The sequence below is a fragment of the Mustela nivalis genome, assembly GCF_964662115.1.
Source record: "Mustela nivalis genome assembly, chromosome: 5".
Taxonomy (NCBI): domain Eukaryota; kingdom Metazoa; phylum Chordata; class Mammalia; order Carnivora; family Mustelidae; genus Mustela; species Mustela nivalis.
The window spans coordinates 45,284,433-45,547,577 of record NC_139024.1 but is presented as its reverse complement, the minus strand read 5'-3'; the positions used below and the strand labels follow the sequence as shown (position 1 = coordinate 45,547,577).

At 38.1% G+C, this 263,145-nt stretch overlaps 3 protein-coding genes across 11 annotated transcripts; 1 reads left to right on the top strand and 2 right to left on the bottom strand.

Moving 5' to 3' along the window:
• Window positions 1-23,816: 23,816 nt before the first annotated feature.
• LOC309864107 (uncharacterized protein) lies at window positions 23,817-28,363 on the bottom strand (the record flags this gene model as incomplete). The annotated part of the gene is made up of 4 exons (XM_082729445.1): window positions 23,817-24,185; window positions 24,479-25,091; window positions 27,247-27,343; window positions 28,269-28,363. 4 exons carry the CDS (start codon window positions 28,361-28,363, stop codon window positions 24,082-24,084), a joined length of 909 nt encoding a protein of 302 aa, XP_082585571.1. The 3' UTR covers window positions 23,817-24,081.
• Window positions 24,925-40,101, top strand: PRSS35 (serine protease 35). The gene is made up of 2 exons (XM_082731679.1): window positions 24,925-25,104; window positions 37,313-40,101. The coding sequence occupies exon 2, from the start codon at window positions 37,332-37,334 to the stop codon at window positions 38,568-38,570; it is 1,239 nt and encodes a 412-aa protein (XP_082587805.1). The 5' UTR covers window positions 24,925-25,104; window positions 37,313-37,331; the 3' UTR covers window positions 38,571-40,101.
• An 8,758-nt stretch (window positions 40,102-48,859) lies between these two features.
• Window positions 48,860-196,689, bottom strand: SNAP91 (synaptosome associated protein 91). 9 transcript variants are annotated; one of them, XM_082730685.1, is made up of 29 exons: window positions 196,593-196,689; window positions 195,053-195,212; window positions 147,355-147,497; window positions 146,653-146,728; window positions 145,797-145,899; window positions 143,999-144,092; window positions 142,977-143,088; window positions 132,648-132,754; window positions 127,681-127,722; window positions 121,459-121,529; window positions 116,495-116,522; window positions 113,399-113,508; window positions 111,286-111,404; window positions 97,744-97,758; window positions 97,429-97,596; window positions 91,294-91,401; window positions 90,391-90,654; window positions 90,109-90,186; window positions 89,865-89,936; window positions 89,329-89,412; window positions 87,956-88,039; window positions 79,352-79,486; window positions 77,744-77,893; window positions 74,027-74,057; window positions 73,032-73,143; window positions 59,938-60,021; window positions 59,194-59,298; window positions 54,629-54,731; window positions 48,860-52,610 (listed from the first exon to the last, which is right to left on the bottom strand). In XM_082730685.1, the coding sequence occupies exons 2-28, from the start codon at window positions 195,180-195,182 to the stop codon at window positions 54,639-54,641; spliced, it is 2,718 nt and encodes a 905-aa protein (XP_082586811.1). In that variant the 5' UTR covers window positions 195,183-195,212; window positions 196,593-196,689; the 3' UTR covers window positions 48,860-52,610; window positions 54,629-54,638. The 9 variants fall into 9 exon arrangements, with proteins under 9 accessions (XP_082586811.1, XP_082586806.1, XP_082586812.1 ...); XM_082730680.1 differs by having other exon boundaries at window positions 196,511-196,669; XM_082730686.1 differs by having other exon boundaries at window positions 77,744-77,878; window positions 196,511-196,669.
• Between the last annotated feature and the right edge of the window lie 66,456 nt (window positions 196,690-263,145).

Sequence of the window (263,145 nt, the reverse complement as noted above, 5' to 3'; positions counted from 1 at the left end):
TCTTGACCGATCCAAAAGAAGATAGCAAAGGAGGAGCAAAGACAAAAAACAAAAGAAACAAATGAAAACAAATTCCAAGATGGTAGACTTTAAATCATATGAGCAATTACATTAAATATGAAAAGACTGAACATTTTAACTACAAGTCAGATGTTATTAGATTGACCAAAAGAAGACTCTACAATATTTTTATAATGAAATTTAAATATTAAGACATAGAACAGTTGAAACATAGAACAATAATGAAAACGTAAATATCTTAAACCATGTAAACACTAACTGTAAGAAACTTAAAAATTAAGGTTATATTTATAAAAATTATAGCTGTGGATATAATAGCAAAGACGACTCCAAGGCAAAATATATTATCAGGTACAAAGAGGGGCATTTAATAATGATAAAAGGACCAAGTTAGTTGGAAGGTATAATAATCCCTGATGGGCATGTTCTTGATAGTATAACTTTAAATAGAAAGTAAAAATTGACAGAAATAAGTAGGTAAATCCATAATTATAATTGGAGATTTTAAAATATTTTTTTCTGTAATGGGTGAAAAGACAGACAAAAATTACTAACAAGATATAAGATATGAACAATCTGACTTAAGTGGACATTTGCAAAGTACTTATAGATTTTTACAGCCAACAACTATGAAAAAGAAGAAATAATACATACTATTTAAGTGCACATAGATCATTCACCAAAGTAGACCATATTCTGAGCTATAAAGCATACCTTGCTAACTCTCAAAGGACCAAAGTTACACAGAATGTTTTGTGACCACAATGTATTAAACTAGAAGTCAGTAACAAAAAGTTAGAAATCTCTCAAATGTTTGGAAATTAAGCAGTACATTTCTAAATTATCTATTTGCCAAAGAAGAAATCAGAAGAGAGATCAAAGTCAACTATTTTGAATGGATAATAATAATATTAATTAGCAAAACACATGGGATACAACTAGAACAATGCTTATTAGGAATTTTATGTTTAAACATATAGGTTGGAAAAGAAGAAAGTTTTAAAATCAATGGTCTAAGCCTCTACTTCAAGAAGCTAAAAAGAAGCTAAAAAGGAGCATTAAAAATTATGCAAGATCTATACAGTGAAAATTATCAAACATTGTTCAGGAAAATTGAAGAAGACCTAAATAAATGAAGAGAGGCATCATTGATGGGATATTAAGATAACTGTTCTTCCTAAATCGATCCATAGATTTAACACAATCTCAATCAAAGACCTAGGGAGTTAATTTTTCTATCTGTAGAAATCGGTAATCTGAATCCATAACTTATTTGGCAATGCATAGGACCTAGACTAGCCAAAACCATCTTAAAAAAAAAAAAAAAAAAAAAAAAAAGAGGGGCGCCTGGGTGTCTCAGTTAGTAAGTGTCCAACTGTCAGGTCATGATCATGCGGTGGTGGGACAGAACCCTGCGTCAGGCTCTATGCTCAGTGTGGAGTCTGCCTCGGATTCTTTTTCCCTCCCCCTCTGCCCTTCCCCGCTCACGTGCACATGCGCTCTTTCTCTCTCTCAAATAAATAATTAAATAAAATCTTAAAAAAGAACCACATTGGAAGATCCACACTAACAGATTTTAAAATTACCCTAAAGTTTTGGTAATTAAGACAGTGTGATATTAGCATAAAGATAGATAAACAGATCAATAGAACTGGAGAGAATCTGGGAATAAACCCAGGTCTGTATGTTCTCTTGATTTACTAAAAAGACCTTCATGCTCTTCAGAGAGAAAGGATGGTATTATTAACAAGTGATGCTACAGCAACTCTACATTCATATGAAAAAGAAATAAAACTTGACTCTTTTCTCAGCCCATACACAAAAACCAGTTCTAGGGAGATCAAATGCCAACTTGAAAGCTAAAACTACCTCTGAGAAGAGTTATTAAATAGGACACAAACAGCACAAACAAAAAAAAATTTTTTAATTTCAAATCGGTCTTCCTCGAAATTTTAACATTTTCTCATCAAAAGACACTATTTAGGTAGTGAAGCAGGCACTCCAGAGGCTGGAAGAATGTGTTGACAATACATACACCTGATGGAAGACTTGTATCCAGAATATGTGAAAGACTTTTACAATTCAATAGCAATAAAACAACCCATTTTTTAAACTGAATGAGCCACTCAGGTACCCTCACAAACAACCCATTTTTTTTTAAAGGCAAAAGATTTAAGGAGATAATTTATAAAAGAAGATGCATAAATAGCCAATAAGCAATAGAAAAATATTTACCAATATTTATCAGGGAAATGCAGATTAAAAACATGACGAGATCCTTCTATACACTCAGCAGAGTTCTACAGACTGACAGTTACTTGTGTTGACAAGATGTAGAATAATTGAGACTCTCATACACTGCTCTTTGGCTGTTTCTATTTCAAGTGAAACAAACACCTTTTCTATGACAACTATGCCCATAAAAAGACTTAAGTTAGACTATTCAATTGCATATTCACTTATAATAGGAAAAAATTAGGAAGCATCCAAATATTCATCACAAGAAGAATGAACAAACAGGTCACGGTATATGCACATAATGGAATGCTTCACCATAATAAAAAAGAAATATATATATAAGCATGGGTGAAACTGAAAAACACGTTGAGAGCAAAAGAGAATACACAGATACAAAGCAGTGATTTCATATGATTCCATTTATATGAAACTCTAGGACAGACAAAGCTATTCCCTAGTGACAGAAGTTAGCACGGTAGTTCCTTTGAGGTTGGTTTTATTGTCTGGGAAGATAGACATGGGAACACTTTTAGGAAGATAGATATGTTCTACATTATGATTGGTGATAGTTACACGGGTTTGTTTATTAAAAGTTTATCAAGTTGTGTTTTTAAGATTTGTGTATTATACTCCATGGAAACTATAAGCAACTTTCATGTTAATTGTATATTAAAAATAATCTTTAAGCTATATACATTTGTAAAATTTTGACAAATTGTTACCTAAAACACAAAAAGAAAAAGAAAAATATGGGGTCTTCAATTTGTAATATAAGAAATACATTGAAGCTCTATTCCACTCAAAACTGAATTTTGAGGGCTGAGTGGCTGAATTCCACTAAAAATTGTGCAGTAAGTTAATGCATTGATGGTAGGTTCAAAACCCAGTAGCAGCTCAAATTCCTAATTGTATCATAAATGTCATATTTTAATTAAGTTGCTTGAATCAGAATCCAAATAAAGTATGAATATTGCAATAGGTAAATATCTTCTAAGTTGTCATTTAATCAACAGGTTCTCCTCCATATTTTATTTTTTCCTTGCACTTTATTTTTTAAGAAAATGAGTATTTTGTTTTGTAGAATTTTCTACAGTTTGATTTTTGCCAATTGCATATCTTTTTTTTTTAAGATTTTTATTTATTTACTTGATAGACAGAGAGAGATCACAAGTAGGCAGAGAGGCAGGCAGAGAGAGAGGGGGAAGCAGGCTCCCTGCTGAGCAGAGAGCCCGATGTGGGGCTCGATTCCAGGACCCTGAGATCACAACCCGAGCTGAAGGTAGAGGCTTAAACCACTGAGCCACCCAGGCACCCCGCCAATTGCATATCTTGCTTTAGTTCCTCTAGCTCCTGTCAACTGATAGCAAAAATTAGAGGTCTAATCACATTCAGAATCAATGTTTTTAGCATGACTATCTCATCTTTGACATTACCTGTTGAGCTTTTCATTTCTGTAACCATAATTTCATTTTGAATAATTCTCTTTGGTTCTTTTTTCAAAATCTTGGCTTCTTAAAAAAAAAAAAAAACTCTTCATCTTTATGCATATTTTCTTTTTAAAGATTTTATTTATTTATTTGACAGACAGAGATCACAAGTAGGCAGAGAGGCAGACAGAGAGAGAGGAGGAAGCAGGCTCCCTGCTGAGCAGAGAGCCCGATGCGGGGCTCGATCCCAGGACCCCGGGATCATGACCTGAGCCGAAGGCAGAGGCCTCAAACCACTGAGCCACCCAGGTGCCCTTTATGCATATTTTCAATTCTCTCTTTTATTTCTTTAAATGTGTGAAACAAACTTGTTGAAAATTTGTCTTATAATTCCAGTATCTGCAATCTCTGTGGGGTTGGTTCTCCTGAATCTTGCTCCTGTGTCTTGCATCTTGATGAGCTTACATTCCTCAAAATGTGTCTGAAAGAATTATCTGAGTCTGTCTTGAAAACGGTTCAATACAAATGCAATAAAGTGATTCAGAACTCCCAACTTCTTGAGCCAGAAGCCATGGATCCAGAGGAGTGGCCACAAGACCAGAGTAAAACAGGTGGCAATATGACAGATATCACTCCTGTACCATATTCCCAAGCTGATCCAGTGTCCCATGACTCTTAGGAAAGCCGTGGAGACCTCTCATGTCAGCAGCTCTCTGCCTGAGCAGTTTATACTTTGCTCTTCTCCTTTTTTTTCTTTTTAAGATTTTATTTATTTATTTGAAGGAGAGAAAGCACAAGAGGGAGGAGGGTCAGAGGGAGGAGCAGACTCCCTGAGGAGCGGGGAACCCCGTGCAGGACTCGATGCAGGGAAGGCGAGAACATGACCTGAGCCCAAGTCAGATGCTTAACTAACTGAGCCACCCAGGCACCCCTCCTGTTCTTTTCCTATTATACCCTAATTTTCTGACAGAATCTTTTTGAGGTTGAATAAAGGAGCAGGGGCCAGGGAACAACTATTGAGGACAGAGAGCAACATGTGCAAAAGTAGTCTTTTAAGATGATCAGATTCACTTCAAAATAATCCTGGATGGGGAGGAGGATGTGTGGAGTATAGATGAAAAAAGACAATAGTTGAAGGAGGTGCTGGGGATGTGGGCATTCCTTCTATTCTGCTATTTTTGTGTATAGTTGGAGAATTTTGAAATTCTTCAAAATAAAAAGTTTTTGGGAAACCAAAACATCGATAGATGGGTTTAACAAAAGATGGGTTTAATAACCTATATATTTTTAAAAAAATAAACTGGAAGATGGATTGGAGAAAAGTTGGGCAGAATTTAACAGAGAGGGGGAGAAAAGGAAGCTGAGAGCCCAGCACCATTATTGAAACCTGGAGCATAGAAGTTGATAAAAGTAGAGGGAGAAGAAGAAAGGGGGCGGGGAGTACAATGAGAGCGCTCCTGGGAATTTACCTGGAAAGATAACGTAGGTTTTGGTTCTCGGGGTGCAGATACTCAGTATGGACTGATTCAGGATCCCTTCCTTAATGTCCCTTAAGAAAGGGATCTATCTTCCTGGCAACACCATCACCTCAACCAAGGTCCAGTGGGAAGGAGTGGCCCATCTTAGCGAAGCACAAGTACCTGAGAAGGGGATCTGGACGACACTGGCTTCCCTCCTCAGGTGCAACCCCACTATTTGGGAGACTAAGAGCAAATGTGAAAATAGCAAAATTTGCAGCATTTACAGATGCTCCAGATGAATATAACTTGCCTTTAAAAAGTGAAGCACCCAGCCATCATCATTAGGTCACAAACATGCTGTACTTTCAGTTGATTTGTGATGAGTCTTCTGTGAAATGAAACAACAAAGAGACAAAAACCCCTTAATTTTAAAATGTCAATAGCACACCGTACAAACATTTTCAAGAATATGATACGCAACTGGAGAATGTGGGTATTGGTGGGGAAAAACATAGTTCTTGTCTATGATAAGAATATTGATTTTAAGCTTTACAATCAATAAGCTGATTATTTTTTTTTTAAGATTTTATTTATTTATCAGAGAGAGGAAGAGAGCAAGCACAGGCAGACAGAATGGCAGGCAGAGGCAGAGGGAGAAGCAGGCTCCCTGCTGAGCAAGGAGCCCGATGTGGGACTCGATCCCAGGACGCTGGGATCATGACCTGAGCCGAAGGCAGCTGCTTAACCAACTGAGCCACCCAGGCGTCCCAATAAGCTGATTATATTTCTGGTAATAATACAACATTTTGTTAAATCCTTTAAAAAAAAGAATATTGACTTCAAAAAGGATTAATAGACTTTATGTTTTAGAACAGGCTCACAGAAAAATTTTAGGATAAGTACTCCTGCACATAGTTCCCTTTATTATTATTACTTTTTAAAGATTTTATTTATTTATTTGAGTAGAAAGAGAGAGAGAATGAGTGGGGGATGGGTGGGAAGGCAGAGGGAGAGGGAGAAGCAGGCTCCCCACTGAGCAGGGATCCCAATGTGGGGCTCCATCCCAGGACTCTGGGATCATGACCTGAGCCAAAGGCAGCCGCTTAACCGACTGAGCCACCCAGGCTCCCTAGTTTCCATTATTATTAACCTCTTGTATTAGTGTGGTTAATTTGTTACAACTGATGAGTCAATATTGATACATTTTTATTTATTAAAGTCCATACATTATATTAGGGTCCACATTTTGTTGTATATTCTATGTGTTTTGACAAATGGGTAATGCCATGCACCCACCATTACAGTGTCCTACAGAATAGTTTCACAGCCCTGAAAATGCCCTGTGCTCTACCTATTCAAGTCTTCCTCCCTTCCCCCAATCCTCTGGCAACCACCAATGTTTTTATTGACTTTATAGTTTTATCTTTTCCAGGTATCAGATAGTTGGAATCATACCATGTATTTGTCTCCTCAGGTTGCCATTAGGAGATACCACACAGTAGGTGGCTCAAATGACAAAATATTTTTTTCAGAGTTATAGAGGTCAGAAGTCCAATATCAACACCATAAGCATTGGTGGCTTAGAGACCTCTATTTCTGGCTTCTAGACAGTCCCCACATGGTTGCTCTGTGTTCACACAGAGAGAAAGAGAGCACTGGATCTCTTCTTCTAAGAGCATGAGTCCTAGTGAATAAGGGTCCCATCCTTATGACCTCATTTAACCTTAATTGCCTCCCCAAATGGCCAATCTCCAAGTACAGTAACATTGGGGGTGAAGTCATTAAATTATGGATTTGGAGAGACACAATTCTGTCCACAGCATACCATATGTGGCCTTTTCAAATTAGTATCTTTCACTTAGCGATATGCACTTAAGGTTATTCCATGTCTTTTCAAGGTTTAATAGTTAATTTCATTGCAGAATAATATTCTATTATTTGGGTATACAAGTGTTTGCTTATCCATTGACTTACTGAAGGACATCTTGGTTGCATCCAGTTTTTGGCAATTATGAATAAAGCTGCTACAAGCATTCATGTGTAGGTTTTTGTGTGGATATATGTTTTCAACTCATTTAGGTAAACACCTGGGAGAACTATTACCAGATTTTATGGAGACTCTGATTATCTTTGTAAGAAAGTGCCGAACTATCTCCCAAAGTAGTGGTACCATTTTGGATTCCCATCAGTAATGACAGAATTCCTGTTGCTCCACACCAAAATCATCATTTGGTATTGCCAGTGGTTTGGTTTTTGCCATTCTAGTACGTAGGTAGTGATTATTTTAATTTGTAATTCTTTAATGACTTCTGATGTTAAGCATCTGTATGTTTTGTATCTGATGTTTTGCCATCTGTATGTATTCTTCAGTGAGGTGTCTATCCAAGGTGTTTGTCCATGTTTTAATTGGTTGTTTCCTTATTGAATGTGTCCTTTACAGAGCAGAAATTTAAAATTTTAATGGAATACAACTTGCCAGTTTTTTCTTTCATTGATCATCTTTTGGTGTTGTATCTAAAAGTTATCACCGAACCCAAAGTCACCTAGGTTTTTCCTATTTATCATACAGAAGTTTTATGGTGCATTTTATCCATTTGGAGTTAATTTTTGTGAAAGGCATAAGGTCTGTGTCTAGATTTTTTTTTTATGGGGTTATCCAGTAGTTCTAATACCACTTATCAAAAAGATGATCCTTTCCCCTCCATTGCTTTTGTTCTTTTGTCAAAGATCAGTTGACTATTTTGTGTGGGTCTATTTCTAGACTATCTACTCTGTTCATTCTATTGGTCTGTTTGTCTGCTATTTCACCAATAACTAACTGTGTGAATCACTGTGCCTTTATACTAAGTTTTTTTTTTTAAGATTTTATTTATTTATTTGACAGAGAGAGATCACAAGTAGGCAGAGAGAGGAGGAAGCAGGCTCCCCACTGAGCAGAGAGCCCGATGCGGGACTCGATCCCAGGACCCTGGGATCATGACCTGAGCCGAAGGCAGAGGCTTTAACCCACTGAGCCACCCAGGCGTCCCTATACTAAGTTTTGAAGTCAGGTAGTATTATTCCTCTTTGTTCCCTGCCAGTGATGTGCAGGTCATTATGGGTCTTTTGCCTTTCCATATAAATTTTTGAATTAGTTTGTTCATAGCCACCAAAATAATTTTTTGGAATTTTGAGAATGCACAGAATCTATAAATTAAGTTGGGAAGAATGGATATTTTGATAATATTGAGTCTTCTTACCCATGAACATAGACTGTCATGGAGTGCCTGGCTGGCTCAGTTGGTAGAACATGTAATGCTTGATCTTGGGGTCGTAGTTTCAAGCCCCACACTGAGTGAAGATATTTCTTAAAAGTGAAAAAAAAATCTTTAAAAAGTAAAAAAAAAAAAAAAAAAAAAAAAAAAGTCACCTCTCTATTTACTTGAGTATTCTTTGATTATTTTCATCTTTTACATAGTTTGTTAGATTATACTCCAGTATTTATTTAAAGAAAATTTTTTAGTGTTTATGTAAATGGTGTTTTTTTAAGACTTGAGAATCCAGTAGTTTACTGCTGCATATGGAAAAATCACTGCCTTTGTACTATTAACCTTGCATCCTGCAAACTTGATGTAATTGCTTATTGGTTCTGGCAGTTTTTAGTTTTTAAAATTCATTCTTTGGTATTTTCTACATAGCCAACCATGCCACCTGTGAACAAGGACTGTTTGATTTCTTACTTTCTAATCCATTCATTTTTTTCTTGTCTTGTCTTTTTGCATTAGCTGGAACTTCCAGTATGACGTTGAGTAAGAGAGAGAGGTGAGAGAGGACATCCTTGTCTTGTTCCTGATTTTAGAGAAAAAAGCATCTAGTTTCTCGCCATTAAGTATGATCTTAGCAATCATTTTTTGCAAATATTCTTTATCAAGTTAAGGAAGTTCCTCTATATGCCTAGTTTGTTGAGAGTTTTTATTATGAATGGGTGTTGAATTTTTCAAATGCTTTTTTTGTAATTTATTAACATGATCATATGATTTTTCTTTTTTAACAGTTGATGTGATAGATTATACTAGCTGGTTTTTAAATGTTGAACCAGCTTTGCATACCTGAAATAAATGCCATTTGTTCTTGGTAAGTATACTGAAGTCTGAAACTTGTTTTGAAATGTATTTTTTTTTTAAAGATGGATAGAGATAGATTTTTGTAACAAAATGTTAGAAAAAATTATAACTCTATAGACAAAGAATACAGAATCAGAGATAAATATAAAAATGAAAAGGATGTGATTTGTGGTGTTTGTGTTATTGTGAATAATTTGTTTTTCTCTTTAATTTAGGGCGTTCTGAATTTTGCCAAAAATTTTTTTAAAGCATCAGTGGCAAATCTTCACTGAGTGGGTTTTTTTTTTTTTTTTTTAAGATTTATTTATTTTGAGAGAGGGGGGGGGGAGAGAAAGAGAAAGCCAGTGGGGGCAGGAGAGGAGGGAAAGAATCTCAAGCAGAATCTGTGCTGAGATTGGAGCCAGACTCAGGGCTTGACCTCATGACCCTGAGATCAGGGTCAAATGCCAAAAATCAAGAGTCAGATGCTAAACTGACTGAGTCACCCTGGCACCCCTCCACTGAGTTTTTAAAAAAGTTTCTTTTAATTCTGTAAAAATGTTTCTATTTTAAAACTCACAGTTTTTAGCCTAAATGTCAAAATTCTATCCAATATAGCTTTTTCACCAACAGCAGAAATATTCCTTCTCTTGTACCCTGATGCTTTTTTCTTCCCTTACTGACTTAAAAAAAATCTAATTAAACACATAATTGTTTCATTTTTTTCTAAAGTCCCAAATTTTATAAGGACATACTAGACATTATGGACAGGAGTGAAGGAGTTAAATTTGTAGCAAAGTATAAAACCGTCAGTCAGCCTCTCACCACACGTCTATTCATTACCACTGGATTTGGGGAATGCTTTCTCTGATCTTGGAGTTCCACAAGCAGAACTATAGTTCTCTGCATTTGGGTTGCTCTTTTACTGCAGCTCTGGAAAAACTTTTTTTTAAGAGAAAAGAGGACAAAATTACTAAAAAAGTCTGCTTTTTTAAATTTTTAGGTTTTTTTTAAAATTTAAGTAAACTTTATACCCAACCTGGAGCTCAAACTCAGGACCCTGAGATCAAGAGTTGCATGCTCTTCCAACTGAGCCAGTAAGGCACCCCCGACAAAAGGATGTTTTCAATAAACAGAGTTCAGATTCAAACATCTAAGTCCAGCAATATCAAAAGGAAATGTTTATTGCTGCATTGTTTTTCAGATGTTTTCAACCTTAGAGAAAAACTTTGACATTTCAAATGAATAAGCTTAATTATCCACAATATTCAAGTTATTGTGCTAGACATATTTTGGAAATGTAATAATGAAATAGAGAACGTCCCTATTTCCCAGTACAGAAATCCCAACATTTCAAACATCATATGGTAAGAACACCACCAGCAGGAGTGGGAGAGAGGCCCGTAGTGCTGACTTTGTGGAGAAGGGGGTGTTTGCGCTTAGATGAAAAGCAGCTTCGGGGGGAGGGCTTTTCAGAAAGGAGCATGTTATCAGGGTTCTCTGGAGAAACAAAGCCAATAGGTTGTACATATAGAGTGGAAGACTTACTTTAAGGAATGGGCTTATGGGATTGTGGAGGCTTGGCAAATCCAAAATCTTCAGGGTAAGCTGACAGGCTGGAGACCCAGACAAGAATTGCATTTCAAGCCCTAATGTGGTCTGCTGGCAGAATCCCCTCTTCCAGAGACCCACCCACACTATGGAGGGAAATCTGCTTTAATGAAAGTCTACTAACTCAATCTCATCTAAAAAATACTTTCATAGATACATCTAGAATGTTTCACCAAATATCTGGGTAACACAGCCCAGTCAAGTTGACATATAAAATTAACCATCACAAAAGAATTTTGAGGTGAAGAGGGAAAAGCTGGGAAAAAAAAAAACCCCTCATATTAGATAACTTTGATCTCTTAGAGGAAAATGAGGGATTTGTTGGAAGGAAGACTCAGGGTTGGTGGCAACTAAAAGCACACCCTGGGGACAAGGATGGGATTTGGAGATGTAGAAAGTATTAGGAATAGCATTCAGAATAACCTTTATGTTTTAAGAAATGTTGAACTTCAGTCAGATTTCTTTTTCTTCTTCAGCATAATCTCTTAAAGAGGAAGAGCTGTAGAATCACACCAACTGAAATTTGAGTCCTCGAGACCCACTCACTAACCCACTATGTGGCCTTGGGAAAATAGCGTGAATTCTCATAGTCTCTGCTATAAAGAGCAAATAAAATTATTTGTGTCAAAGTGTCTAGAAAAGGGGTGGTTATTTAACTAAGGGTGATCTTGCCCCTCAAAGAACATTTGGCAATAATTGGGGACATCTTTGGTTGTCACAACTAGTGATGATGGTGGTGGGGAGGCGTGTTATTAGCATTTAGTGAGTAGAGGTCAGAGATCTTGCTACTAAACCTCATTCAGTGTCTGCGACAGCATGCTCACCACCGCCCCCTAGCAACAAAGAATTATCCCATCCAAAACGTCATAGTGCCAAGACTGAGAAATCTTGGTCTAAGAGGCATTATAGAAACAGTAAATGTTGGTTTCTGTCTTTATATTAATCATGATAAACCAAATGGAATAGAGTTTTTACCCACAAGTGACCACAACTGAAGGTTTGTTTTTTTCTAAAATATTTAAAATATTCTGACATAAAGAAGGACAGTGTAATTTAAAGACAAAAAGGAGACGCCATTCAAAAATAGAATTCTCTCACAAATAAAATATGAATGAAATCAACAACTTCAAGAAATACCAAAAGTCCAAACTCCTGGTTATAAAAAGGGCCTTCCTGTTACTTTTGAAAAACTCTGGGCCAGGACAGACTCATTCTAATATATTGTACGCTACAGAAGCACATTTTGAGGGAAACTTTCAGTTGACTGAGATTTACATTTATATACTTGTTAATGTGTTTTTCCTATATTAATGATGTATTTTAGAAATAAAACAGAGAACCCAGAAAATTGAATGGTTAGGTTTTATCTAGCTTTATGTGTAACTTCTTTGCTAAGAAAACCCATCTGAAATTCTTAGGCAACTTCAGAGTCAACACAGTATAGCTTTACCTATAGAATATCTCAGAACCTCTGGTTTCTCCCAGTGTAGACACTGAACATTCAATATGCAAAAACAAGGCAATTTTAATTCTCCCAAAATGATTTGACCATAGTTGCATCAAAAGTTCAAATGACGTCTATTCTAGCTGAATGGGGCTGGGAGGGAGGGCAGCTCTGTAACCCCATTAGGTCGTCCTTGAGCACTTAGTAATGCTGTTACATATAAGGTCCACCTTTATTTTTAGTCTTTTTCTTTACATTGTGGTAAAACACGCAAAAACAAAACTTGAGAAACCTGCAAAAACAGTCTTTTCCTCGTAAAATGTGGACAGGAATTTCAAAAACTATTTTGAATTTAATGGTAAGCTTTATTTATTTATTTATTTTTAAGATTTTATTTATTTATTTGACAGACGGAGATCACAAGTAGGCAGAGAAGCAGGCAGAGAGAGGAGGATGCAGGCTCCCTGCTGAGCAGAGAGCCTGATATGGGGCTCCATCCCAGGACCCTGGGATCATGATCCAAGCTGAGGGCAGAGGCTTTAACACACTGAGCCACCCAAGTGCCCCTTAATGGTAAGTTTTAAACTAAGAAGTCAGATCAACCAAAAATGAGACAGGGAAGAAAGTACATGTAAGGCCTGATGCTTGCTCACTGGCCAGCAGCCTAGAATTCCTTCCTTGGCTTCAAGTCACTAACTAAACTCTCGAGAAAAGGGGAGGAACCATTACTCCTAGAAATGGACAGAAAGGTGTCGGTGGAGGTTAAGGAGGAACTCAAGACCATGGCTGAAATGAGTCATGTTACCGTTGTAGAGAGTGTTTTCTAAGAGCACTGAAAAGAGGAGTGGCCATCTAAGCAGAGCCTACTATGCCCCGTACTTCTGAATATTCTATTTGATCCTATAAACAGTCTTTCAGGGTTGGGATAATCATTCCCATTTTTCACATAAGACAAATCAGGATGAGAGAGAGAAGACATACCCTGCATGAGTTCGTCTAGCTGGTAAACAGCCATGGTGGGATTTACACCTAATACAAGAGGAATGTTGAGTGACTGGAAACTGTACTTTGATTTGTGCATGTCTATGACGAAAACAGGCCTATTGTGGATGTGTAAAAAATTAATAAACTTTGTTTTTAAGAAGTTTTATGTTGCTAGCTTGTGGGGGTTTTACACCAATTTTATAAATAATCTGTAACAAGATGAGAAAATTGAAATCCTTTGGAGTCCCTCAAATCCCATGTAACCATTTCTTGCATCTTCTGTACGGTTATACATTCCTAGGCAATTTGACAAAAATGGAATCATGTATGTTCTTTAACAATTCAAACGCATTTTATAATATAGATTTTTTTTGCTCTTGTCTTCCTGCCTCCTCCATTTCATTCGCATAATCACGTACACGTCTATGGATATAGATATGTATATATCTATGTATATATGTATATACATATCTGCCCATATATACACATTTAGGTTTTCCGATTGTTGCTTTTATATCGATGGGGTCATTGGTATATGACCCTCAGTGTACTTCACTTACTCTTTGAAGAACTCTCTCCAAGGCAGCTGGTTCCTCAGGCCCTTTCACTCTGACCTCTGGTGGTCACTCCTTGTTCGCTCATCCTCTGGGAGATCACTTCAATGTAATGAAGGCTGTTTGATTTAATTGAGGCTTTGTCCTTGGATCTAGTCAGAGTGTTGGAGCATGAGAACAGAAGGGAAAGCACCACAGAGAGAAGAGCTGACATTAGAGGTCCCTGGTCTATTACCTCTCCTGGGAATCATGTGGAGGCACAGAAATCAGCTTCTGCTGGCCCCTGGGGAGTGAAGTAGTGATCTCTGCCAGATGTCACCCCTACAACTCTATTCAGGGACCACTTCTCTGGATCTACGGAGTTGGAATTTTAGCTCTATTTATTGCAAGCCCATGATGTGCCAGGCCACAGATGAAGATATTCACATACCTTCCCGCATTTATGCTTCATAACCAGGTGAGTTTTATCATGCCAACTTTTTGGATAGGGAACTTGGGCTTTGAGAGTTTAAGTGGATCGCCTCAAATCATTTAGCTTATATGTGATAGTGTTCAGTTTCAAATCTCAGTCTTCCAACTTCAACTACATTTCCCTTGAGTGCACTGCTGTTACAAGCCCAAGATGGATACAGTACCATATCCAGGGGCCATTGTAGAAGGAAGAGGAACTTTGCTCTTTCTGATTGGATACATGATGAAGAGTACAGTTTGTGCGGGACCATTCTGACCTCAATAAAGATCTTTATTAAAAGTCCATTAGTTATTTAACACTATTTCCAGAATAAAAGCACATGTAATAATAGAAGAATGCTACCAGGAGCTTCCAAGCTTGAAGCATAAATGATTGTGCCCCATTAGCCTCAATTTACATTCCTATGAATTCAGCTTTATAAGAGTCTATGTGCTCCAGCAATGTCTGGTGAAATCCTGTTTCTGAGAGACTTTCTGGTTACAACACTATGTCTTCATCCTAGCTATCATGCCTGGAGCTCATGTCGTCTTCAGGTTTTTTATTCATACTTATTTGTGATGGTTCTAGGTTAAGTCTCAGTGATTTCTGTGGGAAATCCGGTTTCTCCTTTTCTTTTTTTCCAGTTTCTTCTGATGATCCTCTCTACCCTCTAAACTACAGAGGAGAGTGGCAAAAAATCCTTAATTCCAGTCCATTCTTGGAGGCTTTTATATTTTCTCAGTTCATTAAACATCTAAATTCCAGATACTGTACTTAGTGCTAGAGATGGAAGTTCTGGTGCCCTTGAGGCCGGCCCTCATAGTCCAGTTTGGGAGGCAGATATGGGAACAAATTCCAAAAAAGCGCTGCAAGTACCCAGATCCCAGGGTGGCACAAAGGAGGAGGAGAGGAACACTGCCTATCTGAGAGAGCAAATGGAAGAAGGGCGACACCATGGCTTCAGGGAAGGACCCAGTTTTTCAGACTGCATTTGGGAACACATCATTGCTTCTCCTCAGGTTACACACAAGGATGGTGAGAGTCAGTGGTTCTGCAGGTGGGTAGCTCCTCTTGGAGCACATCTAATCCGAGGACAAATGCCAACTTATCTTTTACTTTGTCTTACCATTACATTTGCTTAATGTACTCAGTCTGTCTTAACCAAAAAACCCAGGTTTTTAAACATGCAGGTCTATACCCCCTCATGGATAAAGTGTTTTGAGCAAACTTTGGGATTAAAAGTTAACAGAAAAGCTTCCAGCCACAGCACATCATGCCCCTTCTATAAGGTTGAGTCATCACTTAGACCTTGACCATAGACCATGAAGCATCTCCTCTTCCTGACTTTCCATTGCTAAAACTTTCCAAGTACATTTCCATGACAAATAAGATGTTGCTTTGGATAAGGGAGCTGATCTATTTTGGTCGGAGTCTCTTGGGAAATCAAGTCTAGGGAAAAAAGAGCTAAGCAGTATAGCTTTAATCATGGCCAGGAAAGACAAGGATCACCACTTCTCCTTAGATCACAATATTCCGAATGCCCTAAAATGTGACAAGATGTATCCAAGCATTTTGGTTCATTTCTGGTGAGTTTATACCAAAGCTCCCATTAGGCTAGGGGCCAATAAAGGATGGGTAGTTACGAATTCTATTGGTGTATTAATGGAGAGATTGGGTTGTATTAAAAATAGTTTCATAAAATTGTTCATCATGACCGTCAAAATATTGGAACAACAAGTCCAGGAGTGTTGGCGGGGAGGAAGGCTAGCAACCTCAATATGTGTGTGTGTTTTTTATTTTTTTAATTTTAATTTTAATTTTTTTTTAAGATTTTATTTATTTATTTGACAGAGAGAGAGAGAGAGAGAGAGATCACAAGTAGGCAGAGAGGCAGGCAGAGAGAGAGAGGAGGAGGAAGCAGGCTCCCTGCTGAGCAGAGAGCCTGATGCGGGGCTTGATCCCAGGACTCTGGGATCATGACCTGAGCCGAAGGCAGAGGCTTAACCCACTGAGCCACCCAGGTGCCCTGTGTGTGTGTTTTTTAAACAATTTAAAAAATTGATAGCATTCCCTACAATGCATTATTTACTAAGATGGTAGGAGTCACACAGTACAAAGTATCCATTCCCATGTAGAAAACTGGGTGTAGAGTAGTGGAAAATTCTAAGATCATCATAACAGGACCAGAATGGGGAGCATAAGGTGTTAGAAGGCGCTCATTTGTGCTATAGTTGGGTGTGGGTGTGCTAAAGGCTACAGAAAAGCTAAGGGATTGTACTAGGCCGGGAAAAGGAATCTTTGTTAAGCTAGAATCCTGAACCAGAGAAGCAGGAGTTATCAAGCATCAGGGCCAGATGAATGAATGCTAGAAATGAATTAATTAATTGAGTTTTAAAAAGTCAAGTTGATGCTAAGACAACCTCAGATAGATGCAGAAATAAAGTGCGGTAGGGCCTGAGGTAGATTGAAAAGTGATGTCACCAAGGAGGCAGAGTAGGAGACCCCAGACTCTGTACCCCACACAAAAATCAACAACTAGGCAGCTCTCCATGAATAAAACAGATCTGGAAGACCTCTGGAAGCCAGTCCAGAAATTTCAGCAACATACTGAAACAAACAGCATAAAAGGCAAAGGAAGACAGCTTGATTTTGCCTGCATCATCCCATCCTCCAAGCCAGCATTGCTCCACATCAAGAAGAAACTTCCAGGCTACAAAAGAATCCCCCCTGGGGTGTCTGGGTGGCTCATTCGGTTCGATGTCCAACTCTTGGTTTTAGCTCAGGTCATGGTCTCATGGTAGGGAGCCTGCTTGCAGATTTTCTCCCTCGACCCTTTCCCTTGTGCTTTCTCTCAAATAAATAAACAATTCTTAAAGAAAAAAAAAAAAAAGGAAAAAACAAGAGAAGAGAAGAGAAAGAAAAGAAAAGAATAAAAAAGAAAAGAATTCTTGCAGGGAAGGAAAGAACATCCCCATAGCTGGCCTCCACCACTATGTGCCTGGTCAAGGCTAGTTCCTCTAGCTGCGCCCTTACGTATTACTAGCCTGACACCCATCACTGGCCTTCATTGATGTGCATGTGCATGTGCTCTGGGAGAAGACTGCAGCCATGGGAAAGCATGCCAGAATCTCTACAGCTGCTTATGGGCCCCAATCAAGCCCTGGTTTTGGTCCCTACCTGCAGCGAGCCACTCCAGCTGTACATTTGCATGCCCCAGCCCAACCTCCATTGCCAGCCTCCACTGCTTTGTGCCTATGGCAAGACACAGCCGCCACAGTAGTACACGCCAAGAGCTAGGGCCCCTGCAGCTGCCAGTACACCAGTAGGGAGTCTTGGCCCCTGCCACCTGCCTTGTCCCCCACCACTACATGCGTTTTTGAAACCAGCTCCTGCCATGACACAGGCACCTGCATTTGTCCCCCACAGCAGTGTGTGTGTGTACCACTGACTCTGGCCACTACTAGTACTTGCCCTAGTCCTTAGCTGTAGCCTCAGCAGACACCATGCTGTGTTTACCCAAGACAACATGTAGTTGTCAATGCTGTGGACCCTGAGGCAATGGCCTGAGGCAATGAGTCACATGCCCCCTTGGACCTGGTGCTGCCACACATACTTGGCCCTCAGTGGATTTTCAGCACTGAACTTGCAGACCATAAGAAAATGTGTTCATATTCTGAGCTCTGAACGAAAGAAACTGCCAACAGAGAATACTTTACTTAGCAAAGTGACAAGATAGAGTTTCCCCAAAAAACAAAAGCTGAGGCAGTTCATTACCACTAGACCTGCCTTATAACAAATGCTGAAATGAAAGGATGATAATTAGAAACATGAAAATATATGAACATAAGCAACACACTGGGAAAGGTAAGTATATAGCCAGATTCAGAACACTCTACTACTGTAGTTTCAGTGGTGTGTTGACCACTTAATTCTAGAATAAGGATTGAAGGACACAAATAATAAAAATTGCTATAGCCGGGGTGCCTGGGTGGCTCAGTGGATTAAAGCCTCTGCCTTCGGCTCGGGTCATGATCCCAGGGTCCTGGGATCGAGCCCCGCATCGGGCTCTCTGCTCAGCAGGGAGCCTGCTTCCTCCTCTCTCTCTCTGCCTGCCTCCCTGCCTACTTGTAATCTCTGTCTGTCAAATAAAAGAAATAAAATCTTTAAAAAAATTGCTATAGCCATCATATTATGTCAATGGATACAGAACATACAAAGATATAAATGTCACATCAAAACCTCAAAAAGTGGTAGGAGATAAGAGTAGAGTTTTTGTATGTGATTGAAGTTAAGTTGTTGCTAGCTTAAAAATAAGTGTTATGTTTATAAGATTTTTCAGGTAAGTCTCAGAGGAATCACAAATGAAAACCTGTAGTAGATACATACAAGATCAGGAGAAGGGAATCAAAATATATCACTATAGAAAAGTCATCATTTCACAAAAGAAGAAAGCAAGAGAGGAGTAAAACAACAAAGAAACTACAAAATAGCTAGAAAACAATGAACAAGATAGCAATAGTTAAGTCCTTACCTATTATTAACTACTTTAAATGTAAATGCATTAAATGCTCCAATCCAAAAGCATATAGTGGCTGAATGCATAAAAAAAAAAACAAGATCTGACTATGTACTGCCTACAAGAGACTCCATTCAGCTTCAAAGGTGTATATGGGCACTTTTGTATATAAGCAAATGGAAACCAAACAGAGCAGGTAACTACACTTATATCAGAAAGATTTCAAGTAAAAACCTGTAACAAGAAATAAAGAAGGTCATTATGTAATGAGAAAGGGGTCAAAGTATCAAGAGAATATAACAATTTTAAATATATACCCAACATAGGATTACCTAAATATATTAAGCAAATACTAACAGATCTGAAGGAAGTAATAGAAAAAGTCACATTAATAGCAGAGGACTTCTATATCCTACTTTAAACAAGTGAGAGATAATTCAGATATAAAATCAAAAAGGAAAAATAGACTTGAACTACATTTTAGATCAAATGGACCTAACAGCCATATATAAAACATTCCATTGAATAGCAGCAGAATACATTTGGTTTCCATTCTTAGGTGAACATGGAACATTCTCTAGGATAGATTATTTGTTAGTTACAAAAAAAAAAGTCTCAGCAAATTTAAGATTAAAACCATATCAAGTATGTTTCTGACCACAATGGTATGAAACTAAAAATCACTAATGGGAGGAAAACTGGGAAATTTACAATATGTGGAAATTAAACATCACACTCCTGAGCAACAAATGGGTCATGGATGAAATTTAATGAGAAATAAAAAAATATATTAAAACAAATGAAAATGGAAACATAACATACCAAAACCTTTGGAATACAGCAAAATCAGTGCTAAGAGGAATGCTAATAGCAATAAATGCCTGCATTAAGAAAAAAAAAATCAAACAACCTAACTTTACACCTCAAAGAACTATAAAAACAAGAAGAAAATAAGCCTAAAGTTAGTAGAAGAAAGGAAATAACAAAGACTAGAATAGAAATATATGAAATATAGAATACAAAAAAATAGAAAAGGTCAAAAAAATTTAGAGTTGGTTTTCTTGGTTGGTAAATAAAATTCACAAACCTTTAGCTAGAATTACTGAGAGAGAAAGAGAGAGAGCGCTCAAAATCAGAAATGAAAAATGAGTATTACAACTGATACCACATAAATACAAAAGACTATAGGAGACAAATATTAACAGTTATATGCCAACAAACTGGACAACCTAGAAGAAATAAATAAATTCCTAGAAAATACAACCTAACAAGTCTGAATCATGAAGAAATAGAAAATCTGAACAAACTAATAACAAGTAAGGAGATTGAAGCAGTAATTAAAATCTTCCCAACAAAGAAAAGCCTAGGACTAGATGGCTTCATGGATGAATTCTACTAAACACATAAAGAAGAATTAATGCTAATTCCTCTCAAACTCTAAAAAAATTGAAGAGGAGGAACACTCTCAGACTTGTTTTCCAAGGCTAGCATTACCCCAAACAAAAGCCAGACAAGGATACTACAGGAAAGCTACAGGTGAAGATCTTTAAAGAACATGCACGCAAAACTTGTCAAGAAAATACTAGCAAACTGAATTCAACATCACATTAATTCTTGTTTTTAACACATTAATTCTTTTTAAAGATTTTATTCATTTCATTAGAGAAAGAGGAGAGGGAGTGAGAGAGAGAGAATCCCATGCAGACTCTCTGCTGAGTGCAGAGCCAGATGCAGGGCTTGATCCCATGACCCTGATATCATGACCTGAACTGAAATCAAGAGTTAGATATCCAGTGAACTGAGCCAGGCACCCCTCGACATCACATTAAAAGGATCATATATCATGTTCAAGTGGGATTTATCTTGAGAAGACAAGAATTGTTCAATAGATGCATATCAATAAATGTGTGATAGGCCACATTAATAGAATAAAAGACAAAAATCAAATGATCTTTGCAGTAGATGCAGAAAAAGCTTTTACCCAAATTCAACATTCTTTCATGATAAAAACGCTAAAAAAATTGGGTACAGAATGAGTATATCTCAGTATAACAAAAGGCCATATATGACAAGCCTACAGATTACATCATACTCAATGGCAACAGGTTGAAAACTTACCTTCTAAGATCAGAAACAAGCAAGGGTGCCTACTCTCACCAAACTGTTCATTATATTACTGGACATGTTAGCCTGAGCAATTAGGCAAGAAAAAAATTATAAAAGCACTTGAATCAGAAATGAAGAAGTAAAGTGGTCTCTGTATACTAATGAAATAATTTTATATATAGAAAATCCCAAAGACTCCACCAAAAAAAAAAAAAAACACCTATTAGACCTAATATAGCAATCTAGTAAAGTTTCAGGATACAAAAATCAATGTACAATACAGAACAAACTGAAGGTTGATGGAGGGTGGTCGGTGGCGGATGGGATGTGCTAAAAGGGTGATGGGGATTCAGGAGGGCACTTATCGTGATGAGCAGTCGGGTGTTCTATGTAAGTGATGAACCACTGATTTCTACTCCTGAAACCAATACTACCCTATATGTTAACAAGAATTTAAATAAAAACTTGAAACAAAAAACCCAAAATCATTGTACACAAATCAGTTGCATTTCTATACACTAACAAAGTATCTGAAAACAATTTCATTTGTAATAACAAAAACAATAAAACACTTAAGTATAAATGTAACCAACCAAGTTAAATACCAATACACCAAAACCTGTAAAACACAGAGGAGAGAAACTGAAGGCAAAAATAAATGGAATGATATCTTGTGTTCATGTATCAGAAGAGTAAATATTGTTAAAATGTCTGTAGTACGTTAAGGCATCTACAGATTCAATGTAGTCCCCATTTTTCACAGAGATAGAAAAAGAATTCTGAAATTCCTATGAAACCACACACACACACACACACACACACACACACACACACACACAAATCGAAATAGCCAAAGCAATCTGGAGAAAGAACAAGGTTGGAGATACCACACTTCCTGATTTCAAACTATAGTTAAAGCTACAGTAATCTATACAGGATAGTACTGGCACAAAAACAGACACAATTATCAATAGAACAGAACTAAGAGCCCAGAAATAAACCCACATATACATAGTCAACCAGTATTCAACAAGGAAGCCAAGAATACCCAAGAATGGATGGTCTTTTCAAACAATGGTGTTAGGAAAACTGGATATCCACATGCAAAAAAATAAAGTTAGACTTGACTCTTAAACTACACACAAAAATTAACACAAAATGGGGTAAGGACTGAAAAGTAGGCTTTGAAACCATAAAAATCCTAGAAGAAAACACATGGGAAAAGCTCCTTGTTATTGGTCTTGGCGACAATTTTTCAGATTTGACACCAAAAGTACAAGAAATAAAAGTAAAAATAAATAAGTGGAACAACATCCAACTAAATGCTTCTGCACAGCAAGGGACACCATCAACAGAAAAAAAAAAGGCAACCTATTGAATGGGAGAAAATATTTGCAAGCCATCTACCTGATAAGGGGTTAATATCCACAAATATAGGGAGCTCATACAGCCCAATAACAAAGAACCCCAAATAATCTGATTGAAAATGGGTAGAGGACTTTTCCCAAAGCAGATACACAAATTATAGCTGAAAATGAACTCAATATCATTATTATTAATTATTATTATTTATTATTTATTAAAGCTGCAACAAAATAAATGTCAACTCACACCCATTCGAATGGCTGTTATCAAAATGATATACGAGAACAAATGCTGGGGGAGGATGTGGAGAAAAAGGAACCCTGGCTCACTGATGGTAGGAATGGAAATTGGTGTAGCGACTCTGGAAAATGGTATGGAAATCCCTCAAAAAATTAAAAATGGAGCTCCCCTATGATCCATCAATTCCATTCTGGGTATATATGTAAAGACGAAATCACATTTCAAAGAGATGATCTGCACTTCCATATTCATTGCAGTATTATTCACAGTAGCCAAGACATGGAAGCAACCCAAGTATCTTTGACAGGTGAATGGATAAAGAAAAGTCATACATCTACCTATCTATACAATAATTATATATTTATGTATTTAATGGAATATTATCCAGCTGTAAAAAAAGAAATCCTGCCATTTGAGACAACATGAATAGACTTGAGAGCTCTGAAATCTAAAAACATTGAATTCACAGAGGTGGAGTAGAATGGAATATTTGCCAAAGGCTGAGGGGTGGGGGACATGGGGAGATGTTGGTCAAAGGGTATAAACTCTTCAGTTATAAGATGGTTAAGTTTCAGGGATCTAGTGGACAGCACAGTGACTATACTTAACAATATCGGAATTCTGAAAGTTGCTATGAGAATAACGACTTAATGTTCTCACCATAACAACTTAAAAACGACAGTGAGGTGAGGTTAAGGATGGGTTAACTAACCTTACCGTGGTAAACACTTTGGAAGGCATGTGTGTAAAAAATCATCACACTGTTTGCCTTACATGTACACAGTGTTATAAGTCACTTATATCTCAGTAAACCTGAGGTGGGGGGTGGGAGTGGTCAGGGTGGAAGGTTCAGGATGAGGGCCCTGAAAATGTGAGAGCTCTTACAGTCAGTTTCACCTGGGGTGATGACTGAATTAAAGAACTCAGTCCTGGGCCCGCACTAAATCCTCCTGGATTTATGCAGCATTAAAATCCCCTAATGTCTGAGAAGTGCAGACTCTAGGACCACCTCCCCCAACCAACACCCCCACCCCCAACCCAAGCTCAACCTTCTTGATACTTTGCTGAAGAAAACGAGGCCCGGGGCCCAGGTATTTAGTACCAGATGGGCCTTCCACTCTGAGTTCTGGGCTTTCTCTAGGACTCCCCCATGCTCAATTTCACTTGCAAACTTTTTTAGTTGACTACATACTCGACGTCTATTATATGCCAGGTCTATTATACGGCAGAGGGTGGGGATTCAAAGATGCCTATGAAGGTTATGACCTAATTAGAGAGACAGAGGGCTTCAGAACTAATTATTTTATACCAGATAAAAAGTATTAATAGATTTTAATTATAGTAAGTGCATATGTGAAAATGCTAAGTAAAAAAAGGGAAAATTGCATGCGTGCGTGTATATATATATATATATATATATATATATATATTCTGATCTCATTTTGTTAAAAAAAAATACACAGAAACTCGAGAAAGGCAACAACCCACTAATGAGCCAAGTGTTATGGACTATGCGAAGACCTTGCGTTATAAATCCTTGTGCACTTCTTTGCTCTCCCCGCTTGGAGGGCCACGACCCAGTTTATGGGTGCATCTTGCGCAGACCTGCGGCCCAGTAGCAGTTTAGTAGACGTGGAATCCGCGAGACTCCGTTCCCCAGGTGGTCCGCACTCCAGAGAGGCACGTCTGCCAAGGAGGAGAAGAAGAGCGTGAGAAAGGACGCGGTTAGCACGCCGGGAGGACCGAGGTGGACAGAGCTGGGCGAGAATCGGACACTCCTGGAGAAGCCAATGGGACTCTGGACGGAGGGCAACTGACGCTCCCCCCCTGGCGGCGGCCCAGGACGCTCGGCGGGAGCCCGCAGCCCGGCCCGGCGAGGGCGCCTGCGGCCACCTGAGGTTACACGCAGCCCTCACCCAGCCCACCGTCCCGCGTGGGATCTGCCCCGCGGGGGATCTGCCCCGCGGGGGGATACGCACCAGGAAGCGAGATCCCCGGGGAGAGACGGCTTGGGATGGGGTTGGGGAAACAGCTCTGGTTCTTCGGGATGGCTGGGGTGTAGACCGAGAGGCGGGGTAGTGAGACTCCTGAACAACTCCCACACACTCCCCTCACCCTTGCTCCCCAACTTTCAGACAGCGTGCGAGGGATGCCCACCCTCGGGGGACAGCCATCTCTTGCGAACCGAGTCACGCATGTTTCCGGGTGCACCGTTCTTGCACTCTGGGGACAGAGATGCTGGGGTGAGAGGTGGGGGCCCGTCTGCTCCGCGCGTCCGAGGAACCCCCCTCCTTCGGCCCGGCCCGGCGTCCGGGTTCTTCCCCCTCCCTCTTTCCCTGCCTCTCCTCTAGCCCACCTCCTCCCCTCCTTTGCCTCCCCCCTGCGTCCGCCCGGCGTCATCGCCCCCTTTCCCCTCCCATCTGCCGGCCCGCGCGCAGCTCGCCTCGGGCCTCCGCCGCAGTCTCCGCCACGAGCTGCTGGCGGTGCGGGCGGGTCCGCAAGGCTCGTAGCACAGCCTCCGGCCGCCCCGGCCAGCGCTCTGACCGCCTGGGGGGAGCCTTGATTCGAGCTGGGCAGCGCCCCGAGCACCGGCTAAGCTTTGCAGGTAAGGACGGAGCCACCCCCGCAGACAGGGCAAAACCCAAGATTCTGGACGTTTCCCCGAGAAAGGCAGACCCACCCAAGGAGAGTTTCTTAGAAGGGCTCCAAAGACAGGGATCCAACTTAGCACTTCAAGTCCTCCAAGAAACTACTCTCCCTATAGGCAACTCTGTGTGCCGCCCCCTCACAGTTGAATATTAACAGTAAGAGTGTTTGCATTGGACCCTAAATGGAATTCTTTCTTATAAGCAGTACCAGAGAGGGGACCCTCTTTATTTTTATGATTATTAACAGATGCCGTTGAAAAAGGTGTAAAGCCATTCTTGGACAGTCTTCCCTGGTTGAAAGCCTCTTTGGCAGGGTTACTATGAAAGCGAGGAATCTCTCTCTGACTTTCTGTCCCTCTGTCTGTCTCTCTGTCTTTCCTCAGCTTGGCTGCACAGGTCAGCAAAAGGAGCAATGAAAAACATTTTTGAAATGAAATGGAAAACTCCTGTACTTGTTTAAAATTCAAGTAAGGGGGGGATAGACAGAGCAAGATTGGCAAAATATTGGTAATTGCTGGAGCTGGGTGATGGGCGTGTGGTGTTATGTTTTTTTCCTCTTTTATTTTATTTTTTAAACTTTTCCCTCTACTTCTGTGTAGTTGGGAAAATTTCCACAATTAAAGTTTTTGAAAAGTTGTAGGAACACTCCCACCAGCTTCCTTTGGCCTTTTTACACTGTCACTGACTTGAAAAGGGACTGCTTGTCCTATCTAGTTATCCGTGCCCTTTAATTAACCCTTCTCACTTCTAAAATTAATTCTCATTTTATCCCAGTGCATTTGTCTCTAAAGAATATTCTAAAAGTAATCCTGTAGAATTATGCTTAGAATCTGGTTTATAATTTAGAAGGGAGAATGTCCAAGTTCCAGCCAAGTAAGAAATCTAGGCTTAAAAGTAGAGGCCAAGTATATGGAATTTTATTTTTACTAGAAGATATTAGAGAAGCCCCTTTAGTGTGAGAGGAGCTTGAGCATGGACATGCTGCCCAATTTTCTTGCACACAACTCAGAAACCTTTACACTCTTAAGATTCTTTTTCATGTTTTTAAATATGAGGTTTTTAGCTTAATGCTTGGCAGATAGGATGTGCTCATTATATGTTAAAATAAGCTATCGCTAATGTGAGTTAATTTTCCCCATCGAGTCAATTATTTATCTTTCTCTGCCCAGTGCTCAAATATCCAAGGCCAGCATATTGCATTTTAACAGTAGGATCAGACTTGGAATTCTGGAGGCTGAAGCCCCCTCAGCTGGCACTGAGTTAACTTCGAAATGAGAAATCTGAGCTGAGCGGTTGGGAAACAGCAAAGCCATATTAGTGGTATAAAAGTTATTTTCTAACTCCGCTTAACCCCCACTTTCCCCTCAAAGCTTCAAATAGCTAAACTGACATGCAACTAGACAACAACATCGTGATCCTAAGATGCTTTAAAGCCTGCAGAGTAGCAAAACTCATACATTTACATGTATTTTTTGCTCTGAAAGGCCAACTCACAAGATAAAAACGAAGTCAAGAGCCATATGCTGTGGGCTTCCTATCATCTCCATGTATGAGCTAGCCCCCAGAGGGTTGCCTTGGGGTTCCCTTAGTACCATTCACCCCAAAGTTGATTTACACACAGCATATCCATTCCATAAATTGAAATGTCCATGTCTTGGAAAAATAGCTAAAAAACAAAAGAGGTTTTATTTTTTATTGTGATGAGAAACAGAAGTTGTGGGTCACTGTAAAATAATCAACTCTGTAACTTTACCATCTTCCTGCCCTCAAGGACTGCCAAATTTTTAAAGCAGACGTTACTTTGTCTCCATCCCCGAAACTGAACTTGAAAATAGTGCTATGGTATGGTATTTTGAGTAGAAATTGGCACACTGTCAATGAACTTTCTTGCCGTTTCTTTTCAGCATTGAGTCATGGAGAGCTTATCCTTTGGTAATGGATTATATAAAGTATTTGATAAACATATGTGAAATAGTTGGCAAGTTGAAGATTTTTCTTTGTGTCGAAACGACATGCAGCACATTTTCAGAGGCTGTTTAGCAGTGCTGGAGGTCAGAGTGGAAAGGTGCTGGCACTAGGATGGGTTTTGGAAAGCCCACCTGCCAGAAAATTGTCTGGCTGTAGACAGCACCATCAGCCCTCAGTTCATCAGGATAGGCTCTGTGGCCTGTAGATGGGTTTTCTAAATGTGATAAACTCCATATGTGACAACCATTTAGTATATTATTAGCCAATTGGATTTATTCCCCTGCTGAGTCCTACATGCATTCAAAATAAATTCTGTATCACAGCTCAGTGTAAACAATTCCAATGCAGGGCTTTAGATCGGCCTTCCGCGGGCTAGCGGTGCCATCTAGTGGTGGCAGTGCGAAGAGCAGGAAAGTTCCTATCCCGGGGAGGGGAGCAGTGATTTTCTCAAGGATCACTCTTGACTCAGTTAGGTGTTTTCTCATTGGTGGTTTAGCCTGAGACTTTCGAGCTGAGTGGTGTCTTAGAAGTGTTCTCTTCCAGCTGGGCAGGTCGGGGGCGGGGGGGGGGTATTATCATTGAGGTTCTCAAACAAGGAAAGAAACTTTGAAATGGTGCATAACATAGTAAGGACTCAGTATGCGTTTGTCAAATAAACAAATTTATCTACACGTTCCAATTCTTGTCTCTGTCTACCATGACCACCAAAAAGTTTTAACACGCTCTTCTATTTTTAGTTGGAAAACTGCATGACTGTATCGTTTTCCTTAACATGAAATTTTTCATTTATGTCTAAGCCTCTGAACCCAACTTTTTTTCCTACTTATTATTTGTAAACATCCAGGAGAGACAGTTGCAAAAACTAGACTCTTATCTTTATCTACTGCTGCTATAAAAATGATAAAAAATGTAGAGATTTAAAACACAGTATCTTATGCTTCTGGAGAAGTGTCAAGAGGGTCCATGGGGTTGCATTTCTTCTGGGAATTCAAGGAGAGATATTTGTTCCCTTGCCCTCTGCCGGTGCTAGAGGCCGCCCACATTGACCCTCCTCCCTATAAGGATCCCGGTGATTACCTGGGCCTCACCTGGATAATCCCAGCTCATCTCCTGTAAGAAAGTGTCAGGAAGTCACAGGTGCAGTCTCTCTAACCTTAGGAGGAACACATTCACAGGTGCTGCGGATTCAGGTATATGGCTCTCTTCGGGAGCCATTTCTGGGCCTCCCACAGTGAGGTGCACGGCCATCAGAGATGTAGGAGATCCCTTGTAAATATCTGCCTATGTTTTGGTTCCTGTGGGTTGACGTTCACAGTGATTGCTCTCATTGTGGATGCTTGCTGTGCTTGGGCATTGGGTTTGTATACAGCATAGTAGTTTCTCACAAAAAGACTCTCAGATCTCATTCCTGTTTAAACAATGTAGGAACTAATGTTGGGAGAGTTTAAATAACTTTCCTGAAAATCATACTGCCCTCAAGGCCTACTGCCTGCAGAATCCCTGAACACCTTACATCACCGATTACTAGTTACTGGTACTTATGTCATGTTACTGTTACTTACATCAGTCGGTTACTAGTAACCGATTACCAGTTACTGTTACTTTCTCATCACTAACGCTAGGTGAGGGCCTCCAGTGGGCTGAGAATTAGACTTTTTAAGCTACCCCTGCTCCAGGTTTGTGAGAGTGACTATTAAAGCTTTTCCAAGTGCTCTCGACAACCTAAGCCACGCGATGCCCGCCTCGCACCTGCTTTCTCTCTCTGCTCACGCTCCTTCCCCCCGTGCAGCGGCCCTTTTGCCTACACCAGCCCTTCGATCTGCGGTGGTTGAGAATGTCCGGGCCAGGACACGGTGTCTACCCATTGTGTGTCCATCTCTCCTGGGCAGGTGGAGGCTGCAGGAGGGAAAGGAGTGAGGATGGCAGTGTGTGTTTCCGCATGTTTGTGGCGTGTGACTGGAGACAGTGCTGTTGGGAGGGGCAGCCGGCTGGAGACGTGGACAGCTACAGGCATGTTGTCAAAAGTGGCTATGCAGTCGTTTCTGTGTCCTGACAAACACATGAGGTAGAAGGCAGTGTTAGCCTCCAAGGTCATGGATCTGAGCAGTCCCTGACCCCCACCACGCCTGGACCATATTAGTTAACAGGTTCATGCAAAGTTATGTTCTAGGGCAGCACCATATTCACATGAACTTGGACAATGGTGATACGTAACACGGACCAGGTACAAAGACAGCCATGAGTAAGGGCAAGTCTATTACCCGGTGAGGGAGGGTAGCTCCATGCAAATTCTTTTTTTTTTTTTTTTCTCCTCCTTTATTGAAGTACGAGTGCCAAAAATATATATATTTAAGGTATACATCATGTTTATATATATATGTATATACACATTGTAAATATTTAAATATATATATGTAAATAGATATATGTGTGTGTATACATAAATATATATATACATGTTGTGAATGATGGCTACGACTAAGACATTTAACATATCTATCATCTTACATAGTGCAGATTCTGATGGTAAGTCCATATTCTTATTTTCAGATACAGGAAAATTAATTCATTTGAAATATTTAATATGGTGAGTAATCATTTAATCTTTCATTAGTCTGCCTGTCCTACTTCAGTTAAACGATACACTTCTCAGGGTAAAAATAAAACCCAAATCAGGAGAGGTACTGAATCTTACAACAGAATTATGTCGTCCCATAGTAAAATTCTATACACTCTAGATAGACTGGTTCAAAAACTTAGGTGTTTATTTTGCTGTAAACCACCCTCTTGGAGTAATTATTTTGACATTGACTCTGTTTCTTTTCAGGCTGAGGGTCTGAGGCTGTTCTAGAATTCCCAGTATAGGTCCAGGTTATAAGTAAGACACAGGAAATGCAATTCGAGTGTTCTATGGCTGGGTAATGTTTAATCACACTTAAGTTTAATAGCTCTGAGAAAAATATATTGCAAAGCCACAGATATTCACAGACATGAGTAATTAGGAAAGCATTCATTTGGGAAGTCTATAAAATGTAGCTGTCCTTGAGCAAAAAGCCTAACAAAACAAAGAAAAAGGGAGTTTGAGGGTGTGTCTGAAACTACCCTGAAATAAAAATATTTGGTTGTTTGGTTTTAGAAAGCTGAGTGCTATAGCTTTGGCTGAAGTAATAAATTATTTTAAAGTGATATTAATTCACCCATTAAGGTAGAATAATAATTATAAAAGCACCTATTACTGACTGCTTACTATGCTCTGGGCTCAGAGATAATTCTCTGGATACATTATTTTACTTAATCACCACGGTTATGTTCTGAGGTAGAGATTACTAGTCTCCCAGCTTTGCAGATGAGGATGCTGAAACCGAAGTTAACGAATTGCCCAAATTCATGTTCCTGAGAAGTGGTAAAGCTGAGACTTAGCCCAAGTGTTTTACTCCCTGCTCAATACACATAACCACTATGCTGGTTCAGAGGCTCCTGTATTTTAAATACTAACACAGTCACATCTCTAAGAAAGAATAAGCAAACAATGGGGTGCCTGGGTGGCTCAGAGTCCTGGGATCAAGCCCCGCATCAACGGGCTCTCTGCTCAGCAGGGAGCCTGCTTCCTCCTCTCTGCCTGCCTCTCTGCCTACTTGTGGTCTCTGTCTGTCAAATAAATAAATAAAATCTTAAAAAAAAGAAAAAGAATAAGCAAACAAACAGCGATAGGAAGTTGTCTCTTGTAGATTAGTGTGGTTGTTTCTATTAACATAGACCAAGTACGAAGATGGAGTAACAGCTGCTCCATTGGTAAAACTTCATCTACAAAAATCCCTTTTTCCACTCGGTTTGTCTCCCTGAGCCAACCCCTGATCAGCTGTGCGTATACTGACGCACCGTGGAGACCCATGACTGCAACCTCACTTTTGTTAACCAAAATTGGAATTTGAAGCCCCAAATCCAAGGCATCTGGAAAACAACAGTCAAGGTCACAATTATAATGGAAAACAGGAAAAAGGAGGATGAGGGGAGACATGGGACTTTAAAGCTTTCAAAATGTTAGGGCTGCCCCGCCAGTGGGGACTGTGTCTCTTTATATCAATGAGCTGGTGCCTTTTGGATGATGGGCCCGTGGAGATGTGTCCAGTGAACTGTGGGTCGCTCTATCAGTAAGAGCTCTCATTTACCTTACGCTGACTGTTAACCACAAGGCAAACTTAGATTTTCCAAAAGCAAGTGTCCTTAAACATTTGTCCAGTTTTAAATTATAGGCCAAATTAGACAGGCTAACTAGATTCATGTCCTCTTATTACTGTGATTCTGAGGTCCCATTATAAAGCGCTGCCCTTCCCATGCCCGAGGATAGATGTGGGCATCGCCTTTTTTCCTGTGGTGCATTGCTCCCTCCAAGGGCACCAGACAGGGCTGGGAAACCCAAGCTCATGCCTGATTTGTAGCATCAGATGTTGGAAGCATTACCTACAAGCCTACTGAATGTTTTTTAGTTGAGGTATGGTGGACATGCCATGTTGCATTAGTTTCCAGCATCGAACCGTGATTTGGCAATTCTCTCAGCTCTGCTGGGCTCTTCACAGTGGAGCCACCATGGGTCACCATACAATGCTATTGTAATACCATTGCCTAGACTCCCTTGGCTGTACCTTTTGTTCCCAAGATTTGTTCCATAACTGGAAGCCTGTAGTTCCCACTCCCCTTCACCCATTTTGCTCATTCTCCCCCTCCCCCTAGCCTAGTGAGTTCTAATCTTTTTGGATGTATTATTAACTTATTATATACAAGTATGTTTTTTCTTTATTAAGAGCTGAACCATTTGATAGTAACAATTGCCAACACAGTAAAAGAGCGAAGTTTAGAATAAATTTGTTTTGTACACGAAGAGGAAGCAGAGGTCTTTTGGAAACGTGGTTGAGCAATCATCCCCGGAGGAACTGCCTTCTAGGGTGTGGTTTGGGAGGCTGCCCCAGGACCTTTACTGCTACTGTGGTTCTCAGACTTTACTGAATATCCAAATCGCCTGGAGAGCTGGTTAAAACACGGGTAGCTGAGAACCCTACCTTCCTTCCTCCTCGCCCCCTCATTATGGAGAGTTTTGTAAAGGAGCTCTGGGTTCGACTCTAAGAACTAGCATTTTTAACAAGATCCCAGATGAAGCTGACACTGTTGATCTGGGAGGGAAATCTGGGTATCCTTTGATAAAGAGAGTTTATTTTGCCATACACAGGTATGGAATGTTATCAACAAACTATAACATTCTTTTGAGTTGTTCATGTTTCATTTAGAGTCCAAAGGCAGGAAAAACAACAACAACAAAAAACAATGTCCCATCTCAAAGCAGGCAGGAGGAGTCAGTCCCCCCTTCCTCCCAGGAGGGTCTGCATTTTCATTCTATGCAGGCCTTCCAGTAATTAGATGAGGCCCACCCACATTCAGGAGCGAAGTCTGCTTCACACCACCTATCATTCAAATGCTGCTGTCTTTCAGAAACACCCTCACAGAGGCACCCAGAACCATGTTACCCTCTGGATAATAATGTACCCTCTGGCCTAGTCAAGTTGACACATACAATTAACCATGACATGGGGCTTTCTTCAAAGTCTGCCTAGAGAATTATGGCACAGAGCCCGTATTTTATTTGGGAAAGAGAGTAGGGGGACTTCTACATTTGAGATTCATGGTCCAATTCAATGATTGGTGTAGCAAAAGATCATCCTGTCCATCGCCATTTAATATTTGCATTCTGCCTTTCTAATCCCTAACGAGCTTTAGTTGTAAGGCCAAATTAAATAGCAGTGAAAAAAAAAATAAAACCTAATCGGGGAAACGGTATCACAGGATCATGATTTAGATGTCCTCTGTCTGGCCTTGGAATGCCTTCCCCACACCGATTACTCCGTGGATCATTAGTACCAAGGGTTGGAATGTACAGAGTGATTCTTTGCATTTCTCAACATGGTTATTTGGCTGACTTTCAGTCTTTGGTGTATTTTTTTTTTTTTTAAAGATTTATCCATTTGAGAGCAAGAGAGAGCTTGTACATGTGTGTGAGTTGGGGGTGGTGGGCAGAGGAAGAGGGAGAGGGAGAGGAACAGGTTCCCCATTGAGCAGTGAACCCACTGCAGAGCTCGATCCCAGGTCCCCTGAGATCACAGCCCTATGCGGGAATGAAGAGCCAGTTGTCCACCCCTGACTGAGCCACCCAGGTGCCCTTCGTTGCTGTCTTCTTTGTTGTGGTCTTCATCATCTTATTCTTTTTTTAAGATTTTGTGTATTTGAGAGAGAGAGAGAGCACAAGCAGGAGACAGGGCACAGAGGGAGAGGGAGAAAGAGACTCCCCAAGTCATCTCAGGACCCCGAGATCATGGCCTGAACCAAGGACAGATGCTTAATGCACTGAGCCACCTGGCTACCCTCTTTGGTGTATTCTTATATTAGTTCACAATGGACAGCTGTTGTCATAAAGGAATAAATGAAAAAAGTCAATTTTTAAACATTGTGTCACCCACACAAAAAAATTTTCTTGATTGAAATTTTGCTAAGAATCAGTAACATCAAGTACACATACACACATTTATAAAAATAACCTGTTTTGCTCTGTTGTTAGGCAAAGAGGCAGCAAATAATTCTCTGATTTTAGCTTTTTATTTTTTTAGACAAAAACATAACATTTCTTTTTTTTTTTTAAAGATTTTATTTATTTACTTGACAGAGAGAAATCACAAGTAGACAGAGAGGCAGGCAGAGAGAGGGAGAAGCAGGCTCCCCACCGAGCAGAGAGCCCGATGCGGGGCTCGATCCCAGGACCTCGAGATCATGACCCGAGCCGAAGGCAGAGGCCCAACCCACTGAGCCACCCAGGTGCCCCAAGACATAATATTTCTTCTTGGGAACTACCCACTAAAACATGATTTCAAGGCCTCAGTAGAGTTACTGAGTTGTTAGCCTTTTGACTCCAATTCAATGAAATAAAATTGATGAAATAGTCATTGTGAAAATTGCATTCGAGGGGTGCCTGGGTGGCTCAGTGGGTTAACGCCTCAGCCTTCGGCTCAGGTCATGATCCCAGGGTCCTGGGATCGAGCCCCGCATCGGGCTCTCTGTTCAGCAGGGAGCCTGCTTCCCTTCCTCTCTCTCTGCCTGCCTCTCTGCCTACTTGTGATCTCTGTCTGTCAAATAAGTAAATAAATAAAAATCTTTAAAAAAGAAAATTGCATTGGAGATAACAAAAGAAAATACTAGCTGGTTCAACAAAACCACTGCCAATATACTTACTACTTCGTATAAAGTGACATTTGCCATGGTGATGATTAGAAAATATTGGGACATGAGTGTGGTTTTTTTTCTGAATAATATTTTTTATTGATTTTTGATGATATCCATCATTCTGTAGGGAAGAATGCCCTGTCTCCAAAGTAAAACAAATTACAAGCTATTCAGCAAACAAGATAGTCTAATATTAACCAGAATCACCACTGCTCTGTGTGCAAGTATGAGTAGGTAAAAATGGAAATTGCCAAACTTCTGTATAATTTTGGTGATGCAATGTCATGTTTCAGTGAAGATATCATGTTTAAACAATAAAGTGGATCATGTAGCATATGTTTTGTTTTATCAAAAGAATACCATTAGTGTTGTTAACAAACTTCTCTACTTGTATATGGGCCAAATGAACTCTGTTGTGTCAAGAGATGCCCATATTTGGGCATCTGGGTGGCTCAGGTAATCGGCTGCCTTCGGCCCAGGTCATGATCGCAGGCTTGGGATCGAGCCCACGATGGGCTCCCTACTCAGCAGGGAGCCTGCTTCTTCCTCTGCCCCTCACCCTGCTCATGCTCTCTCTCAAGTAAATAAATAAAATCTTAAAAGAGAGAGAGAGAGAGAGATGCCCATATTCAGCCCTGCCTCAGAGATAACTTTTGCTTGTCATGACAGAGCTCCACATCTTTTGCTGGGTTGTGGACCTTTCCTAACATTTCTTGTTAGCTTTTGTTCCATGCCAAAACCCAAACCAAAAACCAACCTTCTCAGAAAGCATCAAGATAAAAGCATTGTAGGAATAATCGAACCTGGAATTGTCCCAGCTGTCTATAAAATGAAGAGCATATGCTAAGCCTTGATACTTTAACTATTAGTTTAAAATGACTCAGAGAATATAGCTCACAAATAGTAGTGACCTGGAAGTTCAAAATTGCTCTAAAGACACGAGCAGACACTTCTCCAAAGAAGACATACAAATGGCTAGCAGACACATGAAATATTCAGCATCATTAGCCATCAGGGAGATTAAAATCAAAACCACATTGAGATATCACCTTACACCAGTTAGAATGGCCAAAATTAGCAAGACAGGAAACAAAAAATGTTGGAAAGGATGTGGACAAAGGGGAACCCTCTTACACTGTTGGTGGGAATGCAAGTTGGTGCAGCCACTTTGGAAAACAGTGTGGAGATGCCATAAGAAATTAAAATTAGAGCTACCCTAATACCCTGGAATTGCACTGCTGGGTATTTACCCCAAAGATACATAATGTGCATAATAGCAATGGCCATAGTTGCCAAACTGTGGAAAGAACAAAGATGCCCTTCAGCAGACGAATGAATAAAGAAGATATGGTCCATATATACAATGGAGAATCATGCCTCCATCAGAAAGGATGAATACCCAACTTTTGTATCAACATGGACGGGACTGGAAGAGATTATGCTGAGTGAAATAAGTCAAGCAGAGAGAGTCAGCTATCATATGGTTTCACTTACTTGTGGAGCATAAGGAATAACGTGGAGGACATTGGGAGATGGAGAGGAGAAGTGAGCTGGGGGAAATCAGAGGGGGAGCCAAACCATGAGAGACTGTGGATTCTGAGAAACAAACTAAGGGTTTCGGAGGGGAGGGGGCTGGGAGGTTGGGGGAGCCTGGTGGTAGATATTAAGGAGGGAACGTATTGCATGGAGCACTGGGTGTGGTGCATAAACAGTGAATTTTGGAACACTGAAAAGAAATAAAATAATATAAAATAAAATAAAATGGAAGAAAAGACTAAAGAATGCTCCCACTGTCCCCTACCCACACAAAGCAGAAACTGGCAAACATCAATTCTATGTAATAGCTTTACATACCAGTGAGCCTAGGGAAGCAGGAAAAGAGGGCAAGGAGATGTAAGCAATAGAAGGGGTATTATATAATGTATCAAACACTGGCAACTAAAAAAATATTGAACAAGGCACTGTTCTTAGATGATGAGACTAATGATGAAAGGGATTCTATTTAATCAGGACCATGTTCTCCCAAGTGGCAAATCCAGAACCACAGCCTTAAATTCCACAACTAATTTTAGTCTGAAGTTCTACTGTAAGGCACTTCTTGTATGTTGCTTTGCTTTAGATGGTAGTTCCAAGCACAACTTGGTTTTAAGAAAAGTGCATGGTACGTCACACCACTGGTCAGCTTGGTCTGCAAACCATGGTTTAAGGAAATTCACTGCATTATAATGAACATTTTTGGAGCTCTGTGCTAGGCATTTATGCTCTAGTGATGAATTTGTAATTGTTGCTCTTGAAGAGGTAAGAGCAGGGCGAAAATTCTGGATATCTGCTGCCATCTTTGTTTCTAAATCACCTGGAAAAATGTTTGTAGGAGACCTAGGGAGAGAGAGTGGCTCAGGCAATAGGGGACCCCAGTTCACCACCCCATATTACCTTCCCATGTGTTGGGCCATCTGGGGAGGTAGAGGTAGATGAGGCACGTGGAGGTGGGGGAAGGTGGGTTAGAGTTTGTGGAAGGAAGATTGGGTGAAATGTAGTTTACTAATTTTGGAGCCTATTTGGCAGGGTGTTTATCTAATCTCAGTAAAATCTAATAAGGATTCCAAGTTGTGGTGATGGTACATTAGGGACTCAAGGCCTAAATGAAATGGGTAAGTAACATATTTTAAAAAAGGACATGAGGGGCGTCTGGGTGGCTCAGTGGGTTAAGCCGCTGCCTTCAGCTCAGGTCATGATCTCAGGGTCCTGGGATCGAGTCCCGCATCGGGCTCTCTGCTCGGCAGGGAGCCTGCTTCCCTCTCTCTCTTTCTCTGCCTGCCTCTCCATCTACTTGTGATTTCTCTCTGTCAAATAAATAAATAAAATCTTAAAAAAAATAAAATAAAAATAAAAAGGGGACATTATAAAGCTTCTCTTTCTTTTTCTATCTTTAAGGACAAAAGAGAAGAACAAAATGGAAAGTATGCTATTTTGCTGGATCTTTCTCACCCTTGGGTGGACCCTCATTGATGGATCTGAAATGGAACAGGATTTTATGTGGCACTTGAGCAAAATACCCCGGGTGATCAGTGAAAGGACTTTCCATCTCACCAGCCCCACCTTTGAGGCAGATGCTAAGATGGTGCTCAGTAGAGTGTGTGGTATTGAATGCCAGAAAGAACTCCCAGCTCCCAGCCTTTCTGATCTGGAAGATTCTCTTTCCTATGAGACTGTCTTCGAGAATGGCACCCGGACCTTCACCAGAGTGAAAGTTCAAGATGTGGTCCTTGAGCCCCCTCAGAATATCAGCAGGAAAGGGGCATCTGTTAGGAGGAAGAGACAGGTGTACGGCACAGACAGCAGATTCAGCATCTTGGACAAAAAGTTCTTAAACAATTTCCCTTTCAACACAGCTGTGAAGCTCTCCACGGGCTGCAGTGGCATTCTCATTTCCCCCAGCCACGTTCTAACAGCTGCCCACTGTGTGCATGATGGAAAGGACTACATCAAAGGGAGTAAAAAGCTAAGGGTAGGATTGTTGAAGATGAGAAATAAGGGTGCTGGCAAGAAGCGGAGGGGTTCTAAGAGGAGCAGGAGAGAAGCTGATGGTGGTGACCAGCGAGAAGGTACCAAAGACAATCTGGAGAGAACCAAGGCTGGAAGAAAAAGAAAGGAATCTCATCGGGGTCGGAGAGTTGCTGAGGGGAGGCCTTCCTTCCAGTGGACCCGGGTCAAGAATACCCACATTCCCAAAGGCTGGGCTAGAGGAGGGAAGGGAGACGCGGCTTTGGACTATGACTATGCTCTTTTGGAGTTGAAGCGTGCTCACAAGAAGAAATACATGGAACTAGGAATCAGTCCGACCATCAAGAAGCTGCCTGGGGGAATGATCCACTTCTCAGGATTTGATCATGATAGGGCCGATCAGTTAGTCTACCGGTTTTGTAGTGTGTCCGACGAATCCAATGATCTCCTCTATCAATACTGCGACGCTGAGTCAGGCTCCACTGGTTCTGGGGTCTATCTGCGTCTGAAAGAGCCAGACAAAAAGAATTGGAAGCGCAAAATCATTGCCGTCTATTCAGGCCACCAATGGGTGGATGTCCACGGCGTGCAGAAGGATTACAACGTGGCTGTGCGCATCACTCCCCTCAAGTACGCCCAGATCTGCCTCTGGATTCATGGAGATAATGCCAACTGTACTTATGGCTAACAGAAATCTGCAACAAGTCAATGGACCATTTAAGTCGCAGAGCACACCTGCTATGATTATGGTAGCAAGATCACTTCCTAGGTTATGCCTGGACTTGAACCCTATCAACATTTTTATAAATTTAGCTTTTCAAAATTAGGAGATTTTCGTATGTTTAAAAAATACTTAGGTTTAAATAACTGAAACTAGACGGGCACCTCAATGTCAAGTATATATTCTTCTTTACATGGTGATAAGAATCATTTGGGGGAAGTCTTTTATTTCTTTCTGCCTTCTTAAGATTAGACACTTTAAAAACTTCAGACTGGTACCATAAATAATATGTGATTTCTTAATGGACTTTTTCTCAGGGTCCTACTCGATCAAGAATCTAATAGGATGCTTGCTAGTTGCATATTAAATGTGAAACTGCATATATAGGTACAGATGGTAACATGATTAGAGTCAGGGTAAAGACAGTAACTTACAACAGCCTGTATTACTTGGAGATGGACCCATTCAGCTCATGCCCTCTGTGTTTATATAGTGTTTTCTGTTGGGTCTGAGAAACTTTGGTTGAGTTGTTGTTGTTGTTTTTAAGAATTACAAGATCCAGCAAGCTTTATAAACAAAGCTAGTGACTAATTTACTGCTTTAAAAAATATCAACTGAAGTGTGCATTATTTAAAAATGGGAAAAATGCTTTGTTCTAGGAAATGAATCTAGTTTAAAAATAGGGAAGATCTCGAGTTTTAATGCTTAAAATATGGACTTTTCATGAAGGCAGAGGGAAGATGGTTCACAAGTTACAGATGGTCATATTTTGAAAGCCTTGTCATTTAGCACTAGTCTTCTCTGTATGAGGTGTTAAGAGTTTAACGTCCAAGAATTTTAGTCTTTCTCAAGAGAGAGGCTTTTCCCCCTTGATAGATTTCAGCATTCTTAATGAGGCCACACACATATTATTTTGGTGATTGCTCTGACTAGGAGTTTTAGATAAATCCCTAAAAACGAATAGTATACATACAATTTTTACAAGAAGGTTCTGATTCTTTTCATCACAGGCCAAGGCTGTATACTCGCTCAGGCCATCGTGACGGCCCCAGCAGAGAGAAGGTAGTGGCTTTGTTCAGGCAAACCACAGTTGTTCCTCACAGTTTTCTTGAATGAACAGATATTTTTTGAATGGTTGTAAAAGTGGGTTTGTTCAGGCCATTATGTCTAATGGGTTTTAGTGATTTGCAGTTGAGTGCACCATAAAATTCAGGAATTACAAGTCTAATTTCTGGTCTGCTATTTTTGGCAGTTTCTAGGGCACACATTCTTCTCACCTAAGTCACTGATTCTGTCAGAGTTCAAATTTATTTTGTTATTTTTTTTAAGAGCATGGGGAGTTATACCCTTGATTAGTATGCAAAAGAATATTGACTATGTTATGATAAAAGGTGATTTTGTAAATCTTGTCTAAAATAGCTGGAATTCAATACAAGTATACATTCTTTTATAGTGTGAACCTGTTTAAAAATCATTCAATAAAAATTAAAAAAATAAATCAACCGTAATTCTTACTCTATGCACATATATATTTTATATACAGGGTTTTAGCAAATATTAAATTAACTGTGTCATTTACTAAAAAAATGATTTTATTTAATTCTAACTGCATTTCACTAAGCAGTATTTTGTCATTAGTGCAAGTGGGATAGGGCTACAGACTCAAAAGTTTTGATCACATCTTTTTTGGGGAAACATCTATATGATCACTGCAACTGAAAGTGTGTTGACATGAATTCTGCACACTTACATTATGGCAAATACACACATACAATCTTCATCTTAGACCCTTAGAAAATAATTCTTGGGATTTGCATAAGTTCAGAATAACTTGGTTATTATAGCTTGGTATTAACAGTTTGGAGCCTACACTTAAATTCTGAATACATATGATTTCCTTAAAATTGTTGTGCTTTCTGAAAATATAAAATTTAAACTATTTTATTTGCAGGGGTTTATTTTATTTTGTCATTCTTTCTTCTTTTCCAAGTGAATCATGAATCTTATGTGACCTCTTTGGGACCACCAAAGCACACTACCTTACTCGAAAAGTGTTACTTTGCATATTTTTCCTGTTACACTTCTCAGATCTGAAATAGAAATTGACTTCACGTAGCTAAAGAAATACACTGATGCACACTCATGATGTCTTTTGGGTATAAAGGTCTATAGTGAGTTTCTGTAGAAGAAACTTATCAGTGATTTGAATTCAAATAACTATAGTATTTACAGAACAACTAAAACTTAAAATGTGTGATTTTTTTAGGCAAATAATGTATTTCATTTTACATGTTTTTTTTTTCTTACTCAAATGGATAAACGTGTGGGCAGAAGAGACAAGATTTTTTTTTTCTTTTTTGATGTGCTTATTTAAATCCCAAATGTTCTTTTTGAAAAAAAAGACTTAAATGCATATGTGGCCAGGATCAGAGTTCCAGACAAATCATTAGCTTTTTTATTTGTAGATCAAAGGATACTTTGAAATTCTTTTTTCATAGAAAGAATCTCAGGATTAGAAGAAATCATAAAGATCATTTAGCTTAACTCCAAAACTTAGATTTTTAACTTCCCTCCATGACATTCCCTTCAAGTGGTTGTCCAGTAATAAGAACTTTACTGCTTAAATATCGGTTAGTTATTAAAATTAATTCAGGAATATAACTTACTGTTTTAGTTTAAATTATTAGTCCAGTTTGTTACATTCTGCAAAAGTTACATTATCTTGCATTTTATCCCAATTTCCACATTTCAATCACTCATACTTCTTTGACCTTTGGGTAGCAAATTGGGTATTTGCTCTTATCAAAAATGAACTATGATCCTTAATTAAGAATATTGGGGTAAGGCAATTGAACCAAGCACTGAGCATTAAAGAGATGTGAATCTCTAGCTAGAAATGGCCTGGAAATAGGATCATATATTCTTTTTTTCTTTTTTTAAAGATTTTATTTATTTATTTGTCAGAGAGAGAGAGAGAGAGAGAGAGCACAGGCAGACAGAGTGGCAGGCAGAGTCAGAGGGAGAAGCAGGCTCCCTGCGGAGCAAGGAGCCCGATGTGGGACTCGATCCCAGGATGCTGGGATCATGACCTGAGCCGAAGGCAGCTGCTTAACCACCCAGGCGTCCCTCTTTTTTTTTTTTTTTAAGATTTTTTAAATTTATTTAGTTGACAAACAGAGATTACAAGTAGGCAGAGAGGCAGTCAGAGAGAGGAGGAAGCAGGCTCCCTGCTGAGCAGAGAGCCCGATGTTGGGCTCGATCCCAGGGCCCTGGGATCATGACCTGAGCTGAAGGCAGAGGCTTTAACCCACTGAGCCATCTAGGTGCCCCACAGGATCATATATTCTTTTATGTGGTGGTGTCACTGTAACAATTAAATATATTTTGGCTACTGATTTTAAAGATTACCTGCCAAGGCTTAAAAAACAGTTTTATGTTTATTTAGTAAACATCTCCAATTAATTAATGGAAGAATACTTCTAATAAATTGATTTTTTAGAAAAAGCTGGAATTGCTTTTTCTCTAATGCCCTAATCATAAGGTTCAAAGATACTTAGGAGATCTGGTCTAATTGATTGTGAAATCATGTTCTCATCAGATGAGATCAGTGTTTTGGGGATTCGTGACTATTGATTCACTATTAACTGAGGGGAAAACCCTCTTTGAAGGTTTTCTTTTCTACTATAAATAAAGCCTAGGGAGGGAAGTTCCTTGCACACTACTTTCTAGGTTTGGTACTGGCAGTTTGATTCAGTTTGATTAGTTCAAGTGTCTAGAGCATGGTGGCCAATTTCTCTTGTAATCCAAATCTAGGCTAGTTTGCTTTCCCTCCAGGTAAGGCATTGTCTTAGCTTGGGCTACCATAAGAAAATACCATGGACTGGGGGGCATAAACAACTGAAACTTTGTTGGGTACCATCTTGCTGTGGACTCACGTGACCTCTTCTTTGTGAACATTCAGAAAGAATGCAAAACGAGCTCTTTGGTGTCTCTTCTTATAAGGGAATAATCCCATTATAAGGGCTCCACCTTCATGACCTCATCTAACCCCAATTCCCTTGCTAAGACCCCATTTCTAAATAGCTTTACATTGGCGCTATGAGATTGGGGGGGGGGGCACAGTCAGTCCACAACAGATGTCCAGACAAAAGCCTGAAGTTGTACCTGTGCCAGACGGAGGAAACCTCACAAACACAGCAGGCCGCTGAGGAACTAAGCAAAGGTTGTGAACAGCAGCTCAAGGCAACCAACCACTTTTTCACCACTTTGATCATCATTAGCTCAAGTGCTTGTACCTGGCGCAGAGGAGGTGTTCTGAAAAATATCACCAAGTACACCTCGAGGCTTCCTCTTTCAGGACATCACATTCTGTGCGAGGCTCCAAAATGCTAGAGGCACCGTCTTAACTGTATATTGCACTAAAGATACAGCTACATATTTAAATAATGGTAATATTTATTTGTAATGAATTTTATCATGGGAACACCATAGCATGGCAATTAGGGAATCAGATATTTGCCATATTCCCTCCTGACTCCTGTATGTGTTTCTGATAAAACGACCTACAGACAGACAGGAGCCAGGTACCCACAGTATCCTCACCCTCTCTATCTGCCACATAAACATTTAATCAGATCATCTCTGCTTCAAAATTGGCCCTGAAATCTTTTGGCTTGAGTAGTATTTAAAATTTTCCAGTAACATCTTAAAATCTACTTACGTTCATCAAGTAGGGACAAGCAGGCTACTCAGCATATCTACTTCAATCTACACGGCAGTCCATGTGATCATATGAGCCATGATTGCTTTCCAGCCTGGTCTTACCAAACTGAGGCCATCACATTCCCATCAGTGCTGGTAAACGTTTTACTAACACTGAAATTCAAACTTATGTCATTGAAATCCTATATGTATCGATTCATAAGCTGAAAAAGTGTGTACGCTTTCACCCAAGTGGCACAGATAAAGGGAATACTTCAGAAACTGCTCCCACAACCGAACACAGAGCTTGGAAGCTTCCTCCAGACTCTTGCTCAGCCTGATAACCACGCATTTACTTACTCTTCTATATATTTTACTTTTAATTTCATTAGCAATTTGTAATATGCTGTGCAATTAACATCTGCTACCTCGAATTTCCTTTATGGGTCATTTCAAGTGTCCAAAATATAACAAAAAAAATACAAGGCCCAAAATGAGTGGTATGAAACTACTTTTGCTCTATCTCAGGAGCCTGAGATCATGATCTGAGCCAAATCAAGACTCTGATGCTTAAGCGATTGACCCACCCAGAGGCCCTGTTAACAAAGGTTTTAAAAAAGTTTTTTGGGGCACCTGGGTGGCTCAGTGGTTTAACCCTCTGCCTTCCACCCAGGTCATGATCCCAGGGTCCTGGGATGGAGCCCCGTGTTGGGCTCTCTGCTCAGCAGGGAGCCTGCTTCCCCTTCTCCTTCTGCCTGTCTCTCTGCCAAGTAAATAAATAAAATCTTAAAATAAAAAAAAGTCTTATTTAAGAGAAATATCAGCGATCTACATAATTGACCCATTTTTATACTCAAAAGAAATTTTAACCTCAAAAATCAAGAAAAATATCTTTCCCAAATCTTTTCTCAAACCCCCAACCTCCTTCACTGCTAAATATTTGTGCATCATGAGTGTTAATGTGTTACTGCAGGTTCAGAACCCATCCTACGGCTGCATCCAAGGTGCACCTGCACTTCGCACTAGAGCCGAGAGATACAGTGACTCTGGTGTGATGGAAAACATTCGGGATGAGGAATAAAATACCTTTAATTGTCTAACTACACTAGACTGCCTTGCATAAGGTCAGCAAATATAATATGCTGATAGTTACAGTTAATTTTATAGAATTATAGAAATTTCCTGATATAAGTGAAAGAAAGAAAGGCTGGCATTTCCTCTGAGCAGAGGTCAACAATCATCTCTCCAGCAGACAGGGAGTTTGTGTGGGGGGCACGTGCTGGGAGGGTTAGGGTATTGTACCTCGTGTTCTCTGAAGCTAGTGCTCCCTGCTCCTCACCCCCATTATGTTACTTCCAAGCTTCCAACTTACTGGGGTTTAGCTAACAACCTAACGTTTTCCTAAAAACTGCCCATCAAGGAGCTTATAAACTAGGTAAGCAATTCAGGGATTTCCTGAAAGTAATCCAGTACTGATGCTTCGGGATGGTAAGGGGAAGTCCCTCTGGGTTCTAAACGCCTTCCTCTTACCAGTCCTTCTCCTGCCATTAATTGGCAGAAGGCAAGACTTCGCAATTTTTGGTTTACTTAAACTATCGCTAATGACTCAGATATCCGATCACGAAACAACATAAATCTCAGAGTATAGGAGAAAAGAATGCGCTAGTACATAGTAGATATGGGAGGAGACGTGAATTTTTTCCACCTCAAAACCACTTTAAATGGATCTACTGTTAGAAAAACTTGCAGCTAACAATCTCAGAAGACACAGCTTCAAATTTTTCAAGGATTTTTCTTTGCAATACCTACAAACTCGCTGTTTATGCTTTCTTTTAAAAATCACTGTAGGCTTGGTGCCAAGATTATACTGCCAAACAAAAGTACCATCTTATAAAGCAATTGCCTAAAAATAAAAGCATGTTGTTTTGGAGACGGGACCTTAATTTAGTATTTTGCTGCTGCACTTAGAGCATTTACTTTAAAGGGCTTTCTTTGTGGCCCGGGAAACTAAGGGACACTCCTGTACCCACCAAATGGGCAGCTGTGCCACTTCATGTAGACCGCCATGTGACTGATGTGGTTCCACGCAAGGATGTCCTGGGCGGTTGTAGGCCCACAGATGGCGGCATCTCTCTCCTGCACATACCCTCAAATGAAAGCTTGGCTTTGGGTGGAAACTATTGTATCATAATGTAACACGGACCACCTTTTTTATGAGTGGTAACTAAATGTCTCAATTTTTAGAGGAGATGAAACAAAATACTCTTTGTGGCTTTCCTAGTTTGAAGTCTTTAGAAAGTTTCTCTTTTCTAAAATTCTCTGGAATCATTTGTAACTTTTAAACAGAGCTACTCACTGTGATTCCAGTGGCTCTTTGGGTTTTCAGTGGTTTCCCTTAGCCTAGTGGTTTCCAAGTTTGGCTGCTCATTGGAATGCTCTAGGGAATTATTTTAAAAAGCGTGTTTCCATGGCCTCCCTAAGATTTACCCTGGAATCCCCCAGAGTGAGGCCCAGAGATTTATATTTGATAAAGCTCTCCAAGCACTGATGATCACGGTCATCAACGTGTTTCCTAAAGGAATCATTCCTCCACGTTCCACAGCTCTCCCTTTGTGCATAATGAGGATGTGGGTCTTTCTCTTACAGGTTAAATGTTTTCTCAGCTTTACCTGCCTTTATACATGTTCTGTAAGCTACCACAAGGATTCTGGTAATGAAAGTGGTGGTAGGGGTGCCTGGGTGGCTCTGTTGTTTGAGCATCTGCCTTCAGCTCATATCATGATCTGAGGTGCTGGGATGAAGCTCCACATCGGGCTCCCTGCTCTGTGGAGAGTCTGCTTCTCCTTCTCCCTCGGCCCATCGCTCCCTCTGCTTGTGCTCTCTCTCTCTGTCAAATAGATAAAATCTTTGGGAGGAAAAAAAAAGTGGTCATAAGCTATCAAATACATAGATAGTATTCTTTTCAGTATTTTTATAAAGTGGAAATACATTTAGCAATAACATTGTTATAATACTGTTTTATGATGGTAAGAAATGAGTCAAATTTCCAAAACTCCAACATACGCGATCATTTTACAATCTGTGACAAAATCCAAGTTTACATACTTCCTTAAAATCAGAAACTATATAATTTTTATTTATAATCCACTTCACAATGTAGGTTAGATCAATTTAATATAATTCAACAATCTTTTATTGAGTCCAACCTTAGGCACATAGGATATAGAGTGAAGTCCTAGATTCTACCCTTCCTCAAAGAATTCATAACATTCTAAGGAAGTCAGACATATATTTTAAAAAGTATGGAAAAGTATGGAAAAGGTTTTAGTATATGGTGCTGAAGGAACACATTTAAAAGGATTGACTCTCTCAGGGTAGGCACATATGAAACAAGAAAGGTTTCTTAGAGTATGTGACACATAAGTTGGGTTTTGAAGGACAAGTTGAAGTTTGCCAACCTACCAGTGGGGATTTGCAGGGAGAGGAGGGCACTCATGGGAAGGGAAACAGCCTGTGCTAATGTATGGAAGTGGTGTGTTGAGGCAACAGTGAGTATTTAAGGATTGTTGCTATAGGAGATTAGCACCTCCTACTGGTGAGGAATGGCAAGAAATGAGGTTACCAAGCTAGACTTAGAGCCTTTGAAAAGATTTCTGGACTTGAATGCAATGTTAGAGTTTTGGCTTTAACTTAGTTGACCCGGAATTGATGTAGGTTTTTAAGTTAGAGAAATGAGATCAGACGGGTATTCTGTGAAGGAAACCTGGCAGTACCTTTAAGGCTGGACTCAGGTGGGTTTGGGTAGGGATTAGACTGGAGACAAAGAGCCCAGGGAAGAGGCCGCTGGAGCTGCTGTGCTAAGTAAGTGGTAGTGGGAATGGCAGGAGAGGGCAAGGGGGGAGACTCTCTGAGAGCAGAATGCTCAGCAGAGGCAGGAGAGAATCAAGGGTGTCATGTCACGGAAGTGGAGACTTGGGAGACTAGGGAGACGGTGAGACCAGCAAGCAGGACAGAAAAACTAGGCTTGAGGAAAAAGATTAATGACTTCACTTTGAGACATACATGTTTAACATTTTTGTAGACTATCAGTAAGGTTGATAACATCCATACATAAAGAATGCAATGCCAAGAGAGTTATGAAACAAACACGTGGTTTTCTTAGTGAACTAACCCTTAGTTAATACATAGCCACCCAGTAAGCCATTTGACTATATTTTACTCTGAAGTCAATCACATAGCAACCACACCTTTGTCTCTGTTCTAAAAAACTAAATGGTTCTTTTATTTTTATTTTATTTTTTAAGATTGTATTTACTTATTTAACAGAGATCATAAAGAGGCAGGTAGAGAGAGGGGGAAGCAGACTCCCTGCTGAGCAGAGAGCCTGATGCAGGGCTCCATCCCAGAACCCTGGGATCATGACCTGAGCTAAAGGCAGAGGCTTTAACCTACTGAGCCACCCAGGTGCCCCTAAATGGTCCTTTTAATTTGGCTTTGAAGCCACGGTTTTTTCCTTGAGAAGGGATAGGGGTCCTAAAAATCTGGCCCTTAATTTACATTTAAAATTATTGCATACATGGTCACAGCTCCATTTCCCATTTTTAACAGAGTGCCAAATCCAGGTGGCCCAAAATAGCAGAGAGTTAAAAAAAAAAAATTCCAAATTTCCTTGGGATATACTTATAAGTCTTTTCAGGCTGTAAAGTTTACTTTTTGTTTAGGTTTTACTAAGACAATTATAAATTATGCAATTAATTGACTTACCCCAGAGATGTTCTCTGAAAGACAGCAATGAACCATGGGGATGTTTGGGTGTGTGGAGATGAATCTAGTACTCAAGACTGGGCTAACAGCAGAGAACACCATCATGAAAAGATGATTATCTCCCCCTCGCCTGGCTGGGTAGGACCCTTCTGTGTCCTGACCCTTCTGGGTGCTGCCGTCTGCAGGCCTGGCTTCCGTTTCAGGCTCAGGTCTCTCGCAGCCATAGGTGATTAATCAAAATTATCTCACTCTCGCAGCCCTGATGGCTACCACCTGCCCATGTCATGTTCCTTCTGGTAATATTTAACTTTGACAGTATCTTCCATCTCCAGTCATCACTGAATAGTTTTTTGGGGTTTTTTTTTTTTTTTTTTTTTTGGAAATCATTGTCAAACAAAGTATATTTATTAAACTTTTTGATCTCCAGATAAACAGACTTAACTCCATTATAAATCATTTATGATGTCAGCAACTTCCATTTAGGTTCTTAAAAAGTATCATCAGGTATTGGGAACTCTAAGAAGGACTCTGTAAGAGACTGAGTGGAACTCTGATGGGTGTTGTGCCCTGTCTGGACACCCTTTCCCAGCTGACACACTCTTCTCCCGCTCTGTGTTGAATTGTGAGTTGCAGTTTTTTAGTTTTGATCGAGACAAGAGTGTGCAAATGGGAGGTGGGGGCACAGAGGAGAGAGAATCTGAAGTTGACTCACTGGTTAGTGTGGAGCCCGATGGAGGGTCAATCTCATGACCCTGAGATCATGACCTGAGCCGAATTCAAGAGTCAGATGCTCAATGGACGGAGCCACCCAAGTGGCCCTTCATATTTTTATTTTTAAATGAATTAAAGACATTTGAAGGTTTCTGTATTTTAATTTCTAACATCAGAAGCATTGACACAAAATCCACATAAATGAGAGCTTTTGGAGGGCCTCAATAAAAAGTGCAAAGGTGCAGTGAAACCAGAGTTTGTAAAGGAGATGCAGAGTTACCTACTACGGAGTCCATTCCAGAATCCCTTTAGGCTTCAGAATTGTTTGGACACACGTGCACGGAAATGAACTCAGATGATGCAGGGCTGCAGTTCGGAGGGTTTAGTTCCGGTTAATGACCTCGTCACTAACTCCCCAACACGGCTCCCTCACAGAGGGGATCCAGATAATGCGTGCGGTAGTGAACTCTTCTGTCAGCAAGGCTGAAACTGAAATTTTCTTAAAGCCCAAGAGGATCCACAAGAAACTACCACAAAACCTGTTGCCTTGAAAACAGACCAATGTGACTTCTCTACCAAGATGACACTGATTTTTATTTTGAAATAAATAGGACTTCCTATTTATTTCTCCCTCACAAGAAACACTGTGATCATCACTGCTGGCAGAGCATGCCCCTCTTCCACCAACAAAAATATGGGGCTAAATTATTAAAGGTATCTACCTAAGAGGCAGAAGGAGGCTTTCACATAATTTTTCTTTCTGTGACTTGCCATTTCTTTTTATGTGTACTCCTTTCCTCCTCTTGCAAACCCCATGACTCCTCTAAAAAAGTCTTTGGCCTTTCTTCTTCTTCTTTTTTAAGTATAACAAATAACATAAAAGAGAACAAAGGAGACATTTTAATATGGTGGAATCACTTGTTATCATTATACCAAATAAAAAGTGACTCAATATCTTCAGCCCAAGACATTTTAATGGATGTTAGTTCTACTAGAATGAGCTGACAACTATTAAAACTCTACTAACATTTGACAATAAATGTCCATAGGAGAGTTATTCTTCAGTAGATAGAAATATGGTACTAGCTCGGCCGTGTCAGGGTAAGGGACACCTCTCAGAACTACTGGTATTCATCCTGCAGACACTCATCCAGTCTCCATGGAAGTGCTAGTCCCTGAGGATGTGAACTGGCAATGTTTCCTGCCTTTGAGCTCACAACTGGCCAGAGCAGATGCCACAGTCACAGATGATTATAAGATGGTATGTTAAGTGCCTTAAGGGCTGATAAGAGTGGGATGAGGAGTCATGACAGACAAGTGCGATTGAGCTGGACTGCTGGAGTTGGGGAGGTCACGTCAGGCAGAGGGCCCTGTGAGAGCCAGCTAAGTGCTTGGTGTCCCCTTGCCTCAGGACTGGTGTGGCAATGTAGAGAACCATGTGCACGTGCCCACAGCCTCATGCACAAACCACGTGCATGTGCCCACAGCCTCATACGCGAAGAGGTGAGGCAAGAAAGGCAGGCTCACATGCAGAAGGACATCGTGGCTAACCTGGACCCATGTTGAAAATAATTCAGATTCATTTTTTAAGCACCCAGAGCAACTCATTCAGCATCTCATACATATGACAATTGTGCAAGGGCCACCAAGAACCTCACTGCCACCGAGGCTTGAGCGTCCGATTTAAAAACAGTGCTCTTGCAGTTTCACCTATTAGGAATTTATACCATGTGGGCCATTCAATGAAGAGAAAAAGCTGATTAAAAATCCACGATTAAACTGAAAACTACTTAACGTCTCAAACACATTTCTATTACAAATGCATACAGGGTAGTATATGACCAAAATGTAATCTACAAAAATCATAATACATAACCAGATACTAGCTTCTGAAAGTTAGTTCTCGAGATACAAATCCTAGTTAGATAAGGGCAAGAAAGTTTTAGAAATAAGGATATGCCTGTGGCTGAGAAACACTTCTCTTTGGGAGCAGACTACCTTTTGAGTCATTGTCACAATTGAGTTATGGGCATAAAGTCAGCCAGGTTTCTAGATTTTTGCGTCCAAGTTTATGGGCAGACAAGTGTGTCTGTAAACTATCAAGTCTTGGAGTTCTTCAGCTTTAATGGAGAATTCTTAGAAAACTATTATAAGGCTTGCAGAATTTAAAAGAAAGTTTATCCTTTTCTTTTTTGAAATATGATGGCAGCCACCGAGTCCCAAGTTTAAAGACAGCGGATTAAAATGTTCTTTTCTCCCCCCTTGTTTTTAATTTGTTAGAAAATAATCGGAATGACGTTGGCATGAACAGCATTTCTCACTGGGACTGCTTCTAAGTTTTCAATATTTTGTATATGCTGTGTGTCATTTGAAACAGACATTTTCTCTAAAAAATAACCGAAAAGAGAAAGATTATGTTTGCATTTTCTTTGTTCAAGGTGTTTATTGCATCTCAGAGGGCGTACATGCACTGGGTTTTTAAACTGAAATAGAAAGAAATGCCATTTTGAAATTGGTTTTAGGTAATTTTTCCCCATTACAGTGTATGTTATCCCCACAGTAAATTCAGATACAACCACTTTTAAATGGTACCATACATCTATTAAATAATTTGAAAAATAGGCAAACACCTTTCCAACCCAATATGCTTTTACAAAGAGCTGCCAAGCCACTAGCAACACTGATCAACAGTGACCTCATTTATGCATCAAAATCTTAAGCCAAGCCATCAGCACAGACAGTATGACAACAAATTAAAAATTAAAGAATACAGTATGTACAGTAAAGGATACAATTCTCTGAATTAGTTCAAATTCTAATCACAATGGTACAACAAAACCTACTTTGAGCTCAGTTGAGGGATGGAAGAACACTAGTCTACAGAACACACAAAGAAATACCAAATTAACAGATGTACATAAAACCCACAATAAAACAAAAATATTTGCAGTAATCTTTAAATTACACAAATACCTTGGGGTGCCTTCATCATCATTTGAATAGCACATCTGTAATTGCATTTTCACGGACGGGATAGAAACGGACCCTTTGCTTTTCAGTGCATTTAATCAAGAATGAATAAATAGGTCAATTTAGATGCAAAACCTGTCAAATATAATCAAAATATACATTTTAATATAGTAGTGATTAAATATGGAATTCTTTCCATATGATTTTTTCATTCTTGATAAGGTAGATTCAAGGAGAAATATTTATGATGGACATTAACCCTTATATATTTTTTTAAAACAAAATTTCTGAACATATACAGTGCCACAAAAATAAACATTTCTCACAACAGTTGAAGTTCCTGTGATTGGAAAAATGTACTCCACACCGAAAAAGTTTTGTATATTTAAGAGTGTTTTCATTACTATTTGATATTATCACACTATGTTTGTAACAGAGATACAGAGAAAAAGAGAATTTATGGGAAGAGTTTAGGTTTGTCCAAAAGTCATATGTACATCAAAACCCTCAAAAACACAGACACATCTTTCCGAATGGCTCACCATACAACAGCTGCGTCATCCGTCCATGGGCGAGGTCCAGAAAAGCACTAAAGGCATCAGAAACATCCATTCATTGTTTTTACATCGTACAACACACAAATAACCCAAATACACTACAGTTTTGAGAGTAGGGATAACAGCTAAGGTAGTACACATTCCTAATGTTCACTTTCACAGCTGTGCTACACATTTTGGAAGAGAAGTTACGAGTAAGCATTGGGTTTGGTACCGGTGGCTCACTTTGAAACTCTGAGCATCAATTTTACTTGAAGTCTCCAAACTCATTATTTTTTTTCCTATTCAGTCACAAAAATTGCAGCTGTAAAGATAAAAAGCGCTTGAATTAGAAAACAACATTACACATTCCTCAAACATACTACCTTGCTTGCCATTTTACCTCATAATGACTACTTAGAGTCTTCATGCAAAAGGTTTCTTTATAACAAATGCACATTTATATACTTGTCACGATTTTCTGCTTAAAGTTTCAGCTGGGAAGAAATTTTTAGGAAAACTCTTAACGTACAGTTTTTCTTAGATAAAAATTCTATCAGCGAAATTTTGAAGTATGGATATTACTAGAAATATCCAGGAGTGAGACATCTACTATTAAACAAGAACAGTTCACCTTTTAAAAAGGGCAGGGGTGGAAATGCGGTGGCAGCAATTTTCAGTATTTTTGGCTTTTTTTGTTTTTAGTTAGGGTGTTCAGTGAGTCACTCAACAACTGAACAAGTAACAGAAGAGAAGGAGGGGGATGGCACGGGAGACTCCACGCCTTTGTAAACATCACAGCTCCTCCTCCGTCCCCAGGAACACCAGTCGCTGCCTCACCAGTCCTCTCTGCCAGGGAATCCGCCTGGGGTGAAGGCTTAGCCATGTGGGGAACTCTTTTTCATAAATGAGTCTGTGTCTCTCTTTTGACTGGGAACGTCTGAGGGCAGGAGCCATCTCAAGCATCTCTATTTCAAGCACTTATCAGAGCTCTGGGCACAGATGAGAGTGGTATTCACTGAGCTAGAGGTGGAGAAAGGGCTGCTCCTGGTAGCATCCTTAGTCAGTTCTGAACCTGTAATACCTAAGAAGAGCTCCCTGTCTCACTTATGCCTATACCGGCCCAGTCGGACCCAAAAGGGAATAGAAAAGTCAGGCACAAGGAGGAATTACTTGACTGAGATGTCAGAACCTCAAAATGAAAAACTCATTAACCTTGTATAAGAAAAAAAAATTATCAAGTAGGAATTATCAAGTAGGAATCCACAAAAATCTTAGTACACATTACAGAAAGTTAAAAAATATATATGTGTGTGTGTGTGTGTACACACACACACACACATATATAGGTTGTAAGATGCATAATAAAAATTATATTGCCCCAGGCAATATATTTATTTATTAATATTATATGTTAATAAAAATAAAAAATTATTAAAAAATTGGACAGTGGTCCCAATACTTTGACCGTCTTACTCCTCCCTTCTCTATGTGACATTGAGCAAAGCACTCAATGCCAAGGATCAGTTCCTTTAGCTGTAAAAAGGAGACAAGAAGTATCTGGCTAGTTTATGTCACAGAGCTTGAGTTCCCACTGAGAAGAATGAAGGAGCTCTTGACGAGGAAGTGGGTATGAAAAGTACCATGTGAAGGAAGAGCTGCATTACTGCTGTTTATCCACTTTCTGCAAGTACTTGTTCGGAATCTACCCACTGTGTTAGGGGCTGGAGTTAGTAGTAAACTATTTTCCTTTATCAGTTTCCTTCCATAAATCCATTATTAGTCATGTCCTAAATCATATTAGAAATTTCGAACTAGAATGTTAGAAATTTAAAACTCTGCTTGAATGTTAGAAATTTAAAACTTCTGCTTGAGTGCAGAAGTTGCAAAGCATAACAATCTGAGCTTTATTTGATGAGGCCAAGTAAGGATAAACAAATAAAAAAATACAGTTTTACAGCCAAATTTATTCTTAGATGGTTTCTAAATGCAGTGTAATAGATGTTAGCTTTCCATAAATTCCTGTCATCAGGTAATACAGTGGTAATTTCCTAATTTACCGATCAGCTTGGGCAACTTTTTGCTTTATCAGTAAAATGTTTGTGCTTCTTAGAACAACTTGGAGGCTTTTCTCCCTCTTAGTTTTATAAATTAATCAAGATTTTAAAAAATTTATTGATAATTCATTGATGGCTTTTAGTACTGATTTAAAAAGCATAAACAACTCAAATTATTATTACATACATGTGTTCAAAGCATAGAAGTACAAATACCATACCTGAAAAAGCTAAGCATTGCAACGTCATTATAACAAGCCCCCAGGAAAAGCTCAATATTAGATACCTTAAATTGTTTACAAGAAATCCTTGATGTTAAGATCCGCTAATGGGTCCTTTGCTGGAGGTTTCTTGGGACTCTGAGTGGCAGGTGTAGGGCTTGGAGAAAGCTAGTGCAGAAAAGCCAGCCCAAGACAGCAGAAACAGAAATCAAACAGAGAGACAGGTAAGCATTAGGCAGAGCACATACCACAGAAAACAAACATGCAGAAGATGAGATGGCTAAAGGTTTACAAAATCTACTTTGTTCTACTCAGTGACAGTGCTGTTTAATTTTGGTTTCATAAAGTACACTTTAAATGATCTTTGGCTTTCTTGAAATTCTTTGACATCAGATCTAGCCGAAGTAAAATTTGAGGACTCAAGCACAACCATATGGAGATGAGTTAGGGACGATGTATCAAACTAGTCACATTCAGATATTATGAATATAGAGTACAATAACACAACAATCAATTGCTCTACACAAAAGCATTTTTGAGTTATTAGTACTATTAAACCAATAAAGAAATTTTAATGACTCTTCCTTAAAACTAGAGTGAGTTTGAGGGCAAAACTTGTGAAAGAAAATAACTTGCACAAAGTCACTTAAGAAATTACTTTAAATTATTAGCTAAATATAGTGAATTTTACGTGAAGTGTTTTAAGTGAAAACTGGTCAAGTTGGGAGGCACTGTTTGTTTCAAATGGAAAAGAGTTTCCCAGGTGTGAATGTCACTAAATTCCAATATTCCCTGTCCAGCTCACAGAGAAGACTAATTACTAAATGTTATAGGAAAGAACTATATTACACTTGCTAGCAAAAGCAGCAAAGAATTAACTTACCTTGTTTCTGTTTAATTAATACTTAAATTATTTCATTGTGTGACAGACATAAGCTTTTGAAGCAGGCTTCTGCAAGAGTGTTAGGCAATGATAGCTTGAAAAAGGTCATGTGATCTGTATAGAGTAATAACTGACACAGATCTTTTGCATCTATTCCTCTCCTATGCTTATACCTTATAGAAATCCCAGAAATCTGGGATTATGAGGGTTGCAATGTACGTTTTTATTGGGTCAGCAAACAGAGCTCGAGAAATAAAGATTTTTAGATTTGTCTCCAGGTCCAGAAACTACTGACTGACTGTACTACCTATCAATCAAATTTCCATTTTTAAAAATAGGAATCATTCTTTATAGAAAGATCAGAAAAGATAAATGCAAGGGTTAAAGTGGTTTGGAAAGTAAGAAACTAAAGAGTTGAGGGATGCCTGGGTGGCTCAGTCTGTGAAGTGTCTGCCTCTGCCATGATCCCAGGGTCCTGGGACCCACACTGGACTCCCTGCTCAGTGAGGAGACTGCTTCTCCCTCTGTCTGATACTCCCCCTGCTCGTGCTCCCCTCCTCTCTCTGACAAATAAATAAATGAAATCTTTAAAAAAAAGAAACTTAAGAGTTGATTCATCATTAATCATTTGGTGAGATGACAACATCATTAAGGATGATACCAATCAACTGAGATGCAGTGGACTAGTCCAGGCATCAGTAATGGTAAACAATGCAACAGTATTTTGTATTCTGAAGGTATAAAATCCTATTTATTTTACTATTTAGTATAATCACCTCTGCTGCTTCTCTAATATAGGAAATACAAAACTCTAAGCTTTTTTGTTTTGGTTTGGTTTGTTTAGAGAGGGAGGGAGGGACAAAGAGAGAGGGCAATAGAGAATCTTAAGCAGGCTCCATCCCCAGTGTGGAGTCTGACCCGACACAGGGTTTGATCTCACAACCCTGAGATCAAGACCTGAACCCAAATCAAGAGTCAAATGCTTGGGGCACCTGGGTGGCTCAGTGGGTTAAGCCGCTGCCTTCGGCTCAGGTCATGATCTCAGCGTCCTGGGATCGAGTCCCGCATTGGGCTCTCTGCTCAGCAGGGAGCTTGCTTCCTCCTCTCTCTCTGCCTGCCTCTCTGCCTACTTGTGATCTCTGTCAAATAAATAAATAAAATCTTTAAAAAAAAAAAAGAGTCAAATGCTTAACTGACTGAGCCACCCAGGCGCCCCATGTAATCTAAAACTTTTATAAATACGGCATACCACTTCCTAAATCACAATAAATTCAATTAAATATTTAACACCCTGTTTTCATCATATTATCTATGTTTCATTTTCATTCTTTGAATTAAGTAAACTGATGCTACATAACACTGATATCATGCAAGGAAAATATAGGAAAGGAAAATAGCTACTTTAATAAAATTGTGTTAATTAATTTCTAAAGCTTTTAGTACAAAAAATACAGTAAGATTTTAAAAACCTTAATATTATTCTTCTAAGTTAATAAAAATAGAAATGTCCAGCCTTTGTTCAAAAAGCTGTTAAATAATCATAGATTTATTTATTTTTTTTTAAAGATTTTATTTATTTGACAGAGAGAGATCATAAGTAGGCAGAGAGAGAGAGAAAGAGAGAGAGAGAGGAGGAAGCAGGCTCCCCACTGAGCAGAGAGCCCAATGTGGGGTTCGATCCCAGGACCCTGGGATCATGACCTGAGTGGAAGGCAGAGGCTTTAACCCACTGAGCCACCCAGGTGCCCCTAATCATAGATTTATTTAACCATCAAGGAAACATTCATAATAAATGAGATCCTTAGGATTTTAAGTATATCTAGATTAAATTTAACCCCCACGATTATCCCCCAAACCTTCCTCACCCTCCTCAGAAACAATATAAGGCAGAGTTCATTAGTCTCAGAGGAGACTAGAAAATTTCTCATGAAGCCAGTGCTTTGAGTATAGCCTTGAAGGCTAGGGTTTGTCACATTCTAAATCTATCTCTCTGAACACCTACCATTGTCTCTTCTGGTCACTGTGGCTTTGGAAGGGTTAATGTAAAGAAGCCAAAGTAAGATTTGGGAAAAGGCAGACAACAGATTTTGGAGATGATTAAAGGTAGCAAAACTCAGAAAGTTTAAAGTAGGAATCCTATAGATAACAATATAAACACCCATTTGGTAAGTAAAAAATACCATAGAAGTGGGTCCCTGGGTGGCTCAGTCAGTGGAGAAGCAGACTCTTGATTTCCACTCAGATCATGATCTCTGGGTTGTGAGATCGAGTCCTGCGCAGCAGGGAGTCTGAGATTCTTTCCCTCTACTCCTTCCACTCCCCTCCCCTCTCAAAATAAAAAAATAAATCTTTACAAAAAATATTTCAGAAGCGAAACCATTTACTGATACCATTGTAATATATTTGAGTTTTTTGTTTTGGTTTGCTGGGCATGGTCCTAGTAAAGTCATAACGCGGTGTTTTGACTGCATCCATGTCAGTTTCTTATGGTAAACACCCCTTTGGTTCTTCCTACACCTCCACCTTAAAACAGTTATTGGCTAGGCAATTTACAAGAGGAATCAAGAACTGGTTACTCAAGGGCATGACTATCACTGTCAGCAGCAAAACAGTTCAACAAAGTGTGTGTTTCACCATTTTGGTAGTAAGAAATTCAGCCTCATCTAAAGAGAAGTTTGTCCTTTGTCCTGGATCCTGGTAGGTAACCTCTAAACCCTCAGAACTTCCTGAGTGGTAGGAATGTCTTTGTCACTCAGGGTGGGTTCCTGGAACCACCTGATGGTTTACGCTAACAAGAGGCCTCAGGGTGGGGACTAGCCCACCAGAAAGACCAACAATGTAATGAGAGTGGTAGATCTTGGGGCCAAGTGGTATCAGCCTGACTCAGAGTGACCCTGGGGAGCTGGAGGTTGAGTTCAACCACACGGGCAAAATTCAATCAATCATTCCTCCATAAGGAAACGTCAATAAAAACTCTGCATGCTGAAGTGCAGGTGAGTTTCCTGGGTTGGCAACGCTGCATCTGTATTGTTACGCATGGGTGCCAGGTGAGTAACACATCCTGGAAGACAAAGAACTTTCCTGCTTGGAACCCTCCAGTTCCAGACTTCACCCTGCACTGCTCTTCTTTTGGCTAGATGCAGTTTATGTCCTTTCATGCTAATACAACTGTAATAAACTTCATGCCTTCCTGAGTTCTGTAAGTTGTTGTAGGCTACTGAGAGCCTCCAAATCCATAGGCAGCTGGTCTGAAGTGAAGGGGTCACCCTCGGGACTCCCAGACTTGCGGCCGGTATCTGAGGTGCGCAGAGTCTTAGAGGGACTGCTCCCTTAGACTCTGCCATTTGGCAAACTCGTTGCTGTTAGCTTCACAGTTCTTGGGCCCAGCGGGCAGCCTGGAGGATGGTGTCCCTAAACTTGAGTTTGGCTACAAGGTTCTGGGAACACATGATAAAACTATGGATCAGAAGTACTCATTTCTTTGGACTGAATGCACAGATACTTCAAATGTCTAGCTGTCCTCAGGAACTATTCTGAATTAAGTAGGAGAAGGATGGAGGGACTTATGCTCATTCTCTCATTTTCCTCTGAACCTCACACTATTGGTAATCTGTCTTCCATGTTCCCCCCTTCCTTCTGAAGTAACAGATAGGAGGATTCTATCAGGTAAAAACATTTTTAAACAGTTTGCCACATGGCAGTTTTATACTTATAAAGTTATTATTTTAAGGACATTAAAAAACTGACCTGTGTGCCCGGTACAGCCGCGGCTCCGAAGGGTGGCCTCATCATGGGCTGGGCAAACATGACTGGCTGCTGAGGCATCATGGGCATGCCTGTCCCAGCAGGAGGCTGCAAAGGAAGAGCGGTTCACAGCATGAGTGGAATCCACTGTGGGAATGCCCGGACACTGAAGTCTTTGATGTTTCTGAAAATTTGTGAGGAATGCAGGTCTGTGAGAAAGTGTAACTTGTAATTTTGAACAATGGGTGCCGTGAGGCTGACAGATGGCAGAGAATCACCGAGGTACAGTAGAAGTCTGGCTGACCACCTATCAGCCTTCTTCCAACCATGCTTTGCTGGTGATTGTTTGTCTTCTGTGAGCATGATTCTGAGGAGGGTAAACCTTGTTTATTTATGGAAACTGATTCTAAAATTTGTTAGTGATAAAAGTGATAAAAGAAAAGTTTTAGAATAGTGATTAAGAGTTGATTTTGATGATTGAGCTAAGAATGTGTTTGGTAAATACTACTCCAAAAATGAGAAAACTATATACTACAGAAATCATTTTGATGACAGAATTTAAGTATTTTATAGCTGACTTTATCAGGTAATGTGTAGGCTTCTTAATGTCTAACATAGACGACTTTATTTTTTAAATTTTACATTACTGCATTTGGGAAGGAATTATGTAGCTGTATTTGTTAATCTGGGATTTGGCAAAGGCCTCAGAAACATCAGTTACAATTTCTAGCGCAGGTTGTCACTCACCATTCCAAACCCTGCTCCAGGCTGTCCAACAGATGGGGCCCCGGCAACAGGAGGAACCGAACTGGCTGGAGGTACAGCTCCTTGCTACCAAAAAAACCCACAACACACACACACACACACACACACACACACACACACACACACAACCAAAAACAAACAAAAAGAACCAACATAATTTGGTTTTAAAATGACAGAATATAATTTAAAAATGCATGCCCCTTTAAATATGTGTGGCTATGTAAAGAAATACCATATTTCAGTTTTAAATTTTAAAAAATGGCTCCAGTACCATGCCAGTGATATGAACAAGGTTGCTAACCGGATGTTCACAGCTGTGGTGCTGTCACTAGCTCCCTGGCTTGCAGCCTACTGAAAGCACTGGGCTTCCTCTCTACCTCCTTATAAGCTTCTCCTCTACCCTCACTGTAAATGAGTCAAATTTCTCCAAGCTTGTCTTTTCCTCTCGTTATATGCTCCTACAGACACTGGGGTAGACATATGAAGAATGTGTCTTCCTTCATCTATCAATGTTTGGTTTCCATCTGCCTCCCATTTTTAGTGTGTGTGTGTGTGTGTGTGTGTGTGTTTTACGAATTGGGGAAAGGCAGAGGGAGAAGGAGAGAGAACCTTAAGCAGGCTCCATGCCCAGCACCATGGGGCTTGACCGTACAACCATAGCCTGAGCTGAAAGCAGGAGTTGGACACTCAAACAACTGAGCCACCCAGGTGCCCCTTGCACCCCTCCTTCTCCACATTTTTAGATTCTCTTTTTCTGTTATATTTTTCTCTGACTTTTTGACTGCTATACATTTGCACAAGGGTCAAAATTAATTCTAAGTTTTAGGAAGCATTTAGAAGACTACACATAAAAAGCACAAATATCCCATTTCAGGTACAGATTTTATAGTTTTCAGTCATACAACAAGGCCTCCGAATATTTCCCTTATGTTTAGAAAACTAACCCTGGATGCTTGTTTGGCACAGTCAGTTAAGCATCTGCCTTCTGCTCAGCTCATGATCCCAGGGTCTTGGGATCGAGTCCCACATTGGGCTCTCTGCTCAGTGGGAGCCTGCTTCTCCCTCTTCCCACTGCCTGCCACTCTCCCTGCTTATAAGCTCTCTTTTTCTGACAAAAAAATAAATAAAACCTTTTAAAAAAAAACCCAAAACTAACCCTACTGCAATTCCTTAAACTTAATCATTAAAGCAAAATCTTAATGAAAAAAAGAAAATACTGTAGTGATGTCAGCAAAAATGGTGAAGTAAGGAACTCTGAAACTCTCCCCTATCTGTTAAGTCAGTGGAAAAACAGGCAACAACTATGAGAATCAACTATTTTAGAACTCAAAGCTAACTAAAAGCTTGCAGCAACCAGGAAAGTACTTATTCAAGAAAATCAGCTGGATGTTGGCAAGAAGAGTGAGCTTTGTGGCATCTTAACTTACCCTTGTTTCATCCACTGTTCTCCAGCTCAGCTGTAGTCTTGAAAATAACAGCTTACATTCTCAGTAATAGTACCAGAGGGAGCAGAATATATTTATTTATTTTGTCTCCTCTGGGTGGCTCCCTAGAAAGACTGGCTCAAAAGGCTTGTCTTTGTCTCACCAAACTGGGAATGTACCTAATGATAAAGTTGTTGTGGAAAACATTTACAGGCAAATGTTTTAGTTGTTGCTGTCTGAAGCAACAGATAACAGGGCAAATAGTAGACTAAACAAAAAGCTTGGAGGAAGTCTGGAGAAGGAGATGTTTGGGGGATTAAGGGTGTAAAAAGTGCAGACCTACTCCTGGGAGTTCGGAAGCTCCTGCACAGGTCCCAGGGTTGTATGCGTGCTCAGCAAAGCAACGAGAAGGCCTCCAGCTGACCTTGAGGCTTTGAGCAAGCAACCAGTGATTCTGATCACTAAAGTAGAGCCACAAACTGCCTGGTTGACTCTGCAGACATGACCCAACTCAAAGCCCCTCTCTACAAAGACTGGGAGATATTCTTATTCAAGGAATTTCAGTAATAGCTATCTCATCCTTAGCCGACCCCTTAGCTCAAGGAGCAGAGGCTTTAATAGTCACACATAATAAAGAACAGACACTACAGAATTAGTTCAGAGTGGTCACTCAACAACAACAATAAAACAACAAAACAAACAACAACTACGGAAAAAGTAACCACAACAAACCTGTGGGGAAGAGACAGAATCTGATTTCTAGAGTTGCCACATGATAATATTCATAATATCTAGGTTTCAACGAAAAATTCTGAGGCATACAAAGAAACAAGAACATACAGCCCAGATGCAGGAGAAAGATCTGAAATCAATGACCTCAATTTCCATATTGAGGAATTAGAAAAAAAGAAACTAAACCCAAAGTAAGGAGAAGAAGGAAATAATAAATATGGGAGCAGAGACAATAAAAACTAATTGAAGAAATCATAACAAGTCTAAATGGATATAAAGAAAAAGACTATGTCAGAAATCAAAAAACTTTCATCAGCAACCAAAAAAGGCCTGAACCATATGATAATTTCAATAGCTGTAGAAAAAGCATTTGATAAAATACAGTATCTGTTAATGATAAAAGCTCTCAACAAAGTTAGAGGTAATATACATCATATACATATATACATATAAATAATAAAGGCCATATATGAAAAACCCATAGCTAACATCATACTAAATGGTGAAAAACTGAAGACTTTTTCTCTAAGATCAGGAATAAGACAAGAATGCCCACTCTCACCACTTTTATTGAACATAGTACTGAATATCCTAGCTGCAGCAACCAGACAAGAAAAAGAAATAAAAGGTGTTCAGATTGGTAAGGGAGAAGCAAAACTCTCACCATTTGCAGAAAAACTCTCACCAATTGCACTATATATAGAAAACCCTAAAGACCCCACCAAAACACCATTAGAACTGATAAGAGAATTTGGCAAAGTCACAGGATACAAACAATATACAGAGATCTGCTGCATTTCTCTAAACTAATAATGAAGTAGCAGAAAGAGAAGTTAAGAAAACAACTACACCAGAAAGAACAGCATACCTAGGAATAAATTTAACCAAGGAAGTGAAAGATCTATACTCTGAAAACAATAAAATTGATGAAAGAAATTGAAGATGATATAAACAGACCTTGCTCATGGATTGGAAGGACTAATATTATTAAAATGTCCATAATACTCAAACCCATCTACAGATTCAATGCAATTCCTATTAAAACAAACAAACAAACAAACAAACAACTAATAGTATTTTTCACAGAACTAGAGCACATAACACTAAAATTTGTATGGAACTACAAAAGACCTCAAATACGCAAAGCAATCTTGAGAAATAAGAACAAGTACCATAATTCCAGATTTCATAATTCCATACCAACAGTATGGCTCTGCACAGAAACAGATAAACACATATCAATGGAACAGAATAGAGAGCCCAGAAATAAACCCATGCTGATGTGGTCAATTCATTTATGACAAAGGAGGCAAGAATATACAATGGGGGAAAAGACAGCGTTTTCAATAAATGGTGTTGGGAAAACTGGACAGCTACAGGCAAAAGAATGAAACTGGACCACTGTCCTATATCATTTGCAAAAATAAACGCAAATGGACTAATGACCTAAATGTGAGACCTGAGACCTGAAACTCCTAAAAGAAAGCATAGGTGCAATCTCTTTGATATTGGCCTTAGAAACATATTTATGGATATGTCTATTTAGGCAAGAGAAACAAAAGCAAAAATAAACTTGAGACTACATCAAAACAAAAACCTTTTACACAGCAAAGGATATCAAATCAAAATCAACAAAACAAAAAGGTAACCCAGTGAATGAGAGAAGATATTTGCAAATAACATTTCCAATGAGGGCTTAATACAAAATATATAAAGAACATACATAATTCAACAGCCAAAACCCCAATCTGATTAAAAAAACGGGCAAAGGACCTGAATAGACATTTTACCAAAGAAGACCTATAGACGGTGGACACAGGAAAAGATGCTTGACATCATTTACTATCAGAAAAATTCAAATTAAAACCATAATGACTTGTCACCTAATACCTGTCAGAATGGCTAATATAAGAAAGACAAGAGATAACAAGTGTTGGTGAGGATGTGGAGAAAAGGGAATCCTCACATGCTGTTGGTGGGAATGTAAATGGGTGCAACCACTGTGAAAAACAGTATGGGGGTTCCTCAGAAAATTAAAAGTAGAAATATCATATGAGTCAAAAGAATAAATAAAATCTTTAAAAAAAATCATATGATGCAGTGATTCCACTACTTACCCAAGAAAATGAAAACAGTCATTCAAAAAGATACACGTACCCGTATGTTTATTACAGTATTATTTATAATAGCTAAGATATGGAACAACATAAGATGGGGGCACCTGGGTGGCTCAGTGGGTTAAGCCTCTGCCTTCAACTCAGGTCATGATTCCAGGGTCCAGGGATCGAGCCCCACATCGGGCTCTCTGCTCAGCGGGGAACCTGCTCTCTCCTCCTCTCTCTCTGCCTGCCTCTCTGCCTACTTGTAATCTCTGTCAAATAAATAAATAAAATCTTGGAAAAAAGATGTGGAATATATATGAAATGGAATATTACTCAGCCATAAAGAAGAAATATTTTGCCATCTGTGACAACATGGATGGACCTAGAGGGTATCTGCTAAGTGAAATAAATCAGACTGAGAAAGACAAATACCACATGATTTCACTTAAATGTGGAATCTAAAAACAAACCAAAGGGGCACCAGGGTGTCTCGGTTGGTTGAGTGACTGCCTTTGGCTCAGGTCAGATCCTGGAGTCCCGGGATCAAGTCCCATCGTGCTCCCTGCTCAGCAGGGAGTCTGCTTCTCCCCCTGACTCTCTCCCCTCTCATGCTCTGTCTCTCTCTCTCTCTCTCAAGTAAATAAATAAAATCTTAAAAAAAAATAAAAACAAATAAATAAACAAAAACACAGATTCTTACATCTGTCTAACTGGTAGTTGCCAGAGGGGAGGTAAATGGGGATGAGCAAAATAGATGAAGGGGATCAGGAAGTATAAAATTCTAGTTATAAAAAAAAGTGCAGCACAGGCAATATAGTCAACAATAAAAAAATTCCACCACAGAAAAGCCCAGAACCAGATGGCTTCACTGGTGAATCCCATTAAATGTAAAATGAAGAATTAATATCAATCCTTCTCAAGCATACAAAAAAGAAGAAAAAAAAAACTGGGAGAACACTTTCTAATTATTCTTTGATGGCAGTATTGCCCTGACATCAAAGCTAGATAAGGAGATTAGAAGAAGACTACAGACCAATATCCTTTATGAACCCTGATGCAAAAATTCTTGACAAAATACTAGCATACCAAATCCAACATATACTAAAAGAATTATATACCATGAGCAAGTGAGATTTATCCCAGAAATATAAGGTTTGCTCAATCAAAGTAATACATCATATTAACAGAATGTAAGGAAAAAACCCTACATAATCATGTTACAAGAGGCAGAAAAAGCATTTGACAAAATCCAACACTCATGACAAAACAATCAAAAAGGCAAACATCACTCAACACACTAATATTATAAGGGAAATTCCTCAACTTCAACAGAGGCATCTGCAAAGAATGCTAGGCTATCATCATATTTAACAGTGAATGACTAAAAGCTTTCTCCTTAAGACGACAAAGATGTACTGGAAGTTCTAGTTGTGGCAATCAGGTAAGAAAGAAAGAAACAGCATCAAGAAAGAAAAAAAGAAATTAAACAATCTCTACTTGTAGATGACATCACCTTATATATAGAAAATCCATAGGAATTTAAATACAAAAGAAACCACCAGAACTAATAAATAAGTTCAGCAAAGTTGCATGATATAACATCAATATAAAAAACTCAGTTCACTGTCCACTATCAATGAACAATTAAAAAATACAAAGGCAATTCATTTACAGTAGTGCTAAAGATAAAATACTTAGAAATAAAATTAAGAAAAGAAATACAAGACTTGGGGCATCTGGCTGGCTAAGTTGGAAGAGTTTACAACTCTTGATGTCAGAGTTGGGAGTTTAAGCCCCACATTGGGTACAGAAATTACTAAAAACAAATATATAAATAAACTTTTTTAAAAAGGACAAGACTTGTTGAAACATTGTTAGACAATTTGTTAAAGCACTGTTGAAATAAAAAGCAACTTAGATAAACAGACATCCTGTGTCCAAAGATTAGACAATTTAAGAGTAAGATGGCAATTTTTCTTAGTTGCTTTATAGATTTAGTGCAATCCCTATCAAAATTTCAATTGCTTCTTTTGGAAAAATGGACAATTGGAACCTAAAGTTTATACAGAAAGGCAAGAGATCCAGAATAACCAAAACCATCTTGAAAAAGAAGAACAAATTTGGAGGACTTGCACTTCCTGCATTCAAAATTTATTAGAAAGCTACATCGGAACAGTGATGTAGGTACTGGCATAAGGACAGACATATAAATCAATACAAGAGAACAGAGAGTCTGGAAATAAATCCATACATCTATGGTCAACTGATTTTTGACAAGGATGCCAAAACTAATAAATGAAGAACATTTTTTTTAATAAGTTTTTTTCGGAAAATTGGATTTCCACACGCAAAATAATGAATATGGACACTATGTCACATCATATATGAAAATGAGTCTAAAATAGTGAAAGGGCTAATGTAAGAGATAAAACTATACAACTCTTAGGAAAAAACATAAGTGTAAATCTTCAAGACTGTGGATTAGGTAACGGTTTTTTTTTTTTTTAAGATTTTATTTATTTATTTGACAGAGAAAGATCACAAATAGGCAGAGAGGCAGGCAGAGAGAGAGAGGGAAGCAGGCTCCCCACTGAGCAGGGAGCCCGATGCGGGACTCGATCCCAGGACCCTGAGATCATGACCCGAGCCAAAGGCAGCGGCTTAACCCACTGAGCCACCCAGGTGCCCCTAGGTAACAGTTTCTTAAATATAACACCAAGAGCCCAAGGAATAAAAACAGAAATAGGTAAGCTAGAGTTTATCAAGGTTTATTATATTTATCAAAGGACACTGTCAAGAAAATAAAAAGACAACTCATAGAATGCGAGAAAATATTTGTGAATCATATATTTAATAAGTATCGAGTATCCAGAGTACAAAAAGATCTCTTAGAACTGAACAATAAGAAGACAACCCAATCATAAAATGGGCAAAGGATATGAAGACATTTCTAAAAAAAAAAAAAAAAAAAAAAGGTACTAATGGCTAAGAAGCTCATGAAAAAGTGCTCAACATCATTTGTCATTAAGGAAACGCATATCAAGACCTAAATGAAACCTTACATATTGCTGGGGGGAATGTAAAAGGAAGTGGCTGCAGGAAAGTTTGGCATTTCCTCAAAAAGCTCAATGGAGGGTTACTCATGAACCAGCAATTCCATTCTTAGGTATATGCCCAAGAGAACTGAGGACATACATTCACACACAACCTTCTATACAAATAAAGAAGTATTTTTCTTACTAGCCAAAAGGTGGAAATGACACAAATGCCCATCAGTTGATGAATGTGGTCTATCCAAACCATGGGTTACTGAGCCATAAAAAGGCATGAATGTACTGATACCTGCTACAACATGGATAACCTTGAAAACCTTGTGCTAAGTGAAAGAAGCCAGGCACAAAACCCTCCATACTATAGGAGTCCGCTGATATGGAAATATCCAGAATAGACAGATTTATAGGAATGGAGTAAATTATTAGGTGCCAGGGGAGAGGGAGAGGAGGAAATTGAAAAGGGGCTGTGTTTCTTTTTGGGGTGATGGAGATACTGTGGAATTAGATAATAGTGATGGTTTTACAATATTGCAAATATACTGAAAAATCACTAACCTGTACACTTTAAAATTGTGAAGATGGCGAATTTAGGGTTTTTGTAAATTTTATCTCAAAAAATTAAAAAAATAAAAGAAAATACTGCAATACTTGAGAAGCAGCAGATGCAGTCGAAGTTCTGAAAACAGAGTCGAGTACAGAACTTCTGTAAGGGACATTTACATTACAAAGGAAATGTCCATCTGTCTGTCAAGGTCTCTCCAACTGTACCAGGAAGAGAAGGTCGACTAGATCACAGATCTTATCAATGGACAAGACACTGCTTGAAATCTACACAACAAATCTTACCTTCAGACTACCCTGACTTTCCTGGTAATTTCTCCCCAGCCTGGCCACCCAACAGCTTGCTTGCTTTTTGTCTTCAGCAGCAGATGGTGTTGAAGCCTGTGGCATAGGCTACCTTGGGGAATTACTCATTTTTCCCTGGGTAGCCCCTATACGTGAGGTATACATGTTAATAAACTTCTGCTTTTCTCTTGCTAACTGGTCTTTTATTACAGGAGTCTCAGCCAAGAATTCAGAAAGTTAGAGGGGAAGTCATTTTTCCTCCCCTACACTATAGGTATTGTATTTTCAGAGTCACTCTTTATTCACCATTTCAACATGTTAGGTGGCATTCACCAGACCCAAAATCCTGTCCCTTACCAAGATTGTATCATACAGTGATATTGTATTATTTATCAGAACTTTATCATTAAAACTTCGTCCTATGAAAGAAAAAGGTTTTTATTAGTTATCAAAATAAAATGAACTTACTGGAAATTCCTGAGCAAATAAATGGGCCAAATAATTTAAAGATAGTCTAAGTTTGCTATTGTGCTTACATAGATTAACTCTAAATTTACTCCTCAGGTTATTTTTATTTTCTTTTTCAATGTTCAACTGAATGTTTCATCCATAGACATATAAATATTAGTTGTTTTTAGGGAAAGAATTGTGGATTCTGTGGTCTCTTGCCAAATGCATTTATTTCTGAATTGCAAGCATCTTCCCCGTTTGATGAAAACTTAAGAGGTCTCCTGTGCACTGGAAAACAGGAAGAAGTAGCCACCGAGACACAGGGTTCTTGATGGCCATGATGACAGAGCCCTGCCAGCAGATGTATCTCAAGGGTTCAAGTCCTGTTACGATGCTCAGATCTAACTTCAGTTCTGTGCTCTGGCAAATTCTAGAGCTGAACCTCCAAGCAGCAACTGAGGAGAATTTGAAACAAACTGGGAAGAGGAACCTCAGCTCTTGTCTACCAGTACAAACTTTAAAAGGCAGCAGCAGGACGTTCAGCCCTACATCTGCCCTTTCATCTCCTACTTGAAAGGAGATGTCTACAGACTACGCTGCTTTGCTGCTTCTGAGGCATAAGTTTTTTTTTTTTTTTCAGTCATTTCTCTTCTTTTTCTTGAATATTCTTAGAAAAAGAGACTCAAACATTTTTTAAGGAATAGGAAAGTGGAAGAGACCTTTTATGAAAGAAAGAACTGGAGGGAAGAAGCCAGAGGCCTTCTTACATAATTAAGTCAGAATAATTTCTTCAGTAAAAGCAAAGCCAGAGCTTTGTTAAAGAGCTGCGCAGTAAATGGGATAAAGGGCAGGGAATTTACACAGGCTGCATCTAAGAGTTTATCTTCATAAAGGTAAAATAACTCTGCATTTGACTGCTTTCATCTTGTTGCCTAAAATGTCAAGGAAAATAAACAAAAGAAACAGAAGTACAGTAACTCTGCCCTCCTGATAAATTATTTCTGTTGTTCTAGTTTCTCTTTGCACAGCTGTTGTGGATTCTTTATGCTAAAGCGTACTGTCTATTACTTTTCGGAGTTTAATTACAAACAACTCAAAGTCCTCCGCTTCATAAATAAAAAATAAGGAGTTCTGGAGTTTTAAAAAACAATGAGAATATTAATCTCATTCTTAGTGATGGTGCCTGCCAATCAGACAATTAGTGGCTTTGTTGTCTTGAAGAAGCAAAACAGCTGTTAAGTATTTGATGAATTCCCAACATTGTATGGTTAAAGGCGGGATGCAGGAAATGTGTAGACTAAATAAGCTCTCCAACTTAACACTATTTTTTTTTTGTTGTTTTTTGAGAGAGAGAGAAAGAGAGAGGGAGGAGGTCAGGAGGAAACAGAAGGCTGGCTGAGGACAAAGCAAAAGGCTGACACCCTGCAACCTTCCCCCACCCCCACTCCTGGGTGGGACATTTGTGACATTCTTTAGGAATCTCCCAACTATCTTAAAATTAATACCTTGCTAGAGGGAAAAACCTTGACAATGAGGAGGCCTCAAGGCCTTGGGTATCTTGTAGGTCCTCTTTAGCATATGAAAGTTCTTTTGAAACCTCCCTTTTTCCTCACCTTCGCCAGCCCTATAGTATATAACCTGCCACCCCTCACAACCCCAGTGCAGCAACTCTTTTTCTGCCTGTGGGTACCTGTTCCTGTGCTTTAATAAACCACCACATTGCACCAAAGACGTCTGAAGAATTCTTTCTTCGTCATCGGCTCTGGATTCCACCCCACTGAATTTTGACCTGTATTTTGAATTTTCACCTGTATTTTGAAACTAATGAGGGGCAGAGTGAGTAGAGTAGTTCTCCCTTGTCTGCTTCCTGGTTAAATGGCCGCATTGTTCAGTGAACTGCCCAATAAAGAAACCTGGACAACCACTGTCTTCTGGCATCATTCACAATGATCACCAGTTGTGTGGATTCTACTTGAAATTTTCTTTTTTGTTTTCCTTTTCACCTTCATGTCAGGCTCTCAGCCACTTTTTGTTTTAATCCTACAGCTGATCTACCAAGCGCCCATATTCTCACCACCCTTTCCTCCTCCGGACTACCTTAGACTGTTAGCACTTACCACCATGACTGTTCTGAAATCAACCTGTTAAAAAACTGTTAAAGCTTTTTCCTGCTGATGAGGACTACACTACTAAAGTATAAGCTCAGAACACATGGTGCCTCTCTAATTTTGCATAGAAGAGAATAGGAAAATTAGTTCTGTTAATTTGGTAATGATAATATAAATTGTGCAATTTAATGTCAATATGTGGTATTCAGAGATTTATAAGATCAGTTCTAAAGAAAACCTCTCTTTAGGGATTCTATTTACATTTATTGAATTTCTCCCCACCGGTCCCCAATAAGATAGTAGCCCTCAAATGTCTCTGTTTCTGAGAATGGAGTGCAGCCCCCAAGACAGAGAACTATTTGCCTATGGTCTCTGCGTTTATCTGGGCCCCCAGCTACAGGTAAAGGCTTGAGATCTAGGGTAATAATTATGCTCTTTTTCACCCTCAAAATAAACCTGGTTTGGACAATAAATTGTATGTTCATCCCAGGCGTGGGTTGGTTTAAGAGATATATAGTTTTTTTTACTAAGTATCCTTTGTAAAATTAAAATGGAACTCTTTATTTTACAGCTAAATATGGTCCTCTTAAACACTGTTTAAGACAATGCAGAGAAATATTTAAAGAGATAAATACCTAGACACAATAGGCAGTTTTCTCATTGCTGTTTTTTAGAAATTATGCTTTAAAATTAAGATCTTTTGGACTTTGAACTCACCAAAGGCAGAGAATATTAGTCCTTAAATTACCTTCTTTCTAACTAACAACCATGGGATTGGGTGGGGAGACAAGAGATTGTGAGAACTCAAGACTGAGCCTAAAATGTTTTCTCTTATAGAAACTGTGATATAAATTATAATTTGATTAATACTATTTGTATTGTTTAGTGGTAAATTTTAGTTCCAAAGATCTTTTTCCCATTGGTTTAAACTTATTTTTATTTATAAAACTGTAATAAAACTGTTTATATATAAAACATTACTATTTATCAAGTGATTTAAAAGAAAACGTTTTAAATTCTAAAATTCAAGTATTTAAATTTATGGAGTATGATTATTATTATTTTGTTAAGATTATTTATTTATTTATTTGACAGAGATCACAAGTAGGCACAGAGGCAGGCAGAGAGAGAGGAAGGGAAGCAGGCTCCCTGCCGAGCAGAGAGCCAGATGCGGGCCTCGATCCCAGGACCCTGGAACCATGACCTGAGCCAAAGGCAGAGGCTTTAACCCACTGAGCCACCCAGGCGCCCGAGTATGATTATTTTTAATGGCATCTAAAGTGTTTATATTCTAATTTATATTAATTCACTTCCATGCATGTTTGTTTGGCTGGGGTTGGTGGGTGATGGTTAGGAACTAATTCTGGCAATAAGGAGAGATGGCATCCAGAAAGCCTTAGAGAAGACTGTGAGTTAGACAGGTTCAGGGAGTAAGCCAGGGTGAAATTACGAATAAGCCTGAACAGTGACTAGCATTGTTTTTGCTAAAAATGGAGCATATACAGAAAAACAGTAAGTTTTCCTACCCTGGAAATGTCCTTTTTGTGGTTGCAAATCTCACAAAATAATTAGTCTTTATTTCCAGTAATATGCTCTTTCAGAAACAGACTGAATGATGGTATTGAGATTCAGTACACAAAAATGAAATCTATTTAAATTCTATAGGAAAGATGGTGTTGGTAGTTTCAATGTAAAAAAATGGTGAGCGGAATTTATAATAGAGTTTTAAAATGAAAGTCTAGTTACACAATAGAAAACTGCCTTATTTTTCTGGTTAAGAAAATAAATCTTACTTATTAAGACAATCAGGTAACAGGCAAGAAATGAGATAAAAATATAGATAATAATGAATTATGTTTAAGGCTTTTGTAAAGTTGTTTCCATAACTGTGCAAATATAGAACTAATATCTAAAGAAGCATAAATACTATTTTGAAATAATGAAAATAAAAAATAGGTTACAATCTTTATTAAACAGAAAGTCAATGCAAGTTGCATTTTGGTAAATATTGCCTCAGATTAGGTTCCTTCTACATGGGTGAAAAAATACAGTATCAGGGACGCCTGGGTGGCTCAGTTGGTTAAGCAGCTGCCTTCGGCTTAGGTCGTGATCCCAGCGTCCTGGGATCGAGTCCCACATGGGGCTCCTTGCTCGGCAGGGAGCCTGCTTCTCCCTCTGCCTCTGCCTGCCATTCTGTCTGCCTGTGCTCGCTCTCCTTCCTTCTCTCTCTCTGACAAATAAATAAAATCTTTAAAAAAAAAATACAGTATCAGTAGCAAAATTAAACAAAGTGCACTTGGTCCTACACACTAGAAAAGTGGCAAACTATCAGCACCACCCTGGCCTCCTGTGGCTACGTACCAAAGGTGCACTTGGTGGGACGCCTGCTGACCAAGTTGCGGGGGCAACCTTCGGCTGCCAGTTGGCTCCACCAGTCAACTTTTTCTCTCCTGCATTCCACTGAAGATCTCCCCTAAAATCAAGCATGCGAAAACACACAGAAGTATTAAAACACACTAATCAGAAAAGAGTGTGTATGGCTCATTAGATTAATTTGGAGTTAGAAGCAGTTCATTTGAGTTGTTGAGAGAACAGGTTAAAAATTATAAAGGAGTCTTATCATATATCTAAGAAAGCATAAAAGCATTTGATTAAAAAAAATCATTTAGAGTTTGGATCTCAATGGTAACAGGAATTTCCTATCACTTCCAATAGAAGAATGTGTCACAAAATTCAACTGAATTCCTCACTGGTTATAAAAAACTCCAAATAAGTATATTTGTAAAAACTGTTATCTAGACCCTGTCAAATACCTGTATTTTGTTTCATACATGATGGCACTTCTAGATCTGAGAGGGCTCATTGGAAGGTTTCAACACAACTATATCACGACTATAACCTGCCTTATAGTGAACTGTAAGATACACCTAATCCCAATTTTAGAAACGTTGAAAAACGCATCTAAAGAAAGGACACATTGTTTATCATTCTTATTATCCTCCTTAAAATTGATCCTCCATGAGAGAACTTTTAAAACCAGTGTTAGCTAGGAATAGTGTAATGATTCTAGAATTTAAAGCTATTAAAGCACTCAAACCATAATTCCCAAGTATTTCTAGCTATAATTTAGTGGCAATCTTGGAGACTGAAATAGATTGTTGTCTCTTTTCATTGTAGAGCCAACAGTTTGGAGGTTCCAGCAGAATAACAACAAAAACAAAAATCCAGAATATAATAAAAACCAATTTTGAAATTACCTAGCCCGAGAGTGAGTTATTGCTTCAATGAGGTTAACAGTCTTAAATAAATATAAATACACGGTCACAAGAAAACCAGGTAATTTCAAAAACACTTACTTTTTGGATGTGGTACCAGAAATTCCAAGATCTATAAAAGGATAAAAGAAAACAGAATTTAAACCTCTATACTCAGCTTAAATGATATAACATTTAAAAGATCAAAGATTCAGAGGTCTAGAAAAAGTCCATATTTTGCCTAAGAATGACTGTATTCAATTTTACAAAGGAGAAACTATGTTAGGAAACATGTTCAGAAATCTAACATTTTCTTTTACTTCACGTTATACTTAAGGATCACATTTTAATGTCAACTGGTGTGCAGGAAAGAGGAAACAGAGCAGGCTCAAGACTGTTCTCTTAGAAAGGCCTGTGTGCCTGGCCTCTGGGACCCAGCTCAGTAAACTGTTCTCTATATCAAGAGAACACTTTTCCTAATGATACGGGTGGCTTTACAGTGTCTAAACTGCTTGTACAAACCATGTGGTTTGTGCTGTACACCTGCTTTCCTTCTACAAGACTGAAATTTGTGGCCATGTCAGGTGGAGTACCTGATTAGCATCCAGTAAAACCCCTGGGTGTGGTCTCTATAGGGCTTCCGTGGGCAGAAACATCATGTGTGTTGCCACATTTTCTTATGCTTTTCCCCTCATGGGAAGGGGAGAGCATAAGGAAGTCAGCATGTGGATTCTTCTGAGCTTGGCTTTGTCTTTTTCCCTGATGACCCAGCTGCATATCCTCACCATGCTGCTCTAGTAGGTCTTAGCTGGGAGGACACCCATGTTCTGCATCCTCTGAGTGAAGGTGGTCTTGGGGACTCCTGACACAACTGGCTTATCCATGCTACTCTAATCTCAATTCCTTTACTACTTCAGCAAATATTGATTGAGTCTCTACAGATGTCAGGCACTGTTCTAAGCACTTGGGATATATTAGTGAAGAAAACAAAGATCCCGGCTCTGGAGAAATTTGTATTCTAATAGAAATTTCTATCCTAATAGTTTATTTTAAAACAATAAAATAATAAATTATATAGGACCCTAGAAGGTGTTAGGAAAGCCCATGGGAAAAAGCAAAGGAAGACCAGGATCTGGTCCGTAGGATGGTGAGGGATAGGCAGCATTAAACAGGTGCTCAGGGAAGGCCTCATGGAGAAGGTTGAGATTTGCATGAAGCTGGGCAGAGGCGTGGGGGAAAAGCGTTCTAGGCTAGTCCCGTGGTGCACTCTCTGCCTACGGGTAAGTCTACTTCACATTTGGAGAAACTGCCAAACTGCTTTCCACAGTCACATTTTCATCCGCCATCCGCGGTGTTAGAGACATTCTCATCAACATTGGTTATTGTCTTTTCTAATTATAGCCATCCTCCTGGGTGAGAAGTGGCATCTCACATGGTTTGGATATGCATTTCCCAGAAGACTGGTGTGGAGCATCTTTTCATGTGCATATTGGCCGCATGTCTATATTCTTTGCAGAAATGCCCACTTAAATCCTGCGACCATTTTAAATTTGGGTTATTTGTTTTTTCATGATTGAGTTGTAAGAGTTCTTTATTTATTCTGGGTATAAGTTCCTTATCAGATATATGTTCTACAAATACCTTCTCCCATTCTCTAGGTTATTTTTCACTTTCTGGATAGTGTCATGTGTAGCACAAAAGTTTTTAATTTTAATGTGGTTCTATTTATCTATTTTTACCTATCATGGCTTGTGCTTTTGGTGTCATATCTAAGAACATGACCCAATCCAAGGTCATGAAGATTTATTTACTAATACATTTTCTTCTTAGAGTTTAATGGTTTTGGCTCCTACATTTAGTTCTCATCCACTGTGAATTAATTAATTATTTTGGAGAAGGCAAGGGATCTAACTCTATCCTTTTGCATGTAGGTATCCAGCTGGCCCAGCATATTAGTTGAAAAGAAAACTTTTCGTATTGAACTGTCTTGGCACCTTCACTGACAATCAATTGAGCACAGATACTTAAGTTTATTTCTAGACTGTCATTCTATTCCATTGAGGTATATGCCCTATCCTGTGCAGCAGTACTGCTTAATGACTACAGCTTTGTAGTAAGTTTTGAAATCAGTAAGCGTGAGTCTTCCAAGGTTATGCTTTTTTATTTAGAGTTTTTGGCTATTCTGACTGCCTTGTATTTCCATATGAATTTTAGGTTCAGCTTGTCAATTTCTATAAAAAAACAAACTAGAATGTTGGTAGGGAGTATGGAGATAATTTTTTTCAGTTTTGAAAGAAAACTTAATTATTATTTTATTATTATTATTTCAGAGAGAGAGAGAGCACGAGGGGCAGGAGAGGGAAAGAGAGAATCCTGAGTGACGTGAGGCTTGATCCCACAACCCTAAGATCATGACCTGACCTGAAATCAAGAGTTGGACACTTAACTGACTGAGCTACCCAGATGCCCTGGAAGATATTTTAATTAAAAAAAAAATTATCTGTAGAGAAAATCAGTGGGTTTTTTTTTGGGGGGGGGGGGAGTGTTGTTACATTCCTATAAATTTTGGTAATAAATGAATTCATGTAATCAATACTATAATCAGGATACATAGCAATTTGATTACTCAAAAATATTCTTCTTGCTATGCTTTGCAATAAAAAATGCACTCTCAGCAGCTAGAGGTTTAAATCCTTTATTTCTAAAGGAGAATATGGATGATACATTGGAGTGCCAGCAAAAGCAGTTACCACTAGCCAACTAGCCTTCAGCAAGATGAAATTTTAGAGTAGGAATACTCAAATAACCTCTCTATGGGTGTCATCAAAGCATTTTCATGGATGCCCAGGCCAGGGACAATGAATGGGAAAAATATGTCCATTGGATAATTCATAGGGGAAAAAAAAGTCTGTATCAAGGACCTTCTAAATCCGTGAGAAAAATGAAAGGTATCTGCAGTGGTGAACCCATTCACCTTAATGAAAAATCAAATTCAGAGTTAAAAGAATAGGACAGCTTTATACCAGCTGCCCTCATCTCCTAGGATTCTCTCCTTCACTTGCTCATGTCCAGCCTCTGGTCTTGTTGTTCCTTGACTATGCCAGGCAGTTTTCTGCCCCAGTGCCTTTGCACTGGCTATCTCCTTTGTCTGCAAATATTCTCCTTCAGATATCCCTGTGGCTCATTCTTCTCCTTTCAAATCTTAGCTCAGATTGTACCTTCTCAGTTAGACCTACTCTAATTCCCATTCTGCAGCATTCCCAGTTCCTCCTTGCCTGCTCTGTTTCTTCTCCATAGCACTTATGACTTAACATACTATAGAATTTATTTGAAAATATTGTTTGTCTCTCCCCCTGCTGAGTACCCTAAGAACAGAAATCATACCCGTTTTGTTTGCTGATTTATCTTTAGAGCCTGGAAGAGTGCTTGGTACTCAACAAATATTTGTTCAGTGAATAACTTAAAATCATATGGATGCTCAATTGTCAATATTTAAGTTACTCTATGCTCTTCTATCCAAGGGAACTAAAAAATTAAATGCTTACTTAATACTTAATGTTCTTGGTTTCACACTTGCATATGCTAATTAAGCCTTTAGTAATTTAGATTAAAAATGGCATGGGTACTGCTTGTGAGACAATGGCAAAGGAACTGTTTATCTTCCAAGGAACTGTACTGGGTAAAGCACTAAGAATTTCTGTCCGCTCCTTGATATTCTCACCCATACGTGAATCCAGAAAAATAATACATATAAAGAGATAGAGGAAAAAAACTGCACAGGATGTAGTAAGAAACAAACAAAAAAACTGTATTACTCACTGCCTACTAAGCTGGCAAGAGATGAGTCAAGGTCACTCCCAAGGGCTTTGCTTGCTGCCATAGCTGGACTGGGGGGTACCATTGAAATGGGTGCAGGCTGCCCAGTTGGTGCCATGGTTGGCATCAGTAGATCACCTAGACCATCAAACACTGGAAATCAAATAGACCATGTTCAGAATGATTGGGGAAAAAAAAAAGGCTATATGTAAAATTAAATGGAAATTATTTTCTGAAAAACTATAAAATAAGTAAATATACAATCTTATAAAAGAAGGCACGTAATTGACACTTTTTATGACTATAACACCAAGAAGAACATTTCTACATATGTCTACTCATAAAGTACAGAATTACTAGTAAACATAAACAAAGATGGAAAAAAAATATCTGTGTAATGTAAAGAAAGAGCACAGATTTTGGTGTCAGAATTAGGTTCAAATTTAGTTGCATGCTTCACTAGCTGTGTGACTTTGAGAAAGTTAACATCAAAGCTTTAGTTTTCTCATCTATAAACAGGGAGGGTACTACTACCACATAGTTTTATTGTGAAGATTAAATTAGATAATATATATGCCTTTATTATAACGCTGCTCTATACAAGCAGTGGATCTCCTGGTTTCCTGTGAAGTCAGTGTTGGAATAAAACCTGATCTAATGAGCAGGACATAGTAATAAGTATCTGACAAACAGTTGACCATATTTTAGAAGTAAACATTTTGACAACTTCCCTCATTATAAGCAGGCAATTTTGATTCTAACTTTAAAGGAATGTTTAAAGGGAAAACTATTTTAACTAAGGAATCACTATATAACAAATTACCAACTTGTTTAGTTCCTAGAATACAGAAACAACATTCAAAATACAGATGCAGAGGATTTGCATAAATTGTTGCTAGTATCTTATCCTTGTCAAAATTTTTGTGGTTAATTTTCATGAAAAAGCTATGAATATTTACTATCAATACTACTGTACAGTCATTCTAAATTGGAAAAGGACAGCATTCAACTAGGCACTGGCAACAGAAGCAACCAAATTGTCAGGCAGGGGATATATTTAGGCTGTTTTCTGAAACACATTTAATTGCCAAAAACTCACCAATTGAAAATTTGTAGTAAGGACCCAGCATGGGAAGAGTAGAATGGAAGAGAATACAAACAAAATGACAGCAGGATGAAAGATTAAAGGCAGGCAAAGAATACTATTTGTGTCCCAACTTCATAAAACCGAGGGCCATGCAAGCTTCAGAGGGTGTAAGCAACAGCAGTGGGAGTGTTCACATATTCAGATACTGCATAAAGTGTTTGTTTTCCCTTAACCATCTCTAAACCACGTGCATGTAAGCTCATGCAAACAGATGGTGTGTGTGGTGGTAGATTTCTGCTAAAATTTAAAAAAGAAACACAGAAAAGGATTACAGGTTATCCTTAAATCTTCCAAAATGTACTGAAAATATTTACTTAAAATACAGCACAAGAGACTTATTTAAGTTTTAAAACCAGGTTACCACTCAGTATCTGCTTGTAAGTTTCCTGGTATCACACTAACCTCAGGGGGGCTAGTGTACAATCGAAACAAATGAAAAGAACATTTGAAAATCACCACCTCACCTGATGGGTCAAAGGAGCTGCTGCTAGAAGTTGAAGGCGTTGTTCCAAAAGCTGCCTCAAAGTTGGGCTGTAGCAGGTTATTCTGAGCTGGAGTCACTGGTGATGGAGAAGGAGCCATAAAAGAACCCCCAAATCCTGGGGGGAAAAAAAAAACAGTTCCAGAAAAATATAAGCAGAAACAACAAAAGGTGGGTAAAGGCCAGAAAAACAGTCAGGATGAATTATAGGACACTGAAAAGGGACTGAATGCATGTAGAGAGATGAGAAGTCAGTAAAACTGGGTAGTGTTTTTAAAAGTTTTTTATGTGTCTTGGCATCTGTCATGTACTTTTAAAAGATTTTAATTGATTTTCTAAATTGAAGGATAACATTCAGTGTTACACTAGTGTTTCGGGAGTACAGTACAGTGAACCAACACTTCGATACATTCTGCAGCTCTCATGCTAAGTGTACTTTTTAATCCCTATCCTCTATGTCACAGCTTCATCCCCCCCAACTTCCCCTCCGGGAATGGTCAGTTTTGCCATGTATCAATGAGATCAAAGTTAATTAGAAGGAAGCACTTAAGAATATATACCCTTGTTAAGAAAACCTGTGGCAACCAAGTCTATTACTACAATGGAGCTACATAAAGCTAAGAAGTTCTCACTAGGGTTAAAATTGAGATAATTTCATTATATTACAACTTTGTTTCTTCAGATCACAATACTGGGAAGATAGAAAATGCTTAGTTGTACACACTGGCTCAGTATGATAATAAAACACGAATCAGAAAAATAGGCATGCACTCTTCTGCCAAATCCTCCTTAATAACCTTCATACATGTTCTAGTCCCATTGCTGCTACTGCTCCGTGTGGGCTTCCCCAGATCAGCTCTCAGGATTTATAAATAGCCACCCAGAGGGGCTTTCTGCTTTCCGTGTGGACCTCCTCCAATCTAGGCTCTGCCGTGCAGCTAGAGTGATCTTTCTGAGTAGAAAACGTTGACAAAGTTACTTCCCTGAAGTCCTTCACTGGCTCTTTGTAACTCTCAGATTCAGATCATGCAGATTCCTTTGCATAGCAATCAAGCTCTTCTGTCTCTGTTCCCCTCCCTGCAAACCAGGATGCTTCCCTAACACCAACACTGGGAGTCAGAGGCTCACTCTGGACTGAAGCTCTAGTGCCCTGCTGGCTGCCACAGCTCCGCCCACCCTCACACCCCAAATATGTTTGAGTTAACTCTTCTGCATCTGATACACATCTTCATCCCATTCCCACCCGAAGGCTCTGCTCTGGGGATGGCTTTTTAGTTGTCAGGAGCTGTCTTCTCCTGTTTTTCACTAGTATTCAGCACAATCCCTAAAACACTGAATTAATGTTTACCGAATATTGATACTTCGGAGTATAAAAGCTGAGGAGAAATCAAATGCCACTGTAAAGTAACCAAACTTAAAATTATTGACCTTTTGAAGGCTGGAAGCAAATAATGTCTCTCAAACAACAGAGAGAAGCAGAAGCAAATCTCACTCTGCACTGCTTCTGTATAAACACACAACCAGTGAGGGCAGCGATTTCTTAGTAAGACACTGGAAGACAGTCTATTACCAAAGAATGTATTACTTCTAGAAGTCTTTTCTGTATTTATTGGGTTATAAATATTCCTTCCAATCTAGCCACATCTTCTCTTTCACAAACTCTTGCAAAAACATGAAGAATACTTTAAAAAATCCTTAAACTTTCATTCTATTGAACTAGTTTATAAGTTTGAAAATGACTTCACTGAAATTCTCTGGTGACTGTTTTCTGCAGCTGGAAATAATGTTCAAGTCATGTTGCTCTCAGACCCTGATAATGACACAAGTTCAGGCTTTTCTTGTATATGTATGAAAAAAATGCAGTTTGGAAAAATTGCTACCTAACAGAGGATGGCCTTTAAAGGTCCCACTGGCTACCCTGAAGTGATTTTAGTATTTTAGTGACATAGGCATTATGTAACTTTTCTAAATGAAGAAAAGATATTCTCCAGATTTTTAAGAACTAACACTATGAAGCAAAAATGGGCTAGAAGGAAGTATTTTTGTGGTTGGGATCATTTGGTTTTAGGGAGAATGATGGTTGTGTTGATGTTGACTTCTTAGAAACATCCCACATCTCAAGCTGGAATATGGCTATGGTTAATTTAAGCAATTTTTCTATGGTGTGGTTCTCTTTGTTATAGGTGAATGTGGGGACAAGTGTTCTTGGCTCTTAGTTTCGAAAACTTGACCAAGAAGGGACAAATTATTCTAGAATCACAGCATATGAGTGTTGAAGAAAGCCTTTTCATCATCTGATTCAATCCTGTCTTTCCATGACTGGAAGAAGGGATACAATGGGGAGGTAACATATCCACCCAAGATTCAGTAGTAGAAAGAGAAAAATAGGCATTTACACAAGGTTCATCAGCTTAGTACTGCTGAGTTTCATAAGTAGATCACATCCACAGGTGAATAATGAAAAAAAAAAAAAAAAAAAAAGAATCAGTGACTTCTCCAAGAAAGGGAAGGGTAAAGCCAACACTGGCATGAAGCTCACCTCATACCACCAGGGTCACTATTCTAAGCATTTTTTTAGGTTGAGCCTTATGAACCATATGGATTGCTAATATTTGACCATTTTGGTCCTACAAAAACAGCAGGTTTACATTGTTCAAACTAAAACATACATTAGCTCATCTAATCCTCACAACTCTGTGAATTGTCACATATGAAAACACTGAGGCCAAAGAAGTTAAGTAATCGGCCCAAGGTCAAATGAGGACAAATGAGAGCCAGAATTCCACACAGGAATCTTCCAGAGTTTGGGTTTTTCACTGCAATACTACATGGCCTCTTTTCCACAGCTGGGAATAACTCCAGAGTTGTACTCTCTTGTAGGCTTATAAACTTGACATAGGTCTAGAAAGATTTCTTTTCCCAATATACTCAGTTCTTATGAGGTAGGTGCCCTCACAAATCTAGACTAATTAAAAAGCTATAAAGAGATATAAAATAACCAACTGATTAACTTAAAGAAAAACATCTATTGCTATACTCTGAATGGTTAAATAGGAAAATTATAGACATTAGTAAGAGGAATTCCCCGTGTCAAATGAAAAGTTTTAGAGTCCTGGAATAGAGGTAAGTAAAAAGAAAACCCAAACCAGTACTCTTTCTTCCTCTATGGTTCTAAATTATATTAAGAGAGATGTTCTATGGAATTAAGGTAACAATCAGTAGGCTCCCAGATATCCTACAGGCATATTTGGTCTGTCTTCCACTATAACTGAATCATTGTCTCTCTTCAAGTGGTCAGACTTCTATAGATACACTGTCTTTGTCTTATGAATCTACCTTCCTAAAGGAAAGAGCTTGCACACTTAAGGAAGTTCTATTAACTGACATATCAAAACTGACAGTCACAGTTGATAAAACATACCACTTGGGTCAGGAGAGTGAAATTTTAAAACTACTGGTAGATAAACACACTCCCACACATACTACCGCCACACTCAGGTTTGCTCCATTATGTTAAAGGTAATGTCACCTCAATTACTCTGTAATGTAGTCAGCTGTTAACACATTCCATTTACTAAGATCAATCTGAGGTAGTTATTATCTCCAGGACTAATACCCTTTTGTCCAGCTTCCCCCACCCCAACCACAGCATGAAAGAATTGTTCTCTGTAGATCTTCCCATTCAGTGGATATTACTAGTTACTAATTCCACGCTAAACATACTTATATTTTAAATCAGCTCAAAGACCTCTGTGGCTCTGCTAAAAAGTCATCTGTGTCATTTGGTTAACAGAGAATGCCAAACTACAAAGGGTCTCATGAGACTGGCCTGTATCATTCCCATTATTCCCTGTCTTTAGAATTAAAGATAGGATGTGGCACATTCCTATACTAGTACAAATCTATGGTGCAGTCACCCCAGAATTGTGTCTATTATTGAAAAACATGGTTTTCTTGCTTGATGTCAACCTGAGAAGTTAGGCATAATACACCTAATCTCCCTTAATAATCCATTTTTACATCTGTCATCCACTAAGCTATGTATTTTAGACATCTACATTTTAAGCAGGGGCATTTGAGAGCTTTATTCTGCACTGTATAAAACAATACTTCCTTTTATTTGATATAAACTAAACTTTCAAGTTTCCAGTCAGACTTCACTTGAGGTATATATAATATCTGTATCCTACCAATAATCACAAATGATTTGGAGAGAATTATTCCTTGAGTCTGTTCTCACTGGCACAAAAAGTTGTCTTTTCTAGAATATTCTCTGGTTCCACCATGCTGGGTACACCGAACAGAATCTGACACTTTTACTCCAGGGGCAGAAGATGACTAAGATGATATTTCATGAACAGTTCAGTTCTCGAATTGGTATTATTTGACAGTGCTACAAGTAAATTTGAATAAAGAAGAATAATCATTTTTATGAGAGATAGGCCCAGTGTAAAAGACTATCTATTTAGTCTGTTTTCTTATTTTAAATTATATAACAATTTTTGACAAATCTTTCTTCCACAATTTTGAAATGATTCTTTATTTTTGCTTTAAAATCTCTAAAAATCATTTTGAATATTTGATTATATACATATTTATGCATTTCCCTTGTTACATATATGTAAGTTTATTCCCTCAAAAAAATTTTTTAAAAGATTTTATTTATTTATTTGACAGACAGAGATCACAAGTAGGCAGAGAAGCAGGCGGTTTGGGGGTGGAGTGAGGGGGGGGGGATGCAGGCCCCCATGCTGAGCAGAGAGTCGGATGCGGGCTGGATCCCAGGACTCTGGGATCATGATCCAAGCTGAAGGCAGAGGTTTTAACCCACTGAGCCACCCAGGTGCCCCTCCCTCAAAAATTTTTGAGGAGCAAGAGCCCCTGTTCAGCATTATCCCATTATTGTATATGTGTATTTTATCTTTTTATTTTCACAAAATAGTCTTATTACTAAAAGCCAATAATAGAAGAGTCTAAAGACTCACAGAATACATCTCTCTCTCTCTCTTTATTGGTTCAAATTCCTACTTGGAATCTGATATTTGTGGACTTCCTTGTTGTCTATGATTGGGTTCATTTATCTTAAAAAAACAAAACAAAACAAACAAACTTCCTCTTTATTTCAACAGCTTGTGGACTTAACTGGTCTCTCCCCATAGACACCCACACAAGTATACTACATTTTTAAAAAAAGATTTTTATTTATTTATTTGACAGAGAGCAAGAGCACAAATAGGCAGAGAGGCAGGCAGAGAGAGAGAGGGGGAAGCAGGCTCCCTGCCGAGCAGAGGGCCCAATGCGGGACTTGATCCCAGGACCCAGAGATCATGACCTGAGCTGAAGGCAGAGGCTTAACCCACTGAGCCACCCAGGCACCCCAAGTATACCACATGTTAAGCTTCATTGCAGATTATCATAGCACAGTGCCCCAAGTATTTGTTCTACCACTGATATTCACTGAACAGAAACATCTGGGCAATCTGAAAACCCTGAAATAGCCACTGTTAGCTAGATTAAATATATTTAAGCGTGACTGGGATTTTATACTGTGTACATTAGATTTTTTTTTTTTTTCTTTTTGGCTAGGAAATTTGCTTCTAGCTCATATTTAAAATTATATTGATATTACATGATATTTTTCAATGAGAACATGGGTTATTGCTGTTTTCTCCTAAACAAGTACGAGAAATATTTTTCTAGAAGCAAAACAGAAGTATGAAAAACTAGGCCAAATAATTAAGACCTAGAGAAATTAGAATTCAAAATCTCTTATATCAGGATATAATCTAAAAGAACAGTTGGCCTCCTGCCAAGTAAATCAGACTCAGATATGTACAAATTAAATTATAAGAATTGTTTGTAAAGTGGGGTGCCTGGGTGGCTCTGTTGGTTAAACATCTGCCTTTGGCTCGGGTCAGAATCCAGGAGTTCCAGGATCAAGCTCCGCATCTGCATCTGGGCTGCCTGCTCAGCAGGGAGTCTGTTTCTCCCTCTGTCCTTCACCCCATTCGTGCTTTCGCCCTCTCTCAAATAAATAAATAAAATCTTAAAAATAAATAAATAAATAAAATCTTACGGAAAAAAAAGAACTGTTCGTAAAGCCGGGCATTAAAACCCATTCACATCTACTTACACTAAAAGTTAAATAAAAAAAACAGAGAAAGAAGAAAATGTGCACTAATAGTTTCCCATCATTAAAAAAGTCACAAGATGTTGTGGTGGAAAAAATGGGACACGTAAAGTCAATAAAACGTATGGAAAGACACTGTCACTTCCATCACTAATTTCCTCCTTTTCTCTCCCATTTTACCAAGATTTTAGGACAGATGACGCAATTGAGCAATATAAGTTTGCTTTTGGTGAATTGTTCTAACCTGTACTTTCTGTGTACTTCCCTTTTGGGCTTTCCTGGACACAAAGCTGAGCTGCTGGGCTTGGGTTCCCGGTGATGAACTTGGCAGTAGGTGACGAAACTCTTCCTGTTTGTTCCAGATGCCTTTTAGACCCTATCTCACCCCTAGGAGCAAATCTCCTGGCTCTGCCACTGACTTCTGACTTTGAACTGAAAGGGAACAGTGTCTTTTCCCATACGCTTTGACCGGCCTCTCTGCACCTACTTCCAGTGTTCTTTGCTCTTTTGGAAACACGAGATCTCAGGTTTCAGCCCTGGAAGCACAGGGAGGTGAAATGGCATGAGGACAATGTGGCTTTGCAGCCCTGGAAATGCTTAACATGGTGGACCAGGCTCCCGCCAGGCTGCTGTGTGATAGGCTTACAACCCCTCTTTGGGGCCACTGTAACCCAGAGAGAAAGAAAGACTTCTCAGAACTCTGCAAAAAGCCAGAACACTTGATTTCATATGCTATCTCAACCTTAGTTATAACTGCAAAGCCAAAGGTTTATAATCAATAATCTCAATTTGAAATTGATTAGGTCATTTCCCCCAAATAGTGATTTAAAACCATGCTATTTCTGTGGCCTGTTAAAAATCTACTGCTGAACCTTGAAAACCTGAACTCAGGTTCTTGGTTTTGTAAGAGCTTGAAGGTTTCTGTGGCCAGTTTGAAGCTACGATGAATACCCAGGCCAGAAGAAAAATCAGGCAAGCTAGTATTTTTTTTCCCCAAATAACCAACTGTGTTTTGTGTTAGGCTTCAAGGTCCAGCAGAACCCTGGTTCTTCACCATTCAGGAAAATACCAGCTGGCAGTCACTGGTATGAAGTGGATTCAGCAACCAGCAGTGTCATATTTAACCAGGGTAGTCTGGAGCGAGGACAGACAAACGAACCGCTACTGCCCCGGAGAAAGACGGTGGAATAGCCAGTCTGAATGATGCTGGAAAGGAAGGGTAGCAGCTGGGCTGTGCTTACCCTTGCCGGGCTTTTGAGAGAAGACTGGACCTCATACCAAACTTCCTACAATACTGAAAGGTGACGGGAGTCCTCTTGTGAGGTCACTGCTCACTACTAATTAGAACAAGAATGAATGTTCTGTGCCTGCTATACCTGGCCAGGACTGTTTATTACGTGAAAAAATAACACCAGGTCATTAACTCTTTCATGGGTAACGTGACCAGCAGGGATTTTAAACTGAGAGACTCTGAACATGGCAACTTCCTCGTGCCCATGTGACCCACACTTTCATCAATCCCCTGCCGACCTTACGACCAAAATACATCCCTTGTGGTGACTAGGGAGGGACACTGGAAGCTGCCCGAGTATCAGAGGCCTCACTGATGCTACTGCTGCACTTCCTGCTATGGCCACTTCTAAGCCAAGTCAGAGTGAGGAAAGCCAGCAGTGTCTTTTGAGTTTGATCAATAACCTCAGCCTGAAAGTCACTACTGTGGTCTTGCAAATGGCAAATGCTTTGCCTGTAAAAACAGTAATTTCTTGATCTGGCTATCACTGAGCACACTTTGCCTGGCCTCCAAGGAAGACTGATAGCTGACTTTTACGATCTTTGCGTCTTTGAAATGTTACCTTTCATTTTATCTATCCCATCCTGTCAATAAGCGATACTCATAGGCATCTTGTACCAGTCTACTCCACACTATGGCCTGGTGAACTGGGATCTCGCCAGAGGTTTTCAGATTAAAAATTAACAGCAACAACAACAACAACAACCCAACTAGTTAAAAAAAAAAGTGGCATAGGTAGGAGCCGCTTCAACCCTGCTAGAAATCTGACAGTTTCTCCTAGAGTGATTCGTGTTACAGAATCAGTTGTCAAACATGATGGTATCTTTCCACAAAAACTCCTTTAAAAATGGGCACAGGCAATACAAGATAAAATGTGCTACATAAGCATATTACTTTCTTAGTAAACAAAAAGAAAGGTACTTGCTGAAAGTAAGGCAATTTGGGAGCATCCAAGGAGCCACAGGGGTGACCTGAATACAACTATGATTTTATACTCATTTCATAAAATCCTGGGAGATAACCTTCTATTAGACAGTGTCTTGTTTTTCAATTTTATGTCTCAAAAGGGAAAGAAAACATGCACCTTAAAATTTAAATATCTGTTACTTACAAAGATATATCCAAACTTCCACAAAATAGCATTTTATTTTAATTTAATTAATTACCAGCTAGTAGGTCTGCCGACGCTGATGAACTAGAAGCAGCCTGAGGTGCAGGTTGGGGTTCAGAAGCACTACTTCCAAATGCATCTACCCATTATCCATGTGCAGCACAAAAGTAAAAGAGTGTGAACAGTAAGTACAGTAAGTAAATTAAGTGTTTTGCCAAGAAATGCATAAACATGACACTGTATGGCTGAGCTTATCACCTGTGGATATATGAAATGACTGAGTGAGCTGAATTACACTCTGACCAGTTTATTCTCTCAAAAAAGAGTTCTGGAATATCGCAGATTAACACCCCTTTTTAAGAGTCAGACAATTGTTTTTTTCAAGAATAAAAGTTTTGGTGTAAATCTTGTGATCTCTTCAAATAGGACCAAGGTTTAAAAAATTTTGCCCAAAAGCAATACAATGGAATTTTCCCATTTAGAACTCTATTAAACTTAGAAAAAAAAAAAATTAACAGACTGAACTCAAGCAGCAGCAATCACACTTGTACCCATTTATCAGAGTTCAGTGTTTATTTGCTCCATGTTTTGACCTCCTTAATGTCAGAGACTGTGACACCATCGTCCCCATCACATACCCATCATGGCACAAACCGTGATGCTTCCACGTATACTAGGTAAGGTACTCAGTGTGGTTCAGCTTGCTGAGAATGGTTTTTTAGCCCATGGCATACACATCTATGGACATTCATGAAGAAATCACTTCAAACCTGTGCTTTTCTTTATAAATTTACTGCTAATAAATGACTTAAAAGGCATCACCTTCATGAGTAGTACAAGAGTTAATTCAGTAAATTTCCCTGCCTTGGGTTAACATGTAGAGTAAGGGGAAGATATATTTAAAGCAGTGAAACATCTTCTGGTTCTTTGGAAGGATTTTAAAACATTAAGCTCAATAAACCCTACAGATTAACGAAGGGCTATATGGTTTATGTTCTCAGTTTTGACTGGCTTATTTGTTTTCAATTCTAAATCATTGAGTTAATGGGTATATTGCAATTAAGAACACAGAAATGTTGATGTAGCCAACAGATCAGGTTCGCCAAGGAACAACAGTAGAAGGAAATTCCAAACAGTTGATTCTACATAAAAATGAAGAGAAAGTTAAAAACACAAAGACTTCAAATGAAAAATGATCTGGTTCTGTCAGGCATGCATTGAAAATTATGACGAACGGATGAGGATGAAGAGGATGATGGCAAAGAAATGGAAAAGATCTTAGAAATTTAAGTTTACAGTGAAGAGATGGAAATAACTTTGGAGTCAAAGAAAAAATGATGGAATATAACGAGAGAAAAGATGTAAAGACTCTTCTGAGGGGTAAGAAAATAAAGACTCTTTTCTTGTTGAAGGAAGAGAGATACGCACCCCCAAAAAGGTCTATCACACCTGAAGAATCCACCTTTGCTGGAGAGGCAGTGGTTGCAGGAGATGGTGTCGCAAATGCATCCACTGTGGTGAAGCAGACAACAGGGAAAATCGTGCGTCACCCAAGGGAAAATGAAACCATGAGCCCTGACAGATGGCTTCTTAGGATTTCAAGTTTAACAGCAGGCGGTAAGATTGCAGATAGTCTTAACAGTTAAGACAAAGCAAATGGATTCAAAAATACACACTTTGCAGAAGAAAATAACATCTGCCTTCTTGAACTCAGAGGGTTTAGTGTGGGCGGCGGTGGGGCGGGGGGCGTCAGAGTTGTCTCTCTTCACCAGCATTAGGTTGGAAATTATGAACCTCATCAGTTGGTGATGGGCTAAAAGGAGATCTTTTTTCCCCCCCCAAGTGGATTTTGAGTTTCAAAGAACTCCAGATAAACCTGAATGTTTGGGTATCTGCCTCTCCACACATAACCCCCACCAGACACCACAGACGACAGACGGTTTGGCCTTGGCAGGAGCACTCACCGGATAAGAGGTCAGCAGTGAGAGAACTCTCAGGCACAGGAGAGGCCCCTTGTGGTGGAGAGGAGAAAGCATCTTCCGAAAGTGAAACAAACCAAAACCAAGCAGAGGTAAGTAGAAAGCTGAAATCAAAGTTAAATATCTAACAAACGCATTATCACAGGGGAGCACAAAGAGTTCAGTTATGAGAATCTCAGGGGGGAAACGAACGTTCAAAAACAAAAAGGGGGGGGGCTTCAGTTTTTACCTGTCCCAAACAGGTCTATGCTAGGCGCAGCATCCGGCTTAGGTGCCGCAGCGACTTCCGGAGGGGCCTCAAACAAATCTAAGACCAAGAACACACATGCCTTTACTCAACTCCACAAGCCCACCTGACACAGCAGCATCACTTCCCAGTTCTGCAGGAGCCCGGGGGGACAATTCTGAGACAAGCAGCGTGGAGTTTACACAGTGGTCATGCAGTAAGGGTTCTGGATGCGGGGCCTTACAGGTGCCAGATGGAGAGAGTTCAACAACAACAAAACGTTACCACCAAAGATATCTAGAGCAGGAGGAGCGGCGGTGGTGGTGGCGGAGGTGGTGGCGGTGGCGGCGGCGGTGGTGGCGGCGGCGGCGGTAGTGGCAGCAGTGGCAGCTGCAACAGCGGGAGCAGGAGAAGGAGCAGTGGCGGGAACTGGAGGGGCTGTGCTAGCTGTAGGGGTAACTACAGGAACACTGGTCTCAGGTGGCTTCATTGCAAAGAGGTCCAGCTCTGGTGCAGCCTCTGCACTACCTTCAGACGGGGCAAAGGGGTCTTTTGGAAAGGAAAGCGGAGACACACATTCAGCATCAGTGAGGAAAGAGAAGAAAGAGAGACAGAGGCGTCGTAACTATGGGTAAGAGACACCTGACACAGATATTCACACACTAGCTAGGAATTAGGCTGCTTGGACTGAACTACTATCCTATCAGCAAGGCTCAGTGATTAGGATGTTTTTCTAAAGAAAAAAAAAAAAGAAAATTTAGTAGGTAACACAAGTTAAGGCTTCAATGTAAGATAAGCCTATGGTCTAGGATCAGAGATTGTTATTCTTCAAATCTGGGCAATTTGGTAGCTTTAAAAATTCATTAAAACATGCCTATATAGTAGAACTCAGCGCTACACAAGAGTGCAATCCAGCAGGAGGGGACAAAAAAACAAAAACAAAAAAACATTAAGAGAGCATACTTGCCCTGACAAAAATTGTCAATCTTGAGAAATTGTCAATTTTGATTAAGTATGCACGTCGTCATCTTAATGTTTTAAGTGCCAGCACTACTGAGTCAGTTATGATGAAGGATCCTTTATACTCAGAAGAAATTAAAGTCGGAAAAACATATGGCCACATCTCACTACGGGCATTTCACATCGGGACAGAGAAAACAACAGACTTGCTCGCGACTGTCGACCCACCATTTCCTGAGCATGCATCAAGGGCTGCGGCTACGGGGGCTGGGGTCGCTGGCGCGGCGGCCCCTTCGGATGCTGCAGGGGCCTCCCCAGGAGAAGCTGCAAAGGCATCTTGGGTGCGGTTTGTAAAACAACAGAAATTAAAGGAATAAAAAGAGAAGAAAATATCATAAAAGAACCGAGTTAAATTGCAGAAAAGGCTCCCTTATACAACATGAATTTCTTCAAATGCATTCTTACAGCCCATGCACTGATGGCGTCACAGAATCATGATTCTTGGTGCTCCTTCATGTTAGTTCCATGCAAGTGGTACAGGGTTCATACTGCTGAGGCCCTTTTAGGATCCATCAGGTAACAAGATTCTCATTGTATAAGGGCTCAAGAAGCATGTTTTATGTAACATTAGAAATTAATGGATGTGAAGATTAAAACCCCAAAATAACTTTATTATGTGATTTAAGACCTTAGTCTTTTGTGGCCAGTGAACACTTATTCACTATGTTACCATGATGGCTCTTTGGTGGTTTCTATCATAGATGTCTTCTTTAATGGCAGTGAAATTAAACAAATGATAGTGATGTAAATAAATAATTATAGTTCAAAAAATTTTTATGGTCTAGTACAGGCAGAATTACACTGTGAATACGAAAGGTTTACTAAGTATTCATAAAAAAGTTAAGTCTTCGCTTATCCTTGAGAATCATTTTCAGATACAACCAAGGATTTAAGGAAATAGATAACAAAATAATGCCTTTATTTCAACTTCAATTTATCATTGTTTTAAAATGTTGTATTATTTTCATTATTCAGAAAATGATCTATTTTCAACAAACTAAAAACATAGTTTCATGCTTTGAGACTATAAGCATATCACTATTTATAGCAGAAAATCCATTAATATACAGGCAGCCCCAGTTTATAAATGCCCAGTATATAAATGGCTGATGTGTACAAACAGCACCCAATGCGTTTCTGCCAGTAAACCATGTGAATTTGGTAAAAAAAAAAAAAAAAATAATAATAATCCTGGAGCCTTCAAAGCGATTCTATAGTTCAAAGGTACAAATAATGAAGCTATCGTAAGTATGATTTGCTTAGAAGAAAACTCCAAGAAATATCCACCTAGAATCTACCACTTACCTGCTAGACTTCTCATCCTAAAATACTGCCTTCCACAAATATCTACAAACGTTCCCTAGAACACAGTTCCTCTGGCCATTAAGAAGGATTTATCATATAGGCTTGTGAAATGCTACACGGTATACCCTTTTTCGGAGAGTTATGTAGTATACATTAGGCTGTAGGAAGTCCTATAGTCAGGACACTTGTTTCTAAGTTTAACCCAGCATGGTCTAAACTGATCTTAGTACGAAACAGACTTTCTTTCCTATTTTCCTGTCCTGAGGCCGGGCATTAAGTAGAACAACACACACTCAACTGGTCACTTGGGTCAAAATGTCCTTTACAAAAACACAGATATCCTTAGAAGACACAATGAAACAATCGGTTATTCATATCTTACAGACTCATCTGAACTGCTTTCTTCCCTCAGCTACATAAGGGAATGTGTTTTTGGACCAAGGGTCTGTCAGGGGAGAGGCCAAATAATAGTGGAGTGCAGCTAGGCCAGGCTTGCTTCCCCAGACGCAATGCTAAGGATACTGTACTAGAGGGCCTAGAGCAGTACGAGAACCCCAAGAGCCATGGCAGAACACTAGAGAGTAGAAGAGGATGCTTGCAGGGCTGAAAGCATTTTGCCACAAGTCAGGTCTGTTTTCTTTCTTTTTATTCTCATAAAAGCTTGAACCAAGGCTAATAATACTAGGACTAGTAAAAACAGTAATAGCGGTCACTAGTGAATACTTACGTGTCAGTCACTGTGTAAATACTTTGTGGACATTATTAAATTTAATTCCTATAACTATCTCACAATATCGGTTCTATTATCTCCACTTTGTAGGTCAGAGAACAGAAGCTTGCGGACACTGAGAGACGACCAAGATCACAAAACAGGCAAAATGGTGGAGTCAGGATTTGGTTGTAAACTGACGGAGGTTTGTGTGTTTAAGTACTATGCCGCACCGTTGCAAGCCATGCCACGCTCTGTTTTGTCTTTGTAGGATGGAATAAACACCAGTTACATCAGTGTTGGGGGGGTCAAATAAATACCCATGGGCTGGCCTCTTTAATTATTACCTTTGTAAAAGTAGGTAAAACCCGTATTTGCAACTATGCCCTCACAAGAGGTTTTTTCCTTCCCTGTCATCTCCTTTTAATGCTTCTCCTGTTTTAAAACTAGACATTATCAATTCATCTAGTCCCATCAGAACTTCTCTTAAAGACAGGAGCCCAGCTGCTCCAGGCCTGTCTGCTAAGTCTTCCAGGCCAGGAGGGAGAGATCCGCATGAGCGAGGCTGCAGCTGTCCCCAGCCACTGCCTGACTAGCCAGGAAGGAGACCCTAAATGACAATTGTCCAGCAGAGCTCAGCGGGCTCCAGAACTGTGAGAGGTAATAGAATTTTTTTTGTTGAAAATAAAACAAAACTTGTTCTATTACCTAGCTTTCTTTCATTATCTATGGCAGCATTATCCCTCCCGTTCTGAAAACTCAATCTTTTTCCAGTTAAGGTCTCTTTCTCTTGGTACCCATTTGCAGTTCATTTTTACATTTTGCTTATTTTCAAAAAGTGCTATTTCCTGGACATGCATGTTCCGGCTGTTCTACAATTATGGACCCAGTCCAGACCTTCCCCAGCAAAATCATCTCCTTGATACCATTATAGACCAGTCTTCTTTCCCTTCTAGCAATCTAGGAAGAATTTTCTCTTTAATTTTTTAGCATGTGACTATCTTTCTAAAAATTTCAAATAGCTGTCATTTTCTCCAACCTGGATTCTCCCCATCTTCTCCAGTCACATAAGCCATCTTTACATCACATACTTGGCATAAAGGTTTCAGTCATCGTCAAAAGCCTGAAAGTCACCATTCTAAGTCTTCCTCAAAGGTCCCAGGTTATAAGACTCTATACATGAAATCCACTTTTAAGAGCTACATTTAAGTACTGGTTTTAAGGAAGGTTGATTATATTAGTTTCTCAACAAACCTGTGCAAATGAAAGCTAGCTTGTGAGCTAAGCTCTCTGTTTTCTAGCCACTTGGTTTCATGCCCACAGACTATGTCCTCATGAAGGGTTTGCTCACAAATTGACACAGGTGATTGAAAGGCTGCCCTGGTGAATGTGTAGAGGAATTAGTCTCACTTTAGTATTCTCATGCTTAGAGAAATCCTGTGTTGTCACAAATTAATGTGCTGCTGTTAGCAAGTTTTCAAGTGAAAAATAGAATATTTTAAGTAACTTTGTCTTTTATTTTCACCAGTATTTGTAAATTTTACTGATTTTTTGAAAAGCACAATACTATCTTGCTGTCCTGTTCTGCATGACCACAGCAAGCAGATTTTTTCTTTAAAGTTCACTTTAAAAAATAAAGCATTTAGTAAATACAATGTTTCTGAAAAAAGGTTTTTAATGACTTACACTGAAATAACTAAAATGTTAGGTGGGGTATCAATCTGAGCATTTAAAATTGATGGACATTTCCTACTTTTCAAATCTATAATGAGAATGCACAGAAAACATCAATGTTTTAATATTTCATATTCATGAAATAAATTAGCTACTTTTCAGAAATGAAAGATCTTTAACTTATTTCTAAAGCTATTTATTTAATATTGATGTACAAGCTAGACAAAAACCTTGAAAGCATGTTTAAAAGTCACGTAAACAAAATATCTGGTGCCCTTATATATTTAAGAGTTCTAACACTTACCTATTTTAGTGATATAGATTAAGAAAAAAAAATGGCCATACTACATGGCCCATCTCTAAATGATTCCTTAAAAGTCAATAAAGAGCATGAAAGAAGTTAGGAAGTATTCTCAAAAAGTGCCTAACGGTGATACACATAGACTTCTGACCATAAATGATAGAAATTTTATAGCTCTAAGAGCTCAGGAGACAGTTTATGGGACTATCCAGATCAATAAAAATGATTGTGATGAGATTTACAGATGTACTCACTCTACCCACAGCCAAATGCCTAGAAAAGATATTGGTAAAATCCCAAGGAAGGCTCCATTCTTTGGCATTAAGTTAGATGGCTTTCTGAAGTTTTAGTCTTTTAAATCTGTATTTCAGGGCAGAAAAAGCCATGACAATATTTACAAACATACAGATTTTTCTGCTCGAGGAATGCAAAAAAATCAGTAATTAGTGATCCACACAAATGGCATGATGGCGCAAAGACTATTTCAAAGCAATATATTAGGCTTTATTACTCTAGAGAGCCGTGAGGGAAGCAAGCTAGAGTTGATTGATTTCTTAAAGGCAATTAAGCTCCTTACAAATGTACTGAAAAACAAAAATCTAAATAGCTAAAGATATAGAAATGTTTAAGCACAAAATAGTTATCCATCCTGTTCATATTTTCCTTAAAGTTTTTCTGTCAACATAAGCCTATGAGAAACCACTCATACCCAATGCCAGTTGTATGGGGGGGAAGGGAGGACACGAAGAAGTTGGTTTTATAAAGTTAAGCTAAAAATTTAATTTTTGGTCTAAGAAGTTATAGAGGCATAACTGTAACTTTTGCTAGTGGTTGGCTATTTTTAATAAAATATTCCAAAGCTTTTCCCTACTTCTTAAAACAAACAAACAAACAAAAAACCCCCGCTTTCTCCTATAGTAGGAATGGCAGCATAGCAAGGCAGCAGCAACTTCCTTGTGTGGAACTGGTCACGATGCTGTGTCCAGTTCGGTGCTTCTTGTCTCAGATGATGTCGGCCAGCCTCCGAGACTGGGCCGTGGCGGGGAGCACAGTGCTACATGGCAGTGTGTAAGCGTACGTTCCCAGGGGAATGCACAGCTCCACCAGAGCTGCCAAGTCTCTCCTGCTCTCCCCATCACTTGCTTCCTCCAATTTCTTTACCATGTTCTCAAAATGCCCTGGGAAAGATGTTATATGGTAATGAAACACAAAAACGATGAGGACTATAACACCATTTGATGTATGTATTTGACATGAGCATTTCTCCAGGTGCGGACGTCAGCACCACTCAGACGGGGAGATGTAAATATACTGGTTTCAGACGGTTCCTCAGGTCCAGGCCTATTATACTGCCAGAGTCTACGGTACCTGACTCGAGCTCACTACTATAAATCAACTCTGTCAGAATTTACATCTGCACGTAAAGTACATTTTCAGGCAATCATTTCAAAACCTGACCTAAACCTGTTTTCCATCAGCATTCTGAGTGTTGTATCAAAAAATCTCTCAAAGTTCCAAAGCCCAAGATGCTCCAAGTTTTTGCTCGTACAGAACAAGCTTATGGGGGCGCCTGGGTGGCTCAGTGGGTTAAGCTGCTGCCTTCGGCTCGGGTCATGATCTCAGGGTCCTGGGATCGAGTCCCGCATCGGGCTCTCTGCTCGGCAGGGAGCCTGCTTCCCTCTCTCTCTCTCTCTGCCTGCCTCTCCATCTACTTGTGATTTCTCTCTGTCAAATAAATAAATAAAATCTTAAAGAAAAAAAAAATTAAAAAAAAAAAAAAAAAAAAGAACAAGCTTATGGTTACAAAAATGGGCCTACCCTAACCTCTCTTCAGAGACCTCCAAGTCTGAACAACTCTTGGATATTTTTTTGTCTTACATCTTAAAAAAATAATTTAAGGCAGGACTTCCCTTTTCATATTTTCCAAGTACTATTCATTCAGCTGGTGTGAATCTGGTAAAAAAAAAATCAAACCTAGATATGATATAGAGGTCTGATACCACTTTCACATAGATTCTACGGGGCAGGAATGTGTATAGGACAAGCGTTCTAAGAGTAATTTAAATCCTTACTTTAAAAAAACCAGAAAAATAAAATGGGCCTAAACCATTGGAACCTTTGCTCTAAAACCACTAAAATTAAGTCAAGATAAAGTTATAAATTTAGCAAAGATAACTATCTATGAATAAACAGGTAAAAAGTAGTGAAACATTCTGACAGGCTGTCATATAATGTAGACACTTTTAAGCCCCTTAACTCTAAGGTAATCTTCGCAAACCCGGCAGGAAAAGGACCAGTGATGTGACCGACTAACCTCCAAAGAGATCGACGTCAGCCGTGACAGCAGTGACAGTTGTGGTAGTTGAGGCAGAGGCTGAAGCAGTTGCAATTTCAGAAGTTGTAGTAGGAGGGGTAGGTTCTGGTGCAAACGGATCTGAAATTTGTGCTTCAGAGGGAACAGAGGAAAGTGCAGCCAGAGAATCTTTGTTGTACCACCGACAGAGAACAGACAGGAGAGAAGAAGAGGAAAGGACACAAGATATACCAGACTCCAAATGACCAAAAAAAGGACAGTTATTTAGAGAAGGAAGTCTCTCAGAACAGAAGTTTAAAATAAAGCTTTACTCACCCTCTCCCAAAAGGTCTATCGATGTCCAGTATGTGTCAGCATATGAAGAAATGAGAGAGAAAGCTGAAACATGCAACCACACCAATGTCCAAAGCAGGGTGAGGTACTAACTGAAGACATTTCAGTTGTATGCACCTTTCTGGACCATTTGTAATTTTAAAATAGTGTACTACCTATTATTATCACGGAATGTTTCAGTGTGAAGGGACCTTAGGGATCCCCTAGACCAAGCTTCCAGTTTTATAGATGGGAAAACTGGGAGCAAGCAAGGTCAAGAGACTCACCTGAAGTCCACTCTAAACACCTCTGACAAACTCAATTTCTTACCAGATTTACCATTCATCTGCTTTGATGGATTTTACTAAACAATAAATATCAATTCTTAAGAAACTGTAGTTAATTAAGTGGTATTAATCATCTATTTGATGTGTCACTTCAGTCCAGAAAACCACAGAATAAATACAGGCTTTATGATAGCTGTAGTTCAATTGTAGAATGTACCAAACAGAGTCAAAGAACTGAGTCCAAGTTTAGGGGCTAGGGAAAAACAACCCTCACCTACACAATCTTTGTCTTCATGAATTTCACATTATTGGATGTTTTTCAATGTGATATATAATCTCCCCATTTATAAACATTATGTGACATTATGAGAATAATTTTTAAAATGAATGGGACAGATTGTATAGCATCAAAACTTTTCAGACCATCTGAGGTCTGCGTTCCTTTCAGAGGTGCATACTTCCTTAGGGCTCAACAGTGGGATTACAGTTCGCATCCTAAATAAAAAGCCGAGGAAAAGTAATTCTTAACTATACTATGACTTTAGGCTAAACATTTAGAGAGTCCAATAGCATTCCTGTATTCCCAGTCATGTGATAAACCCCAGGGCTCATATTTGAAATCATGAATGTTATTGGAAATTTATTTTAATCACAAAGAAATTTTATCAGAACTCATTAGGGAACTATTTTTTAAAGAGCCTTAAAAACAATGTGAGAAATCAGTAAACTAAAAGTTCTAGAAGACATTTAAAGAACTGGAAAACATAAATTTGACACTAAAAATGATCACATACATCTAGCCATGCAATTTGCAAACCCAATAAATATTAGATAAAGTACTCTATATGCACATTAAGGTAATCAAAGCCCGTCCTAACCAAATCTTATATATTTCATAACAACCTTAAAAAATTATAGCACACAGGGTACTTCACATTAGAAACAGTTTTTAAATTTTAGAATGTATGTGTAATTAACACCAGCCAAAAGGGAACTATATTGATTTGGGGCTGTTAGCTGATCAGGTCCCAAATCCCAAGAAACAGAAGGTACTTCCAATAATTTCTCAAACCAACGGTATCAGGCCCAATACAACTGTTACTCTGTACTCATACATCCTAAAATATTAATTAGAAACCAAAATGGGTCATCAGAAGCCAGACAGACTTGGTTTCTCTATTCTCCTGGCATTGGTAGGACTCTCTTCTAGTCTTGTTTTATCAATGGCTAGTTCAAGATGCAATGTGACTTAGCAGAAGACCTAAGAGCCATGTGATTTAACAGTTTCCAGACTTGTTATTGTCTAGGAAAGGGAGTGGGAAATTTATTTTGTATATTTGGTAAGTGATAAAGGAGAAGACTATTTACGACTATTAGAAGGAGAGAGAAATAGAAATATTTTTTAAAAAGTATAAAGGATTAAAATACTTGTTCCATGTTTTTGACTAGTGTTTTATTCAGATGGAGGGTTATAAGACTTGCTGCAATATGACGAAAGATGGAAATGAAATTCCCAGGGAAATGTATGACAATTAAAAAAAATATACTGGTGCATAACCGATGTTGAGAGCTTTCGCTACAGGTGTTAGTCTCTAAAAATCCTAATTTTCTGGAAGAAATATAATTTATGTTATTTCTTGCTTTATGCAAAATTTTCCCTACTATTAAAGAAAGCCGTACATGAGGAAGATGAGAACGGTTATTATTCTCAAAGCTATCACTTTTTTAAATTTATTTTTTTAAATTAACGTATAATGTATTATTTGCCCCAGGGGTTCAAGTCTGTGAATCGTCAGGCTTACACACTTCACAAAAGCTACCACTTTTTTATAAAATATTAAACTATACAAAACACTCCTCCCCAAAACCCATAGCAGCAGAGTTCAATTCACTGGCAAGTAGTACATAATCAGAGTTATTTTTTTTGCATTATGGAAATTACCTGAAAATATTCACTGTAATTGAGGAAATAAAACCACAACTAGATAAATAAGGAAATCTGTATTTTGCAGTGAATAATCAACTTCCTTGATTATTATAAAGATTGAATGTGTTAATATATTTAAGTGCTCACCGGTACCTGGAGCATATCAAATGCTTGCTAATAACAACAGCAATCGCTAACATTTAAGTCGTTACAATTTTCATTACAGTACTCTGACTTTCAAGCTTCTATAAATCTGTGTGTATGTGTGTGTACACATGCATGTTTCCAAAACAGCCTGCAGATATGCCCGCAGATTTAATTAACAAGTAAATGGTAATACAGGTCACTAAAATTGCTTGTACTGTGGGTAATATTCCCCATGGAAACTATTAGAGTCATATGACTGCATGATAATGGTGAGCCTTCAAATGGATGTTGGTAATTATTTTCTATTAGGTCTCTTAATTCTAATAAAAACCATAACTAGGTCAACTAATTATAAAAAGACCCTAACACAAAATTCTGTATTTCTCAGAAAATAAATTAAAGAAGAAATTTAAAGAAGAAATTATCGGTTTCCCACTCTAAGATACACAGAAGTACAACACACATACTCACTTGTTTGTGCTGAAAGAGGAATTTATTATGAAGAGAAAAACACTCTCATTATGGGGTCAAAGGCAGGGATTTAAAAAATTCTGTCTTCTTTCAGTCAAATATGTTCATTATCAGCACACAGAATGCAAATCTTATATGCATTACTTAACTTAGGTTTACTAAAATACGAATTTGCTAAAATGTGGTTGTTTTACACCAATAGGAAAAATACTATCATTTACAAGATGCACCTGAAAATGGGATTATTTATCAGTACCCATAACCCCCAAGACAAATTAATAAACACTTGAAATGCCCTTGGTGGTTGGAAAACAAATCCTCTTACTAGCATTACGGTCAGATAAGAATATTCAAATAAGTCTACAGTCTTAAGGTTTATAGTTTATTGTTTGGTTATACAAAATTAAAATGCACTTCAGTAATAGAGAAATATGATTTTATCAAAGAAGATTGAGAAAGTGATTTTATTTATTTTTGCTTAGAAATAACAAGCCAAACATAGCATCATGTTCATTCACTTACTGGATATCTACAGGAAAAATGCAGACCAAAGGTAACAAATGTTTCTTGATTTCATATTATACAAGTTTACTTCAATTTCTTAAGGCTTATAATTTTTACTATTCTGCTTGGAATTAGAGAATTTATTACTGTTCTTCTCTCTGGCTGAACTTCTACTATTATGAAATACTGCAGTTATAGATATTTTCTTGAGACAGTAGACTAATGATGTCTAATTATCAAAAAGTGACCCTCAGGCCCTAAGCCAAGATTCTGCTAGCCTATCAGGTATTTTGTACAGTATAAAAAAGTGTTCCCTCTGCACCAACAGATTAGGGAAAGAAAAGCACCTTTTTCTCAAGGAAGAAAAAGGCTCACAGTTTGACTTGCAGAAAGCAGGCTGGATTTTAGTCCCTCTTATCCTTCTTTTAATCAAGACATAAACTGAATGTGCCCATTGAACACAGCTGACTAAAACCACACTATTCTGCTTTTGTCTATATCCACTGCTATCTTAATACTTCAATCACCAATAGTTACTTATTTCTAAAAATACTGAAATATATTCTGATAAAATTGGTTATTAGAACTTATTCCTTACAGTACAGTATCTTAGCAAAAAGCACCTGAAGATAGAAATGAATAACAATGTTTCCCTGCAATTTTAGAACATTTCACCTAGCTTTATCTTTTCACTTGGCATTCTTCTGGTGCAAAATTAAAAAAAAAAAAAAAAGAAAAGAAAAGAAAAGAAGAATAATTACTCTTCAATTTCATGCTAGAGAATAAGGTGAAAAGAGACGGTTTACAGTTTCACTGTTTATTTAAGTTCTAAGTAAACCATTAAATGTTTGATAAGTTCTAAAAATTACAGTATGTATATTGATTTAAATAGTTCACAGAATTAAAGACATACATTTATATAAAACTGAAAAAAAATTGTATAACCCCACAGATTATAAATTAACACTAAATTTTAAATTATAAAAGGTCTCTGAAAGTCACTTATATGAATTTATGACCAAAAATGTGTGGCTTAAAGATATGGATTCGAAGTATTTTAAATGAACTAGAAAGCACAATTGTTACAGAACACTGTGGTAATGAAAATAAATTCTTAGTAAATTTAAATAATCAAATATTTCTGAAAGATGAAGCTCAGAATTAAAGTGTGAGAGCCAGAAGACTGCACTTATAAAATCTGAGCAGCAATATTTTCCTTTTAACAACTGAAATTTAATAAAGTTAAGTAAAGTTGAAAGCGCAATTTTATTTTAAAAAATTGATAGCTATAAGCTTAGGAGTTGAACATTTCAACATAAAAGGTTTAAATATTTAAAGTGGAAAACACCAATATTTAAAATGCTCATATTTATAATTAGCATTATAGGACTTGTATGTATCCTACAGATAGATATATTATAAGACTGGTTATCTATAATTTATTTTGTTGCCAAAACAACTTGCAAATAAAATCAAGAGATTGTAGCATGTATTCTGATGTCATCCTGACACATTGTTTTAGCAAGCTCACCTGAGGATTAGTTAATTATCTACGGGAATGTAACTTTATTTGACTTTGCAATTTAAATGTTAATTAAGTATTCTGATTCTAAAATGATATATTAAAAGTTACAGAACTTGTCTACTAGTGAATGAAGTAATATTCTGTCTTGGAGAAGATAACTTCAAGATTTCATCTTTTTTCCCTATTGGACATGAACTAATTTTGTATTTAATGTACTTAAAGTTATTCTTACATTCCTTTTCAAACATGGGTAAATACCAAGTTCCTCAAAATGTTCTCTGAACTGGACACCTGGGTGGCTCAGTCGGTTAAGCGTCTGCCTTCGGCTCAGATCATGATCCCAGGGTCCTGGGATAAAGCCCTGCATCGGGCTCCCTGCTCAGTGGGGAGTCAGCTTCTCCCTCTCACTCCACCACTGTCCCCTGCTTGTGCCCGCTGGCTCTCTAATAAATAAATAAAATGTTAAAAAAAAATGTTCTCTGAACCATCATTTTCATCTTACTGATTTCCTCATCAGTGAGTTAATGTCTTTCACCTGTGCTGTTTTACCCCCCACCTTAGTTTTACTGATGTATGTATTCAAGGTGTACAATGTGATGATTTGACATACATATACTTTGTGAAATGATTAGTACAATCAACCTAACACATCCATCATCTCGCACAGTTACTAGTTACTACCTTTATTTTTGTGGTGAGAATACTTAAACGTTACTTTCAGCAAATTTCGAGTATACAATAGTATTACCAACTATAGTCATCAGCTGTACATTAGATCACCAGAACTTACTCATCCCACAACTGACCATTCCGACCCTTTGATTAATGTCTCTCCATCCTGTGCCTTACTCTCCATCCTCTGCCAACCACCATTCTACTCTGAGAATTTGGCTTTTTGGGATTCCACATACAAGTGAGATCATACATATGTGTCTTTCTGTGTCTGGCTTATTCCCTTAGCATAATGTCTTCCACATTTACACCCATGCTTTTCCAAATGGGAAGATTTCCTTATTTTTTTAAAAAATATTTTATTTATTTATTTGACAGAGAGAGAGATCACAAGCAGGCAGAGAGGCAGGCAGAGAGGGGGTGAGGGAAGCAGACTCCCCGCCGAGCAGAAAGCCCAACGCGGGACTCGATCCCAGGACCCCAGGATCATGACCTGAGCCACCCAAGTGCCCAAGATTTCCTTATTTTTAGGGCTGAATAATATTTCATTGAATTGATTAATAACACATTTTTCCTTCTCTATTAGTCCACTGACAGACATTTAGGTTATTTCCATATCTTGGCTATTGTGTATAAAGCTTCAGTAAATATGGGAGGGTAGCTATCTCTTTGATATGTGTGTTCGTGTGTGTATATCCATGTAGAAGTAAAATTAGTAAATCATGTGGTAGTCCTATTTTTAATTTTTTGAGGACTATCTATACTGTTTTCCATAAGAGCTGTACAATTTACACTCCCACCAACAGTGCAGAGGGTTCCCTTTCCTCCATACCCTCATCAGTACTTGTTATCTCTTATCTTTTTGGTTTAGTCATTCCAGCAGGTATGGGGTGATATGATATGGTTTTGACTTATATTTCCCTGATTAGTGATACTTAACACCTTTCTACGTATCTACTGGCCATCTCTATGCTTTCTTTAGAAAAATGTTTATTCAGGTCCTCTGTCCATTTTTAAATCAAGTTGTTTGCTATTGAGTCCTTACATATTTTAATATTAACTCCATATTAGGTACATGGTTTGCAAATATTTTCTCCCACTCTGTATGCTACATTTTCATTTTATTGATTGTTTCTTTTGCTGTGAAGAAGTTTTTTAGTTTGACATAGTCCTACTGCTTATTTTTACTTTTGTTGCCTATGCTTTAGTGTCATATGCAAAAAAACTCATTGCTAAGACCAGCATCTAAAAAGATTTTTCTGTTTTCTTATGGCTTCAGGTATTATACTGAAGTCTTTAATCTATTTAAAGTTCATTTTTGTGTATGGTATAAGTTTCCAATATTATTCTTGTGCATGTGGATATCCAGTTTTCCCAACACCATTTATTAAAGATACTATCCTTTCCCTGTTGTATATTGTTGGTGTTCTTGTCGAAAGTTAGTTGACTGTGTATATGTGGATTTATTTTTGTGCTCTCTGTTTTGTTCTGTTGGTCAAGGTGTCTGTTTTCATTTCAGTATCATACTATCATGATTACTATAGCTTTTATTATACTTTGAAATCAGGCAATTTGACGTCTTCAGTTTTGTTCTTCTTAAGATTGCTTTGACTGCTTGGGGTCTTTTGTGGTTTGTACAAATGGCAGGCTTATTTTTCTATTTAAAGGAAAATGTCATTACAGGTTTTCTAGATATTTCACTGAATATATAGATTACTTTAAGTAATATGGACATTTTGACAATATTAACTTTTCCAATCCATGAATACAAGAATACAGAAACACCAGTTTTGTGTTTTCAATTTCTCTCATCAATGTTTAATAGTTCAGTGTACAGATCTTTCATGTCCTTGATAAATTAACTCCTACATCCTTTTGATGCTACTGTAAATGAAATTGTTTTCCTCACTTTTTCAGATAATTTGTTGCTAGTGTATAGAAATGCAATTTATTTTTGAATGTCGATTGTGTATCCTGCAACTTTACTGAATTTATTTATTCTAACAGCTTTTTGGTAGAGTCTTCAGGGTTTTATACACACAAGAGTATGCCATCTGCAGAGACAATTTTGCTTCTTCCTTTCCTGTTTGGATGCTTTAATTTCTTTTTCTTGTCTAATTTCTCTTGCTAAGACTTCCAGTACTATGTTGAATAGAAATGGAGAAGGGCATCCTTGTCCCTAATCTTAAGAGAAAAAGGTTTCAGCTTTTCACCATTGAGTCTGATGTTAGCTGTGAGCTGATCATATATGGCCTTTATAACATTGAGGTACATTCCCTCTATTTATAATTTGTCAAGAATTTTTATCAAAAAGGGATGTTAAAACCTGTTGGTGCTTTTCCCACATCTACTGAGATCATATGATTATTGAGATCATATGGTTTTTTGTTTTAAAGAAGACTCCATGCCCAGTGTGGAGCCCAACAAGGGGCTTGAACTCACAACCCTGAGATCAAGACCTAAGCTAAGATCAAGAGTTGGAGGCTTAACCAACAGGGGTACCTAGGTACAATGAGATCATACAATTTTTATCCTTCATTCTGTAATACTATATATCATGTTTACTGTTTTGTATACATTGAATCATCCTTATATCCCAGGGATAAATCCAACTTGATTATGGTGTATGATCCTTATAATATATTATGGAATTTGGTTTGCTAATATTTTGTAAAGCATTTTTGCATTTTTGCTCATCAAGGTTATTGGCCTGTAATTTCCTTTTCTTGCAGGGTCCCTATCTAGCTTTGGTTTGAGGTTATTACAGGTCTCAAAAATGAGTTTGGAAGTGTTTCCTCCTTTTCAATGTTTTGGAAGAATTAGAGAAGGACTGGCATTAATTCTTGTTTAAATGTTGGGTAGAATTCACTTGTGAAGCTATCTGGTCATGTGTTTTTCTTTGTTGGGAGTTTTTGATTCATGTTTCAGTTTCCTTACTCATATGGGTCTGTTCAGATTTTCTATTTCTTCATGGTTCTGTCTCAGTCAGTCCTATGTATCTAGGTATTTAGTCATTTTTCTGGATTATAGATATGATGGCATATAATCATTCACAGTAGTCTCTTAAGGCCTTTTGAACTTTTATAATATTAGGTGTAATATTTCCTCTTTCATTTATAATTTTGAGTTTTTTTTTTTTTAAAGATTTTATTTATTTATTTGACAGGCAGAGAGAGAGGAGAGGCAGGCAGAGAGAGAGGAGGAAGCAGGCTCCCTGCTGAGCAGAGAGCCCAATGTGGGACTCGATCCCAGGACCCTGAGATCATGACCTGAGCCGAAGGCAGCGGCTTAATCCACTGAGCCACCCAGGCGCCCCTAATTTTGAGTTTTTGCTCCTTTTTTCTTGTTTAGTCTAGCTAAAGGTTTGTCATTTTGTTAATTAAGAAAACAATTCTTAGTTTCACTGATGTTTTCTATTGTCTATCTAGTTTCTACTTCATTTATTTCTGGTCTAATCTTTATTATTTCTTTCCTTCTGTTAATGTTGGGATTAGTTTGTTCTTTTTCTAGTTCCTTGAGGCATAAAGCTAGTTTGCATATTTGAGATCTTTCTTCTTCTTAATGTAGGCATTTACCACTATAAACTTCCCTCTTAGAGCTGCTTTGCAGCATCTTATAGGTTTTGGTATGTTATTTTTTCATTTTCATCTGTTTCTTTTTTTAATGATTTTATCTCTTTATTGTGGTGGGGAGAGAGAGAGAGAGCAAGCGAGAGCACAAGCAGGGGGAGCGGCAGGCAGAGGGAGATAGAGAAGCAGATTTCCCCACAGAACAGGGAGCCTGATGCAGGGCTCAAGTCCAGGACCCCAAAGGCAGATGCTTAATGAACTAAGCCACTCAGATGATGCCATTTTCATTTGTTTCAAGATACTTTCTGATTTCATTTCAGTTTTTTCTTTGACCCATTAGTTGGTTAGGAGTATGTTGTTTAATCTCCACATATTTGTGAATGTTCCAATTTTCCCTTTGTTACTAATTTCTAGTTTCATACCACTGAGATTGGAAATGATACTTCATAGGACTTCAGTCTTCTTTAACTTGCTAAGATTTGTTTAGTGCCCTAACTTACAATCTATCCTGGAGAGTGTACCGTATGTGCTTGAGAAAAATGTTTACTCTTCTGTGTTTTTTTTTTTTTTTAAGATTTTATTTATTTATTTTTACAGACAGAGATCACAAATAGAGAGGCAGGCAGAGAGAGAGGAGGAAGCAGGCTCCCTGCCGAGCAGAGAGCCCAATGCAGGGCTCGATCCCAGGACCCTGGGACCATGACCTGAGCCGAAGGCAGAGGCTTTAACCCACTGAACCACCCAGGTGCCCCTACTCTTCTGTGTTGAGTGGAATGTTCTGTATATGTCAGTTGAACCCTTTTGGAATAAAGTTATCAAGTCCTCTGTTTCCTTATTGATTTTCTGCCTGGATTATCTATCCATTGTTGAAAGTGGCATAAAAAAGTCCTCTAATGTTATTGTGTGGCTCTTTCTCCCCTTAGTTCTCTAATATTTATTTTATATATTTAGGTGTTCCAATGGTTAGAGTGTGTGTGTGTGCATATTTATAATTGTTATATCATCTTGATGGGTTGATCTTTTTATCATTATATAATACAGTGATCTTCTCTGTGTCTTGGATAGTTTTTTGACCAAAAATCTATTTTGTCTGATAAAAGTAGAGCCAATATTGCTCTCTCTTGATTATCATTTGCATGTAATATCTTTTTTCTATCACTTCACTTTACCTATGTGTGTCCTGAAAGTCCATATTATTGGATCTTGTGTTTCTGTTTAAAATACTCGTTGAACCACTCTGTGTCTTTTGATTTGGGGAACTTAATGCATTTACATTTAAAGTAATTACTGATGTGTAAGGACTTATTATTGCCATTTTGCTCACTGTTTTCTGACCATTCTGTACTTCCTCTCTTCCTTTCTTTCTCTCTCAGTCTTCTTTTGTGACTTGTTGATCTTCCTTAGTGGTAGATTCCTTTGATTCCTTTCTCTTTATCTTTTGAGTATCTAGTAGAGGTGGGTTTTTTTGTGTGTGTTTATCATAAGTCTTGTACGAAATAGCTTATAGTTTTAACATTACATTTTAAGCTAAGAACTTCAACCATATACCAAAAGTCTACACTCCTAGTCTTCTTCCCCACCCCTGACATTTTATGTATTTTGATATCACAACTTTTACATATTGTGTTTATATTAACAAATTATGGTAGCTTTAGTTATTTTGAATTCTTTTAACTTTTATACTAGAGTTAAAAGCGATTTACCTATTACCACCACAGTATTAGAGTATTCTGAATTTGACCTTATACTTACCTTTACCAGTGAGCTTTATTCTTCCATATGTTTTCATATTGGTACTTAATAGGCTTTTGTTTTAATTTGAAGAACTCCTTTAACATTTCTTATGAGGCATGGCTAGTGGTAATGAACTTCCTTAGCCTTTATTTGTGGAGGAAATTCTTCATCTTTCCATTTCTGAAGGACAACTTTGGTGGGTACAGTACTCTTGGTTGAAGTTTTTATTTTTCCTTCCCGTGCTTTGAGTGTATCATCCTACTTAGTCATGGCAGGCAAGGTTTCTGCTGAGAAATGTGCTGATAGCCTTATCAGGGTTCCTTTCTATATGGCAAATGGCTTTACTCTTACTGTTCTCAAGATTTTCTTTTTGTCTTTGACTTTTGTCAATTTGGTTATACTGTGCCTTCTTTGAATTATCTTGCTTGGGGACTTTTGAATATCACAGATATGAATGTCCATATCCATGTCTATCCATTTGGGAAGTGTTCAGTCATTATTTCTTTAAATAAGCTTTTTGTTCCTCTTTTTCTGTCTTCTCCTTCTGGGATTCCCTTGATGCAAATATACATTCATTTGATAGCAACCACAGGTCCCATGTGCTTTCTTCATTCTTTTCCTGTTTTGTTCCCCTAATTAGTATCTTCTAATGATCTATCTTTGAGTTTGCTGATCTTTATTCTGTCTGATTAAGTTTGTTGTTGAAGCTCTCTATTGAGTTTTTCAGTTGAGTCATTATATTCTGCAGCTCTAGATTTCTGTTTAGTTCTTTCTAATAGCCTCTATCTTTCTATTAAACTTCTCATTTTGTTCATGCACTGTTTTCTTGACTATGTTTTGTTGTCTATTTTGTCTATTTCTGTTCTCTTGCATCTCACTGGGCTTCATTAAGATGACTATGCTGAATTCTTTGTCAGGCAATTTATAGATCTCCATATCTTTTGTGTCAGTTATTAGAGTATTATGAGCTTCCTTTGGTGGTGTCATGTTTGTTTCCATGATTTTTTGTAATCCATGTAGTCTTGTGTTGGTGTCTGTGCATTTGAAGAAGTAAGCAGCTCTTCCAGTCTTTAAAGACTCATTTTGGCAGGTAAAGACCTTCACCTGCTCTGCACTAATGACACTGCCCAGAGTATTGTAACAGAATCACAACTGAGTGGGGATGTAGCTGCGTCATGTGGCTACCTGCTGGAAATGCTGTGATGCCCACAGTTGGCGGGCCTCTTGCCAGGAGCTTGGATGGGTTTGGGTCTGCCTCATTCCTGGGTGGACCTTCAGGACCTTGGTGAGTAGGGCTAGAACTGAGATAAGAGTCCATTTCAGGGTCTGCCTTTGAGGCCACAGATGGTGGGCTGGTTAGCAAGTGCATGGATAGGTGTGGCTCTCACTGGGTCCCTGGGTAGACAGGTGTAATCCTGGACCATAACTGAATGGAGCTGAGACCAAGTCAGAGGGCTGCTTTAAAGTCCATAGTTAGGACAAGGTCAGTGGGATTGCCTCTGGAGGCAGGGATAGGGGTGTCTGTTGCCGGATTCCTGGGCAGGCAGGACTGACTGTTCCCAGACCATGACTGAGAAAGGCTGGAACTGAGTCATAGGCCATTTCAGAATTCACAGCTAAGACCAAGGTCAGCAGACCTGTTACCTAAGGCAAGGGCAAACATGGCTCTTTCTGGGTCCCTTGGTAAATGTTGCTGATGGCAGGACCAAGGCCAAACAGGACTATAAATGCATCCAGAGGGGCATGGTGGTATTTCTAGATCGGTAGCTAGGGCCAAGGTTGGTGAGTCTCCAATCTGGATATAGGCCTGCCTTCTCAAAACAACCTTCCTTGATCTTAGGTTCCATTGGGGTTTTACAACCTCCTATCTGGTTCTCAAAGCTCCCCAAAAGGCACTTTTTCCATGAATTGCTGCCAAAATTATTTTTGCTATGGGGAGCTATGATGGGGTACCTCCTACCACCTTGCTTATTTTGTTCCTCCTGTGTTGTCTCTATAGTTGTATGAGTCATTTTCAAAGTTAAAAAATTTTTATTTTGATATTTTGGTACAATAGACAAAGTATTTAAAACCAACTCAGTGTAGCACTGAAAACAATTAACTTATTTTTATATTATTATTTAATTTTCTTTTTAATCAAATGCTTATAAAATTTTAATTTTTTCAAGATCCATGAATAAAAATGGGGATCAAGCACTTAGAAAAGTGATTCTTTTCAGTTAGCTGAGTATGGATCTTTTCCAGCACAAACAAGACTGTATACCAGATTTCAACTGTTTGAAGTCAAATACAATATGAATTAAAACCAATTTAGGCATATAGGAATTCAGGAAGGAGGCTACACCTGAACAAATCAAATTAGAGGTGCTGCCTTTGAGTAATCTCAAAAGTTCACAGGAACACCTAATCCTCTAATCCTCTAATGCCTGACTCTCTCTAGAGACCAACTGTTAAAAATAATCAGAATTTTAGAATAACAAAGAAAAATACTGCCCTCATTTCAACTCTTAAAATAAAAACTATATGACTACTACAGAGAGACTGTCTGTCTCTCTCTCAGTATATACTTAAACCAATAGGTGCCATTTTTAGCATTTTCTCTCCAAGTTTCCAGCAACATTTTGGACAACCAGAAGGTAAGTATAACAACAACAGCCTGAATAAAAACAACTGAATAGAAAAACAGCATGGCTGTCTCATTTCACTCACCTCCCCATGCAGTGGCTCCTCCAGAAGGTGGCGGTGGCGCTGGTGCTGCGGCTGCTGCTGCCCCTCCAGAAGAAAAGTCTGGCTGGAGGTCCAGAAGATCACTAGATGGTTTAGAAGTGCTGAAAGGACAATACAATTTCAAAATCAGATTTTAGAATTTTATAATGTAGAGGTGTTTTTAAATGAAGACTGATGCCGAAAGCATTAAAGATTTTGGATACTTTAAATCCAATAAGAGAATAATATTTTGGAAAGTATAGCATATGTTCTTCTAACCCAAGGGTTGGCAAACTACTGTGTAAAGGGCCAGAAGCTAAATATTTTAGGTTTGTGGGCTAGATTGTCTATCACTATTTGACTCTGCAAGTATAGCATGAAATATGAACAAATGAACGTGCCTTTGTTCCAATAAAACTTTATTTTTAAAAACAGACAGTGGGTTAGTTTCACCCATAGGCCATAGTTTGCCAACTTCTGCTCTCTACACAATAACACAGGTAAACCATTCTTTAAGCACAGGGCCACTCAACAAATAAGCCAGAAATTAAAGGGGAAAACCAAAATCCTTCAATTAAGGGTCTTTTTAAAAATAAAATATGTTAATTATTTTAAAAAATATGTTAATGTCCACTGAGCAGCAGCTGAAATGCTGGTTAAGAGGACTGTGATAAAAGGAGGCATATTCCAAATATTAAAGGTATTAGAGTAAGAGATTTAGGGGTAATCTTTCCCTTTTCTCTATTTTCTAAAAATTTTGTATGGAAAAAAATTCTTGCTTTAAGAATTTATTTATAAAGCAAAGAATATTAAAATGAATAATCACTAATAAACCTTTTTTTCTAAGTTAAACTATAACATATCAAGTTTGCCTAAAAGAGGACTCATCTAAAAGACTTCTGTATTTTTTATTCTCATTCAGATAGGGCTGTGTTTTTCAAAGCTCCTCCATCTACAGAAGTTCCAAGGAGGAGCCTAGAGCTCTGCTATTCAAAGTGTGGTCTTCAAACTAGTAACATCCTGAGACACTGTTAGAAGTACAGAATTTGGGGTTTACTCCTATCTTCTATTTAAGAATCTTTATTTTAATATGGCCCCAGGTGTTTCATTCAGGTTTGAAACACTGACCTGCAGGTTACCAGACCATGTACTAAGCCACCGGGGTGCCAGATTCCCCACTTTTCTTCACAAATAGCAATTTCAGCTTTTCCTTTCTAAAGATAAATTAGATCTTAAAAAATCAATTTTTTAAAAAATTTCAAACAACCTGAAACAGCTTAGTTTTGATTTCCTTTTCATAAACACAACGGTCTAAGAGCCAGGATAGGGAAACATATGATTAAGACCTGAATCAAAGCTTTGAGAAGAAGCAATTTATCTTAGTATAGAGGCAAAAAAGACTTGGTTTTATCAATTTGTGATTACAAAAAGCAGAATTAAGCAAGTAAGGGTAATGCACATAGTTAATATGGGTACACGGCATGGATTTATTGCTCAGTTCAAAATTCAGGTCTCCAAATATAGGGCATTCATAATCAGTTACAGATACATCCTCTCAAGACGAAAGAACCAAACAAAAGGCGACCTAAAATTATTATCTGAGGAAACCACTGAGAGTTGGGGTTTCATCTGAGGCAGCCCTGAGATTTTACCCAACACAGTGTCTCCACCTTCTCACTACTCTTCTGGCCTTTAGGTGCTATAAAAGCTGATTAGGAAGATCCCCGTGTTCCCTTCGTATCACCAGCGTCAAGAGATCCTCATAGGCACCAGCTAACAGGCCTAGAGCTGCAAAGTTGTTTTTTTTTTTTTTGTATTTTTTTTTTCCACATCTTCACAACTTCAGAAGACTCTGAAGTGTGTGTACCATTCTTCTGCCTCCTTTCCTAAATGTGGGAGCAAGAAGATCATTTCTACAGCTTAGGTCTTTCTGATGCTTTGAGAATACAGGCCTAGGGAACTATAGAAAATGTGAACTTAAATATGGCCCAAACTAGCATATGCTATTAGGACTAGCTTTCATTTTGTGAAAACATCTGGGTTCAGTCCATAAAAAATAAAACAAAAGCCTAATCAAAATACTAATAAACAGCTCAGTGCATACTCATTAACTAACCTGACAGGGACAGCTGCAGACGCAGTTGCAAATAAATCAACCGGTGGGGATGTATCAATAGTTTTAGCTGGTGTAGAATTAGGAGACGTAACAGTTGTGGCTGGAGAAGACTGAAAGTGAAGATGCACAACACACTCTAGTCAAACGCGAATCTAAAGGACACAGCAACAGGACCGCCACTTTGCAGACCTCTGACATTTGCAGCCATTTTTTGGTAACTCCTTGTGGGAGGAAAAAAACTCAAGAAAATTTGAGATGGAGAACTATAATAAATAATCAATATTAAACAACACAGTTTTCAAATTTTAAAAGTTAAATGCAAGTTATATAAAGTTATGTTTAAAATATATGGCTTAACAGTGCAACGACTTCCACTTATGTAATTTACATCAAGGCTAACTGGTATTTCCTAAACATAAAATTAGCAGGAAAGATCTTACCAGCTGCTAAAAATGAAGACAATTATCAATTGGAATAACTACTATAAAACCAAGGACATTCTTCTTCCTTTGCATCCTAACCAGAATTCACATAACATCTTCTCAAGTGTCTTTAAGTTCTAGAAATCAAACTTTTGAAATAGTTCACAGATGGCAGCGAACAATTTATAAGTAAGACTCAGGTCACTGACAGTTTAAAGGTAACATGACTATATTCTATCACTAATACAACATAGATAAAATTTAAAAAGTGAAATAAAATCTAACATTTATTGTCCTGTACTGGTTTATTTTTTAAAAGAGAAATTAATAGTCAGTTAATATGTTAAAAATTAAGATTTTTGTTGAGGTAACTATTCTAATTCCATTTCCCTTTATGTGGTATATTTAATTCTCCATGTATTTACAAGAGAAAGATTAAAGGGTCATCTCAAACCAATTTACTGATAGTTACTGTGAATGAAAATGTGATAAACAGCAAGTAAAACATGAAGACCAAGACCAACCAAAGGCTATCAGATACTGCTATAAAGAGACACCTAATTTCAAAGAGACCAAACTTAAAGAAAGTTTCAAAAAGTATAGATTAAGAAAAAGGACTGAGGAGATTATAGTGAGGGGTTTTCAGACTTAAGTAGTATTTGTCTAGTATCTACTTGTCCGAGAACCAAGAAGCCAAAATTCAATAGATGTACAAATGTTAAGCATTTAGCAACTCATGAGCAGTATGGATACTGCCGCTCAGAAAACGTCAACTCAGGCCTTTCTCTTTAGCAAAAATTCAAAATTTTTGAATGGAATATGAAAGATCTTCAAAGGAATAGAAAAGACCAAACAAATTTAATTTGTATGTTCTCCACTGTATACACTGACAACTCTTCTAAAAGAAATCTGTGGGTTTTTTCAGACCAAAACATGTAAATAAGCTTAGAAAGTAATGTTTATGAAGTTACCACTGAGAACTTAAAACCAACAATGAAGCTACCAACATAAATGTAAAATGAAGGTCTTCAAAGGCTCACTAAAAACTGCTCTGTAACAATAAGCCCTGAAGAAATGAGAGAGCTAGGAAACAGAACCAGAAGAATCCTGTTATTACAAAAAGAAAATGTCAATAAAATTCAATTTGGCCAAAATGTAGAAATAGACCATCCCCAATGATGCCATTAATTTTTACCACACTCTATTCTGCAGTCGTACATTGGAATTTTTCATGTAGACATAATGACTTTAAACCCGGTTTTACATTAGAATCATCAAGGAGCTTTTTGTTGGCTTGAGCTGCTGGAGGGACTCTTAGGCAGCCAGCCAGATACTGACACAGTACAGGGTATCTGGAAACCACCAGTGCCATCATAATGACATCCTTCATGTCTGTAATAACAGCAAACACAGAATGGAAATTTATCATAGAGGAAAGAGCACATTTATTACATTTTTGTCGGAAAAACATGATGGCAAATGTGAGCTACAGACCTAGGGAAATAAGTACTATTGTCACTGATAACCATAATCCAATCCTGTCCTTCAGTATGATTAAAAAAAGAGGGAGGAGAAAGAGTTATTAAAATTATGACAGTGAAGTGTCTAAAAGGCAAGCTTGCAGAAAGACACTCAACCACAACTGACTTCTTTATCATTCAAACACATATAAAATTATGTGTTCTATCTCACAAGGCTGGGATTTAGAATATGTATGTTCTTTGTAACTAGTTTGTTTTCAGTTGTAATATAAATGTATGAAAATTTCTCCTACTTAAAAAAAAAACTTAGTCCAAATAGAGGACTATGTAGACACTGCTATACTACACTAGATAGAGAAACTAATATAAAATAGAATACACAAAATTTACCTTTCTGTTCCTCAAATAATTAAAAATAAAATTACCATAAAGACCCAGAAATTCCACTTTTGAGTAGATACCTGAAAAACTGAAAGCAGGAACTCAAACAGGTATTTATATACCAATGTTCACACAACAGCATTATTTACAACAGCCAAAAGGTGAAGACAACCCAAGTGGCCTACTGACGGATGGAAGAAGTAAATGTATGTATACATACAATGGAATGTTTTTCTTTTAAAGATTTTATCTACTTATTTGAGAGAGAGAGAGACAGAGAGAGAGAGAGATGGGGAGGGGCAAAGTGAGAGGGAGCAGCAGACTCACCACTGAGCAAGGAGCCCAGTGTGGGACTTGATCTCAAGACCCTGGAATCATGACTTGTACCAAAGGCAGACGCTTAACTGACTGAGCCACCCATGCACCCCCATACAATGGAGTATTATTCAGACTTAAAAAGGAAGGAAATTCTGACATATGCTACAGCAAAAATAAATCCCCCAAGATACTACGTTAAATAAAATAAGCCAGTCAAAAAAGGCCAGACACTGTATGATTCCACTTATCTGAGGTAACCAGAGTAGTCAAATTCATGGAGTCATAAAGTAGAAGGTGGTTGCCTGGGGCTGAGGAGAAGCATGTGGAATTAGTGTTGAAAGGGTGCAGAGTTCCAGTTTTGATGACAAAGTTCCGGAAATGGACAATAGTGATGGTTGTACAACAAAATGAATGTATGTAATGTATGTAATGCCACTGAACTGTACATTCAAAAATTCCTAAAATGGTCAAAACAAAACAAACAGCCAACTTACCTTACTTAACGGAGAGGGAGCACCAGATCTAAAAGGCAAACAAAAAAAATTAAAACCGAATATACATGGATACATTTGTAGAAGCATTTAAGTTTGATATCACCTGGACAAGCATTAACTAGTTTACACACAGATGTTTTAGCAATGGATAAACTATTTTTTTAAAAAATAATTTATCCTTCTCTCAATTATGACATCCTTTTTCAATGTTAATTGCTAGGTATTACAAGTTCTTAAAACAGATGTTTTTTTCTCTACTTTTAGTAACTTAATTTTTCGAGTTGATCATTATTGCCTGCATCCAACAAAAATTAGAATTTCAAAAATGTTGCCCAGACTTGGGGAAAATAAGGCTTTACAGAATTAAAAAAAAAAAAAAACAACCCTCTGGTTCATTACTTTTAAAAGTTAGAAAAGTCGTTAAGGTACACTGTGATTTATTTAATCATAATTGTAATATATTAAAAGAACACCGGAATTTTAAAAATCCTTATAAGCCGTGTGCCTGAAATGTGTCTCAACTTCTACATATATACTCCTGGTTTGTTTTCTTCATGGCTGCAATGAAAGCTATTATGGAAAATATTCCCATTATCCTGTCAGGACTGGTGGGAGCTTGAAAAAGAACAGTAGCCTCAATGCTTGTTTCTAAGGAAGTGAGGAAAAATTGGAAAGGAGTACATTTTTTTTTAAGTGAGATTATTGCTAGCACTGACCTGTACATCATTTCTAGCAAAGGGTTTCAGAAACGACTACCTAAACAGCTTACATTTTACCAACCCCGTTGGTGAAAAATAAATTAATGATAAAATAAAATAAAAAATATTTTGATAGGAAGCCTACTGTCAGAGTCTTAGAGCATGGCAGGGACAGCTTTCTACTCATCTACAGAGAAAACAACACAAGAAGCACTAGCCAAAAAAATTAGCAGAGATTTAGTAACTGACACTTTGTACAATATCATGAATTTTTGTTTTATTGAGTGTAGCAAAACAGATTTAATAATACACTTCACATTAATACTTTTTATGTTCAACCTTATTTGCAAATACCTGCTATTAAAAATTATCATCCTCAAACCTAAGTATAAATATCATAACTGACACAAAATCATTTGCCAAGCTCCTATATGAGCACCATTACTAAATGACACTTGTAGTTACCCCATGGACTAAGCAAATAAATTAAAGTCTGTCTCTGTCTAATCACCATCCCACTTACCACATTGTATCTTATTTCTCTGTTTAGTTGTCTCTTTTTGCACTACAGGGTAAATTCTTTGAAGGGAATCCTGCCCTTTACACAGTACCTGGCATTTTGCAGGCACTGGTATTTCTGTATTATTTGAGTTTTATTTGAATTTTAGAATAAGAATGCATGTACTCTTTGTATAAAAAATGAGCCAAAAGTCTTAAAAATTATTTTGTGTAAAACTAAATTGTCAGAATGAAAGACCTCTGTTCCTATGGCCCACACCTAGACTTTGCCATGATTTCATCTAAGTGGTCAGAACCAAAGGTATGTACCCCCTATGATGCCATAGCCTTAAAAAGCATCATTAATCACTGATTGAAATCTGAAGGCTCGAGACTCACAGAAGTATATAGTTTGCTTAAGACTTAGCATTCTTTAATGGTGGATTTAGGACTCTAGTCTGAGTCTGTATTGATGCCCAGAGCCTGTGCTCGGTTCACATTCCAGCTTGTCCTGATACAAATTCAGATGGGCGTGCCACGTGGGTTCCTCTCTTCCTTTACCTTTCTTCATTGATTTACCACCCTACTACCCTACCATGGGTCATGCACCCTTTATAAGAAATGCTACAATATTATATATATATATATATATATATATATATATATATATATATATATATATATAATGACACTTAGTAAAAATTAATATTTATTTTAATGATTTCAACAAGAAAAATCCAGTACATACTGAACTGCACTGGGAAGAATAAAGCACAAATATAATTTTAAAAGAGAATGAATGATCCATGTAGTCCTATTCCAAATTCTGTGAAATTCTACAAATAAATCTGTGGGTTTTTATGATGAACATAGAAAATACCAAGGTTTATTTCCAAGATGTTAACAGTAAGTCATCAAAAGAGGGAATTTTTTATGTCTTATCCACATCAATAATCTCTACATAATTTTGGCTATAAATGCTAGCCAGAAGACAAACAAAAAGACAAAATACAGATGTGAAAAACCTATCTATGTCATCCAAATAATTTTAATTACAATCGACTTATAAGGTTTCCTGCATCCTCAGCACTTAGTAAACCCACATGTAAAATGAAATCAATTTCTCTTTTGTTTTATGGAATCAAAGAAACACACAGTATACAAATATACCACACAGTATTTGCATAAAACTTCAAAAACGAGTATGAGTGAATAAAAGCCATTAAATGTAAAGAGTATGCATATTTTTATAGCAGACATTTGAAAATGCTTCAGTGTCTCAGAGATTAGAATCACTTTATACTGCTTCTTAAAGACAAACAATTTTAACTTTCTTTGTAACATTGTCTTTGGCACTTCTGCCATATGCCATGGGAACATCTTCTGTTTACTAATCAAATAAAAAAAACCTTTTTTTCAAAAATCTAAGAAGAATGGACATACACCTAAGTGAGATTGTTAGCCTTGATTTGAGAAGACCAAAATAAAGTAAAACCATTTATGCCAGTCACCTTGCGAGACAAAAAAGTATGATGAAAAAACACAGATGTGTAAAAAAATGGACAGGAATCCGTTTTAAATGTTCTAAATACCAAATGTGAAGTCTTAAGAGTGCTTTTTGCATTTTTAGTAATAACCAAATGCAAAAAGTCACTCAATGTAGTACTCACCCTTCACTTAAGTTCCCAGGTAAGCACAAACATACAAAGAAGAACACAGTTAACTACTATATATAGTTCATTTATTTTAAAAATAGGGACTAAGCAAAAGACAAGTTCGTATGTGATCTCAGCCAATTCAGAAAAGAAAAATGACAAGCATAAAAGGATTTTAAAGGAGAAAGAAACATTATGATCAAAGGTAATTCAAAACAAGATCACTGGATTTCTATTTCCCTACCCTTAGAAATATAACTACATGTACAAAGCTGTTTTCCAAAGATAGCTTCCAGCAGCCACAAGAGGGCGAATGCAGACTTGAAATTAGGGCTCATGAAATTCACCCCGGGAAGGCGGCTTTTTCTGGTGACCACAGTACTGGCAGATGTACCACGGGGAAACTGTGGCTCTGTGCAGGCTACAGGGGACTCTGAAGGGACAAGAATACAGAAAAGCTGACTCTTCACCAAGCATTCTGCATTGCCTTGTCAAGGGAGAGGCTTTAAGTCCTGAGGATATACATCTTTCCTTCACCAAAGATCCTTTCACCAGAGGAGCAGGGACATTTCTTAGGCTTCCTGGCTCCTTTTGCTTAAATCCTACACAACTCCTTTGGCTTCTTAGATACTCCAATACTGAGTAGCCCCAGCAATCCCTGGAAGTGGGCATCTTAATGCATTCACTCCCGTGTCTCTTAATGCACTCTCATGTCTTTTTAGTTGGCATCGATCTGTCTATAAAAGTCTGACCATCCATGGCCACAATGAAGGAGGGGTAGACCTTGCACTTGCACTGTGGTAACAATCTTAACAGAGTCCCTGGGAGGTCCTGTCATGCATTATACCAAACAGTTCCACCAGAACTGCCTGAGCGTTTCCTACAGTGTTGTCTATCGTCGAAAATTTAAAACATGCAATAATTTTTATACTAACTTGGAAAAGAAGACCGAAATGACACTTAGCTAATGAAACAACAAGCAGTAAGTAACATCAGGACATGAATAGATTCTGGGCAAATGCTGAGAGAGAAGAAAACAGAAAGGAGTTGCATTTCGATGGCTGTTATCACAGGCAAAATCGAGCATCAGCATACAACCCTGCAATGATCAGTTCATAGGTTGTTTCTGTTAACTTCTGCTTGTCAACGGAAATGAAACAAGCATAAAGCTGCGACCAACAGGCAGATTTCAAACTGACTCTGTAGGGACAGTTACAGGTGGAGATAATGAAATATAAAATTGTCCTCAAACTTCAGAATCAGAAAATCTATCTAAACCGCACATGTGGGGGAAAAATGTCCACAACACATGCAGTGCATGATTAAGGAAAGCTTAATGAGATAGCCCTCCCAGGATGGGTAAGATTTACGCACACACAGACAAGGAGGATAAGCATCCAAGACTAGCAGATTTATAATCTTTGAGCAAGGCACAAAGACTGGAAAGCACTGGGTCCTATGAAGAGACAGGTCTGATACTTTCCAGAGAGAAGAAAAGAAATGGAACCTGCAAATTTTTGCATGCCATGAGGAAAAATAGTAAAAAGATGTATGTGCCCAAGCGCAAAGGTATGCAAATCTAGTAAAACTGCACTTATTGCTGATTAATTGATATTCACTATATAAAAAAGATCCTGAGCAAAATACCAGCAGCATGCCATGCCGAAATGTTTCAAGTGGGGAGTGTCTAAAATGCAGAAAACTCTATTTGCGGGCTTGGCTTTTTTTCACAACAGGGTCCGTAATGTAACAGAATGTTCAAGGCTACCTGCGACTCATGCCCAATGATAACAGACTCAATTTTTAACATGAACAACTCTTTTTCAGCATATTGTCAATCCCCTGTAAGGGAAAGTATATACATCAGGAAGTTCAGGGAACCTAAGTACAAACTACTAATATGCTGCATTAGCCTGCAGACAGATTGCCTCTCCATGGGGTCACACTGTCCTAGGTTAATCAGACGGGATGTTTGAGGGAACCTGGAAGAATTACAATAAAGCATACCCTAAAACTGTAGGAGTAAAAGTGGTACCATGATACATCTCATTCTTACAAAGAACGACTACAGCATTTTTTTCATCTTATTGAGAATTATACAACTAATGCGTACTTGTTTCCGGGTTTCTTTCCTTCTAATGTATTTAGATGCTGTTCAAGGGTCTCCATAAGACTGCTGGGAGCCTACAATAAGAAAGTAAAAATAAATGTCTGCATTGCTTTCTTTCAAAGTAAGTACACTGGAACATCACTGTAACTTTGCGTGGTGGAGTTCTGTGGGTGGACCCCACTACAGATGTGAGGTGATTGCATTCCAGGTTCTATTGGCACTTAAATATTTAAATCCCATGGAATCTCAGACAGGCCTGTCTTACATGCAGTTAACTCTACTGCGCAGCCAGTGGTGCTACAGCGTGGTTTTAGTGTACAGATTACATTGGATAGACTTTTCCTGTGACATTACTTATATGCAGTAAACTCAGATCGAGTCTACTATATGTTTCCACAAGACCACATGAAAAAGGAAAAAGGAATGGGTATTTGTATCCAAGTAAAAAAATACAAGTGCCTAAATACAAACTTATAGAGGTCTGAAAGTACAGTAAAATCTCATTTATCTACACTTGACTGAAATGTTAGGAAAAATTGTTACTACTATAAATAAAAGTTGGGGGCGGTGAAAATGATAGTTGTGGAGAAAAGGATACATCTTTAATAGTCAACAACAATTAAGATTTTCTTATTACTGAGCTATTTAATTTATATACATGATAAAGTAAATACTTCAGTAAATGTGGTAATGTTAAACTACTGTGTATTAGAAGATTTAATGTAGTTCAACTCTTTTACTAAAAGGTACCTGAATGTTTGTTCTTATATTAACATTTTAGGCAATACAAAACGATGGCATTTTACTACATATTAGAAAGAGAAATAATAAGTTCATACATGTATTCCCTCCCCACTATTCCTCAAGCATTAGAAACTTAATGTTATCTTTAAGTAATTTTAACCTAAATTAGACCTAAACAGTAGTATAAGCATTCAGAGAACAGTACTCCATGAATGAAAATATTTAAGCACATTTATAGACACATTTAATTCTAATAATTATCCTTCAAATTAATATGAAATTAATTTTGAAGACCTTTACGCTAATTGCTAAAATAGCTCCCAGAATTCAAGGAAATTCATATAACTGTACATTTTACATGGTAACTATAATGACAAAATCAAGTAGAATTTGAAAATTCTTATTAAGAATTTTTAATTTTAAAAGTTCAGGATATTTAGTATCTTTTTTCACTTCACTAATAGATTCATGAACCATCTTAACAATTATGTGATTATTATATATGTAATTATATGATTATTATAAATTATTAAGTAAACAGAATTTTTTAATTATCTTATTTCTTTTTTAATTTTTAAATTTTTAAAAATAAACATATAATGTATTTTTATCCCCAGGGGTACAGGTCTGTGAATAGCCAGGTTTACACACTTCACAGAACTCGCCATAGCACATACCCTCCCCAATTAAGTGAACAAAATTTGAACTTGCTAAAAGTGATGGACGTAGGGTAAAAAGAATCAGCCCTATGAGAATTACCTAAGAAGTTATGGCCTATAGAGAAGAAAAAGTAATGATTATGGGGGATATAAAAAATTTAGAAAGTTATACAAATTAGAATTTAAAAAATATAACTCAGGTAAAAATAGACTTACTCAACACAGTCCAATAAATTGCAACTAAGAGTATACCTCTAAGTTATAAAAAAAAATTTTTTTAAGATAAAAGGAAAATTTTGCTCCATGGAACAAATAATACAATATATAGATGTATTCATTGAATAAATGGAATATACACTATATTCTTAAAAGCAAGAAAACAGAAAAGGCTGTACATTTTTTAGGTGAATTAATTCCCAATAATCTCAAAATTATCATGCTAATTGTCATAATAATAATAATTACTGTAATTGTCATAGTAATGGAACTTAGGACGCCTGGACATATAACTTCAAAATATTCCTATATCTTTTTTTTTTTTTTTTCCCCCACTGGGATCATAGTGAGAAAAAATATATCAAGCCACAGAACCTCTCTCTGATTACAAGACACAGGTCCTCTAAATATTAAATGCAATGTAAAGAAAATGTGATTCTGTGTTAATACTGTTTAAAAGGATAAATGCTACTTAAAATCACAAAACACAACAATTTAAGATAACAAAAAAAAGAGGTGGTATTTTCTTTTATAAACTTCCTTACTTATCTTAACAAATAAACCCAAAACCAGAAAAGCAATTTGCAATTTCATTCTTTTTGCAAGGCTTCTTAATAATTTGTGGATGGAAGTTTAAAATAAAGCAACAGTCACAAAAATAACAATTGCTGAAAAAAATCTTACCATGAGTACAGAATACAAAATTGACTTTCACCTTTAAGGGGAGTTATTTTGTGATAAATTGCACATAAAATGAAGTTTGGAGCATTTTATCTTAAAAATTTAAAAATGTTTCATCAGGGTGCCTGGGTGGCTCAGTGGGTTAAAGCCTCTGCCTTTGGCTCAGGTCATGACCCCAGGGTCCTGGGAGAGAGCCCCCGCTTCAGGCTCTCTGCTCAGAGGGGAGCCTACTTCCTCCTTTCTCTCTGCCTGCCCCTCTGCCTACTTGTGATCTTTGTCTGTCAAATAAATAAATAAAATCTTTAAAAAATAATGCTTCATCATTTATATTTCTTATATGGACATGTGAAATCTAATAGAAATAAATTCTTTAAATGCTTTGGAGGGGGGAAAAACCCTATTTTGATAGTAATGTGCACATTACTGCCTCCTAACTCTATAGCACTAAGTCTATCTTGGCATGTAGTAGACAAAATAGCAAAAATTGTTTCAAATTTCCAATGAGCAAAACTTTAAGAATGTCCCTGCTGTTATAAGAGGAACTTAAAAGAACAAACTAAATTAGCAGGGTCTTTAGTTGCTTATTTTTAAAAATACTCAAGTCAATAGACCAGTTGAATGGAAAACCGACCCAAGGATGAAGAGTCATTCTGTGGAAGTTAACAGGTAACTGATTCATCAGTGGTACAGGTTTTTTTTAAAAAAACCTTTTCTTTACCTGTAGTTTTCAGATCAACCAGAATTCCTAACATCAAAACCTAAGATGTTTTTCATAAAAGGAGATATTTTGAATTTGGAATGTGTGCGTGCATATTCATGCGTGCATGCGTGCACGCACACACACGCGCGCGCGCACACACACACACACACACACACATGCCAAACAGGAAATGTTATTTTGAAAATCTTTATCCTGGAACAAATTCAAAGCTGACTGTGAGCCGGGATCCAAAAGGAAGCATCCATCTACAATTCACATGCTTTAGATTCTAAAGCATCATTAAAATGGAACAGAAAAAAAAAAAAAGCAACAAAAGGATCGTTCAAAATTTTGAAGCATTTGAAAGTGCTGAGAAATATTTCAGTTTTGATATCATATTCCACTTCGTATACAATACAGCACTTCTGAATGACTTATTAAAGATTCACTGAGGTTCATAATTTAAATGCAATCATGATGATATGATATGTACAATTATTTAAAGAGGGCTACAGATGACCATGTTGGTATTTATATTGTGCATTTTCCAACCAAAATGATATCTATTAAATTCCTCTTCTCTGCCTTGCTGCAAGAGGAAGTCTAATCTTTTTTTCCAGTTACAAGCAGCCTATTCTTATTCCCAGACGCTAGGTAGCCTCCCCGTCTCTATCTCCTCGTTAATCCTTGTCCATGCTGGGTATTTTGGTTCATTGCCCAGCTAGATTCAGTTGCTGTGTTGACCACAAAGGATCTGGCAGAGAGCAGAGATTAGGTTCTAATCTCAAAGGCATTAAACTGAGTCCAAACAACCAGTTGTCTCTGACCCATCTCCAGATTAATCCTGGTCTAACACTGTCTAAAGGACTAACTCTAGAATCGCTCACATCCAGCTCAGACCTGGTCATACTGTCGTAGTGGGTCTATGTTGCCAGACTGATGAGAAGTCTCCACCAGACCTGTGGCAGAGGCTCTAAATAAGAATTAGGGAGAATGTTTAGTTCTGTCACTCACAATCCCAACAGAAATCAGAATTTGGTTACTTATTAAGAAATTTCAAAGCACGAAATACTTTTGTACTGAAATTTTAAAGAGACACTGGAGAAATGAACTAGAGATTTTTTGTGTGAGTATGAGAAGGTAGTTTCAAAATAAATGTTTACATGGAAGTTTATGTGACTCTTAAGGTCATAAAAGAAAAGCAGAGAAAAGAATAATATTAGATTATAATGAATATCACAGAATACCCAGAGCAAGATTTTACCTTAAGGATAGGATTTCTGTTCCCCAAGTTGTGATAACACAACGTACACCATTAAATAGTATATCTCTCAACTGCTTCTTCAGGGAAGGAGAATCTATAAATTATAATGAATATTATAGTAACATTCAAAATTAAACCCAAGTATGTGAGTCCTTCTTTCAAGGACATACTACAATTTTCAAAAAAAAAAAAAAAAAAAAAAAAGAACAAGCAGGGCCTGAACTGAACTCATGACCCTGAGATCAAGACCTGTGTTGAAGAGTCAGACACTTAACCAACTGAGCCACTCAGGTGCCTCAAACAAAAAAATATTTAAGTATCCTTTTAAACTTTTGTCTCTTTCAAATATTATACAAACTGAGACAAATGAGGACCTGTTTTCTTCTTAACTGAGAGCCTTTCTGATAATATAGTTTTACTTTTATTCCACAGTACGAGATGTCTATACAGTTGAAATAAAGATGATTTACCATTTCCAAAAGCTATTTATTGAACAAAATATTTTAATATCTACCTTTAGGTTAATAGGTATTATTTATCTAGGCTATTTTATCACACTACAATGTAAATATTTATTATCATTAAATAATTTAAAATTAAAGCACACTGATTGTCTTCATTTTTTATTACAGTGCTATCAAATTCATAAATCTGTATCTAATAAAAAGATTTTTAATAGTACCTTGTGCACACTTAATATTTAAGCCATATCCAAAGTGATACTAACACCTTATCCAGGTATTTACCTGATCAAAGAACACTGTCTTCTCACAATAGCAAAAATATTTTATATTAATATCTGTCTACTAGAAGCAGTGATCTCCCAACTTTTAAAGACAAAAAATACAATGCCATCATATTCTGAATTATTTTCTGAATTTTATTTGTGAAAAATTATTGGTATTTAACTGGTTATTTTAATAATATAAATACAGAGGTCATTACTTTGGGGTTCTTTAATTTTTAATAAAAATTTAAGGTAAATATTATTTCAAATATAGAAACACTGCAAGAGATTACAAAGATAGTCAATCATATGCATTTTGGTATTATTAAAAAGGGGGTCATCTTTTATTATGACAATTTTCCCTATTATGACTCTTTTTATTTACAAACACAGAAAACCCACACATTCATTACTAGTATATAAGATAGAAGCTCTACATTCTCTCTTATCATCTCAAAATCTCTAGTTAAAGGACATGTTTGGGATAGAAATTTACCATAACAGAGTAAAGACTCAATTAAATAAAAATAGTTCCTGCCGATTTTGAGAAAAGTCACATGGTAACTCTGCCCATGTGAATGGTTCTTGATTCTACATCTTAGGAGCCCTACAATATACCCTCTTAACAGATAAAAGGATTGATATGCAACTACTGCTATTGTTTTTGCTGACTGGATGGTCCCCAGAAAAATCACTTATCTACCACTATGACTTATTGAAAAAGGTTCTTTTATAGTAGGAATTTCTCTGCTTCACAGGAGAGACAAGAATCAGTAGAACTATGATTTCAGAGTGTTTCTCTTTCATGCCCCTCCTTCATACCTGCGAAATACTGAAAACTAGGAGAACAAAAAGAAAGAATATTTCAAGTGTTCCAACTACATGCCTACCAATAGTCACTATTCATAGACAAAGCACTTTTAAACATTACTACATAAGGCTTGATTTTGAATCAAGTTCAAGAATGAAAAGATGGTCTCAAAACAGTAAATTCAGTTGCTTATAAAGAAGAAACTATGTAATGAGGGCAGGTGAATCTTCATATTAACTCCAGAAATACATTCAATAGCTAGAAAAAATATGCAAGCTAGAATAATTTCCAAGAAAGTTGGTAGGCCTAAATTCAAAATGCATTAAATGCTTACAAGACTATGTCCTAGGTAAGATCTTTTATGCCAAACTATGGAGTAACACTATCATGCATATTACACTTTGCACTCAGAGAATCACTTACCTGCGTGAGGTCAGGAATGTCACCTTTATCAATGCCAACTTGCTGTGGATTAAAAAAAAAAATAAGGAGTTACTTAGTGGGATTTCTTTTTTAAATTAATTTCTTTGCATTTAACAGAAGATCACCCACAGAATTAGTTAAAATCACAGCTCAATCCTGGTATACAAGAACTGTCAATCTCACTTTGAAAGTCTGACTTGTGTAGTTTTCCATTCAACATAACAGAGCAATGATTTTGTTCATGTAGTTAGATATAATAAATGAACAAAATTTTACCAAAGGCCAAAAAAAGATTTAGGAAATTGAAGTATAAAATTTAAGGTTTCAGGGCTCCTGGGTGGCTCAGTGGGTTAAGCCTCTGCCTTCAGCTCAGGTCGTGATCCCGGCGTCCTGGGATGGAGCCCCACATCAGGCTCCCTGCTCAGTGGGAAGCTTGCTTCCCCCTCTCTCTCTGCCTGCCTTTCTGCCTACTTGTGATCTCTCTCTGTCAAATAAGTAAATAAAATCTTTAAAAAAATAATTTAAGATTTCCTTCATGGCAAATGGCAGCTAAAAAGTTAAAAAAAAATGCTTAGCCTAAATCTAAATTGTTATAAATGCTCAGTAAATCCTCTGGACCGAGAATGTTCATTTAGTTTCAATAACTTGTTCAGGGTATATTATCCATCCCTCTTCCCACAGAGAGAATCATTTTGTTTGTTTCTTACATATCCTTTCAAAGTTTTTTTTTTTTTTTTTTAATTTTCAGCATAACAGTATGCCTTGTTTTTGCACCACACCCAGTGCTCCATGCAATCCATGCCCTTTCTAATACCCACCACCTGGTTTTTTTATGTATACCCAAGGAAACTGGAAATTTATAAATACATATTTCTTTCCTACATTATTTTACAATAGTGTATTTATATATATATATATATATACACACATACACTGACCTTATATTTTTCATTTAACAATATATCTCAGATCTATATCCATATTAACAGAGTTTCTTTATTTTTTAAACAGCGTCTTTTCCTACGATTTATTTATTTAACAAGTCATGTATTAACGAGCATTGGCGTTGCTTCCCATCTCCGGCCATTGCAAGCCCTGCTGCACACAGCACTGTGCACCTGTGTGGACACATCTGTAGGATGCATGTGTAGGAGTGGAATTACTAGGTAAAAGCACAGTGAATTTTAAGTGTTGGTAGCTTGGGGAAGGGAAGCAGTGGAGCAAGGAAGAGCAGAATGGGGAAACAGCAAGAAGAGTACAAATACGGGAATATATAAATGAAGGTGAATCAGAGAAGAGGGTATGTACGTGTTCACTCTACTGTACTATCAACTCTTTTGTGGGTTTAAAAATTATTCAAAATAAAAATTAGGGAAAATAGAAGTCATAACATCAATTCTTTCTTTTTATTTAAATGATAAAATTTAGGCTCAAAGAAACTAAGTGGGTTAAAATCAAGTCCCTCTGGGAAATGAACTGCTTTGCTCAAGTTGGTGGAACTGCAGAAGCAAATACGTTAAGTGTAAGTGTTGGGCTCCTACAAAGACAGTAAGGCAAACCAGAGATCGACCAGGAAGCCCACTTGTTTGACAAATGCTCTTAGTTAAGTTCTTTCGCTTTCTCTTTGTGTACGGCAGGGTTTCTCAGCCTTGCCACCATTTACATTTTTGGATGATAATGCTTTGATAGGGTCTGTCTGGTGCACTGTACGTTATTAGCAACATCCTTCTCTGCCCACTGGATGCCAGCAGACCTTCCCTTCCTCCAGCTGTGACAACCAAAAATGACTCCAGACACTGGATGCTGGGGAAGAGAAGGGAACAAAATCATCCCGTGTAGAGAATCACCAAAGTAGAGCACTGACCCTCATTCTCCTAGAGCAACTTAGGCTGCAGGTTCCTCCCGGAGGTAAAGACATTACCTGCCAATGACCGAACTCTACTTTAGGGAAGCTAATGTCTTTTCCCTAAATTCACTTAACTATTATAATTATGGAAATTATAAACTAAGATAAATTCATTCCATTCATTTCCATACTTTAATATCTCTTCAGGTGATCCATTAAAATATTAATATGAATGAAGTCAGCATTTTTGAAATTAAAGTATTACAGATCTTTAATATTGGAAACATTTTGATAAAAGGTGATGTGTTTCTCTTAAACAGATAGTTAACAGAACTTTCTTGAACAGAAAGACATAATTTAGGAATGCTTTCTCGACACTGCTATTTTCACTAACCTGAACTTCTGAACCATAATGTAATTGGAGGCTTGAGCTGAGGTGTGACTGTATTACAGAAATCTCATCACTTTCTGTCTGCAAATATTCTGGGAGACATAACTCCTACGACTTGGTATTTAATCTTAGAATAGCAAACTAAGAATAACTTAGTTCTATAAAAAGGGAAGTGTGTTTAGCAGAAATGCCTATTACCTATAAAATAACCATTTTACAAAGTTTCAGTTGCCTGCTTTAGGAGACTTTATTGTAAGAATTCAAAAACACACTAAGTTTTCTACACTTCAAGCAATTTCTCTGGGGTATTTGAATATTTCCATATAAGTTGTTCAACTACTCTGTGTTTTTGTTTTTTAATATGGCAGATAATTTGTTAATGTTTGCCAAATACCTAATATATATAGTTGTATTTTAAAAATGGCAATCTTGAAGTCTTCAGGAAAATGGTACCAATTACAGGGTAGCTATTGGATCTAAGTCCATCCATAAGTACACCACACAAGAGCAGTTTGGTATAGAAAGAAGATTTGTACATTTCTTTTTTTTTTTTTTTTTAGATTTATTTACTTATTTATTTATTTGACAGAGAGAGAGAGATCACAAGTAGGCAGAGAAGCAGACAGAGAGAGAGAGGGAAGCAGGCTCCCTGCTGAGCAAGAGCCTAATGTGGGGCTCGATCCCAAGACCCTGAGATCATGACCTGAAAGCAGAGGCTTAACCCACTGATCCACCCGGGTGCTCCGCTTTGTACATTTATTAAGAAATTTCTGTATTTAGGGGCACCTGGGTGGCTCAGTGGGTTAAGGCTTCTGCTTTGGCTCGGGTCATGATCTCGGGGTCCTGGGATCATGCCCCCCATCGGGCTCCCTGCTCAGTGGGGAACCTGCTTCCTCCTCTCTCTGCCTGCCTCTCTGCCTGCTTGTGATCTGTCTGTCAAATTAAAAAAAAAATCTTTAATTAAAAAAAAATTTCTGTATTTACCAATACAAACCACTCAACAATGGTTCAAAGAATTAATGTCTATATTATAAGCAATATAATTTAACTAAAGAAAACAAATGGTTATTGTTAGCCCATTGTAGGTTAGTGTCTATTCTATTAAAATAATTTTGTAAATTAGTATCATTCTATAAAAAAGCCCTAGTCATAGTGTTCAAATAAAAGTAGAATATTTGTATTGAGTTATTTAGACTCTCAAAATAACATCTAATTTCTGTGTATTTCCTTCTCAACAGCCTGAAATGGCCCATGCTAACATGAGGTGATCAAGAGACATGAAATAAAATTTTACATCTAAAAATAGAATGAGCTAATAAATAAGTACCCCATTTCTTGTGAAGACCTTACAGTGCTGATCAGACCTTACAGTGCTGATTAGAGAAATGTATACCCCAACCGTCACATGTCCAGCTCCTTACCTATCTAACATATATAATAAGAGGTGGGGGACTGGGTAGCATATGCACCAGGAATTAATGGAACAATGAAAGGATCTTCCGCTCTGGATGTGTAGGCATAATTGATCTTTCCATAGAAGAAAGTCAGGCAAATTTTACTAGATTATATTGGTAACTGGGTTAAACCATAGGAAAATCTTATCAAATAAAAAAAAGTCAAATTGTGTAGCAGCCAAACCAAAAGTTTCAAGCAATTCTATCCTTTCTTAAAGACATATCAACATCAATAAGCCCAAGAGAAATACACATAAATATGTATATGGAATTCCTATAAACTATTCCTTACCCTTTGCTTCCCAGATTATTTGTAAAAAAACAAAGACTTCTATTCTGATCATGAACTCTATGGACCAAAGGTCAAGAGGCAGTATTTTGTAGTATCAGTCTCCTAATTTGAATGTGATAATCACTATTCCTGTGAATAAATGAAATTTGAAAGAAAATGTACGGACCAGAGTGCTTTCGGAATTGTGTGTATAAAATGCGTGATCTTGTGCTATATTCTCAAAATGGCAAAAACAGCAAAACCATGGCATGAACCTCCCAAGCTCAAGGCCTTGTATGCTTTGCTGTTGGGCTTCAGAACTCCTCGCACATGGCGCTCCACTCAGCCCAAGAATTTGTTCAGTGACAATGTAAGATAAGAATCAACTGTCCAACCTGTGAAAGGACTGTAATAACAATGTCATAACTCCCAGTACCAGTATCAATCAATAACTGGATTTCATAAGAGGAAACTTCAACTTACAGGTAACCTCAGGAACACCAACTGTACGGTTACAGGCAACCTTAAGAAACAATTTATAGACTTCATAAAATGAATGATACTTTAATTTTTTCATTGTATTTAAATCACTGACAAAATAAAAAGGTTGTATTTATGATTTCTACACACTGAGAAAAATAAATGGACTTTCCTAAGGACTTCTTTTTTTTTTCAAGCTTCAATAAAAAGGAAGCGCTTCCGTATGATCAAAGATAGCTAGTAAGTGGAGAGGAGAGATGAACAACCTTGCAAAGCTGTGAATCTGCTCAGTACCCATGAAACTTGTATTTGAACACAGAGTGATTATCTAATTGGGATGCAGGAGTGTAAAGTACCGTTGGAGTGAGAAGTTGGGAAGAGAGGACCTCTGCGATCACTTCCAACCCTAACACACTGGGGCTCTGGGACGGAATGTCTTGTCAGATTATAAACCCTATTACTGACTCTAGATACGTACGTGAATACTCTTAAATTATATTCCCAACACAGGTTACTATTACTTACCTCTGCAACTTTGAGAAATTCAGATACTCGTGTCATTCTAGTTAGAAATCGTTTGTAAATTTCTAGGGCATCTTTACATTGTCCTTTCTTCATTTCAAAAAACTTTTCTGGAAGAGATAGATAAGCATTTTGAAAAGACTATAATATTCAATTTTCTTCTAAGCTTAATACTATTAATTAAAACTTAAACGAATGTTTGGATCAAAACACTAGGCACTAAAACCTCTATGAGGTTCTAAAGCACCTAAACAAAAGGGAACCGTGAAGTTTAAGACCAGTGTTAGGTTCTAGGTGTTTCAAAGGGAAGCATTTAAATAATAAAAGCACACCTGAAGTAGAATGTATGAAGTGTCACAAGTTAACTCATGATCCATATATCCTAGAACCCTGCTTTAGAAAACAGCATCAAATATTTGATGATAATCTCAAAAGTTATGACTGCATTCTACAGCATCATTACTTTCTTACTAGCTCACCATAAACCAATAAGGTATATATCATAAAGCAATAAATTTCTCCAAGTTAAAGAATTCTTTAAATTGTCTATACACGGGGCACCTGGGTGGCTCAGTGGGTTAAAGCCTCTGCCTTCAGCTCAGGTCATGATCCCAGGGTCCTGGGATGGAGCCCCACATCGGGGTCTCTGCTCAGTGGGGAGCCTGCTTCCTCCTCTCTCTCTGCCTGCCTCTCTGCCTACTTGTGATCTGTCTGTCAAATAAATAAATAACATCTTTTAAAAAAATTGTTTATACACTGTATAAATTGATACTTTTGTTGGCCACAAGAGATTTCTTTCAAACATTATAATGTGTCTCTTAGTTATAAAGTAGTGGGAGTTTTATGAAAAATATTTGGTTTACCAAACTCATCATGGTTTTCTAGTCCACAATTGTATCTTGTTTCTCAACCTTCAGCTTCCCAGACAGAAGAACAGAGGATCCTTTTGCTGCTCTCTTTTGCACTCCCAAGACTGGAATTCAGAATCACTAGGGTGCTATAATTCCATTATAATTACATTACATGAGTGTAGTTTCTCCATAAGTGTTTGGAAGAAAACCAGCACTTTATCAGTATTTTTTGCCAGCCAGTCATTTATTGTTCATTCAGTCAATAATTACTGACATGGCAGATGGAGACAGAGAAGGCCAAGGTCTACAATAGCTTCCAGGCAACTCTGGATCCTAACTGAAGATGATTTCGTATTCTTTATTATTTTATATTTTCACACAGTGAAACACATGCTATTTTTATATTCTTTCATAATTTAAAGTTCTTCATTTCATTCAGCATGTAATTTTACTACCTTAAAAGTATTTTGAATTTTCTCAAGAAAGGTTTAATAATATATAATTACACAAAGAACTAATTATTGAGGGTAGCTACTCATTACCTTCTGTTGACAGTCTGGGTAATTTTACATTTAACATGGACCTCCCCTGTAGGGCATTCAAGGGAGGCAAAAAGATCAAGAAAACAAACACATACTGTTTTCCACTTAAGATTTGAGAAGGATGTGAATCTTTTAAAAAATGGCCAAATCTAACCTAGGAGGTATTATGCTAAGTGAAGCAAGTCGGAGAAAGGCAAATACCATATGATTTCACTGAGACGTAGAATTTAAAAAGTAACACAAACAAAAAATAAAGACTCTTAAATACAGAGAACAAACTGGTGGTTGGCAGAGGGGAGGGGTGGGGGATGGGGAAAGAGGATGAAGGGAATTAAGAAGTAGGACCTTCCAGTTATAAAATAAATAAGTCACACAGATGAAAAGAACAGCATATAGAACACAGTAATACTGTAGTAACACTGTAAGGTGACAGATGGTGAATGCACTTACGGTCAGCATTGAGTGATGATGTATAGAATTGTCAAATCAGTATGTTGATACATCTGAAACTAATATAATATTGTATGTCAACTACACTTCAACTTTAAAAAATGGCTGAATCTAATCTTTATCTGCTCTATCCTGTTTTCTAAGGCTACACATAGACTCTTGGTGCTGTAAGGGAACAAATCTTTTTCAGTTAACTTTTGGGGGAAAAAAAGGACTTATTCTGGTAAAATATACTTCTTTCTTTTCTTTTCTCTTCCTTTCTTTCTCTCTCTCTCTCTTTCTCTCTTTCTAAGATTTTATTTATTTATTTGACAGAGACAGAGACAGCGAGAAAGGGAATACAAGCAGGGGGAGTGGGAAGGAGAAGCAGATTTCCCCCCGAGTAAAAGGCCCGATGTGGGGCTCTATCCCAGGACCCTGGGATCATGACCTGAGCTGAAGGCAGATACTTAACAAGTGAGTCACCTAGGCGCCCCTCTTTCTTTCTTTTTAAACAATCTTCACATAAATAATTTCTTTCAAATGTCCAAATTACTTTTCTTTACTATAACTAAGGTCATTTCTTTGCATCATATCTTCAGCAATAACACAAAAAGAGAAACCAACTGAATAATCTCAATTTCCTTTTAGAACCAATGTATCAGACTCTTAAGCAATTTTTCTCTGTCTCTTCTGGATGCTTTTTAAATTGTTCCTATCTTTCATGGTAATTCAGGATTCAGGAACAAAAGTAATGACATTTTTATGGCTTTAGGTTATAATTTCCTCATTGTTTCAATTACAGTGACACATAAAAGCAACCTGTGCTGATGTAGGGGGAGCAGTGAGGTGCCCTTGTCCTCTTAGGGACTAGGGTAGGGCCAGGAGCAATTCATACTATTGAGAGAGGGGACGGGTCATCCAGAAATGAGCCTCTGTCTTTATTTCATACTAAAGATAAGATATGTGGATTTTCAGCATTTGAAATGAAATTCCAAACTTGGCTTTTGTAAAGTTCATCTTTATAATGTGTTGATAAATTCCCTTTTCATATTAGTATTAATTTTCACAGAATAGCTGTCCTAAGGAACAAGAACCTGATGAAAAGGATCTTATTCCTGTGAAATAAACTGAGGCTTTGCATGTGGACTATCACTTATGCCCATAAGTCAGAAGGAAAGCATCTACTTACTTGCACATCAGTTTCAATATAGTGATAAAATGTTTGCAAAGATTTGCAGCACCAACATTGATTCCAACATGAGATGCAGAGAATTGCTCATGAAGTCCTTGATTAAAACTAACTCATAATGTATTTATAAAGTTAATTACTAGCACTACTTAGTAAATAAACAAAAAACACACCTGTCTCAAAATACTTAGGATAGTAAGTGTACATATCTTCTAGAGTGTTACTTTCTTTTTTTTTTTAATTATGTTATGTTGGTCACCATACAGTACATCATTAGTTTTTGATGTAATGTTCCAAGATTCATTGTTTACATATAATACCCAGTGCTCCATGCAATACGTGTCCTCCATAATACACATCACCATAGTGTGTTACTTTCAAAAGAGCAATTTAACAGCAACGCTGAATGAAAGCCACTCGATAGCAGAAGGTGATAAGGTAAGAGTGCACACCTCTACCACTTCTGAAGTCAGGTCTTTAATATGAAGATACAACTCTTTTTCTGCTCCTAATGTTAGCCAATAGACTATCCTTTTCAAATTAGATGAAATAAAAATATATATTGCATGGTTATCATTTTAAAATACAGAGAAAATGCATTCTTACTATAATCTCATCTCTGAAGTCAACAAAAAGAGAAAATAAAACAGAGCGGCAGTAAAAGAGATCTAGGAGAAAAACACAGCTTAACGTGTTCAACTGCTAAATGAATTTTAAAGGCAGTGAGTTTGATGTCCTTAAAGCAGAGGCAAGAATTGTTTCCAACAAGGGTACACTAGTGAGAGGGCATGAGAAGGAATCAGCAGAACATCATTTCTGACAGCTATGGAGTTGGGTAAGATGAGCAACTCAAAGATAACTGAGGCTTTAGGTTTAAAAGACTATATATACCAACAGAAATGAGATTAGGAAGGGCAAATTCAAGAGTTCAGTTTTGGACACTGCTGAATTTTAAGTATCTAAATTTAAGTGTCTACAAAGAAAGACCTGCAAAACCGAAGCTTGGAAGAAAGGTCACAGACTGAAATAATAGACCTGGGACTCATCAAAAGGACATCTCCATAGGAAACCATAGGGTTTCCAATGAAAAATATACACAAAAAGCAGAAAAATAACTGGCTAGAAATGAACCTTAGCAAAAACTCACATTTATGAGTGGTAAGGAAGAGTAAGATAGGCCCACAAAAGGGAGTGGGAAGATCAGTTATTTTGGTTTACTAATAAACACTCTCACCTGAAATAAAGGTAATACAGTGTTGGATTACCGATTAAGAACAAGTATCCTTCCCCAGTAAGGCAAAATCTCTAAGAGCACTGAGTTTGATTGCCTTACCCAACCCCCATTCTCTCTCTAAACTCATGAGAAGCCAGGATGGTGGATGCAAATTCAGTTCTGTAAGTTAGATGGACCTGTGAGAGATCTGGAAAGTAAACTGAGGCAGAAGCCATCTTCCTATACATTTTTGGCTATTTCTGTGACAAGAAAGTCCCAGAAATGTAAGATTATCCTTCGGCAGCATTCCACTGTCCACCTCCAGCTTCCCTAGTTTTGAAAAGTAGTGGTTATAGTCACATCCATTTGATGGGACTCCCTGCTTCCTCGATTATAGCTTCAGGTGTCTGGGCTCTACCTCCCTATAGCTGCAAGGCAGCCGAGGTGGTGGCAGCAGCTTCTTATTTTTAGTGTACTGCAAAGTGGTGACCTCAGAAGTAGAAGCTTCCCCAGTGTGTAAGAATTTATGATTCTGGGGGCGCCTGGGTGGCTCAGTGGGTTGGGCCGCTGCCTTCGGCTCAGGTCATGATCTTAGGGTCCTGGGATCGAGTCCCGCATCGGGCTCTCTGCTCAGCAGGGAGCCTGCTTCCTCCTCTCTCTCTGCCTGCCTCTCTGCCTACTTGTGATCTCTCTCTGTCAAATAAATAAATAAAATCTTTAAAAAAAAAAGAATTTATGATTCTGTAAGTCATTCAGGAACCACTTCCTGCAGCCTTCTGATAATTACTTAAGCACCCAACTCCCTACTTTACAACCCTTTCTAATTAGAGTGAGGAGAGTGGTTTCTGTTTCTTGAATAAACACAGTATTGGGTAAATGAAGTGGTTGTAGAAAATGAGACCCTCAAAAATGTCAGAGATGGGACTCTGGGATTAGATATGTAACTGGCTAGATCTGAAGGTAGTAATAACTACCCACAACTGTCGGAAAATTGGATTCTTACGGTCTCTGCTATGTAGGAGCAAAATGATTACTTAAATCATAACCTATGGTTTTCTGAAATGAGCAGCTAAAATGAAGCTCACCAGACCAAGCAGCTGCTGGGACAGATCACCATGATGGGAATAAGGCAAGAAGAATGCAGAGTGGATGGCTGCTCCTGACTCCAGAGGAAAATGACAACACAGGATTTTAAATTATTGGTTCATGCACCAGACAGTGCTACTCCAAAACTGCCCTCAGATAATCTTATCTCTTGCAGACATAGGGCTGTCATCAATGAAAGTCAGGGAGTCTAATCTCATAAGCTTCTGAATTACAATGTATATGGTTAAGTTAAATCCCTAGCCTCACCACAGTTTCCTTTGTGAAAGGATATTTGTTGAGAAGAAAAACTAGAAAGGGACAGGGTGATGGGTACTAAGGAGGGCACTGGGTGTTATACTTAACTAATGAATCATTGAGCACCACATCCAAAACTAATTATGTACTATATAGTTGCTAACTAAACATAATAAAAAAACAAAACAAAACAACAACAACAAAAACTAGAAAGGAGACTGCTTGGGTAGATTCAAATCAAAGTGAGCCACCCTTGCTAGCAGAAGCTTTTCCTTCTCAGTCTGAAAAGGCTGGTCCTGCCTTGCTTGGTAAAGGTGGCTGTAATCAAGCCACCTTTAAAGAGGGAATGAAAATTTTTCTCATGTCCAATCCATTTATTTATCATCCCTGTCCCCTCGCCAACTGCCTCAGTACCTAGAATGAGGTTGAGAAGGCAGCAATCCCTGCATGGCTAAGGGAGACTAGTAAAAGTCTAACCCAAGAGGAAAAAATATACATGCTAAAAGAAGTCCAAGTTCTTGCAAATTTCTGTTGGCAGTAGGGCTGCCAGATAATGCAAGATACTAAGTTAAATTTGAATTGTAAATAGATAACTTTTTAGCACAGATATGTCCCAAATATTGCATAGGACTTACTAATATTAAAAAAAAATTCCTGTTGAGCTGAATACAAATGTAACTGGGCATCTTACAGTTTTCCCTATGTATTTGGCAACCATTATTGATAAGAATGTAGAGAGTTGATATGGATTATAAAGGTTCTGAACAGGAAGGAAAGTTTATTATATTAGATTTTGTGACAGAACTGATAATTTTCAATTTGGGTGAACATGCCAAAAAACATGGATTCGAAATGCTAGCTGGAGCAACTGGAAGTAGCTCTAATACAGTGATTACCAAACTGAAATCCTAGACCAGGAGCAACAGCACCACTCCGGACCTTATTAGGAATGCAAATTCTCAGGCTCAACCCCAGACCTACTGAATTAGGAACTCTGGGTTAAGGTTTAGAGTTCTGAATTTCAATAAGCTCTCCAAATAATCTTGAGAAATGTCATTGAAACTCAGCCAAGAGCACTTATTCCTCTTCTGCAGAAGAGACCTTTTTTTAGGGTGAGTAGGCCCAGGGAAAGGGGTTATACCGAGACTTTTCAGGGCCACTAACTCTAAACTGATGGGACTTCCTAGGAACTTCACTCTATGTTCTACCAACTTGAGTGGAAGCTTTTTGGGGTAGGAGATAAAAGAAAATGAGATCAATGGATGTACACAACTATCAGTGGTCATTTCCCCAGTTAACCTGAATATACAGGTGGAAAAGAAACACTTTGAAACTGGCAGAGTCCCCACACTGGTTTCCTGACCTCTTGAAAGATACAGGGGTAGCAATTCTACCATTTCCTCAGTTAGCTTGTATATCTGGTTGGTGAAATGGAAGGTAGGTAGAGAGTTACAATAGGTTACTGTGAACCTAACCAGGTGATGACCCTAACTTGCAGATTTCTAGATGTGTTCTTCTTACCAGCATAAAATCAGCATTATTCTTTTTTTTTTAATCAGCATTATTCTTGACACCTGATGGGCAGCTATCAAACTAGAAAACTCTTGGATCCCTATATCAATAAATGGAGCCCACAAGAAGTAGTTTGCTTTCATCTGGCAGTGACGACAGTATACGCTTGCTGACTTATTTCAAGGATATCAACCTCTCTGGCTATTACAATCCCATGGGTTATCATGTTAATGACATCAGGCTGACTGAACCCAGTGGGCAAGAATTTCAGTTATGCGAGGTGCCCTGATAAGTCCCATGTATGTCACGGGGTGGGAGAGAGTATTTATGAAAGTTCAGAGACCTGCTTCATCAACAAAGTCTTAGGGTCCAAAGGTCCCCTCCATGTGAAAGACAAATTGCCTCACCTTGCAACCCTTATAACTAAAATAGGTAGGCAGAGGTTTGCTGAGCTTTTTTAGTTTTAGAGGTAACATACAACATGTATGTGTTCTGCTCCAAAAAGAGTATCAGGTGTGGTATCAGGCACAAGTAGGATCCAGATCAGAGGAAGGCTCTGCAACTGCTCCAAACTGGAACCACATGGCCCTTTGTTCCCGAAGATGTGAAAGTACTCAAAGTGCCTGCAGGAGATCCAAATGCTGCAGAATGCATCTGGCATACTCCAATAGGAAAATACAGTGGAAACCTCTAGTGCTTTGGAGCAGAGCCATGTCTTCTGCAGACAGCAACTAATCTCCTTTGGAAAAACTGTTCTTGGCTTGCTTATAGAGACCAAGATTCTAACCATAGAATATCGAGTGATCATAAGACCTCAAGTGTTAGTTATCTAATATACATACCCATGAGCTGGACAAGTACAAGAACACTCTATCATCAAATGAAAGTGGTATAGAAGCGGTCAGCCTCAAGGCAATCCTGAATACCCATGTGGGTTGTACAAACAGATGGCTCAGATTCCCACTGTACCTACTCTTCTGTTTTGCATCTCTCTCCAATCATACCCTTGGTCTCTGGGGAGTTCCCCATGACCACGGGTCTGAGGAGAAAAAGAATTCAAGGTTGGTTTAGAGATGGTTTCTCATGCCAGCACTAGTTATTACTATTTTTATTTTTTATTTTTTAAAAGACCTGATTTACTTGAGAGAGAGAGAATGAGTGGGAGGGGGGCAGAATGCAGATACCCTGCAGAGCAAGAAGCCCAACACAGGACTCGATCCCAGGACCCTGGGATCACGAATAGAAGGTAGACGTAGAAGGTAGATGCTTAACCAACTGAACCAACCAGGTACCCAGTGTCGGCACTAGTTAAAAGTGGCTTGCTAAGTCATTATCCTGCCAAACAGGTGACTTTGAGAGAAGAAAGAAATCCTTTACTGTAGGCCAAACTTCAAAGCAGTATATCTATTTGATTTCCAATTTATATCATAGGAAAGATGGTGAGCTGGAGCGCCTGGGTGGCTCAGTTGGTTAAGCATCTGACTGTTGATTTCAGCTCAGGTCACGTTCTCAGGTTTGTGGGATTAAGTTCCACATCAGCACAGAGTGTGCTTGAGATTCTCTTTCTCCTCCCTCTGCTCCTCCCCGATGTGTGCTCTCCCTCTCTCAAATAAATAAATGAATAAAATCTTAAAAAAAAAAAATGATGGGGCGCCTGGGTGGCTCAGTGGGTTAAGCCGCTGCCTTCGGCTCAGGTCATGATCCCAGGGTCCTGGGATCGAGTCCCACATCGGGCTCTCTGCTCAGCAGGGAGCCTGCTTCCTCCTCTCTCTCTCTCTCTCTCTCTCTGCCTGCCTCTCTGCCTACTTGTGATCTCTCTCTGTCAAATAAATAAATAAAATCTAAAAAAAAAAAAAAAATGATGGTGAGGGGGGCCTGGATGGCTCAGTGAGTTAAGCCTCTGCCTTCGGCTCAGGTCATGACCTCAGGATACTGGGACCGAGTCCCTGCATTAGGCTCTCTGATCAGCAAGGAGCCTGCTTTCCCCCTCTCTCTCTGCCTACTTGTGATCTCTATCTCTGGTTCAAATAAATAAATAAAATTTTTTAAAAAATGGTGAGACAAATGGAACTATACCAAAATATGAGCAATGACTAACTGCTGTACTCAATGACCAGGGACTTGGAATAAAATAAATTGGAAGGTTGGTAACAAGAAGGGCTGGAGAAAAGGTAGTGGGTGGACCTCTCAGAATGGATAAAGAGCAGGAGACAATTTTTATTCCATACAAAGGTAGACTAAAGCACATATGCCACAAAAGGTTTCTCAGTGATCCAGGGATAAAAGGACTGATGAACATATTGCCTATTACGTCAGAAATGGAAGTCATGAATAGGTCCAGGAACATAGTCTGATATATTTGCATCCTTGCTAAGTCCCCAGTGGGTCAATGCCCGAGATCATCCCTGAGCTTCTGTCATGGCGTCATTACCAAGGGACTATAGAGTCATCCACCAAGTAACAAGTTAAAGATTAATTCTTTTTACCAGAGAAAAGAGCAGTGATCCCTCTATTCCAGAATAGTTAGTTTATCTTGGGTAAAGATTTATCACCTCTGCCCATACGGCTTTGCCAGTACCACCATCTGGGAAATTACTCTCGGTCACGGTATCGCACACGATATTATTTTGCTGCACAAGAAGTGAGACAAGAGACGTACCCCACAGGATTTGTCAGTCTTAGCACGAGTCCCTTTCCTCCAGAAATAGCGGACCTTACATAATGATGGAACAGTCTACAGAAGACACTATTTTAAACCCACTCTAAGAAGATACCTTTAGAGTCAGAGATTCTAGTATATGCTATGAACCATTGGTCAGTCTATGGGCCACTGTTCACCACAGCTAGAGTACATGGGTCCAGAAACCTAGGAGCTGGAGTGGCTCTTCTATTATACTTAATGAGGTGGCAGTGGCTTCTTATTCCCTATCCGTCACCAGGGGTAGCATCAGAGGTAGCTGTGAGCACAGTGGAGCAGGACTTACTAGGACTTATTCTAAGAGGCAAAGCCTAGAAACTTCAATCATTCTAGTATTTTACTGAGCACTAAAATCCCTGCATGGAAATCCCTTCCTGTTTAAAACATCTAGAGTGTTTTCTGTTTCTTGCACTTAATCTTGACTGATATAAGAATAGAGAAATGTGACCTGAACAAATCATATATTTAGATTTATCTATTAAAGCTACGGTATCCAAATCCTCGCATTCTGATATAGTCTTTATTCAAAGATACCATTCAGCAGTTCTACCTACCAAGTAAGTTAATAACGCCATCATTGTAGCAAGCAAAAAGTTTGATAAGATCTTTGAAAAGAAGCATAAATGCAGCATTTATGACACCATTTGTTAGCTCATTGGGATGCACCTAGAAACAGATAAAAATGTAACATGTTAATTACATGTTATCAAATGACAATTTTTCTCAGGGTACATGAAAATGTCTCAAGGGATTACTAAGAAATTATTTCATGTTCTATAAATCTTCTTACATTGTCAAAATATTTTATTTTCATGAATCAGATATGTTTATCTGAACTTTCTATTTTGAGATAACCACAAATCCACAGGCAGCAGTAAAATATATAGAGATGCTATGCACGATTTACCCAGTTTCTCCTAAAGATAACATCTTACAAAAGTGCTATACAGCAGCACCACCAGCATATTGAGATTGCTATAATCTACTAGTCTTATTTGGATTTCCCCAGTTTCGCTTACACTTCTTTTGAACAGGGGCTTCTCTATCTATCGTACCACACATGCAAGCTAGGGCATTTACCACCATACTCAAGAAAAGGGTATGGTTTTAAGAGACATGTCGTGTTGGTATTGCCAGGAGGAAGGGCCATGACCAGACAAAAACAATTCTCTTTGATGGATGGTGTCATTTAAGCAGTCTATATAAAAAGGCTTCTAAAAGCAGGCTAAGATATTTAACTAGTTAGTTATCGTGGCTAAAGATCCATCTTGCAGCTACTTCACCCTGTTAAACACCACAGGAGACCATCACCCTGCTCCGAACATAAGGTTCCAGGAATGCAACGTTTGTAGTTTTCCACGACTTAAGTAAACACCCAGGAAACAGCGCAGACAATCTGGATAACCACAGTCATCTCTACCATGCTAGGAGCCTACACGAAGTGTTCATCTGGTTCATCAAAATGAAGGACATCTCAATCTGCTTCCTGAGTAGATTTCCAGGTGTACCTGGAGCCCACCTTCAAACAGAAGACAGGACTAACTGTGTAGGGCACGTTATCTAGGGAGGTACATACATCAAACTCAAGCAGTGCATCAATCTGTCCCTGTAGTATCGGCATACTCTTCAGTAGCTTTTCAGGAGCCATTGTCCTCATTACACCATCGGCCCTACAATTGTTTAAGAAAAAGAAAAAGATGCAACTTCCTTGTTTGTAGAAAATTCGAGACCGCGTGCATTCTTCCAAGCTGCTCTCCCTCCATTTCCTTGTTAATCTTGTGGGAGGATTTAGAGATATTAAGAGGCTGTAGTTGACTCCCCCCTCTACACTACTTCTTCTTCCCCATTCTTATTCCTCAAGCACATGGGCAGTGCTTTCTTCCTCTCTGCACTGCCCTCAGGAAGAAAGCAGTGGTTTGGATAAAAGAGATCAGTTGAATTACTGGATGGATTTTCCCAAATCTGTAACAGAGGTGTAAGTTTTGTGAATGCCAGTTAGTTTTTTAAGAAAGAGAGAACACATGTCTTAGAAGTCTTCAAAACCTGTAGGACTGGGAGTGCAGAGTGTATACTATTAACTCTCAAGGGAAGAAACATGCAAGCTGATAGGCACAGGTTGGCCAAAAGGAGATAGTTTAACCAGCTGCGGAGGACACAACTGGAGGTTCATGGGAGAGGGTGCATCAGGCAGGGCACTGAACCCGTGTCTGCCCACAGGCCCCTTATGGAGCCTCTGCCACCAGTGACGGTCCAGCTGGGCAGTTATTAGAGTAGTTGAGGAAATACCCAGCTCATGTCAAAAGGCTAAAAATGTCAACTTTCAGGGCATCTCCCACTTCAAGTGTAGGGAAAGCATCCCAAAGTATCCTTGTGTGCCTCTTTATGGGATGCAGAAGTTTCTAAGAAGGCTATAGACCTACTGAAGAAAGGCTACAATGCAGCTGGGTACATCAGCTATGGCTGCCAGGGGCCATGTAGGAAGTCAGAGGAAGACATGGAAACTAGAATCATCTCTAAGGAGAAGGGGATGACATAAAAACCTTAAATTTGTAAAATGTTCACCCACCAGAAACTAATTTATTTTGAACACACAAGTTTATATTGTTCAGCACCATAATTAAAACATAATTGAAAGCTAAGGCTGGGTCACTGTTAGAAAAATAGAGTGTTGCCTTTTTGTGTGAATTCTTGAGACTAAAATATTAAACATTCCACAATACCTTGCCATTATTTCAAGTCAGGAACAGATACAAGATTTCCACAAGTTTATGGCTGAACACTTCTGATTAAATTCAACAACTATTTAGAGGGAAATAAATGGTAATTATGAATTAAAATATAAGTGTTTCAATGAGGTTTTGTCAATCCATGGTTAGTATTAATAATCTGTTCAGTTATGGGGTGTGTGTGTGTGTGTGTGTGTGTGTGTGTGTGTGATACTAGGACATTATTACCTCTCAAGAACAGATTTAACCATATACATGGTTCAGTTTCACTTCAATCAAAACACACTGAAATAACCATTGTAAACTAGAGCCACTGTTCTTTGAACTCTGAATGAACTTTAAATTCTCTCCATTTAAAATTATTTAAAGGAATATATGAGCTTAAGAATTTTTATTTGAACTTAACAAATAAAATGTTAGACCATGTCACTTCTGAGCAGTGAATCAGATTTTCTGCATGCAAATATAAATAAAATAACGTATACTACAACGTCAAGGCTAACTTCTGTAATACTATTGAGTCTCTTTTTTCAGGTGATTATAAACTGGGCCTTCATGACCAAAATTATCTGGCATCTAAGCTTTAGCTAAGTCAAGTATGCCTCAAAGACTTACTCTCAAATAAATATGAGAAAGAAAAAAACATACCCTTTCTTCACTCTGGCAAAATCAAATGCCATCTGTCTGTAAGAGAAAGCCTTTTCATTCAAATATCTACTATAACGCCTTATGAAGGTAGACATATCATAACCTGGGGGAAGGGGCAGAAGAAGTAAAACTAATTAATACAATACCTTCCATTGTGTTTCAATTAGTACCAATTTAAAAAAAAAAAACTCTCCCAATGTAAATAATGCTAGAATGAAGTCAATAAAGGCAGCAGAAAATCCTCACTTAAAATCTTACTGCAAGCAAAAATACTTCAGGCATGAGACATTCCAAGACATTTCAATTTCGTTATGTTACCATCCAAATAGAGAATGTCTTTTCTGAATTTTCCTTGCATTTTTGTTCACCATTTCAACTAACATGCTGTTTCAGGCTTAATATATGTAGCTTTCTGAGAACTATCCATTTGCTTGGTGTGCTCACCTTATACATAATAGGCGACCAGTAACTACGATGAATGAGCCTATGACCATAGTTTAAATTTACTAATTTACAAAGAATGTTTAAGACTGGAATCTCTTTTTTTTTAAATTAGGAAAGTATCTTTTATTGCCTTTTGTACTTTCATAAACAAACAACTGTGGGTCTAGAATATTGACTGTTAAGGTAAATGCTGAAAAGGACAAAAAGTAAAATATGTGATTTATAAGCTGAGTTTTCTAACAATTAAATATTTTGAAGCTCTACAAAGTAACTAATTACTTTAATATTTTTTCTTAAATACCCAACAGAACTACCAGCTATACTAATTATATATTATAAACCTCATTTCAAAAAACAAAACAAAACCCTGTATCAAAAGCATTATCCAAAAATTTAGAGAACATATTCTCACCATGGGATCCACTTTTGTCCAAAAAATTGCTGAGATTGAACAGTGTATTTCTAGAGGCCAAGTACTGAATAAATCTCTGAAAAACAAAAACCAAAAATTAAAACCAATATTCCCACATCATATCTTTAAACAATTTCTGATGCTAAAGGATATTGCAGATTCTCACTGATTTTTTTTTTTTTTACTTAGTTATTATAAAGTTTCCTAGTCTGCTTTCTTTGAGGAGGAAAAAAGACTGAAAAGTACTCACTAAATTAGAATTAAATTTTATGATCATTCATTTTTTTATATAACCAAAACACTGCAGTTTAATATGATTCAGTAGGTATTCCATATAAAATGGGTAATTTTTATTTTATTAATATTTTCCAAAATTAAGTATTTTTGTGAAAGCAATTTTCACTTAAAGGTACAAAAGACTGTTCCTAATGGGAAAAATACTTTTATTGTTTCTTTCTTCTATCAATTTTGCCCATTAATGTATTTATATGGTATATACCTTTTAGGTACGAGTAGTATTTAATATTTCAATGTCTCCAAGAGAATGTTTAACTTCACATTTTTTAAAAAAATAGCTAAACAGAAGATTAAAATTGTACTCTCGATGATTTTGAACATATATTCCTGATTAATGAAAAGTAGAAGAGCCTTCCATAAATGCCTCCCTTCCAAAACAAGAAAAGTTAAGTTTACTTCATTTACCTCATTTCCATGCACCATGAGATGATGTGTTGTGACTAAAGCTTTAAATACAACCACCCAGCTACTGTTTGTTGCCCTCTCGAAGAGTGTGTCGGCCATCTGAGGAATATTAACATTGGTCTCATTGGTAGCCTGGATCAAATCTACAAAAGCAGAAGAAATCCAACAATAATATTAATCATTACATACAGAACGCCATTTCAAATATTAAACATTTAAGCTTATTTACTAAAACAGAAGTCCCAAAATTGCTTTGACAATAGCTAACAACCAAATTTAAAAAATTAGGCCATAATATTTTTGCACATGCACACACAAATACATGATTTAGCCAATGCATTTGTGTTTTTTTTTTTAAGTTTATTTTTTCCATTGAATTCTCTTCTGAATTTTATGTTTTCTGGTACCGATGTCATTCTTTAAAATTACAAACTCCAGGAAAGCTAAGTCTCTTGTTAATTCTTCTTTTCTAGTACAATGTCTCAAACACACGCAAGCTTACTTGATACACCAAGTGAAGGCAATAACATAAATGTATTTCTTTGAAACATTAAGCAGCTAAATGCATACTTCACTTAGATTTTAAGTTTGATGAGTGCTAATAAATATATTTGCCACCGAAGTGGCAGAATGAGAGCAAATAGTAAAAAAAAAAAACAAAAGAAAAAAATTCCATTACACTTACCTAAGCTTCAAAAAAATACCATGCATGCATTGAATTACTATTATGTGACCTGAGTTGATAAGAGTAAACCTTTAAAATGCATTCACTGTCCACATTGACATATTATCTGTGTGATTCCAGCTGCACCTCAGGGGAAAAAATTTTTTTTATATAGTAGCCAAGATGGGCTGCCCAGCATTCAGAGAAAGTGGTGAGTGCTGTGAAAAAGTTATCTGAAGCAAAAAAAAAAAAAAAAAAAAAAAAAAAATTATCTGAGGCAATCAAAGATCAACATATTAAGAAAAAGAAGCTAAGAAGCTAAGCCACACTGGGGCAGACTTCAGAGTGGCTCAGTTGACCCTTGAACCACAGGGGTGTGAACTGCAAGGGTCCACTTTCACACAGGTTTTTCTTTCTTTTATAGTCCAGTACTATAAATGTATTTTCTCTTCCTTATGATTTTCTTTTTTAAAATTTTTTATTTTAATTTATTTGATAGACAGAGATTACAAGTAGGCAGAGCAGCAGGCAGAGAGAGGGGGAAGCAGGTTCCCTGCTGAGCAGAGAGCCTGATGCAGGACTCGATCACAGGATGCTGGGATCATGACCTGGGCTGAAGGCAGAGGCTTTAACCCACTGAGCCATCCAGGTGCCCTTCCTTATGATTTTCTTAATAACTTTCTTTTCTCACTTTATTTTAAGGAATACAGTATTTTACACGTAACATAAAAGAAGTATGTTAATTGACTATGTTATCAGTAAGGCTTTTGGTCAGCAGTAGGATTTTGGAGGAGTCAAAAGTTATGCTCAGATTATTGGCTATGCAGGTGGTCGACGCCCCTAACTCCCCGACATTGTTCAAGGATCAGCTGGTGCTTCCTACAGCACAGTCTGGCTTCCTCAAGATGATACTACAAGACTTCCTTCACAGGCCACACCCATCTTGCAGAGAACTCATGATACTCAGCTACAAGAAAATCCCATGCAACAAATGCAGAGACACAGACCCATCCTTTTCCTTATTCAAAATCCACACTCAGTAATCATGCAACTATGCATCTGCTTTATGCATTTCTGTATTTTACAAAAAAAAAAAGTTTTTAAAAAGTTGATGATCCATGTCTGAAATAAATTCTAAACTAGAGGGTATCAGTAACTGTTCCAAATTATAAATGGACCAGACCAGGCCTAGTTTTTACTTTATTTTAAATTCTAGTCATCATCCCTATTCACTTTAACACCTTCCCTCAATGTTTTTCCTTTATTAGAATTCTACTCATCCTTCAGGAAATCTTTCCTGGTCCCCTTAAATGAAGCCCCATGTGGCCTCCTGCTGCTTTAAAACTTGAAGCATTTCGTTCCTGGTGATTATTCAGGTTAGATGTGTATGGGTCGTTAAGTTTCTACCATACCAAAGCTGCCTGATGATGGAAACGGTCACGTGAATGTCTGTTTTCTGTGCAAAGCTTTGCAGAGCACTGTGGACAATAAACAATTGTTGAACAAATGGACACCCCCCCATACCATAACCCAAAATATAAGCAAACAGTTCTTTTTTTTTTTTTTAATTGACATATAAGGTATTATTTGCCCCAGGGGTACAGGTCTGTGAATCAATCAGTCTTGAACAATTCACAGCAGTCACCATAGATACACCCTCTCCAGTGTCCATCATCCAGCCACCCTATCCCTCTCCTCCCGACCTCCCAGCAACCCTCAGTTTGTTTCCTGAGATTAAGAGTCTCTTATGGTTTGTCTCCCTCCCCAGTCCCATCTTGTTTCATTTTTTCCCTCCATTCCCCTAATAAGCCCCCCTGCCCTGCCTCTCAAATTCCTCATATCAAAGAGATCTATGATAACTGTCTTTCTCTGACTGACATTATGCTAAATGTTTCTTTAAAAAAGAAAAATCACTAAGCTGTGACACTGTTTTCTAAGACTCTATCATGGAACTACTTTACACTTGAAACTCAGTGTCAGTCACAAACTCTTCTATTCATTTAGTTATTGAACTGGGCTCTGGGGATACAGAAACATATTGCTGGTCAGAAGAGACAAATGCCTGTTCAGAGAATAGAGAAAATCATATATGAAACGAGCAAAGAGAGGCAGCAAGAGAGAGCAAAGAGAGCCCAGGTCTAGGGGCTAGCTTAGCCCTGACTAGTTGTACAACTCTGGCAAATTAAATGCCTCTTTAACTTAGGGCCTCATCTTTAAAATGGGAAGTAATCATTGCTACCTTTCAGGACTACTATAAGGGTTTTAAAGCGTCTGAACATAGCAGGCACCCAAAATAATTGTTTGTAAATACTGCTATACACACAATGCATTATGAGAACAGAGTGAGGTACTAGGAAAAACTCCATGGGGAGGATCCTAAAGTCGGTTCTTCCATGGGAGAGGAGTGAGTAGGACATATTTACCAAGTGTGCAAAGTAGGGAGGCCTAAGAGGTGGTGAGTCCTTGGAGAACTGTGGTAGTGTGGGGGCTAGGTATATTGTGGGCTGGTGTTAGGAGGAACTTAACTAAAGAGCTAGGGGATGACCACTGAGGGATCTCACACATGACTGAACAGTTTGGACTTCACTCTATGGACCAACAGGAGTCCTTGAAGTATTTTAGCAGATTGTATGAGACTTCACTTCTACAGTCAACCACATCATTCAGTGATTACTAAATTCTATCTTCAAGGTAAGCAGAGGCATAGGATAAGGAACAATTACTTTTGTCTGGAAAGATATACTAGAAGACAGGAAAAGAGGAAGGTAGAAAGCCCAGTTGAGAGTCAGATGAGGTTAACCTGGCTAATGAATAGGCAGTGGGAACAGGAGATAATGAATGGAGCAGAAAGATACTCAGATCAGGAGGCTCAACTGATGGGATTTCCAGGTAAGCAAATGGATATTAAAGGGGAAGGGAAAAGGAATTGTGAAAAAATTCAGATATCTGATTTGGGGTCCAGTAAATGTTTTGTTTTTGTTTTTGTTTTTTTTTACTGAAAAGGGAGGAAAGTTGGTTTCAAAGAAGACAAACTATTTTGAACACAAACATTTGAAGTAGCTGCTGGAGATCTGTGTTGAGATGTCTGATAAGGGACTGGAAGCATGTTCTAAAGTTCAGGACAAACGTTTAGCCTCAATACAAATTTGGGAGTCATCAACAACAAAATAGGAGCTGATATGAAAGCAAAAGAGGTAACCCTGAAATCCTACAAAAAAAAAAAAAACCAATGGAAATTATGTTATACATAAGTGAAGAAGTAAGAATCAGAGCTAAGAAAGACCAAATTTTAGAGATGAATTGAAGAAGAGTGAGTGAAATAACAGTCAGATGGTAAGCAGAAGCCCAGGAAAGTGAGAGTGAGAGCCAAATAAGAAAAGAGATTCAAAAATTCAAGAAGCAATTAGGGGTCACCAATGTCAAAAACTATAGAGTCCTCACAAGCTGAACATGAAGAACAGAACATGTGTAACTATGGGACAACTGCCATAGGAAGGAAATAAAGCTCAAATATAGAATACGTATTTATAACATAAATAAGGGAGGAAGGTTTTTTTGTGGTTTAAAGATGGGAGATGTGGTTTAAAGTTGTGGTTTAAAGATGGGTTTAAGCATGTTTAACACTAAGTAGGAAAAGGCAAAAAGAGGTGAAGGTAAAAACGAGAATAGAGATGATGTATGGGAAAGTCTAGAGGCAGAATGAACTCTAGAATTCAGGGCTCATAAGTCAGAGTTAGCCTCAAAGAGAAGGGTCACACACTAGGAGAGTAAGGACGGGTGTTAGAGTGGAAATGGAAGAAAGATCAGCTAAGAAGCAAGTCCTCGATAAAGAAGAAATTGTAACTTTTATTAAATCTTGACTTTAAAATATTCATTTTTTAAAAACCCTATGTCAGGGGTTGGCAAACTACTGCTTGTTCAGCAATCTGGCTTGCTTAATAAAGTTTTATTGGAACACAGCCATGCCCATTTGTTTACATGCTGTCTAAGGCTTTGTTTATGTACTGTTTTCATGCTACAGTGACACAGTTGAATAGTTACAACACTGAATTCAAACTAAATTCACCGGTCCGCTAAGTCTGAGATTTACTCTCTGATCCTTTAGAGAAAATGTTCGCTGACCCTCCTCCATCACTAAATGGGAAGTTTGCATCACACCCCTCTGATGCACAACAGAGATTAATGGTTGTCTCAAGTAAAAGCAATTGCGTGTTTGAACTGGGAGCTGAACTAATTACTTGTGTAGACTACTATTGTACTTGAAAGAACGAACGACAGACTTCATGGTGATTCTGACTTGGTATTCAGCAGTTACTTCCTCAACAATAAAGTGATTCTGTCACTTCAAAGAAAACAAATGACAGTACTGGTGGCCAATGATAAAATTCAATTGTTCAAGTAAAAATCAGAATTTTAGAAAAATTTTAATTTAGAAAAATCCTTACTGTGTCTGCCACAGTAAGCTTCACAATTTTCCCATTCTCTGATTGTTGGTGACGTTAGTATCACTTATATTATATAATGAAATAGGAAAACATTTTGGAAGATGTATCTCAGTGAACCAATATTTTTCAAAAGACTAGTATGAAATGTTACAAAATAATACATTTGAGGCACCTGGGTCTGCCTTCAGCTCAGGTCATGATCCCAGGTTCCGGGGATATAGCCACGCATCTGCTCCTTGCTCCTTGCCTGCTTCTCTGTCTCCCTTTGCCTGCCAATCCCCACGCTTGTGCTAACAAATAAATAAATAAAATCTTAAAAAAAAATACATTCAGTTAATTCAAAGTAAAGAAGACCAATGCCAGTAGACTTTAATGTAACAGAGTACAAAAAAAAATCCACTGATGTAGTTTCAGAATCAATATTGTGATTTAAATTCAAGAAAACACCACTTGAAGAGTTAGAGTATCAAAGGATATCCACAATTTTCTGAAAAAGCTATTAAAAGTGCTTTCTGCTTTCCAACTGTGTATCTGTGTGAAGACAGATTTTCCTCATACACTTTAACTAAAACAATACATTCCAAAAGACTGAATATAGAAACAGATAGGAGCATCTATCTTCTATTGAGTAAGACATAAAAAAGATGTATCAAGATATCAAACAATAGCACTCTTCTCACCATATTTTAGCTTTGGAAAATAATTATTTTCCCTACAAGTACTCTGTGTTAAATATATCAATAGGTTTATTATTGTTATTTTGAAATATTTTAAAATCTTCTCAGTTTTGATTTCTAATACATTAAATATCTAAAGATACAGGTCACATAATTGAAAGCTCTTTGAATTCCTAAATAATTTTAAACTACAAAAGTATCCTGAGACCAAACAGTTTGAGAGTTGCTATTCTTGATATATATCTAAAGAGAGAATTGCGAGGTTGTAGAGTATCCACATATTTAACTTTACAAAGTGTTTTTACATAGTGGTTGCAACATTTATATTCTTGCCAGTAATTTATATAAGTATCTGTCCATTGCTTTACTTGCTCACCAAATAAAGGGTTTCCATTTAAAGAATCTCAAAAACTTAAAGCATATATATAAACACAGAAAAAAATGTTGCTGAAAATTGTAAATCTAAATGTTAAATATCTGTCATATTTTAATTCTTTAGAATTCAAAGCATTGGTTGACAGATCTGGTATCTACTTAGGATTTATGTATTTATTTGTCAGAGAGACAGAGAGAAAGAGAAAGAGTGCGAATAAGCAGGGGGAACTGGAGGTAGAGGGACAAATAGGTTCCCCATTGAGTAGGGAACCCAATGGGGGCCTTGATCCCAGGAACCTCGGATCATGACCTGAGCCAAAGGCAAATGCTTAATTGACTGAGCCACCCAGGCATACCAGATCTGGTACCTTTTTAAAGATAGGTTTTAAAATAGCTTTATTGAAATACAATGGACATTAAAAGACTGTACATATTTAAAGGATATTATTTGATAAGTTTTGACAAATATGCCTCCATAAAACTATCATCAAAATCAAGATAATGAACATATTCATCACCCCCAAAACTTTCCTGGAGACCTTTTATAATTCCTCCTTCCTACCCCTTGCCATTCTTTGCTGCTGTTTCCTTAGCAACCACCAATTTGCCATCAGTCAATATACCTTAGTTTGTACCTTCTAATACAGTAAAAATTCTCTAATAAAGAGAATCATATATGGAGGGGAAGGGAAGCAAGGGAGAGGTCTGGCTTTCACTTAGGATAATTATTTTGAGATTCCTCTGGTTGCTGCACATTTCAGTAGTTCCAATAGTTCATTCATTTTTATTACTGAGGTGCATTCTGTTACATGGATACAGCGAAATTGTTCATTCATTCACCTATTGATGGACATCTGGAGTGATTCCAGTTTTTATTATTACAAGTAAAGTTGCTATGAACACTTGTGTATGAGGATGTGGATGGACATATGCTTTCAATTCCTTGGGTAACTGCCTAAGAATAGACTGTTCAGATCATTTTGAAGTAAATATTTAAGAAACTGCCTAACTGTTTCCAAGATGGTTGTATCATGTTATATTCCCAGCAGTAGCGTACTGGCCCTCCAGTTTATTTTTTGCCATTCTAACAGGTGTTACATGGTGTCTCATGGTCTCATTTCTTTGCATTTCTGTAATAGCTATTAACGTTGAACACATTTTTCATGTGCTTTTTGTTACTTTATTTGCCACAGGTATAAATTCTTGCCCATTTTTATCAGATTGTTTATTTTCTAATTGTCAAACTATTTTAAATCAAGTCCATTATCAGAAATATTTGCAAATATTTTCTCCAAATCTATGGCTTCCAATTTTATGACTTAAACAGTGTCTTTCAAAGAACAGAAATTCTCAATTACGATGAAGTCCTGTCTACTAAGTTTTTCTTTAAGCATTCATGCTTTTGTGTTATACCTAAGAAATCTGTTTGAGTCAAAGTCACAAAGATTTTCTCCTGTTTTTCTTCTACAAGTTTTACAGTTTTAGGATTGTATATTTAGATCTATAATACATTGTTAATTTTTTTTAATAAATGAGGTATGGATACAGGGTCTTTTTTTTTTTTCTTCATCTATCAAATTGTTCCAGCACTATTTGTTGAAAAACCTATTCTCTCCTACTTTTTATTTTCTCACTTTGTACCTTTGTCAAAAATCAACTGACCACATTTCTTGGGGTCTATTTCAGGCTCTATTCTGTTCTATTGATCTATTTGTCTGCTTTTATCTCAATATCACAGTATCTTTATTAATGTAAATTTTAATAATTCTTGAAATCAGGTAGTGTTAGCCCTCTCTTTTTCAACATAGTTTTTGTTCTTTTAAATCCTTTGTGTTTCTGTTTTACAAAGAATTTATCCATTTTAACAAAAAATGTCTGCTGGGATTTTGACAGAGATTATGTTGACTATATAGATCAATTTGGGGTGATCTGGCATTTTAGCAATACTGAGTCTTCCCATGTATGTACATAGTCTGTCTCTCGTGTATTTAGATCTGCTTTAATTTGTCCCAACAGTGTTGCGCAGTGCTCAGTATTCAGGTCTCACTTGTATTTTATCAGATTCCTTCCTAAGTATTTCATATATTTTGATAATAAATATACAGTAAATGATAAAAAAAGATGGTAAATGGTATTGTTTCTTTTTCATTTGCACTCCTAATTGTTTATTGCCAGTATTAAGAAATAAAACTTACATTTGTATATTGACTATGTCGCACAACATTGCTTGATTTTGTAGATTCTATCATAAATTCTGCATAGATGACATGATTTATGATAAAGCCAGTTTTTACTTCTTTCCAATCTTGATACTTTTTCCTTATTTTTAAAATTAATTAATTAATTAATTAACTCTTGGTATTGGTATTGGCCAGAATCTCCAATGCAATCTGAAGAGCAGTGAAAAACAACACCCCTTTCTTTATTCTTGATCTTAACAGGAAAGCATTCAGTTTATTCAGTTTCTCACTAGTAAATGTGATGTTTGCAGTAGGTGTTTCCACACATATCCTATGTCCCATTAAGGAAGTATCCTTCTATCCCTAATTTGTTGAGAGTGTTTTAATCATAAATGGATGTTGGATTTTGTCAAATATTTTTCTCTATCTATAGAGATGATCATACAGTTTTTCCTTTTCAGTCTATTACGGTAAATTACATTGATTTTTTGGTAAATATTTACTGATTTATTTGAGAGGGAGAAAGTGCACAAGTGGGGAAGGAGCAGAGGGAGAAGCACAAGCAGACTCCCTGCTTAGCACAGAGCCGGACACAGGGTTCGATCCCACAGCCCTGAGATCATGACCTGAGCTGAAATTAAGAGTTGGATGCTTAACCAACTGAGCCACACAAGGAGCCCCTAAATTGATTACTTTTCAAATGTTAAAGTAACCTTGCATTCTTGGGATAAACTCTTTTGGTCTTTATATTTTATCTATCAGTCAGAAGAATATGTGACTCTTCCTCTCAGGGTCATGCATTTGAGCCCCACGTTGGGTGTAGAGATTACTTAAATAAATAAAACATTTTTTAAAAATAATTTTTACATTTATTTTCATGGGGGGTATCAGTCTATAGTTTTTTTTTTTCCTTTAATATCTTTGTCTGGTTCTACAATTAGAGTAATGGTCTCACAAAATCAGTATTCTCTCATTTTCACTTTTCTGGAAGAGACTGTGTAAAATTGGGATTATTTCTTTTTTAAATGTTTGGTAGTCTTCTGGGCTGGAATTTTTCTTTGATAGAATGTTTTTAACCATGATGTAAATTCCTTTAATAGATATATAGGGAGATTGAATGAATCTGGGTAGTGTGTCTTTTTTTTTTTTAATTTTTTTATAATTTATTTTCAGCGTAATAGTATTCATTGTTTTTGCACCACACCCAGTGCTCCATGCAATACGTGCCCTTTCCAGTAGCCACCACCTGGTTCCCCCAACCTTGGAAGTTTGTCTTTTTCAACACATTCACCCCTTTCATATAAGGTGTATATTGGCATCAAGTTGTCAGCAGTATTCCCCTATTGTTCTATTAACATCTATAGAATAAGTCTTGATGTCATCTCATAATTACCTGATATTGGTAATTTATGTCTTTTTTTTCTCTCTCTCTCTTTTTTTCTGATCAGTCTGGGTAAAGTCATTTCAATTGTATCAATCTTTCTAAAGACTCAGCTCCATCTCTGCAATTCAGAGGAAACTCCAGTTCAGGTGGGGTCCTCCCCTTCGTGCTGCAGCCTGGAACCTCTCTCTTGACAGTAAGCTGAGACGATCCCAGAACTCACTTTGTTCTCCATCTCACAGGGATCACTGCATCCCACCGCCTGATGTCCAGTACACTGATAACAGTTATTCAATATAGTCTGTCTAGCATCTCAGTTATTTCAGTCAGAGGGGTAAATATAAGCCCTGTTATTCCATCTTGCCACAATGTCTAAGTCTGTCTTTTTGGTAGTTTTAAGTAACTGAAAATATATTAGAAAATCTCTGGGAGGCAAGAAAGTATCAACAAAATTAGAGAATAAAAGAAACAAATGCAAGTGGAAAAAACTTTAACTTTTGAGAGTTGCAAATAATTGCTCACTAAAATAAGACAATGGCAACAAACCTGAATAGCTCTCAAATTCTTGAACACCTATGTCTTTTTCCACTACTACATGAGACTCTCAACCACTTCCACCATGTGGAAAGATAGCACATGACAGGGCCCTTGTTACCTCTTACCTGGACTGCTCTGTAACCTATTCTCTGGATCACCTCCAGCCCAACTAGATACACTTGTGGAAAAATAACTGCCTAAGTATACAGTTCTGATCTTGGCAGTCACATGCTCAAAAAACCCCTGGGGCCTCCTTCTGTCCACTGCATTAAATACAATTACCTCAGCCCTGAGTAAAAGACCTTTTATCAGGAGCAGCTACTTTCCTACTCTTTGCTGTGAGTTGTACACCAACAATACGGTATCAATACCTTTTCATGCTGCTCTTACTGCCTAGAACGACTCTGCCTTTACTCTTTTGTGATCTCAGCTTTTTTTTTTTTTTAAGATTTTTTATTTTATTTTATTTATTTGACAGAAAGAGATCACAAGTAGGCAGAGAGGCAGGCAGAGAGAGAGAGAGAGGAGGAAGCAGGCTCCCTGCCGAGCAGAGAGCCCAACGCGGGACTCGATCCCAGGACCCTGAGATCATGACCTGAGCCGAAGGCAGCGGCTTAACCCACTGAGCCACCCAGGTCCCCTGATCTCAGCTCTTAAAGCAATCTCAAATACTATAACCTCCAAGAAGTCTTTCTAACACTGGTCTCAGATGGAGAAGATGCTTTAAGTTTTTTCTTCCATGCAGAGTAGGGCAAAGGATGCTGGAATTGGGTCCACAGACCTGGTTTACAACCTAGCTCTGCTACTTATGGACAAGTTCATTTGACCACTCTGTGGCTCTGTATTTTCACCCTGAAATGGGGGTAATATTAACTACCTTATAGGACAGACATTGTCACTTGTTCTAATCTTTCATATCTTCATGACAGCCCTTATTACATAAAATTATAATTGTTAATTTACATATGTCTTTGCTCTACCAGAATTCAAGATCCAGTTAGTAGGAATGAGGTCAGTATCTGTATCTTTTGATCCCTGGTACCTAACACAGACAGTGGCATATAATAGGTGTCTTAATAGGTGTCTTAATAGGTGAGACAGCTATGACTGCCTCAATATAAAGTACTTTCATACTAAAGCTGATAGTTTGTATTAAAAGTCTATTTCTTTCTATAATTCTTACTGGATACAACTGAATCACCAAATTAGACAGAAAGACTTACTTTCTATGTCATTGACTTATATATACTTTTATCAGCAGCTTAGATTTAGAAAGGGAACTTATATTCCATGTTTAAATCTCTCCCTAAGTTTAATTACAAGATTCTGTCACACCCCACTAGAACAGCAATTTTCCTTAGACTGAATGCCAGAAAGCGGAACAAAGACTGATCATTCCTTCATCTACAATCATTTTCTAAACTTATCCTTCCCAAAAAGAGACTGAGGAGCTAGAGACAACATCCAGCAATACACTAATACACAGATTTTAGACATTAATGTCTCAGAGTGTTTGCCACGTGAAATTATTTGTAAATTTATTAACGGTTCTTTTAAATTTTTATCTTTTTTTTCCTTCCTTCTCTACTCTTTCCCTCCCCTCCTACTAGTTAACAACATTGGAGAGCGCAAACATTTGAAAACAGAAGGTAATCTTTCTAATGTGGGCAATATAAAAAGCTAATGATGCTGACGGTCTAAGGTTGTTTGAGCTCAGTATGAATGGCAGACATCAGTGGCTGCCTCACCAATACCTATTTCCTTTTCTCTTCTTCCTTACCAGCAAATGCCACCCATCCCCCCTGCCTGGCCCACCCATCAGAAAAGCCAAAAAATGCCAGATATGTGCCATCCCTATTTCCCTTGTAGCTAGACATGGACACAGGAAGAGCAGTCCTTTGGAAAAAGCAGTATCGTATAATTAACAGAGTGGACACGTGCCTCCCCTTCTTCAGTGGACACAGCTGTGTCTGCATAGGACGTCCTGGTCATCTTGAGACAGGAAGATGGACTTGAGCAAGCTGGAGCCAGCAGTGGGGACACATGAAAAGCCCCTAGGTCTTCGGTGCTGCTGCTGAGCTGCTAATCGAACCCTGGGACTGCCCCACCTCCAGACTTCTTATTAAGGAAGACAGTAAATTGGCTCATTAGTTCCAGACTTGGGGCGTTCCAACACTTAACAGTCAGAAGAATCCTAAGGGATACAAAACTGCAACAAAACACCGCAAAAAGGAGCCAGGCTCAAGACTTCTACAGTGTCTTCCAGCTTCAGTATCACTGGAGTATCACATTGTTTTTGCCCTTCTACAGAGTTAAACCACCCCCAGCAGTGTCTTCCCTTGAGATAAGGGGTCCTTTGTGTAGAAGCTCTGTAGAAGAATGTTATAGGAACTAGGATACAGAGCATAGATGAAAGGAGCACATTTTGGGAAAGAGAAAGCGAATATCCTTATCCTATGCAGAGAGAAGAACTAATATGAAATAATTTTATAAAATACAAATTTTGCATATAGAACTTCTGAAGTGACATGGGGAAGGCTAGAAAATAATCAGAACAAAAATACGAAGGAGGTAGCTGGAAACCCCAAAGGTTGGGGAGAGGTGCTGGGAGAACTGTAACCAGTCTGGTAGGCAGGGCTGGGCATGTGGAATGAAATGACCTCATGAGGGTTGAGGTGGGAGTGATCCCTAGAGGGGCGGTGCTGAGAGCTGCATAAATGACAGCAAAGTTGGGACAACAGTGTGAGAGTTGATGACCCTCAATTGTTAAGTGTAGACAACAAGGCTGCCTGGGGCAGGAAATAAGAGAACAAAAACCAGTGAGGGGGCAGCTTGGAAATGTGCCCTATATGATGAACAGTATTTGCAGAACTTAATAACAGTATCCTTCTTCAAATAAGTTCTCCTTTAAATAAAAGTTACAAATTGTGAGTTTTTAAATGTTTTTCACTTAATTTAGTCAATATAGCTACATAAAACTTTATTTGTATCTTTATATTATTACAATGTGAACTTTAATGTAACCTAGTTTCTACACTAGGTAAATTATTTCTAAACTATTTTTTTGTATCTCAAAGAAAACTATGTATACTTTGCAACTCTCTTGCGGTCCTTTATAGAAACATGTACAACAAAAATCTTCTTACGCTATTTGTTCTCCTATAGGATGTTGGCAGATTCGCAAGAAGGAGATGCAGTATACCGCATAGTTAAGTCATTCAGTTAAGGTTCTGGAGCCAGACCAGACCCATCCAGTTCAATTACCATCTGTTATTTAATAACTGTGACCTTGAGCAAAGTTGCTTCTCTTAACTTCCATTTCTGCATTACTATGATGGAGCTAATAATGGTACCTATCTGACAGCTATTTTATTAAAGTGGGTAGGGCATGCAAAATATCTAGCACAGAGCCTGAGACACAAGAAACAGATATCAAAGCTCCATAAATATTTATTTTCATATATATAAACACATATATTAATATATATAAGAAAACATAATGGATATAAATCCATTATTCTATAAACAGTACCTAAATTTACATAGAGATATACATACTCTACTATACACATAGCATAATGCTCACTAAAAGGGATGGATACACGTATACACAACTATAATTAGATTCACCGTTTGGCTACTTATATCAGAAAGGGATTGGAATACTTTGTTAATTCACTGAACTCATTAACAAATACTCACTGAATGCTTATCATGTGCCCAGCAGAGATAAGTACTGTGATGGAAAATAAAACAAGGCGACAGACAACAATAGTGGGTACTGTTTCAGAGTGACAAGAAAAGGCTTCCTGAAGGAAATAACATTTAAAGAGACATAAACACAGCAAGGAGGGAAAGAGAAGCAGTGTAGGGGAAGCATGTGCTTGTATATATGTTGTTTCTCTTTCTACCCACTTTCCCCTACTCTGTCCTTCTCTGCTTTGACTTCACTCCCAAACACGGGGAATGCCATGCCTTATGTAATGTTTGACCTACAACCAAAGGTAGGTCTGTTGTCTGTGTCCTCAGAATTATGTCAATCATTTAGGCATCATGGCAAACTATACCCCAAACTATACCCCAAAGTATTCTAAACATGGGTCAGAGGAGCAGGCATCAGAAACTTTTTGAAGTGCATTATTATAAATTATTATGATTCTTCTGACCCATTGGAGTAGAGCAGATGCTGATCATGCCCTTCCTCAGTGTAACATCATGAGTCACAAAGCATCAAGGAGCCAGCTTAAGTGCCCAACTACCTGCCTGTGTAAATCTGAGAATCTGAGCCCAGGGCCATGTACCACATATTGTGCAAGACTGGGGTCTGGAAAATAGGTAAGCAATCTATGTGCCAAATGTTGCATCCTCAGTTAACTATGGTTAAAACTCTGGTGGTAGAAAATCATTAGGATGGGGTGCCTGGATGGCTCAGTGCATTAAGCATTTGCTTAATGCTTAAGTCCTGGGATCGAGTCCTGGGTCCTGGGATCAAGTCCTGCATCAGGCTCCCTGTTTAGTGTGGATTCTGCTTCTCCCTCCCCACTGCCCCAACCCCTCATGTTCTATCTAAAATAAAATAAAATAAAATAAAATAAAATAAATAAGTAAGTAAATAAATAAATAAAATCAATCTTTAAAAAACAAATCATTAGGACACAAACTGGAAGTTTGTGTTGTCTTTTAGGATCCATCCACAGCCTGCTCTGATATTAACAATGTAACCTTTAAGCAAGTCACTAGATTTCTTTAGCCTAGAGTCTTCATCCATGAGGGAGAAATAATCACCTATGACCACTAGCCATAATACCACATTGCCTTTTTTTTTTTTTAAGATTTTATTTATTTATTTGAAAGAGATAGACAGTGAGAGAGGGCATGAGACGGGAGAAGGTCAGAGGGAGAAGCAGACTCCCCATGAAGCAGGAAGCCTGATGCAGGACTCCATCCCAGGACTCTAGGATCATGACCCGAGCTGAAGGCAGTCGCTCAACCAACTGAGCCACCCAGCCACCCAATGATGTTGCTTTTATATCTTATTCTCTTCTGAATGTTTTGTTATAAATTACCATGTGGTTCTCAAAAGAACTCTATGCTTTAAGGACCAGATGACAATTTATATGAATAGAACTTTAAAAGGACATGTAAAGAGTAGGTAGCACTATAAAGGTAGAAGATGACATTTGTAGCAGGCCACTGAAACAGAAGATCTTGGTGTTCTGGGCAATCCACAAAGAATCTCAAGCCAGTTCTCTAAGCTGGCAGTAATTGCTGGAAGGATGGCCTTTACTGACTTCGTTGCCAGGGAGATTTTAGAAGATACGTTTTGTGTGGGTTTCTCCTTTCCTTCTACTGCCACACGACGACGATCAATGACCTGTGTCTAGTCTTAAGGGGCGTCAGGTAAATTCACTCATGTCCCATTTACTTCATGACCTTAAGTTTTGTTTTTGTTTTTTTACAGAGCCTAGGTCTAAAAATAAGCACAAGGGGTTTACAGTTAAATCATCGCAAAAAACAGTATTCGAGGGGTCTCTCGAGTAGAGTTTGCTGTGTTGGTAAATTTACCATATCCCAGCACTATCAACTCTGCATGTCTTTTTGAATATCTAACCTAAGTTCTTCATGCTCTGAACACGGCCCGTCATTTCGTATTCAGTCTTCAGAAAGGACGAGCCACTTCATCCTCAGTTAAGTCTTAATATGCAACGCCTCCTTTTTGAGTGTTCTCTGGCCATTAAGAAAAGCAGCATTTCATAGTGGGGACCCAAACAGCAGAAAGGCGGCATTGGTTTTTTGTTCCAAGCAAGCTCCCTACCAACATATGTGCAGCTTATGTTTCCTAAAAATAAACAGTATCCCAAAATGGCAACTCCTGCTGCAGACACTCAAGACTTTTCCCCTTTGCTGTAGCTACAGCCTGAACTCTAGAATGTCTCCCAAATGCATATATCCATCTTTCACTCCATGGCTAGTGCAGGGCCGGATTTTATCTACCTTCCATTCCTGCTCCTCCCTTAGGCAGGATTCTTTGGCAACACTTCCCAACATTATCCTATGTCTTTGACCTTACCCAATGTCTTACTTTTATTTTTCAGAATCTTTATGGAATTTCCTAGAAGGAAACATCCAAAAAAACCACCTAATCCTGTTTTCTTTCTGTAATACCAAGGAATACAACTCTAGTTCTTAATACATTTTTATTATTTAAGTATAAAACTGCAGTAAAAGGAAGAAAAAGAATATTAAAGTGAAGTGAAAAGAACATGTAAGCCTCCCCTCCACACAGATGCTTAATTCCTGAGAGGGAAAAAGAAGAGGAAAAACTGAGAAAAGTTTCTCTATTCGCTTGAGAGGCACTGAACAGGAGATGCTGAGACTACATTTACTGATGAGCTGATGTAGGGGGAAAAGTAATCATCAGAAATTCAGATATAGGGGCGCCTGGGTGGCTCAGTGGGTTAAAGCCTCTGCCTTTGGCTCAGTTCATGATCCCAGGGTCCTGGGATCGAGCCCCAAATTGGGCTCTCTGCTCAGCAGGGAGCCTGCTCCCTCCTCTCTCTCTGCCTGCTTCTCTGCCTATTGTGATCTCTGTCTGTCAAATAAATAAATAAAATCTTAAAAAAAATAAATTCATATGTAACAAGTAGCAGCAGCAGCAGCAGCAAGGGAAATCAGTAAGTTGACTTCTAAAGCACAGGGTCTTCTCACTATCTCTTCTTTTGCTCCCAGCCCTGAATAGAGGAGAACCCCCACCAGGCTGAGACCACTCTCTTCCATTCGATGACCAGAAAGAAAGAATTAAGTCCCTGGTTCCATAACAGATGTGGGGGGTTGGGAGGGAAATATCTTTCTGATGACCCATAATGGAATTCACTATCTTTGACCCTAAAAATATTGCATCAGCAGTTTCTTTGGAGGTTAGTCCTAAGCGTCACTATTCTCCAGGTACATATGATTACTACAGGCTCTGGTGAGACATATAGGGAACTTAAATGCTGATCAGAACATTGTTCTAGAGGAAGGTGGTATCTAAGATTTACAAAGCTTCAGTGTAAAAACTGGCATCAAAATGTGATATACTACTCACGTCCATTTCTTCAGATAAGCTAAATCAAAATATAACCACATTTCCTATTACACAATGCTTCATTATTATTCATTTTTAATAGTTTTTTTTTTAAAGATACCTTAACATCTCTTTGGCACTCAGAGCTAAGAGCAAGTCAAGTTAAATATATTTATAAAATCTTCTGTGTCTCACAGTTAATTTGTGTCACAGAAAAAGCTAAACCTCTCTTGTATGTATCAGTAAAGTCTAAAAATTTAGGACTAAAGAGTTTATCACACCACAACTCTTCCTGCCATTCATAACTGTACCACAATCTGTGTCTAGAACTTCATGCAATTAGTCCACAGTAATAGACACATCCATCACTATACAATTTCAAAGGAGCAAGTTAGGTTTTAACTTCTCAAACCTTCTGTTGTGGCTACTTCTTACCCTATTCTGTAACATCTGACCTCATTTTAATTTCCCTTCATTCATATGGTCTATAAAAAATCTGGCCCTGTTATTTCCCACCAAAAAGTTACTCTTTCGTGGTCGAACTCTTTAAAACTCTCCATGTCTAAATGCTCGAAGCATGTTCTGCCAACAAAAATCTTCCCAAATGTAGGATATGCTGGCCATCAGTTTCACTCCATTCTCTCCAACTTTAATTCTTCTCAGTTGTGTCCATGTCCTTACAAACATTTTATGCTCACCACTAAGAAGTAGGATATATAACTTTCCAAGTGTTTTCTTAAGTTCCCTGGTGCTCAGTCTAGAAGTCTCCTAGCTTTGGTACTACTGACATTTTTGGGCTAGATAGTTCTTGGTTGGAGGGCACGTGGGGATGGTGCTCTTCTGTGCATTGCAGGATAGTCAGTAGTTCCCCTGTCCTCTACCCATGAAATGGCAGTAGCACCTTCCCTCCCCCAGTCAAGACCGTCAAAACCATCCCCAGATAGTGTCGATTTTCCCCTTTGGGACAAAATTGCCCCCTGTTGAAGACTGTTGTCTAGAATTGGAGTTTGGAGGTCTCAGGAGATCAAGTCAGGCTAGAAAAGGGCCCCCAGGAAACTGTCCCAGCTTATAATCAATATTTTCTCCAGTTTGGGTTGTGGGCAGAGGACCGTGCTATATGAGTAATAACCTACATGAATGAAATATACAGCATTTACTTTTAGCATTTATTGTAATAACCAAATAATATTTACAGAAGAGAGACTCACACTTAATTAAGGACAGGAGTGCCCAGCTTTTGAAGGGTTATGATCTAAAAGTTTACAAGTATATTTAGAATCAAGAATACATTCAGTTGCGGGGCACACGGGTGGCCCTGTGGGTTAATCTTCTGCCTTCGGCTCAGGTCATTATCTCAGAGTCCTGTGATTGGCCCCGTGCCCCCCTGCATTGGGCTCTCTGCTCAGCAGGGAGCCTGATTCCCCCTCCCCTGCCCCTTGCCTGCCTCTCTGCCTACTTGTGATTTCTCTCTGTCAAATAAATAAAATCTTTAAAAAAAAACCCACATTCAGTTGAACTATCCAAAATAACCATTATTGTCTCAGTTAAAAAAAAAAAAAGGCTTAACAACATCAGCAATTTCATATAATTCAACCTAGTAATTTCTTTCTGTAGCAATGGTAGGTTCCCATAAAATCCTATTGAAATATTCTCTCAAAGTCGCCGGGTACTACTGACTTCATTTTCATTTTCCCCAAGAGCAGTCATTGCTTCTGTTGAGGCTGTCACCTCTCCAGGCCATGTGGAACAAGATGCACACAGCCTCAGAACTGTTTTGACCCTGCAGTCCAAGGACAGAGAGGCCTATTTTCCCACGTTTCTCTAAAGCTCTTTTCTCCCATTTGTGTAGATCCCCAAAATAAAGACAAATGATGAGTCTTCGGATATACAAAAGACGGAAGACTCATCTATCGTTGGCAATATGACAAAGATTACTAGCCAACTCTCTCTCTCTCTCTCTCTCACACACACACACACACACACACACACACGTACACACACACATACATACAGCATCAAGGGAAAAACAGATGAAGAAAGAAAAAAGAACTGCACTTGTTGGAGGTAAAAAAAAAATACTAGAGAAAACAGATAACTGAAGGGCATACACTTTGAGCAGCCACTGTCTATCACAGATGACAGTGAGGGTTTTGAAGTAGATTAAAGGGTTCTCTATCAATCAACAGTCAACTCTGAAACCAGTAACTCATCCCAAAGATGACTAACCATGGTCTACCACTCCCCCCAAATGTTCTGAAATAGGGAGTGGTGGCAGGAATTCTGGACTCAACAATCCTTGAGATATGGGTTTTAAATGTGAAGCTCTATGGGTCTTAAAGCTCGCATTATTGAGTCAGAGAAGTAGCTCCCTTGAACTCTGACACCCTCTATACCTTCCTTCCATTTGGTGACAAGACAGTCCCCCATTTTCTCTCAACTCTGAAGAAAGATGAGCCTTTCTAGCCACAGCTCACTTTGGGCTCCCGCCCCTTTGGCCTTTCTCCCTACTTACTCCCTCCATCTTTAATTTTTCTTTCGATTATACCCTCTCCATTTTATCTTTTTTAAAAATATGTTATTTATTTATTTGAAAGAGAGAAAGAGCATGTGTGGGGGCTGGGGATCAGAGGGAGAAGCAGACTCCCTGCTGAGCAGGGAGCCCCATGCGGGACTCGATCCTGAGACCTTAGGATCATGATCTGAGCTGAAGGTGGATGCTTAACCAATTGAGACACCCATGTGCCCCCTCCTCTGTATCTTTTAAACATGTGCTTAATATAGTCCATTTCTGAGAACAAAGAAACATGAAATCCCTCTTTTGACTCTGAGATACACTCTAGACTCCCTAAACTCATAACTTTTCTGTTTCTTCACTCACGCCTCTGGAATCCACTACAACTTGTCAGTTCCTATGAGCCTCTAGGAAATGACTGTAATCCTCACTGAATCTGCTCCAGGGTCAGCAGTGATCACTAAACTGCCAAAGCCAATGGAAACTCTCTAGTTCCCTCCCTAATGCATTTCATATCCCACTGGACAATACTAACCTCATTTTTAAAGTTGTATGTCTGGGATAGGGGAGAGCCACCCTTTTTTGGCCCTTTCCTTAACTCCACTTTTTCTTCTCAGTCACCACCAAGGCTCTTCCTCTTCATCCAATCCCTTAAATAATGGGTGTCCCCAAGACCACTTTCTCAGTCCTTCTCCTTTCTCAGTCAAGAGAAAGGTTTGCTTTCTCTTTTTAAGCAATCTTTTCTTTTTTTCTTTTTTCTTTTTTTTAAGATTTTATTCATTTATTTGACACAGAGAGAGAGAGATCACAAGTAGGCAGAGAGGCAGAGAGAGAGGGGGAAGCAGGCTCCTTGCCGAGCAGAGAGCCCGATGTGGGGCTCCATCCCAGGACCCTGAGACCATGACCCAAGCCAAAGGCAGAGGCCCAACCCACTGAGCCACCCAGGTGCCCCTAAGCAATCTTTTCAATGCCTCTACTTCCACTAGACCTGGATAATCTAAAAGAGACTAGTAACACAAAAATGGAAATCATTACCTTCTCAAACCTATTTTGCCTAGCCCATAAAACAGTACCACCATCAGCAAAGGCACCTAAGCTTTCTAGCTCAGCACTTTCCCTTCTTCTGTCTTGTCCTCCATAATCAATTCCCAACTCATACAGATCCTGCCTTGTACCTGTCTCTGAAACTTTCTCTGCTCTGCCTTAATCATCTTAATATCTTCTCCTTTGAATACTATCCTACTTATCTCATAACTTGTTCCCTAACCACTTTTTATTTTTAATTGTCTCTCAAAAGTATACTCCTAAATGCAAATGTGAGCATGTCATTCTACTAATGAAACAAATAGCTTTATATGGGCAAGTCCTTCTCAACTAGGTTCTTCAATATCCTAAAGCAGCCACCATAACATGACAAATTGACTTCTCTTTCATGCATCTGGGATGGTATTAGTTATATATCATCACTGGAAGAGCTGAGGAAATAGTTACCTGAATCATGTTCTATGTTCTGTAGTTCAGGCGAGGAGCCCTGGTTGAGAAAGGCTGCCACAGGCTCCTACTGCCCAGCCTCCATCATAACCTGCTACTTCTTCACACACAGACTCCAAAAATGGAAGCCCCCTCTGCTCTTTCACACCTGTCTGTATTTGCATATGCTGTTGTTCAAGCCTGGCATTCTCTTCTTCCTGTCTACTCTAAGGCTCTCATTCATGCTGGCTGTTCACACAATGCTTTCGTTGGGAGCTTCCTTGGGCTATGCCAAACAATCCTTTCCATGGTCTCTTTACACACCTTTAGAACTCATCTTATGATGTCATGCAGGTTTATTCACATATCTGTGTGATTTACTAGAACACGAGCTCTGGAAGACATCACCTAAAATATAGTGGATATAAAGTAAAACTTTTTTGAGAGCACCATATTAAAGGCTTCTTTTCTCCTTATCCCCAAAACCTGCGTTAGAAACTCAAATTCTTGGAGTTCTATCCATTATTTAAAAAGAAAAAAAAAATCAGAAACTCATATCACACTGATGTTAAAAACAGTTGCAAGAAACCCTTGAGTCACCATGTAATGACTCCTCTTTCTCAAAGGAACAGATGGAAGGAGAAATGCATGGCAGTTATTCTTAAAATGAGTTACAGCAGTACCTGTGCCTTTTTTCCCGAAGACGACCAGCATTGGCCAAAAAAAAGGGTGGGGGTGGGGGTGGAAGGAGGATGTGTAATATCTGCATAGACCTTGCTATATAATTCTTTTTAAAGATCATACCTGTTTGCTGCTCTACGTTCCTGTTACCAAAAAAGGAGCAAAACTTGTTCCTTGCTGTGTAAACAAGGCAAAAATTATGACTGGATGCCACCTGACCAAAATTTATGCTTTCAAGAAAGCTATAATAAGGATCAGAACACACCCCACCTGGACACAGTTGCCTGGTCATGCCCTCAGAGCATGACTGTTGGTGGGGAGGAAACCCCTCTGTACCATCCCTAAATACAGAGAATTGTACCAGCTCATTCCATGCGGGAAGATATCTTATTTCTGGCAGAGGCTGTAAGCCGTAGGAGCAATACTTAATGTGTTGCTTGGCCCAGATGAATAGAGAGAATCAAGAAAATCATGAACACTTTGATTTTCCTTGTCCAAAAACATTCATCTCAATGTTATTAAAAAGAATTAAAGTGAGGTCCAACATAAACAGGTATCATCCCTCTTTTAGCAGGTTAAAGACTACTGAACACTCCTTAATTTCTCATTTAACCATTTTGTAGGGCAAAACTAGACACAGAACCTGTCCTCTTGAACTCTTTCCTTTTCCTTATCACCACACTAAGTATTATAAACTTCTTCGTATCTTTCACCCTATCCATTCTTTCCAGCGTCCCTGTACACACCATCTACCAGCCCTTCAGACCTGCTCTGGTCCTCCCAGATAGTCTTACCAAATGGATTACAATCCCTCCAGTCCTCTCCGCATTCAACAAGACCAATGTTTCCACAACATCTCATTGAGCTCATCATTCTCTTTTTCTAAACAACTTAATGGTCTATCACCTACACATAAAATCCAGTCATTTTTTTCTTACCCTCAAGGCCTTACCCAATGAATTCCTAAAACTGTGATTTCTTATTTTAAGATTTATTTATTTATTTTTAAAGATTTTATTTATTTGAGAGAGAGAGATATCACAAGTAGGCAGAGAGGCAGGCAGAGAGAGGGAGAAGCAGGCTCCCCGCTGAGCAGAGAACCCTATGTAGGGCTCAATCCTAGGACCCTGGGATCATGGCCTGAGCTGAAGGCAGAGGCTTTAACCCACTGAGCCACCCAGGCGCCCCTAAAGATTTATTTATTTTAGAGAGAGAGTATGTGTGTGCAAGTGGGGTGAAGGACAAAGGGAGAGAATCTTCAAGCAGGTTCCCCACTGAGCATGGAGTCCACCATGGGTCTCCATCTCACGACCCTGAGAATATGACCTGAGCTGAAATGAAGCATCAGATGCTTAACTGACTGAGCCACCCAGGCGCCCCTCCCTACATCTGTGCTTTCATCTCTTTTTTTCTATAGAATTTTTTGTCTCTAACATTTTACTCAATTTACTTATTTACTATGTGTATTGCTTATTGACTATCTTATCTCTCACCTCAATTATAAACTCTATGAGGAATGCATTTTCATCTGCTTGGTTCAGACATAACCCTAGGCATTTAGAACAGTACTTGATGGAAAGTAGACATATTCATTAAATATTTGTTGTGAACCTGGAATGCACTCTGCCTTGATTTCAACTGCCTCATTCTAGCCTTCCTTCATATCCTAGAGTCAGCACCAGTTTTTTTTTTTTTTTTTTTTTTTATGTCTTTTACTTAGGTTCTTCCTACATTAGGCCTAGGTAAATTCTTCAAAAATCAAATGAAGTCTCTCAGGTATAAGCTGACCACTTAGCTGACCACTATTTTTGTTAATCAAGTATTCTTTGGAATAAGGTGGTCACACGTATATAACTCATAATAAAATTCAGCATTTAGTTTTTAAACAGTTACTGGCCACAGAAGTATTTAACAACAGGGTGCGGGTGTATGTAATAAGTAAACAGAATTTAAATATTAAAGAGTCTCTCTTGTTCAAATAGCTGACGAAGCTCTGTGCTTAAACTGTAGCTAGAAGGTCTTTAGTGACTAATTCAGCAAATAAATTACTTAAATTTAGAGCCCAATAAATTACTTAAATTTAGAGTCCAGTCCCTTAAGTGGGTATAAAATCACTTTCACACTTTACTTTTCTATTGTCTTTAGGTAGCCTGGTTGAATCTCGGGTAATATATTAGTCTAAACATCCTTCAGGACAATGACTACAACCATTTGGATTAATGGAATGAATCAATGGCCCATACTAAATTTACCAACTCTAATTTCAATTATTGGAGCTTAATCAAACTTTTCTTTAGTGCTTTTGCACATGGGTGTACAACTGAGTAAGGATGAAATGAAAGCCAATTTCCACAGAGATTAGAAACAACTTGAGGCACTCTTACTAGCATGTCCACAACTGCATATTTGGCTAATTAATAATAACACCTTTTATCTTGTTGATATGCATAAAAGTCCATTTAGACACTTCTGGTGTCTTGCTTTAATAAGACATGTTTAGGGGTGCCTGGGTGGCTCAGTGGGTTAAGCCTCTGCCTTCGGCTCAGGTCATGATCTCAGGGTCCTGGGATCAAGCCCCGCATCAGGCTCTCTTCTCAGCAGAGAGCCTGCTTCCTCCTCTCTCTCTGCTTGCCTCTCTGCCTACTTGTGATCTCTCTCTCTCTGTCAATAAATAAAATATTAAAAAAAAAAAAAAAGACATGTTTACTAGGTTTTGGCTTTCTTGGATAATAACTCTTATATAAACACTTAAGTCATCAGTAAAGGTCAAATTTATCAAGTTTTAATACTGAAGACTGGATTTAAAATGATTGATTCAGTTGTAGTTAGCCAGGAGTTCTGTGCTTCATTTAAGCTAGCTGTTAACTCTTTAGTTTGCTGAGTTCATAGTGGGGTTTGATGAGCTCTTGTAATATAAGTAGAATGAAGTGTTCTGGGGGGTCTGTGGCAAATTATCAATCTCTTCAACTGAACATGTTTATTGCACAGATTTAGCTGTTTTTACCTAAATTGTGACAAGTGAAGACATTTTAAGGAAAAAACAGCAAATTATTCCATGCCCTTCAGGAAATAATAATATCCCAAATGGGTCATATGTTTGTTAGGAAGTTCACCTGAAATTCTGCTACAGTGTAACTGTGGAGAAAACTTCCAAATCATACCCATATCACCAAAAACGTAAATATACCAAGAACTTAAATATAATTAATAATATGGCTAATAACATTGTTTCTACATATGTTTCTTTTTCTCCTACCATTTTGTTAGTTCATCTCAGGCAGAGACCATCATGCTTATCCATGAAGATACTTGAGGAAAAGGCATTTGAGGCAGAGGGAAGAGACGGTGCTAAGACAGAGGCCTCCCGGACTTGTTCAGAAACAGTAAGAGGCCACCAACGTGTCTGGAGCTCAGTGTGAGGCGGGGGGTGGGGGTGGGGGCAAAGGCCATATCATACAGGGCCTTGAAGTCCATTAAAATGGCTTTTAGTTTTTGGGGTGAATGCAATGGGAGGTTTTGAGCAAAGCAGTGCCATGACTAGAATTACATTAAAAAGGATCACCCTAGCTGTCATGATGAGAACACACTATTGGGGGTGGAGGAAGGATGGAAGCAGATTTAGGCCGTTGAGGCAGTAATTCTGGTAAGAGAAAATGGATGCTAGGATTGGATGGTGGAGGTAGTGACAAGTGGTGGGTCTGTATATGTTTTTCAGTCAGGCAGAGCCAACAGGTTTTCCTGACTAAATGAATATGGGGTAGGAGAGAAAGAAGAGTTAAGAATGACTTTAATGACAAACGACTGGATGGATGACGTTGCTGTCAACTGCGATTTAGATGACTGACATGAGGTCTGGGGGCAAGATGAAGAGTCCAGCCTTGGATGTGCTGAGTGTAAGAGCCTGAAAGTGTTTTCAAACTCTTATATTTTGCCTCCACAGTTTGCTCAGCTAAAGAAAGACATTAGGTTATCCCAGTCTCCTAGTTCTCCTTTCCCTTCAGATACAAGTCCACAGCTTCTTTTTTGTTCTTGTTTTGTAAGTTGGTTTTTTAAAAATTTAAATTCAATTAGCCCACATATAGTACATTAGTCTCAGATTTAGTGTTCAACAATTTATCAGTTGCATATAACACCCAGTGCCCATCACTTCATGTGCCCTCCTTCATGCCCATCACCCAACTACCCTATTCCCCTATCCACCTCCCCTCTAGCAACCCTTAATTTCTTTCCTATAGTTATAGAGTCTCTCATGGTTTTTCTGCTTCTTTCCCTCCCTTCCCCTATGATCTTCTGTTCTGTTTCCTATATTCCACATATGAGTGAAATCTTAGGATGATTATTGTTCTCTGATTAATTTATTTCACTCAGCATAATACCCTCTGGTGCCATCCATGGCAATGCAGATGGTAAATACTCATCCTTTCTGATGGCTGAGTAATATTGCATTGTATATATACACCACATCATAGCTTTTGCAGCAGAATTCTTTTCCCATCTAGCCCTTCCATTTTTAAAAAAAGGATTTCAATTTGACAGAGGAAGAGAGAGAACACAAGCAGAGGACGAGGCTCCTTGCTGAGCAGGGAGCCCAATGTGGGGCTTGATCCCAGGACCCTGGGATGGTGACCTGAGCTGAAGGCAGATGTTTAACAGACTGAGCCACCCACGCAACCAGCCCCAGCCTCTCCGTATTATTCCACTGGTAATGTCCTTGGGCAGGATTTCATTATCACTTGATTCTCTCCACTTTTATCTGACCTTGATTCTCCCTAAGGAGGCTATCTTCTACATAACCACATGTATATTCCTAAAAAATAAATCTGATGATGGTACACTTCTCCTTAAAACTCTGCTGGCTTCTCACTACTATATAAAATAAAACTTAGGGCTGGCTTCTCATTTCTGTACGACATTGCTCCATTGTACTTTTCTTTTCACTGCACACTAAATATGTCCTGCCCAGTCTTGCTTCTCTGTCTGGGAAAGTTCTATTCATCCCCTAATATCCAGCTGAATATCACAACTTCAAAAAACCCTTTCCTGACAACTTTCAGGCAAAATGCGCCACTCCTTCCTCTGTGCTCTTCCAGTATACACACCATACCTTCACTGTGTCACTCATAATGATGAATCATTACTGATTTGTTTATGTATCTATCCTATGAGGCTCTCAGTAGAGGCTGCTTGTCTTATCCCTGTTTTCCATAGCATCTCACTAATGTGCACCCTCTGCTTACTGAGCCCCTGAGGGAATTAAGTGTTGCTCAAAGGTACCTGTTCAAGACCTTTCAACTTTTAAGTCTGTCACCCCTCTTGGCTCAGGGTGGGGCTCGGAACATCCTCTCTCATTCTGTCTGCAACATTAGCAATGAAGACCTTTAAGATCGTCCAAAGAAAGAGAAGCTGGTAGCAGGGCAAACAGCTTGATGACAAAGCAGCCATCACATAACTGAACTGTCAGCCAGCCCTTCTTCATATCTGAATATATTGTGGTCTTTAAAACAAGCCTGAGACTACATGGCACAGCTTTCAAATAATCATCCACTTAAATCCTAGAAATTAAAAATTCCATTTTGACTCTCCTACCAAATTATAAAACTATAAAAGCAAGAAAACCAACCCTAGCAGATTATAGTATGGTCTTCAATAAACATTTACAGCAATGATAAATGAACCTTACTACATTCTGCTCACATAAAGAACAGTAAAAAAAAAAAAAATTACTACAAAAAATAAACACAAAAGAAGCACAAAAAGTGGAAACTTCCAAATAACTTTGGGATAAATATTTTTTAAATATGGTAAATATTAACTTAATTTCATATGATGGGGCTCCCTTTATTCTATTTTTAAGATCAAGAGAGTATGGGGCACCTAGGTGGCTCAGGTGTCTGCCTTGGGCTGAGGTCCTGAATCCCAGGGTCCTGGGATTGAGTCCCACATTGGGCTCCTTGCTCAGCAGGGAGTCTGCTTCTCCCTCTACCTTCCTCCCCCAATCCCCTGCTCCTGCTCTCTTGTTCACTCTCTCTCAAGTAAATAAAAATGGTACTCTTGAGTCAAGGCAAATGTTTGCCCTTTTCACACTTTTCATAGCAGCTGGCCAAGTTTTGCAGTTTAATAAATTAAACAAAAAACACACAAAAATGTTAAAAAATATAACATTTCTATTCCACAGAAGTGGAATTGCTGGATTATATGGTAGTTCTACTTTTAATTTTTTGAAGAACCTCCATATGGTTCTCCACAATGACTGTGTCACTTTACAAAAGTGACATGTTAAAATGTTAAAATGTTAAAAAATATAACATTTATAACCTATTTAAGAATTTGACAAATTCTAAGAACTACAACATTTCTAAAGTTTTGTCTGTTCAATTTGCTTATTAATAGTTATAAATTCTCAACTACAATTATACAGCGTACCTACTGTTAGCTAGAAGGATGAAATTCTTACAAAAAAATTTTTAAATGATTAAATTATTCAGCTAGCAGTTTTTCAAAAGGTCTTCAGTTCAAACAACGGACATAATATCCTAAACATTATATTTTGCTACATAGTACTAAACATCGTTCACCTTCCTTTTAGTATTAAAAATTGTCTAAGTCCTTCAAATATATTTCACTATTAGTATATACAATATAAACTGAGATTCACCATGAAAACTCATCTTACTTTTAAATCAATTTTACCAGCAACTCAAAAATTTTTTCTAAATATTAAGAAAAAACTCTTTCCTCAGGGCACCTGGGTGACTCAGTTGGTTGAGCATCTGACTCAGGTTATGGTCTCGGGGTTGTGTGATGGAGCCCCACATCAGGCTGTGCGCTCAGCTAGGAGTCAGCTCAGGATTCTCTCTCACCCTTTCCCTTTGCACCTCCCTCATTCACTCTCATGCACACACATGCTCTAATATAAATAAAAAAATCTTTAAATCCAAAAAACTTCCTCAAGGGCAATTCATTAATGCTTAAGGCAGGGCAGTCTATCTAGTGTCTCCCCATTTCTATTCATGTTCTCAACTACAACCTGAGAGCAGTGCAAAATGCAAACCATGACAAATGTAGGCCCAACAATGAAGTCACTCCATATATTTCAGTTTTATCACTTCCTCCCTCTTGAACTTTTCCATGGATAGCTCCCATTATTTTTCTTCAAGAAGCAAGAATCCTCTTTTACAAAAAGACTGTATTTGAAAAGCTTAATATCTAAAAAAATGCTAAATCTCAACCTACACCACAGAGCCTCAATATATTTCAGGAGATTATTTTAATCAAACATAAGTTACATTAACACTTTTATAATTAGTACTAACATGTGTTGACAGAACAAAACAAGATCATGAAACCAGGTAGCGAGGGTTTAAGCACCTCATTCCCTTCTCATATCTTCTAGGAATAAACTATTATCTCTCAAGTAATGCAAGATCCGCACAGAGCAGCTGAGACTGATCTCCTTTTGCATAGTTACCGCTGCACACAGGACCTGAGAGGTACTTAAGAAGGTAACTGTCAGGACCCAAAAGGGTTTTGCCTCATAATTTGTACAGTACTTAAGGTCAAAGTTTATTGTTGTTATCCCTGTTTTTAAGAAATCTAGTAAGTGCTACCATATCCCCAGGATGCCTTAGAAGAGATTGAGGCCTGAAGAAACAAAGTTCATCTGGACAGTAGCCAGATGCCAGCCAGAAAGCAACAGAGCCTGCCTCATATTACACTAGGTCCTCTGATCACAAAAATGGGCTCCTCTGCTCTACCTTCCACCACCTCCCAAAGTCCTTAGTTAACTCATCTGGTAAGTAAAGGCTTAAGTAGCAAGTCTTCAAAAGACAGAACCGATGAGGAGCGAGACAGGTTCAAGAACAGTCACTTGAACACAGCCCCCCACCTTTTTTCCCATTAGCCCGAGGGGGGCCTTTGGCAGGGGTTTTCCCCATCTAGTCAATTTGCTAATGAACTGCCTTTATAACCCACTCTTTTTTTCCTCTCTAAAAACAATCGCATGGTGCTTTAACTGGTTTGCTTTTGGATTATTGCTACTTGTGATACTAGAGACACAGACAACAAGCAAAAAACAAGACACAAAGGAAAATGCCCCCGTAAGTCTTACAGTGACAAAGTCTAATAAAATCCTGACTTCTCCCCTCATTATCTGCTGGACTTCTGGGGAGTTCCCTAACCTCTTCAGCCTTGTTTTCCTTCTCTGTAAAGTAGTGATAAGACTATTTACTCACAGGCTTTGTGAGGATGGCAGCAATCGATAACATGCAGTGATCATGCGTGAGCCTCTCCTTCACCAGAGAGAGCCTCTTTATTGTTCTCCATTTAAATCTTACAGGAAAAGGCAGTTAATGTACCACACATCAAAAAGTGAATAAGAAAGTATCTTACATTAGAAAAGAAACCATATCCATTGTAGGTACCTAAGTAAGAACCCAAAGAAAATTTCTTGGTACTGAAATTCAAATATGCTTTGTATAACATATTTTAAGGCAACTGATTGATATCAGACTTGATGCCTAAAGAAAGTTAGAGCTTAAACACAAAAATTCAAACATCCTTTCCCTGTCTCACATTATCTGTAACATTCCCTGTTAATGCAAAACATAAAACCAGGAACAACACCCTTTGGCTATTAAACAGAACAAGGAAGAACTTCTCCCCATGGCCTATCCACACAAATCACTGAATTACTAGATTTTTAAAGACAAGGTCATTGCAGGATGACTTCTGGGCTTGGAAACATCCAAGTTGAAAGCCAATCTGGAATTCTAGGTAAATCCAGCAAATGCTCTGCCTTACCATCTAGCACGGATAAACTGCCTAGACATGTGACGGCAAATGTGTTTCACCCTAAGTGCCGATTATGATAGAAAGCAGAAATCCAAAGCATTGTCTATGGACGCAATAGATGACTGAACCAGAGCTTTGAAGAAAATTGTGCCAGGATCAATCTGCAATGTCTGCCAAGGACGGGGAAGTACACAGTGAATCTAATGGCTGGCTATTAGTCATCCGCTTCCAGAATCATCTGATCTCCCTGAAAGAAAAACTAACAGCAGCTAGCTTATTACTAGATAGTAACCATCACATGACTATAACAGCAAAATCCCTAGACATCTAAATGGCATACAAAAGTGTTTTAAGATATAAGTGACAAGCTTTAATCCAATTTCTTTTTCCATGGGCTTAGTGGAGTCAATGTTATGGTTTCATATGCAATTTCTTCCTCCTGGATTCACAGCTAGTCTTCATTTCCCACCTTCTCCTCCTGAGGCCACTGAGTTCTTGCCAATGGATTATAGGCTAAATGATGTCTAGGCCTGGACATAAATCCTCCCCTGCAGTACTGCCCTTCCACTCCCCCTCTCCATTCTGTCCTCTTTCCTCTGTCAGACAAATGCATAGAATCCAGTGCAGGACTCTGAAACCCCAGGTGACAGAATCCCTAGATGGAAGGAGCTATCCACAACAGACTGAGATGTGGGCAAGACATAAAACTTGTATCAAGTCACTAGCTCTTGGGATTACCAACAAGGTAGTTCTGGTTAAGCTTCACATTCACAGTATCATGTCACAGATCATAAAGATAAACCATAACCCTAGCAAAGCATATCAGAATTCTTCCCTATGAATCTGTAAAACTCTAGATCTAGGAAGAGAATCCCTTTTTCTTGGTGAGGCTGTGGTGATGTGAACCTGGAAGCTTTAGTTCACCATGTTTCCGGACTCACTGAGAAAGTCAGCTTGTGAGAACGGAGCATGCGCTCGGGCACTATTGTATGAATGGGCTCAAGAAAAACAGGAGGGAGAATCCTAAATAAGCACCAGAGAGGCCCAGTTCACCCTGCCTTTCCTTCAGCTTGGTTATAAGGGCCAAAATGATCCTGTCCTTGCCCAAACTAGTTTGATCTACAGTCCTGTAACCCATAATCAAAAGTCATGATTAATATGGGTATAAAATAGGAAGTAAAAATCCTTCAACCCACAGATAACATTTTGGCATATACCCTACCAAAATATGCATCATGAGCATATACACGCAATACTTAAGAAAAAAGAAAATTAGATCATATTTGATAAATTAGCTTTACATGTCAGATAAACTTTAATGTCATTTTCCAAGGCTGTCCACTGTCATATTGTTAGGATATACCACCATCTTTCAACCAAGTATTTAGGTGTATTCAATTTTGTACTCCTACATATATTGCTGCAACAAACACCTTTTAATGCATACTTTTCTGCAGTTTGCCAATTATTTATCAGATATGAATTTATAGTCATCAAATTGCTGGGATTTAAAGAGTTTTGAGTAATATTGCCAATTTCCCTCCCCCAAATTTGCACTAATTTATATTCCTACCAATTGAGTGGCCAATTTTACTCTTCTTTATCCATCTGAAGAAGTACTGCTGAACTCAACTGAGGAAGCACTTCTTTCTGAGTTCACAGCATTACTGCACAAAATGATGAGCACAGTCTGAAGTAGGGTCAAAGTACTGTATTCCACCGAGATATAGAGAATAGACCCTTGAGAGAGTAATGTTATTGCAGTACAGAGTTCTTCATAAAAATGCACTAAAGTATAACTAAAAGTTAAGTGACTTCTTTGGAACTATGATGAGCTCCCTTGTGGGGAAAAAAAGTACAGAATCACAAAGCAACAAGGAGATGCAGGTAGTAAAGTGTGGGTTCAGCCTGGTCCTTAGCACAGCCTCAAATCAGCCCTCCATGGAAACTTCCAAGGGTACACTCCTCTCATTCAAAAATCAGAATGTTCAATGTTAAAATGCTTAAAGAAGAGCCCAGAAAAATGAACACACTGCCACCCTGTTGAGGTAGGAAGACAAAAATAAAAAAAATAACAAAACTTCGTCAAGCCATGGTCTAACTATTTAGTCAGATGATGGGTTAATCTGTAAAATGTACAGTCTGAAGCAAATCAAGTTGATAGTGAGATTATATGAAGCTTTCTAAAATTTTATCTCAGATTTTAAGAAAAAAGGATACAATACTTTCTAATATTTTTAATACTAAAGGAAAAGCGTTACAGAGGATGATAATGTGGAAATGACTAACTTTGGAGAGAACATGAGAAAGAAAATTTTCACCCAGATATTTCCTTAACCTCAATTTTAATAACAAATTTTTTTTTTCTTGGGTATTAACACACTAATAAACCCAATGAAGTATGGCATGGACATACTTAGATATACTTAATATATATTGTGATTTGGGGGAGGGATACTTTTGTTTTCTGTTTTGCATTACAATTAAGCCTGATTATAAAATTCACCATTTATGGTGAGTTTGAATTCAGACTATTAAATTCCATGTTTGTATATGTATACACATTTAAATAAGTTTACATTTCTCACACAGATATTTCCTGGCACCAATTCAGCAATCAGAACTAGGTGACCAAGGCAATGATCCATTAAGGCACCTGCTCAAGGAAGACATATAAGAATTATTCAGTATTAACCCACAGAGAAGGTATCATTTTGCCTCTTTGGGACTTAGATTCCTCATCTGCAATAACAAAGATTCTCTCCAGCCTATCTGGTCCCGGTTCGCAGCTCGGGTCTTGCTTAACATCCTTGGCCCTTTTATATTCAGTTTTCCAGTAACCTTTCACTTCTTTAAATTCCTAAAATGTGTCTTGTTCCCTCTGAACTTCCTCTTAGAACAGTGGTCAGCAGCTCCTGTCTGCACCTCACCTAGGTAGTCCACTCATTCTTCAGGTCTGGTCTTAAACATCGCTTCTGCAAGGCACCTCCACTGGAGTCTTCACTTCCCCTGTTAACACGTCATTCTTTTTGAGCCACTTGTAAGTATTTCTTTCATCTTCTGTCTCCCCTAAGTTGCCAAGGGCTGTATCTTGTTTACCATAGTATCCCTGCCTCCTGGAACAATTCCTGACATTCGGTAAATACCCAAATATTTGTTAAATGAATAAATAATGGCACTGTGCTAAATAAGTTACTAAAAGCCTCAATACTGAAAGTAATTTCTAATTTCTACAAACAGGCCATTAAAGCCAAATTAAATATGGAACATTTACTGCTCTCTTTGCAAAGGCAAAACAACCCAAAGTTTTAGCTTAATCTTCCTTGGAAATTTTCTAAAACCCTCATGTTTCTAATGATAATATTATCATGTTAGTGAATAGCATCTCTATGTAATAAAGAATACCATTTTAATGAAAATTAAGAGGATATAGATACTTTGAAATAATGTTTTTTTCTGTAACTATCCCGACCATTCATAAAGTTTGTAATTGCAAATTATAAAGTGGATACTGCAATACAGTGCTACCTAACTGTATCCAACTCAAAACAAACTAAAGCAAATGGGTACACACATATACACAATAAATATTAATGAAGAATTTTCTCTGATATTAATAATCATCTATATCTAATCGTTCATGATATGCACCAAGGGAAATATACATATGCTTTAAATCCACAACCCCAAAAACTTATCATATCAAAGATCTAATTTTCCCCAAATGAAATATTTTAAGTAGGCTCCATGCGCATGGAGCCCAGTGCAGGGCTTAAACCCCCAACTCTGAGAGCAAGACCTGAGGTGAGATCAAGAGTCGGACACTGAACCAACTGAGCCACCCAGGTGCTTCCCTAGATGAAATTTTTATCACGTCGCAAGGATGTGATAGTGTTGAACAACCATCAGGAAATGTGCAGCTATGTACATTAAGCAATGTAATGTTTCTTTTTTTTTTTTTTAAGATTTTATTTATTTATTTTTCAGAGAGAGAGGGAGAGAGAGCGAGGGAGCACAGGCAGACAGAGTGGCAGGCAGAGGCAGAGGGAGAAGCAGGCTCCCTGCTGAGCAAGGAACCCGATGTGGGACTCCATCCCAGGACGCTGGGATCATGACCTGAGCCGAAGGCAGCCGCTCAACCAACTGAGCGGACACCCAGGTGTCCCTGTAATGTTCAACTGTTTGTTTTCCTCTAATATTACACTTTTATGGCTTTCAAAACCTTGAGAGAAAATGACCAAGTTTAACTCCTTCTGCAAGGTTAGCAAGTAAAAGTAAAATCTTTAAAGAAAAAGTTTATAGGAACAAGAAAGTTCTGAAATTTAAGAAATATGAAATCTGTAATAAAAAAATGATTCAGCAAATGTTTACCAAAACCTTCTTCCATGCTATGTTTGGTGTTAGGGACAGGCAGCCTCAATGAAATTGCAGATTAGAAGAAAAAAATTTCACTGAACAGGATGCCACTGCAGCTCTGTGAGTAATAGGACAGGAATACACACAGAGGGGCCATCAAAGTTCTGAGAAGAAATGACTGAATCTAGGTTTTAGAAATGAGATTTTTAAAATATATTAGAACACAGACAGCATAAAGGCCCAGAAGGAATACAGAGGATAGTGAACCTAATGAATTTCAAAGTATCTCCGTAATGAATTGTGGTGTGTAAGGGGAGACGGGGAGAGGAAAGAAAGGTGGACTGGAAACAGGCTGCTTCCAATTCTAGCATACAGAAGAAAACACACCTGATAATTTAGGTAAGTGATACTGGAATCCTTCTACTCAGTTGGGTGAACTCACAAGAAAATAAAAGGTGATTCTCAAGGCCAAAACATAAAGAAGATGCAAAAGAAAAAAAAAAAAAACCCATGGTTAAGTGATACTGAGGAGAAGGCTCCTGGAGGCCAGGTATTCATATGGGTGGCCAGAAGCCTTCGATTTTAACAGCCTTACTGGGAGCAGAAAACAAGGTCTTTGAGACCAAGCAAGGTGGCAAGTTGAAAGACCTTTACAGAAAGCTGGGACCCTCAAAAGGTTATTCCCTTTGTAAAATTAATAGGAAAAAGAAAAACAAAAAAGAACACCTGCCAGCAAAGGAAGACAACAGAAAAGCTTGTGCCACTTCGTCTAGGTTCTGGGGAAATGAAGAGGAAAAGAAGAAATCTCTAGGGCTTTTGTAATCATAGCTATCCTTTTGCCTAAGTTTCTGACTCAGATTTAGACTACAGATTCACACTCTTCTATTCAAGACCTTCAGAGCCATATGTGTTTCAGAATTTATGATTGCTCAGATTTTACAAAAGTAACATGGAACATACACCAGATATTAAGTAACACCCCAGTCTAATCTGGACAGCATACCATAATACAACACTACTTTGGTAGCTCAACATACAAACATTCATGGTAGGTAGTATAAATTTTGCTACTAAATGATTTACAAAACATAATTTTGGTCTTCTGAGTTTCTAGACTTTGAAATTACGGACCTAGACTTGCGCTAGACGGGGAACTCCAATAGCAGAAATCAACTTAAGATGCTCCCAGGATGGTAGCAATTGTGGGATCTGGCAGAAGCCATTACTAAATCCTCTCTAGGTTATGCTAAGTTCTCAGGATTCCCACAGATGAAGCCCAAAACTACAAACACGTGAGGAAACACTTCATGAGGGTCAGGCAAAAATGAATAGCAAACACAGAGTTTCATGTAATGGATCTATGAGATAAGAATATGAAATGAATTGTGTTTCAAATGGTGAAGAAAAAAAGAGGAACTCAAAAATATGAGGAAGAAATAGAAGTCATCCAAAAAAGGAGTAAATTTCAAAAACTTCAAAAAAGAAAAATATAAATGAATAAAATTAAAACTACAGATGAGTAAAAGCCAATAAAACATAGCTAAAGAGAGAATTAATAAATAGGAAGTATTTGAAAAACAAAACATGCTAAACATTAAAGAAAGCATTTTTAACTACAGAAGGTATATTTACAGATACAAAGATATGATGTGAAAATTTAGTGTATATAAAATCATATTCGAAGACAACAAAAAAGAAAATGGGTGTAGGCCATAGTCAATAATAAGAAACGCTGAGAATTTCCCAGACCAGATAAGAGAAATGAATACTTAGATTCAGGAAACCCAACAAGTTCCAAAGAGAATAAAGAAAAGGAAGCTACATCTAAGAGAAAGGAAAGTTTCCAAATTCATTCTAGGAGGTCAGCATTACTCTGATATGAAAACCAGATAAAAACACTGCAAAAGAAGAGAACTGTAGCCCAATATATCTGATGAACACAAATGCAAAAATCCTCAACAAAATATTACTGAGCTAAATCCAACAATATGTTAAGAAATCATTCACTACCATCAAGTGGGATTTATTCCTGGGATGCAAAGCTGGTTCAATATTTGCAAAGCAATCAATGTCATATATCACATCAACAAGAGAGAGGATAAAAACTGTATGATTATTCCAATACCTGCAAAAAAAGTATTTGAAAAAGTATAACATCCCTTCATGATAAAAACTCTCAACAAAGTAGGTGTAGAAAGTTCTTTCTAATGAGGTATGTTGAACATATCTCAATATAATAAAGACCACATATGAAACCCACAACTAATATTGTACTCAATGATGAAAAACAGAGAACTTGTCCCCTAAGATCAGGAACAAGATCATGTTCACTATCACCACTTTTATTCAGCATAGTTCTGAAAACCCTAGCCACAACAATCAGACAAAAAGAAATAAAGGTATCCAAATTAGCAAGGGAGAAGTAAAACTTTCACGATTTTCAGATGACATGATACTATATACAGAAAATCCTAAAGACTCTACTAAAAAAACTGCTAGAACTGATAAATGAATTCAGTAAAGTCACAGGACAATATATGGAAATCTGTTATATTTCTATGCAGCAAGAATAAAGTAGCAAAAAGAGAAATTGAGAAAATAATTCCATTTACAATTACACAAATAATTAAGTGCCTAGGAATAAACTTAACCAAGGAGGTGAAAGACCTGTACTCCTAAAACCATAAAACACTGATGAAAGAAGTTCAAGATGACACAAAGAACTGGAAAGACATTCCCTGCTCATGGGTTTGAAGAATACTGTTAAAATTTCTGTACTACCCAAAACAATCTAAAGATTTAATGCAATCCCTATCAAAGTATCAATAGGATTTTTCACAGAACTAGACCAAACAATCCTTAAATGTATATAGAACCAGACACACACACAAAAAAACAACTAAATAGCCAAAGCATCTTGAAAAACAAGTATAAAAGATATCACAATCCCAGATATCAAGATATGCTACAAAGCTGTAGTAATTAAACAATATGGTACAGGCACAAAAACCAACACATAGATCGATAGAACAGAATAGAGAGCCCCAATAGACCCAGGACTATACGGCCAATTTATCTCCAACCAAGGAGGCAAGAATATGCAATGGGAAAAAGATGGCCTCTCTTCAATAAATGGTGTTGGAAAACTGTACTGCTACATATAAAAGAATGAAACTTTCTTATGCCATACACAAAAATAAATTCAAAATGGAGTAAAGGACTTAAATGTGAGAAATGAAGTCATAAAAATCCTAGAAGAAAGCACAGGCATTAATTTCTCTGACATTAGTCATAGTGATATTTTTCTATATGTGTCTCCTAAGACAAGGGGAACAAAAGCAAAAATAAATGATTGGGACATCAAAATAAAAAGCTTCTGCACAGCAAAGAAAACAGTCAACAAAATTAAAAGACAACCGACTAAATGGGAGGAGATATTTGCAAATGACATATCCAATAAAAGGTTAGTATCCAAAATATATAAAGAACTTATATAACTCAACATCAAAAAAGAGAAATAATTAAAAAATGGGCAGAAGTCATGAACATGTCATTTCTCCAAAGAAAACATACAGATGGCCAACATACAGGTATTTCTCCAAAGAAGACATACAGATGGCCAATGTCTACAAGTACTGAACTACTATCTTGTACATGCGAAACAAATATGACAGGTATTTCTCCAAAGAAGACACACAGATGAACACATGAAAAGATGCTCGTCAGCATTCATCATCAGGGAAATGCAAATCAAAATCATAGTTGCTATCACCTCATGCATGTTAAAGCCAAAAACACAAGAAAGAGTAAGTGTTGGTGAGGATGTGGAGAAAAAGGAACTCTCTTGCATTGTTGGTGGGAAAACAAACTGGTGCAGTCACAATACAATATAGCAATTTCCCAAAGGCAAAAAATAAAACTACCATATCATCTAATATCATCTAATAATTCCATTCCTGGATAATTGCCCCCAAAATATGAAAACACTAATTCAAAAAAATATATGCACCCCTATGATTACTGCAGCATTATTTACAATAGCCAAGATATGGACATAGCCCAAGTGTCCACTGATAGAAGAATGGATAGAGAAGATGTGGTGTATATATACACACAATGGAATATTACTCAGCCATTAAAAATAATGGGATCTTGCCATTTGTAACAACATGGATGGATCTAAAGGGTATAATGCTAAACAAAATATGCCAGTCAGAGAAAGACAAATACCGTATGATTTCACTCATGTGTAGAATTTAAGAAACAAAAAAAGAATAACAACAAAGAGACAAACCAAAAAATAGACTCTTAACTATAGAGAATGATAGAGATGACAGAGAGAGAATTATAGAGAGAAGTACAGAGAACCATAGAGATGGCTGGGGGGAGGTGGGTGCGGGGAAAGATGAAATAGATGAAGAGGATTAAGCGTACACTTATCATGATGAGCACTGAGTAATGTCTGCAAGTATGGAAAAACTGGACTGCTACATACAAAAGAATGAAACTTTCTTATGCCATACGCAAAAATAAATTCAAAATGTATATGTGAAACTACATTGTATACGTGAAACAAATATAACACTGTTATATTAACTATACTGAAATTAAAATTTTAAAAAAATTAAAAAAAAAGAAAGCTACATCTACACCCAGACACACACTATAGGACAAGACAAACAAGATTATAAAAGCTGCCACAAAAACAGAGATTACCTAAAGGCAGGTAGGCTCATATATGACTTCTTAAAAGGAATAACAGAACCCAAAAGAGTGAAATTATCTTCAAAGGAAAAATAACTGTCAATCCAGAATTGTGTATATAGATAAACTATCTTTCAAAAATATGGGCAAAATTAGATTTTTTTTAAAGACAAAATCAGAATTGACTACTAAAAACTCACTGAACTCTATCCCTCAGAAGGACAGATTTCAGAAAAATCTTAGGCATAACAAAGCAAAGGTGAGAAAAGAAGTCAGGATTTACTGACATAAACACTGCTTGAATCGAATAACAATGTCTAGCTTTGGGGTTTAAAACTATGGTAGAATTAAAATACTAGAAAACATAGCATGTAAGTAAGAAGTGGGTGGTTGGAGTAAAATTTCCAAGTTTCTCTTCTTTGGGAGAAAATAAAAAGATAACTGTTTTAGTAGGCATATTAAATTTTTAAAGGCGGATCACTAAAAGAAATAATACAGATTTCAAACTTCCAAACTAAAGAAAGAGAAAGTTGGAGCTCATGTAAAAACTGAAGCGACTGAAAGCAAGAAGGAAAAAACAAGCATGGAGAAGTGGTAAGGGCAAATCACTAATGATCCTATCTGTCGTTATGGTGGTAGAAGTCGCAGTAATGACTAGCAAGGGCAACAGTAGCACCAACAACAATTGTAGAGTAACAGTTAACAGTAACAGTGGCAGTAATAACTGATATTCATTGAACTTTTGTGTGTCAAGCTGTGGGCTAGGTATTTTATACACATTATCTCATTTATTCCTCACCAAAGATGAGGTAGGTATTACTATCACTAACCTTCCTTTTACAAATGAGGTTTATTACTGATCTAAAAGCAAAGCAGAGACAGTTCAGAAGGGGATTTCAGAGAGTTTTTAACCACTGAGCACCCACTGGATGTGAGAGATGAGGGATAACTCTCAAATTAGTGGCCTGCCCAGTTGGGTTGCCAATGTCTGGCCCCGAACAGCAGTCCTGTTACTTCAAGCATGGATCAAGCCAAAGACACAGAATATCCAAAGAGAAGGGTAAAGGTGTGAGTGTTTTCTTTGGAATGGCGAACTTCTGTTTCAAGAAGCTTGGGTGTGAAAGAAAAACAAGGGACAATAGGTCGGTTGCTGGAAGAGGGCATAGGGTCCAAGGACAGTTGTGTGTAGGTGGCTTTGTTTGTTTTAAATGGAGATACTTGAAAATGCATATAAGTGAAATAGAGGAGAGCTTAAAAATACAGATGACGGAATAACTGACATAGAAAGGAGAGTTATCATTTAAAATAAAAGTGCTAACCCTGGGAGAACGATTAATGATGAGGCCAAGAGGCAAAAACCACATGAAGCAGACAATGATGCATCTTCTCTCTCTCCTGAGTAACCGGGAATGGCATATCACAAAATCCTTTAGGAAACATTAGATCCTTCTTAAAGATGCATAATGGACGAAGTTTATGTATCCATGGGAGGGCAGGAAGGATCCTCACATGTTTGGTACAAATGAAGAGAGAGCAGGAACTCTGTGGGCTTCAGGGTACAATTCTCTCTCCGCCTGTGCTTCCACCCAGCTGCTCCTAGGAAGACGTCATCCTGTCTTATAGCTGATCATGCAATTGACACTGGTATGCCATTCAACTAGTCTCGCCTTTACGAGAAAAACCTAGAGCACATTACAAAAACATCTAAGGGAAAAATAGCCAACATTTCCCTTCACAAGCAGACAGTGTTTTTCGGTGAAGAGAAAAAAATTTGCCAACAAGGTGAAACTGGAGAATACATATTTTTAATGGCAAGAAATGTGGCTTTTCAAATTGTTTAAATAAACTATGCTTATATTTGAAGGCTTAGTCAGTAGCAACTGGCTCAGGAGTTGAGTCACCTAAAATACAACTCTGTAAGGAAAGCATCTTAGGTGCTCAGGGAAGAGGGTTATATGTCACTTCTGACCTTCTTTACCAAGTATTGAAACCTAAATAAGCTCCAAGAATACCCTATCCCAGCATCAATCAATCTGAAGGGAGGAGGGAGGATATTTAAAGGATATTTATGTGTGAAAGCTAAGAGATAGATCCATAGCAACTAAGTGCACAGATTAAATTACAGGTAAGACTTCAGCAGCCATTTATTAAACATTAAAACTCATATGGCAATGTACCAAAAATCAAGATTTTAATCTAAAATGCTATAAGCTAATATTGCAATTAAGATGTGAATTTACCTACCCTAATATAATTTATATTTTTGCCATATGTTCAATTTTTGTAACATTTAAAAAATTGATCTGAATTACCAACTTTATACTAGTTCCAAGAACATAATCTGCCAACCACACTGATCACCAAAGGAGAAAAAAAAAAAATATCTGAAGTGACCCAAATAGAGTTAACATTATCACACACACACACACACACTTCTCTGAAAATGTAGAAGTAAAAAGATCCAGAAAAAAATCCTTACTGTTTCACTAGCTAACATAAAGTCTGCTTAATTATTTTAAGTCATTTCGAAAGCATGCTCCTTGCTATTATCTGAGATTCTTTGCCACTCCTCTGCTTCACCTGCTCCTGCCAACCCCTGAAACTCCTAGAATTTCTCTGACCCACTCCTGGCATGGGAAAGTCACTGGACCATACAGATTGGACCCCTTACACATTTGCTGTATCAATAATCATCGACTCAAAATACACGTGTATTTCCCCCAGCTCTTCCTGACTGCCTAAAAAATACTATCTCCATCTCCATGCTTGGGCTGGGTCTTCTGGTGAAATCAAGAAGGAACATGAGCATGCCTTCGTATAGCAGAATGAGAGGGTATATTTAATCAATATTAAATAATGAAATGAGAACAAATGGAACAGCATTTCCATATATAATAAGTATATTCCAAAATATACTTACAGCAAATTAGTATATTTCTCATGTTGAAAGTTACTCTAAGGTTCAGTAAACTTTTATACATTGATCTAATTAATTTTATTCAATAATCTTTGCTTACGTTTTGGATCTGTGCACTATAGAAAGCTTTGTTAAGTTATCAAAAATATAGGTGTGGTATCAACTGAATTGGTGGGCAAAAAGCATTTCTATAAATCAAAATATATTTTATTTTTACTAAGTGGGCTTAGGTATAGCAAATAAACTTAAATTAAAATTTAATTTAAATTTAGGGTAAAAATTTCATTCTGTTTACTCACAAAATTCTTATTTACAGATATTTTATGAATAAAATTAAAGCAGCAGGTATTTTGTGGTAATTTGCCAATATTTGACTTGATTCAAAACATAGTCCATGGGGCGCCTGGGTGGCTCAGTGGGTTAAAGCCTCTGTCTTCGGCTCAGGTCATGATCCCAGGGTCCTGGGATCGAGCCCCATGTCAGGCTCTGTGCTCCGCAGGGAGCCTGCTTCCCTCTCTCTTTGCGCCTGCCTCTCTGCCTACTTGTGATCTCTCTGGTCAAATAAATAAATAAAATCTTCAAAAAAATAAACCAAAAAACAAAACACAGTCCATATCTCCTATTAACTTCTACCAGACATCCTAATAAAAAATAAAAATCTTTTAATTAAATAATTAATTAGGGGGGGAGAGAGAGTGCTTAAGCAAGCAGGTGGAGGGGCACAGGGAGACAGACAGAATGTCCGGCTGACTCCCTGCTGAGCATGGAGCCTGATATGTGCTCAATCCCACAGCCCTGAGATCATAACCTGAGCTGAAATCGAGTCAGGCACCCACCTGGGTGAGTCACCCAGGTGTCCCAAATTTTACTTTTTTCTTAATTTGGGAGGACAGGAATCATTTATAAAATGCCAGTCAGTATTTCTCAAACATAAAATTCAGAACCTGAATCATTTGCTCATTAGGTGGCATAAGGTCATTATTAAAAACCCTCAAGAGTTTTAGAATGAAAAACAGCATTATGATAACCGATCTGACTTTTCATGAGTTTGGTTTGATGATGTTAAAGATGTTAAAGATGTTTTTTTTTTAAAAACAATATAGCATATATAGAAACTCTTGGTAAAAGCTACGAACAAAAATGAATCTTATGCTAGAGCTGCCAAACTTTCCAAGTTTCTCCCTGCAGGTGTTATGTTGGGTTGACTCTATTTCTTGGTTGGTCTTTAGTGACACAGCACGTGGGTGGGTACTAGGTGCCTTACTGGATCTTACTATCTTATTACTTGACTTGAGCTACGGTTTATGCCATCAACTACAAAACAGAAAAGGAAAAGCTGCTAAAATGTAAAACAGTTATAACCAAGAAGGTAAATACTTGCTGAATCCTGGATGTTTTTATGTGTTACCAAATAGGTACACAAAGTTACTAGGAAAAAGAAACAAGGACGTACAGGTGCTCCTGAAAAACTAATGTCAGACTAACACTGGGGTCAGATGTTTATCAATGTTGATGTGCAAGTGGCAACATTATTATAGTAGAGAATGGAATAAAAGCTTTACATAATCCAAAAGTACCTTAAGATACATAATCATTATTTAGAATATTAAAAATATTAATATTATTTTAAATTCAATATATAACTGTTGATTATGGTGAAGCTTTTCTGAATATATTTTTCTGCTCAGAAATTTAACTTATTGGAAAAAACGGGGAAAAATCTGAGACTCTATGCCTAGAATTTATCTCTACCTTCTCACCATGTATATTTCTGCCCCCAGATGTTAACAAATCATTCCTGCAAATGTTTAAACCATATATCATAAAGCATAATTTTATAAATCACCAGAATTAATAGTAATTTTCCTGGCCTATCAACCTACAGAGAAAAAAAATACCTTTTAAACTAGTACTTTAAATAAATAATATTTGGAGCTCATTCAGTTAACCTAATACCTGGGGGGAAAATAATAAAACCATAAACTTTGGGGCGCCTGGGTGGCTCAGTGGGTTAAAGCCTCTGCCTTCGGCTCAGGTCATGATCTCAGGGTCCTGGGATCGAGCCCCGCATCAGGCTCTCTGCTGAGCCAGGGAGCCTGCTTCCTCCTCTCTCTCTGCCTGCCTCTCTGCCTACTTGTGATCTTTGTCTGTCAAATAAATAATAAAAATCTTTAAAAAAAAAAATAATAAAATAAAATAAAATAAAATAAAACCATAAACTTTAATCTTATAAACTTCCAACGGAAACTCCTAACCCAAAAATTATACAACAAACAAATTAAAATTTAAAAATTTTTGGTCTCAGATCCCCAGCTCTACATTGTGCTCTTTTCCTCCCAACTACTATTCAATATTTTCAAAACTAAAACATTACTTAAGGATGCTTCGGTGCCTATAGGAAAACTTAGTTATGCGTTTGCATGTTCTAATAATAGGTGTGATTCACTTTTATAACTCGTGTTATTGAAAACCTGTGAATAAATTACTAAGGTAGCCAACTATTATTTAAAAGAACTTCACAAGGAATTCCAAGCAAAGATGCCTTCTTACAATGCATATAAATACAACAATATTTCTATTTTCAAATTTTCTATATCATTTTTCAGTAATGTGATATCAGACAGTAATATGTTTTCTGTCTTTCCAAATTTTGCCCAAAGGTTGTTTATAAGTGCAGTTAATTTATTCTATTACTTATTCAAAAAGCAAAACATCAAAAAGAAAAACTAATACTTTTCAGTACTTGTCTTTCACTCATTTTTTTTTAACTGACCGAATTTAAAGTTCTTCACGTATGTCAAAGAGATTGCAATAAGGGTGTGGGTTGTGCTCCTTGATTTCACACAAAGTCATACAAACAGGATGGGTATTTTGAAAATTAAACCGTTCAGGCTAATACCGTTCCTTCCCCCTCCCAACAGAAACTATGACTAAATAAACCACAGACAGCAGTGAAGTGCAGTGGTTAAAAGCTGCTAAAGTTAATTACCTTCCCTGAACCTGTTAAGCAGTGATAAATTAATAATATAAAGCCCAGTGTTCGGCATATAGTAACTGTTCAATAAATGTTTAACTGTTATGATTATTCACATTAATAATTCAATACCAATTCCTGCTTCAGCTGCTTTCTAAATACAGAATCTCCCCCCTTACGTTCCACATCTTCAAAATCACCCCACTCACTAACATATGCTGGAGATACTGGAAAACCTCCCACCTTGAAAATTTTTAAAAGGCCATCCAGATCTAAAAGATTAAGGTGACTAAATATTTAGATATGGAAAAGTGAGTCTTTATCCAAATGTTTTAATGCAATGCTCAAATCTGTGAATGTTCTGTGAAATGTATCGATATATTGATCCACCATTTTCATAGCATTTCGCAAATCCATTACCTACAGCTTTTTTATTACGAGTATTTCCTAGACTGACACATACCTTGAAGACATGAGTCACCTTTCCAGAGTTGGGGAAACTGATGGAAAGATGGCTAAATGATTCAGCATGCTGCAGCAAAATGAGCTGGTCATGAATTTATAATTTCCACTTCTGTTAGGTGCCCTGGCCCTGGTGGCCTCCTCCACTGTGTACTGCATATATAACACATGATACCATATCAACAAATTCTGTTAAAAATTCCCTCGGGAAAAAGGTAATGCTGTTTTCCCCTCAGACAACCCTCTCAAAGCAAAATTACTCAATTTTACAACACAACAGCCTCACAAGGCTGGACAACCCTTACAATGTCCGGCTGTAAGCTCCATCAAGCTGTGCTTATACACATAATAGGAATAAAGTCAATTATGCCATTTTCTCAGCTGCACAAGGCAGACACTAGGGAAGGCCTGAAGCAAAAGAAACTCAGAAAATGGGCAAAGGAAGGCAGATGGGAAATGGGTATGGCTACACTTGTGTCTCTTAGGCCAACATTAACCTTTACCAACAAATACCATATCAGAGCAGATCCTGAGCATCTCAGAAAGACTGAAAAGCTGCTATAGAACATATTTTGGGTACATGTTTTTAAATGGAAAGCCTTTTTCTAAGTCCCTATTTATCCTTCAATAACAAAATATTGACTGTGATAATCTAATGAAAAATTTATATTAGAAATCCATGGATTCCAAACTAAATCAAAGCTTTTTTTTTTCCATCAAATAACCAATAAAAAGAAAAAGCATTATGAATGAAATGTTTTCTTGTAAAAGTGCACCATCTCGAATGCTGGGAAAGCACATCCATTTTGTGACCACAGCATAGTCATTCTGCCCAGCAGTTTCTGAGAAAGGGACAAAGAAGTGTGCCAGGATGTGTAAAATGAAATCGCCATTATTTCTGAAGTCCAGTTTCCTCATTGAATAGCTTGAATTTATTTCGGTTTGGTGTGGTTACATACAACATACACTCACACACCCACACTCACACACGAAATCTCAGCAGCCACAGTGGAAAAGAAGACACTATTTTAAAACTATTCAAAAATGTATTTAGAAAACTAGGGTGACAAGTTTGACCTTTTATGATTTCATCTTTCTTAATCTTTTCTTTTTAGGAGTGGTATATGACTCTGCAACCCCTGATTTCCTGTAACCTGGACAAAGGGGTGGGGTGTAGAGAAAGAAAAAAAGAGGTGAAAAGTGCCTAATCCAGGATGTACAATTCCTCCGTATTTTATAGTATTAGTACACATAGTTTTGTGGTTTTTCTTTTTTTCTTTTTCCTCAACCAAGACCTTGGAGGTCAACAGGAGAAAAAAAATGGCACAAACAAGGTTTCTGAGTTGACCCAAGGCAACACCTCCAGGTCTGGAGATTTCGAGCTCAGGGGCAGCCCAGCTGTGACTTCTGCAAGCTGCAGCATTATCGACAGCAAGCCCAGGCCGCACGCCGGCATCCAGGGCGCCTCTGCCGTGCGCATGTCCCACTTATATAAAAAGATGCTTACAGTCCAGGTGCTTTTTCTTGGGGCCCATCACTTCATGAGTGGTGGCTTTGCAGACCGCTCTCGCAACAGCGGAGCCTGTCACGCTGTACTGAGCGGCGGCGATCCGATCCGTAAGCGTTTGGCCCGACATCTTCTCCGGCCGCGTCTATCACCTCCTCTTCTGCGGGAAAGAAGGGGAGATGGTCCTGCTTTAAACCCGCAGACCCTACCCTCCGAGCACCCCGGCCTTGCCTCCTCCAGCCGCACGGCGGCTCTCTTCTCCTCCGTCCCCGCCCTGGTACCAGCTCTAGGAGCCAGCAACGCGCTAAGCCCCGCTGCTGAGACGCGATCTAGAGGGGTCTCCAACAAGAGTAGGTCCGTCACGGAACCCCAGCACGGGCTCCGGTCCCAGCTTCGTGACACCGTCCGGGTCCCACTCGCCCTGCAGCCCGCCTCTCCCCTCCGCCGCCCGCCTGTCAATCTGCACTTTGCCTGCAACCTGATCCCCGCGTGCCCGACCAGCCCCGGTGTGCGTCGGGCTTATTCCCTGGGCGCCGCGCCCACCGGGTGCCCACCTCTCGCTTGCCCGCCGCGGCGTTTCTTCCTCGTAGCCCGCAGGCTCCGGGGGATGAATCGGACACCCAAGCCCTGACCGTTTCCCTCCTCCTCCTCGCGCTGCTGCAGCAGTGGGCTCGTCCTCCCTCGGGCGCGGTGGAGATTATCCTAGCGTTGCGCCATATTATGCCCTCGCCTCCCCTTCCTTCCTCGCCAACGCCTCCAAAGCCCCGCCGAGGCCCTTCGCCCAAGTCCCCTCCCCTCGCCCCCAATCTCCGCCGCAGGGGCCGCCCGGGGGCTCTGCGGAGGCGCCGGAGTCTCTCGGCGCCTCGCCCTTCCTGGCAGTGGAGCAGAGACGGGCTGACAGCCCAGCCCAGCCCCCCGCCCGCACTCGAGCGCGCCGCGGAGCTGTCACCCAGCCGCTGCCCTTCTCCGCGCCCTAGGATTATCCTCTCCGGATCCGCGCGCTGCCCCGGCGCGGGGGAGGAGGCCACGCCGGGGCCGCCGGTACTCACCCCGCCCAGGAGCGGCGCCTCCAGCCGCAGGATGAGCGGCGCCTGGGCCGCCGAGGGAAGCCGCGCCGGGTGGGTGTGTGCGGCCGCGCGCGGACCCGGTGCCCCGGGGCGAGATGCCTCCAGCCCTAGCGCGGCCCCCCGCCCTCAGCTCCGGGGTCCCTGCGCCCGCCGCCCGTGGCCCCAGGAGCCTGTACCCGCCCGCCGCCGCCTCCTCCGCCGGCGCTGCCGCGTCTCTCTAGCGATCCGCGCCGCGTTCCCATCCCCGCCCCCACCTCAGCTGTGGCTGCTCCAACGAGTCAGGTGACGGCGGCGGACTAACCCGGGCGAGCTCTCCTCCGAGCGCCTCGCGGCCCCCTCCCAGCTACTCACACACGCCACCCCCCCCACACCCCCGGGACCGCCGGCTTACAGGCAAGGGGGTGCCGCGCGCGAGCATCCCCGGCCAGCGCGAGACGAGAAGGAGGCGGGATGGCAGGGAGGCCGACACCCACCAGCCAACCAGCCTCCGCGAGGCGCCCAGCAGCCCCTCCGCCGGCTAGACCCGCACCCAGCACGCACTGCGTGCGCGCGCACCGCGCACACCTGCCGGGCTACTGCGGGATTCGTGGAGGGCGGCGGGGGCGTTCGAGCAGCCCTGCCAGTGGGCTCCTCAAGTGCTGCTGCGAAGGCCAAGGCTAGCGCGTCGTCGCGCGCGGCCAGGCAAAGCCCAGCTCTTCTCTACATTCAGTCTCTGACACGCCTGGCTGTAGCCGCGGCCGGGAAGGGCAGGGCGATTTAAATGTCAGATTCTGCAAGCCCCCCATGCCGTTACCTGCGTCTCGGCTCCTTGATCTCCTTGACCTGTTTCAGTTGCAATTGGAAGCTAGGGTGGGCAGGTGATTCTAGCCACTTTCGTCTTAAACGGACACAGAGGTCTGCTGCAAGCGCGAAAAACGAACAAAGTCATCAATCAAGGCCCAAATTATATCCACAGTAATTATTTGGGTGTGTAGAGAAAACTCTTTGTATCCTTAAAAAGTAACGTCTACCCATTACATATAGTGTCTGAATGTCTTAAGTATATTCGAATTGCATAGATGAATTTCTAAACGCAGATTTGGACTGGGTTAGTAGTTTCACGTATTCCCATTTTCAAAAATTACTACTTATTGTAATCTTGAAAAACTCTTACATTCTCCAAGTAGTATCAAGATCAGAATCTAAGCTGTCAGTTTTCCTGACATTTTTTTCTGGCTGCACGTGGCCTCTATTAGACCTTAAGGGCTTAAAATGTCTACCTAAAGGTATCAAGGTTTTGTGGTGTACTCCTTTTAACTGGTACAGTGTTCATTATGGAGTCATGATTTCATAACTTCGGGGACTGAGTCTTGCATTAATTAGAAATGTGTTTAGTAAAGAAAGATAGCCTAAGACCACCATTCTTGGGTTTCAGATACTAGTCTTGCTGTATGATCTAGCAATAGGACACCTAGATATTTGTCCAAAAGAAATAAAGAGATAATTCCATTTAAAAAGATGTACCCCAATTTTGCAGTAGCTTTATAGAATGGCCCCAAGTTGAAAGAAACGCAAATACTTTTCTATTTGTAAGTGGGTAAACAAAATGTGGTCTGTCCATACAATGGAATGCTATTAAGCAGTAACAAAGAACAAACTAACAATGGGGTTAGAAATACATTATGCTAAATCAAAAAAGTCCAAGCTCTAAATGCTACGTGTTGTGATTCCATCCATATAACATTCTGAAAAAGGAAAAACTATAGAGACAGAAAGCATATCAGATGTCAGGAGTGGGGGAAGAGACTGACCACAAAGGGACAGAAGGTGACTTGTCATAGTGATGGAAATATTCTGTATCATAACTGTGATGATGGTTACACAACCCCACATATTTCTCAGAACTTATCAACTTACACACTTAGAATTGGTGAATTTTGTTATGTGTAAATTATACCTCAATAAATCTGATAAGAAAAAAGAACTTTAATGACAATATTAACTTCATACAAAGTAGACTTCAGAGTAAGGAATATTAGTACAGATAAAGAGGTACATTTCATAATGATAAAAACTCATCAAGCATATGTAAAAATCCTTCATGTTTATTTACCTAGAAACAGAGCTTCAAAATAAACTAAAGTAGGGGTGCCTGGATGGCTCAGTCAATTAAGTGTCAGCTTTTGACTTAGGTCGTGATCCTGCATCAGGCTCCCTGCTCAGTGGGGAGTCTGCCTTTCTTCTCTCTCTCTCTCTGCCAAATAAATAAATAAAATATTTTTTAAAAATAAGCTAAAGCAAAAACTAAGCACTTTAAAAGGAGAAATAGATCCACAATTCGAGGATTTCAACATTCTTAGTAATTGATAGAACAGATAGAACAGGTAGATAGAAAATCAGTAAAAATATAGATGGATTGAAATAACCATATTAACATTTGACCTAATTGACATTTCTAAAGAACTCCACCCAACAATGGTAAGACACATTCTTTTTAAGAACATATGGAACATTCACCAGGATAGACTACAGTCAGGGCCACAAAGCTAGTCTCATAAATTTAAAAGAATTACAATCATGCAAACTGTATTCTCTTGCTAGTGTGGAATTTAACTAAAAATTAGTAACATATCTGCAAATCTCTAAATGTTTGATAATTAACAACACATTCTAAATAATCCACAGACCTAACTTCCCCATAGGAGAATTTACTTTTGAACTGAATGATAATGAAAACGCAACATATCAAAATTTGTAGGTTGCAGGTGAAGAAGTGATTAGAAGGAAATTTAGAGCATGAAAATGCTTACGCTCACAATGAAGAAAGACCGAAGGAGAACTTCAAGTTGCAATCTGAAGAAACTAGAAAAAGAATAATTTAAATTTAGCAGAGTTTCCTTCAGAAAGAAAGAAATAATAAAAACAAGAGTAAAAGTTATTAAAATATTAGTCAGACTAGTCGAAGAAAGGAGATGACACAAATTTCCAGTGTTAGGAATGAAAGGCAGAATAGATCCCACAGACATTAAGAGGATAAGAGAATGTTATGAACAACATTTTGTAGATAAATTATACAATTTTCATGAAATAATGAAATAGTATAGAATTGTGATTCTCCAACAGTCCAATAGTAATGTCATGTCATATATATTGTTATTAGTTAAGAGGTTTGGAGCAAGTAACATGTTTCCAGTAATGGTCAAAATAATATAGTCTGTAAGTGATTTCCTTTTCAAAATTAAATTGGAGTAGATTTGCAGTCAGTCCTCTAAGAGCTTGAAATTACATGTTGTTATTTAGGTCTAGATAGCACTGTGAAGTATGGGAGGCCATAGTCAGTACCTGACATACTGCTCATGTCTGTTGTGCTATGGGTAGGAGGGTATCCCACACATAGATATCCTTCTGTCATGGGTAGTAGCAGAAAAATATTTGAAAATATGCAAACTATCAAAGTGCCATATGCAAATTAGTAAATTATGTCAAGAGTAGAACCAAATTATGAAAGGCTATTGGTTGTTTTGGAAGAAGGTCTAACTGAGCTTTAATAATAATGCAAATATGCAAATAATAGCATATTTGCAGCAGCAAAGATTAAGAAATGCCAGGTCTTTGGGGCACTTGGGTGGCTCAGTCGGTTAGGCGGCCAACTCTTGATTTCTGGTCAGGTCATGATATTAGGACTTGGGATCAACGGAGCCCTCAGGCTCCACACTCAGCAGGGAGTCTGCTTGTGAATTCTCACTCTCCCTCTGTCCCTTCCCCCACTTGCCTGCACTCATTCTCTAAAATAAATAAAAGAAATCTTAAAAAAGAAAGAAAGAAAGAAAGAAAGAAAGAAAGAAATTCCAGTTTCCTCCATCTGGGAGATACGACCATGAATGTTGTATATGAAACTGAAGGAAAGAAAATTGATCAAAAGGTAGAAATATACTGAAAGGAAGAAAAATTATTCCTTAACAGTATACTCCCTTTGAAGTCCCAGAACACAATAAATAACATTCAATAAATTTTAGTCAAGAAGGGCATTGGTGGGGCTCCTGAGTGGCTTAGTTGGTTAAGCATCTGATTTCTGATTTCAGTTCCAGTCATGATTTCAGAGTTGTGCGACAGACCCCATATTAGTTTCCACACTCAGCATGGAATCTGCTTGATAGTCTCCCTCTCTCTGCCCCTCTTGCCCCTCTCACTCTCTCTTCTGCTCTTAAAAAAAAAAAAAAAGAATAGACACTGACATTCAATATTTTTTAAACTGAAAAATCTTTTGATCTCTTTCAATGACCAGATTATATACAATAGACATTTAGAACATGCTTTAATATATATATATATATATATATATAAAGAGAGAGAATTTTTTTGAGTGACTATACATGTATGTCACCACACAGATTTTTTTTCCTAAATCTGATTTAACACCCATGCTTTCTTCTGAGTATCAGATTTAATACAGAAAACCAAACCAACAATGATGACATGTAGACATGATTTATATCAACATCTGAAGGCAAACATCTCCAAACTCTTGATTTCAGTTTATTTGTAAGATATAACAAGTATAAAAGAAACTTTAATTCCTGATTTGTTCAGGCAACAAACTTAGATGGTGTTGGAAAATTCACATTTTTGTCTAAAAACGATACTATCTTAAGGTAGTTTATAGGGTGATTTTATTCCAAGGATATTTTTTTGTCAAAGTAGCAAAAATACCCCCAAGAGGTCTAAAAATAATTATATTGGCATATATCCATCCCCAAATATAAATATGACATGATACAACTTAAAAGAAACTGGCAAAAAAAAAGCAAGTTTTGATATCCTGAATGCACTTGTGTGAAGACATAAAGATTGTTTCACTTTTATAAGGTGACAAATGAAAGAAACCATGAGAGTGATGAGCACTGTAATGTAGCAAGACAATAGCAGGTTGCACAGAATATCAGTAAGATTGAGATTCAAATAACTAGAGTATCTCAGAGAAGTATAGCATTTCATCCGTGAAACCATTCAAGTAAATGAAGAGACTGTGTATGCCAAGTCACGATGAACATATTTATTAAGTTTTATTCTGCCTGACAGGTTAGAAATAAATTCCATGGAGGAGCACCTGGGTGGCTCAGTTGGTAAAGCATCGTACTCTTGACTTTTGCTCAGGTCATGACCTTAGGGTTTTGAGATCAAGCCCTGCATCCGGCTCCATTCTGGGCATGGAGCCTACTCAAGATCTTCTCTCTCCCTCTCTGCCCCTCCCCACCTGCCTGCACATGTGTGCATGTCTGTACAAGCTCTCTCTCTCTCAGAAAATTAAACTTAAGAATAAATAAATAAATAAATAAATAAATAAATTCAATGGCAGCCAGCATATTTGAAGGAACATATACATTTTACATGTATAATAATGAAAATGATTTAAAGATGGCATTTTCATTTTGCATCCCTGTTTTAAATCTAATATGGCCACTCTGGTTTTTCTATTGTTGTTCTGGTTACCTATAACAAATTTTGTCTTAAATTTTTTTTTTAATTCCCTCTCAGTTTTGTGCTTTAACAGGGCCCTACTGGGTAGTTCTCCTTTGAAGTCTTTTATTTGGTTGCCATCAGATGACAGCCAGGGCTATAATTGTTGGAAGTCTCTATTGGGCTGCCCAAAAGGACTTGTTCATTCACATGTTTGGCACTTGATACTGGCTGCTTACTGAGCTCTGCTAGATTTGGACCAGAGCATCAACATAGGGCCTCTCTATGTGACTTCGGCTCCTCATGCGAGAGTCCAGAGATGTCACATGTATTACATGGTAGCTGGCTTCCAAGAGGGAACATCCCAAGGTGGAATATTCCAGGAAACTTGCTAAAAGTTTAAGGTTTCTTATGACTTAAATCCAAGGTCATACAGTGTCAGTTCTGTTATATTCTTTCAGTGAGAAACAAGTCACAGAGATGACCCAGATTTAAAGAGAGGAGACTATTATGGGGAAGCTCATTGGAGGACCAGCCATGACAGTGATGATACACAAAAGAAAACCTTTGTGAAGAACCTATAAAGAGAAATGTGTACTCTCAGAAGTATGAGGTTAAGTGAATCACTTAAGATTCATTGAGAATGTCTGAAAAATAATTGGAAATTGATTTTAAAAATGGCTTGAGCATGCAATAAAATAACACAATGAATCCTTTACTCTGGTTTGAATATTATCTCCCATACCAGGGAAACTCCTATTCATCCCTCAACACCTCATAGCAAGTTATATCATGACCTGCAGATCTTTCCCAAATCCTCTACTTCAGCCTTCTTCTTACATATGAGGGACTTTAGAGAATTTTAAGTGACTTTCCCTCTGTCACACTAAGGTAATGGCGTAACCAGTCCTAAACTCTAGTTGTCAAAGTTCTAATCCAGTGTTCTTTGAACTGCACCCCTTTGTTCTAATAAAGATATAATAATGTTATGCTAGACTCTCATTTCATTATACTAATTTGCTCCTTAGTCAGAAAAGCCTTTTTTAAAATGCATGGGCTGGAAAGTATGGTAGTTAATATTGTAGGTTATGGAACTGGACAAGCCCTGGTTTAAGTTCTTGGCATTGGCTCTGATTAGCTGTGTGACTTTAGGCAAATTCTGCAGACTTTAAGGCTGAGTTTCCTCATCTACGAAATGAGCACAATCATAATATCTACTTTGAAGTATCATTATTACCATTAAATGGAATAATGGCATATAGAGCCAATAACAGAGTATTTAGCACATAATGAAAGCCCAGTAAGTGTGCCTAATAGTACTCAGTGAGTAGTTGTTGATGGAATAATTGATTTTATTATGTTACAGGTATATTTTTATTGTCTTATTTATTTGGAACTACAAGTATATATAGTTCTCTGATAAATATATTATTCTACTAGTATCACTTCTAAAGTGAGAAAATAAACTACTCATTTACCTAGTTCCTGAGATGTAAAACCAGGTTACTTCAAATATCATCATGGGTTGGACTGAGCTCCTACTTTTCCCAGAAAAACAGAGTAGGAAACACATGCACTTACAAACAGTCACTGGGCAATAGTGCTGTAGCAAACAGCTGTTCCTTCTGTCTTTTTCCCAACCTAGAGAGATAATTTCAAGGAAATTTTTGGGAGCGAGAGGCGTTTTCTCTGGAAAAGAGACGATTAATCAGGAAAGCCTGTCTGGGGAAGGAAGTTTCCCAAATAAACTTCTAACTTGAAAGCATGTGAATGCTGAGCCAATGTACCTCACCTTCCAGAAGTCTATCATCTCTAAGTTTTCCTCTCATGACCTTACTTTCTCCTCTATTTTCGAGGGTTGTTTGTATTTGTTTACAGCTCAGTTTACATTCTGGGCTGCTTAGGGTGAGTGACTCAGGCTCCGTCTGAGAATTCATGGCATGAGTGTGCAGAAGGCCGCACATTTGTCTCTGTAAAGCTCTGGGAACATAGCAGTGTGCAGGAGAGGGCTTGGTATTCTCACACTTGTCAAATCGTGTAACTGGAATATATGCATTACTGGCCAGTGTTAAAAGTTCTCTTGCAAAAATCATTACTTAGACCAAGTACAATCATAATTATATAATTATCAACTATAATTATATCAGTCAACCATTTCTGTGTCTCCAGTCAAGACAACATTAAAGAGAAATGGAAAGTTTAGGCTATTTGATGTTCAGTATAACCAGATGAGAATGAGCGGGCATGTTACCATTTAAACTAATTTTGACTGGAACAAGGAAGGCCTTACTCTTTTAAGAGCATAATCCATTTAATAATATTGTTTTTCTACTTGTCTTGAGTATTTTTTTTTTTGTCCAAGAACTTCCACTTTAGCCATCTGAGAGTCATTATAAAGGACAAAGCATTGTTGTGGGAGGTTTATCAAATTAGAGGACTCTACATATATGATTTGTTCTAATGCTTATGTTAGCCTCTTGCTAGAATGTTCCCAAATTAGCCCTCAAATAAAAGTGTAATGAAACAAAATATATTATTTTCTTTTTAAAAAAAAAATATTAGTTTGGAGAACCAAATTTTCAACAGAGGATCACATTTTCACTTTTTTTTTTTTTTTAAAGATTTCATTTACTTATTTATTTTAGAGAAAGAGCAAAAGCCAGGGTGGAGGGAGGGTCTGAGGGAGAGGGTGAAGGAAAGAATCTCAAGCAGAGATTCCTGCTGAGTGCAGAGCCTGATGCAGGGCTCCATCTCACAATCCTGAGTTCATGACCTGAGCCCAAACCAAGAGTTGGACACTTAACTGACTGAGCCACCCAGGAACCCCCACATTTTCACTTAAGTAGAAAATAGGTTAAAAAAATGCTAGAATGCTAATTATTTCCTATGGAGAAATTAAAAATGAGTTGATTGTTGTAATTCTAGAAAGTTATGGCCATTATTGACTTAATCAATGGGAAAATTTCCCTTAAAATTTTCTGTATTTAACCTAAAGCTGGTTTAATTCTACTATCATTGTGAATGATTTTGGAGGTAGTCATAAAAACAAAACTTGGGAAGTTCTCTGGCATCATCGCTTGTCATGTATGGATTGGATGCCTGTTATGTCTCTGTACTGCTGCTTCTAAATGGGTATTATCAAAGATGAGTATTTGGTTTAATGACACCTGAATCAATGTCAGTGGTGCCTCTCTTACATCTGTTAGATGTGATAAGACAGCCAATTTGTTATTGTTACTGACTTATTCTACAACCCCTGCAACTTCACTCGGGATTTTGCTGCTAAGAAAGAATGAACATTGACATAACAAGAAAACTCTAAAACTTCCATTTTAAGGACAAAAGCAATGAATATGAATCAAATGAGTAAGTCAATAAACTTAGTAGTTGTGCAGCCTTATTTCCTAGAATCATCAAAGTATTTCTTATTAACAGACTGCAAAATTTTGAAGATATACACATCTCACTGTATACTGGAGATAAACATACTGCTGTTGGTAACTTCGAAGTTTTGTTGGGGGTTTTAGCCCTTGGTCTGGTGATATCCAGTGAGGGACATTATTTGGCAGCTACATGGTTTATTGCTGGTTGCTGTCCTTTGCACTTGGAGATGTTATTGATGACCATTACCACATGGTCCCTCGTAGGGAGCGTAGTCCATTCTGAACTTTGTATATAAATATTGTTGATTGATTCCCAACTACAGTAATGGTTGGCATGGCTGCTTTTGTTTGAGACCTGCCTCCGATACACAATCTCATGCTCATAAGCCCTAGATGGTAATTACATCTGCCCAAATACATCATCTTTCAGGGGCTCTCATCCCCTAGCAGCCCACAGCTTTGTCACCTACCAAGCATCGGTATGTCCTTAAAATAGCTCATGTTCTTTCTCTAGTTGCAGTTGTCTGAGTTTCTCCTAGCAATCATGGCTGCATTTCCACATCCTCATCCTCATCTGATTCCTTTCCAACAGCTGTGTATGTAAGGAATCACTTTAAGGACCAAGGTCTGTCCTCAGTTAAGGAACTCATTGCTCAAGAGTCATGGTTATCCCTTTGTTCTTGTCATGACCATCTCAAAGGCTGGATCTGACATTTATGAGAGATGTAAGTGTTACTGTGATCCAGGAGTTTAGGCAGATACCTCCGAAGCTTGAGACCTCGCCAGTTTTAAACGTTACCAGTTTCATCTTGGCCTCCTCGATTTCGAAAGCCAAGGCACCTATCATCAAACAATACGCTATGGCTTCCAGCCCCACAGAGTAGAAGAGAGGTCCTGATTGTGGTAAGGCTACCTCTCAGAGGCTTGTATGAAATTAGGTCAGTAGCGATGTACTCATGCTATGGTTAGCAAATTTCTTTCTGCCTGGGAACTTTAAGAATAGCACGGAGCAGAATTGTTTGAGAAATAAAAGAACATGAGCTACTTACATGATGCTGAAGGATATCTTGGGCTAATGGAATGAAAGATTTTCTTACAGGTGTGGAAGAATGTTCTGGTAAAAATAGACATAGATTGTATCAACTATAAGTAAGTTTATGTAGAATAGATTGCTTTAACTGTTGCTGAAAGCATGTATTCTGATGTCTTATTCAGGTTGTTCCAGCTACAGAAAGAGTAAAAAAATACGATAAGGACCTGAGCCCATCTTTAGGGCTCAAAACACAGGGGCCTAAGCCCAAATTGCACATACTAGGGTAATGATGTGCCAGAAAATGCTAGGTGTCTATTAGCTGTAGTGAGCCAAAGACCAAGCAGGCAGTACTTGGTTATCCTGACAAGTGTTCCATGAGGGGGCAGAGTCCAGGCAAGTGTAGAGCAGGTGAAGAGCAGAGGCAGGATTCTAATATTGGTAAGAGGGCTGGTAAGAGAAACTCTAGAACAGTGATAAAAAGTCATTCTTAAACATTACCTGGCTTGATTCAGACTTGGAATAGCACTGATTTTGCAAATATGAACAAAGTAGCCCATTTTGTAAAAATGGGTGCAGAGGCAAGACATCAAGCTCAGCAAAAACTCTGCCCTGTTTTAATCTTATTTTCTTGCACTATGGCTTCTTGTGTAAGTTGTTTTCAAGTGGTTTAGAAAGGAGACTATCAATAATATGTGAACATATTTCCTTCTAGCGCTAAACATATAATTGAAATAATGTAATTATTTTTTGGTTTGTATATTTGGTTCCATATATCTATATATGTTTAATATAAAGAAGATTTTCAGTTATAACCTCACCTTCTTGCTTTCAACCTTGTTTAGAGTCAAAATTATTTTTAAAACTGGAGCTAATTTGAGATGTATTCTTTCATAAAAATCAAATATGTCTTCCTCTACTTACTTAACTCTTCTCAATTTTTTACAGATAAATTAATTTCCTGACCATGTAATTGTCCCATTTAACTTCTTAAAATCTGTGCTTCCCTCCAATACAAATAAATAAATGTTTGGCCAGTGAGCTAGCAAATGAATGGGCCAACAACTAACACAGTACATAAAACATAGTAGATGCTCAATAAGTGAGTTGAATAAATGAATGAATGGGAAATCATGAGTAATAATGACATGGATGAAAAGAATGGATTTTTCAGAAAATTTAAATTTGTGAAATAAGCCAGGAAACTCTAAGGGTTATTCTGATTAGATGAGGTCAGACACACAGAGAAATTCAAGGCAGACTGCCTGGCACTTTTTACCAATCAACTGGCTTTCCTAAAAGGAATTCTAGACATTGTCATAAGCTATAACTTGCCAAAAGCATATTAGTCCTTAGAATACTGTCAAGTGAGGTTACAATCATTCAAAGGTAAAGATTTAAAGGGTTAATCACTGCTGCATTGTAAAAATACTTTAATTTTGTCAGCATAGCAGTACATTTTGATAGAGATAAGCAAAAACGTTGTAAAATAGTGACGCTATCACTGTGACTCATGATTCCTGACCCAAGTTTTATAACCTTTTCTTAAAATCTGCTCGATTTTAAAAAATCAACTAAAAACATTTTTCAATAAACTTGAATAAGTATGATTAATTTATGCTGCAGCAACAATTTTCATGTTTAAGAATTAAATGACAGTACATGCTTTGCTTAGGACCGCATAGTTAGGAAACTGTTTTTTTTTTTAACCGAGTGTGTTGAATCATAAACACTGATAGATAAGCCATCTTATGATATAGCTTTAAATAATAATGTGATGTGCCATTAAGTCAATAAATATTTGTTGAAAACTCATCTGCCAGGAACTTGCTAGAAAAAAAAAATCATTGTGGGTTTTACATTCTAGCAAGAGAAGACAAGACAATAAGCTAATAAGTAAGTCAATTGTCTAAAATGTTAAAAGATGACAGTGCTACAGGAAAAATGAAGAGTGGGCAGAATCTGGAAACTGGTAGTGACCTTCTTAGGATGGTCAAAGGTGGGAAGTTCATGGAGGAGGGACATTTGAATAAAGACTTAAAGACAGTGAATGACCCATTGGTGTATGATACATTGATAATTATTATTATAAACGTCCTTCTGTCCTTTTGAACAGCCCTCATGTGTCTATATATTTATATGATGATATCATTCCCTTGCCTAAAACTTCAGTGACTTCCTATTGTTTTAGGATACTGTATCTCCTTAATTTTTTTTAAATATTTTATTTATTTATTTGACAGAGAGAAAGAGAGATCACAAGTAGGCAGAGAGGCAGGCAGAGAGAGATGGGGGAAGCAGGCCCCCTGTTGAGCAGAGAGCCCCATGCGGGGCTTGATCCCAGGACCCTGAGATCATGACCTGAGCTGAAGGCAGAGGCTTAACCCACTGAGCCACCCAGGCACCCCCTTAATTTTTTTTTTATAACAACTTCTGAGATCTCACCCCTGCCTCAACCTCTAGCCCCTTGCCTCTTTCTCTTGTTTATTCTGTTTCAGGCACACTGGATTTATTTTAATTCCCTCCCAAGTACCAGCGACTTCCCCACTTTCAGGCCTTCCTACAGGCATTTCTCTCAGCATGTAATCATTCCCTGGACTTTTTTTTTTTTTTTTTTTTTTTAAACCTGACCGACTTCCCAACTAGCCACCCATCCCATCTCACACACTATCCCTTATTCTTAGATTCTCATTGCACAGCATTTTTCCTTCCCAGTCCTTACTACAACAATAAACAAATAATATTCTGTGTACAAAACAAATACCTTTGTTGATATCCTGTAACCTGCCAGCCTCTATCCTAAATATTGCATATATAGTAAGTAGATCTGGTTCTGTTTTGTGGCACTAACAGCCTAGCTTGAGCTAGTTAATCAGAATTTATGTGGAAGTTTCTGAAGAGTGTTAAATCATTGAAGTGAGTCTTATCAATCACTATGCATGTAGGATAGCAGTACAGACCATAAAGTGATATTCAAATTCTTCAAATGAAATGAATGAGGGGATGTCTATTTGGTTATGTGGCATATGACACTTCTCAGCTCTTGCAAAATATCCTGTTTAGAAGCAGACGATGACCCTTGTGAGTCAATAAGCCATTTTGTCAAAAGTGTAACTGCCTAAAAAATATTTTTCACAGAACTTTTAATCAGAAGATTGTATATTGGGCAATAAACTCTATATCCTAAATCATCAGATAAATGGAAAAAAGCCATCTGCTTAAGAATAAAGAATTCATGGACTTAAAAGGCATTCTAAATGAATTTCATGGTAGCACAAAACAATATGCATTTATTATTCTACTCTAAAGAACGTGAAAGTCACTTCAGGTAACTTGTTCTTGAATAAGCAATAAGGTCAGCGCCTTAAAAAAAGAAGAGTAACAAAAAAGGGGAAGCAACTAGAGAGAAGCCAAATGTACATTTCTGCATGTATATTTATATATCTGACACCTGCTACTGTGGAATTCTGAAGATCCCATTCCATGCGTGTTATGCTAACAGGAACCGTTTTGTCATGTGTGTGTTTGAATCGCTGGTGCATTAGATAATATTCTTTTGTCCACTAACTTTCTATATTCTAAGCTTCCCGAGAGTGTGAAGTGTCACTAATTTTGGTGTGTGAAGGCTTGGTAATTCTGCTAGCACACAGGAAAGGGCTCATTTGTTTCATCCAGCCATTGGTATTGCCACAGGGTAGAATTTACTCAGCACTATGGTGTGGGGATTTAACATTTTCCCTTGCACTCCTCACTCTGTCATACATATAAATAGAACCATCAATGTTTTCTAAAGTGTCCACAAATAACTTTTTGACAATGTGTTTTCATTTTGTTTCTTTGCTTGATGCCTACATTAAAATGAAATTATAACAATTGCGATTAACTGGCTCTTTCTTTAGCTACATTTGCAAAGGTGTTAACTGCCCACTTCCGAGCATTTACCAAACTGAACTCGGATGGGTGTGATGGCAGAGCTACTCATATATGTTGCTAGTTTACTTTTATGATGGGACTTTGAAGAAAAATGCTCAAGACTCCACACAATACACAATACAATATGTAATACACAAAAACACACAAACGATATAGTACTTGACAATTAAAACCAAGAGAGTACATTTTGAACATGTTACTCTTGATGACATGTTAAAGTAAAGGATGCTTTTCATACCAGCAGACAGCTGTTCACTTGGTCCTGCCAGTGAATCAGCAGGGGTGGGTCGGGGGTGTGGGGGGGGGCCCGACCCAATGCTGCATTTAAGAAACTAAAATCCACACTGGGTTTCTCATTTTAAGCTTTCTAACAGTCAATGGGAGTAGTTACTAGATTTCCTAAGTACAAAATAACTCATTCTTTTCAGTCTTGTTTTGTGGAATGAGAGATTATCAAAAGTCAGGATGAATAGGGTAAGCATGACTCTACAAAGCCTAAAAAGAGAAATCCGAATTACATTCTGTTTTCTGAAAAGGGAGGGGTTGAACGAACAATTCTAGTTCTGGAGCACTAGAGAAAAATATCATGAGAGTTGACTAAGGGAAAGCGCTACTTTAAAGTGGCCTGTGTGCGTTCAGCTAAGAAAATCCCCATAGCAATGGGAAAATGTCAAGAATTTCATAGAGGAGGTAAAAGGCTTTCATTTCTATTATGCTTGCCCTGCTGCTAGGGTTAACATTAGACAAGGTGGAATTTTTTTACACGCAATCACTTCAGGACTTGCGTGCTAAATTTTAAATTTTGGTGGTGAAACTACTTTCTTATATATGAGCCATTGAAAAATTGTTTTGTAATACAAAGTAATGTCCGAGACAGACTCAAATTCTGTAAGTGATTAGACCACGGATCTCTTAGTTAAATGTACGCGCAACTTCGTGCCTCTGGTTTCACCTGATGTCCACTTAAAGAGGTCGGTGAGTGGAGGGAGTGGAAATGGTGAGGGTCTCTCATGAGAAGACAGAAACCACCCAGATCAAGTGGAAAGAGATCTATTTTTATAAACTACTGAAATCACTTAATTGTGAAAGCAGCAAAACTATTTTTTACAAAAAGGAAACGTCTCCATTGTAGTCCTCTCAAAACCATTCCTACTATTTCTCGATGACTGTTAAGAAATAATCGGACTCCTTCTAATACTTACTGGAAAGCTATTTTTATGCAAATTTTGTCATAAAGAAATATTTGATGACTTAAATAAAAAATTTACCAGACTTAGAGGAACTTTGGGAAAACTGTAAAACTAGGGACCTTAGTAAGTAGATAGCCCTGCTTCTGAAACCTACAGGGACTATTAGGATGAACAAAGATCAATAGCCATTTAGGAATATCCCACAACAACTTTACAGCTTCAAAATATGGAAGAGAAATACAATTAAAATAAAGCAATGAAGCATATATATCACAAAATCCCTGGGGACATTTTTTCCTTTCTTAACACAAATATATTGTTTTATCAGGCTCATCTGAATAAACAATCTACCTGGATTTCAGGAAGGTATTTTCCAAAATCTCTTATGACAACACAATAGATGGGGAGAGAAGACTGGGCTGGATTACAGGACAGCTGTATAGACCCATAGATGTTCAAATAAGATAGGAAACCCTAGGTGTATGTAAGGTGTCATATATTTGACAATAACTTTGATCCAGTAATTTGGATGAAAACACAAGAGACAGTTTTATCAAGTTTTAGAAAATAAATTTGCTAATGTGACTATATTGAGACACGGAATTCATATTCAGAAGAATAGGTAGGTTAATTGGTGAAAATTAATGAGATTGAACTTTGAAGGAGGTGCATGACACTTGCCTTCTAATCCCAGTGTCTTTCAAAAAAAGACCGAACAGATTTTCTCAACACAACAAGGCAAGCTGGAATCTCTATACAGGACAGTGGCCAATGGGAACCAAGCCAGAAAGTGGCAGAAGATGCTTAAGTTGGGAGGAGGGGATTGCGGAAGCTTGTATCTACCTGTGCTGTGCCTTGGAGGATAGGGGTCTGCATCAATACTCGGAGGGATGCCATGATCTCTGTGGGTGTAAATAGCAGTTTAAGATCATGACACCACAAGGAGAGGTAGGCTGTGGATCAGAATTAAGTTTGTTTGTTTGTTTGTTGTTTTGTTTTTTCATTGTTCTTTTAATGGATTCTTTTAATGGGTTTGTCTAAGAAAAAAAAAGCTTCCCAAACTGCTTAAAATCTTCACTTTTTAAAAAAAAATTTTTAAAATTTTTTATAAACATATAATGTATTATTAGCCCCAGGGATACAGGTCTGTGAAACGCCAGGTTTACCCACTTCACAGCACTCACCATAGCACATACCCTCCCCAATGTCCATAACCTAACCACCCTCTCCCTAATCCCCCCCAGCCACCTCCCCCCCCCCCCCCCGCCCCGCAGCCCTCAGTTTGTTTTGTGAGACTAAGAGTCTCTGACGGTTTGTCTCCCTCCCAATCCCATCTTGTTTCATTTACAGAATTAAGTTTTTATTGTCACTAAGGGTTCTGTCATTGTTGGGCCAAGGCAGTGGGGGTTTCTCAGTGGAGGGTTGTCTGCTTACTAGCATCCAGGTGGTCTGACGGATCTAGCTGATAGAGTGGCACAATCCCAGCAGTGGAGGCTAGAAAAAGCTGTGGAGAAAGTCAGTTCTATAGATAAGTGAATGTCAGTCCCAGCAGGGAAAATAAATTATATTCCAGAAACAAAGGTGAAATTTCCACAATCAGGATTGCAGGCAAGGGAGGGAGGGAAGCAGTTATTGGGTAGAAGGATGCCTGGGGCCCACTTTGGAGTATTTCTTACTCTGAAGTCCCTAGAATCATATTCTGTCTCCAGCACTTACTGGTGGACAAGCTACTTAATTTCTCTGTGCCTCTGATAATAGCTATCTCAAAAGGTTTTTGCAAGGATTAAATGAACTTATATTTGGAACAACAAGCACTTGGAACAACACTTGGAACAACACTTGGCAAATAATTAATGCTATATAACTGCTAGATGAAAAGAAATTAAATGAATATTCAGATTGATGACAGAAATACAAAGGGCTACCTCAGCGTATAAATGGACAAAGAACATGGACAATCACACAACAGGTGATTCAATGACTCAATAAGCATGGGGAAATAGTCAATATTAATAATAGCCAATGAAACACATCTTAAAAAATAAGAAGATAGCATTGTAACAATAAGGCCATTGTGGACAAGATGAAATGGATTATGTTCCTCTATTCTGTCATAAAATACTAACGCTTCATGTTAGGTGAACTTGTGGGTACTGGTGATAGAAAAATGAAGAACTTAGGGCACCTGGGTGTTTCAGTTGGTTAGACATCTGCCTTTGGCTCAGGTCATGAGCTTAGGGTCCTGGGATAAAGCCCCACATCAAGCTCCCTGCTCAGTAGGGATCCTGCTTCTCCCTCTGCCTGCCACCCCCCCTCTGCTTGCGCTTTCTTTTTCTCTGTCAGATGAACAAATAAAATCTTAAAAAAAAAAAAAAAGAAAGAAAAATGAAGACCTCAGACTTCCCTTGAAAACTTTAGTTATAGTCCAGTGAGAGGAAAACATGCAGACAATGATGATGAAACAGGGTGATGGACTGTGTATCTTACTCATGTTTACTGAAGCTCTCTTACCCATGGTGCATGTACAAAAGGCTACCTGGAGCACAGAACAGGCAGGCAGAGGTTATTAATCCTGCCTGGCCAAGAGAAAATAACTGGGGAATGAGAATCTGAGGCCAGGTTGTAACAGACCCTTGCATAGGATTGCTAGAGAATTTGGCGTAAAGTAGAGAAGGACAATAATAGCTCTTTACTTTCTAACATTAAGAAGTTAAACTCGGTGTGTTGGGGGTACCTGGGTGGCTCAGTTGGCTGAGCATCTGACTCTTGATTTTGGTTCAGGTCATGATCTCAAGGTCCTGGGATCCAGCCCTGGGTAGGGCTTTTTACTCAGCAGCAAGAGTGCTTGAGATTCTTTCCCTCTCCTTCCTCCCCTCCCCATGTTCTTCCTCTCTCTCTCTTGAATAAATAATTAAAATCTTAAAAAAGAAAAAGAAGTTAAAGTCAATAGCCAGAATATTCATTCAGTAATCTGAGGGGAACAAAGATATCCTTAGATGCTCATTCCTAGAGAGTTAGGGAAAACTAGCACAAGCATTTTCTTCTATTTTGGGAACAGCTGGGCAATAGCACTGTAGATTCATAGAGGGATTCCTTCAACCTTCTAATTCTGGGAGTTTATTCTAAGGAAATAAATAGAATTATTTATAATAATAAAAACTAGAAATTCTTAATCAAACTGTAGCATAGCAACTTGCTGAAAAATTTTGTAGAAAACTTTAAAAAGATGAAAATTTTGGAATCCATGTAGAAATATGGAAATATAGTTATGACATAATATAAAATGAAATAGTTCAAGATGGTATCTATGATATGGTTACTACTAAGCGTATAAGAAAGACTTAGGGAAAATTTTAAAGAGTTGTCTTGACATGCTGAGAATGGTGAAATTATGGGTATTTAAGCATTTTTCCAATTCTTTTTTGATTAATTTTAATGCGAAAGAAAATAAAAATTTCTTCATATAGGGCCCGAAAGATAAATATTGGATTAAAGAGACTGTACTGACAATATATCAGATAAAAAAAAGCCCAGGGAGTTGAATTACTGGAAATTCAAAATAAAACAATTTGGTATCATTCCCCAGAAAGCAATCCCATGTTAAGGAGCAAAACTACAAGAGGGGGATTTATAATAGGGAGGTGGCAGCCCTGTTTCACTTGTTATTGATCAGACTATATCTGAATCTTCTTTTGTTTTAGAAACCATATTTTTTAAGATGGATATAGGCAAATTAGAGTTCATTTACATAAGAAAAGGTGAGGGAATGAAATTGAATAATGTGCCAATGTTTAATTTGGAAAGTGAAAGGCAACATGGTGATGCGTGGATAGCATATTTATATTCATAAATAATAAGTGCTGTCTCGGAGAAGGTGGGATAGACTTTCTTTGTGTAGATCCAGGAGTCCCTATCAGTGAACATTATGGAAAAGCAGATCTAAATTTATAGAATTAACACAATTGACAAGACCCGTTCATCCTACTCGAAGCAAAATGGTCTATCACAAAAGATGATGAACTCCTTAGAAATTAGACTGGTTTAGCCAGTCGGCATAATCTGTGGGGGATATTACAGAGGAGGCGAGAGTTCGGACTGATGTTTGTTAACACCTAGCCCAATCCTGAAAAGTCAATAACTCAAATTGTCTTCTCAAGAAATCCACAACTTGTCATGCTTTCAAATCTGCAGAGACTACTTGTTACTTCTCTTTTGTATTATGCTTATGATTAACTGTGTTGCTCTGCTTAGGAATGAGAAAGGGCTGGGTGAGATGTTAGAATGACAGTTGAAATGAAGACAGTTGCTCTTTAAGGATGAAAGGGGTGACTTGAAAAACAGGTTGCTATCAAATCCTTTAGTAATAAAAAGTTGGATAAAAAGTGGAAAGCTTGTGTTATCGTCACTATTCCAATAACTGACATTTTGCAATAAGGAATGGTTTTATTAAATTTCATTCCAGTAAAAATTAAATCCATTTAAATCCTCAGAAGGAATGTTGAAGGAACATTACAGAACCTGGAGAAATAACTATGGACTCACATAATTTCTGGTCTCTGAGAATGAAAAATACACTAAAGACATATTGTAAAGTGAATCTTTTTATTCTTGAAAAGATGGTTTCTGAACTAGGAATTTTCTGTGATTGATTATTAAAGACTTAATCTCAAAAATGTCCAAAATAATAACATATTTATTGCTTCTTATATCATTGATTTTTATAGGATAACATTCACTTCTTTGGAATAATGGTATAAACAGAGTCAAAGATTCAGATTATTACTGTAATCCTTCAAAGCTTTTTGCTTTTATTGAATGATCTGTGGGAAACTACAAGGACATAATTCAGCCAAAGAAATATTCTGAATCTCTTTGGTTTGTCTTCTCATGACCCCTGAAATGTTGCACAGTATAAGCAGCAAAAAAGAACGAACATTGTGGGGTTCCGTCTCATAATAACTTACTTTAATCTGTTTGGTATTAGGATTTTTTTAATGTGGAATTTTAAGTATAATTGTTGTTATCTATTTTTGTAGTTCCTAAGAAGTGTCTATAAATACTGGGGGCGCCTGGGTGGCTCAGTGGGTTAAAGCCTCTGCCTTCAGCTCAGGTCATGGTCTCAGAGTCCTGGGATGGAGCCCTCCATAGGGCTCTCTGCTCAGCAGGGAGCCTGTTTCCCCCTCTCTCTCTGCCTGCCTCTCTGCCTACTTGTGATCTCTGTCTGTAAAATAAATAAATAAAATCTTTAAAAAAAATTTTAAAAAAAGAAGTGTCTATAAATACTGTATTTAGTTCTTTAATTGGGGTAAAGGGGTGTAGTAGTAAAATAGTTTAATTAAAAATGCTTGATTAAAATTATTTTATCTTGTGGCAAATTGATTTTCTGGCTCCAAAAGAGATAACCCATGTGGCACACATTTCATTTCAAGACAATTTGGCTTTGTCCTTCCTGTCTAATAAGATTTTATTTTGTTTTATTTTGGTTTGGTTTTTGTTGCTATCAGGAATTTTGTAGATCTTGACTCTTTGATTTGGTTTAAACTTTAGGGTCTTTATTTTGAAAGAAAAGATATGTATATATGTATACATACATATATATTTTTAAAATCTCACATATATGTATACATTACTTGTCATTTCAAGAAATAGTTCAGAAATTATTCTATCTCATAAACTTTTTTTTTCCAGAACAGATTATTTATATTTTAAATCTAGTTTTCTTTGGTGAGTGCTAGATCAAGTGACATTTCTTTTGAAGATAACAGATATAAATAAATTAAAATGAAAGCATATAACATGCTGGTACCCCAAAACATTTGAAAGTTCCCATTGCTAAATAAACACATAGTCAAATCTAAGTGGATTAAATATGAACAATAAGGCTTATTTATTTGATTGCTAATGTCCCTCCCCTACCAGCTAGATAATTAGCCCTCAGAACAAATACTTTATAATAGACAAAATGCAAAATGAAGGAAGTAGAGCTCAACAACTATAAGATTTCTTTCTCCAAAGAGTTATAAAACAGGTGCCCTTAGCGTACACAAATACACACAAATACACCCACACATGCCTTCCATCAACAACTGCTGGTGCTCTACCCTATAGACCAATTTTGTTCTTGGCTGACAGCCATGTGTTTTTGGCCTTGAGCCTTGACATTGTCCTTAAAAAAAGGAAACAGATGACTGTAGGAAACTAGTCCAAGAAGATGTAGGTCTAGATGATCAAAATAGCCAGAAATCCAAGGGAAACAAATGCACTCATGTCCTTACAGAGCCGGAAGCACTACCCAAGATTGCCCAAAGAAACAATCCTTTGATGGCATTAATCGATAGCGGAGACCTTGTAGGGACTAAGGAGAAGTATCGCATCAAGTCTGAATGTTCCTGCATCCTGGCTACATTCAAGGAATTTTAAATTAGTAATATTGATCAATTACCCTATTTTGAGAAATACAGATTTAACTACTCCAAAAGGTACTAGAGTATGAAAGTTTACTAGGAGAGAGAAAAGAGAGCCTGATTAAAGAGAAATCCATGTAGTCTGTGTTTCTGGTTGAGAAGTCTAAATAGGCTATCAAGTCTTCCTAAACTAATGTAAAATTTTAACATATCTGAACACAATCTTGGTGAAATTTGGAGGAATTTATATCAATATTAAAATAGAGGAAGGGATGATATATGACAGAACTAACTGATTAGGACCTATTTTCCCATCCCACCCATTTTGGACACAGAGAAATTCTAGATAAAATGTAATACCCAAAGCAAGTAAATAGATAAAAAAGAGAGACTGAGAAAAAAACAAAACAAAAAGAAACCCCCATAACTTTGCATTCAAAATGAGCTCACAAACCAAAATTTTACCATATGTGAAGACAATCTCAGAAATATGACTAAATTTCTGTACTGTGTGAAGAAATTTAATCTTAGGAGTTCTATCTGACAAAATCAACTGTAGAACATGGGTTGAACTCAGATTCAAATAGTATTATATCAGTCAGATAAAAACTTTAAAATAAATACATGTAGAATGCTTAAAGAGCCAAATGAAGGAGTCAGAGTAATAAAGGAATAAAATATAAAAAGGTAAAATAAAAAAGTTAAATGGACACAAAAAAATAAATGCTTTAAAAATTATGAAGCTGATGGGCACCTGGGAGCTCAGTTGGTTAAGTCACTGCCTGAAGCTCAGGTCCTGATCCTGGAGTCCTGGGATCAAGTCCTGCACTGGGCTCCCTGCTCAGCAGGGGAGTCTGCCTCTGCCTCTCCCTCCGACCTTCCCCCTCTCATGCTCTCTTTCTCTCTCTCTCATTCTTTCCTTCTCAAATAAATAAATAAATAAAATCTGTAAAAAATTATGAAAATGAAAAATAGTCATTGAAATTAGAGACCTATTAAATGTAATTGACTTAAAAAATTTTTTTAAAGATTTTATTTATTTATTTGACAGAGAGAGATCACAAGCAGGCAGAGAGGCAGGCAGAGGGGTAGGGAGAAGCAGGCTCCCTGCCAAGCAGAGAGCCTGATGCAGGACTCGATCCCAGGATCCTGGGATCATGACCTGAGCTGAAGGCAGAGGCTTAACCACTGAGCCACCCAGGTGCCCCTGTAACTGACTTTTTAAAACTAATTGATAATTTTTGCATTTAAGATGGAAATATAAAATTCTAGATAATGTTAACAAGATTATAGGTTGGGGGTTGAATAGTTAAATTGAAATAAATAGTTAAGTTGAAATTGAGAGGAAGATAGAAGTACTAAGAAAAAATAAACTTTGTTAGAAATATTTACATATATATAAACATTTAAGTATAATCACCAAAAAGTTAGAAATACAGTCTATAGCTTCCAAATCAGCAGTGGAGAAAAAAGGAGGAATGTGGAACATATTAAGTCCAAAAGAGACACTAAAAGAGGAAAAAAGAAGTAAACAGAAAAATGATACAAAGATAGCGCCAAAGAAGGTATATAAAGAATTCCAAATATATCAATAACTAAAGCAAATACCACTGGATTAAATTCATAAATTAAAAGAAAAAATAATTATCTAATTAGATTTTTAAGTCCAACAATATACTACTTTCAGTACACATAATATAAACAAAACATACAGAAAAGTTGAAAAGCAAAAGATAGAGAAAGATAAACACACTATTCCTACCTGAATACCAATATCAAGGCTACAGATAGAATTTGAGCCAAGACATTAACAGGGATCAAGAAGCATGGCATAATGAGAGAAAGAAAAATCCATCAAGAACATAAATCACAAACTTACAAGTACTTAAACAAATTGCCCTTTAAAATGAACAACACAGGGACGCTGGGTGGCTCAGTGGGTTAAGCCTCTGCCTTTGGCTCAGGTCCTGGTCCCAGGGTCCTGTGATGGAGCTCCATATCTGGCTCTCTGCTCAGCAGGGAGCCTGCTTCCCCCCTCCCCTGCCTACCTCTGCCTACTTGTGAACTCTGTCAAATAAATAAATAAAATCTTTTGAAAAAAAGTACAACACAAATTAAGAAAATAATAAACAAATTTGATAGGTCCACAATCGTAGTGGGTGATTTGACATAGCTTTCAAAAATTTATAATCCAGTGGACATAAAATTAAGGATATGGAACACTAGCACCCTAGCACTAATGATGAAACAACATGTTTGATTTAATAGATGTAAATATAAAATCATACTTTTCAATCAAAGAATACACATTCTTTTTAAGTCCACATGAAAAGTTTACCAAACATTCAAGGCAAGAAGAAATTCCAGTAAATTCCAAAAACTCAGTGCAATACCCATCGAGTTCTCTCACTATAACAGTTTATTAGAAATTAATAATTAAAAACCCCAAACCTCGAAAATATATAGGAAAACAGGGGCACCTAGGTGGCCCTTGTATAGGAAAATATATAAGAAAATTTTGGAAAAGTTTTGCCAAAAATGTATGTGAACATACCACAGAACCACAATAATAAAAACTGCCGCACACTGAAAAATATAGTCTAGAAACAGACAATATTATCATAGACTAATATAAAGACAGTATCTGTAACTATAAATATCACATATAAAACAATGAGAAAAATGCCTTGAACTTCAGTAGATAAATGAGCTTTGGAGAAATGAATTATCACAGAGAAGAAATACATCCCAATTTTAGTATATGTGCTGCCGAAGCGAGCACTCACAGGGAAGAAATATAATATGAAAAAAAAAAAAAGAAATACAATATGAGTTTTAAATTTTCTATTTGAACAATGAGATTTTAATTTTCCCTAATCAAATTATGGTACCCAATAAAATATTATGTAATCATTAACATTATGATTATAAAGGATCCAATTATATTCTGAAAGTACAGTATAATTATATGAAGTTTTGATGATATTTTAGGTAATAACATGATATGCTTTGTCATAATTTAAAAGAAATCAGCATAGCAAACTGTAAATACGGTGTCATTATTAACTACATAAAAAATTGGAAGAAAATACATAAACATGTTAACTCTGTTTCTATTGGATTGCAATTGCGGGTAATTTAATTTCTTTTCTTTGTAATACTCTGCTGTGTTCTCTGTGTAGAGCATGTGTTCCCTTTTATTAACAAATTATCACAAAAATAAATAAGAAGAATTTGCATGTGGCTGGAGGTGGAATAACAGACCAGGTAGAAACTTCAAGGATAAAGGAAGTAACAACTTTTGAAGTCCTATTAACACCTGTAAATCTTGCCTAATGACCAAGACTTCTGTCGCCTTTTCATGTTTATATAACTTAGTCTAGGCAAAAACAGAACAATGCAACAAACAACATGAACAAAAGTAATATTTTTATTTAATTTTTGCACGTATTCACTGAATAGTACTAATGATGGTGCTTAGAAAGATGAGTGAACTACAGAGTTATATTACTATGTATTGTTATGTAATTGGATTTCTCATTCAGTTATTGGTGAATCTTTTGTTGGTAGCTAAAGCTCTTCTCTTAATAATGTTTATTACATATTTTAATGTTATTGTTTTTTCTGGGGCAATGAATTAATTGATCAGCCAATCTTTACTGACACACGTTTTCTAGATACTTAGCTTCTGTAGAGCTCCGATTTCAGGTGCACAGAATGAAGGGTGTTCCATTGCTGTTCAGACTTTGCCGTTTTTGTGAATGACTTAGGCATCCTGGTAAAACATGGATTCTGGTTCGGTGTGAAGGAAGTGGAGCTTGAGAGTCTGTAATGGTCTCTAACACTTATTTTTAGTAACAGGGCTCTAGAGACCTTTGCAGCCCCCAGTGGCTTCAGAGGACCATGTTTCATCAATTCCCGTTAAGGTGATTTCCACAGAAATGTGGGACTTAGGGTGAGTTATGCTGCAAAGGATCACTTGTTCATCCTCTCCCTACCAACAATTTGATCACTTGAGTCTTGGCTGGAGGGCAGAATGGGGAAGAGACACCTGCCAGATTGTGACTATCAGTGTGGAAAAGATGGTTGAATGGTGGCAGTGGCTGGAGGAGAAAGGTGAATTACACGCTGACACGAGTCACATTTGCTGACTGAGCTCTATTTTATTGATGCTGTGCCCTTCTCCTGCCTTCTCACTGGAACTAATTAAATAGGCCCATCAGGCTGATACATGATACAGCTTCAACCACACCACATTGTAAAACTACATTTACTTGTCCCTCTCTTCCAAGCCCTGGGGACTCTTCTACCCACTGGTCCAGTGCCAGACACTGAAGGCAATAGAAGACAAGGAGACTTGATTTTCTTCTGTGGGGGAACGTACACTCTGGGTGAGGAGGCAAAAAAGAAGAAGAAGCAATGAAAGAAAAGAGAGAAGAATCTGGATATTGTCACTTACTCTGATGGACTGAGGACATAATGTTAACCTCGCTTTATTTGAGAGAAGTTTTGGGTGGTATGAATTTAATAAGAGAAAACACTGCACCCGAATTGTTCCTAATCAAGCTAATTGAACAAAGGGAAATGTTCCAAGAATACCTTTAGTACTGATGGAGAACATTTATTTTCACTGCAAGGCATAGACCCTAAGAAACCCTCCATTCTTTTCCCAAATGAAATGTGAACCCTTAAGATAAGGTTGATACTTCATTTTTACATCATTGATGGGATCAAATCATAGTGATGAGATTATTAGTCAATGACACAAATTCTAAATTTATAGCACTAAACTATTTTTTGTTTTTATTTCAAGAAATAGACTTGATACAATTTTTATTGGTCACTAGAGAAACAGAGGAATTTTGTTTGACAGTTGGTAAGGCAACCGAAAACAATGGCTTAGCATTCTTGATGTTGAAACTTATTCAAAGTACCTTTATTGGCTAGATATTAAAAAATGCACAGAAGCGTAATGCATAGGAAACTGATTTCAGATTAGTTCACAGCAAAGCTCTGTGTTCTTAGATAAAATTCTTACTTTGCCTGGTGGACGTTTTTCTGTTTTGGGCTGCTTTCGAGGCAGAACAAAGAAAACTCTCAACTCAAGGGAGGAAAGGATTAATTCACCCAAATTAGGACTTTTGAAAAAAATTTTTATTTTTTTAAAGATTTTACTTATTTATTTGACAGACAAAGATCACAAGCAGGCAGAGAGGCAGGCAGAGAGAGGAGAAAGCAGGCTTCCTGCAGAGCAGAGAGCCCAGTTGGGGTTCGATCCCAGGACCCTGGAATCATGACCTGAGCCAAAGGCAGAGGCTTTAACCCAATGAGCCATGCAGGTGTCCCAAATTAGGACTTTTAAAATGTTTACCTGATTTAATGGCTAAAGATCTTAAGTGCCCCAAATGGAATTTAAATTTTAGACTCATGATATTCTGGTCTGTATTTAGGGAGACAGGAAAAGGCTAAAGAGGTTTTTTGGAAATGAATCTCACTGAACCTTACAGGCTCAGAAGTGAATATTTACTAAAGCATGGCCTAAGGTCGAACATACTTCTAATGAGAGTCTATGAGTTCTCTTTTCCCCTGCTGATAGTAAATCACTTTTCCTTAGAATCGCATCGTTTCCTTCCAAAACCTTTTTTTCATATTCAATCTTTCTTGAAAACTAAACTAGAAATCTCTTTCAAAACTACATTTTAAAAAGCCTTCTTAGTGACCTTACAAGGCACCAAAGATTCAGCTCAGTGAGATTTTAGAGTATTTCCCAAAGTGAATGGGGAAGTTTTGGCACACACTGCAGGCTGCAAATTAAGATCAGGCCTGAATGAAATCTATAGTCTTTCAAGTGAAATCTGGGGTCATTTTGAAGGATTGGGATCCTTTTCAGCCCTGACATAATCTGCTTTCTGTCCTCATGGTTCTCTGCGGTGGAAACCAAACCCCTCTGAGGAAGAACCTGATGTCCCAACTATAAGCACCATTCTAGGTTTGCCTCAGCTGCGGACAGTCCCTCCCTCAATGACATACCCTTTCCAGGTGTCCCACATCCAGGGGCTGATGGTGGCAGGGCTATAAAGGCCCAATGAGGCCACATGATGATGATGAGTACCTGTTCCAATTTCCCAGGGGAGTGGCTTTATCTTCCTGTATCACAGTTTGACATTTCCCTATACTCAATCTGCCCCCAGCCCTCCCTTACACCTTTGCTGATTATTGCATCCAGTGACAATACCAGGAGTGGAGCTAGAACACAGGACACAAGATAGGGCTTTGGTGCTTGATCGCTTATGTCTAGCTGACAATGAGGACTCCAATACTGGTGATGGGTGGGACATAGTCCCTATGTTGTGAATTAGGCTGGTATATTCAGGAAGAATTTACTAGCAGCTGCCATTTATCAAGCATGTTGAAAAGTAAGAGGAAAGATTAACTATAAGGAAAATAGTACAGAATGCTAATGCTTAGCACCACTGGTGTCCTAGAAGATAAAAGCCACAGGATAAGAAGTAATGCTTTTACCAATAGAAATGAATTTGGACTGAGGCACCCGGGTGGCTCAGCTGGTTGAACTAACTTTTTGATTTCAGCTTAGGTCATGATCTCAGGGTTGTGAGATGGAGCTCTGTGTTGGGCTCTGGGCTGGGGCTGAGCCTGCTTTAGGTTGTCTCTCTCCTTCTCCCTCCCCCAAACTTGGGCATGTGCGCTCTCTCAATCTCTCTCACTCTCTCTTTCTCAAAAAAAAAAAAAAAAAAAAAAAAGAGTTGGGATTTAGATAAACTGGTAAGAAAACATTTTTATAAGCCCACAGAGTGTTTTGTAGGTAACAACACTCTGGAATACAAAAGAGGAGGAGAAGAAAAAGAGAAAGGAGTTTAAATAAAGATTTCAGAAAAGAAAAAAGTGTGAAGAGTTATCTGCACCAATATAACTTGTAGCAATAAAGCTGATTATTATTGGTCACTCTCCTTTTTAGTCCCTCTTATTTCCCTACACTTCCTTGTGTTTTCCAGGGGTTAGCTGCATCTACATTTGTGAATTTCAGCTATGAATATTCAAATTCTTTTCACACATGAATGTGTCAACCTTCATTGAGCTATTTGTCATGCTTGATAATAACTAGATGTGCAGAGTGATAATACATCTCTTTTGTTTATATTGGCAATACTCTTGAATTTCATTTATCTGCATGCATTCTCCATTGACCATACCAAAAGCAAAAAATATGAGCATTTTTCTGCCTTTATCACCATGTCATATAGAATTAAGGTACTGAATGAACACAATAAGCATTTTTTTTATTGTGGCATAATTGAGATATAATATTATGTTAGTGTTAGGTGTACAACATAATGATTCAGTATTTGTATATATTGACAAATGATTGCCATGATTAGTCAGTCTAGTTAACATTTGTCACCATACAAATGTGTGTGTCATGAGAACTTTTAAAATCAACTCTCTTCGCAACTTTCAAATATATAATGTAGTATTATCAACTATAGTCACCAGGATTTTTATTGTGTAACTGGAAATCTTTAACTTTGGACCACCTTCATCCATTCTGCCCCTCCATCATCCCCATCTCTCTCTGGTAACCATCAATCTGTTCTCTGTATGTCTGAGTTTAATGGGTTTTTTTGTGGTTGTTGTTTTAGATTTCACATGTAAGTGAGATCACACAATATTTGTCTTCCTCTGACTGATATTTCACTTAGCATAATGCCTTCAACTCCATCCATGTTGGATCTTTCCATCTTATTTGTAGTTGAGTGATATCATATGTATATATGACTAAAGAAATTATATATAATATTATATATGATAAAGATTATATATTATATATAATATTTCTTTATCCATTTTTCTTTTGATGGGTACTTAGGTTGTTTTCATATCTTGGTTCTTGTAAGTAATGGTGCAATGCACAAAGGGGTATATCTTTCTTTTTGAGTTACTGTTTTTATTTTCTTCAGTTAAATACCCAGAAGTGGAATTGCTAGATCATATGGTATTTCTATTTTTATTTTCTTGAAAACTCTTTATACTCTTTTCCATAGTGGCTTCACCAATTTACATTCCTATCAACAGTGTGCAAGTGTTCCCTGCTTTCCACATTCTCACCAACAGTTGTTATCTGTGTCTTTTTTTTTTTTAAAGATTTTATTTATTTATTTGACAGAGAGAGATCACAAGTAGGCAGAGAGGCAAGGAGAGAGAGAGAGGAGGAAGCAGGTTCCCTGCTGAGCAGAGAGCCCGATGTGGGGCTCGATCCCAGGACCCTGAGATCATGACCTGAGCTGAAGGCAGCGGCTTAACCCACTGAGCCACCCAGGCGCCCTATCTGTGTCTTTTTGATACTAGCCATTCTCATAGGTGTGAGGTGATATTTCATTGTGTTTTTGATTTGCATATCCCTGATGATTAGTGATGCTGAGCACCTTTATATATACCTACTGGCCATCTGTACATCTTTTTTGGGAAAATATTTATTCAGCTCTTCTGCCCATTTAAAATTCAGATTGTTTGCTTTTTTGGTTTGTTTTCTGTTTTGGTGGGGTTCTTTTGCTATTGAGTTGTATGAGTTCTTTATACATTTTGAATAATGACCCCTTATCAGATACATAACTTGCAAATGTTCCTATTCACTAGGTTGTTTTCTCATTTTGTTAATGATTTCTTTTACTGTACAAAAGCTTTTTAGTCTGACATAATATCACTTGTTTATTTTTGCTTTTGCTTCCTTTGACTTTAGTGTCAGATCCAAAAAGCGTCACCAAGACACATGTCAAGAAGCTTACCGCCTATGTTCTCTTCTAAAGTTTTATGGTGTCAGCTCTTACATTCAAGTAGTTAATCCATTTTGATTTGGGTTTTGTGTATGATTAAGACAGTGACCCAGTTTCGTAACTTTGCATGTGGCTGTCTAGTTTTCCCAACATTATTTATTGGGGAGACTGTCCTTTCCTCATTGTGTATTCTTGGCTCCTTTGTTTTAAAGTTAATTGTCCATATATATCTGGTTTCATTTCTGGGCTCTCTTGTCTGTTCTATTAATTTATATATCTGTTTTTATGCCAAAACTGCACTGTTTTGATTACTATAGCTTTATAACACAGTTTGAAATCAGGAAATGTGATGCCTCCAAATTTATTCTTCATTAGCATTTTATAAAGGTCCAAAAACTGTGCTTCTCAATCTCCTTATTGAAAAACTCTGGTTTCCTCGAGCCTTTTAAGAATCTTTCCAAGTGATTTTAAAAAATATATATTATTTACGTATGTATGCATGTATGTATTTTAGAGAGAGAGAGAGAGAACATGAATGGAGGGAGGAGGAGAGAGGGAATGAACCTCAAGCAGACTTGAGTCTGGAGTGAGTGTGGAGCCCAACATGGGGCTTGATCTCATGATCCTGAAATCATGACCTGAGCAGAAACCAAGAATCAGATGCATAATTGACTGAGGCACCCAGGTGCCCCTTATCTTTCTAAATAATTTTTAAAATGAACAGAGGTTAAGACAAAAAAAAAATTGGAAGGTAAACATTGGAGATATCAGAACATTGGTTCAACTAGTACCAGGTAGAGAGGTAAAATGACATTTAGAGAAATATATACTACTTCCTTCATTTTTCAATGGATACATTAATGCACTTGCCATTTTAGAATAATAGAAATTATCTAAGAACATTTTAGGGAAAAAGAGAGAGAAACATTCACTTTTAAATGAAAGTGATCTCTCAGGCAGCACATGGAATCTACACTGAATGGGTTTGTTGGTGAAAGTATAAACATCTTAAGATTTGGAATTCCATGTATAGCACACACATAATCAAGTTTTGGTGGAATCAGTTTTTCCCCCAATGTCAGAGTCAGTATTGTTTATACAAATAAAACAAAGCTAGGAATCAAGAGAACTTGGCCAAACCACCTCAATTCCTGGGACTTCAATTATCTCCTTTTTATATAAGAGGTTCTCAAACCTAGATGCACATTAGAATCATTTGGGAGCTTTCTACAAAGAAAATTCTATCATCACAAATTAGTTCTGCCTTCCTTTGAACTTTATTAATTGAAAAAATACATAATGTACTCCTTTGTGTCAATTTTTTAAGTTTAACATTATTTATTTGAAATTATCTTGGTTCATTCTTTATTATTGCTACAAAATATTCCATTACTATAAATATATCATAAATTATTTATTATCTTCTGTTGATAGACATTTCAGATGTTTCTTGTTGGGGGTGACCATATGTAATAATGTTATGACGAATTCGGGTCGTGTCTTAGAGTATACATGTGTTCACATTTTTTTTTTTTAATTTTTTAATTTTTTTTTTAAAGATTTTATTTATTTATTTGACAGAAATCACAAGTAGATGGAGAGGCAGGCAGAGAGAGAGAGAGAGAGGGAAGCAGGCTCCCTGCTGAGCAGACAGCCCGATGCGGGACTCGATCCCAGGACCCTGAGATCATGACCTGAGCCGAAGGCAGTGGCTTAACCCACTGAGCCACCCAGGCGCCCATGTGTTCACATTTTTGAGGGGTAGATATGTAGAACTGCTGACTCATAGAGATTCTGCATGTTTAATTTTTACAGATATTGTCAATCAGATTTCCAAACAGAGTTTGGAACAACAAACAGAGAGTTCTAACTCTCTGACGTATGGGATCCTTTAAAATTTTTTAGTCGTTCTGGCAGATATCCCATGATATTTTGTTGTGGTTTTAATTTTTACTTTCCTACTGCCTATTGATACTGAACAATTTTTTCAAGTTCTTATTGGACATTTGAGTATCCACTTTAATGAAGTGCCTGTTCAAGGTTTTTGCCCATTTAGACATTGGATTGTTTGTCTTTTTCTTATTGACCTGTAGCAGTTCTTTATATATTTTGGATACAAGTCCTTTGTTAGATATATGTATTGAAAAAAGCTTTTCCCTCTCTGTGACTTGCTATTTAATTTTTTTTGTTGTCTTTTGATAAAGAGAATTTCTTAATTTATATGAAATCTAATTTATCATTGTTGTTCTTTATGATTAGAATTTTATGTCTCCTATTTAAGAAATCTTTGCACATTCCAAGGCCATTAAATATTCCATGTTTTATTTTCCCAGATTTATCATTCTCAATGCTTTCACATTTAGGTCTACATTCCATTTAGAATGAGTGTGAGCTTAGAGTCCAGGTTCATTTTTTTCCCCCCATATAGAAATCCAACCATTTATTTAAAGATTTCTAGCACCTATGTTCATGAGATAGATTGGGCTATTTTTCACTTTTATTATAATCTCTTTGTCAGATTTTTGTTATCTGAACTATACTGGCATCATAAGCAAATTGGAAAATGTTTCTTCTTTCTCTATATTCTCAAAAAGTTTGTGTAAGGTTGCTATTATTTCTTTCTTAAATGTTCAAAAGAATTAACTAGTGATGCCATCTGGGCAGTTTTCCAAATCAAAGTCCTGCTGGGTTAGTGGTATAGCCTTCTAGGTATTCTCCAGTGTGCCAGTGTCTTCTTAATTTTTTCCCTTATTCACTCAGTTACAAAGCCATTTAAAAGTACAAAGGAAAAATTGAATATCATTACAGAAGATTTTCAGAAGATATTCACGGTAATGCCCAATAAAGAAATTCTAGCTATGGTTTTAAAAAAAATAAATAAAATATAAAAAAAAAAATAAAATCACATGTCATTTCTTCAGAAAACACATTTAAGTGGATGAAAACAGGAAAAAAAATAGTGTGTAGGTGTGATAAGTGCTTTCCTTTTTGTACAAAACAAGATAGGAGCACTGTGTCTGTGATCTAAGGACACATTTGTTAGATTTCTAAAAATGTGCCTTCACTAATAGGCCTCTGGGTGTTGGTAAAAATAAGCATTGTAATTAAACAAATGAAATGGCATGGCTCTGTTGAACTGTGGGAACTGGGTTTCAGACTGTAGTCTGGTTTAGGGGAGAAGTAGAGAATAAGTAGACACGCTTGTAACAAGTAGCATCACTATCTGCTATGGGAAGAAGGGAAAAACTGACACCTCCATTAACTTAGCACTATATTAAGTGACTTGGAAATTAACTACTGCAGCAGGTGGGAATTTTCTGCACAGAAACTCCCTCTCTCTCCATCTCTCTCTCTTTTTCTCTCCCTCACCCCGACCTCCAACAGCTTTGACTTTCTCTATTACATTTCAGCTCCCTGGACCTCCCTAACTCCTGTCCATCTTGCCAATACAGCTTAGCCACGTAATGCAAAATAAACCCCTATCTCCCAACAATTCGAAGGAAGACTAGAGAGTAAGACAAACCAAATGGGCAGTCTGAAGAGGTACTAAAAAGATGCTTCCTGTGTTTACGAGGAGAAAGTGCAACCCAGATGTAGGCCTTGGAAAGGGGGCTCCCTGGGCACTGAGGGGATGCTAGATGGTGAAAAAAAAAAAAAATCATGGGAAAATTGGGAGAAATATTGGGAGCTTTTAGAGCGGGTTTTAAAACAGGAAAAACTGGTTACAGCATGAGTAACTTTGAGTTTCTGACCCCAGTGTGTAATTGGAGAAAATTTTATAAGCAAAGTTAAAGTTCAAGTGAACTCAAGCAAACAAGTGAATATGACCTGGAAACAGAGATGAATCTGTGAACTCAGAGAGAAGCAATTTCATCTTCTCATTAACCAAAGAAGCTGGAAGAAATGTTTCTGGTGTGCAAGGAAGATGGAAGTACAAGCAAGTAGGGAGAGGGCCTGTGAAATGCCTGTAAAATGGTGTCACATGTGTCAGCTCACATGGGAAAGAATGTATTGCTACAAATCCACATAGCTGTAACCCCTTTGCCTTACATGTAGCGAAATGTTTGTGTGTTCTGTAGAGCTGAATGGACAACTGAAGAGGACTTTAGAAGAGCTGAAGGGATCAGGATTCAAGGGGCAAGTTCTCCTCAGGGGAAACATCTGGTTTTCAAAGGATTAGAGGCAGAAGGTAACCCCAGGTGAAACTGCAAAAAGGTTTTTTGGTAAACCTTGTATTGTATTTTTTGGCCACCTTGTATTGCCCTAATGTAGCAGCCAAGACAGACATTGTTTACCAAGCTTCTTGACTGCAAGAATTCCATGCAGAACCTCATATCAGTTTCTGGACCTCTACAGCAGGATTTACAGCTTGGCCTTCTTTGTAGCCTTTGCCCGGCTACCGACCAAGCAGAAAAACTCTGGCTCTGATATCACCCTCTGGAATGTGTGATGTAGAGTCAAGACACAGATATGGTGGAAACAAAAATTATAGTATTGAGAAGTCTGTTAATAGAGAGATGCAAATAGAACAGATGCACAAAAAACAACAACAACAACAACAACAACAACAAAAAAAAACAGATGTTATGAGAGAGAAATCATACAGCCAGAGAGAGAAAGAAATACAGGATCAGAGACAGTGACAGAGAGATTTCTGTGGTTCCTATGACATCCAGAGTCCCAACTAGGAGTGGATTCTCTGTATTCTAACATTAAATCTTTATTGGAGCTAATCCGAATAAATTCTGTTCGTTGTAAGTATGAGTCTAACCTGAAACAGAGAGAAAGGAGAGAGAGGAGGGCAGGAGATGTGATGTTGTGATTGATAATAAGAAATAATATTCTGTCTTCCTCCATTCTGTATTTGGCACAGAGCTCCTAAAACCCTTAGAATTTCCTAGGTGATGAGAATGACAAAGATGTCTTTGGTTATGTTAATGAGATGACTTCTGGATCACATCTCAGAGTAGGGGCTAGTTGTTGCCTGGAGAACCAACCCAGGTATTAGAGGAGTGGGGGAAGGGAATCAGTCACCAAGAGCCAATCATGCCTATGACATTAAACCTTCATAAAAACCCAAAAGGGCAGGCACTGCTTCCCTTTGGTGCTTCCGGGTTGGTGGACAGACATATGAAGATATCAGAAGAGTGGCTGGAAGTCTTGTGCCCTTTTTCCAAACCTTGTTTTATGCATCTCTTCTCTCTGGCAGGACCTGGATTATATACTTTTATAATACACTGGCAATCTAGTAGGTAAAATGTTTCTTTGACTCACCCTTTGGGATCTGATGCTATCTCCAGATAGAGTTTGCCAGAATCGAGATGAATTGTAGGACATGTAGCTACTGTCAGAGGATCTCTTGGAGGTACGGGAAAAACACCCACACATTGGAATTGATGACTAGAATTATAGGAAGGAAAGAAATGAAAAAAAAAAAAAAAAAAAAAAAAAAACAAGACCTCTGGCTTCCCTCTTCTCCAAACTTCTCCGCTCACTTCAGGATTTAGTGCTAGAAAGGAACAAGGAAACTCTTCCTTTGTTCACTAGCCCAGACCCTGGGGGCCAGATAGCCTCATCTTTTCCATTCTGTGGGCTCACCCTGCTTGCTGCTCTGTGGCACCCTCGCTGGGAATTGTGGGCAAAAGAACAGAGGTCTGAGGAAACATTGAAATCCCTGATGCTTAAGTACTGAAATTAATTAAGGAAGTAAAACCTGTTAAACACTCTATTGAACTTCAGATGTAACTCATAAAAGGCAAAATTCAATAGCAAAAGTAAATGCAGCCAAGAAATATTTTTGGCTCTAGCAAGTTGATTACTAAATGTTTTCAAGATATGCAAATATCAAATACTAATGCTTTCAGAGAAAAGTTGGGAAATAATAAATGAAAGACAAGGTTTTGTTTCTAATTCTGTATCTGAACAATTGTTTTATTGTTGCAAAACTGACACTCTGACCTATAATACCAAGAAACAGAGTTTTTATTTACTATTTTACGGATTTATCAAAAGGATTATCTTGAAAGAATGTCTTGTAAGGACTCCTAAAATATTTTCAGATACTAGTTGGTACATAAGAATTAATATAATTATGTGAGACTCCAAAAAACTGATAGGATAGAAGAAAATAGTGATTTGCTTCAGTGGGGAGAATGACTAATTTTTAATAAATTTTTAGGAAATAATTAAAAATTTAGATAAAGTTTTAGATGTTGGCAGAAATTCATTAGCTGCATGACAGATGTCATGGAAAGACTTGGGGGGAAAAAAATCCCCAAACATATTTGCATGGAAAAGACCAAAATTTCCAAGAAATGTTTTTGACTGTTAAAAGAAAGGAAGACTCACATTTAATTCTTGAATTCTTTCTTTATAAAAAGCAGAAGCTAAGAAATTCCTTAATAGAATGAGAAGGTATGCCATGTAAAATCTAATGGGTCCTTTGGGGAATTCCACATATATATTTTTCAGCTTTATTAAAGTATAATTGACAAAATTATAAGATATTTGAAGTGTCCATTGTGGTCATTTGATACACATACACATTATGAAAGGATCCCCACCATCTAATTAATTAACAGATATATCACCTCACATACGTATCTTTTGGGGTTTTTTGGTGGGAGGTAAGAACATTCAAGTTCTACTCTCTTAGCAGATATTAGTTACATAATAAAGTGTAATCAACTATAGCCATCATGTTTTACATAAGAACCTTAGAACTTATTGATCTCAGATAAGTTCTGAGGTTTGTACCACTTTACTAATCTCTCCCTACTCCCCCAACCCCCCAGCCCCAGGTAACCCTTCTACTACTCTTTGTTACTATGAATTTGACTTTTTTTTGCTTAAGATTCCATATGTAAGTGAGAGCATACAGTATTTTTCTTTCTCTGGTGTCTTTTACTTAGAATAATGCCTTCAAGTTCCATTCATGTTATTGCAAATGGTAGGCTTTCCTCCTTTCCAATGGCTAAATAATATTCCATTATTAATATTAAAAATTAATATTTTACAATTTTTAATTAATAATAAATAATTCCTTAATATATATGACCCTTTTTCTTTATCCACTCATCCATTCATAGACACTTAGGTTATTTCCATATTTGGCTATTTTAAGTAATACTTCAATGAAACAGGAGTGCAGATACCTCTTTGATAGCCTCTTTTCATTTCCTTTGAATATATACCCAGAAGTGGAATAGCTGAGTCATATAGTAGTGTTATTTTTTAATTTTTTGAGGAACTTTTATATTATTTTCCACAGTGACTGAACCAATTTACATTCCTACCAACAGTGCACAAGGATTCCCTATTCTCCACATCCTTGCCAATACTTTGCTATCTCTTATCTTTTTGATGATAGCCATTCTATCAGGTGTGAGGTGACCTTTCATTGTTGCTTTGATTAGTGATGTTGAGCACCTTTTCAGTATGTGTTGGTCATTTGTTTGCCTTTTTCAGAAAAGTGTCTATTTAGTTTTTTTGAACTAAATGTTATTAATCAGTTTTTCGGGGGTGGTTGCTATTGAGTTGTATGAGTTCTTTATATATTGTGGATATTCACCCTTTATCAGATATATGACTTCAAATATTCTCTCCCATTCCACAGGACTGGGAATTTAATGTTTTTTTTTTTTTTTTGATTTTTTAAAACAAGTGTTGGTGAGGATGTGGGGAAAAAGGAAACATCATGCAGTGTTTGTGGGAATGCAAAGTGGTATAGCCGTTATGGAAAAGAGTATGGAGGTTTCTCAATAAGTTATAAGGAGAACTATCCTGTGATCTAGTAATCACACTACTGGGCATTTACCCAAATAATACGGAAATGTGAATTTGAAGCAATATATTGACCCCTACGTTTACTGCAGCATTATTTATAATAGTTAAACTACAGAAGCACTGCAAGTGTCCACTGATAGATGAAAGGATAAAGAAAATGTGACATCACACACACACACACACACACACACACACAAAATAGAATATTACTCAGCCATAAAAAATAATGAAATCTTGCCATTTGTAATGACGTGAATGGAGCTAGAGTATATTATGCTAAGTGAAAGTGAAATAAGTTAGTCAGAGAAAGACAAATACCATATGATTTCACTCATAGTGGAATTTAAGAAATGAAACATGAACTTAGGGGGGAAAGAGAGAGGCATACCATAAAACATACTCTTAACTCTAAAGAACAAACTCAAGGTTGTTGGAGAGGAGGTGGACCAGGGTGGGAGGCTGGATTAAATGGGTGATGGGTATTAAGGAGGGCACTTGTGATGAGCACTGGGTATTGTGTATAAGTGAGGAATCACTAAGTTCTACTCCTGAAACTAATATTACACTATATGCTAACAAACTGGAATTTAAATGAAAACTTAACATAAAAATAAATAAGTAAATAAAGTGGGGTGTGTGTGTGTGTATACAATGGAATACTATTCAATGGTAAAAAAAAAGAATGAAATCTTGGGGTGTCTGGATGGCTCAGTTGGTTGAGGGTTTGACTTTTGATTTTGGCTCAGGTCATGACTTTTGATTTTGGCTCAGGGTCCTGGGATTGACCCCATGTCTAGCTCTGCACTCAGCATGGAGTCTGCTTGAGGATTCTCTCCCTCTCCATCTGCTCCTTGCCACACTGGGTGCTCTCTCTCTCTCTCTAATAAATAGATAAATCCTTTTAAAAAATGAAATCTCACCATTTGCAATAACATGGATGGATCTAGAGAGTATAATGTTAAACAAAATAAATCAGTCAGAAAAAAGACAAATACGGTATGATTTCATTCATATGTGGAATTTAAGAAACAAAACAAATAAACAAAGGGAAAAAAATTAGAGACAAAAAAAAAAAACCCAAAAAACAAACAAAAAAACCAAACCAAACAAACAAACAAACAAACACCCCCAGACTCTTAACTACAGAGAACAAACAGTTATCAGAAAGGAGGGAGGAGGGTGGAAGGGTGAAATAGGTAAAGGGGATTAAGAGTACACTTGTCTTGAGGAGCACTGAGTAGCATATGGAACTGTTGAATCACTGTATTATATATCTGAAACTAAAATAACACCATATGTTATCTACACTGGACTTAAAAGTTGAAAGAGTAGTTTCTTTTATTAACAAAGAAACACATTAAGGAGGTAGGTTCTTTTCTACAGGAGCATTTTAACTATATTATTCTTTATTATGGCCAATACACATAAGCCAAATTATATATACTATTCTTGTTTATAGAAAGTGTAAGCAAAGAACTGATTTCTCTGTCAAATGCCATTAATTTCCCAATGTTAATCGGCTATGGGTCATAAAAAAATAAAAAGCAATTACTTGATTTCTTTTTAGAGATATCAGAAATGTTCCAATCACTCATTTAAAAATGGACGAGAAAGAAGGGACATTATTACAAATCTCGTGGACATTAAAAAGATAATAATGCAATATTCTGAACAACACTATGCCCACAAATTTGGTAACCTAGTTGAAATGGACCAATTTCTTAAAAGGCACAATCCGTCAAAACTCACACAGGAGAGACATTTTCTGAATTGGGCTACAACTATTAAAGAAATTAAATCAATGATTAATAGCCTTCCAAAACAGAAAGCACCAGGACCAGATGGGGTCACTGGTGAATTCTACCAAACATTTAAGAAAGAAAGTATACCAATTCTCTATAATCTCTTCCAAAAGATAAAATGAGAGAATACTTCCTAACTCATTCTATGAGACCAGCATTACCCTAGTACCAAGATGAGAAGAAGACACTACTAGAAAACAACAACCCAATATCTTTCACAAATATAGATACAAAAATTTTCAACAAAAATATTAGCAAATCAGATTCAATAATATATATGTATATAAAATTATACACACCATGAGCAAGTGTGATTTATCCCAAGTATCTAAGTCTGGTTTAACATTCAGAATTTAATTAATATAATCAACCACATTAATAGGCTAGGAAGAAAAATCATATGATTGTACAAATAGATGTAGGAAAACATTTGACAAAATCCAACATACATTCATGTTAAAATTACTCAGTGAATAAGACAAGAGAACTTTCTCAACTTCATAAAGAAAATCTACAAAAGCCCCTTAATGATGAGACAATGCGCCGCGCCTGGGTGGCTCAGTGGGTTAAGCCACTGCCTTCGGCTGAGGTCATGATCTCAGGGTCCTGGGATCGAGTTCTGCATTGGGCTCTCTGCTCGGCAGGAAGCCTGCTTCTCTCTCTCTCTCTCTCTCTCTCTGCCTGCCTCTCCATCTACTTGTGATCTCTCTCTATCAAATAAATAAATAAAATCTTAAAAAAAATGATGAGACAATGCAAAGATTTTCTGCTAAGATCAGGAACCAAGTAAGGAGGTCTGCTCTCACCACTGCTTTTCAACATCTTACTGGAAGTTCTAGCTAACACATTAAAATAAGATAAGAAAACAGAAGATATAAAGATTAGAAAAAAATAAAACTGTCTTTGCATATGACATGATCATCTACGTAGAAAACCTGAAAGAAACGACAAAAATACTCCTGGAACTAATAAGTGATCATAGCAAGATTGTAGGACATAATGTTAATATACAGAAGTCAATCATGTTCCTATATACCAGCAATTAACAAACAGAATTTAAAATTATGAACATGTTACCATTTACTAATAAATGAAAATACATAGGTATAAAATGAAATACATAGGTATAAATCTAACAAAAATAGGTATAGGAGGAAAACTATAAAAGTCTGATGAAAGATATTAAGGAAGAACTAAATAAATGGAGAGATATGTCATATTCATGGATAGGAAGACTCAATATTGTCCAGATGTCAGTTTGTCTCAACTTGGTCTACAGATTCAATGCAATCCCAATGGAAATCCCAGTAAGTCATTTTGTGATTATCAACACACTGATTCCTAAGTTTATATAAAGAGACAAACGACCCAGAAGAACCAATTCAATATTGAAGAAGAGCAAAGTTAAAGGACAAAAACTATCTGACTTCAAGATTCACTACAAAGCTATAGTAATCAAGACACTGTGTATTAGCAAAAGAATAGACAAACAGGTGACGGGAACAGAAGACAGAACCCAGAAATAGGTCCACATAAATATAGTCAACTGGCTTTTGACAAAGGAGCAAAAGCAAGACAATGGAACAAAGATAGTCTTTTGAACAAATGGTGCTGAAACAGCTCGACATCACATGCAAAAAAATAAATGAGTAAAAGAAAGAAAAAAGAAATGAGCAAAGACATGAACCTTAACTCCTTCACATACACACACACACACACACACACACACACACACACAACCTCAAAATAGATCACAGGTCTAAATGTAAACTGCAAGACTTATAAAACTTGAAGAAAACTAGGAGAAAATGTAGGTGACCTTGAGTATGGTCAACTTTCCAGATATAATACCAAAGGCACAATCCATGAAAGAAATTGTTGATAAGCTGTAATTTATTAAAATTAAAAACTTCTGCTCTGTGAGAAACTATGTCAAGAGAATAGAAAGACGGTCCATAGACTTGCATAAAATATTTGCAAAAGAAACATCTGATAAAGAACAGTTATCCAGAACATATGAAAAAGTCTTAAAAACTCAACAATAAAAAGATGAACAATATAACTAAAAAATGATCAAAAGACTCAAACACCGCACCAAAGGAGATATACAAATGGTCAATAAGCATATAAAAAGATGTTCAACATCATATGTCATTAGAGAATCAGAAATGAAAATAAGATATCACTGCACATATATACAATGATCAAAATCCAAAATACTGACTACATAAATGATGGTGAGGCTGAGGAGCATCAGGGACTCTCATTGACTGCTGGCGACACTGTAAAATGGTAAGGTCATGGAAATTACTCTTACCGTAAGATCCAGCAACAGCACTCCCTGGCATTTACCCAAATGAATTGAAATCTTATAGTCACACAAATATCTGCACATGCAGCTTTATCCATAATTATTGAAATGCGGAAGCAACCAACATATATCTTTTAGTGGTGAACAAATAAATAAACCATGGTATATCCAAAAAAATGGAATAGTATTCAGCTCTAAGAATAAATGAGCTACCAAGCTATGAAAAGACATAGAGGAAACTTAAATGAATATAACTAAGGGAAGAAACCATTCTGAAAATTCTATATGCTGTGTGATTTCAACTTTGTAACTTTCTGGAACAGGCAAAACTATGGAGCTAGTAAAAACATTAGTGATTGGGATGCCTGGGTGGCTCAGTTGGTTGATCGTGTGCCTTTGATTTAGGTCATGATCTTAGGGTCCTGGGATCCAATCCCGCGTTGGGCTCTTTTCTCAGAGGGGAGCCTGGTTCTCCCTCTGCCTGCCGCCCTCCCCTACCCCGCTTATGCTCTTTCTCTCTCCCTGACAAATAAATCAATAAAAACAAAACAAACAAACAAAAAACATTGGTGGTTGCCAAGAGTTCGTGAGGAGGGAAGGATGAATAGTCAGAGCCCAGGGGATTTCTAGTGAAATTATTCCATATGATACTATAATGATGGATATGTTTCATTACACATTTATCAAAATTCATGGACTTACAATGTCAAGAATAAATTTTAGTGTAAACTGTGGACTTTGGGTGATAATGATGTTTCTGGGTAAGTTCATCAAATATAACATACTACTCTGCTATGGGATGCTTGCAGTTGGGAGACGCTGTGTGTGGGTATATGGGGACAGCAGGTACATGGGAACTTTCTGTATTTTTCACCCATTTTTTCCTGTGAACCTTAAACTGCTCTATTAAAAAAAATAAATAAATAAAGTTTGGGACACCTGGGTGGCTCAGTCAGTTAAGCGGCTGCCTTTAGTTCAGGTCATGATCCCAGGGTCCTGGGATCCCTGATCCTGCATTAGGCTCCCTACTCAGTGGGGAGCCTACTTCTCCCTCTCCCTCTGCCTGTTGCTCCCTCTACTTGTGCTCTTTTTCTCTCTGTCAGATAAATAAAATCTTAAAAAAAAATAGTTTGTTACTTAACAAAAAAAAAAAAACCAAAAAAACAAACAAAAAAAAACCTGACTAGAAACCTGTATTCAATGAGCATAGAAACAGCACATTGTTTCTATTACATGTTGTAACAGGTTCAGAGAAAAGCGGCACTCTTGCCATCACCAGTTCCTCTTTCTTGCTCCATTTTCAATCTCCAAAACTGTCCCTTCTTCCCCTAGCTCTAACAGAGGAAATTTGGGGAAAAGCCCTAAGAAATTTTAGACAAACAATTTTCCCATATGCACAATAATTCTGCTGATGTTAATGACCAGAAATGTGTCCTTTAGAGGCTCTTCATTAAAAAGCCTCTGCAGGACCAGATGGGATACAACTACTCCACACATTCAATCATGCTGGAGTGATGCAGCATTATTGTGGTCTTTGAATCTAGCCCAAATTTATTTTCCTCTGACACTGATAGAGGTCTCTAAATATTTTTGATCTGGACCTAAATCGTGGTTTACTTTTCGATTTATATATTCTACAAGACCTGCAAATACCTGTAACTGATCAATATTTGATTATTCTTTGTGTAGTCACAGAAAGGCTGAGAGAATGTGTTCTATTACAATTTCATAAACTGAGCAGGAATTTGGAAGTAGGAAAGATGTAAGGGAGCATTTCATAAAATACCCCACTTCCCAGGTTAGGAAACTGAGTGGCTGTGAACTTGGTGACCTAACCAGTGTGTCATAGCCAGTTAACAGCTAACCTGAAACTAGAATCCAGTTCTCTGATTCTGGAAATAGAGTTCTGAGTTCACAGAATGCAAAGTGTTGGCCACAAAAAGGAAATGTGGAGGGCTCCTGGGTGGTTCAGTCAGTTAAACATCTGCCTTCGGCTCGGGTCATGGTCCTAGGGTCCTGGAATCCAGTCTTACATTGGGCTTCCTGCTTGGTGGGGAGTCTGCTTCTCCTTATCCCTCTGCTGTTCCCCCGGTTGTGCTCTCTCTCTTTTTCTGTCAAATAAATAAATACATAAATCTTTAAAAAAATTTTTTTTAAAAGAAATGTGAGAGTATTTGCCGACTTAGCTTTTGCCAGTTAGAATGTTGAACAATATGAATTTCTGATTTGACCAAAAAGAGTTAAGGCATCAATTCAAACCTTCTTGGACTTGGTCTTGTTTGCTTGTGGTAGCAAGGCACTATAACAGGACTCAAAGAAACAAAGAATTTATAGCAGGATATGACTTCAGTTTGCCTCTCCTTAAATAGAAGGCAGCTCTATTTAGAGCGCAGGTGTGTTATTAGGGAAAACACACCGACTTTACACTTTGAGTACACTCCAATAGAGTACTCAGTTCCTGACAAAGAGAAGTGAGGACATATGCTGAATATTTAATGACACGTTGTTTTGTGGTTTCTTGCAAACCACAACGTGAAGGTAGTATTTGTTTGTTTTGAGTGATGATTATATTGGGTGCATTATGTTCCATTTGGTATGTAGTATCTACCACGTCAAAATCATTAGTGCTCTGAGAGGAGGAACAAACAAAACTGTAGCTTTTTGTGGTCCCAGAGAAGACAAACGATATTTTTATCAGTGCATAAATCAATTTTCACAGATAAAATGCATCTTCACCAGGGACCAGAAAATAATAAATTATTCCCTGTACGTGAGCTTTCCAATGTGTCCTTTCCCTAAGATGACTTTCTTCACATGTCTGATTGTTGCTTTCACAACACTCAATTCATTGATTTACTTCCCACATTGTAATAAAGTGGATACGAGAACTTCTGTTAAGTTTTTTTTTTTTTTAATTTCTGTGGAAAAGCAAGGCTGAAGGCTCCCTACCTCGAACTCTATTTAAATATTTTGAATCTACCTGCATGACATTTCTTTCCCTTGCTCAGTCCTCCAACAGCTATTCTAATTTTAACTTTTCCCCTGACAACTCCTCCACAGAAAGAACTTTGATTTTAGAACCAATATTCACTAAGGAGTATCACAAGTAAGCAGTGTATTGATTTTTTTCCCCACTAATTATTTCTTGCTTTTATGTAAGTTAATATTGGCATTTTGAAAGTGTGCTATCACATCTGAAAGATTCAATGCTAAGGGCAAACATCTCTTTTGTCACTTACAATGAAACACTGTAACATTCTCTTTCTGTGTCACCATCCCTGATAATATTGCTGAACTCATGGGCCCTTTCCTGAGCGTTTGTTCATTTCTTCACACTTAGGTATGAACGATTTACACCAGACATACAGATCACTTTGAGAAACACTTAGGTGACAAAAATCATGTATTTATTGGCCATTCTTAAAATTTATTATTTCTCCTTCCATATACTCTTTTTTTCTTCAAAGATCTTATTTATTTATTTATTTATTTACTTACTTACTTACTTATTTAAGAGGGAGAAAGAGAGAGAGAGCAAGAGTGGGGAGAAAGGCAGGGCAAGAGGTGAGCAGGGAGCCTGACACAGGGCTCGATCCCAGGACCCTGAGATCATGATCATGAGCTGAAGTCAGAAGCTCAACTGACTGACCCATATGGGCCACCCCAAACACTTATGATTATCCTACCACTTCTCCTTATTGCTGATGGTGAGTGAGCGTGCATGTGTCACTGAAGCAGTTACATGGAGACTGTGTGCAGATACCCACAAACCAGCCAAGCAGACCAGGAAAAGCACAGTTCTTTCATGAGCAGTGAGATCACGTATGTGAGAGCAATTTGTGTTTGCACCACAAGATAGTGTAAATGTAAATCCAAGGTATCAAATTATTATTAGGTGCTGCTGAGACAGGGACACTGGTCTGGAAGCCAGGGACACTTATTGTTAGACTCATCTGTGCCACCAACCACTTCTATAATTCTGGGAAGTGCATTTAATCCTTTTCCTTTTGTGCTTTTATCTATTTGAGAATGAGTCTAACACCAAACCTTATCCTGTTTTTGTTTTTTATTTATTTTACTTACTTCTTTATTTTTAAGATTTTATTTATTTATTTGACAGACAGAGATTACAAGGAGGCAGAGAGGCAGGCAGAGAGAGAGGAGGAAGCAGGCTCCCTGCTGAGCAGAGAGCCCGATGGGGGCTGGATCCCAGGACCCGGGATCATGACCTGAGCGAAAGGCAGAGGCTTTAATCCACTGAGCCACCCAGGCACCTCACTTATCTTGTTTTTATATAATGAATTTGTTACAATCATTTGTTGTAATTTGTTACAATCATTCACCCATGTATCTTTCTTATATATTAACATTTTGTTCTTTAAAAAAAATCGTAAAAATTCTCCATCACTCATGCATAGCCCTTTTACTGTGTGAAGAAAATGCTAAAAGAACTTCAGCTGATGAATCTATTTTACCCATTTGTGCTTCTCAGATCTTCTGGGTAGTGCCTAAGTCTCCTGAGGCCTGTCTGGACTTGTTTAAGGCCCTGGGTATAAAGCCTGGTGCCTGCTTTTTCACAACCGATTTAAAATCAGCTTCATGTAAGGGAGTGAGATGGAGGATGTCAAGTGCCTAAGATCATTTTACAGACAAAAACTCCGCAGAAGATCAGTTGCTGTCTTATCTAACAGAGGCATTTTACAGGATTGCTGTCCAAAGTTCAAACATCGGCATGCAAATCCCCACCCCCACCCCACCAAAACAGGAGTTCGGCACTCCCCGCTCCCCCAGCCTGCCAAATGGAGGCTGCCTTCGCTGTTTCTGTCAGGCAAGTAGCCTCCCACAGGTTGAAAGTTACCACAAATGCTTCTGCCAACTAGTTTATAATGCGTGGTTAAGGTGCGCTCTTGAGGGAGCCCTATACCTAGCTGGAGATGGAGGTTTCCCTCTGGATCAAATGGCAGGAGCGGGATGAAGCCCTATGTCTAGGACTCTGTTGGAATGATCCAAAGCTTATCTCGGAGTTCAGTGGGATAGTGAGCTCTTATCAGAGGGTGTGGCGGGACATGTGCCAGTGATTTGCCCTCTCTGTGGGGTGTTTCTCATACTAATAATGCCTGATGTTTATGACACACGGGCTATTCCAGGCACTTCTGTAAAGCACGGTGAGACTGTTCATTTAATCCTTTCAATAATCTTGTGAGGTATGTACCACAGAGGAACGGATGCCCAGAGTTACGGAACTTGTTCAGGATTGCGTACCTGTTCAGCTGCTGGTCTGTGATTTAAACATAGGCTGTCATTTGCCAGAGCTTGGAGGCTTATTCCCAGGCATTCTGTCCAAATATATTCACCGAGGAGTTTCTTATCGAATCTCTCTCATAATAATGACACCGAAACTGACGAGATGATGAAGGCTCTGAAATCGCTGCTATCTACCACCGCCTTTCACTAAAGAGACAAACTGACGGCCAAGGCAGGGAAACAGACTCCTCCTTGTAAGTGGGCTTGAAATGGCATGTCTCCAACGTAGGTGTCTTTAAAATGAATACTTTTGGAGTTGTTAAGGGACTGTAGGCTTATTGCATTCAGTGCTATTTCTCACTTCTTTCCCAGCAAAGACACTAGATATGATATTATCTGACAAGTGATTTTGCTTTGAATATAGTCGCTTCTTTTGTAAAAGTCTCAATCATAAGCCTGTGGCTCTTTAACTTGATAACAGGACATCAGCACATCCCAAGGGCTCATGGGAGGGTGCACAAGTGGACTTCAATTATTAGTGTTTGGAAGACAACAGAATACCCTCTGATCTCCCTCTAAATTAGTTCCATATTGCATTGAAATAGATAGCCTCTCTTGTGACAAAAGACGTGAATAATACAGAGCAATCCTCATGTTTGACAAATAGGTGTGTTATTGAAGGGAAAAAGATACTCACTAGTTGGCAAAGATATTTTTCTATGGTAAGTTGGGAAAGATATGAATGGTTAATTTTGCATTAATGTAGGCATACTCTAGCCTTCACAAGAAGAGGATAGATGAATGATCTCTACATAAGGACATAATTTTCGCAGGCCACATCTCCAAATCACATGTCTATCTAAAGTTATAAATGGCTACCTATGTTAAGCCCAAGATTCAGGTAATAAAATATAGGAGAAAAGTCTTGGGTGCAGAAGAATTTGAAAATTAGAATTATGAGTTAGATATCTCAATGCCCATGTATCCTCATATGACTTACTAGCATCACTCAGATTAAATTCTGACATAGCTCTCCTCGTGTGTTTGTGCAGAAATGTACTTACAAACCTACTACCTTCAGTAGACATTTTTGAGCAGCACTGTGTGCTAACATCTGTGACAGAGAACACTAACTAAAAAACAGACTGAGCAGAGAAATCAGTCGATCTGTGAAACACAACTGTTTGATAACATTCATCAGTATGCTGACGTATGTTTCACAAAAATGGCAGTTTGGGTATCACTGTAATTAATATCTACATTTTAAGAAAAATGATGTTATTCTTTTAAGGCCATACCTTGTACTGAAAGAAGGAGTCATAAAATCAGTATATGGGGCACTTGTCATCATGGCTAGGGTCATGACTGGGGTCACTAATTTCCCTGAACAGTTCATGTTGAAACCTGTTGCTGGGGTGTAGTTATTAATAAGGCTCCATTTTACTTTCAAAATTGTCCCAGTTCAGATGACAAATTAAATCATCATCTTAGTATTGGCATGTGTCCTAACTCAGAGGAGTTCAGGCTCGACACATACAGTGAAGAAGCAATATGACTGAAGTGGGGGTCAAGAAGAAAATCTCAACAGAAGGACGATGGAAGGGAGACTAGAGGAGCTCAGAACTGCACCACACTAAAGGCTCAAAATGGTGTATTTTGGTTCCAGAGGATGTTACCCAAAATCCAGTCTGGTCGATGGGAACTAAGTCTCAAAAAACCAAGCATGTGGTCCAGTTCCGCTTAGGACAAGACTCTATGCAAGCAATAGTTCCTGGAACTGTTGGCTTTGGTAGTGATGGTGGAGACATACTGGTAGAAGCTGGGTTATTCCCTGCATGGACTGGCATAAGTTAGAGGTCACATCCCAGGCCTAGAAGGAAAACTAGGTTGCTAGTGGAGAAAACCAAGTTATAGATTTTATTGCACAGATTAGTCAATACAATGGGAAGTAATAGAGAGTTGCAATGTGATGGATTCTTTCCAGGTACACTGGATGTTGGGTCCGCAACCGAAAAACCAAGGACGGATTCAGTCCACCAAGACTGCTGCCTCTCTTATTTGTCAGCGTGGGCTCAAGAGCCCGGTGTGACTGAATGACAGATGGGAACCATCAGTGTAGGTGCAGATGGAAGGGGCTGGGAAAAGGGTTGTCAAATCTCTCTTTGGGGGAATAAGGAATAAGTTTAAGAATTTGGTCTTGGGGCACCTAGGTGGCTCGGTCATTGAGCGTCTGCCTTAGGCTCAGGTCATGATCCCAGGATCCTGGGATCGAGCCCCACATTGGGCTTCCTGTTCAGCGGGGAGCCTGCTTCTCTCATACTTCCCCTGCTTTTGTTCCCTCTCTCACTGTGTCTCTGTCAAAGAAATAAATAAATTAAAAAAAAAAAAAAAAGAATTTGGTCTTGAGGCAGAAAGCTTGACACAAGATTAGTTGATTTATAAAGATTTTTTGAGTAAATGAATGTCCCAATGGTGTGGGTTTTACTATTGAGAAGACCCCCAGGACAGAGAGCTATGAGTACAAATGCCAGCCAGTCTTTGAAGGGGAATCAAAGTGTGTACCAGAAACTCACAAGTCTCAAGGTCAGGAACACAATCACACACAGCTGATGAAGGCAAGGACCAGAAACCAGACTGGGTCAAAGGAGGAGCATATGGCAACAAAGGAGAAATACCCCAGACAATGAGCTTGTCTATCACTGGATGAGAGTCCCTCACCTGTGTGGGCCTACGGATGTGTAGAGCAGAGGTGCGTCTGTTCTAGTACGCACCCCAGCCGAGTGGTTGGTAAAACTGACCCACAGAAAAGAAGTAGCCCCAAAATGGGGTGATTATGAAGCACCCTGAAAATAAATGAGACAGGCTAGGATCGCATCCTGTTCTATGCCAATTTAAAAAGCATAAATGCCAAAAAGGTTTTTCTGCCTGCATTGATTCATGTGGTGGGATTGTAGTAAAGATTCCAAGAGAGCTTTCAAACTTCAAATCAATACTGCAACTGTAATATTTTCTCTTACTTGTGGTTTCTGATCATGAAGGGAAAAGGACCGCACATTAAATACTACCAAAAATAAACTCGAACCTCTTTCACACAAAACGTTCTTAGTTGAAACAATATAATAATATTCAGTGGTACAGTGAACTTAAAACCTACCTGATGATTCCTCCTGTGGGATATAGGATTGGAAAAATCATATCTCAATTTCTTGGAGAAAAAAGTCATTATATTCTAAGAGAGATAGCGAGTTATAGGTTTGTAATTTGGAGAAACTGAGGTTCCCCTTTTGTAGATAAACTGTAGACTATATTTTGATCTGTTCTATGGGTATTATAGTCAAAGTCTTATTCCAGATTACATAATTACATACAAGTATACACAAGTATACACATATCTCCAATTCTCACCTTTTTATAGTTGAGGAGACTGGGGATAACTCATGGAAGTCTAAGAGCACGTTACTAGTAAAGGCTTTTAAATCCAGGCTAACCCAACTTCAAAGTCCAGTTTCTTTTAGGAAACCAACCCTTCCCTCTGCCACTTTACTATGATTATTTTTTTGTCCTAGCCCGGTTCTCTGTATGTGCTATGAACTCAATAAACAATACTTACTTATTAAGTTGTATAAATGAGCACAGTAAATAACTATTAAAAGTTCCATCTTGGGGTGCCTGTGTGGCTCAGTGGGTTAAAACCTCTGCCTTCAGCTCAGGTCATGATCCCAGGGTCCTCGGATCGAGCCCCACATCAGGCTCTCTGCTCAGGGGGGAGCCAGCTTCCTCCTCTCTCTTTCTCTGCCTGCCTCTCTGCCTACTTGTAATCTCTGTCTGTCAAATAAATACATAAAATCTTAAAAAAAAAGTTCCATCTTTGATTAAAATCTACAGGTTCCTAAGAAGATAAATTCCCGTTCACTAATGTATCCCGTGCAGCTGGTATGTAATAAAGCATTCAATACACATTTGATAAAGGAAGGGTAAGAGAGAAAGAGGAGGGAGGAGGGATAGGGAAAGGGAGAATATTCTAGCCCGGGATGATCATGGATATGAGCTATATGATCGTGGAGAATGGAGAACAAGGATTTGAAATATCAGCATTAGGAGGTAAAGATGATTTTGTAATTATCACCCAATAGATGATTTGTAATTATCATGATTTGTAATTATCACCCAATAGATGGAGTGACACCTGAGGCCAAAAATCAAACAATGGAAGGACATGACTGGTTCCACTGAAAAAGAGAGGACCTAAGGAGCAGGTATCAACATGTGAAAGTCTGTGATTTTGAAGGGTGACAGTTTGGATGGCACTGAGGTGAAAAGAGAAGGAGAGAGAAAAAAGAGGAAAACCAAAGCGGGGTAGGTAAGTTTCCAGTTCTGTCCCGTTAGATGGAGACGAGGAAAAACTGATGCTTCCCACACAGGGGCAGCTATGACGGCAGCAACAGAGTCCACAACTGTCCAGCCAGCTCCTGGAAGCCTTCTGAAAGTCAATGAGGAACATCAGCTAAATCGGTAACTATTAATATATTATCAGATATAAAATATAATATATGTTGAGAGGCAAAGTGGGGGCTTTGGGGGGTAGGAAAGGAATAAATGAAACAAGATGGGATTGGGAGGCAGACAAACCATAAGAGACTTTTAATCTCACAAAACAAACTGAGGGTTGCTGGGGGGATGGGGGTAGGGAAAGGGTGGTAAGGTTGTGGACATTGGGGAGGGTATGTGCTATGGTAAGTGCTGTGAAGTGTGTAAATCTGGCAATTCATAGACCTATACCCCTGATATATTATGTATATTATGTATTATAATACATAATGTATATATTAACATATAATACATTATAAAAAATTATTTTAAAAATATATGTTTATATGTGATATATACCATATATATCGAATATAATTATATATTTGATACTATTAATATAGTGTCACAAAAGGCTGAAGAAGCAACAAGAGCAACTTCTAATATATGTGTATCATGAACCTGCAACAAAACTCAGTTAAATGAAAATGACACCCACTTTGGAGGACATTATAACATCGTTGATAATATCTAAGAGGGGAACTCTGGGGTCAGTCAAAGCAGATCTTCCTTTGTGCTTCCTGCCATTTCCTTTACCCAGGGTGCATTTCAATGAACAGATGAAAGGAATCTAAACATTTCAAGGATCAATATGTGAGAGCAACATAAATCTAGGAGAATAATATCAGAAAGGCTCGAATGCAGGATATGCTGAAGCTTGTGGAAATGTTCATCATCTTTTTTAAAAGGGTTTCCAGTGATCCTTTAAGCTAAGTTCAGGGCAAGAACAATAAAAAAGATACGGTCAAGACTTGGGGCAGATAGTAGGATATCAACAGACAAAAGGGAAAAGACTGAACTTCGGGACTTTTTATTTCTCTCTAGTACAAATGGTATTCAAACTGGGACTCATAAAGTCAATTTAGTTAGGAGGGTACAAAAGACCAGCTTCAGAGAGGCAATCATGGAAAACGACATGCTTCTTTGAAAGTGTTGAAAGTGACGCACTTATACAAATCATATTCTCCCCGCCCCAAGATTTAGTGAGAGATAATTAACTGTATGTCATTATTGCATATACCCATGATTCTTAGAGGTACGATCACAGGGTCTCTGTAGGTAAGCTTGGAAGTTTCTATTGTGAAGTTCAGGTTCTTAAAATAGGAAAAGGTTGCCACAAATTTTTAAAAAGTCAGACTTTGAAGGGTAGATCTTGGAAATACAGATCAGTGAACTTGAGGTCAATGCCTTAATTGTGCATAAGATTATTAAATAGACAGACATTGAGCCCTTAGGAAAGCACACCCACCAGTCTACTGCTGGAGGAAACATGGACAGTGGAAGGAGGAAGGAGCTCAAGGTGGACTATGGGATCTGAGGAGCTTAGCAGGCCTGAAACAAAGAAATGAAACATGGAAGGAACTAGAAAATCATTCTGACAAGGGGCAAGAATGGAAAATCGGATACCAACCACATGCAGAGTGATGAAGGGATTGTTGAGAGAGCTGCCAGAGACAGCAGGAGACAGAAATAGGGCTGGAAAGAGGTTTGAGGGAGGCAAGACTAGTGGCAATGAAACGAACTGGATCTGGTGAATGGAAGCAGGCTTCTCCAGGGCTAAACCGGCTCCTCACTGGTTCAGTGCCTTCTGGAAGCTTCTGACTCAGCTGCACCCAGGCTGCTCGAGACCATATGCTCTTTAAAGGGCCAGGCACCGGGGACTTAAGTCCCCCGACCCCTCACAGAGCTCCCTCTGGATGCTTTCATTTCTTTGTGTCAAAAAGCAAAATCATATTTTGAAAAGAGAAAGAATTTAATTTTATTAAATTCTGTGAATTGCTTAAGATGCTGCCTCAGGGAAGCCCTGGGCTTGCTTAGTTACCAAGCTCTGTGCACTCACCAAGGAAAGGCCTTTTTTTCCTTAGATGTCACCGGAGGCCAGAAATCAGTATTACAGAGCAAGTCATGCTTGACTGCATGCTTTTTTCCCCCTGTAACTTTAATTAAGGATGTTAGGAAAGAAACAGAATACATGCTTTCCTTAATTAATTAAAATGAATATTGCTTATCATTTTCACCATCATTTGTTACCATGATAACTTACCCCAAATTAGCTAACTCTTGGCAAAACAGTATCAATTGCTATAGCTCATATTTCCTATATCTGGGCAATTCTTTATTAGAAGCTCAGTAATAATGGCATAATGAAAATATATAGAGTATATGTGTGTATATATACTATATATTAAATATATATATAGAGAGAGTATATACGTGTGTATATATACTATATATTATATATATGAAAATATATATTTTATAGAGAGAGTATTTATGTGTGTATATATATACTATATATTATATATGTACTTTTTTTTTTCCCTCCGACAGTTACATCACCCATTCTCTTTCCTCAGATTAAATTTCCCACCTACTGTCAAGTATTTTTCTCATCCTTAAATGGTTTCAGAGTTAGGAATAAAACAGATTGATTGAGGAATCAATCAAGCAAACTCTTGAATTTTAAAACTCTTTATTTGGTATCTTCTGCCGTTTCTTCACTTCCTGATGGTGAGATCAATAATTTATAAGAAAGTTGTATAGTATTGATGATTGGAAGATATTTTTTCTTTTTTTTTTTTAATATTTTATTTATTTATTTGACAGAGAGAGAGATCACAAGTAGGCAGAGAGGCAGGCAGAGAGAGGTGGGAAGCAGGCTCCCCATGGAGCAGGGAGCCTGATACGGGGCTCGATCCCAGGACCCTGAGACCATGACCCAAACTAAGGCAGAGGCTTAACCCACTGAACCACCCAGGTGCCCCTGGAAGATATATTTTCTTAAGAAGTTAAACAAACAACTGTTTTTCATGAACTCAGTTTCTCTCTTCGCTCACTGTGCTCTTGCTTCCTCCCTGACCCTCACCTCTAATTTTGAAACATTTTATTAAAAACGCTCTCAGTGGTAAACCATAGAAAACACTCCTGTAGTGGTTTAAGCAAGTAGGGTTTGTTTTTCTCACATCTCAGGAAGTGTGGAGGTCGGCAGTCAGGGGCATCTAGAAGCTCCATGATGCTCTCAAGGAAACAAGTTCTTGCTGTCACGTGCACACCACTGTCTTAAGCGTCTTAGTTTCTGCCTTATGACTGCTCCACCCTGGGCAGGAAAGAGAGAAGAGAATGGCCAAAGGCCAAAAGGTCATGCCCATCAAGTCTGTTCCTTTAAAAAGAACTGTTTGGGGGCGCCTGGGTGGCTCAGTGGGTTAAGCCGCTGCCTTCGGCTCAGGTCATGATCTCAGGGTCCTGGGATCGAGTCCCGCATTGGGCACTCTGCTCGGCAGGAAGCCTGCTTCCCTCTCTCTCTCTCTGCCTGCCTCTCCATCTACTTGTGATTTCTCTCTGTCAAATGAATAAATAAAATCTTTAAAAAAAAAAAAAAAAAGAACTGTTTGTCTACTTCATTGGTCCTAACTGGAAGAACTGACATCCCATACCTCTGGTAGGTATCTAGAGAGAAGAGGTGTAGACAGGACAAGCTCAGCCAAGCATCATCCTCTACCACACTTAACTTCTTTCCTCCTACTACATCCTATATCCTAGTGCAAGAGTTCCTAACGTGCTTTTGAGTGTTCACTATGTGCTGAGCATTATTCCATTTGAGTCTAAAAAAATCCTATGCAATAATCATCATGGTTACTGTATTATTCTCATTTTAAAATTGAGAAAAGAGAGAGGCTTAGCTGACAAGGGCATATAGCTAATGAGTGTCAGGATGCACATCTGGCCAAATAAAAAATCCATGAACTTAATAACCATTAATTTAGTCTCCCAGTTGTGAGCTACAGTGTGAAAAACGGACTTAAGAGGTTCTTTTTATCTTCAAACAAAATGGTAACATTCTTGTGTGTTAAGATATCCAAGACTGTTCTGATACCTAAGCTTTTAACATAGAGTGAACTCCTAAGGTGAGATATGAAGAAAGGGGAAAAAAGGAATTAGACATTGTCTTCAACCAGGAATTATAGTTTTATCCCATTGCCTCTTTGAGAAGAGAGATCAGGGAATTTGAGAAAAGAATGCTAAGTCTGGGACACAGGGTCTCAGTTTGCGTCTCCTCTCTAACACTGACTAACTGGTAGCTAGTTAACACTGACTAACTTGGGCTGGTAAATATTTAGTGCCCGGTTCTCCGAGTGAAGCTCAGAATGTTGACTGATATTTTCATTTATGTTACTGAGTGAGACAAAAGGGAAACAGTGAGGATGTATTTGGAATGTCGGTGATGTTACTTCCTTACTAAATTAGATAATGGGGGGTGCCTGGGTGGCTCAGTGATAAGCATCTAACTTCGGCTCAGGTCATGATCCCAGGGTCCTGGGATCAAGCCCCACATCAGGCTCCCTGCTCAGCAGGAAGCCTGTTCTCCCTCTCCCACTCCCCCTGCTTGTGTTTTCTCTCTCTCTCTGTTAAATAAGTAAGTAAAATCTTTAAAAAATCAATCAGATAATAGGATTATCTTGTATTAAATTCTTTAGATTACCTAATCTCAGTCTTTATAAGAGTCCTGTGAGTAGATCCTCTGAATCATATCATTATGAAATTCAGAAAGGATAGCCAGCTGTAAGAAGCATTGAGGATTATTTGGACCAAATCCTTCAAGGGTATTTAGGAAACATTACTTTATTTGTAGAATCAGTAGTAGTAGCTATCAGATACAATCTTGGACTTTTGTGAAGAAAATTGATTCTCTCAAATTCCTATCTTCATTTTAAAATCAAAGTACAATAAGTATGAAAGAGTATAATTTCACATGTGTTCAAGTGATCCAAACTGTAAACACACAAAATATACATTTATTAGTTAATAGACTTCCCCGTCTTTTTTCTCATAACTCTTTTCCACATATGGTTTTAAATTCTAATACACCTATGAATATCTTTACATAAATCATATATGTCCCTGTATACACTCTTCCACTCAATAGTTATCTCATCCATCTAGACAAAGTCCTCCAATCCCTTAAGAATTAAATATGACTAAGAGTAACTACTCAAAGTATTCTTACAAAGATTGAGATTACATAATATGAAGAATTTAATACAAACCCTTGAACTAAGAACCTAATACAAATTCATGAGCCCTTGAATATGGCAATGTTGGGTTTTGCTCTACCGTAACACTTTTTTTTTCTTTTGAAGTCTTTATTTATATTCCAGATGAACCAAGAAACAGACTCTTAGAACAAATTGATGGTTACCAGAGGAGAGGCAGGTGGGGGGCATGGGTGAAATAGGTGAGGGGGATTAAGGAGTGCACTTATCACAGTGAACACTGAGTAACGTACGAAGTATTGAATCACTATACTGTACACGTGAAATTAATATGACACTTTACGTTAACTGTTGCATAACTGATAAATGTATACTTTTGTGTGTTTACACATGAATTTCATAATGATATTTTACACTCAAGGGTCTTTGCTGGCAAAATGACTATTAATTTTATTGTTCTTGACAAAGATAGACTGTAATTTCTTAACTTGAAGTAACAGATTCACAGAGAAATTTAAGTCTGTCTCAAGTTATACACAAACATATAAACAGGTAATAAATTGATGTATGTTAAGTTAATCTTGAGATAAAAAAAAGAAGAAAAAAAGGTGCTATCTTTGTTCCCACAAACCTTGGTTCTTAGTAAGAAGCTAAATACAAAAATGTTGAATTTCAGTATTTTCTCCAATTCCCCATTGTTTTTTCCTTAAAATATCCCCATTCTCAAGTCTTAGCTTATATATTTATGTATATGTATATCTTCCAGTATGGGTTATAAAATAGGAAATTCTGATAATACTCTCTGCATGCAGCAAGAAATTGGTCACTGCTTCCTTACTATCATTTTTTTTATTTCCTTGTGAAATAAAACTATTTTGAGATCAGCTGTTCAAAGCCATAGGGAAACCATAGGGAATTATTTGCACCTCCCTCCCTCCCCCCCTCTCTCCCTGCATCTCTCCCTCCTTCTCTCTCTCTCTCTCTCTTTCTTTCTTTCTTAAGATTTTACTTATTTATTTGAGGGCGAGAGAGAGAAAAAGAGAGGGAGCAGGAGCGTGAAGGGGAGGGGCAGAAGCAGGGGAGAAGCAGGCTCCCCTCTGTGCAGGGAGCCTCCCAGGGGACATGGGAGGAGGTTGATCCCAGGACCCTGAGATCATGATCTAAGCCGAAGGAAACCACCTAACTAAGCCACTCAGTCTCCCCTGCACATTTCTTTCTTAAAAGAAATTGCAGCAAGTAGAAAGCTCATTCTGAAGACGCAGAATCGGTGACAGGCGATCATGAAAAGGAGCTGCATTGTTCTCTTGTGCTCTCATCCCTGAGTCTGGGCTCTTTCCTCTTCTCCTCCGCTTCTTTCCCAGGGTCCTCATGCTCTCTTTCCACTACCCATGGTGGGCAGCGCTCCATCATATAACTCATCTTAGCAAGTATTTGCATTTTATAAAAACCAAATCCTTAAACTAAATGGATAAAATTTATAGCAAGAAATCCTCAAGTTAGTTTGATTGGGGGTGGTGCGCATGTGCAAAATGGAGGGGCGTGTCGGTCAAAGATCTCACATTATAATACCAGTGACCTGATTCAGATTTGGATCTCCAAGACTCTAAACATGGAAATAGCATTGCCCTCCCGGACAAAAACATTAAACTATAAAACAAATGCAGGGAGTTCTACAAAGTTCTGGCTTTTCTAATACTTTCTACTTGAATTGGTTTTAAAATCAATCATAAATGCTTTCAAATATATGGTTTGTCATTATCTTTGGGCCTCTACCTATCTCTGAGATGTCTTTCGTGATTTATCCCCACACACATGGCTAAGATGACAAGCTTGGTTTCTTACGGATAGCTTCTGTAAGGCAGCCTCTTAAGAGGTCATTCAACATGGGGGCAAAAGACTTGCTTCTTTTTAGTCACTTTTGAATTGCTAAGAATTTGGAAAGATCTCTGGGGATAATTTTAGCCTAAAAAATCTTCACAGAAATTCATACAGTCAGAAAGTATGGTAGCTGTGATATCACTGAAGAGGGGTGGGGTGGCATCAAAGAGGTTGGAAGGGCATCAAAAGAGGACTTTAGGGCGCCTGGGTGGCTCAGTGGGTGAAAGCCGCTGCCTTCGGCTCAGGTCATGATCTCAGGGTCCTGGGATCGAGTCCCACATCGGGCTCTCTGCTCAGCAGGGAGCCTGCTTCTCTCTCTCTCTCTCTCTCTCTCTCTCTGTCTGCCTCTCCATCTACTTGTGATCTCTCTCTGTCAAATAAATAAATAAAATCTTTAAAAAAAATAAGAGGACTTTAATCTTATCTATAATAATTTAGAAATTTTACAAAAAATATTTATTTATATGTTACTTGGGTACTTAAACATAATTTCAAATGAACTCATATGGTTCTGTAAGTGTCATTCAGAACTCTCTGATTTGGGTCCACTCTGATTTTTCTTGGGGTCTCAGTGTGGGTTCCCTGCACGTTACCTAAGCCTCTTCGTGGCATTGCTCTTTCCTCTCTCCCAGCTTCTGAACCAAAACTACCTGCCTCATTTATCCCGTGAGACTAGGTACTAAATTCCTAAGCCCTTTTCCTGGTTTCCTGAGTTGCAACTTGCCTCTTGTAGAATTTACATTCTGAGAGTGGAGGTCCTGAACTTGAGCTCATCTGTAGCCCACAGTCTTAGCATCTGTCCCCTTTCTGAGACCTTCATCTCCTCCCCTGCTTAGTTCACCAGCTCCATGATATAAGTACAAGGGCTCTGCCCTTCTCTCTTTTGTCTCTTGCCTCAAGATTGGCAGTAGCTGGAGCCTTGATCCTGTGGACACATCGCCCCAGGAGCCACTACCCACCCGTGGAACTCCTTGGTATTCCACACCCGGTATTCCATGTCCTTCTCACTGTTGCATCTCCATAAGCCTGCTGAGAAATCTCTTTACAGCTGAGACTTCCATGATCCAGTGCCAACTGCTTCAATCCTGAATCGAGCTGTTGAAACAGGTCAGACAGGCCAGGCGCTGCACCCCTTCAATCCTTTGCCCCATTAAAGATCCCTCCAGAAATCTTCCCAATGAGCAGAATGTCAGGTACTGCATCCATTTAGAACATGGCCAAATCGGCCAGAAAGACACGAGACGTGACCTGAGAGTTGGCGGTGTCAAGGCTAGGTAGAGGTTATCTGAAGAAGGAAAGGAGCTGATTAGGCCAAGTTGGCGGGTCAAGACAAATCAAAACCGGGTGGGGTGAGGCCTGGTTGCACAGCAGATTCTGCGCAAAACTACCCAAGCTGATGAAAGACTCAGTCCAGTAGGAGTCTTTTAAATGATTTGGGTTTGCCTTGAGCGTCTGGTGATAGGGTGAGGAAAGAGCATAAAGTGATGAGCTCCAGCAGCCAACTGCCTCCCTGCTCCTTCTGCCCTATTTCAGTCTGAGTCAACTGCCATGAGTCACGAAAAGGGGGAAAAAAAAAAAATCCCAAAATACAGCAGTCACATCCAATGGTACCCTTCTGAGTCACCCATTCTGACATCCTGAACCATGCCGGGGCATTTATATGACAAGGAGTCGCTTTATTTTTAAATACATTTGGTATTATTTTCTTATTTCCAAGTAATACAAGGTAATTGCAGAAAATTAGGAAAATGCAAACAAGTAAAATGAACAAACAAGAATCAGCCTCCCACTTGTATATATGTATTGTTAATATAAAATAATTTTGGTGCCTCTTTTATACTTTAAACCATGTACACGTGTGATCTAGCTATCTTTCTACCCCTTTTTAAATGAGATCAGACTGTGCATACTGTTGGCAGTTTGCTTTTTTCATGCGACAGCATGTCATAGAGATCTTCAGCAGACGTACTTTCAAGTAGTTCTTTTCTTTTGTCCTGTTCCTTTCAGAGTATGATCTGACAGTGTTTGACTTTCATACATTCAGTTATTTTGAATTATCTGATACAGTTTTTTGAAAGTGTGTTTTGAACAGCCTCACAGTAAGTTCATTTGGTTGATAAAGATATTGTCAAGGCAGGCAAAGAAAGCAAAAGCAAAATGACAAAGACTGGAAAAGTCTGAGCCTGAAACAAAACAATGAATATATTTTGAAATCTTTTCCTGATTTGGCAATAAAAATAAACCACTCCAGTTCCCAACTTGTCTCATAAGCTCCTGCAACTTGCCTTTCGATTCAATTTCAATTATTCATAAATTGCTATTGTAGTTGTGCTCCTGTGGGTGAAATACGCAGGAAGTATCTAGAAGGTGTGCATTCTGTGAAAATACAGGCCTAAGTAACAAAACCCAGAGTGACTCCCCAAATCGCATTTCATGGTTCTTCTTGGCTGTGAAGCCCACTGAATGTGGTCAGTCCCATGCTGTTGGATGTACTACCCTGAGACTTTTCTGCAGATGCTCCAACACAAAAGGCCTCTTGAGCTGTGTTTTGTTTCCCACCCACGCCCTCACCTGGAGTTTATCCTGACCATGGGGCCTCCCACCTTCCGGTGTGGAATTATTGCTTTTCTCAGTAGAGTACAAAGCTCAGACAGGTGTCCATAGCCTCACTCGATTCCATTAGCACCTTAAATATTGCTGGAACATTTCAGTTCTCGTCTAAATCATGTTTTTCCTACCAGATACCAAATGTTTTCTTCTCCTATTACGATCTTGGTTTCAGTATTACCAAATTCTCCTCGCTTGTTGACCAAGTTCAACATCTGTGATATATCGCTCAGCTACCTTTACGAGAGTCAAGCTGGGCTGCTGATTTCTTACACGACTGGCCCAAAGCCCCTTGCAGTGAAATATTGCATTGTGTTTTAGAATAAACACAAAGGTTTGAGGATCTGTGGTTTTTCATGGGCATGTGCCTTCTGTGGCTCGACCATTCAAAGGTAATCTTTAAAATAAGAATTAATGTAATGCTTTTTATGAGTGCATGGCTGCTGTATTCACAGACTTCCTCTCGAGTGATCTGTGCTTGTGATGTTCATCCTCCGCATTTCCTTAATACCCTTTGTCACTTCTGGTTATTTTTCCAGCACGTGATATATTTAGCTTCTGTGATTCTCTTTAACACTCCTTCGAGTTATGTAGCCAGGGAGGCTTTTCTCCCAGTTCCCCTTTATTTCCTCCTGAGCCTTGACTACTTTCTGCCTCTTCATGAGGAGTAGATTCCAGGTCTATGCTTTGCTGGCTGAGTAGGATTTTGGTGACTGGGGAGAGATGCAAACAGTGTTAAAAACAAACAAACAAACAAACAAAAAACCAGTGTAAAGACCTCCTGGTTGGCCATTGTAGCAGGCATCTTTTTCTTGCCCTAAAAGTTCAAATGTCAAATGTCTCACCCCCCCCCCCACCTTTCTGCTTTGACATGTCTCCCAATATCAATTTGTGGTTGTTGTTATTAACATTTAGAAGGATGCCGGGTTTCTAAGAGCTCGGTGGATGATGTGTTCCAGGGTCCTCCTGGCCTCTGCTCCTGAGCCGTAGCCATCACTCACAATCCTGACAGTGTTCACCCTTTTGGGTTTCTCATTTTCCCTCCCTCCCTTTTCCCTCGAGGGCTCTGGGAGCATTTATCTTCTCATTAAAGACCATCTATAGCCATAAACCAAGTTTTAATGCTGAGTTCCTGTAGACGCTCTGATCTTCCATGGTTTTTGTTTAATACTTAGGTTTCCTGGCACTCACTCTTGTTTTCTCTTTGTCCTGAGGTCATTTTTCTCTTTTCACTATTTTATCGGAACATCAAACAGATGCACATCAAACTCAGTGTAAGATTCTGTGGTGTGCCACACTCAGGAATGTAGTCTGTGCGTGGTTATTATTGACACAAAAATGTTAAAATGTTTTTTAGCTTTGAAAAATGTAACATGTGAGCATTCCTTGTAGCTGACTCACAAGGTGCAGAGAGCTATAAACTCAGTAAACATAAATTCTTTCTTCTTGTTCTCAATAATTTCCCAAGTCATGATTTGCCAATACACACAGTTACTTAAATATTCTGAAATTATTCCTTGATGATTAGAGTTATAATTTCATTCTGAGACTTTAAAAACATGTTAAATTAGCTTTTTGGATCATATGGTGCACCCTAGTGGGGTCTACTTGAATTACAAATGATCCTGTTTCCTACTCTTTCCCACCATTTTTGAGGGGGTGGGGCAAAACTGGAGAGGCAGGAAGAAGCTTAAAAAAAAAAAAAAAAGCTATGACAGTAGTATTCATGATGAAAAAAGCTGAAGAATTTTTTGAGTAAGAGAAGCATATATCTGGAAAGGACACGGAAACATGCAGTTCATTCCATTGCCTCTAATTAGCCCTTCACCCAAGATAATCCAGAAGACAGATTTCTACCCTAAGCATATGTTTGAAGGAGAGAGGATGCGAACCATGCCACGTAAGTATGTTCTGTTCACTTGGAGAACATTTCACATAGATGTGAGATGCCATTATCATCAAATATTTACAGAGCATGGTTTGTGTACATGAAATTGTACTAGATGTTATGATCAGTTTTGTCTGGGCCACTGCTTACATCATAACTTATAACAAGCCACTTACACATAATTATGTCTTCATTGGTCAAATAGTTTAATAGAGAAACCAAAATGGAACTCTCCTAGGATGAAGCAGTACCATGACATCATGTGAAATGGCCATATTCTGCCAGTAAGTTTCAGGGATCAGGGACAATCCAGTGTGGGATAGTTCTAGCTCATCCTCTTTTAAAATAGCACATATTTGTTTCTTGGTGTTTTGTTTTGTTTTGTTTTAGAGAAAGGAAACACCAATAGCCAGTGTAGGTATGAGGCTGTGCAAGGTTGCAAAGCTGGGAGGACTGAGGTTGGTAAGAGATCTAGATTTTAGCCGGTATTTTTTCACCTGCCAGCTGGGGCACTGGGGAAGCCAACCACAGTTGGGGCATTCACTTTCCCATCTTCAAAGTTGGGCTGTCAGCCAAATATTACCTCACTGGCTGGCTCATGGGTTGATGCTACCTATAAAATTGCATTATTCATAAGTAGAAAGACTGTTTTTCAAGGCCCTTGAAAATCTGTGGGATATTTAGGGTACATTTAACATGTATGTTAAAGTCCTGTCCTCACTTCAGAAGAAGGTCATTTTAACCCTATTAAAACTGAACACTAGATGCTGTTAACATAACGCAGGCAAATAAAGACCATAGCAGAATGTTCTTTGAGGGTTCCCTTTTGCTTAGGATGCTTTCCTTCTTTTGGATCATTAGAACTCAGTAACTGATGGCGAGTTTATGGTACTTATAACAGGAATGAATGCCTAATTGCAACATAGGTACTTTTGGTTTTGATAAGCAAATACAGATACAGATAGATTCTGTCAGTGTCCTTACTCTGCCCTTTGGGTTAGTATGGGAAATCATTGTCCACACACTTTTCCCATTACTAGTACTATGTTAAATACATATTATGTATAAATATATGTGGATTTAAATATACCTATACACCTATGGTTTTTATTAAGCCGTACTAAAATGCACATAAACTCTAACGAACAATTTCCAATTCTTAAAATCGTACAAGAGATATATTCTGCTGAATGGAGCAAACTTGGAGTTTGAAAACTTCCTTGAGAAATGATTAAGTCCATCTCTTTGCCCACAGCTAAACTAATGTGCCACACTATCTGGGCAGAAAGAAATATTGATCTGTTTTAAAATTCCCTATTCCAGTAGGATCCCCAGTCCTCTTGAGCAGTGCTAACATTCCTGTATTGAACTGACTCTTCAAATCCTACCCTCCAGGCCAGGATACAATATTAAACTGTGGAAGGTTGAAGAATCAAATAACATAGAGTACAAAATTTATCCTACAAGTAACACACGTATTTCCATTCTGGTATGCTTTTACCTCACCATGCTACCACCTAGGTGCAGTTGAATCATAACTTCAACCCTTCAGTCATGATTTAAATAATAGCTCTAAGTACTTCATAGGCTCTGGGCAGTATGTAAGTGCTAGGATCATAGTCCGGTGATTCCTTAGATCTTTTTTTTGGTTTTATTAATGTCTCTAACATCACAAAATGAGCTCTGGGGTTAACTGATTGCTACTAAGCTAAATGGTTGATTTAGTCAATAAAGTGCCTGACAACATGTGATCCAAATTTAAATAAAACTCAAGAACAAGGTCAGTTAAGAAAAAAGAAGAGAGTACTATCTAAATTATGTGAGTTCACATGAAATTAAGTATGTTTCTATAGTGTAACATGATTTTTTTGTTAGTTTCTCATATAAACAGAAAGCAAATTTTGAAACATCATTAAAAATATTGAAATATTGCTTACCTTTGAGTGGTAAAGTGCTCATCCTCTATGCTAATGAAATGTACAAACTATATAACTTTCAGCTTACTAGAGAAGCTTTAATTTTTGCATGGCGGATCTATATTAAGGCACTAGCCAAGAGCAATCGAAGAATTTGCCATATAGACACCCAGATCAAGTTTCTACATTTAATTAGCTGCAAAAAGACTCTATATTTAGATCACTTCTCAGAGCAGTATGTTAGTTGTTATCTCTTGTTAAAAATGGTGGAAATGAGTCATTTTAAAGCTGATAAGCTTTCAAAAATACCCTAATTGACAAATTCACGCTAAAAATGGATAATATATAGATTAGCACAGGAAACAAAATACTATAGGATGATTCAATCACCCAGAAAGTCATAGGTACTCCGTCTCAGGGGAAGGCTTGGTCTCAATCCAGTAATTACCTCCTATAAAGTTCTTGTCTGCCAAAGGTCACTTCCTATCATGTAGGTGTTCAGACTCTAAATACAAGTGTGGTTAGAGCTGTCACCCTATGGCATCCTGGCTGATATTTGACCTAGCTACCTCAATAAAATTTAAGCACATATTTTTAATCTGTCTTTTCTATAAATGCTAAACAACCCCCCAAAGCTAATCACCTCCACTGTCATGAAATACTCTAATATCAAATGCATGCAGTACTAAAAGCATTGAATATAATAGAAGACCTTGGAGCGAATATATTATACAGAACAGAAATTCTCATTTGAAAAGGGCATGCATTTGCTTGAGCTGTTTTCTTCCTGTTACATAAGGACCTGGGAGTCAGCCAGTGGACATCTTGCCACAGAGAATTGACAGATGCCTACTGAGTAAAAGTGGAAACAAGCCAAGGAGCCCAAATTGGCACACTTCATATCGACTATGGACAAAACATTTGCTTTATGAAAGATATGCAACCAATTTTCCAGTTTTGACATAATTCTTAAAATTTATGAACACATTTATTGCCTCCTTCTTTGAGGTTTCCTAACAACATTTCATACACTCGCTTTTATCAAATGCAATGGTGTTATAGTTCATTATAGACCGGAAAAGAGACTGCATCATGGGATGTGGCCAGAAATATCAACTATTTCAAGATCACAGGCATCCGCTGTTGCTTTTAAGATGGTATTAGAAATTTGTGTGCTTGCATGAGAGTTACCAATTAGTAAAAGTAGTAGGAGCAGAACCCAAAAGTTTCTCTACAAATAATCATTACCCCACAACTCTCCACTGTGTTGGTGTACTTTGTGTTTAATGCCCCAATCTTATTCTCATTGTCTGCATTGCCAGTTCACCATGCAGTATGACGAAGAAGGCATGGGCTCTGAAATTTGACAGATCTGCCTCTAAAGCCAGTTCTCCCACTTCCTAGCAGAATGGCCTCAGAAACTGAGCCTCAGTTCCATTATTTAGACAACAGACACAATACTATTTATTTTGAATGGTTGTTCCGAGAAGGAAATCAGGAAATGCACTGTTTTGTTGCACGTAGTGAATAGGTTTGCAATTACTGTTGCTTTATTTCAAGTTCACCTTACCCCCTCAAAACAACAAAACAATAAAACCTGGACCCATCATGAGTGTATCCTGGTTTTAGGTGGTGTGAATCTTCAGAATACAAAATTTGTTTTAAAAGTAAATTTGTATGTAGAAGGAGAAAATAAATCATAACCCATTACACGTTTCTAATAAGCTGATCGAAAAATCCAGACCAAACTCACACTCTTTGATTGTTTCCTCATAGGACAATAATTTTGTAACAGCATTTTTGTATATTTAGCAAAGAAAAAATAAACGATTTTCTTTTAGCATTGTTGATT

Excerpts from the sequence above, each read along its gene's own strand:
- PRSS35 (XM_082731679.1), top strand. The coding sequence starts at position 37,332 with ATGGAAAGTATGCTATTTTGCTGGATCTTTCTCACCCTTGGGTGGACC.
- SNAP91 (XM_082730685.1), bottom strand. The coding sequence starts at position 195,182 with ATGTCGGGCCAAACGCTTACGGATCGGATCGCCGCCGCTCAGTACAGC. Across the intron at positions 91,402-97,428 it reads TGACGTCGATCTCTTTGGAG|ATGCCTTTGCAGCTTCTCCT; the intron begins GTTAGTCGGTCA and ends ACCGCACCCAAG. Across the intron at positions 59,299-59,937 it reads CTGGAGCAGGGTTTGGAATG|CCTCCTGCTGGGACAGGCAT; the intron begins GTGAGTGACAAC and ends CTTCCTTTGCAG.